We start from the raw sequence: 273,626 nt of genomic DNA, 5'->3' as shown, positions 1-273,626 counted from the left end.
AAGATTCAATGTTATATCCTAGTTAGTTGTTGCTTAGATTCGTTGAAAAGATCTTATGAGCTATTTTATATATTTTTGCAATTTAAAATACCGGTAGTCCTCACATTTTAATTGAAAGAGGAACTACCAAAATAAAATTCCTTGTCAACTCTTGAATTTTGCGGATCAGACTGAAGACCAGTTCAACATTTATATGCGACGTTTAATAATAAGTATAATTTATTGATAAAAATTATTTTTGATTAAATAAAATTTTAATCCAAAAATAGATTATCGAAAATCGACAAATCTCTCATATACCTGGAAGAAAAATGAGTACGAAGACAATATAACCTTTGTTGGCCTTTATACATCATCTAAGTACAATTTGTCTAATGACTAATCACGTCTCGCTTAATTTATTAAACCCTCCTTGTGGTTGCCGGCTTACAATGGACCAACACGTGTGCTGAAGCTGCTGAGTAAACAAAAGACTGTGGCAACAAACTCACTTTTGTTTACGAACAATAAAGAAGAACAGATGAGCCACAGAGCGAACTAATTTTTAAACCAATTTTGTGGTTGCTAGAAAAAAAAAAAATATATATATATATGAAATTAAAGACATTACAAAATTAAAAAAAATGTTAAAAATATTTGAAAAATAATTTGGAAAAATCCACTTTAAGTACTCTCAGCCTGCAATTGTTTGCGTAAGATTGTCTCATAATATGCACTAATTTACAGTAATTCAATTAAATAATCTGAAGTTTTTAGTGTTTTTGTTACAGTCTACTACAAACTTTTGTCCAACAAACTGCGCTGCATTGTCTTTTTGCTTTGGCAACAGCGCGCCCCGAGTGCAACACACACAAGTGTGTGGAATAAAATCGCAGCGCCAGTTTGTGGTCTAAAGTGTTTGAGCACAACAACAAAAAAATTAAAAACAAATTTAGCTTAAGACCATTGTAGCAGTATTGTGTTTATTTATTTTTAATGCAGACTTACAATTTAGGCGCATTTGAGCGAAAAAATGCTGGTAATTTAAGGCTTTAAGTTGCTTTGGCTATATGACGCCACATTATGGCATAGCAGTGAATACCAAAGCGATTTTGGGCTGGTGATGCGATGAGGCTCAAATTATTGGTGAACTAGTTGTTATGTTTATGATAGCTGCTGATTTTTTTGCTTTTCAAACTTTTGCTTTTTGATGCATCAGATATCAGCATACACATTTTCGGGTAAGTATGTGATATCTGTTGCAATAATGCATGTATGTGTTCGTAATTTGCTGCATCTTTGTAATATTTCATCGTTAAATGTGGGAGTGCTGTAGCTAATTGCTCACTTGAGAGATTGTCTTAATTAATTGCGGCTGTGAGTTAGTATGGTGATTGGTAATTGATAATTTAAGATTTTATTTATTTTCGAAGAACACCAAATTATTTTAGTGCTAATGTTTATTGCCTATCAGTATGGGAAATAAATGAGCAGCTATGAATTACTAGAACTAATTGGTTTTTTGAATAGAATTAGAAGATGTTTTTGAAGTTGAATTTGGTAGTAAAATTTAAAGTATGTGAATTGAAATTTAACTTCGAGGTCATACAATTCATGGATTTATATTTTTTGTTATTAGTTTCGCATTTACTATTTTGTGATTCACCCGAAAATGCTTTGGTCAAAGTTTTAAATATTCATTATCTCACTTTGAGATTAAGGCTCATTCTAATTGGTTTCACATCCAAGAACTAACTTGTAATATATCTAGATATATCTAATCAAATTTGACTCGTACTAGTCCATATCCCATAAACTGTGCGTGCAAACAGAATCGTTGAAAATCGAGACCTCTTCCTAAGTGCTTGTGAAATTTGCTCTCCATATGCCAATTAGTGTGTATTTGGTAACTGTTTGTTTATGACTATAAAAGTTTTTCTGGCGATTGCATTATAGTAGAAAAAATTTAACATAAGAACAAACAGAAACAGTGCTTACAAATGATTGTGTTGGCATCAGAGAGATAGCAGAGGTACTCAGCTTCTATAATGGATCGACTCAATATATTTTGGAAATGCTTAGGGTATGAAGCGTGTTAATGCTAGACCTGACACTTTTGCAAAAACGACGTCGAGCAGAGGTCGCAAAAGAGATGAGTGACAACGTGGCAGAGGACTTTACAAAAACAATTTAGCGAAGAGGACGTAACAGCCGAGGCTTAAAACAAGTGTATTGAAAAATCAATTAAGCATCTGCATGCTAGTCTTGGTTTGGGTGCTAACTTGAAGGCAATAATAAATATATGTAATAAAATATTTGAAAATGTAGTTTTCTTGTCAGTACGGCTCAAATTTGAACAGTTCTTAATATGTTCTGTTTTTGGTCCCAGTATTGTAATTAATATTAAGCCTTAAGTACTAACATAATGTTCAGAGTATTCGTTTCCCACTTTCCCCATTTTGACTTATTGTTTTGTAACCAAAATATAGGAAAATTAAAAAAAAAAACAATTTGAAATTCTAAAGTATATTAATTAACAAAGTCTTATTTGTAAAACGCTCTCATAATTAAAATTTAATTATAAAATCTGGCCTAGTCTGTCTCTGTAGTGTCTCAGCCATCACTGATAGTCCCTCAGTAAACAAATTGTCGACACTAGTACTTAATAACGAAAATTGCTAACTAACTCAATGAAGCGACTCTCTGAAATATACACATACAACAATTCCTCTCAAAATTAACCCAACTGCATTAAACCAACTATTGAAAAAAATATAATTTCTGGCAATCAAAGAATCACTCAATCAAAAGGTATTTACTACTTTTATTCATAATTGTTGTATTGAGGTTAATAAAGTACAGTTAATATAACCGCAGGCTTAAGCTGAGGCGGCACGCGCAACTGTCGCACTTTAATGAGCGTTGCAAATTGCTGCAGCGCGCCAACTGGCAGTGTGACAAAGAAAATCAATAATTTCCAAAACAATAAATACAAAGAATATCAAAAATAAAATGAATAAATATTACATAAATTGCAGCGAACAACAAATAATATTCACGGTAAATTATTGTTTATTAAATCAGAGCCAAATTCAAGCGTTTTCAAGGAAAATCTGCAAACCAAACAATTAAGGCTGACTGAAAATTGGCATTTATCGGCAACAAAGGCCGCGAAAAATAAATAAAAAAATGCAGGTATTTGAAGAATTTGAAGTAAAAATCCATTGTATGCTAAAAAAATTGGTATTGTTATCAGGTCATCGTGATTTTTAGTGTTTTTATGTCATAACTGCAAGCCTATATTTTTATGGCTCTACAAAAGTGCAGTTAAAATTCCAAAGTCTTTTTTAAAAATGTGTATTTTTATTTTAATGAGGAAAAAAAAAATTTATATGCTAGTTAAACAAAGTATTTGATTAAGTAAGAGGATTTTCATGGAAATTAACTTAATTAATTTAAATACTTGCTACAATTCTCAGTTCAGACAAGCGGCCTTGCTTTGCCATACACAGCCACATACACATAATATAATTTCAAAGCATAGTACCACTTAACATCTGCAGATTTAGAAAATTAATTACTTGTGCAGTTGGCCCCAAAACTTAAGCTTTTCACAGCTTACTTCCAGCGTGGTTTTATGTTGTGCCTGTGAATTGCATAATTTTCAAGAATTTTCGGCATTGTTTGTGGTGCTTTGTTATATATTATGTATGTAGCACATAGTGTAGGTATACTCTATACTCCTATTAAAGTTTTATGCTAGCTATTTGTATGCATGCGGAGGGCTTAACATAGTTTACTGCTTCATTTATAATACAGTTTATATTTCGGTTTGAAAATATTTAACTGAATTGCTAAGCTTGAAATTGCATAGTTAAATGGTCGAAAATTATTATGCAGTACTCATTGATACATAAAAATTGTTTCACTTCTAAGTTTCGAAAGGAATTCTAAATGGCTAAATAGCATTTAATATAGTTTGATTAGATAAATTGAAAATTTTTAAGAACTATATTGAAAAAGATATATATTAAAACCTAACTTAAAAAGGAAGTAACTGTCAATAAGAATAAGGACTAAAGAATTATACTTTAGCTAAAATTTGGTGGATTGAACACTAAATATCATTTTTGAGTTTTCGGTTACTTGACCCACTTATTGCCAAATAAATCGAACCCAAACTTATACAAATCAGTATTTTCAGTTAAAAAATCGTAAGGGAGTGTTAACAGTTGAAATTAATGGACGGTTTACTCTATACTAACTTTACCTAGTCTATGAGAAGATATATGCATACCATATTCGTATTGGGTCTGTAAATATATTAGCAATTTTTTTTTATGTTAACGTTTATTTAAGAAAAACATGCACATGTAGTATTATAAGTGGCAAATTCCGGCCGTTTTTCGGCAACAGTTCGTTTCAATTTGATAAGTTGTTGTGGATAGCGTTCAACATTAATGATTACACTTGATTTTAGAAGATTATAATACAGCACGCCATTCCGATCCCTCCGAATACAGTGTATTACCTTGGATCACGAATATTCGACTATGCCGTTTATTTGGCTGGTTGGCCAGGTTTCACATACGCATGTTCAGCATTAACTTTCAATATAATGTGATAACTGTTGGTTAAGATTTCTTCATTTTAAACTAATGTTCCCCCAAAAACACTGTTGCAGGCACTAAATTCGACACATTCTAGTAAAAAAAGTTATTGTGGTTTACGCCTCATATAAATGACATTTCCAACGTTTGTTTGAAATGCTGAAACATTGGAATAATAATCAAGTTACTATTTCGATTGTTTTCCCATTATTTCGATCATTTAGATATATATAATTTTAAATCTTCCTTTAATATTTATAGAATTACTAGGAACAGCCATAGGGTGTACAAAAATAATTTGCTCCGTGAAACAGGTTGTGAGAATATAGAAAGTAATAATATCAAATCAAAAAACAATTGTTTGTGCCAAAACTCTAGCATTTATAATAACATTTTTGCTTCTTTTCCTTCTTTGTTATTGTAAAATCGTAAAAACTCCATAAGCTAAAAGCTTTTTAGCAAAAACGTGCTATCCATTAACAATATCGCCTTTCTGACAAAGCCAAGCTGTTTATTATAAGCAGTGTTTTTTTTTCTACCAAAATAGTTTTAAATTTAAGAAATGTCAGCATGTATTTTCCAAAAAAAAAAAAAAAACAAAAATAAATAAAAAATAATTCAAAAAAAATATACCAGTTTCTGAAACAACTGATTGCTTAACAGTTTGTATAACAAGTGACGCACATGTCAACACTTGCAACCAGTATGAGATCGATATCTGTGGCATGTGCCGTCATAAACTAAACACTTGACAAATTAGGATTTCTCTTTAACCAGTTACCAAGTCGTAAAAAACTGTGTTAATAAACGAAGTGTGCGGAGAAGTTTAATGTAAGCAAATAAATTAAATATAGTAACAGTAAATTTTCATTAAAGAAATTTGCTAAGTAATAATTGAGAGCACACTGGCATCGAAGATCTATTTGACGTTATAATTTTTGAGGTCGGTATAGTCTTTAATGAATTATTTTATGACGCGAGCACTAAATATGAATTATGTAATTTTAGTTATGCTAGTTAATTTTTTTCATTATAGCTTACTCAGACTATTTATTTATGGCTTACTTTGATAAGTTCAGCTTTTTTTGTGACGTCATTTTAGCGTAATTTTAGTGTTTGCCACTCTCTTTGAAAATAACTGGAACTTTTCTTATTATACTGACAATGAAGTCTTATTTTTGTATTTATATCATACTATAAGCTGTCAATAAATATATCGAAAAACAATACTGACGTGTTTTGAAAATATTTTTCATATACAAAAGTAATTTTTGTGCTAAAATGGAATTTGCTCTAAATAGTACGTCAAAAACCTTGAAAAGGTGGATTATTGTTCAAATTCACCTACTATAAATAGTTTCTAATGCATTTAGACATTATTCAAGTCCATAAATGAAAACAAAAACCCGCCACTTCACACGCGTGCAAATAAATCTCAAAAAGCTCATTCATAAGTCGTTAAGTATTGTGGGAAATCAGCGCTTAAGTTTACAAAGCCATTCATGTCTTATTTTTAAAGCAGCTGCGATCAATTCTTTTCCTCGGCAATTGAATGAGCGGCGCAGATTCTTTCTCAAAGCAGCGTTTTGTTAATTAAATGTGAGAGATAACCGAAACATGCAGAGCAAAGTGTAATATTTTCCGCATTTGCCGCATAAACATTGTAAATGTATATTTTTAGATTTCAGATTTGAAAATTTTTCACTAAGCTGTCTTCAATTGGCACAGGCGTTGTGTGAAAATTGCGCGCATTGTGAGAAAATAGCAAAGTTCAAAAAACAACAGCTGCTGGCGGGTGGCATTATATTTATATATATATATATGTATGTATGTATGTATGAATGTGTGTTTGTAAGTGCATAAGTTTGTTGGTAAAGCAAGCGACGCTTGCACTGAAGGTCATTCATTCCAAAGCTGGAGCTTACAAGTCGTCGGCAACGCCACCTTTTAGCGCACTCGCTGCTTTTGTGTTGTTTTTGTTATTTTTTCTTCTCCCAATTATTGTTGCTTCAACGTAATTGCATTTGCTAGTAAATGCATATGAAGCATAAAACATTTGGGTTCATTGTTATCGATGCGAGAGCGTTGACTTAGTTTCAAAGTTGCCACAAAAATTAATCAAGCTCTAAGCGCGAAGTGCCTCAAACAGCGGAAAAAAGTCGGAGTTTTCTCTACACGCAAATAGTGCCATAATTTTATTAGCCACACTACACTTGTTAGCAGTTCGCGCTTTGCCATGCTATGCAGCTTTAGGTGGTGCTGTGCAACTGCAATGTCACTTCTGCACATTTCTTCCGCCGAAAAGCGTTTTTCTTCAGACAACCGCAACAAATCGATTTGCTTTCTTTACTTACAGCTTATTTGAGCTTTTGTGTTTATGACAGTTTTTCGCTTTGTTTTTGTTTTTATTTTTGTATTTGCATTTTTTTTTTATTTCTGCCTTTTAGAGTTTTTTCTTCATACCGTGTAACCTGTTACATTCTTTGAATACAATACACGTAATACGACATTCCGGTATTTACTTTCTACTCAACCCTGTTGCCTGCAGTGTGTAGGTGAAAGTGTATGTATGTAAGCGGGTTTGTGTGTAGGCATAAATATTTGCAGCTGGTTTCGGTTTTATTTAATTGCTTTTTTTTCTTTTTTCAACATTTTGTCTTACGCAATGTCTTATGAGCGCATGAAGTAATGAAGAAGCGTAACCAGAATGTCAAGATGAAAGGTGAAAACAGGTGTGTAAGTGAATGTTGGTGTAATTGGTTATTGGTCTTTTGTTTATTGATTTTTTTTTAATAATAACAAAAGGCTATACTTTTTTTGTGGGAGTTAATAGTATTCGATAATAGATCTCATAAATTGATAAAAAAAAATTATTATATAAATATATATTCATAAAAAATAAAAAATATTTGGTCATTCCATTAAACACTAAAAGTATGATTTTTGAACATTTTTGACTCCGGCATCATCTATGTACATAACAAATCATTACGAACACATTTTATGCATTTGAGATTAATCGGAACAATAATTTTCTACGATCTTTTATAAATATAATATATGATGTGTTGGATAAATGGAAATATTTTTTTAAATTAGTTATAGAATTTATTTGACTATAATTAAGCTTACATACACGGCGAGAATAAAAAGACCATTCCAAAGACCAAAAACTACTGAGGACTTACACTTCTGCTAGTGGACTGATATTTCGGGATATTCAATAGTTGCAGCTCTGAAGAAGAGAAAAAGTGGAAACCGGGTCTCGTTCAAGCGGTGATATAGGGGATATTACATAGTTCTTCATAATCCTCCACATAAAAGCTACAAAGTACGAAAAAAGTCGCTTGCTATCTACCGGATATTCCACACGAATAGCTTGCGGATGGATGTGTGTCTTATTATATTTTATATCAGTATGTGTCATATATTATTAATTTGAAGAAAATGCGAATCCGAGCCAGTTATATTTAAGGCTTTTTATATTTTATATTGGCGCGAGTTTTTAACTTCAGTCATTGTTCCGAGCCTTGCGTCTTTCCACTTTGATTTTCGGAAAACCCTACAAGAATAATTCAGAAAAAGTAAAATCTGGTGATCTGAGTGGTTAGTCGGTGTCATCTATTTTGAATCCCTATAAATGTTTATTGAAGAAAATAAATTGTTGAACTCTCACATATAATACATTGATTCGCCGTTTTTTTCGAAACCATCAACATAGAGCAAAAATCTATCGATGTTGTTGATTCTAAAAGTCCCAATTTCAAATGCCTGTTTCCACATAACAACAATAAAATTGTGTCATTTAAGTTCGGAGACGCAATATTCTTTTTATCTATAGCAAAGCTCAAGCTATCGTTAACTTGGTATAGGTAAATCATTGTCACTAGATTCTGTATATTGAAACGATACCCATATTTTAGTCGAAACGGTTACTGGATCATTTGAGGAGCCACCCTTACAGAATTTTGTATTTATTATTCCACACTTTCCCTAACGTAGACAGTTTGATGCTTCCAGTACAAAAACTAGGTAAGTTCTTCGTTGATCTCATTAAAATTATCAATCTTCTTGAAGAAAAAAATAATAATAATTTTGTGATGATTATCCAGTAAAATTACCACGATTACCTTACAAACTTGTACATATTAAACAACAGGAAAATCACCATAACATATGTACAATTCTACAAGTTAGCTGAAAATATATATTTAACCTGATCAAGAAGGCTAAAAAAAGCAATTCATTAACTTAATCCATGGGTAATGGGAATGTACCCGGATTTCTATCTGGTCAAGTGCAGTCAACTCAACAGTATTCATAAATTTGGGTAGTGGTATCTACCGCTACAACAATAACAGCATCAATATTTTGAGACCCACTACAGCTGAAAGCGTAGTATTTTTGGTGAAGTAAACTTCTATAATTGGAAGATGGTTTCCAAATGTGTTTATGGTAAAGTCAAGAAAATATCATCCAAGCGATTACTGATATTGCAGTTGAAGTGCCCTTCATTATTATCAATAGGTATTTTAAGCGTTTCTGATATTGTTCGACTACAAAGCGCTATCAATAATGGAGGCACTAATCTCCTCTTGCATACATGCATGTGAATACTTGTCGTATCATAAGTTTGCACTGTCAAAATACGCGTTCGTTTGATAAGCCGATTTCAGTTTGATTTGTAAATCACCCAAGCGAAGCACTCGATGCGTGAGATTTTCACGAAGTACATAAAAACATCCAACACATGAATAGATTAGTAAGCTTCGGCATGTTTACAAGTTAGATGGGCCTACGCATGCGCATGCGTACGTGTAATTATGGGAAATCGAAATCGAAAGTAAAATGAAACTCATTTAGTCGATTGTTAAGCTGCTTTTGTTTTCACAACCAGCTCGTTGGTTTAGGGCCACAGCAATTTCCATTTTCATACTTGTCCATGCAGTATTTTCAATTTTATCGAAACGTCTATTGTTAGCGGCTAAGTACGGCAGTTTGTTAGGTCTACTGCAAATGCGTGTAACTTATTAGCATGCACCGTGCAGCAAACGAACGCGCGTCTGCCGAACAGCGTGGCGTGAAGTACAACGCGCATGCGTAAAGTTCAATAGAAATCGTATAAATCAAAGTCGAAAAGAGTGGTTAGCAATTGATATATATGTGTATATATATATATGTTTGCTTATGTTGAGACAAATTAATGGAACGACCGCGTGCCAAAGTCTGTAGTGAAATTAATAAATTGAAAAATTAGTAAGAAACAACAACAACAATAACCAGAAATTGAAAGTAAAGAGGGAAAGCATTAGCTTTATGAACTCAGAAGCTCGCATATGGACAGAAATTACCTGTACAAGTGCCACTATGCAATATCCGGCATATATGTTTGAGAATAAGTCCGAGTTGTTGAGTTATGAAATACTTTTTTTATTAATGCAAAATGGAAATAATTTTATGCAATCGGCCATGTAAGAATTTCCTAAACTCATTTGTAAGCTTTCAATGCGTGACTTAGGTAATCGCATTTATTTCTTTGGATAAAATACTTAAGTATGACATCATTTCCTTCTTATAGGCATACGGCTTTCCCAAGCGTGTGACAGCTTAAAAGGTCTGCATATACTAAATATATATGTACACATGTATACAATTATGCCAGCGTCAGTTTGTTTGGCGTTTACTCTCGTGTGAGAATTTCTCATTTTTTTAAGCTTTTCGTTTTTGCTGCAACTAAAAACTTGACATCATAAAAACCGCATCTCGATTTGATCCACTTTTGAACAAGGAAGGAAGCCAGTAGTAGTGCTCTGTTATGAACGTGATTAGAAGAAACCTGTTGCAATTTTATTTGAAGTTGTTGTTATGCTATAAAATGCACTCTTTATTGCATTTGGGTATTTCTTGGGTTATTTGGTTGTGCGCAGAGTTGCATTTGTATGCATAAGTAAACAAAAACAAAAACGTTAAATTCGGCTGCACCGAAGCTATAACACTCTTCACAGCTGTATTTGTATAGCGTAAAAGGGTATAAAAACAATTTTATTATATTTGGATTTTCAATGGTCCGTTTGTATGACAGCTATATGCTACAGTGATCCGATCTGAACAATTTGTTAGAAGATTATGCCGTTGACTTGGAAAATAATCCATACTAAATTTCGTAAAGATATCTTCACAAATAAATAGGACTTCCATACAAGAACGTGATTTTAATCGATCAGCTTGTATGGCAGCTATATGCTATAATGATTCGATATCGGCGATTCCAACATGGGAACAGCTTCTTGAGAAGAAAAGAATGTGTGCAAGATTTCAAATTAATATTTCATAAACTGAGGTACTAATTCGCATGTACATATATAGACTTACAGATGAGCCATCTTAACACGCTGTATTTTAAAAACTTTGTAGGAAACTTGTTATATCTTGTACAGGTATAAAAAGCGTTGACATATATAAGAGACTGAAAAACTGATGTTTTGAATTTGGTATATTTTTATACTCAAAATGTTAACCTATTATATTACCAAATTTCACAGTGAACACTTCTTTGTAAACCGGCAACATTTTAAATATTTTATGGTCCTTGAATAGTATCTCACTTGCTATACTGTTAATGGTGGTCTCATAGGCTCTGAAGATATATCTATACAAAAGTTTCTTGTAATGACTTGCTCATCGCGAATGAAAAATATTGTTTTGTAATTCTATCAGGTTGACTAATTTAGGATGATTTTGGTTATTACTTAAACAAATATCTATATATGTATATTGTAAAATATCTAAACTCTCTGACTAACTCCACCGCTACTTGTTAGAATTTTCTTTGAACCGTCGAAAACCGAAAGTAAAATTTTTACCCAATATTTTTCTTCCGCTACTGGCATCCCTGCTGATCCTTATTTTCAAACACTTCATAAAGCGAGTTAAGCTTTCGTCTCACTTTTTTATATTTTCGGTTTTTATTTTATTTACTGCCACTTAGCCTGCCTAGCTGATCACCAGGAAGTGTTAAGTGCTGCTGGCCACACCGCTTTCCTGCTATGTCGATTCGTTACAAATTTAATTATGGGTACGTTGCATGGCTGCATTTAGCCGAGCGCCTAACTCCTCAATGCATGAAAGCATCTACATACATAGTTATATTAGTTTGTTTTAACTCCAGTTGATGTTTACTCATGAGCCTCTGGCTAAATGTTATATGCATTTCTATAAAGTCCCACAGCATGCACTCGCACAGTCTTATACGCGAGGTTTATTGTTCCATTAGTTGTTTGCGTGTACATATGTACTTCGTGCTCGTACTTATTTCGCAGGCAGCAGATACAAATTTAGCAGCTGTTTTTGGAGATTTCGCTACCAGTCGCATTGCGTTGACTAGTTACGCAATTTTATGCTTGGTCCAAATTGGTTTGACGTAAAAATATGGCCAGCTTATGTATGGCGTTACAACTTATACGCCAGTTCAAATGGTTTTATGGTGAGGATTAAGTACAAATAAATTTAATGTCTTCATTTTTGAAAATTTATTATGCAAACAATATTCTTTGACATTAACGACAAAGTAATTACAATTACATTTCTAAATTAGAGAAGAGCAAAGGAAGAATAAAATTTTATATTTAGTTGTAGCATTAAAAGTTTATGAAGTAAACGCGTTAAGTATAAAAATGGTTTGAAATAATCTTTAAAAATACAAGCAAAATAACTTAAAAACAAGAAATTAAGTTAACTTCTATTGCACTAAAGCTATGATACCCTTCAGAAATACAAAAGATTCCTTGCAAGAACTTTGATCGTTCAGTCTTTATTACAGCTACATATATGCTATAATGGTACGATTTAAATAATTTTTTCATGCCTTAAGTAATAACCAGTGCCAAATTTCTTGAAGATATGTCGTGAAATGAAAGATCTTTCCATACAAGCCGTTCCGACCAATGAGCAGCTTCTTGGTGAGAATGAGGTTCTAGTTTGCGTATATACAGATGGATATGGCTAAATCGACTCAGCCTTATACTGATCAATTATATTATTTACTTCATAGGGTCACCGACGTTTTCTTTTGGGTGTTACAAACATCGTGGTAAACTTAGTATACCCGGCTCATGGTATGAGAGATTAATGGAAAAAGTTAGTTTTTCGGGTCACATACAAATAAATGCCGTGTAATTTTACTAATAATTTAGAAATACCTATAGGCACTCATAAAATGATAACTCTAGAAGAGCCTTAACTAAACTATTATTTTATTCTTCCATGTGTTTGTATAAATTTAGCCAATTATTATTGGTTGCAATTTAATTTTTCTTTACTTCTAATTAAATATCAATACTAATATTGATTTAATCATAGGTTTAGTTCTTATTTGAGACTGCTCGACAATATTTTTATATACATATTTTAAAAATTTAATCGTATAAAAATTAGTCGGAACATATACTTAGTATCGCCAAAAATTCTGTTACAAAGGACAAATTCGCATATAAAAGTTCAAGTGAAATTTATGAGCTTTTCAATAAACTTCGCATTTCGAGAATATTATTATTTTGCAAAAATGTGCACTGTTGCAGAAATTTTTTAATAGGCAAAACATTAAGATCTACACAAAAACTTTCAGAGACGAAAAAATTGTTTTTCCGAGTGTTCAGCATTGTCTTTATCCAGCTGCTGAAGTTGTATGGTCTTCACTTCTGTGAAAAAGGAGTTAAAACTGGGCCAAAAGTGCATCAGAACGATATTTTAGAAGCCGTGGTAAAGTAGTTAAGCAGTACTCTCTTCGGTACAGAGCTAAACTTTATGCAAACACACAAGGCAAAACCACCCAGTAGTGGATTAAAAGCAATATTCCTGGTTTCATAGCTGCAGATGATTGACCTTCTGGAATTTTGGAGAAAGCGAAATATGGCAATTTCGAGCACAATTTTGTACATCGCTTATTTAATATATGCATTATTATAAAAAATTAAAAGATTGACTAATTCTTAAAGGAATATTTCTAGGAGTACTTCGGGAATGGTTGTAATTCTCCTTGAGTTTACACCATAGTAGACAATCACATTCTTTCCTTAGAAACATCGAGTAAATAAACTAAAACTGACCAATTTCACGTGGGTCTAAAACGTAACTAGTCTCTAACGCCAGGTTTCCGTGAAATGAAATGTACATGCATCACTTGCAAATGAAGATAAATAAGAAAGAAACCGGCTGCATTATAATATGTAGATGGCTTATGCTAAAGTGGTGTGTACTATTCGAGAAGCAAAAATAGGCTAATACTCATGTTTCGGTTGGGATATACATACATTATTTCTGAAAGAAAGGAACCCGGAGTGAGACACCCAGCAGTTGAAATCGCAAAATATTCAATATAGAACATCACTTGATTGCCACTCATATGTACTTCATGGAAAAAAATTTACGTGCGCAGTGTGAAAGTATTGTAAATGTAATGAAGAGATCCAAATACGATAACTTGAAATGCTGGATGAAGGAAGGAAGAACGGCTCGCAAGTTGGAGCAGAAAGTATGGCGACTCAGGAGCAAAACCTGATTTTGTAACTGACAAACAATGTATGTTTAATTTCAGTTCAAAAACTAAGAAAACCGCGTGAGTCTAACTGTGCCGGATTTTTGGCTAACGGTGAGTATTATGAAAGATATGGTTGTAACAGAATTGACGTCAGATACCGTTAAATGTATATAGGTATATAGATGGGAACCCACAATCAGTGCCCATTATAGTCAAATTGGTCTACTAACTGTCAAGTGGTCAGTTTAAACACAGAAAAAAAAATCATCAATTTGATATATCGCATTTTAAATTAATTTCACACAAATTATTTGCACATCATTTCACCGCCAAAATGAATGGAAAACGAATGTGTTTGCAAACTAACAAGGAAATGAAATTTGACACGCATGACAAGTGGAAATAAATGCAGTCGACGCAATGGCACACAAACACACAGACACACATTTTGCCTGCGACTTAAAGTGGATAACGGGCGACTGGTAAAAAAAGCTTTTGGTACAACAAAACTAAGCTATGACAAGCATATGAGTCAAGTGTGTGCGTAGAGTAAAAGAGATGGCGATAGAAAACGAAAGTACAAAAACTGGACTGGACTGGACTGGACTGCGTGCGGCTGTCGCAGAAATTGTTACGCAGAAATATGTAAGTCAAATTGGCCGATAGATTTGAAGACAAAACAAAAAAGGCAGATCGATTACATTCATTATAAAGTGTTAAATGGTGGCAACTAATGAGCAAACAAAATAACAGAAAGCGAATTTCGGCAATTCTCTATGTAAATTGGCGTGTTTATGCAAAGTTAACGTAGGTCAGAAACCTTTTTACTTCATATCATATATGTACAAATGTGTGATTGTGAGCTTTTAGTAATAAAAATGATAATAAGTAATGCAAAATATATATATATATATATAAATAGTATATATACATATATAAATATAGCTGCTGTGCATTTTAAATAGTTTACCTTTGTTTTTTTGTTGCTTTTGTGAAAGCAAGCGAAAATCCAATAGAAATCAATTGCACAGTGCGTGCTTAGTGCCTTTAAATTATCGACTTGCTTTTGTTGCTTCCCTAGTCTAGTGCGTGTTGTTGTTGTACTCCATATCGCTGATTAAATTTAGAGTGTTCATTTACATGCGGTTTAATTAGCAGTAAAATTAAAAGTGTTAAGAAGCGTTTCTCACATTGTGAAGTTCGCTGCTTAAGTCTTTTGTTTCACCGCTGCGGTTGCTTTGCATTGTCTGCTGCTGCTGACATTTGAATTAATGTGTGTGTGAAGAGTGTACTTCCGTCTACGCTTCACAAGTCATTGATTATTCGGCGTATATTCGTTTTACATTTCACCGAAAATTTATTGACAACTGCAACGCTTTGCCAACGATTGCTTGACAACATTAAAAACCCATTAACGCTTGATTTATGTGTGAAGTTTGAAGTCTGAGTCTGAGTCTCTCAGTTTGAGTATTGAAATCGTTTTGCATACAATTTTCTCAGCCCTGTCTTCGTTGATGGTTTTACTATAAAGGAATTTTAGTTTTTCTATTTATTAATCGCTCATCTTTTTTCCACTTCTCTTGAAAGTGATCGGCAATTTCTTTTCGCTGTCGATCATTTACTGCATGTGCTTCATGCTTGTATGCATTATTTGATAACTGTGTGTACTTTATGAGCCAGGGAGTGATTGATTAACTGAGTGTTGTGGGAAATTTCAAATTCTATTATTTACTGTCAAAGGAAATTATCGGTGCCTAATCTTACTTTGAATAAATGTTTGATTTCTTCTTTCAGATGAAGTGATTAACTGAAATTTCCTCAATAAGATAATAGTTAATGCTTCCTAACTATGGGTACATAACTATATTCGTGCGTTTTTTCTCATAATTTGAATGTTTATTTAAGAAAAACACGGACAATATTCAAATTATTGTTATATATTATACCATCCCCAAAAGTAGTGCAGCGACTTGGCAGTCAAGAATGAATCAAGTCAACATTTGATACTCTATTCTGATGTAAACCTTTTCCCATTTCACATGGGCTATAAGGCGGGTGAGAGAAGACTTCCCAGCCGGTGTTTTTTAAATATGTACTCGCCGACATCAATTCTTCAGTTCCTCATCTTTAATCTTTTTTAGTCACCAAGGATGTTCTTTGTCATCCAAGCCAAAATCACCAGTATTAAATTTTACCAACCACTTTTGGCACATTCGCTCAGCTAAACCACATGTTCACCATAAACTTCCACCAAATTACGATCACTTTTCTTCATATTAAAGTAATGAAGAAGAACTGCTCGCATACTTCGGAATATATAAACATTGAAATAATAATCAAGTTACACCGTTTCTTGGCATCACATATATAGTAATAGGCCCCACGTAGCTACCAGAAACTGAACCCCTTTTTCCAGTTTTAAAATATTCGCTCGCGATCTTGTAGAATCATTTTCTCTTCTCTCAAATAATTGATTTTGATTGCCAAGATTATTGAATAAGGTTTGTTTCGCATTACAAGTCTCAGCAGACAATTATATTGAAAATATTTTCGGTAGGGTGATTAGTTACCTTCATACGCATTGGAATATTTTATGAAATTCCATTGTAGTACCCAGATTCAAGAAAAATTTGAAAGAATGGATAGTTCCTCTTATCTTTCAGAAGTGATACTAATTTTTAATTAGATTTTCAAACTATGCTTTAACATATCTTCTCAGCTAAAATATTGCCCTCTGAAGCTGTAAGGAAAAAAGAGATATCCCTTAAATTACTTTCTCTGTTTTGGAATTCTTTTACAAAACAAATGCTTCCTAAATAGACTTCACTGTATGTTTATCGCTTTTTATACATAACATTTTTACATTTTTTTAAATTTATTTATTGTATATAATTAATATATTTATATATATTATATAACTATTATATTTCTTAACTAAAGATTATTTCGAAATTCTTACCTTTCAATGCTTTCTTATGTGACCTGACCATAATTTAACTTTCTTGATTTGTGCAAAGACATTTCATGCTCACCGAGTTCGCAACACGACTCATTGTTGCAATATTCAGTACAAATAAGTAAGTCGAAAATGTTGCATTATTATTTTTCCGTTATTATTATAATCCGTGTCTTCTCTGCTGTTGTTGCTTTTCGTGTCAAAAATATTGCGAATACTGCTCTGTGTGTCTCGTCAGCTGCTGACCGGTGTGTCAACATGTTGACTCCATTCGAAATATGCTCCACTTTAGTTGAGTGAATTGATTCCAAGTTTACTCTGTGTTTATAAATATATCTACTTACTCTTATTGTTTGCTATGTTTGGTAGTACGTAGGTATGTATGTTCATTTTGATTAGATACTTGCACTACTTATGTAAAGAGGATCGGTGAGAAAAGCTTGTAAATAAACATTGATTCGTTTCAGCTGTCGCTGCAAATTTTATTTGTAATAAGTGAAATAGGTTCAAGAAATTTGCTGAGCTAAAAATTATGCAAGTTTGTTAATTAAAACGAGTTATGCGTTACTTTTATTTACCAAAGTCAATTTGTATTAAAAAATTCAAAAGTGGGTCACCATCAGGGTGGAACAGTGAACTTGTGGTGCTGTTGAATAATCATTTTTTTAGTATATAAATGAAAAAAATAAAAAATAAAAATATCGTATTAAAGACAGTAGTATTTGTACTCTAGAGTGAACATGAAACTAGAAACTTTAATCCTAACCCTCCCATCACTTGTTTTAATTTTAGTAAGTAGTATCCAGCTGCTTTTACCAAAATTTGTTGTTGCCGCTTGCATACTCGTTTATTGTAATTAGTATATCAGTTAATTTTAGATCAAACATATGCATGCAGCACCATGAAACAGGTTTGCTTGTACATAGTAAGTTTTTTCAACTCCTCATAAACACTTCGGACCGCCTTGCTTCTTGTGTCTACTAATAAGAGCAGCATTCCGAGATTTTATCTTTATTTTTATACCATGAACAGCGTGTATTAAGTTTAACTACCACGAAGTTTGATTTAGCCAGGTCCGTCTGTATATACGCGCGCTAGTCCCTTAGTTTTTGCGATATCCATCTGAAATCGATTTTATCTTCAAGAAGCTGCTCGTTCGTGTGAACTGCCGATATTCGACCCTTTTGAGTTCGAATCACTATAGATTATAGCTGAGAAAGCCATTTATATCAAACAACTAAATATTTTTCGTTAAATGCAAACCACTGTTACGTTTTCAGATTTAGTTATGTATATACATTGTTTCTATAAGAAATGCACCTTTGAAGGGTATTATAGCTTTTGTGCAACCGATATGCATTTTTTTCTACTTTTGTATCTGTTAATTGACACTGGCTGATGTTAAAATTTTCTGGCATAAAAATTCAATAATAGTATATTTGTATTTGTTGTTTTACTAATTTTTACAAATTGTATTTTTTTAAACTCAATTTTTTCTGGTACACACATGACGAAGTCTCCGTTATGCAATGTTGAAATAATATTGCAGCATATGCAATTCCCACACTCTCACACATGCAGACACAGGCCGAAACATATCTGCAAGTGCGGTTCGTATCTACAAATAAAGCACGTCGTCGAGTGTCAAAGCCTTTTTTATATTATCTTGACGTTTTTATTTTACTTTTTTAATACAGTTACTTTATAATTTTGGTGCGTAAAAATTGCGTGCACCATAATTACTGTTCTGGTTTATGCCTTTGGCATTTCGTGTAATCAAAAAATAACTGACCGACTGACTTTAACGAGAAAAGAGCGGCGTGGTAGCGTAATTTCATTCACAAAATTGTGTTAAATAATTTGTGACTCATATTTTATATGTGATGGCCATACGTGAGTAAATAATATTGACTAGCTGCTTACTATGTCGCCTCGTCTATTGACTCAGTGCATTATTAGATTATATTAAAATAAACTGTTAGTTAGCTAAGTGGGACCATATGGTCTGTTTTCATTAAGTTGGTAGCATACAGGTCTAATTGTCGTGATGCTTTGGCTTGAGTGATTAACTGTAAATGTAGTAAATCCAACAGTTTCACTAGTTTGATGATTGGAGATACATTGTTTAATCACCTTTCAAATTCAGACCGATATACCTTTTACCTTTTGAAAGTCGGAAAATGTACCAATAACCATAATTTAAAGGTAAAGGTAAAGGTATTAATAATCTCATACATTTTACCCGGACTGATGAGTTACATTTTCACATATTATAATACAAATCATTATTATCGCCTTCAAAATAAGCTCCTTTTAAGCCAATGCAAGCAAACAGGTCAACGATTCATCAAATTTTTTATATACTTGTTATAAGTCTCGGTCGGTATTGCCTTCAGTGCCTTCAAAATGGCTTTATATGGCTTCAATGGACTCCTAGCGCGTTTACCGAAGCGGATTTTTCACTGTTGAAAATAGAAAAAAGTCAGAGTGAGCCAATCTGCTAAAAAAGGTAGCTGAGCGATGACTCTCGTTTTGTGTTGGGCCAAAAAGTCAGTCAACATCATGCTAGAATGTAAATAAGAAATCAGTTGCTTAATATATCATATTTGCGATTTTTTAAGTTGTGCTGCTTGTTTTGACTCGCTTAAGGTATATGGTATTGTAGAATTTATATGCCGTGCTTAGTCTTTAAATTCTCAATCTATTAAGTCTCGTTGCACAAATTGGCATTTTGACATAACATAGTGGAATATTAACAAATTTTCTACAAGTAGGGGTTTGAAGTCAATATATGCGTTTGTAATGCGCCTATATACAAGTGTAGCGGGAAAAAACTAACCTAAAATCAAAGAAATAGTACGTTAATCTATAATCTATAATCTACAGCATATGCTACAAAACTTTTCCTCTGTTGTGAGAGAACGATTAGCTGCCTGGTTTAGAGACAAAGTCAAGGACTATGAATATAATAAAATGAAATTACCAAATATTTTAAATCGAACTTTATTATATTTTTTTCGATCTTAATTAAAGTATGTATGTATAAAGAATTATATTGTGTTACAAATTCAATATTTCAATGGTTTACAAAAGTTAATGTTAATTTGTGTTTGTAAAAATGTCTTATGTTTACCAGAATTATGTAAATGTAAATAGTATGAATGTACATAAGTAGCCGTGCAATAATAAAATTTCGCGCATTGTGACTTTATAAATAAATATTTGAAGATTGTTGGCAAATGCTTATTAATTTGTTAAAGTATCTTTCGTTAATATATTGTTAGCACTTTATGGAAATAAAAATGTATTGAACTACAGATTTGTAGAAATTTCAGTAAATTTTACGTTATTATTAACAGTATTAACAGCAGCTTTACAGAGTATATACATACATGGAGTTACGTGCACACTGTTCTTTGGAACCCTTTGGTATAATCACAATTAGGTACTAAGTTCTTTGAGTTCAATGCATTTGCTTTTTATTTGGGCTAATGTGCATATTTTGACGGGGTTTTAACAATAGATTTTTATATATTAATAGCTAGAATTCGATTTGGAGTTACACTCAGCAAATAAAGATTGCCGCCTTACACTATTTTTTTTTTAAATATTATAATACAAATTTTAATATTCTTTAAGGAAGGAAGTTTGAAGGCAATACATTTTTGTGTTTTTATAGTACTATATTAATAGCATTTTAAGTTCTTTACGTTAACATGAGCGTAATAAATTTTTTTTTTTATCAAAAAATTATCGAATTATAAGAACTATGCAATAATTCAAAATATACTTAGCTTAAATATTAAATTATAATTATATACTTATGATATATCAAATGAGTTTCGGTCAGGATTGCGATTTTTTCAAGTAAAATTTTTGGATTAAAAATCAGATTTTAATTTTTTATTCCCGATGTTGGGATTAATTTCAATTTTTAAATCCTAGATGTTTGGAATAAAAAAATTAAAATATTATTTTTTGATTTGAATGAATGCGAAAAAATATTAATTTTAGAACAAATTCTTTGAGATTAAAATGTTTTTTGTTTTTTAATCTGAAGCGCGAGATTAAAATTTTGTGTTTTATTTTAATCCTGTATTTGGGATCACCAAATTAAAAAAAATTTTATTACAAATGGTAATTCAAATATTTTTTAATGCATTATTTGCAACCCTGGTTTCAGTTTACAATTTCCTAGTTGGGGTTTTAAGACGCAGTTGGTCGTAGGCCTAAAACACTAAATATATTTTACAATTGCGAACTAGCTAAGTGAAAATATTAGCCATTTATTTCATTTCGCTTTCAAAAGCGGAGACGAAAAAGTTTAGATACTAATTTGAAATATTTTGTGGGATAAAGGTATAGTTAGTAGCTGAGGTAAAAAATACTACAGACAAAAAATTAAAAACAATAGAAAAGTAAATTTATATATTTACTCACCTAACTACCTACACGCATATATATTGTTTTATTATAACGAGTTGATCTACTCTAGATAATAACAACCAAATCTGCACGCGCAATAATTCATAACAACAACATAAACAAATATTAAATATACAAAAATTAGTTTTTATATACATACATACAAACTACATAATTGTATTTTTGCTGCATATAACTATATAAATAAAGCGATAAAGGGTATCACAAACTTTGGCGAGCTTTTCAGTAAATAGCTATCTGCTTGTATATACACGAGTATAGAATCGATTACAATTTAATTAAATGAAATGCAACTAAATATGTTATATTTCATAAACAGCAAACTGATAACACATTGAAGAGCTAAAGCGCACGTTTTCTACATACATAGGTATGTACCTTTCTCTCAAAAAATATTTTACTGGTTGGCTATTTGAATATGTTATATATGTGGCGAGAAGAACACGGCGTAAATTTGAGAACAAGTTCGGCATAAAACTGTCAATGTCATGGACGCGATAACACGTTGCTCAACATATGTATATATGTATATGAATATATATATGTAGCAAAAAGAGAGTTTTATGCGCTAACTTTCTCTCTCTTCTAAATTTTTATTTTCTTTGGTAAGTACTACTTCCTTGTTTGTATTGCTATTCGAATAATTAAAAATTATTTTATCTGCGATCTATTTGTAGGAACTTGATTCTAATGGCATTAGTTTGAAAACCAGAAAAAATAAAACTTGGTTAGCTTCTACACTGCTCAAGCTTATCACAATAATTATAATGTAAATAATAGTGATGATATATATGTATTTTTATTATTATGGCTATTTACTATTAATTATAAAATTTTTGGATAATAACATTTTTAACAACTCTTCTGAGCACAATTTATGCGAAATTATTTTAATATTATGTTTATTTATTCCCTCCATACAAAGAAATAGTAAAAATACTACACTTTTTATATTTTTAACACCCAAACCCCACAAACATATCCCATTTCATATTATGTTGGCATTCCTATACATTAACATGTGTATGCTCACATAACACAATTGTCGCTCTTCTATTATTTTTGTTCTCAAGGTGAGAGTTGCCGGCATATAAAGTACATATATTTATATATACAAGTATATATATACACGATCAATTAGCAAATACATTTATATCGATATATACTAATATATATTAATATATACAAACTGTAAAAAGTATGTACATATTGACAGAGCTTGTCGCCAATCGTGCCTCCACACAATTGAGCATATACATATATGCAATAAATATTTAGTTTGTAGGAGATTTTGTGGAGAAGCGGTGAACTAGAGGTGTGCGTATTGGGTTTACTTAAACACGCGCTGGTGACTTTTTTCTTTATGTTTATTTATATGTATTCTGTACTCATGCTAGTATGCATGTTGGAAAAATTTCTGGTTTAGAGAGAAGTAGTTTACTGGGTAACGGAGGGGGTCTTGGACCACCTAATATCACTAAAAGTATTAACGACTTCATAGAGAAAGTTGCTAATCAACTAGTATTATAAAAAAAAAAACAATTAAATAAATTTCAATGAATGCCAGATATAACTATTTCTACTCTTCTAAATTTCAAAGTTGTGACCTTGACTAAATACTTCGGGGTTAATAGTTGGTATTTTTTTTATCAATTGAAGGAAAAACAGAGCAAAGAGCACTCACTGATATTTCACACAGAAACAGAAGTCAAGGAACTTAAACAACTAAAGTTCATTCGAAATATATTGATCAACCACGGATTCCCCCAACATTGCTGGAACTAAAGGTTGCACAAGCCGTAAAACAATTATTATAAGGCTATAAGTTTCGCATATACTCGTATACAGACGGACAGACAGGTGAACACAGCTAAATCGACACGCTGGTCATTTATATAAATACTTTATGAGGTTTTCTCGAACATTTTAATTTATTTACTATCGTGAAAGATCACAAGTAGTCCAGATGTCACCCCCATAAATAAAGTTTTTCGATGCACCAGCGCAAAACACGTATGCATATATTCTGCTTTAATTTTCCAAACAAATAAATACTTCTAGTATTCTAGGAGGCTAGGCAGCAATGCGAAAGCTGAAGATAGTTCAGTGTGCGACTGAGTGCTGAAGAGTGTGGATCGCTTTAGTGGAACTGGTATGTAGATATAACGAAAGCACAATACGCTATACATTTTTGTGTGTGTGTGTGCCAGTGGAGAACATTTTCTTGTTGGCGATACATATTTACATACTTACATGCATATCTTTTTATTTATCTGGCTGCGTGGAATATTTGAAGTTGTAATTGCGTAACACACAGTTGATCAATTGTTAATTCGCTTTCGTTTGTAGTTAATTAAAACGAACGGAAAATGGCGCTACGTATCGTCTTCACAATGCCAGTGACCAAGGCTATGAGCCAAACTTTGGTGCGTGCCATGTCATCACAGGCCGTTACCGCCAAGAATGTTGGCTTCATCGGACTCGGCAACATGGGCGGTCATATGGCCAGTAATCTAATTAAGCAGGGTCACAAATTGCATGTCTTTGATATCTCGAAGGAGGCTTGCGACAATTTGAAGGCCAAGGGCGCTACTGTCTATGATAAGACCACCGATTTGGCGAAGAACTCTGATTACGTTATCACAATGTTGCCCAATAATGATATCGTATGGAAGGCGTACAACGATATGACTGCCGATGGCGTCAACAAGAACACTGTTTTCATCGACTCATCCACCATTGATCCAAATGTGGTGAAACAGTTGCAGAAGTTCATTAGCGAAAAGGGTGCGCGCTTTATTGATGCACCCGTATCGGGTGGTGTACCCGGCGCTGAGCAGGCCACACTGACCTTCATGGTTGGTGGTACGCAAGATGAATATAATACTGTTAAGCCCATTCTGGAGGGTATGGGTAAACGTATCACATACTGTGGCAGCTATGGTATGGGTCAGGCGGCGAAATTGTGCAACAACATGATGTTGGCCATTTCCATGATTGGCACATCGGAGGCGATGAACTTGGCCATACGCCAAGGCTTGGACCCAAATGTATTTGCCGAAATCATTAACTCGTCCACCGGGCGCTGTTGGTCATCGGAATTGTACAATCCAGTGCCCGGCGTCACACCCACGGCACCCAGTAATAGAGACTATGCTGGTGGTTTCTCCACCGATTTGATTACTAAGGATTTGGGTTTGGCTGCCGGTGTGGCCACCGCGACCAACACACCCATTCCGTTGGGTGCTCTGTCACATCAGATATACCGTACACTGAAGGCACATGGCTTGGGCAACAAGGATTTTTCTGTTGTCTATGAATTCATGAAGAATGAGGCCAATAACTAAGTAGACTTTTAATGAGCGGTAGAGCAAAATTGCGTCACATATCCATGCGTACAGACATATGTATGTATATGCTCTAATATTTTTTAGCATTTTTCTAGGGCTTTAAACTACAAGTGTTGGTAACTGTATTTGTGACATTTAGAATTCTAACCAGAATTGCATTTATTGAAATATTTTAAATTCAATTTTATATACTTATACACCTAATTGTATATAAATTTAAGTGTTGAACTTTTTTTATTAAAAAATTATTGATTAATTAATAAATATATTTTTTTAATTCAAAATAACTCCATTGTGTTAAGGAAAATGTTATAAAACATAGATAAGCAAATAATAAAAAACTCTTAAGATGCGTGGTGTAGGTTGGCAACAAAATCATTTCAAAATGTTGGTGTTCTCAAAAACCTACACTATCAGTTAGATGGGTTGCAGATATAAAGGTGTTTAGATTGCTATATATTAACTACACATGTGTTCGCAGTTGTATATATATATAGGTATATATATATATATATATATATTATGTATATATTGTATATCTGCAGGCTTAAAAATAGGTGTTTTGGACTTTGATAAATGTTACTTAAAATACCCACAAGGAAATGTGGACACCAAGCAAGCTTTTCTCCATATTTCACACAGCAGAAATGTATGCTCATTACCTTATAAATTATATGTAAAGATTTGTCTTTAATATAATGCCAAACTTTTAATTCAAAAAATTCTTTCATATTGTTTTTTTTTTTTGTTTTTATTAAGTGAAAGGTGAAAATACCTTCGCATTATATCAATCTGTTGTCAGCTGAAAATACATAAGCTTTTTCACAACAGTAAGCTTTCCATAATTTCCTACAGTCAGTGCTGCGTAAAACAAAACTGATTTGATATGCGATCGCGCCATTAATGTGCGTATAATTTAATTTATGAGTGTGAAAAGCTTTTTTTTCGGTTCAACATTAGCAGCGGTCTTGCGTACGAACTCAATTGAATGAGCAGCATGTCGCTTCATGAGATAGTTGCTACAATATAAAAAATTACAAGTAGGGAAGAGCTAAGTTCATTTTGAAAAATTGTATAGCCGATATCCGGAGTACCCGGAGTTAAGGGTGTCGTGTGGTGAAGAAGATTTTTCTACTTAAAATTATCTCAAATCCAAAATTTACCTGACATATACATATGTATATCTGAGAAGGTCATGTGAAATTCTCAAGTCAACCGGTTTAGGCGTTTCGGAAACTCCGACTCTGTCAATAGCGTTTCGTGAAAAACACGTTTATAGTTTTGGGAGCCGATTATACCAAGTTAATTTGTACAAATGGGCTTACATCTCCCAAACTATTTGGAAGATCAACCTAAAATTTTCGAAGAATGTTCTGAAATAGATGTATGTATGTACATTTGTTATAATAAAAACAATTGATTGATTGTGAAATTAACAAGTGGTTATAACTCTTGAACAGAGTGCTTTGCTCTTTTAATGATTCTCGTCTGAGTATTCTTGCTAACCCATTACCGCGATCCGGGGAACGCATTTTGCGGAAATTCATGACTGTCATAAAATACGCAAGATTATTGGTATAACGCAAAAGCAAAAGAAACTGTTAATGTTCATTGTGCTCCGATGGAAATTAATAGAGAAATGTTCGAAAATAAATTTTGTATAAAAGTAAATAAGTTTAAAAGAAGCGTATGTTAGCTTTCACAAAAGCTTCTACTCTCTTTTATACGCTTTAAAGCTTATACCTATCTCTGGCTAGCACTAAAAGAAATGAAAACAAAAAAAAAGCAACAAAACTTTTCACAAATAAAGAAATATATACAAATGGATGGACATGGCTAAATTCACTTAGCTCGTAACGCTGATCATTGATGTTTGTATATTTTTATAGGGTCTCCGACGTTTTCTTCAGGATTTTAAAAACTTTTTGGCAAACTTAATATGTCCTTATCAGGGTACAATAATTTCGTTGAGTATATAAAAAATTATTAAAAGAATTCAAATATTTGGAATAACCGAAATGGATTATTTTAACAAAAGTTTAGTAAAATCAAATCTCAGGGTTCTAATCGCATATTCCATTAAAATAAAAAATATAAATACTACAAAGAGCTGTTTTTAATAGTTTAATGGTGCATACATTTTGTAAATAGTTAAAATAAATGTTTTCTTACACACTAAAAAAACAGCGTACTTGATAAGTTGAACAAAACCGTACATGGTTATGTAAATAATAGTTGTCTATACTGCCGGGACGATGAGCAGAAATACTGGCTTTAATTAAGCTTAATAAATTTGTTAACTAAATTCGTGTGCCTATTAAATATGAGTCTAATAAATATATATCTTAGAAAATATCACAAATCTTGTAACAAATCGCTTAAATAATATTTGAATATCTATGCTAAATATAAATTTGCATATATGTAAGTATGTGTTAGCATTTTTGTTTTGTTTTTGGTATTTGCTAATTAAATTTAAATTTGACAATTTGAATATTATGCTATATGTTATTAAAAATTTTTTTTTAAATATATTTTTTGAAAAATATTTAGGTATTTAGGTGGAATTAATAAATACTTAAGCAAATCTGTTTGTATTTATGTATTTACAATTATTCTAATTAAGTTTTCGAATGTAATAATTTTAGTAAAGTGCTAAGAATTGATTTTTTGTAAATAGTGTAGTTTGCTCTTTTCAATAAATACCGTAAATACTTATATGAATGATTGTATGAGTGTATATTTGTAAGTAAAAATATTAATTATCAGTTAATTTCATCAGTATTCAACAGTTAATTGCATAAGTTCGAATTTTATATACATATGTATGTATATTAATTGTGTGAGCTTTGGAACTTGGAAGTGCGTTGTTTGTATGTGTTTTCAATAAATTGTTTAAGTTTTCGAAAGTTCACATTTAAGTCAATCATTAAGTTTAGTTTAATAAAGTCATAAGTAGCTCTATTCTTTAGTTATTGTTTTTTTTTTTTTTTGTTGTTTTGAGATTATATGCTAACGTATGTATGAATGTTATTTACAAAATTTCCACTAATTCAATTTTTTTACACTTTTACCGTAAGCTTTATTCAGTTGCTGTTTCAAGTTGTCACGACTTGCTTTGAATATGTTGCGCACGGAGCGTGTTCTTGCGCTGCCAACATGTTGCGGCAACATGCAAGTGTCGGCGCCAGCATCACCGAAACTAATCTGTTGTGCCACTTTCGTGCTCTGAAATTGTTGCAGTGCGCCGGTGGCATCTAAATTGGCAATGGACTATGAAGCTTTGAATCTTTTCTTAGGATTATTGCGCGACTGATCGGTGGGCGCTGTGGGTGGCAGTTCACGGAATTGATTCTGAAAATCAATATAGTGTAAAGCAAAAGCAGAACATCAAAATAAAAACTCTATATGCAACTAAAGATAAGATACTCACGATTTGTTCATCGTCTGGCACACGTGATAGGAAGTCCAATAGCTCATTATTCGGTATTGTGTTCGGGCGTAGAATGCGTCGCGAAAACTTCATAATGCCCCAGAAGAGTAGCAGAAAGCGTATGGGTATAAAGTGCAAGACCACAATACCACCAACTAGCAGCGCCACTGCGAGCCACGTCAGTTCCGGGACGGAAAAATTGAAAGTACTAGATTACGTAGGAATGCAAATAAATTTTGAAAATTAGTTACAGTTAATACATTTTTTTAGTGTTGATATTGTCATGCCATTTACTACATAGAAACTAATATTTGTTTTAACCAAAATATTATAATATAAAGAGCTGCCATATGATTATAAATCTAATTATTAAAAAATATACATATATAATATGTGAAATTTTAATTGTTGATATTGACGAACAAATATTTTGGGTAATAATTATTTAGAGTTGCCACCTAATTTAATTTTAAAATTTTTGGAGAATATATAATGCGACAAAACATGACATGTTGATACTAGGTTGGTAAAAATATTTTGAAATTGCCATCTGCTTTAAAATTAAAATTGTTCAAGAATATAATATTGTAAAATATTGAAATTACAATATATTGGAAAAATTTTAAAAACTTTTTTAAATTATTTGAGTTAAGCTTTAAAGGTAGTTCTTTCCGTTTAATTATTCTTTATTTTATTCGTGCAATCAAAAGGTTTTTCAATTTTGCAAATATTGAGCTACTTTAGCATTAGAAAGCTTATCCAGTTACCTAACCTCTCTAACCTCCCCTCCCCCCACTCATAGCCATATACGTAATTCGCACTTACTTTTTAGTGCTTTCGGCGAGTGATGCCAGATAGCCAATGGTATTTTGCACCGTTTGCGAGACTTCCTGTATGGTTTGTAGACGCTCTTTAATCGATTTCTTCTCCTCCTTCTCCTTATCGTCATCGTCATCCTCATCGTAGTCGTAATCATAGTAGCCAGCGGCAGGATCATTACTCGTACCGGTAATCATGCGCACCAACCAGTTTCTGTAATAGCATAAATATTGAAATAAATATATACGTACACATAAAATATTGCAAGCATTGCCACGCACTTGATTATGATTAGCAGCAAGACTAATGGCACAGTCGCCAAATTGCCATAGACGCAGGCCAATATCCACAGAGCAAAAGCAATGGCTGAGCGCAACGGTGACTCCCATTCAAAGCAACTTCTGCGAATGCAAAGTGAAAGAAAATCACTCAATGAATTCGTAAAACACGTGATGTGCTTAACTTCTTAATTTTAGTTTATTACTTACTGCACGTAACGTGCTGCATCCAATATATACATAATTATTACTTTCAGTCTGTTGACGTTACGTAGAAAGAGTTGACGCTTGAATTTCGCTTCCTGTTGTATCAGTTTTTCCTCTTTCGGCTGCAATATGCGACAAATGGCGCGCACATCATTCCAAAGTACGATCATTTCAAGGCAGATCTGTGATTTATGAGATGAATAATAAAATATTAGTTAAGCCTTGCTTAAATCTATATTGTTGGTAATCGAAACTTACCTGCGGCGACAATCCTTTGGCACGCGTGCAAAGATTTTTATCTTTTAGCGTATACCAGCGCTTTACACCATTTTTAATCCGCAGCAGTGGAATTGCCAACTTCCCTAAAAATTCGACACGATGATCGCGATCCTCATCATATACTGTTATCTCGAGTACTTGTGTGACGTCCTTGACATTGCTGGAGACAATAAAGTAACAAAAATATTCTTAGAATCAAAAATTATGGATCTGAGCTTCTTTATTATAATAATACTATTCTTTACGGCACCATGAAAATAATCACAAAGTCCTAAAACAGATATCTAACCTTAAAAACCTATTTTAACTATTTCAGCTAAAATTAAAAATCATAACCTCTGGATTACACATATTTCTACTCACAAGGTAAAAATTTTATTCCACGTCGGCGTTAGCGTCTTATATTCGGTTTGTGTCTGCAGGCGCGCATTTCCCAGCTCGAGCACACAAAATGGATCGGACTTGCCGCCGATATCAGCTGCCGCCAAGCCGGTAGCGCCAAATACTTTCACCGTCAGATGGCCGACATCGCGTAAATTCTGAAAACAACGATGCCAACGATAACGATCGCGCATAATTTTCATCTCACGTGGATCTTCTTTGTACGCCTTGAGATCGGTAATGGTTTCTAGCGCAGTAGTGCCGCTTATAGTTAACATAAGAAACACCTCACCCGAACAGTCTTCAAAGGCACGCCAAATACCATGTGTGGTCTCACGTTGGAACACGCTCAAATCGATGTTGGCTTTGCCGAAGAGCGCATTGCGATTCCAGAGCGAGATTTCCAGATTTTGATCTTCATCGAAGAGATGCAAATCGAATTGCTCTAGCCAACGTTCAGTCCAGCAAGACTTACTTTTGTACTTCTCATTGCCGAGTCTGGCAAGTAAAGATACAAATTATTAAAATCGGTTTCGATTTTGCATTACTTCTATTTTTGTGCTCTTTATTGAACTCACCTGAATTTTATATGTATATCGGTTAGTTTGTTGCCATCGTCGGTCAATGGCAGATCTTTGGCTTTGACCAACAATATCGTGACGACCGAGCTCCAGATCTGTGATTTCAACCGCTTCGATGATTCAGCCAATTTAGTGTTACGTTGAAAGTGCTGCGAATAGAAAGAGAAATTGCAAAATTTAGTTAGATATCAAAAGTCAACTATGTTATGCAACCGAATTAAATGAATCCGTGCTATAACAAGGTCAGACGCGACAGGAAGAAAATAAAAAACGAATCAAATGAATCTGCCGTGTCCAATTTGACCAACTAACCCACTAAAAACCTAACTAGCCAGCTGTATCTCACTGCTTTGCGCTTCAACCCCTCTACAGCCGCTGTATTACCTCCATTAACTCACTGAACTCCATTTGCAGTCGTTGCCGCACTACCACACGTTTGCGTCGCAGCCGTTGCATCAACAATTCCGATGTGCATTTACCCAACGGCCGGCTGCTGCCAGCCACTTGAAGACTGTTGCTTCTTTTGGCTTTGTCCATTTGTCGATTTGAATTGTCTGCGCCGATTTTAATGCTATTTGAATTGGCGTAAAACACGACGCTATTGGCGTACGTCTTCTCACTGCTATTATCGCTGCTGCCTGTTACATAGCTCTCCATGGCGGAAACTTGAGGAGACAGCAAGTTGTATTCAAATCAAAAGAATAAAATAATATTTTTTTTTGCTTTTGCACTACAGTTTTAAACCGCTTCGACTGGAAACTGTTATAGAAAGAAATTTCGCTAATATTTCACTTCTTTAGTTTTTTGTTTTTAGGAATATACCCGCCACAAATTTATAACCGACACCGGAATCTTTTCGCGCAATACTAATTTCAAGTCGAACCCATATGCTTGCTTACTCATTTACTAAAGCGGTGTAGATAAAGCTTTGGCTTGCAACAGCGGCTAATTCACGCTCTGTCGATAATACAACTACTACATTATAAAATGTATGCATGCCCTGTTGGAAATGAAACTGCATTGCAATGTCACGCTAAATATTGTATATATATTATTCTAAAAATTTCTGAAATTATAATTTTTAGTTGGCTCATGCCTATTACAAATGATGGGCTGAATCCATTTAGCCATGTCTGTCTGTCCGTCTGTCTGTATATACGCGTACTAGCTCCTCATTTTGCAAGAAACTATTCAATTGTTGGCATTGCTAATATCAGACCACTATTTGATATACATACATATATAGCTGCCATACAAATGACCGATCCAAATCAAGTTATTGTATGGAAAACTTTTTTATTCAACTTGATGTCTTCACCAAATTCGGCATGCATTATTATCGGAAACAGCTCTACAAGCTCCGAATAGTTCAAATCCGATCACTGTAGCATAAAGCTGTCATAAACATGCCCCGATCAAAAGCAAGTACTTATATGAATTTTTTTTTTTATTTTTGAAGTTTTCTTCGCTTCTTGTGCTAATTAGATATAATAAATAAGTCACATATAAGCGTAAATAATATTTGATATATAAATCATTTCAAATATTTTATCTCTGCAGGGTGTTTACTAATATGAATATGTAAACGAGCATATATGTACATACTATATATGTGAGTAAACAAACGAAGAACAATGACTATAGGAGTCATTACGAGCCCATACAATGGAAGCGAGGAGTCATACTTGGGATTTTTCATAAATTACACACACAAACATGGTGCGTATAGTATAAAAAGTAAATATATATACAAAAGAGCAGAAAATTGCTTGAACTATAACTGAAGCCTCACCTTTATCCACTGTTTCAACAGCTCTTCAAAAAAAAAGATTTATCGGTGCGAGCATTTTTTCAACATAAGAATACGGGCGTATATAAAATGAAAGGTATGGTCGAGTTAGAAATAAATTTGAGGCGCTGACATTTCAGTGAATTTATAACAAAATATATATTGGAGAATGTGACAAGAGAACATACTCAACTCATACTCAAATTAAATTACTTGTAATTTCAAAATACGAGTCCAGTGGAACTGAACTATTCTGTGTGTCGTCTCATTCTTTTACGGCCACGTTAATGGTTTTGTTGAAAGCGCTCCTGTCTACATAATCGCTAAGAAACTATAAGTATATTTACTTGTACTTCAGCTGATATACGTTTATTTTCTCTTTTTCGAATTTTTATATGCTTAAATTCAACGTGAACCGATCGTAGCATAAAGACAATATTTGTAAGCGCTTTTAGTCTTAATTTTACAATCTTCGCTACAATGTTTGTCACTTCCAACTGCTTATTATATGTTCATGTTTGTATTGTATATATTTGTGCGCGTGGGTTGACCCTAAACTTTGAGTTTCACTTGTAAATATTTATGTTTATGGTTTGTTAATATTTATTCATGCGAATTGGCAGTTGTGGATTTGTTTGAACATTTAATTATATTATATATGCACGTACGCTGCCACAATATCATCGCTTTATCTGCATTGCCGTTATATATGAATGTGAGGAAGCATCACACCCGGTGTTTATGATTGTAAATCTTATCAGGACACTAAAATAGATTGCTGTATGGTATTGTGACAAATGTGACAAAAAAAACTTGGTTATTTGAATTTTTCACATACATTTTGAGGTTGCGAAAAAAAAATCTATATACAAAAGTTATAGATCTTTTCATTACCTACAATATTGCCCTAAAGCGTTTCTATAAGATTCGTAGTTTTGTCGGAAATCGAGATAAACCATTTTTAGCCGTTAAAAATTCAACCGCGCCCCCCTCCTTCCTATTCCCGACTACAGATCGCGCGTAAATTATTTTTCCTTTAATTTAATCTTTCGTTCCCGATGGGTTTCAACCTCCCATGATTTTTTTTATTTTTTTTATAATTTTCAAAGACCTCTGCACTAGTCTATAAGTGTTCCCACGTTGACACAGTAAACTATTCTCGAAAATCGTAATCTCTACACAACCCATGTTGATTCTAAGCGTGTTTCTCTCGAGTATCTGTCTTATTTATGGCATGTCAATAGCGGCACCTATAAAAGCTGGAATATATTTCCCTCCGTTATGAGCATACTATATGTGTGTCTGTATATAATATTATTGGTTGCGATATTTACTTTCGTTTTTTAGTACCCGCAGGTATTCATTACATTAGCGCTTTCAATTAGTGAGTAAAATGACAAAGGCATGAAATAAATTTGTAATTATTCACATGAATACCTGTAATTGCTATTATGGCGGTTGACACTCATATAAGATCGCATTACTGGTATAAATTTATTATGTAAAGCGCTTAATTAATATTCCTACGCAGAAGCTGCTCTTTGTGGGGGCGGTTATCCTGAATACACGCAATTATGAACTAAACCGCATGCACCATGAACCTCCTTACAGAGAAATGCTAAAAACGCGAAAAATTTAATGGATATACTACTAGAAAAAGAAAGTTATACTTAGGAGTTTCTTCGAGCGAAAAATAATAATATAAATACACCGAGTTCTGCACAGTTACTATAAAATATTCTGTTTTGCTATAATATGTTTGGGAATTAGTAAGATAAGCATCAACGAACTTTTCAATATTAACCATTTGGTAAAAAAGAAATGTCGTTTATGCCTATATTTTGAACTTTTCAAGAAGAGGTTTATCCAGAGGGTTATCCAGTTGAAGATCAATATTAGTTGGAGTATCTGACCTCACCATCGATGGCATCACGTTACTATATTGTCAGACTCGCCTGCCCGTCTGATCATAGCGGGATCGCTGGAAACTGCAAAGCCGCTGAGTTTGAAAGATAGGGCACCTGTATCTCAATTACATCGGATTGGGAACGAGTTGGGGTTCTGTTGTCCTCTTGCATTGCGTTGCAAGTTTAGCAGGCACTGATCAACAACTAGCTACTATACGACTATGAGATCCTACTCAGAACTGCTCGCTCTCAACAAGGATCATATTGTCGCAACGGTCTCTGCGCAATAGACGTGCACGGCAATGCTGAAAATTTTGTCGGACTCTAATTGTCAAAGTTGAATTGAGGAAGATGCGTTTGAAATATCTCGGTAATCATATCTTCAACGAACCTTTCGAAATAGGTAGGTGGAATTGATAACAGCCGCTTAAAAAAAATGTGACAAAGCACTTGTTGATCTTTGAGAGTCTTTTCGATGAATACCCAGGAGTATTTAGGTAGCACAATGGACCTGCGGTCTCAGCTGCACAAGAGGGATACATTTTTTGGATCGACCTTTTAACCAAACTAATTTGGCCGAAAAGAATTAGTTTAAGACCCGATATATGTTTTTCTGCTTAATATTGTTCGCCACATGGCAGCCAAACATTTGAAAAAATTAAAAGGAGATTTTCCACAGAATATAAAATATCAAGAAAAAATCTCGTGCAACCAATTTTCTGACGAGCTGTGTACACATTTGTAGCGCGAATATAGCACAAACAAGAATAGTGCATATGTTTGTGTGTATTTATCATTATTATTAAATTCAAAATAATACTTAGGCTTCTAGTATACAGTTTTATCAGGGTTCAGTTAGAGGCGTAAATGCATCTTACAGCGCATATAAAAATATGGGCCTGACTTTTAACGTTTAATGAGTGAATGAGTATATGGTAATACACATACAAAATGCAAAATGCAAAATGTAATCTTCGAAATCCAAATTCCGTCGAAAAAACAAATAAACAATCTTTGTATTAAAATAATTAAAACATACTTAATATCACTATTAAGTTTGAGATGCTAAAAGTCAGACGTAGAAACCGAACTGGCTACCTGCTCACTCACAAAAGCACACCTAGTTTATGTAAATAACAGCAGTATTTTATTAGCAAGATAAATACACTGTATAAATGTGCGTTAGATAGTGTTTATTGAAGAGCTTTTGATTGAAGCTTTTATACTAACACGGAAATTGGGTGCATTTATAAAACAGGGTGGAACAGTGAAGGCAATGAAAATATTAAAAGATTTTTTTAGCCAATTTAGTGGTGCTATCAATATTTTTAATACACAATTGGTTAGATTGAAGACAATTTTCCTAATATGACCACAAATAAAATGCAATGAATGGCTTTTGAACTACTTTTTGTTTAATAAATATATCATTTTATATAAAATCATTTAAAAGTTTTCACTAAAAAATTAAGTACAACTGTCTTTTCACACACTGTATTTGCTAGCGTGAAAGCTTCCAACTATTAATGGTTTTCTATTTGAATTTGCATTGCTAAAATTATATTTGCTGCTTAGTTCACATGTTCTCTTCGCTTAGGCGGTAGCAAAAACATTCGGTTAATGTAATACAAATACTTCTGCGCATAATTCTGTGATATAGAAAGTATTTTTAATTAGTTTGTTTGTGCCGAAATTTTTTAAAAGCTTTTTTTTGGATTTCCTACAAGTATTATTAAACTATTTAACAGTAATGATATCGAAGTTTACTCTTTTAACTGCCGGCAGTGGCCCGCAGGCAACAAAATGCGTAATGGATCAGCTGTTGGTGCGTCAGCTGTCAAATGGTTTGCCGCGCGCTCAGCATGTAAGTGATTATAATCATTCATGTTATTTATTTTTTGAAAAGTTCTCTTCGCTTCATTTTTCTATATCATCATATTTCAAATGATTAGAGTCAATTTAGTTTTAATTTACCAATTGCTATCACAACCCTACATATGTATGCACATATATACAATCCGCAGTTTCCTTATTCCTCTATTTGTAGAAAACATAGTCTCCCCTAATTGTCAGTTAAAATAGGTATAAAACAAGAAAAAGCATTAAGTTCAGTTGCACCGAAGATATAATACCCTTCACAAATAAAGAAGTTTCCATAAAAGACCTTGATTTTGATCGGTCAGTTGGTATAACAGCTATATGCTATAGTATTCCGACATCGGCGGTTCCTACAGATATGCAGTTTCTTGGTTTGTAAAATTTCAGATCGATATCTCAAGAACTGGGCAACTAATTGGCATATATACAGACAGACCGACTCAGCTCGTTATGCTGATCGATTATAGATATATTTTATAGCGTCTCCGACATGCAGATTTTATGACATTCATGTCATACTTAATGTACTCTGTTCAGGGTATAAAAATATATTTGGTCACATAATGATGACTTGCAAACAATTTAAGTTCATAAAAATATAGATCGAGTCTGATAATGCTTAAATGATAATAACTATTTTGCGGTCACAAAAGATAAAGAGTTTGCAACCACAAAAATTTAAAATATTTTCTTCAAAAAAGCTAAAATTATAGCAAAGTATTATTAATATATTTGTTTGCTTTGATTTTTGAATTTATTAATATTTTTCTAGTGAAGAAATGCTGCATGAGTATTTAGCTCTCATCTTCTCACCTCTCATTTTCTCTAACAAAAATTATTTTATATTGCGTGTACACAGCGTCATTTGTTTACAAACAACTTGAAACTTAAAGCTTGAATACCCTGTAAGAAAATTATATGTCTATATCTTTACTAATATTATAAAGAGGAAAGATTTGATTGGGAGGCTACAGTGTCTCCGGTAAACATAGGCTATATTATATTTTCAAAAAAGTAAGGGATCCTTCCTAAAATTTTAATAATATAACCCAAGGTAAAAATATTACCTAAAAAATTCCTTACATAGCGTGCGCTGTGAATACTATTGATTATAGAACAAACTATTGTACTATGACTTTGCAGAACATAGAATTATAAACACAAAATGTCGCTACAGCATATGCCAGTTATGTTACAGTTACAAGAAATAATAATAAAATGCCGTCTCTGTAAGAGTTCTTTATTTGTACCTTAGCAATAATCCTTATCAAAATTGATTACTTCAAATTCAAAACTGATTCTATACCTTTATAAAGCTTTTTGAATTATTCGAGTTGCACATTCCGTTCGAAAGATAATACGACTTTATAAATGTAAGGTTTTCACTATTCAATATCTGTTGTTATCATAGTCTAGAGAGGTTTTTACAAAAATCGTTAGATATACTTAAAGGGTATTTATTGCTGCCTGTTAACTATTGTACATATCTGTGCTTACTATTTAAGGTAATTCTTGAATACTTCGAAACAAAGGAGGCAACACGTGAGGACCCCGAATGGGTTAATGCGAAAGATTATAAACAGATTCCCTGCCCTAGTAGCTATCGCATGCTGAGAGATCAATTACCAGGAGGTAACAAATATGATTTATTACCGTCAATAAAATGCGTTAAAAATCTTTCTTGCACCTAGGGCCCCTACATAAAACTAACATGCACGTATTGGAAGGATTCTATCGTGAACGTTATGGCGATATATTCCGTCTAAATGGAATTTTGGGTAAACCCGACACTGTGTTCACCTTCAATCCAACAGATTTTGAAACAGTCTACCGCAATGAAACCATCTGGCCGGTAAGGATAGGTGTGGATAGCTTAGGACATTACCGGCTTAATAAACGACCAGATGTTTTTCAAGGCGTTGCTGGCTTAGTTACATCGTACGTTGGAGATGCAGCACTAAAAATGATATTTCGTGTATAAAAAATAATATTTATTTATTTATACTTTTTCCAGACAAGGTAGAGCTTGGGGCGAAATACGCAATAAAGTTAATCCCGTTATGATGAAGGTGCAGAATATCCGCCAGAACTTGCCAGCCGTTGATACTATTGCGCAAGAGTTTTTGGAAAGGTAAGTTGGAAAGTGCAGCTAAGGATTTTTAGTTTAGTTCTGTGGTTTTGGTTTATAAAGTAATCGAAAAAGACGAAAAGGAAAAACGCGTTCCCACGACAGTCGGGTCTACGTAACCGGAACGGGTCTGGACTTTTATCCAGCCATGAAATGTCAGGTCGTCAGCATTCTTACTTCTTACTTCAAGAATGTTATCTGCCGCTACAACAACAACAGAGGAAAAAGGCGTCTCGGATTTCTTTATGTACTTATTTGAATTCTTAGATGGCTTAACACCGTTATTGTTCGCACCTTAATAAACATATCTCACATGAAATGTTGATTGTGGAAGCAAATAGCTTTTGGAATAATCAGGTAGTTGTTTTTCTTACCCTCAGAAATTGTAGGAGTTCCTATTTAATCTAGATATAGTATATTTTGTCAAAATTATTTGAAAATCTTAATTTACTGTGAATATTTGTTTTAGAGTTCGTGCTAAAATAGCATACTTTTATGTCAAAACTTTTTATTTATTTACACTATTCCATAGATTAAGTTCAAAGTTGGATAACAACACCGGCAGATTGACCACCGATTTTACCGAAGAAATTAAAATGTGGTCTTTCGAATCTGTCGCAGTCGTAGCGCTCAACACACGCTTGGGTCTTTTGGCGCGCGACAAACCAGATTCTAACGTATTGAAAATTGTCGACGGTATGAATGTATTTTTCGATAAGGCGTATACATATGACGTGTCACCGTCATTTTGGAAGTATTTTGAAACAGCCGGCTTTAAAGAGCTTATGAAAGCTTATGATAATATCACTGATGCTACTACATTTTATATTGAAAAAGCGATGGAGAAGTTCAAAAACGAACAAAATGACGAGGCGCAAAGTGTGCTGGAAAAACTCTATCGCATAAATAAGAATGTGGCCGTAGTGATGGCTATCGACATGCTGATGGCTGGATTGGATACGGTATGTAGTAACAATATACGAAATAATTACAAAATTATTAAAAGTTTTTAATGCTACAACGCCTACATTTTACCTATAGACCTCCGCCACAGTTATTTCAATACTACACTTTCTTGGTCAAAACCCTGAAAAGCAGGAGGAACTGCGCAAAGAGCTGTTTGAGCTGCTGCCTGATCCAAAAATGCCATTAACTGATGAGAATACCAAAAATATGCCTTATTTGCGCGCTTGTATAAAAGAATCGCTACGTCTAAAGCCTATTGCCAATGGTAATTTCCGTCTTGCCGGTCGTGATATTGTGCTTTCCGGTTATAAGGTGCCTAAAGGTGTCGGTGTTTATATGGCTAATATGTCACTTTCCAATAGCGAAGAGTACTTCGAAAGAAGTGCAGAATTCTTGCCAGAACGTTGGATTAAGGCAACCAAAGCCACCTGCCCAGTCGCACAGAAACACAACCCGTTTGTTTATTTGCCATTTGGCTTCGGTCCACGCACATGCATTGGCAAGCGTCTTGCCGAGTTGGAGATGGAAACGCTTTTAGTGAGATTACTGCGAAACTATCGTGTGAGTTGGGTGGGTGAAAAGCCGTTAGAATATGTAAATGATTTGATTTTGCGTCCGACTGGTGAAATGAAGTTCAAGTTTGAAAAGTTGTAAGCATAGTTTTGGTGAGACTATGAAAATACGTATATGTGATATGCAAAATAATATTACGAAAGATTGATGTGTTAACTGTTTGTAAATATAAATACAATAATAAAATTGTAAATAATATTATAATAATATTTTCTAACAAATAGGCGAACTTAGTTACGTTTGAGTGCGTCCAAATAACAGACTTAAAATCCATTTTTCTGGGTATGAACCAGAACAGGGTATATTAAATTTGCCACGAAGTTTGTAACACCTCGCAGGTAACGACAGGCAACCTTTGCAATATACATATGTATGGTATATAGGTATAAATTATCAGCGTGACGACTTGAGTCGATTTAACCATGTCCATATGTCTGTCTGCATATAGTCGCTTAGTTTTTGAGATTGATTTAAATTTTCCACACGTCCTTTACTCACCAAGGCAGCTGTTCATTTGTTGGACCTGCTGATATCGGAGCTGATCGATCAAAATCGGTCCTTTTGGCAAGTTATGCTGAAGAAAATTGATATGGATTATTGTCCAAGGCAACGGTATAATCTCCGTAAAAATTGTTTAGCTCGGACTACTATAGTATATAGTTGCCATATAAAGTGACCGATCAAAATCAAGAATGTCCGAAGAAATCTTATTAAAGGTAAACATTTTAATAAGAAAATTTATTTTCCTAAATTTTCAGTTCGATTATATATTCGAGAGAAGGAACTGTTTTGGAAAGTTTTACTTTATTATCTCAACTCAAAACAGACACTGATTCAGAGACTGAAAGCTAGTATACGACTAAATAAAATGATTTTTCAGTATCAGTAGAGAGACCACAGACATAATTTCATAATACCAGCTCAGCAGAAATTCACTTCTAAAAAATTTTATGCTCTCTTTTTGGTTATAAAAATGAAAATAGGTTATTGGAAGTATGCAAACATACCTCAAAGAGTTATTAATGAGGGTCAGGTTTCACTTCCTGTTATAACTAACTAATTTTTTATAATATTTACTTGGCGAAGTAGAACATATTGCTATATACAACAAATCTCAAAAGGCCTATAAATTTTAATGCGGCGGAAATTTGGTGGCAACCATATTCTCAAAACAATTCACACACTTGCCGCAGCCATAATTCATTTCAGGGGAATTACAATAATAATGAATAAAAGTGTAGGTTGGCAAACCTGAAAATCCAAATATTCAGAGCTAAAGTTAATTTTGTACAAATAACAAAAAAGATGATGAATTAATTCCATATTCACGAAAATTTAAAAAAAAAAAATCACCCGCACAAACCAACAACAACTACGACTCACCAAGTCACTTCCGCAGCAAACATAATATTTTCTGATCTAACGGTTTATGTTTTCTGACAGCTCTGTTACTTCCTCATTCAATTTCCACGCACTTTTCACGCTACTCAACAAATTTTATTCGCACACATGCAGCACATAAAACAAAAAACGTCCAGAAGCAGTGCAAAAGTGATGAATGACTTGCAGAGGTGTCACTCACGTTGTTTGAACTCTGAACTACGCTAGCGTGTTGCAGCAATGAGTTTCCACAACACTGAATTCACTATTCGCCTGTTTTATTTTTTCTTTGTTTTTATTACGTCCTCGCTGCGTGCGCTTAAAGACAAATTAAATATGATTTTAATTGCTGTTAACTCACCATTTCCTTATCCTCTTGACTGCGCGGCCAAAGTGTTAGATTTACGAGTATTTCACCCATTTGACGCTCTGGATGATTTATATCATGCAATGGCAGGCAGAGATCCTCTGCTTTGCCCAATTCCAATGCCGTTAAATCGATTTGTGCGGAACCCATGAAATCATCTTGCAGTCCCCAGTCATAATCGAATACCTGTGAAAAATATGAATTGAGTAAGGTATGTAGATCGTTATGTATAATTTAAATTTTTAATCATATTGTTGGTTAATTGGCATAAATAAAGATAGCGAGCATGAGATATGTGCGGTTAAGATGACTTCTTTAATTAAAGTAATTAAATTAAAGACAAAATAGAAGTGAAAATATTTGTATTATTTAATTAAAACGAAGCTTTCCAAGTCATGAAAATTTCACACAACCAAAAAATGTAATATATTTTAGCACGGATTCCAAAAAAAATCTTAATAAAGCTGTTACCAAATACTGACAGAAATATGTGCCGAACATTTGTATTAAATTTTAGCTGAAGCATTAGCACCATGTCGGCACATCCGTTTCTAATTGTGTTTATCTCTTAATTTACATGAAAAAGCCTGTTTGGGCTATATACTTGTATTTACCAGCACTATATATATGTATGTATATATACACACACATACTTATATGTATGGGTATATGCATACTATTGGCACTCTTGTCTGTAAGCTTACTATACATAATATATATATGCAATATGCAACGGTTCTTTATGAGTAACTGGTATCATTTGGAGACGAAAAGTGTTTGCACAAGTAAAGTTTAAAATGCCTGCATCAATAAAATTTATACGAAATATCAAATACTGACACACAACGGTGGATATTAAGATGTTACCGTAGACGTTTAAATATTTAATTTAAGCAAATTTGGTATGTTCAAAAATGTTGTATGTACTTACTAAGTCCTGGCTGGTTTCGTCAGATGTATTTTTGATCTTAATTTAAGTATTACAAGTACCATACTGTCATTAATTACTGGTATTAAAAGTTGATAAACACTAATTGAGCAGTTTCACAGCTTCGCGGTTGAGAAGCGCAGAGGGACTATGCTGTTATCCCCAAATGATATAAATTAAGTAGTTTTTGCTTACATATTTTATAAATGGCAATAATATATTCTTTCTTCTATAAATATATATACAAAATATATATATGTATCAACATATACATATAAATATGTAAGAACGTGTATCGAAAGCGCGCAATTACATATACACAAACGATAAAGTCATGTGTGAACATGGCAGGCATGACTTTTAGTCACAAAGTTTTTCACATCAAAAATTTATTTATGTACTATATACTATGCATATACATATATATCCAAGTACATATGCGTTCGTGGCACGTCATTGAATAAACATAAAAAGTTCTTACCTGTGGCTTTTAGTTCGACGAAGTTATATGCATGGGAAATTTATAAAAAATAGAATATAGCCGCAGGTGAGGTTGAGCCCTTTTACAGTAACACTTACTCATGTAAGTTACATATGTATACATTTTTTACAGTTACATGCTATTTTTCATAGCTTTCGAAAGCATTTACATTAAATCCAATGAGAATTTATAAAGAGATTAATTATTTTGGCATAAAAAAACAATATTGCGTTCACTTTTGCTACCAAACTAACACGTGATCTGGGTAGCTTGTTTAAGCAATATATTAATCCCAAAAATTTACATTAAATTCAAGCAATTCATGGGCATCCATATTTGTTTTTGGGCATATTTTTATATGAGGCTAGCGGAAAGAGTTAACTACAATAGTTTACAAAGTTTTTGTCCCCACAGCAATATTACCGATGTGTATGCGCAAATATCAACACATTGTACACATACATATAAAGTGTATCGGAATAGATGTGGGTCGTTTTGCATCCATTTCGGTATATTGTGCAATATTCTCACCAGATTTATTAAAAGGTGTCAGAAATTAAGCAAAGAAATGATCAACGAAAATAAATGAATTAATAATATAAGCCAATATCACTAAAGAGAGTTGCCACATTTCATGGGTACTAAGCAAAGTTTTGATAACCTTATTCATGTTTGTGTTAACTATATTCAAGTTAAGGCAGCTTATGGGTTTTATAATTTTGGTAAGTCAGATGTAGACATATTTTAGGTCTATTTTTCTAGGCTTTTTTAGGGTTTGAAAATAAGTAAGTGTTTCAATTGTTTTAAAAATTCTAAGGTGTATTTATAAATATTTTAAAAATACAGAGATTTTGAAAAAAAAATTAATATTTTTCAAGTTACACGCGAACTTCGACAGCGCTAAAAACTAAAGTACGTCAACTGCTGCAGCAATTTTGGCCTTCATTGTGAATAAAAAAAAATTTCTACTGAAAAATTTTATCCGTACAATAACCTACTAGTGAAAAAATATAAAAATGGCGTCGTTTAAGAAAAATATTAATTTCAGCCAAACTTGAAATATTCATTCTAAATTTTAATATGTTATTTTTAAGAGTCCTTGCTATCGATATGAAAAAAAAATTTTTTGGAAATTTTTACATCAGGAGAATTACCCAAAAAGAAAGATAGAATACTTGTAGCTCGTTAGATTAATAATATCACCGCTTTATAGCCTTAGTCAAATTTCAAACTGCTTTGTATATGAAGACGCATATGACTTATAAAAGAAATGGTGAAATATTAAAAAAAAATATGTTTTTGAAGATTTTATTGTTTAATAAAAATATTTAATGATTTTGTTAGTTTTTTAATATTTATCAGCTTTCACGCAAAATAAAATATAAAAAAAAAATTAATAATATATTAAAAGGAGTATGACTTTTTATTTGCCAATTAAACATCCACTCAGGTAGCCCACAGAGGTAAAATATGACTTTACTCACCTTAACATTAATGGGCAGAAAGGGATCTTCGATGGGCACAATGAATACTTCATCCCACACTGGATTCAGGTCTCTATGAATTGTGCGTGATTTATGCAGCAGGCGACCGCCAACCTTAAACTTAACATAAGGATCACTTAGGCCTGCGTAAGTGCACAAACGATAAAGGTAAAAAGAAAGAAAGGAAGCATATAAATGAGTGAAATTAGATTTGGGTTGCAGCGCAGCGTTGAAATAAAGCGCTTACACAAGTAATTCTGTAAATAAATTGGATACTTTAAAAAATATTGTTGGCATCCCTTTAATGACACACAAGCCTACAAACAAACACACATATATATGTACATAAAGAGCGTGCTACTCACCGTTTTTATCCATGGCCATCAAATCGCTGCCGCTCTTCAGATGTACGCGCAGCTGAAAAAAGACGTACTGTCGTAAATGCGCTTCCTTTTTGCGGCGCAACTCTTCCGCCTGGCAAATAAGAACGTTAGTATTTTACATACGAAATTAGTAAGGAGGACACAATGGTGGCGAAAGTTACAAATTAAATTAGTTTAGCTAAAGTAGTGAAAATCAACAGTGAAGAAAGGATATAAAATTGCGAGTGTCGCATGAATGCAAAGCAGATTTAAACCTGAGTTAGTGCCAGCTGCATAGCAGTAAAATTGCTCTGAATGGAATGGACGAAAGTTGAAAGGAAATAGAAGGAGTAGATGCTAATGACTTAATTCGAGGAAAATAGTATGTTGATATAATGATGCTAATGATAATGAATGCGAAACGTAAAACTTATTAAGATCAATGCTGCATGAAAATGAAATTAAAGTTTTCGGGTTTTCGATAACTGCTTTGGTCATTAAAAACATAGACAGATTTTCCTTAGCGCTCGCTTAGGAGTTGGAGTGTTCTGTCGGGAGCTCTCTAACAACTCTAGCTTTGGGCTGCCGAACCACTGTAGCGTATTTCAAAGGGAGGTGGTTGCCATTTAGTTTGACAGTAGATGTATTGCTTCGAAGTGCAGCTTCTTTCAGAGTAGTGTGAATTCACTTTGAGCAGCTATAGTGTCTTTGAGCTCGCTGACTGTGCGTTCAAAACTAGTCAAGAAACGCATGACCTCATTAGCAATAGCATTCAACTTCTTTCGTATTAGACTTGTTTGGGTGCCTAGTCACAGCGAAACCGCCGGAAACTGCCAAGCCAATGAGCTTGTTAATGGGGCACCTTTACACTAATTTTATCCGTAGCGAGTCGGTACTCCATTGTTCTGTTGAACCGTAGGAAGTCCCCTGAACTACTTATTCTTACTAAAGTCAATCTCGCCGTAATTGTAGGGGTTCTAACTGGACACTGTCCAGAAGCTTTACACGTAGTGCGGCTAAACCTTTTGTAGGACACTCTCTGACAAAGCTGCTGTCACTTTATCCTCTATTGCCCGTCTTTTGCTAGACTGCGACTGAAATATATCGGTGGACACAGCTCTGGCGAACCTAGCGAAGTGGTTTATAATAACCACCTTAACAAACCGCGGTAATTTAATTTAGGAGTTACGTTCACAGCTGTCGAAGTGAGATCCATCGATTAGAATCAATTCTATAATTTAACATAAGATAACCTACCGCTCTCTCTAGGACAAACTTAAATTGACGGTTGAGCATTTTTAAAGGAAAATATTTTTAATTGGATTAAGAATTTTTTTAATCACAGAAGAGAGTATTAGTGGAGGGGTTCTTCATTGGTATTGGAATGTGAAGTCTTCTCTTGAGAGCGTCATGTAACACAGATACTGAGAAAAGTATGAATTTGTCTATCACGCCTTCTGAAAGGCGTATATTAGAAATTATTTCAAAAGTAGTAACAAAACCGTCAGGAGAGAATTTCGAATATTTTTTTTTTCAAACTATTAATTTAAATCAGATTCGGAAGAACTGAAAAGAAAAAAAATTCCGTGTAATCTGTGAACATATCTTCTCGTTCTGAAAATTATTTGTTCCGAAACTCGATATTTGAGAGAACTGAAATATTTTCAGTGCTGTTTTACTTTTCACTTAAGTTTTGTATTCTCCATTTTATATTTATATAAATCTTTCAATTGGAAATTGTGATTCCAATTTTAACTTTCTTCTCACCTGCAGCACTTCGATTTGCTTCGACGACACATAATCCTCCATCGTCGCGCCACTGCTGCCAACAGCACTACCATTACCGCTACCATTCTCTGGGTGCTCTTCGATGCGTCCCTCCATGGAGCCACCAAAACGATGTATCATTTGCGCCATTCTCGCGGAAGCGCTGAATTCCTTCACCAACGGTGAACCACCTATCGTTGTAGCACGGTGACGTGGACTTTGTGTAACCGAACTACTCTCGGAACTATAATCGGCAGCATAGTCGGTGCTCTCTTCGAGAAAATCACTTGGCGATTTGCGACCCGAACGATCCTTACTTTTCGCACGATTCCAACGATGCTTCAGCGTATTGAAGAAGCCATGCGTCTTTTGGAAGACACCACCGGTACTGCTGTGTCCCGAACCAGTGCCCCCACCACCACCACTATGCGCTGTAGCGGCACTTTTGGCACGTTTTGGCGATGTACGTGGCGAATCACGCTCACTATGGCAGTCGTGTCCGTTCAATTCCGATGCGGATTTACTCAGATGGCGGCCCAGTCGTTGCGTAAGCTGCGGTGAGCCATGCGGTGTAGCACCCTGTGATGCCTGACCTCCGTTATTACTGTAGTGTTGCGTATATTGGCCGCCTCCACTGACGCTCGGCAAATCTTCGCTGTAATGGATTCGCGCTGAAAGTACAAAAAAGAAGAAGATGTATTGTAGGTAGGTTATCGGTAAGTGTACAGAAACTGAAAGGATTTATTTTTGTTGCATGGAAAGTATCCTTCCGCGTTGCTGCTGCATGTATAACACGCGACTGTATTGACAGTAATAGTAATAAGTTTGTAAAGGATTTTGGGATATCCCCGCAATCAATGACAAACAAATCTCAGCAGAAGAAATGTAGCGCATAAAGAACGACAAGTAAGCTGATAAAGTGTTGATATATGTGGATTTGTATATCTTTTGCTCAATGTTTCAAGTTTTATTTAAAAAATAGATTATATGTTCAATTTTATGTTTAAAATATAGATTTTATGTTCAATATAACATGAAAATTTTAATATTTAATTTATTTCACTGAACCTGTTCAGTGCTCGTTCGTTTGCATGGTCTTCCTTTCGTTTTCCTACTCGTTGTTTTTCTTTGTTGCCACTCGTTGTTTTTTTACATTCAGTGTTGCATGTTCATGTAAGTACGTACGTCCACTTCTAGTACGTCTCTTGTCCGTTCCTACATATATGTTTCATTATAAATAAATCCCTTTACAGCTTTGACTGCGTTTTATCATGTAAGCTTAAAGAGATAATTAGGTAATTTTCAGCATCTTTTTTTTGATATGTTTGCGGTTAAAAGTTGCTATGGCATACCAAAGCAGTAATTTAAAAATTTGTATAGTCAAAGTTTGTAGTCAGAGACTTCTGATACAATTTTTGAAGAAATACTTTTCCAAAATATTATAAACCTCTGAACACCAGACTGGCCAAAACGATTCGAGAAATTAAAAGTGCTTTTGAGTGTATTATGCAAGGTCAAAACGTTAAAATATTCGTCGCGAATTTTTATGATTTCAGTCTCAATGATTCTTTCGTGCACGTTGATAAGTCATTAAAGCTTCTCAGTGAAGTGAATTTCAGATTTCAAAGGTATAGATAATATTTTTGTTAATATCTCACTGAGCATTATTTATCTTCTCACAACTTTTAAGAGACTTTCTATCGTTAAATTTCCGATCTCCGTTATCATGAAGTGTTGTGGATATGTTTCACCTCAATGTATGCCCTATTACTGGGCACGTCGATTCAGAACTTTGCATATAAAAGTTTTCGTGAAGTTTATAATACTCACGAAACGTAGGAGACCGAATGAAATTTATATATATAAATGATAAGCGTGACGAGTTGAGTCGACTTAGCCATGTCCGTCCGTTTTTTCATCCGTCCGCATATACGAAAACTAGCCCCTCAATTTTTGACATATCGACGTGAGATTTGGCACAAACTGCTAAGAGGCTGCTCATTTGTCGAAACCGCTGATATCGGACCAATATATCATATAGCTGCATACAAACTAATCGATCAAAGCCAAGCCTTTTTAGGAAAACATTTTTATCTGACAAGATATCTTCACAAAATTTATCATAAAATATTATGCAAAGCAACGCTACAACCTCCGGAAATATTATATCATATCGTATGTCTATTGCATATAGCTGTCATACAAATTGACCGAACAAAACCAAGATAAAGTTATTTTTAAGCCTTTTATTCTATAAGAAAGCCGCTTGTGAGTAGTATTATTATTTCTGTGCAACCGAAATTTACTTGTTTGTCTTTCGTTTTAAAATAAGTTAATTATAGTTATATACTTTAGACGAGTAGCTTAGCTTAAACGACTACTGCTGTTGTTGTGCCAAACTAAAACGCCATGGCTAACAATATTCCCTAAACACAAAGGTATCTTGCACTCTTGTTAAGTTTACGGCACCCCATCCCCTGTTATATAAGCTTATCGAACAAAGGCAAAGCAACAATCTTCCACTTGTGAATACTTTTATGCCTTTTCAATTGAGTGTTTTTGATGTTCGAGTGCACTTAGCCAGCTACGTGAATGTCTGCACTGGTGCTAAATTTTTATTATTGTCAAAATATCCTTTTACATACAATATATTGTATATATACATAATATATACCATTTGCTTATAAAAGTATACGTGTATATATGCAAATTTCATTCATTACGCATGAAAAGCGCAAAACAATCGCTGTTCAAACATTTCTTGGCTCCTTGATGTTTTTAGAAATGCATATGTAGGAATTTCATTCATTTTGCCTATGCCTCGCACTGGCTTTCTCGACAACTGAATAGCAAGATTGCAGATTAGCTTTGGGTGTGTAGGTGATTATTTTAAGAAAATACACCTGTGTACTCTTGAAGAAATAATGACGTGTTCTCAATGCCTTCGTGCTCTTTTATATATGTATACATATGTGTATGTAAAGGGATGCTTAAGATAGTGATGTAAGTTTAAGTAGTAACGTTCTATTATAACATAATATTTCTCATAAAACTTTAAAGAGAAATCTTTTAAATAAGTTTCCAAATTAATTTTCTTAATATATATTATGATAAATGTAGGTATTTTGTTTGTTAGCAAACTAGTTGAAAATCAATATGTAATATAGTTTCATAGTTAACCTTACTATACTTACAGACTGCACTGTTAGAATATCACAGCTTTAGTACTCATTCTTTATGTTGGCTTTGCGCCAAATTATATTTTCGTGACACTTCAGTACTTTTGCTTATTATAGCTTGGGCATAATGAACACAGCGTGCATTTTCAAGATTTATTATTTAAATTATTCATATCTATGTCTTTTGCACCTCTTTCCTACGATAAAATTTGAGAGACAAATGTCGAAAGCATATATATGTTATATCTCAAATTAACATGGTTTATGAGATTTTCCTTAATAATTTTTCAGTTTACAGTCTTTCTTACTAAAATCAGCAATAATCTACCATAATGGGACGATCCCATCAACCTTAAGACCTTTCGTTCATCACTTTCAGATCCCTATAGAACCGCCCTCTGTTTCTCACTATAATTTTCAAAATGATTAATAAATTTATATAAATGATTGCGGATATTAATGTTCCACAAATGTAAATAAAACAATATTCTGCCACATCCAACGTTTTGGCAAATGGCATTGTCTTGATAACTGAGTTCATTAAAAAAAAATTAATTTGGTTTGGATGTTTCACCCTACCTTTCACATGCATTGATTACTTGTACGAATTTCTGGAAATTTATCCACATCATTGCTTCTGAGCGTAAGCGAATTAATTTAGTAATGCATATGAAGATTTGCCTTGGGTAAAACTGAAAAACATCTAGTAGACTGTAGGTTTGGTTATCTGCAACTTTGATTTTTATTAAACCTTCAAACCTTCCGCATAATTTTTCGCATATTTTCGATATAGAGCCTGAGATTGGAAATCACTTATATGCGCAAAAAAGGCACGCGGAACCCTAATCACGACTGTTAAAATAATTTTAGTACTAGCAAGCCTATATTTGGTCAAAATAGAAGAAACGCAAATATCATAAAAACACGAGCACATTCAATGCTTTCGTGAATAAATTCGTAATCTGAGTAATTGAAACCATTGAAATTTCCTAAGATAATCAGGACAACAAACAATTTACTTTTTATTTGTTTAACTTGCTTAATTTTTTCAAATAGAATAAATAAATAGTAAAAAAGGTTTAGATTGGTATAAGCAAATAGAAGCATAAGAGCAAGCGGTTAGACCACTTTAACAAGCTATCACCATAATCACCTATCATACGAGCGTATTAGATTCAATAACATAACTCTTTGGATGTTTTCTCATTTAAGTATTTTTCCAAGAGAGTAAGTCTCAAACATAGCTATCTAAAGAGTGGTAAGTTCTGCTTTTAAATAATTTATACCTCACCGACAGTCTTGACAGCAATTTAGAACGATGGCAATACAAATACTATACTGATAAGGTATATAAAATTAGCCACAATCATGACTAGGTACGTCGTCATTAATATATATTTAATTTTAAGGGCTATTTTGTACACATGTTGAGTCTAACGTTATACCGTTATATTTAATAAAGTAACTTACTTGCCCCAAATCATTAAATTTAGTTATGCCATTAGTAAGCATATATGTATATAATAAGTCATACAAAAGTTATAAATTCGTCACATACTATCTACAGACATCCATAATATCTACTACAGTTATTGAAGCCTTAAAGTAGCTATCAACGGAATGAAAATAAACAAATACTATGACTTCAAATTACGCGAATAATAATGCAGACAAATTAAATTGACATATTTATTCGCCTGAGTAATGTCAAAAGAGCAATGCTGACAAGGGCGGGGAATAGAAATGAATGACACCAACAACATTAGTTTTTGATGTTTTCCAACCGTTCTCAATATTTTCAAGGTTGCCGAAGTGCAAGGGTCGGAGGCAGTTATGACATTTTCATTGAGCAAGCAGTTGGAAGTGACGCAAGAAATATGCTAACGGTTAAAAATATTTTTATATGACAAACAATGCTAATTTTGCTCGATGAGCATTACGCTCTTTAATTACCTGGATGAATTTTGTTTGGTCTGCAGCAAGCACAGAGCGCCGCTGGGCATTTGAAACTTTTCTTATAGTACTTTTTGCTTGAGACGCCGTCCGCCATAAAAATTATTACAGGATAATATTATATTTAATAGCTGAAACTTCTGTTGTTTATGTATATCGATAATTGTTCGGTGCCGTCGTTTTTTGCGCATTGATGTCGATAAAAGTTTCTGACTTTATTATTCTGCTACATTGTATCTCGATTTTGTTATTCAATTAACGGTACAGTTTATTTGTTCCATTGTGTTATGTTTGTAATGTCAAAGTTTGCCTATAAATTTTCAAATTCCATTTTATCCACAAGTATGCGTAGCGTCACGTGATATATGCATTTGTGTCTGTACATAAATAAGCTTGTGCATCGTTCCTTGCATAGCACACTTTATTATTTGTTTGTTTATGCGCTGGTAAATTGCACTTATCCGCATTATTTACAATCCCCGAAAATACTTGTATGTACATGTGCACTTTGCAGTTGCTTTTGTTGTTGTCTTATGAGGAGTCCCTTTGGAGTTATATTTTGCACTTCTGTGCATTTACCGCGCATATATATTTATATCTAGTTGCACTGTTCTGTTGGGTATATAAATTTAATTTAGAAAATTTTATTTCACTGCTCACTTGTTTTTATTGCAATGTACTTGCAGTCACTGAAGCACAGAAATTGTTACTTATACGCCATGGTGCCGCTGTAGGCTTGTAGCAAAAATTCCATAATATTTCAATTAAATAACTGTGCGACATTTGTTGAAAATAAATAAAAATTATCAATAACAATATCAATATCAAAATATGTGGGTGTATATCAAAAATGCAAGAAAATATGACTTTAACCTAATCAAAATAGTAACATCAAATTATTTATTACTTTTAGCTTGTATATTTATTTATTTATCTGCAAAAGAGGTACATTTCGAGCCAACACAAGCATGTCAACGCTTGATCCAATTTTGGGATAGCCTTCGGCGAACTCTGCTTTTTTCGGTTTCGGTTAATTTGCGCCCGCCTTTCGCTCGATTGTTGCACAGTTCCGAAGTCACATACATAACCCCATGTCTTATCACCAGTAACCATGTATCGAATGAATATATGGTAATTTGCCACGTTTTCTAGCATTTCTTGTGCGACCTCTACTCAACGTCGCTTTTGCAAAAGATTCAGGTTCATACCCAAAACATTAACCAAAATATTTCGAGTCGATCGATGATGAGATGTTGAGATCCTTGCTACCCCTCTTTATCGATGTTATCGTCATTAATAGAGTACGGTGGACAAGTCGTATGAGGCAAGTTTTCGATGACTTCACGCCCTTCGCTGAACGCTTTGTGCCACTTAAATACTAAAGTTCGTGTTAAAGTGATTCCCTAGTCGTGGTTCTATTCGAAACAAAAATTTTCAAGCAAACTCATGGTGCAATTTTTTTTCATAGTAAAAATCGCCAGACAAACTTTTCCCATCTTAACAGCTGTCAAACGCACACTAATTGACATATGGAGATAAAATTTCACGAACATAAAATAAATTGTTCCAATCTGGGAAAGAAATGCAAAGCAAGTTAAATCTATTTAGTTGAATAGACCAGTTACATTTGATCAGATTACTTTTGTACTAAGTCTAAGTTTGTATATCTCATTCTAAACTCTGACTTTATTCAAAAAGTTAAGAAAGCAAAATGAAGTAAGTAAGGGAGCGCCAAGTTCAGGTGCAACCAAACCATATATACTCTCGGAACTTGTAAGTTGTACTTTCCGGTGTTGCAAAACTTTATATTTAACTAGAGGAAGTAATGCCCTGATTTCATCAACTTTAGGCAAGAGCATACACTATAATTAAACGGGGCTAAAAGCTAACCGGATTTTATACACTTTTCGGGATTCCGGATTTTCCGGAGAACGTAAATTTGTGGAATAATCTTGGACAATCTCCAAGTGTTGTACCAAAATGAAACGTGTCATGATGAAATATCAAACCTTATCGAACATACTGACAAAATTTGACACAAATTCGTAAACAAAAATGGACGCCACTAGCTGTCAAAATCATGTCATCCCTATTGGTAAACGGTTTATGTATAACTCGATATCTCTCTCTTGATTAGTTTTAGTTGCTACAAACAAACGTTAGGTGAACAAACAACAAACTGCGTAGCAACATGTTGCAAGAGCATAAAAATGTATACAGAATATCATAAGTGAGACAAACTTTATGTCAACAATATTGTGTTGTTGTCATTCGTTATTCATAGCCAACGAATTTTTTCAGTGTACACAAATTTTGCATGTTTAGGTCGCAAATATTTGAATATTTGCGTGTCATAAATTTTATTATTTTCAACCAATAACGGACAAAAGCTTGCGCTATACTCGAGGTCCTCAAAATTTTTAATTTTTATCCGTTGTTATAACAGTAAAAGCACTTATTAGTAGGTGTGATAACAAATATATTGAAAAAACAGTATGAGCAGCTATTTTATTGTACCATATTAGGTTCCGCAAAGCTGACATTTTTCCTGAAATGTTCAAATAAAGAGTTTGATGTTATTATCGAAATATTTTGAAATATGTAATTGGTATGAAATATTTTTAGTCCGATAATGGGATAAGAAATTCTGATTAAAAAAAGCTCTCTGAATTGCAAAAATGGTTTGCAAATTACTTTAACTTCAATAAAAAACTATAAAAAATAAATATTTTCAACAATTAATTATTAATTTGACGCAATCTTCATATGATGGTTATGAAAGATTTTTAGTGGAAATTGTTAATTAACCATAAACTATGCAAGCTTGTTACTAGCAATTCTTAAAGCCATTGTTAAAGTTGTGGAACACGACCACACGACCACACAACAGATAACAAATATAATTATATTTTTCCAGTTTTTTTAAATAGTAATTTTAATTTTTTTGTAACTATTGAAGTTGATATATAATATATTAATTATAGTAAACTCTCACAGAATATTACTCATACGCACTGTAAAACAAAACACTACTCTAGAGTACATAAATAATACTATGTAGCACACAGTGACATAAAAAACACTTGCTAACAGTATAATATTTTAAATTTTAAATTTTCGCACGAACTTTGTCACCAAAATTATTCTAGAGAATAAAATCACAAATTGCCAAAGGTGAAACTCATTACAAGTTAATGTGTGCGCATTAGCGCGCTAAGTTTGGATATGTGCAACGCATTGCACGCACTGTTGAAAACTATTTTGAACCGGTTGTGGGCCGAGCACCTAAAAGACTGTCCACCGTGTGAACACACAAGTGACGTGATGAGACGACAGCTGCGATGACGACGATGACGCTTACGATGGCAACGACAACGACAACGGCCACGAGGAAAGTGACAGCGACAGCGATAGGGGGATGCGCATGCTGGAATCGGAATGTGACATTGGACACCCGCTGCGCTTCAAAGTAAACGCCTCGCCCGACTGTCTGACAGCGTGAATGTTAAATGTTATCTGCTGTGTAATATGATGCGCTGAACAGCACTCGCGTACCCACAATAATTTGTAAATATTTTTATTACAGATGTGCTCATGCATACGCACGGACAAACAAACATGTAGCATATCACCAGGCGCTGCATATATGCGAATATGTAGACACATATAGCTGTATGTGTGGGTAGTTTTTAGAACGTGGGTGTAGTGAAAATTGTTTCAAGTGCCACATACCACAAATACAAGTGCACACATACATGAGCGGCCACATACAAATATACACACATATATACTACAAGTTATACTTGCATATATAAAGTTATGTATGTAGTGGGTGTTTATACACCGCAGTCCTTAGCGCAAAGCAAGCTGCTGTTCATAAGGCTGTTCGCGTGTGCTGCAGCTGTTGTTTTTGGTGTTGTTGATGTATGTTACCGTGATTACATGTTGTGACTTGCTTTGTTATGCATGTATCTATGGTTTGGTGAGTGCATTCACCGTTGACTAGGTGAACCAATTTTGAAAAACTGTTTATGTTCTGCCAACTCACGTAGGTCTTGATATCTACATACACATATACATATATGCAGGTGCATGTGTGAACAAAAGTATGCTAAGTGCATAGAAATTGTGGCATGTACTTACAACCGCGTTTGCTTGAGTGCGAAATGGTACCGGATGTGCGAAATTTTTACGTCAATTTTGCTTTTTGGATTCTAAAGGCGCTGTTCTCTTGTAGGTGTGAGGAGACATAAACTCATATACATAGGTGTTGAACTATATATGAAATTAGGTGGTATCCCTGTACGAAAATGATTTATGAATAACAATATGTGCTTTTTATTTTATACTATATGATTAAATATGAAAAATAAAAAAATTAAACTACGAGTTTTCTCGAAATTTTGTGTTTCTAATAGAATCAAGACTAGGAATAGTTGTAAATCTTGCAGACGTGTTTTGGGGAGTCTTCTAAATAATGAGCACAAGTAGTTGATTGGCAGAAAGCAGTCAGTAAAGGTCGGAAAATCATCGATAACTTACCTCATGCGAGTAGTACATCCACCTCTGTTATTGACGATAACATCAAAAAAGTTAAAGAAACAGTGAAACAACAGAAAAATTATTGACAACCTAGCTGAGAATCCTACTTTCATCAAACGCAACATTACTGGTGACGAGACGTGGGTTCATGAATATGACGTTGAAACTGTCCAACAACCTAACGAATGGGGCTCCAGAAATGAGCCGACACCGAAAAAACCCAAATTCGCTGAAGGCACTGTAGGTCATCACTGCCGAGGCTTATACGAATTATATGGTAAATTGGAATAAAAATAGTTCCATATTGAAAAATTAAATTATTTGTTTATAAAAACGCACCTTTTGTTTATAAAAAAAACGTCAAAAAACGTATATCTCATGGGAAAGTTGAGAAAAAATCGCAAAAATAGGCCGGCTAGTAATTTTTATAATGAAATACTTTTTTCGATTTTGAAAATTCATAACGCTATAACTCAAAATTTTTCATATTGAGTCGAAATAAAAAAATAAGTGTCCAATATTTTGCCTCGAAGAACACAAAAAAAAAAAATGTTTTGTACGAAAAAAAATGTTTAATGTAAATTTTGGATGGAATGACCCATACATAATACTAATAGGTCAGAGCTTCTGCTATTTTATGTATTTTCTTCCAGAATTTGGTATGTAAGAAAAGTAGCTTCTTTTTATATTCAAGGGTAAAACTTTTACTTCCGTGATAAAATCAATAAATTTCATTTCCTTTTCATTATCAAAAAAAAAATATAATATCTAAATTAATTTGTATCTGTACATAAATATAGTTAGTGAAATGTTGCAGTGTGCCAACTACCGTACGTTTACTGAGATTTTCGTTCAACATTTGGAACACCACCAAGATTAATGTCACATATGACCGCAAGAGCTACCTAGATATATTACACAGTATTCCAGCTATGCTTTCAACTATGATTATGTAGATATTTAACATTTATATAAGTTTATATAAGCATTCCCTATATATACATATAGTATTTACATAAGTATGTAAATAGTTCTTGGCAAAATGGAAATGGGACAGTTTAAAATGTAGCAGGTGTTGTTTGTTTATTGTTTATTTTCACTCCGCCCAGAACTAAGGTGCCAGGCATCGTCTCACCACCCATTTAGTTAAGCAGTCTATATATATGAAATTCGAATACGTGAGCAAACTCGTAGTCATAGAGCGGCAAGTTTATTATCCAAAACATACATTTTTCACATCGGAGTGATTTTCTTTATACTATATACATGCTTATTTATATGTTTGTACATACATAAGTGAATATTTTAGTGTCTAAACATCACTGAAACACATTAATGAGACACCTGTTTTCACTTTTTCTGGGAAAAAATGTTCAATGCAAATATGTTTACAGTTGAAAAATAAATGCGTAAACGTTATACTTATACTTTAACCCAGTAGAAATAGTAGTGATGAATTTCTCTGATTTGATTTCTTTAAAATTGTGTTAAAAGAAATAAAATACATAGAAAATGCATACGTATTATTTTAAGTTGGACAGGGGATGTTAAATATTTTAAACTAATTTAGGGACTACCAATTAGCCTAATATTTTTTTGAGAATTCAAGACGATAAAATAATATATGATATTATATAATTAGAACAATGCCATATTTTGCCAATATAATAAATTCAGTATCCATAAACATTACAAATTACATTCATATTCTATACAAGGGGATGACCTTTAGCGCCTTCAGCAATTTTTTTTCCAGCATTTTTTGGAGCGCCATTCGTTAGATTTTTGGGCAATGTCAATATCATATTCATAAAACCGTAGGGTTCTCAACTTTATTGTCAAGCATTTTTTTTGCTACCTTCACTTTTTTCTTCAACTTTTTCGATATTATCGTCATCAACAGAAGTGGAGGGACGACACGCATGAGGGAAGTTTTCGATGGCTTCACGACTTTCACAGAATGCTTTGTGCCGTAGCCGTGCTTCCACTGAAACACACAAAACTAAAAGAATGCCAACTACTTTTTTATCGATTCGGTTTGAAAAGGCAGTTTAAATAGACAAATCTGGGTCAATTTTGATCATTTGGTATAGTCGAAATACTTAATGGTAAAAATTTTATTATTGTCATTTTTGCCAATTTATTCGTCATTGCGTTCGATATAGTGAAAAATCGTCATGAAACAAAATGGTCTAAATGAGCAGCAATCTGCTGTAGTGTTCATTTTTATACTCTTGCAACATGTTGCTACAGAGTATATGTTCCTTGGCAAAAAAGTAAGGACGAGTTCGTAGATGAGCGTAGTCGGACCACTGCCACGCCCACAAACCACCATAAATCGAAAACCTTTAAATGCATATAAGAACCCTTACTAACAGAGTGAAAATGGATGAAATCGGATTATAATTCCGCTCTCTCCCAAATAGCGGTTTTCCTAAGAACTACATACAGCGCGATAAATCAATAAACAAATGAGCGCGAGACATTAAATTTTACACCCATAAAATCATAGATCAAGATCATAAAAGATAGCTTTATGTCGGCCGAGGTTAAAATTGGTTGATGGGCGGGACACTGCCCTCATTCAGATGGAATCACATATGTCCGGACATACTTAACCATTTTCAGCAAAATTTGGTATATAACATAATCCTAACGACCCTATGTCACACTAAGAAAATAGGCGGAAACGGACTACAACCACGCCTACTTATCAAATAGCACCATTTTAAAATCCATATGATTTTTTTACTTTCCAGGACACAAATCAAGCACTAATGAATATAATCGGATAAAATTTTGCAAATAGCTCCTTTGAGGTATCCTTGCACGTTGTAAGAGTATAAAATGTTCGGTTACACCCGAACTTAGACCTTTCTTACTTGTTTACTTTCACTGTATGTACAAAATACATAAATACGAAAAGTATTCTTGCAATACACAAATAATCTCAACAAAGGACTGTTTTTGAAAAACGTTCTTTAATAGCGCTTTTTTTTGCATAACAAAAATCGACAGTGCACTTTAAATCTACATCTGAACTCCTGTAACAGTAAGTCAGCCAACACTTTCGGTGTAGTACATAGTTTCAGTGGTTCACTTGATTATCATAATAAAATATTTGATGCTTTTCATAATGTCATTTAGGCTTGGCTGTATGCCATAGACTGGCAATAACTGTCCGTCATTTGGAGTAATGAGGTAGTGGAATGTCAACCCGCCAAGTAAAACCATTCAATGTGCATGCATTTACGTACTACACACCAAATATAGTAATGACCTAGACAACACCTGAAAGAGGATACGAAAGCACTTTGCCAAATTAACTGTCACAAATTTTAATTAACTCTATAAGTACCGTTACATCACTTTTATAAGCGGCACAGCCAGCAATTTAACACTTGCCACTCGATTGCGTGAAAAGCATGTCGGTAAGAAACGAAAAAAATAAATGATATTTTTACTTGAGTAGGTCTCAACCCCAATTTCATTTTCGAGAAAGCTCTATAATTTCTTTTAGCAAAAGCGAAGCACAAGAAAACCCACAAAAAAATTAAATGAGGGTGAAGGATACACTAATAATTATACCCTGAACCGAACTTTGTAACAGCCAGAAGGAAATGTCGTAAGCCCGCGACAAGCTGAGTCGATTTAGTCATGTCCCTTTGTCCGTCCGTCTGTCCTCATATGCATGAACAAGTCCCTCAGTCCCCTCACTATAGCATATATCTGTCATACAAACTAATAGATCAAAATCAAGTCCTTGTGCAGAAAACTTTTTTATTTGCCGTTATATCTTCACGAAATTTGGCATTGATTATTGTCCAAACCAACGGTGCAATCTCTGAACAAATTTTGCAGATCGGACTACTATATAACATATTGCTGCCATACAAACTGACCTATTAAAACCGAGTTGTTTTATGACATTTTTTTTTGTGAAGGATATTCGGCTACACTGAAGAATAATGTTTTCTTGTTTTTGTTTTTGTTGTTATCTTCCATACAATTTATTTGCGTGAACTTGCGTACGCACGTAGGTACTAACGTACTTACGTCGATAGCATGCGATTACCCTACTGTTTCCGCTTTTCAATCCTGCGTTATCTTTCGGGAAAATTTCCGGCAATTCAGCTACTTCCACCCACACACACACACACGCAGCACAATTGGTTTGGTGAATGTGCACGCAGTCATTTGTATACTCAGCTGCTGCTTGACTTGTTATTTGTTATTCTACCAATGCATGTCAAAGGATAAACGAGAGCAGCTCGTTGTCGCTGATGTGCTTGTGCATTCATACCATATGTGGTATTACCATATATATTAGGGTGGAGCGAAAAAAAATTTTTTTTTTGCTTAGCCTGAGGGTAAATTTGTAGATTATAAAAAAAGAAAATTTTTTTAAATAAAAAAAAAATTTAACATCTTGGACAAAAAAAAGTTTTGTTGGTTTAAACTCTTCACTTTTATATAAAAATTATCGAATTTGACGGCTTTTGACTCAAAATTTATTTAAACGCTTAAGGAAAGCATGTTGTCGTTGAAGACTTTTTTTTAAAACTCCAATAATGTCCAAAAAAATTATTAAATTATCAAAAACTTTTTACGAAAAAAATTTTAACTCGAAATTTACTTTAAAAGTGAGTGCTCCTCTAGATGTTGAAATTTTTTTTTTGGTTCCACCGTGAGAGTAAAATTTGTAGATTATAAAAAAAGAAAATTTTTAGGAAAAAAAAATTTTAATGTATAGTATGTGCATATTTGAATGCTGGTAATTTAATATGTGCTTATGCATTTTTAGCGGCAACCAACTCCTTTGGGAGAAATTTGACACAAATTGTTATTTTCTGCGTTTTGTTATCCGTCTGTCGTACACATAACGGCTCGCCTGGTATGTGTTATGCATATACAAGTGTTTACAACAGAAAGTTGGAGGTATTTTTGCAGATAATAGTAGCCAATAAGACGTGCGTTGGTTCTGCTGCTTGCAACACTCTAAAGTGTGGCGGAAACGTTTAAAAATGTATATAACCTCGTTTTTGGCTGGTTCCTTATGAAGCTAATCTATGGTACGAGTATAAAATGAGCGTCGGTTCATAAAATTACAGTATTTCTGCCTATAGAATATTAGTACCGAGATGGCGTATGGCATCCAGCTAGCTTCTCTGCATTGAGCGAATACTAAGAATTTCAGTTTTGTAGTTTTATAGTAGACGTGTGCATATTTACTTCTTAACCCAAATAGTTGATATTCGCTTTTATATATAATATTTACATTTCAAACGCTAATTTTTTTTACAATGTTTAATAGTTCATTTCTGTCACTCGACAATAATTTTAGTTACCTTTATTAGGAGCGAGAAGTGGTTTTGTCGAAAGTCATATCGAATATAATAAAGCCTATCAAGAGTTCGCATTTTTTTCTTTTTCACTTAGAGTGCTTCTGCTGGCATGCAGCCCGAACTCCAAGAGTATACACAACTGAACGGCTTGCGACGATGTTCGCATATTGCAAAGTATGCATTTAGTACAGAGTCTTATGTATGATGTAAAAAATTTACAAAATCCACTCCGACAGATTTTCTTGAACATTTTCTGATATTGCGTGCTGGACAAACTCTGACTATGTGATATGGCAATGAAATCGGTGGTTCCCCGCAAACGTTTCAATGATGATGATTTGAGGGTTGCTTCAATTTTTTTAATCGACTGATAGATTTCCACGTCAGCTGAAATATTGACATTACCACAAATTAATAAAAAATATGATAGAAAAGTCGTGGACATGAAGTTAATAGCTATATAAAAAACTTGTAATCGGTTTTGTGAATAGTAAGGGACTACGTTGAAAAATACTGCCGTTCATACCATAAAACGAGAAACTACTCGCTATTTGCAGTCTGTTACCAAAAATGTGCAACGAAGATGAAAACAGAAAGTGGAAATTAACTTTTCGCACAAGGATCGTATGCATAACATTATAGGCTATCCAACATATTACCATATTGTTAGGAAGGGCTGATAGAAAATCTGAAAATCAAGAAGAAACGTTAACTTAGGCTGTACATGCATTTTTTATAGCATGATAGATCTTTATGTTGATTTTGATCGGTCAGTTGCATGGCAGCTATATGCCATAGTAGTCAGTTGTAAACAATTTGTTCGAAGATTGTATCGATGCCTTAAGCAACAATCTCTGCCAACTTGTTTAATAATAATTCGTCGTTGTGAATAAGTTTTCCATTCAAAACACTTGATTCTAATCAAAATAGCAGAGCAATGTCTCAAAAACTCAAAGACAAGTTCGCGCATATACAGAAATGACCAAATCGAATCAACTTGTCACGCATTTCATTAATAAATATAAACATAATTACCTGATGTTTTTTTGTGGATATTAAAAACTTCACGGCAAACTTAATATATACCCTTGAGGATATAGTACCCATTTTTGCGACTTTTTCCTGAGTAAAATTACGCTTCGAAACTCAGAATTAGTTTTCACTTCAATAATGGTACAGTATGTCTGCTACCTGTGTAACACAATAGCTCATAAGATAGAGATTAGTAATTGCGAAAATAGAAGTGTGGTCGTCATGGTAGCAGTAAACGATGATATTCCTCTACTAATCAAATAATATCGAAATATGCGCTTTAAGGTGAGAGGAGCCCGTGTGCATTAGTCATTTATTTTTCGTTAAACAAAATTTCTCTTACTGCAAAATCTCCTATTATTCAAAGAGTCCTTATAAAACTACCATAAAACAGCATTTAGTTTTTACCACCTGAACTTTCCAAGAGCAATGTACTCAGGTCTGGCAAAAAAAAGGCTAATACAAAAGAGATATCGCTGTGTCTCCATAAATACAAAATACTTGCATAACCTTTGTATACGTTTAGATTCAAAGTGAAATTGCGGCAAATTCCGCAGAATGCAGAAGCGGAAATGAAGTCAGCAACAAAGCGGAAGTTGACAGTTAATTCAAGACAAAAGGACACATATGTATGCAAAGAAGTGTAAAATGAAGTGACAGCCAATTTGGGTACATAAACTCACCTGTTGAGGAAGTCGGTGTTGCAAATTGCTCTGACGATGACATTTTGATGTTGGCGATAACGTCGCCCACACTTATTAGTTAGGAGGGTGTAAGTAAGCGCAAAAATGTGTTGACTGCCAACGGAGTTGTTGTTGTGGTTTTTTTTTTTTGTCTACTGCTTACCGCTATTTTAAATGCACTTTGCTAACGTTGATGTTTTGTTGTCTGACACTTATGACTTGTTGTTATTTCTCTTGCGGCCTCACGTTATGTTATCGTGTTAATGGTGATTAAACGCTATTTTAGTATTCGTCGTTATTTTTATGATACTCATTGATTTTTTATTGTTTTAATTCTGCAATTTGTATCTAACGAAGCTATTTTCTAGTAATATTGTGATGTTCTGATTTTTTTTTAGTAATTTTTTCTTAATTTTTTATCAATAACACTTTTTAACCGAAAATATTTGACACCAAATATTCTGTGAAAAATAGCTACAATTCAATAACCTATTATGTACTTAAACATAGTTTATTATTTATTAAATATGTTGCATGCCACTTTAGCTATAATGGCGGTTGCCACAGCACGTTGCTCGCTGCGTGCGTTCACCCATTCGTCACTTTTACTTCAGCCACACCTTTCGTGCAACCTCCTACTCACTGCCTCACTAACCAGCAGCAGCACTTTACTAGCATGTCTAACTATTATCACAATTTCGCTGTTGTTTTGATTTAGACTTTCGGTTTGATGTGTTGTCAGCACGCGATAATTACCACTCATAGCGCCATATACCTTTGTGTTGCAACAAAGCTTCTGCTTTTCTTTTGTAGATTTGCCACTTTTTATCATTTTTTATTGGCTTGCGTGTTCTTGCGTCCAACATTTTGAGCAAAGCCACCCTCGTCTGTGTAAATATTTGCCTCAGTTGCCTTTTAAGTATGCCAGTTTCGCCATTAACATTTTCACCTTTGACTCCGCATCGTTAAACTTTATTGTGACTGTGAATGCTTCCGCCCATGCTGCCCAGCCTGTCTTGGCTGCTTGGAAGGTTCTGTGTATTTGTTGTTCTTTCATTTGTCATTGGCGTCGTCAAAGAAATCGACAAGTAGTTCACTTTGCATGTTGCAATGTCCTCACTTAAGTTTAAGTATTTTTTAATAGGCTTCATATTGCCTTGATTTGCAAGTCATAGCTGCAAATAGATAAAAATGAAAAGAGTTGTTGTTGAGGAAAGCAAATGTTTACTTATACAATTATACAGTTTTTTATTGTTATTAAAATTGTTGCCAGATTTTAACAATGTTTATGATAACGAGCTTCACATAAATATTATTATATATATATTTATATATAAAGTATGTATATAAATTGTGTTGTATTCATAATTAAGCGTAATTGTATGGCAATTAGAACGATTAAATACAATTAATTCAATTAGCTTTTTCTCTGGGCTATGCCTTTTATTTGAGAGCAGCTTTGAGCGATTCAAACAAGTATTTATATGAAAATGGAATACCAATTTTAGTTAAATTATTGCCATATATCGTAGCAATTAGTGTGTAATTATTATATACATACATGCATATGTATAGTATGTATATTGCGTTTTACGGTAGTTTTGTGATTTTTACTATGAAAATGTGAAATTTATGTAAATTTTGTGTGTTTTGCGGGTTAATCATAGAATGTATGTCATGGAGTTCATTTTATCTAGAATATGCTATCTCTGTGACGTGAATATTATTCAAGTTGTGCTCAAAATCATGTTACTAACATCAGTGGGCTACTCGAGCTTCTAATAATGTGTTCTGCCTTTACTAGAGGTTACGAAAGAGAGTACTCGCGGAAATACATAATACATATTTCTTGTCTATGACTTTTTTCATTGAAGCCATAAATAAAATTATGTGAGTGAATATCAAATCATGGTCAATGTTTTTAATAAATTTAGGAGGAATTATATTAGATTTAATTTAAAAAATGCATTAAACTAAACTACGAGTATATGGAATTATTAATAAAAGAATGCTTGTCTCTTTTAGACTTCTCGCAACATTTCGAATAGGCGCTTTGTTTTTTTTAGTCATAAGAGTAAATCTATGTTCGATGTGTTCGTGATAAAGTGGACCCCCCAAAACACTATATACATTTTCAATAACAAAAAAAAAAAACTAAGCAAACTCATTAAATTTTTTTTATATGTTTTTTTCATGGTAAGAATTGCTAGACAAAGACACACTTATTGACATATAGAGATCAAGCTTGACACGACCATAAAAAATGTTGTACCAACCTGAAAAAAATAAATACTTACCAATTCGGTTTGTTTGGGTAAAATTATAAGATGTTACATTTTACACGGACCGGTATAAACTAAACAAAATGAAAAAATGTAACGATGGGAAAATTATATTCAACACAGAGGATACCATATGAGTTGTGTCTCATATCGTCCGTTAGATAGAAATAATTGTGAATCAAAAGAGTAGATAAAACTCGGTAAGAAATAATTAGAAAGACTATTATATTTCTGGAAGAGCCAAGCCAAATCTCGTAGGTACAAAATTACCCATATTTTATTGCGACTTTACACGAGTTTCGAGTTATTTATGAGAGTTAGAAAAATACGAAAAACCTGTGTTTATACATAAGTATGCATATGTATACACAGACAACAATATTCCTTAATTTCAATAATGAGTTTCTGTTTTAATCTGGGATCTCTGGTATGCTAATGTGTATATCAGGAAATATCACATTTTAATTATAATACAATTCTATCAAGTTATTAAAATTTAAAATAATTGCCATTTTCATATCACCTGAAACAGTTAAGAACAATCAGCAATAGAAATAAAGATACCATCTGTCATCAAATGAAAAGCTTTTAATTACTCATTTTATTTTCGCAATAAAATTCGCAATTTCTTCATTCCAGCTGCTTCTTTTCTTAATGAAACTCAGTTTGATTACTACTGCAGCAGATTTGTGACTCGGATGAATATTTTCATAATTATGATGATATGTATGTTAATAATAACTGATATGCTTAACATTTTCTTAAATAAAAAAAAAAACATATTTCAACAAACGTCTTTAATCCTTGCATAATTGCACGTTTCAAATTTTTTTCTAATTTCGCCACTATTTGCAAATATTAATTAACTTATTTAATAACAACCCACTACAGTTACCAATGATTTAATTAACACTTGTGTTAATAGCCATTGTCGGGTTAATTTACGCATGCCACTTGGGCTTAATTGTCCACACAAATAAAACTAAACCAGCAGCAGCAGCGAGTCTTAAACATACATACACATACTTATGCGCTATCTATTATTTAAGTGTTTGTAATTTATTAGAATAATCGCCGCTTGGCAAGCTAATTTACACTCGGCTTTGCACTTCGACGTTTATTATGTAATTTTCAGCTTTCTGCTGCAATTGCGGCCGGCCAGATAGCTGCAACCATTAACCGATGGGAACAATAGCCATCAACGGCCGTCAAGCTGCAGCCACATACATATATACAAATTGAAAATGCGAAGGAGAAATTCCCAATTAAATTTTAATGCCTAACAGCTTTCAAATGTGAGCACGCGCTCCAAGCAACTGTCACGAAGGCGGCGCTAAAAGAAGCTAGAAAGGCAAACGAAGAATGTGAGTGAGGTGGCTGTGAAGACAACGCTATTTTGCACCGAATTTGTATGTAACTTTGCGCTATTCATAGCGTTTACGTGTTGGAGACGTGTCGTCACTGCTGCGTCTTGGATTACTGCACACCGCGTCCTCCACGGCGTATGAGCTATGCTGCGCTGCGAGCGAACATAATAGCAAACAAACACAAAATAAACTTTAAATAATTGAATTTTAATGCATAGTGATGCTTACGAAAACTATTAAGGACATGTTGCTTATATAAAAATAGTAAAACGCTCCGCTGCCAACGCTCCGCTGAAAACGCTCAATGTGGCCTTTATGATCGCCAGCTAAAAGAATGTTGCGTGTTGCAGCCACTTTTGAACACGCTCCATATTTGATGTATGCCACAAATTCACTTCACAGAAAAGTATGAAATCATGTTAGTTCGAAGTGCATAAAAAATCGATAGCTTGCAACCAACCACACTTTCGTTTCGAGCGCGTTTACAACAAACACTTATAATTTGTTGTGCAATCTCTGCACTGGTTAATATTTTATGTGCCTGTTTCCCCCTAACATTTCGCACATAAGTGTACTGATTTTTTGCAGTCGTCTTTATTTATGCGAGTAAATGGCAGACGGAAATTTTTCAAATGCTTGATTATATTGAATTACTTCTGCCTCAACACTTTTGCTACAGGCTTTTTGCCAGAATAAATTTTCTAATATTTATTATAACGTCAGTTTCGCACAGTGCACAAGTGCGATATGGCAAAAGTTTAAAAAAATATGTAATTTACTACGAAGAAACTGGGATTTCTTGGCCGTGGCTGGCGGCTGATGGAGAGCTACTGAGTTAGAGTGCCCGCATTTGCATATTTTTTTTGTGCGGCGTAGTGTGAAGAAAGAGTATAAAATAAGGTTTGAGATTACATTTTACTGAGATTAATAATCGCAATACAAAAGTTGTATAAAGAGGGTACAAATTTGAAAAGTACAGTTAAATGGCAAAAAAAAAATTATTGCTTTGAGGAGTTTTTAATGCATTAATTAGCATGATTTCACATTTTGGCAAATTTTTATTAAACTAATTTGAAAATTTTCGTTCAATATTTTACTGAAAAATATTTGTAGAGAATTTACATAAATTTTAATTATTTAATCGCTATACATGAGACAGACTTACAAAAAAAAAAAACAGCTTTCCATATAGGCTCCTAGTACATTTCGTAAAACACTTCTGCAACATTAAAATTTCTAACAAGCTCATTATTAAATTTTGTCCATGGTAAAAATCATTATACACAGAGTGGAGATTAAACTTCACACGAAAATAAAAGAGATTCTACCAAAAATTAAAAACAAAAAAAATAAGAAAAAATGTCTTCGGTACTCTACAAAATATTCCTTACAACAACTTGATTTTGATTAGCCAGTTTGTATGACAGCTATATGCTATGGTGATCCTATCTGAACTATTTCTTCGATGAATGCGCCATTTCTTTAGACTATAATCCATGTCAATATTCTTAAAGATATTTAGTCAAATGAAAAAGTTTTCCATACGAGCACTTGATTCCGATCGTTCAAACAGACGAATCGACGGAGATTGTCATTCATTTAGATATATATTTTATAGCATATCCGACATTTCCCTCTGAGTATTACAAACATCGTGGCAAACTTAAAATACCCTGTTCAGGGTATAAAACTTGATGAACTTTGTCCGAATCAATTGTGAATCAATTGTGAGCATTAAGTCTTCTCTGATTGATCATTGATAAATTTCATCAATGCCAAAAGTTGTATATGTATGTATGTGCAACTTCCGAGACCAACAAGAAAATCACGACCGATACTTGCGATTCTTTTTCTATACAAAGCCTTGCAGTCGCATAGCAGATGGTCTCCTCTTCCTCTACCTCAGCCAATATTCTATTCATGCCACGTTTGCTTGCTTGTTGAGCAAGTCAGGCATTGTCTCCACCGAGTCTCAAGTATATCTGTAACATGTTTGCTAATTAAATATATATAAGTAGTCAGTAAATATATATAAGTAGTGGAATATGGAAATACCTATATTTACGTATACATACAAACAACACATAAGTTTACCGAAGTAACTCTTAAGGCGCTGACACCCTTGGCAAATTTTGCTAACTATTCAGTTAAAAGCTTAATTAGTTATTTCGAAAAAGAATGCTTCGTGGAATTATTTTTCGATGAACTTCATTGTGTAATACGAAAAATATTAAATGTTTTAAGGAGTTATATCCATTTGTGAATTTAAAAAGTCGATTTGTTGTTTTGCATATATATCGAATGTATATATATATTTGAGTATATTCGCTGAAAATTTTAAGTTGAGCAGGCAATAGCTTTAGAAATATGATCCTATTTGTAAGCATCTTTTAAATAAGGGTAATAGCACAAAAAATTTTAAACAGTTTACAGTGTCTGTCAGGAAAATTTCTCCAAATCAGTTGAACCGATCACCTTAAGTCTTTAAGAGACTCCAAAGTGCAATTTACAAAAAAAAAAATGTGGAAAACGGTTGGCCTCAAGGGCCATCCCTGCAACTTCCCTCTAATTTCATACGCTAACGTTCAAATTTCGCTTTTTTCACTGCTTTTGAGCTCTTCGAAATTTTTCGTTTTCGATATCTAGCAAGTAAATCAACCGATTTCGACCCGGTTTGTGGCAAACGATGTGTTTCTTCAAGGTTTAGAATTGATTAGTTTTTGGTGTCAATCGGTCAAGTCGTTTCAAAAAATTCGAAAAAAACGATTTTTCAAAATTTTTATTTTTGAGATTTCTCGAAATCTACTGGTCCGATTGGGTCCAAACTTACACGAAATTCAAGTGCAATGAAACCCTTTGGAATGCCGTTTAGTTTATTCAAATCGGTTTGAGCAGTTTAATAGTTATAAGAGGGTCACATACATCCACACACACACACATACATCCACACATAAATACAGATTTTTAGAAAATTTTCCATTTTCTTAGCGGGAAGTTAAAAATTTTTTTTTGAGAAACCGCCATTTCGGCATAAATCAAAATTTTGTATAGTCCTTCGATCATAACCACCACTCATCTATCAATATTAATTTTTCGGGGGTCTTCCTAGAGATCGGCTACGGGATCAAGGAAATCCAAAAATTTTCAAAATGAATCGTCGATTATTAAAATAATTTAAAATCTGAAAATTTACATTATTTTTAGTTTATATATAAAAGCGCAAATTACATAAAAATGGCTTTATCTGGATTTGCATACTACGAGCAACCACCCGCGCAGACGAACATACAAGAACTTGTAATTACTTCAGCAATATGTTGTTGCAGGTGTGGATATGAGCGGTGAAAACAACAAGTAACAATGAATTTACGTTGCTACAAAGTAAGTGTGAATGTGTGTGTGTGCAAACATTAATTTGCATGAAATTAAAAGGTTTTGTTGCCGCAGCTTAACGACGACATCGAGGTCGACCCTTTTTAACAAAAACAACAAGTTCAGCTGTTGGATGCCTTTGTAATGCCAAGTATTCATGTAGAATGCATATCCACTTACACATATACATACATATTTTTAATGTGATGTGTTGTCAAAGCAGGCGTACTTAGCATGACGTAAGGGTACTAATTTACATAAATTAATATTTTGTAAGGAGCGCTTTCTCTTTGAGTGAGTTGAGCGCATATTTTATCATATTTGGAAATATATTTCAATAATATAGCCATTAAGGTAAACTTACTGCGAAACCTCTTAAAAAAATAATTTTATACAAACAATTTTTTATATACAATACTTTCGAAAAGTTTTGCTTATTTACAAAAAATTTCATAAAGTTTTAATAATTTTTGTAATGAAACTTCAAACCTGTTACATTTACACCAAAATAGTGTGTTTTAAATATTAGAAAATCTGAATCCCAGCACTCTCTCACACATACAAAAAACAAGCTTCATCAAAACATTTCTTCAGATTGCCTGACATATAGAGTTCCACCGTTCCATACTACGAACACCAGCCTCTGAGTTCACTGTGTCCATATTTCCATATTTTAAATCTTTTCCCAAAGCAATCTAAGAGCATGAATACATTTGTGAGTCTTTAGCAAACACAAAGGATTTACTGTAATGAATAACATCAAAGCTTATGTCGAAGTGTCAAATTTTGACAAACTCAACTAACAGTGACATGTTATTGACTAATTGCTTCGTGTCAAAGTTACGAAGTTTATCATTGTTAAGCTTGTTTACATAAAAGGAGATTGCTAACCATGTTAAAAGTGTCCTGTGATGTTGAGTTTTATGTAAATGAAAATATATTGTTATCACAAAGTTAACTTATACATATGTATGAGTATCTCGCTTTGTAAGAATTTAAATATGCTTGTATTTGTGCTTAGTGTTCCTGACATGCAAATATCGCAGTATTGCTCCAAACAGCAGCAGATATAAGTAAGTATCAAAAGCACTCCAGTAAAGGTTTTGTGTGATTATGTGTCTTTATTTTGGCTAAAAGGGTAACTTTGCTTTGAAATTATTTATTTAATAAAAATATATTTATCTGGCTATGGCGAGAAAAGAGCAGGCACTCAATGCGAAATAAAATAATAAATTTACAGAATATTAATGAACAGTTATTGATCACTTAGACATAAATCTGCTTCTTTTCAGCAGTCTTAAATTATATTTTCAGACAAACAAATCCATTCAAGTTACTTGTAGATCCTGCATTAGTTTTTAGATACAATGGGCAACATAAAACAATAATTAAGAAGATTTTCTAGGAGAAAAATGCAAATACAATGGTATTAAATGGAATAATTTTTATATATTATTATCTTTTTTTCCTAATGTAAGAAGATGAGCAGCATTTTTCAGTGCAACATTTTTAAGCCATAAGTACATACTTTTTCATTCAAAATTAAAAAAGTGATAAATGGACAGTTTTATTCTTTTAAGAATCGTAACTCTATTTCAAAATATTTAATTTTATTAAATTTCTGTATTTTTTCTTTGCTTATTGGAAATGGATCCATACTCGTCAACGAACTATAATTTTAAAATTAAATTATTAATTATTATTTTTGAGTTATTATTATTATTCACCTTCAAAATGCTGCCTTGTCTTCCAATTAAACTATGTTTTAAAGGGTTAAGTGCACTTGTTAATTCCAAAAAAAGAAATTGTTTTTGCATATATACCGTATATACATATATATATGTAAGAATATTCTTCTCAAATTTGAGACTGATCTGGCAATTAGTTTAAGAGATATGAACGTATTTGTAAGAATTTTTTAATTAAGTCTAATCAGCTTCCAAAACTTTTAAAGCATTTTTCTCGAAACGTTGTTTTTAGAATGGGTGAAGAAAATTTCTCTCAAACAGTTAAACCGATCGATTTGAAATTTTACACAACTTTTTTAAGTATTTATATTTGTCAGGTAATGATGGAGTGAATAAAAATTTTGATAATAATTTCGTTTTTAAAGCACTCTGTCGCCGTCTGTATTCATATATAATATTAAAAAAAATTAGTTTTTGGTCTCCAATTATTAAAGTACATTATATTAAATAAAATAAATAAATCGTTTCTACTTAGCTGCAAATGGATATAGCCCCTTAATCTTACTAAAAATAACATCAAAGTATTAAATTAGGTATACAGTTGAAAAGTCAGAATATGTTGAGCCATAAACATTTTATCGACAATAAGTAATGCATATTAATATAAAATCTTTAATCTTTCTTCGGGTCAACTGTTCCACAACGCATTGACTAACTGCTGTTTTTGAATTATGGTCACATGACAACAAAGCAGCAAATACCCGTTTATCTAATATCTCAATTGCCATTATTATATGTATTTATGTATTTATGCATGTATGTATGCATGTAAAACATATGACATACTCAGAATAATAGCATTTTTATAGCTAAACACTTAACAAAGGTCAGTAAATTGCTGATTCATATCGAACGCTTGAGTGCAATAAAGTAATGCATGGAAATTTATTATGCGTGCAGAAAGTTTTTTTTTTGAGTAATATAATAGGATTATATGAAAATGCAGGCATACGTTTGTAGATGTCGACGTCAAATTCAATTATAATTGTATTATATATCAGAACTTAAAGATTTTCAATTAGCTACTTAATGTGCTGTGAAATAATAAATATGTGAAGAGAAGCTTTTATATGGGTTTTTTAATTTAATATGTCATTCCTAGTTAAAAAAAAAACCAATGGTTTCAGCTTCATAAGCACACCTCCTATAAATCTCCCGTGGAGTTACAAATAAAAATATGTAAATATAAAATATTTCGAGGTAAGGTGTCTTACTTGGATGAATGGATTGCTGAATATGACTGAGTATTCTCATAGGACTTACGATTACTTGAATTTTGATAAGGATCAATGCGATATTTTTATGCCAATCCACTTTCATTAACGTTTTTTATATTTTCAAATTTCCTTCAGTTAATATATGAACCCACAACCAGCCGAGTGGCATCATCTACTTAACATACACCATTTGACGACGTTCTTATCTTTATACCCTAAACAGGGTATATTAAGTTTGCAAAGAATTTGGTAGTACTCTGAAGGAAACGTCGGAGGCCAAAAGTTAACATTTTCTCTTGTTTCTTTACTTTTCCAAAAAAAAACATATCACTTACTACAATCATTTATCTTTATCGTCGAGAAATCAGGTTTGTTGCATTGTCAAAACATATGTATAAATACATTCTCATTATATATGCACACAAATGACCAAATCATTTATTTTATTCATGGCAACAACATTATTCTTTTATTGCCGTCTAAATGCATATGTACTTGTATGTATGTGTGCAGCTGATTTTATGCTGCTATCAACATATTTACCAATGCCTAAAACAAACAGGAGTAAGTCAAATCTTTTGCAAACATGTGCTGTAAATATATATACAACAATATGTTCACTCATACACAGACACATACCCACATCCGTTATTTGTTTTAATGGAAGCATGCGGGAAATTGTTTACACATTTTCTTGCACTTATATCTATATACTTTTATGTTACACATATGTATGTGTTGAGATGTACTACATCTTCTAATAAATATTACAAGGCTACAATAATTAGCTTGAACATTTGTATCAATAATGGCGCAACACAATCGATTTAATTTGGTGGACAAAGTGGTAATGAAATTATGTTTTATTGACTTTTGCACTTTTTTCTGTTAATACACATACATATTTATTTAAAATAGTTAGTTGAATGCGACAACTAAGTAATAAGCATTAAGAATGCGACTAAATTTACAGACAGCGCAGCTTACAAATTTATATCAATAGTTTATAATTACTATTCACATACATATATATAAGTGAGGCTTTCAATTAATAAAATAGACATAAAATAAGTTATTTCGAATGTTAGTTCCTTTAAAGGGGGTAATGAAAACAACCTCAACCTCCTGGAAGTATCTCCGACCAAAAAATATTCCAATGAAATATGAAGCAAGCCTCAAAGCTTTATGGACCCAGGCTCAATTCCAGTTGTAGTATCATCGCGGCTCTAGCTAAGAAACTGTGGTGCAATTTCTGAGCAGTTAAAACAATCTATTATTTCAACAGCAGAGAAGAAAGTATTTATATATAGTAGGGAGAATACAGTACATATATAGGCTATATATGTTAAACTGTGAAATAAGCACTGTTGCATCAAGTCTCTATTTAATGATAATATCAAACATTTAAGACAACAACCAAGTGAATATGTTTGCATATTTGAATTTTATCTAAATGAGGTCGCAAAAAAGACGCCTGGCATAATTACTGTGGACGAGTCGTGAAACAAATTTGGCCTTTTCTACCGAGGCTAGGGAAAATTTAATAAAACTTTGGCATGCTTGTATTGAAGGCGATACATGTTTGTAGTAAAAAGGTGAAAATGTTGTTTTCTTTCAGTCCGGGTCATTTTTGATCAGTGGGAAGTTATATAAATAAATTCCAAATAATGTAGTTCGAGCCGAAAAACTTCTCCTAAAATAAGTTACTAGTTGTAGGACCGACCCTCCAGGTATCAGTCAAAAATCTTCAAAACCGCAGTCACAGATAGCGGCTGTTTTGCAATAGTTTTCTAAAAAATATTCAATACATTAGAATGAATAATTTGCACAAAAGTGTTAATTATGAAAAAGAAAAATTTAACTAATACACAGGCATCGTTGAGCATTAACAAAAATAATTCATCTTTCAACAGCAGTTGTGATGAAAGTGTCTTTAAAATTAAAAGTAATCGCCCACTAACCAAAAGTTGAAGAAATTTTAGGTATGTCTTATTAGGTTAGTTTTGTCATCCTACGCAAATATTCAAATGTTAATTTTAAGGCTAATTTTTCTCTTTGAACTTGCTTGCTTTCATGGAACCTTTGTCTCTTAATTACTTTATTTCTTCGACGAAAATTCATAAAATCGTCAGTCATTAAATATTTTATGAAGCAAAATTCAGCAAGAAAGTCACAAGATATGATTATTACGTTTATATATAGCCTATTTATGTGTAAATAAATATGTAAGCACATGAGCACATAATTACAAATCTTTCGTATGAGTAAAACTTTGATGTGCTGTCGTTAAATACTCAGCATAAACAAAATTGATGGCGAATTTAATGAAATTAATAGAGCACATCCTTTGTGTAAAGACGACAAGATGACGTTGTTGTTGTTATTGTGGCTTCAAGCAGTCAGAAGATTGCGCAAAATTAAAGCGGAAGATATGTAAGTATATACAACATATATTTTATGCGCATTGAAGCCGAAGTCGCTCTCATAATGACCCCGGAAAAAAGACGTCAACTAAATGACAACCGCGAAAACAAAAATAAATACGAACACACACAAAGCCAGCGTTTAAATGGCAACAGCGCTCGTCGTACGATGGCCAAGGATACTACGAATGCCAAGTAGACATGCCTACAAATCCATAAAGCGCTCGAATAAGAAACGAAATATTTATTTATGCGCAACGATAATGCTTGAACCGGTTAAAGGCGTCAGGAGACGGCGACAACAAGGTTATTGGCTTTGATGGCGAGCCGGAGGAGTGTTTTACTGATTTTTCGCTCACTTGCATTTATGTGCAGACATTGAGGCATAATATTTATATACCACATGATTTGTACATACATATGTATTAGTTCTCTCGCAAAAAGCCAGCGTTTGCCGCACACACAATTAAATTATTACGTATGTGCAGACTTCGCTGTGTGTTTGTTTTCCTAGTGCTCATGCTCATCGATAGTTTCACTCGTTATAAGTTTTAAATGAACTAACGAACATATCTACATATAATATTATATTATATTTATGTGCGTATATATGTATAAAGTATATACATATGTCAAAGGCACGTTTAAGCACTTTTATTTGTTTTGTAAATTGTTGGAAGTACTTACGGATATCCAACGTAAGATGGACCTATTTGTTTTCTAAATGATGAAGCAGTCTTTCAATTAAATTTTGAAAAGCCATTAAATGAAATTAAATGTATTTGGTAATATGTAGTAGGATATATATATTTAGAAAATGTTTGCTAACATTTTTAAACGATTTATTTAGTAAAAAAATTTTCACAATTTCAAATTTATTTCAACATTTCTAGTGTATCAAAGATAAGGATCCATCACATTAATTATACAATTTAAATCTCCATGTGAAATGCTCTATTCAAATAGTAGTTTTAATACACTAATGGAGTCTAAGCGTATTTTAAAAAAAAAAAAGATAAGATCAAAATTAAACCACGTTGAAAGAGATAATATATAATTTTTGTATTAAACCGAAGGTTTTATTTAGCATAGTTAGAATGATCCAATTTAGGTCAAATATGTAGCGTTTTGCTCGATAACTTCAGACAATTTCGTAATGTCACTCTGATTTAAGATTTGGGGACTCCATTGGAAAAAAATAACAACAGTTTTTCGCAGCGGTCTTCTTTTTTTTACAATTGCGTTGACTTTTTATTGTGTTTTGAAACAAATAACCCTAAAATTGAGAATCCTTAAAGCTATGTTTGTTAATTCGCTGTTACACCACGAAGCTTTCTTGGGTAATTTATTTAAAGATTCAGGAAGTCAGAGAACGATTGAGGAGGACGTTTAGGATACCAGCTGCACAAAACCTTTAGTGAATTTTTGTCTTTATCAATATAAAAACCAAACCTTCGTCGATATAATCGATGAGTGCTTTCTAGTTCGCAGTAAATTTTAGCGCTGGTTATTACCACATACGGACACACATATCAAGCCAAGGTCACTAGCAATATCTATAATATTTGATGATATCTCAATAATAATTTTCGATTCTCAAACGTTTTAGTCAGTAGTTGACGTCAGAGACCCTAAAAAATATATATATAAATGATAAGCATGAGCTAGGTCGATCTAGTCATGTCGGTCTGCCTGTTCGTCTCTCCGTCTATCTGCATATATGCGAACTAGTCCTTGAGTTTTTGAGATATCAATCAGGAATTTTGCACACGTCTTGTTTTTCCAAGAAGCTGTTCATTTGTCAATACCATAATAGCTTATAGCTGCCATACAAACTGAACGCTTGGAATCAAGTGCTTGTATGGATAGCTTTTTCTTTTTAAATGATATTTTCAAGAAATTTGGTATGGATTACTTTCCAAGGCAATGATATTCGATGAAATTGTTCAGATCGATACATTATAGCTGCCATACAAACTGAACGGTCAAAATCAAGTTCTTTAAGGAATATTTTATATCTGTAAAGGGTATTTGGCGTCGGTACAACCGAAGTTAACGTATTTTATTGTTTATTCCAATACGTAAAGTAGACTCTTTGTACGTCACTCTCAATATTTTGAGAGTTTTGAAGCACTGGATTCGATATTAAACCGATATTTTGTGTGCAAGTGCAGATATTCAACACAAACAATAGGTATTTCTAATCTCTTTTATCTGCGAAACACGAAGAATGCTAAATAGTTAAATATATGATCGCACGGGATGAACCAATACAATAGAAGAATTATTTTAAAATCCTCATATACCAACATAACAGTTCGATCATTTCAAATGTCCTAAAAAAGATAACGTGGCAATTTAAATACATATATACATTTATACCAGAAAAGTACAACTCCATTAAACTAATTTTTATGTGTACAAAAATTTTGATATGAGTTTACAATATGCGGTCACTTCAAAAGTCAGTGCATATATACATGTAAAATATGTATGCTTGCTAAGAATACACATGTTTTCGTGACTATGAATTTGTTCTATGCCTGCATGTTATATACCATTTACATACGTACTTACATGCATACATACATATGTCAATGGCCAACATGCATGGTGTTAGCTACAGACACAACTTGGCTGGCGCTTGTAATTGCTAAAAGACATGCACAATTTCGTTACTTTGCATGTCTTCTTACATACTATAAAAATATACATAAGTACATATGTACATACTGTTGGACTAATATTTGCCATGCTATGTACACACATGACTAACCACATTCTATCAACTATGATGCCGTTAACTCTCATGCAATTGACTTTGAACTAACATGTTGGTAATGGGTAAATGGAATGCAACATGACTGACAGGATATTAATATTAAATATACACCCACGTAAGGATTTGCAGACGCCACACATATTGGATTTTCACACACACGTATAATGAATTTCATTGCTGCCAAGGGGTCATTGACTAGATAAAGTTAAAAGTGTATAGAAATAAAAAAAAAATTGCAAATAATATACACTTGTAAATCAACCAAATTAAATTGCTGTGTCTATTTCTGATAGTGTTAAAATTTATTTGAATAAACCGGAAAAACCAGATATGGCAAATTCAATAAAAGGGGCCCTTTAATTAGAATGGTATTGAAATTCAATAAATCGTATTTATTAATGCACGGAGAACAGATGTCATATGCGCGCCTGCTCGATGTGTGTTTAAATTTAATAGGCTTACGCTCAAACAGGTTGCGAAGCCTGACAAAAATTTATTTATAGTAAAGATTATATATTTTTGAAAAATATTTATATTTTTTTTGGACATTTATAACTTTTTATACATAACATTATACTATTTTTTTAACTTAATATCAATCAAGCAACCATCTTTACTAGCCGAAAATAAAATGAGCTCTTTTGGCTTTGTCTTTCATTATATATTCGGTCATCTTGTGCGGTAAAACGAGGATTTCAGCACGAATGTTTGCATTGAGGTCGTCAATGGTAATTGTCAAAATTGTGTTCAAAGATTATGAACCAATATCCGTAGAACTTATTTTCTATATATCATTTCTTTAAAAAATATGAACCATTGATGGATTTCGCGCAAACCATTGCCCAAACAGCCACTTTTAAATCATGTGGTGACCTTGAATTTGATGGATCTCGAATCGATTATCTCCCTCATAAGTTAACTTCTTTTCTAACATCACCAGACAGAATGAAAGAGTTTCAACTATATTTACCTGCGCTAACTCAATTAAACAACATTTTCAATGTAAAGCGGCGCTATGTTGGCACGTTGTTCAACTGTAAACCGATTCCAAGTTTAGAATTATAGTGAATTGAAGCAACCAACAAATTCTAGACAACTCAACCCTTATGTATTGCATATGTCAAAGCCATTAACTGTTTACATACGAATAGTCCTCGTATGAACGACATGTGCTTCCCGCAAAAAATTAAATTAAAAAGTTAGAGAAAAAATTGCAGCAATAAGCAAACAGAAATATCCTTGACATCAACAGAATTTAATTTGACATCGAAATGTTTTTATATTTGTACGTGGAAAGCCTTTGGCTAGACAGAGAGGTTGTGTCCTTGTCTAGAATTCTGTCGATGTTTCGTGACATTTCATCCAATATTTCCCAAGTTATTGTCTTCAAAGAACATTTGCTATTTCTGCTTAAAATGGAAAAAAGTGAAACTTACTTTGATAAAAAATAGTTTTATAATGCAAAAAATCATCGTTGTTTCGAATTAATGGCTTGTTTGAAGGCCTCAAAGCTTTACACCAATACCGGTATTAAAATGTAGGACCATTACAAAAAAGTTCACATTACACTATAGTGTATTCAATATTATACGTTTGTTTAATTTTACTAATATATCTTGCATTATGATCGAAATATATATACTATATAAGTCAACCGGATGTTTGAAAAACCTTATATTATATTATTGTAAGTATATGGGCGCTAGGGGAAGTATTGACCCGATTTTACCCATTTTTTACACAAATATACATTATTATAAGAAAAAGATTATTAAGTTAATTAATACTTTTACTCGGATTGACCAATATATTCGGTTAAAAGTCAGTTATAGGCACTGGTAATCAACCAGTTAAAGCCCAATTTTAAGAATTTTTAGACTTAAAATAACAAGTACTAGTTTTATCTCGATATATGCATAATGGTTTATTTATACAGTGCAACTGTAAAAATCAGATGAAATCAGATGGATTAAATTGAAAAAATCAGATGGATGGAATGGTCTTATGTGGGAAGTGGGACACCCGATCTCGCCCATTTTCACACCGTAATGTAGGAATATCTGAGTAATACTATGTACCTAATTTGATTTAAAGTTAAATTTTCCTTTAACAAGTAAGGATGTTCTAGTGTGTGTTCTTAGTGTGTAACCCAACATTTCATACTCTATACTCGTTCAACTTGCAAGGGAAATTACATCAGGTGTTGGTAAAATTGTTTATTAAAGGAAGTATTGATTCGATTCAACGCCTTTTTGACGCAAAAACATACTATTATCGAGAGTTTCATTTATTATTATATTGAAGGAATTTCAATTATATATCTTACACATTGACCGATATTTTCGGTAAAAAGTCAACTATAGGCACAAGGGTCATATTCAGTACCTAGGGGCTTGAACAGTTTTGATTCGATTTCGACAATTTTTGGTCACAAGGTGGCATACTTTAAACGCATTGTTCACGCAAAGTTTTACCCCGATACAGGTATTTTTGCTTGATTTGCAAAGTGTAAATTAAAAGAATCAGATGGAATTTGAAATAGTGTTATATGGGAAATAAGCGTGGTTGTAATCCGATTTCGCCCGTTTTCGCACTATAACATAGAAATATGAAAAGAATGTTATGTACCGAATTTGGTTATAATCGCAGATCCAAAGATACGGGTTTCCACGTAAATGTGGGCGGTTCCAAGCCCACTGTCTAATTTTGAAGTCGGTTCCTATAAAGTCACCTCATACTATCCCAGAGATGAAATTTAATGTCTCTAACGTGTTTTAAGTCTAAGTCACACAATTTCATTTCTTTGTTTGCCAAAATCAGCTGCCTATTGAAAAGCGGTACGCCAAAACAACAAAAACTTGACTTGAGCATAAATTCGATTTTCGCATCCAATTTTACTACACATTTTCACTTCCACTTGACTGCAATATATTTAGCGGGTATCCCTTCGAGTTGGTAGCGTATGAAGGTCAGCCAGAAAATCTGTGTAGAGTATGTGTAGATTTATGGAATGGGTTTTTGTGGCTTTATTCAAAATATAAAGCGCTTACTTGCTAAACAGAATGAAACAAAAACTTGAGCTTACGCACACAGGCGGAAAAGCGCTTAGTTCTATTTTTTATTCAAATAAACAACAACAAACATATATAAATATAAACGCTGACACTTACGCGCATGTTGGTATGTGTGTACGTTCAAAAGCGCTGGCGCCATTGCGCCCCCTTACGCTACTCGCTGCTATTTTTATTGCCTTTTAGGCTCGTGCTGCTTGACACTGATTTTATTTGGCTTTTTTGTTGTTGTTATTGTTGCTGCTGTTTAGGTGCGCTTCTGGTCTTGTCGATTTTGCAAACAAAATTATTAGAATGCCTTTACGCCACTTTATTACTCGACTGCCATACGCTAAGCCGCACTAAAATACACATATACACACATACATACACAAATATGGAAACTAAACATTAAAGGCTCGCATTCATAATCGCACTTCTCACATCCTTTTATTTTACTTGTTTACTTGCATTAGTGTGTGTGTAGTTGCTTTGTGTGGGCACTTTTGTACCACACTCGTGCACGTAATCCCGGCAATGAGGTAATTGGACCGAGAAGCAAATTTTTTTTTTTAATTTTTGCAACACTCTTCACGACAGCTTAACTATATAAATGACCACAAACTCACTTTTTTATCATTATCCAATATTTATAACTATTTTTAAATAATTTTTTATTATTTACAAGACTTCCACTATTATTTATTTATTTTAAAAACTTTTAATTATACTATGTTCTTTTTCTAAATTTTTCATATTTTCTCTGCTGTAACATCACACTCTGCGTCTTGCGCTTTATTTATGGGTCACACGCATCGCGTCCATCGAATTGGAGTGTTCCTACGCAACTGACAGCTCGTTTCGCCATTTGGCTGACTAGCTGATTTGGTGGCAACAATGTGCACGCGGTCAAAGCTTTCAACTTTGTTCGCATCGCTCCCATTATATAGCGCAAACAAACAACTCACTGCCCTGCTTTGCGCTCGACTCTGAATTTCTACTCAATTTAACTTTTTTTGTGCTTATACTTCAATTGTCAGCTGTGTTGGTTGGTATGTATCGCGCGCTGGAGGCTTGCTTGTGAGTAGTTGGAAAGGACACTTTTATGAATGACAACCATTGCCAGTGGGTACACTTTGGGGAAATTGAGAATAGTTCACACATATCGCGGAGCATGGTTGTTTATTTGAAAAGTGCTTATGTTGAAAATATAAGGTTTTGTTTTATACCGCATGAATCATTACTTACATTATGTGATATGCAAACTAAAAAATTGAAATAAAATTTTTGGCGCACCAAATCTTAAAAGTAAATTCTTTTATAATATAACAATTATTAGGAGGGAATTCGTTGGCATTTTTTTCCAATGAAAGAAAACAATAAAAAAATACAAAAACTTCGGCTGCATTAATACCCTTCTCAGAAAAAAAAATTCATTCATGAACTTGATTTTGATCAGAGTCAGTTGCTATAATGCTATAGTGAAACGATCTGAACAATTTCTTCGTAGATTGAACTAATGCCTTACATAATAATCCATGCCAAACTTTGTGAAGACATCTCATTAAATAAAAAAGTTTTCCATACAAGCAATTAATTTAGATCGTATGGCAGGTATATGCCATAATGTAATCTGATATCAGCGGTTTCGACAATCTAGCAGCGTTTTTAAAAGAAAAGGACATGTACCAAATTCCCGAAAGATATCTCAAGAACTGATATATTACTTCGCATATATATAGGTAATGGAAAAATCGACTCAGCTCATCGGTACTCCAACATTTCGTTTTGGGTGTTACAAACTTCGTGGCAAACTTAACTCTGATCAGGATATAAAAATATGAGCAAACATTTCATATAATATAACAGGAACAATAAAATATTAGAGATCCCAATTTTGATAGAGCAAGTAACAGTATCTAATTTTTGAGCATATTAAAAATTAAACTAGAATTAATACCATCAAGACTTTAAAAGAATTTAAATTGTGTTTCTCAGTTGGCAACCTCTCGAGCATAACTACATTTAAGTTTGTAATGAAAATATCCTTTGAAAGCTTTCTACTTGGAAAAAGTCATTCAAACATGTCTGTATATATGTACATATGTAAGTATAAGTATGTAAGTTTGCAGTAAAAAACAGCTGATTCGTAGAGCTTTCTGCTCAAACATTCCCGCTTAGGACATGCGCTTACTCACTTACACGTGCCTCCATAACTATTTGCTCTCTCTGTGTACCTACTTGCTCTCCCAACCAACTGCAATAGGAAAACATGTGATTTTGCAAATAAATTTAATGAAAAGTATTGACAGCTATTGCTTAGAAAGGAAAATAATTACAACACAAATTAATGGCTGAAAGCTCGCTACAATAGAAAAATCTCTCCTCATTCATATAATATGTATGTATGTATAATACATGTGCTTATAAGAATATATCGTTTATTTGTACTTATGTTTGGATTCAATTAGTCTTATTTTTTGTTTTTTTGCCGGTAAAAGCAATATTGTGTGGCGTTTTCGAATTTTCGTGCAATAATAAATCAGTGTATGTGTGTGTGTGCGGTATTTATGTGTTTGTCTGAGCATGAATCGTTTAGAGCGCTTGACTTGACAATGTAAACAAATATTTACACACAAGAGTAATAACTTTTACTTTTACAGCATATTTTGAGAAGAATAAATACACGAATAAATAACTATGTATAAACTCATTAACCTTCTAATGGATGCGCATGTTTATTGAATTTTAAAATAAAAATTTTAAATCAAATTTGACTGACAAAAACAAAATCTACATTTTCATGTATTGTAAACATATATTTATTATCGCCTTTAAAATAAGGTATTGAGTCAAAACAAGCTGGAATGGCCTTCAATGCCTTTAGCGAATTTTGTGTTTTTTTTTTTAATTTTTAGAGCGTTATACCATAGATCCTTGCAAAGTTTCAACGTATCCTTACCAGTTATGTTACGTTTGATGAATGTAGGGCCCTCAGCTCTTAATAATCTCTTTTGCGACCTCTACTCGGCATCGTTTTCAAAACATTATGGTGTTGAGTCGATCCATAAGGGAGGTTGAAGTCCTCTGTTAGCTCTCTGATGTCAATACGATGATTTTCAGGCACGGTGTCTGAAACTTTTACACATATCGTCATTAGCATATCCATCTACCTCTGGCTGCATGACTCGCATGAGGTAAGTTTTCGATAACTTCACATGCTTCATTGAATGCTTTGTACCCTTCAAATTTTTAATTTTGTGATAAAGTAGAATTCCCAATACAATGCAATATTTTTTTTTATTTTGGAAAACAAAAATTTACTTATTTTACATTGCAAAACATAAAAAAGAGTATATCAATCTACGAAAAATTTATCGAATTTGTTATTTTTTGAAAAATATTTGACTGAAATGAGTGTCAAGTTTTGACAGTTCGCTTCGTTTAAGAGGAAGTACTCTTCCCTCGCAACAACTTTGAAGTTGACAAATTGAACCACAACAAATTTTATTTATTTGCAATTTTACTTGGAGAACAAAACACAAACATATGTATGCATCTGCAGACCTTAAATTAATATGATGGAACTAATATACAATTCCAATGATGACATAAATTAATAAATTTAAACAGTGCCCAATAATACTAAATATACAGACACGCAACACAAACACCAACTAGGGTCGTGATTTGAATAACAGAAATCGCAGCTCTCAGCGCAGCTTGTCACAATGACAGTTACAGCAGCTGATAGCTGATATTGCATTGAAGAGAGTCGCCGACGATGGTCATATAGCCGATGATCGATTGCATTGCCGAAGCCGTATTGAATGCCGAACGCGCAAAAAGCGAATCGAAATCTACTTTCAAGCTGACCAACAGAATAACGAATAACTTGCGGTGTCCATCAGCAATCAGTTGGAAATTGTACGGATGCACAAGTTGCTGAAACGCGTTACCGTTCAGGTGTTGGAAGCAATGTACTAAAGTAGGACTTAATGTTAATTTATACATATTCAAAAATTAAACGCAAGTGATAAGCAAATATAGCGGCGATAATTTAAATTTTAAAATTAAAATATATAAAAACTTTTAAAACGTAAAAAAGTGCAGGCGCAACTGCCGCGCTTAAATATATTGTGTGTGTATTTGTGAGAAACGGAATTTAAGAAACTAAATTTTTTTTTGTAAAATATCACGTTTATAATTGGTAAGTTCAAACAATTTTATTAAAAATATATATATTTTATATAATTTATATACTAGCAACAACGAAAACTGCGAAACCCGGGTTATATACCCTTGTCTATGTATTCGAATTTTCGAAATTGTACTACAGTTATCGGTGTTATATAATTACTTGTACTTATGTATTTACTTACATTTACACCTCTCCGGTGTAGTCAAGCTGCTGTTGAGGCGATTGTCGAAATAATTTTCGCGGTCAGTTTGTATAATTGCTCTCCGCCTGCACGCGTTCACTATGTCCGTTCTTTATTCTGGCTTCACTTTGTACAACATAGCTTCCGCTGCTTGTCAGCTTGCATGTTTTTACTTTCCACATCAATTTTTTATCACTTACATGTCATTTATTTGTTTCTTCTTCTTCACATTTTAATATCACTTCTTCATCTCGCTCACTCGCCTCGTCCACTGTCCGCTACTTTATTGTGACAAAATCGACGAAACTGCAGCCGCTGTAGACTCCAACCCAGGCAGCGCATTTGAAGCTGGTGTTGGCTACTAAGAGACGCAAAGGGGCTTTCCAATGCTCTATTGACGTTCTAGTGCGTATTTTTGATTTCTGCATACAAATTAGTGCCGCTATGTATTTACATATGTATGTGCAATTGTGACTGCACAAATGAGCACTTTTTGTATTATTTCGGATTTTATTTTCTGAAATCGAATTGAATGAAATTTTTTTACGCTGCTTCGATACACTTTGATCTCTTCGCTGGTTGATAATTTTCAGTTTCATTTCATTTTCGTTTATTTTTCTTGTTGGCTATTGCCTGCAACCGCACTTCCTTTGCAATTTTTTCAAAACATCGCAATTTTTTGCGTATACCTCAATGTTATTCAAACGATGAAATAACCGCTAAATATATAATATTTTGAATTATTGCTTTTAGCAAATATTCGCGACATTTGATAAAAATCATTTACTTTTTTGTTCATTTATTTGTTGGAATGTGTACTTGTATGCTTTAGTTAAATGAAAAAAATAGTAAAAGCTGAAGATAAGTATACTAGAGACATTGAAATCGTTGATTCCATAGTTCGAAAAAAATTTGTTTCCAATTACTAAATAAAGAATTAAAGAATTTTATAGTGAGTAAGTAGTATAGCATTAGTAATTTGTATAATATTTTTCCTAAAACTGCTGTTTTTAAAAAGTCGAGAGTTTTTACACACAAAAAACGTTTTTTTCGTAAATATGCCTTCTTAGCAGTTTAACTCCTTTTATAAGCTTCTTGGCATAATTAAATCATTATTATAGACACGATTATTCATAACCACTGAAGTTTTTGTTAAGCTCGCCTTAGCCTTCATGACCACTCCACAATAGCTCGCTATTTTTAGCAACAAGATAAAGCAAAGCGAACTCCGACTGAGTTGTATATATGCCCTTGATGTACTGTCAAGCTGTATCGTAAATATGTTAAACACAGAATTTTAAGTCTTTGAACAAGAGCACCTTCTCCTCAACAGTCGCCTAATAATATATGCATACTATTTTGCATCATATAATATGCAAGCAAGATGAAAAACTTATTGAGAGACCCTAATTTCCCAATATACATTTATGGTAAATATTCAAGATTCGTGTCCACTACAAAGTAATGACTACCAAACCTGTAGAAAAGCCATGTAGAGGATGCACAGACAGTTTTTTCTTGTTCTCTAATAATTTTAAGAAAATGGAACTAACTTGTGGTGTATGGAATTTTATGTTTTTTATAAATTATGTAATGCTAGCCTTCTCAATTCTGCGGTTCTTCAGTTTATGCTATTTTTCCCGTTTAAAAATCAATTTTTACAAAGCTACTAGATTACATTACATGGTCCTATCTAAAATTGAATTTCCGAGCGATAGGTTCTCTTGAGAACCTGTCAATTTGAGCCATGTGTAAACCTATGTTTTTTTTTTTCCTTCTGAATGTAATTGTTTAAACTTTATGACTATAGATAATTCATCTTAGATTTCATAATAACATCTCCAAAATTATATAAAATTAATTTTATTTCAATTGAAAGTGACCTCGATATATTCATTGAACTATTTGCTCTTAACAAGGCTCATCTTGCCGCAATCGAAGATATTCTTACTGGAGTGGATAGCACCGCGCCACTTTCTTCTCCATTGTCCAGCTTTTGCAAGACTGTGGTCAAAACATGTCGACAGTCCTACTTTCGGTGCACCAGGTTAAATGGCCGAAATGGATATTAGCCGCTTTCTCAAATTGTTAACAAACTCAAAGCGCTTTGTCGTTTTATGAGGTCCTTTATGATCAACGAACCGGCTATCTAAGCATGTGAGATCCTTGTTGGTGTTTACAATAGCATAGAACTAACTGCGATACTTCATACCTAAGCGCGAAATAACTCCATTTACGAATAACTAGTTTTATAAGTAAACAATAAGTAAACAACAGCAGCAGCTCGATAAGTTAATAATTCTGACAATAACTTCGTTCTAAAATTATTAAAGGTGCACTGTATTTAATAATTAATAAATATATAGTTTATTTAGAAAGTGCATATTTATTATTTGAAGACGTGACAAGTACAGTTTCTGCAAGAATATAATGTTACAACATAAATCCATGTTTTGTAAAAATTTTCATAAGTGATCAGTAATCTTTGTAATTTATTATACTTCATATATGTTTTTTTATTTTACATAAAAAAATAATTTTTATTAAGAAAACTGGTTGTCGGCGAAAAACTATAATAGAGCTCTTATCGTTATTTTACATAAACCACTAACATATGGGAGTATAAATCAAACGCTTAGGTGGAAACTTGCTGCGCTATGTAAATATAATTATATATTTATACATATATATTCTCCCAGAGTTCAAAGGTGGAATATAGGGCCTCAATTATGCAAATAAATAACCAAAAATAAATATTAAAATTATTTTAAAAAATTACCGCTATGCTTGCAAAAACATTTAACTAACAAAAATAAGTGCATACATATGTAATTGATTACAAGAAACAAATTAAAATAAATAAATTGAATTAGCTTACACAATTAATAAATACATTTTATAAAACTTTAGCTTGAAATTTAAAATTGTTGAATACTATATTTAGAAAACTTTTGCGGCGTCATTTTTATTTGTAACGGGTGCTTGTTTTAGGTGCGTGGTTTTCAATGCGGAAATACTTTTTTCGGATTGATCATTTTGATTTGACATTTTATAATGAAAAGAAGAGTGCAAATTGTTTGCCAAATTAATGGTTCGGTTTGCGCGACGCATCGCGCGTTGCGTCCAACATTCAGTCAACATAATCGCTCAGCAGAGTCGATAATTCGAGCAACTACGGATCGGTTCGGCACCACGTTAATTCTAATGGTTAGTCCGCATCCTCAAAGATGCCGTACAGTGCGCACCGAAGACACTATTATTGCTGTGGAGCAGAGTATCGAAGAAGAACCGAATGAGTCCATCCGCCAATACGTACCACAATTAAAGCTATGTCCATCCACTGATATGGAAAATTTTGCGGAAGGATCTTGGTGAATGGGCCTAAAATGAAATGGCCACCGATCCCGATTTTCACAAGAAATTTTTTTTCAGAGATGAAGTTCACTTTTGCTTAAATATGTACATTGATAAACAAAATGTCGCACTTGGAGTGGTGATAATCCACAAACCATCGTTGAGACGCCGTTGTATTCTCGAAACGTCACTGTTTGGTGTGCTCTATGGACAGAGGGAATGACGGGTCCATATTTCTTTAAAAATTAAGCCAATCATAATGTTACAGTCAATGTGCAACGCTATAGCGCCATCATTAATGGCTTTTACGTGCCTGAATTGGATGATGTTTAAATGGACGACCTTTGGTTCCAACAAGACGGCGCTACATGCTATACAGCCAACCAACGAAACAATCAATTTATTGAGAGAAACTTTTTGTGAGCGCATTATCTCGCATCCTGGGCCTCTGGCGTGATCGTGCGATTTTACACCGCTGATATTTTTTTTTGTGGGGTTGTGGAAAGGCGCTTGTGTATGCAGAAAAGTCTGAAACAATTGGCCAATTGGTGCAAAAAGTGATCGAAAATTGGGCCTCTCGCAGCGCGGTGGTCATTTTCCCGAAATAATTTTTAACACATAATTAAGGACCTTTATTTTATAATAAAGCGAAATTCTTGAGCAGAACAATAAATTATATGCGTTTTGTTTCTTCATGAAAATCACTTGCCTAAAACAAACACCCTTTATTACTATTTGTTTTTATAGGTCTGGATGTGTACACAGTGAAGCTTAACGCCTACAATCCCTTAAAATATTCACAATATTTACATTTGTAGCGCCACTAGTGGGCTTAAAGCGCAAAAACGTTTTCGAACTTTTCTATCAATGACTCCAGTGAACCCGGCGTGTACTCTACATACACACACATACTCTCCGGCATGAAAGTTTGTCTGCCTTGATTACTAATGGCATATAATTGTACTCATATATAATTTTAAATATACATACATATGTATATATTTATTTACAATAATATGCATTAATATATAAACTTATCACGTGAACAAAAAAAAATTAATAACTAATAATACTTAATTTAAAATAGGCTAAATAAACACAATTTCATAAATTTAAAGCGCTCGTTGTATAAAGAAATTGCTGATAGTGACCTGCACCCACAAAAACAAAACTAAATCTAATTATAAAGTGTCGAATAGTTGCTGATAAGTCGCATAGTTGTAAAAAAAGCTACAACAAAAAATTAACAACAACAAACCCCTAAATAAACTATGTATTTAGAGTGTTCAAAAGTGTTCAAAGTGCGGCATGTTCCATATATTTCTATATACCTACCTATGTACAGGTTAGTTGAAAATATACTGTTTTTGCTACGAAATATATTTTTTATTCAATAAAAACTCCCTTAACTTCAATACACTTATTCCAATGATCCTCTAATAATTTTATGCCCTCCCTGTAATGACTTTCCGTAAGCTCTGCAAAATACCCGTCTATGGCTGTAATAGCTTCTTCATTCGACGAAAAACGCATTCCGCGACAGAATCGTTTCAGGGTTCTGAACAGCTAGTAGTCGCTGGCACTTGATGAAAAATGATTTTTTTGTGCTGCAAACCAGGTATTTTCTCACGTCTTTTTTCATTCAGCTGATCCAAAAGACTGCAATAATATTCAGAGTTGATAGTTTTAACTTTGTGCAGATAATCAATCAACAAAATTCCTTTTACATTCCAAAAAACTAATGTCATAACCTTCTTTGCTGATCGTCGTGACTTCACCTGCTTTAGAGCTGAACAAGCAGCTACAGTCCACTGTAAACGTTCTTTTTGCAATTTAGAATCATGGTGGTAGATCCAAGTCTCATCCATAATTATAAAGCGACGCAAGAAATCGGTTTTATTCTGCTTAAAACGCTCCAAATTATGCTGAGAAATTTGTGTTAAATCCAGTTTTTGTTTAATTGTTAACGTGTGCGGCACTAACTTTCCAAATAGCTTTTTCATATGTAATTCTCCAGGTAAAATATAAAGTACTCGTGCATCTAAGTTGCCTATGGCATTAGCAATATCACGCTTAGTCTACCTTGGATCTTCACTAACAATATTAGGAACTTGCTCAATGATTTCTGGTGTGGTTGCGGTTTTTGGTCGTCGTTCGCGCGAATCGTCTTTATGCTTAGTACGACCACGCTTAAATTCACCAGCCCAAAATTCAACGTTGCGTTTTGAAGATGAGGACTCCTTATACACCTCAAATAATTGTTCATAAATTTCCTTTGCTTTTAAACCTTTCAAAACAAAGAGTCTAATCGCTGCGCGATATTTTCTTCCATATTAAAAAAATACTCTGACACTTGTGAAAAAAAATTTGGAGCTAGTAGAGCTATTTCTTGGTGTGCAGTAATTACTTTTCAACCAACCTGTAAGTATATTAGCATAATGACTTGCACATAAATTTACATTCGGGTTTGCTGTTATGCTTTAATGCAAGCAACGATTACCTCATCTATTTTGTTAACAATCGAGGCTTTCCGTCTGAGCGCCATATACAATGAGTCAAGTTCAACATAAGTTTTGTCTCATGGCGCACAGATGTCAACACTATATGTTATACGCATATATACAACTTAAAACTTTGCATTGTTTTTGTAATCATTGTATTTGTTTATATGGCTAGCGGAATATACAGATATATGTAAATATAAAACAGAACTACTTGTAGCTTGAAACCAATGAAATGAAATTCGGTGATAAGCAAATAGAGCTGAGAATAATTATATAAATATATGTACATAAGTATATACGAGTATATATTGAATATATTCTTCGTTGATTTGGTTATTTTTGTTTTTGCAGTCTAAGTTTTCTACTTTAAAATGGTGCTAGAAGCCAGCGTCGATCCAAACCCCGAGCATCAGCAGCAGCAACAACGTCAAGCGAACGCTATGGAAGACGAACAGGAACCGCTAATGGAGGTGACGACCAGCGGCAACATAATCTTCGATAAAGCTTACCAAGTGATGGAGCGGTTCTCATCAATGCGCATCGGCCAATATGTGTTGGAGCGAGTTGATCGAGTGCTGCGCATCTTCGAGGATACCGCTAAATGGAGCCTTCCACAGGGTAAATAAAAATGATTGAAAAGTGCAAATTTCGGTTATATTTGTTTTTCAGCTTCTACTACTTCCTTTTACTATTATTTATATAATTTTTTTTAATATTATAATAATTGCCTCCTCAGATAAGGCAGATGAGACTCTGGTGCGTCCTTTGCCATGGCTACCATTCCTCGTTTTAATCATGCTCTTACGTCAAATACGCATTTGGCTATCGCTGGCAGCACTACTTATCGGTGATGGTCCGGTGACCGCCAATAGTCTCGTCTATTTCATACAGACTCGTCGTCGCAAATTGCGCTCCATACGCATGCACGGCTTGAAGGCCATGCAGCAGCGTGAGGAAGAGCGCAAAGCTTTACTTTGCGAGCATGATAACAGTTTAGTAATGAGATTGGGTAAATTACTCACCACGGCTATGTGCCGACCACGCATTCATTGTGAACCAGCGGGCGTGGTGTTTTCACCGCAAAACCCTGCTATGCGTGAATTGTTACGGGTGTGTATTATTACTTTGCTTTCATAAATCATAATATTTGTTGATTTTTTATTTACTATGTATATACCCTTAACTCCAATGTAGCCCATTGAACCACCGCGTTTCAGATATAAACGTCAGCGTGAGGATGACAGCCCCGAAGTGGAATTAAGTTGTTCACAGTTGCTTACGAAATATGCTAATGAGAACTCCGAAGATGACTCTGATTATGTACCAATTCAGGAAGAGGAAGATGACTCGACTATATCCGCGAATACCTCTAACGATACGCAAGGTGAATATAGCATGGTAAGTATGTTGAGATTATGAAACTTTATTTAGAAAAATTAGATTAGATTAGAAAAATTTTGCTATAATTCGGTAAACCCTTTTTCCGGATATATCAAAGCGTTTCCACTAAAGCTTATACAATTCCTTCTAAAATCTATAACCGTATCATAAAAAGTGCAATTATTCTAAAATATATACTATTTTAAGTTTTCTTAATGAAATTTTATTTTTCTCTCAATTAGGATACAAGCGATGAGAATGCCAAAGACATAAGCTTTTCCGAGAAAAAGCAAACGAAAGAAGAAAAGTCGCCAAAAGAACAGAAAGTACCAATAATAGAGATCAATGCCAAAGAAGCGGTAAATACTTCGACACCCAATAATGATAAGAAAGAGCAAACAGTTAAATCGGCGATTGATAAAACGATAATTAAGTCACCGCAAACACCACACACACCATTAGATAATGGACAAAGTAAAAGTGGCAAGAGCGGTGGGCTGGGAGAAGATGCGGTAGTCGGTAATGGATATTGAATAAACTACTAATGAGTTATGCTTTTACGCTTTTAATTATGTTATGATACTTTAGCATTAACTCTTTTTTTTAAAAAGCTACCTTTAAATATAAATACATACATACAAATGCCCAAATGATAGTTAGGAAATCAGAGAGATGTACTCCTACATTGGACACTTTTACAGAAATTGAATAAAAAAAATATTCACTGAATTAGTCGTAACGAATCAAAAATTAATTGAAAATTCAATATTTTATCAAAAAACTGTTTAACAAAAAAAATATTTATTGAAATTTTTTTATCGAATTTTTTTGATCAAAATATCGTTTTTTATAAAATTCTTTAATCAATACCTATACACATAAATATTTAATTAAGTTTCTTTTATAAATATATGCGAACAGATATCGAAATATATAAACATAAATACGAATTTAATTTCACTGAATTTATTTAATATCGTTGTCGTGCTTTCCTGGAATTCGGTTAGCTTAAATGGTGTATGTAGAAATTTTTTCCAATTTATCAAAAATTATAAATTATTTCCCATAATAAATGGCCTTATGTTTTTGGCCTAAAAAATCAGCATAATCCTCTCTTTTGTGCCCCTCTCCCACACAGTACAAACGCAGGCAACGCCTGAGGTCACAAAAGCTCAAAGTGAAAACTTTTTTAATCTTTCCAATGGTCACAACGATGAGCCAAAGAAAGCAACGCCTGGACATGAAAGCGCCGCCCACACCAAACCGCACATACCGCCGCCATTATTGAGCAACGTTTTTTCCAATGCAAGTAATTATCAATCGAATACCATTACTTTTTAAATAAACTTTTATAAATATTTATAAATATATATTTTAGCTGTATTTAATCGATAGTATTTTGCTTATGTTTTTGTTATTCCCTTTACATATTCAATCAAACCTGATTGCAAAGATCCCAGTGATGGAACGTTCATAGATGCTAATGATGCTTGTTCCGATAAACAAATTGAAATCCCAACCAATAATCCAGTACTACCTCAACCACCAACACCATCACAACAACCACTGTCATCTTCCTCAACACTTTCGTCTCCATCCTGCTCCACCACATCCTCCACCTCCTCGTTAGCATCGTTTACGGCAAGTGACGATTTTGTTGTAGACGACGATCGTAGTGATCCGCCGACTCCAACGCCTTCACTCTATACGGCATCGTCGACAGAGGACGTCTATCTGAGTCCGTTCGGTGTGTGTCGGTTTTTCTGTAACACTAAAATGCTTGTTTAAAATTGTGTTTGTAGGAAGAGCTGGGTTAAAATTTGAAATTAATGAATTATGAACTCCAAAAAAATAGTTCTTTATTTAAAAAAGTTACTGTCCGAATTTAGAATTGCTACACAGACTATTTTTACTTTGTGAGCTCTTTCTCCAAACCAATTGATTAAACAATTGTTTTCCGCTCCACATTTTTTCACTCATCCTTTAAATCACCCATCCTTTTTTCATGTGTAAACAGAGTTAATTGATCTGCAATAATCCTTCAATTGTGTTCAATTACAAATCAGTTACAATTCTTCTTCATATTTTGTGTCATATAATATATAATCATGCCTAATTTTTTCTTACTTTCTTTTTCAAGGCTCTCCCCCAAACTTCAACACATTTCACAAGCCATTATCCAGCCAACAGAATATGAGTTCAAAATTTGGTGATGTAGAAGGTAATTATTTATGCTGTAATGATTATATTTGAAATACAATACCATATAAGTATTTCTAATCAACAATATTTCTAGAATAGCATTAATATTTTGAATTTATAGCTTAAGTGCTCACAATTACGTATTACTATAATTGTAATGCTTAAAAAATTTGATATTATAATTTCCAAGTTATAAAAATTTTAACAAAATGTTCGTAATCATATATTTAATGATTACTGTTACAGTAATGGTAATGCTAAAAAATTTCGGAAAATTGCAATAAGCGCAATTCCATTGTTTGAAAACCATTAGGGAGTTGTCAATAATTTATTTATTTATTTGAATTACTATAATCAGAATGCTAAAAACTTCTAATTATGATTACAATAATCGTAATCCCACGCTAATAATAACAATTATATATAACACCGTATATTATTAAATAGTATGATTACGCTAATCATAATGCTGAAAATTTCCGACAATTGATCACAGTAATGGTAATGCCAACATTTTTCGGTATTACAATTACTGTTACAGTCTAATCGCTTGTTAAAAAATTGTAATTCAAGTGTAATGCTAGAAAAGTTTGGTACTACAATACGAGTAATCGCAATTCCAAATTATTGAAATTACTATTAAAGTGTTCAGAATCATTAAATATTCCGATTACAATAATCGTAATGGTAGAAAATTTTGGAATTACAAGTAGTCAAAAAAACAATATTTCATTTGTTGGCGGCGAATATCTATGCCGTTTTGCAAAAACTAACACAAATCAGATTTCTTTGTAAAATTCATTACTTTTGGTTTTTTAGAAGCAGATCCATCAGTTGAAGATGGTGATGAACATTCTCAGCATGCTAAGCAATTCAAATCTCAACCTGAGCATAAAGCACAACATCAACAGCAACAACATAAACAATCATACCGCTACCGTAGAAACCGACGTTGAAAATCCTATTATTTTATATACATATATACGCATTTATATAATACTTTTAACTTAGTTTAAAATATAGAAAGTCTTTGTAAGAAACACGATTTTAAATTTTCTGTTAAATAATATGGATTTCAATGTAATTTTTACTATTAAATGTTAAACAAATAAAATTTACGATAAATTCGAACTTTCCTTGAAAGCAATATAATAAATTTTTTTTAATGACAGGTTTTTAAATTTTTGTTTTTCATAAAAAAATTAATCTACTTAATGGTGTACCCGAAAATAAATCGAGCTTTATATTTAGGTAAATCATACAACAATAGCAGCGTTTTTTTTTGAAAATTGCAATAATAAAAACTATTTTTCAAACGCGCTAAGTTTATACATACATACGTTTAGAGATTTAACATTGCTTGTCGAGTGACATTCGAGATCGTACACTGTACCTAACTGTTGGTAGTGCACACCTTAACTGCCGCTACTAATACGATATAAGCTAACAGAATACTTATGTTTTCATTGGACCGGGATATCTACTATCTGATCAAATCGGCAAACCGAATCGATAAAAATTTGTTTCCTAGATTGGTACAGCCACGGCTACGGTATCATTAAACATGTTGCAGACTTGTTTTGGGAAGTCTACTTTATCACGAACATAAGTATTTGAGTGTCAAAAAGAATTCAGTGAAGGTCGTGTAGTCATCGAAAACTTACCTCATGCAAGTTGTTCATCCACCTCAGTTAATGAGGATAAAGATATTAAAGAAAGAGTGCTTGAAAACTGTCGCATTGACATCAGAGAGATAGCAGAGGATCTCAGCATCTCTTAAGGATCGACTCAACTCAATCTGTTTAATGTTTTGAGTCTAAAACGTGTCAGTGCTAGACTCATAGCAAAAGACCTGAATTGAAAATTCGACGTTGAGTCGAGGTCGTAAAAGATATGCTTTACAACGAAGGTGAGCACCCTACATTCATCAAACGCTTAATTACTGGTGTCGAGATCTGGGTTTATGAATATGACATCGAAACTGTCCAACAATCTTAAAGTTATTATATATAAGTTTTTTTATTATAATACATCAAAATATTGTTCTCATTTTTGTCACTTTGGGTCAGTTATCTGTTATGATCAGATTGATATACATAAAATGATTGGTTGTTAGTAGAGATCAATACCATTTTGTCAATTTATTTTGCAATTAACAATTTTGGAATAACGTTGTAAGCATGAAAAACCTGATAGGGCAAATATATATTATCTATATTGTAGTCTCGATGTATTTAAAATTGTTTACTTTTTTTCTCTATTTTTTTTTTGTAAGATTGTATGAATAACGCTGACAGAAAAGTAGTAAACTTATTTTGCTTGATGGTCTCCTTTGATAATATTGTACATAAAGTTAAAAACCATTCTCATGAGTTTTTATAATATTTTATTAAAAATCTACAACTCTACATGGATCCATGTATCAGCTTTAAAATACAACATTTCAGATCTCAATAATATCAACTACTCCACCTCCTCAAATTTGAATTTCATTTCACCGCAAGGCGTTAGAATTAAATTACTCTTATATTGCAAGTCATTTTGTTCATCGGTCCAATAGATTTTATATTTACGTAACAAGCGTGCCAACAACACTTCCATTTCCAAATCGGCTAAACGTTTACCAAGGCATGTGCGCGGTCCAAAACCAAAAGGCAAATAAACGAAGGGATTCTGCGATTTGACCTCTTCAACAGGGTTCGACACATTTTTGGGCGTTTTCAACCAACGCTCCGGTAAATATTCATTGCAGCGAGGAAAGAACATCTCCGAATTGCAAAGTTCCATATTTCTCATATGCACGGCGGTACCCTTGGGCACCTTATAGCCGGAGAGCACCAGATCGCGACCAGTTTGACGCATAGTACCCGAGACGATGGGCATTATGCGCATCGATTCTTTAATGCAGGCACGTAGATAGGGTAAATTGTTAAAATTTTGAGCATTTAGCGGAGACTTGTGTTCCGGAAGTAGTTTCCTGAGCTCCTGACGCAAAATGTCTTGTTTATTCTGATTTTTTGCCAGAAAATATAGCGCAGTTATCACAGTGGAGGAAGTCTAAAATGTATAAAAAAAATTAAATAAAAGTATTAAGAAATCGCAATAAGCGACAATTAATTTTACCGTGTCCAAGCCTCCAAACAGCATATCGATCGCCATGACCACCGCTATATTTCTATCGAGGCGTAAGAGTCTTTCGAACACAGATTTCCTCGCCTCTTTATTGCCCTCCGCTTCGATACGTTGCAGCGCTGTATCCACAAACTTCCTTGTAATCTCTGTGAGTTCATCGTGTAAGCGCATAAGACGCTTAAAACTGGGCGTATGATAGTAACGCCATATTGAAGGCGCTATATCGTGATCGTAAGTGTATTGCATAAACTCCGACATGGCGTCAGACATGCGCAATGCGTCCGCATCAGCCTTGCCGGTGATGAGATGTAGACGCGAGTTAAGCGCTACATAGCAGATGGACTCAAATGACCACATGCGCAGCTCCTTGAGAAAGTCTGTAGTGAGCTGACCGGTCTCAGTATCACGTATGTTGGCGATTCTATAGAAAGATATTTATGTAAAGTATTTTTTATGGTCCAGACAGTATAATAGCGGCAACTCACTTATCCACCAATTCCATTGAAATGATATCAATTTCCGGTAATACCTCACGCATGTTTTGAACTTTCATCATTATGGGATTAACCTTCTGACGTATATTGAACCAGCGCTCACCCTGCCTAGATTATATAATATATTGTTATTAGCAAGTATACATATATACGAATATTTTACATCCTTTATTGCTACTTACTCCCCCACTAAACCCCATACACCACCGTAAGCATCTGGATTTTGTACCTCTCTATAATATCTGATGCTCTCAATACCCTTGCGTATTGGCCAAACACCTTCCGTTCTAAACACTTTTTCAAAATCGATTGGGTTGTAAGTGCAAATCAGATCGGAACGTCCAAACGAACCGCTTATGACAAATATGTCACCATGACGTTCGCGTAGTGTGTTATACATCTTCAAAAAATTTGCACCATACAATTTACCTATAGAAAGAGTAATATAACTAATTTCATAAATTTATGAAGTTTTAATTAAATTTTACCGCCTGGCATGAAGTCCATCATTAGTCCAATACTAGACGGTCCAGGTATTTCTTTGTATTCCTTTGCATTCGCCCATTCTTCTTCAGCTGTTTTTTCTGTCAGTTGATGCTGCAATATTTTATGAAAGATCTCAAAGAAAGTTTTCAAAAGCAGGGATTAAAAAATAATTTTTAAAAATTTAGGTAGTTTTTTTTTATGAAACCAACAGAGAAAGAGGGAATTAAGCGGTAAGAGGGAACGAAATAAAATATAAACGAACACTTGGTTTTAGCGAGGTTATTTTAGGCCTTTGTTGACTGCCAAACAAGGGCTCTTGGCCTTCCTAAACATTTTCACATTTTTCGTTAGCTCAAAATATACTTGAGTAATATATATTGAACTACGAAATATTCAAGTTTTTTGTATATACATATATGCATATCAATTTGAACTTTGAGGAGTCTATTTTTCTTATGGATCGAGTCAACATACTCTGATTAATAATTTGAGTATGAAACGTCTCAATACTAGACTCGTAGCAAAAGACCTGAATTTTTTGCAAAAACGATGACGAGGCGAGGTCGCAAAAGAGATTATTATTGACAACGTATGCTCTCTACATACATCATGAATAATGGCATATTTCCAAATGAAACTGAGAAAATAAACATTCGCTAACGGCACTGAAGCCTGTTCAAGCCGAGATTTATAACAATTGTATGGAAAATTGGATTAAAAATTTTGACATGCTTGTACATATTGGCGCCTATTTTAAAGGCGAGAATTATTAATTTTTTTTTTTTGTAATCAAGAACCAAATTCGATCAGATGTACATATATACAATAATTTTAGTGCTTAGACTGTTCAGCTAACAGCTTACTTATCAGCTGGCTAGGAAACGAATAATCAAGAATACGAAGAGAGGCGGCTGCGTAAAAGTGAGAGAAAACAATAGATTGGTTCCAAGTAATTTTGCTTTGTAATGGATAGCTATAGATTTTCTCGCTCTCACAATACCAATTTGCAAATTAAAGTTTTTAAAGATGCTTTCAAATTCAATTAAAAATGTTTGTGAGTATTTGAAAATATTTACTAAACAATCTAAAACATTGAATTATCTTCCACCAAGCAATTCAATAAGGAATAAAATAAGAAATATGGAGAAAAACGAAGAAATTCAATATTAAACAAAAAAAAAAAATTATAATATATGGTAATATTTTATATTTTATTTGGGAATATGTTTTAAAAAACAGTAAACAAAGGCATGAACCGATTTTTAATTTCTTTAATTTATATGAAATAATAAGCAAGCCAAACCCGCCTAAGTACCTCAAAACACTAAAAAATATTCATAACACATTTAAGCGGGTTTTACTGTACGTATATTTGTCGAGATGCGATGTTTCTGTGATAAGTTGAGTAAGAACCATCAATTCTTATTTTAGACCTTGAAAATACATTAATTTGCATAAAAGATCGGCTAATTATATGGCCGAAAATATTTTTGGCAGAATATACAAATGAAAAGAAAGCTTTCTTTACTGAGCGACAAAATGAGCAAAAACAAGTTCAATGCTCCCGCTGCAATATTCGTACTCTGTAACGATGTGTGCAATATACTCAGTTACATACGCACAGACATTTAATTTGCGTTTCCATCAGCTGATAAGGCGCGTACGACAGCTTTTGCTCGTGCTCCACAAATTTCTACAAAATTATGAGTGTAGCTGCACCCAAATCACCACTTACCTGCTGCTCCAATGCTGCATTGCGTGTAGTCAATGGCCGCAAATACGTGACGGGCGCCAGACGCAGTTGTTGTATAGCGTTAAGCGGCTGTTGCATGTAGCGACAGAAGGGTTGAAATCGAACGCGAAACATTGTTTGAGCTTTTGGTTTTTATTTTGCTTTATCTTATATATTAATAGACGCGTATTTTTCTTTTTTACTTATTATTTATATTCTTCAGAACAGTAATTTTCAGAACACACACTTAAAAATTTTTTTTTGAACGACTCAGAATAAGTTTGAATGCAGCGAAGGCTCCACAGTATTCAATATGAACTCCTCGCTGGTTGCAGTGGCACTGAACTCTTCGGTTGCACTACATAAAGTTTAAGTAAAAGTATTGTGCTACTTAAATTCAAGGAGAAAGTAAAGAAATGTATAAAATTTGTGCAGTATAAAGTGAGAATGAAGCAGCATGTGAATCAGCATTGGAGAGAAGTGATCATTTGAAATGACAAAAATAAAAACGGCAATGAAATTCTGGATAGTAAGCGGTAACGATCTCAGCAAATTTCGAAGAATTGGGGATATATTGCGCAAGGGGTCAATTCTTAATATACACTTCTTCGTAAATTCGAAGAAGTATCTTGATGTCGATAAGGCTGAAGATCTTGTACTACGAACATTGTTAAAGTAGTTTGAAAGAAGGTGGAAACATCAAGGCATTTTGACAGGGAGGACATTAGTGCTTTGTCGATTTATGAGGGTCTTTATGATCAGTTTTAAAGTGTTTTAGGTACAACAACGGATCGGCGTTCTAAGCTGTTCAAGAGAGGTATCTACAATATATGTTACGATCGAACTTTAAGCCTAACCGAACCTAAACATCTTGAACATTATGTATCTCCTTGATTTACTCAAAGCACTTAAGCGCCTCCACGGCTTGAACTCGCATCACATCATTAAGGTTAGCGTGGTACAATGACGGTCGAAGGGCTACATAAAATTACCTGTTCGAATTTGGTTTTATAAGGTTCGTTACGATGCTTCCACACCCAATTAATGCAGACTTTCAAATTTATTCAATACATATTTTTATCTGATGAAATAGTAGTTTGAAACGTATATGAGACTATCAACACTGATGAGATTTAACAAAAATATTTGTCTACGTGACTAGACTCTCAATATTAGTAGTAAAATTAATATAATTTATTCAATAAAGAAAAAAGATTATTTTTAAAATTGGTTAGCTTTCTCCTGAGGTCATATTTCGGCTTTCGTGGATCGTTTGTGAACAAAACTTGAATTTTTAAGCATAAGCAGCGATACAAGGAAACGAAATGTCTTATTACGTCACTTTGTACGAGTACTCGTGTACTGCTTGGTGTGAGCTGCAGCAGAAAATGTGTCTAGTTGCCTTTCATTCGCCAAGCGTTACTCTCCAGCGATTGGATCAAACTATGCCAGATGCCCAAACAAACGGACAGAATTTATGATGCAACCCTGTGCTAACATATCTTATAACGCTTGCGCAATAGTATTATGATTCTTTCTTAATGAAGGTATTATTTTTTTCACGTTAAAAAACGTAGTTGTAACCTTTTATTTTTGTTTTCTATAAATTACTATAATTGATGTTAAGTCTTAATTCAAACAAAAAAAAAGCAAAAAAGAATTGGTGTTATCATTTGTCTTTGGAACCATTCAAAATAGTAAAACTGTTCTAAAATATGCAAAAACAAAACTTGGTAGCATTGAAGATAGCGGTTACTCGATAACTTTGTTGTTGCTTTTACATGTATTTGACGATTCTGATCTTGATTCAGCCTTATTTTTCCTCAAACACACCGAATTCGTTTCATGTTTAAGTGCTGTGATCGTTATTATTATAGGAATTATGGTGTTTGCTTAGCTCTCGATTGTTTTTTATTTTTTTTTTTTTTTTTTATAGTAGGGGGAAGCATCGAAAGCCGAAGTGCGGAACTTTAATCCGCTAAACCTAACCTACTCCCAACCCAAATCTCTCCCACGGAACCACTGGACAAAGTATTACTTCATGGGAGAGAAGAAGACATTTAAGTCTCCTCTACGGTACGGACTAACTGACTCCTAATCTGTTGTAAGTGTCTCAATCTTCTCATTATCAAAGCTGACTGCTTTCCATTTAATAGAGACTCACACATAACTGCTGCCAAATTTTCCACCGAGAAACTACCGCCAAGTGTGGTTTTCAGATTTTCTCTTATACTTGAGAACCGAGGGCAATGGTAAAAAACATGTTCAGAGTCTTCAGAGTGTATCTGTACACGTCGGACAGTACGGACTGTAGTCATGACGAAATTTGTAAAGGTAGCTTCTAAATTAAAAAGATTTCATTTGGTGTATAGTGGTATTCATCTTAAATTGCCGATTAATTTAGTACCAACTGAAATATTTTTATATATAAGTTATTGGTAGTAAGACCCCAGAAAATTGCAATATATATAAATTAAGTATTGTTTTGATACTTTTTTATTCCAACATTTAAGGACAATATCACGAGCTACAAAAATGGATGTCAGTTTATCAAAACTAAAATACCTACATACATACTAAATTTCACATAAAAAAGTTCAGTTACAAAATTATTTTTAAAATTTCTAAAATAATTGTTATATTAGAGGTATATATTTAATTTTTATTTTACTAATAATTTTAATTATCCAAATGCTCTTAACAGCGAAAACTCTTTGAAATGTAATAAATTTCGAAAATGTGTCAGAATATATTTATATAATTTAAAAATAATTTTTTTTAGTTGTCTATTATAAAATATTAAAGAGTCAAGTTTATTAGAGAATAGAATATTTATATTTTTAGAAACTTCAGAGATTTCTTGTTCAAGGTGATGAGGCAATACTTATTTCTGATCGAGTACTGTAGTAACCCATGTTTTTGAGCTTATGAAGGTACACGTACATGTATTTGTATATCCTTATATACATATATCTACTTCTTAATAGATTTCGTCGAAGATTAAAAATGGAATATGCATCGTACTCATAAAATTGAACTTTAAATTTCCGATACGCTATAGACAAACCTGAATGTATTGAGCCGAACAGTAAACCTGAGTAAGGTTAATTTAAACAAAGGCGTGGTTATTTCAAAATATAATCGAAAATAATGGCGTCGACAATTATAAAATAATTTGGAAAGTACAAATATTCTACATTTCAATCAAATATTTCTGATCATTTTGTTAAAAATGTGATTTAACGAAAATAAAACTTTCTTTTTTCGAAATGGACTTAGTGAGTTCTTCTTATCAACATAAACTTTTACCATCAAATTCTTTTCATATACCTCCAATATAACAGTACATCAATTAAACATTCTTAAAATGAATATGGTATTACTAGAAAAGAAAATCATTTATACAGAGAAACTGCCAATAGCACAGTCCTCCTCTTCGAGCGGCATAAATCTGAATTTCACCGGCGCCTTTGGTGCCAAAATGAGATTGCTTATATACTCCATTTCCTCCGGTGAGGCCCAGCTAATCTTATACAAGCGCACAAGACGCGCCAACAGGGTTTCCATCTCCATTTCGGCTATACGTTTGCCTACACAAGTGCGTGGACCGAATCCGAAGGGCGCATAAATGAATGGATTACTGCTGCGCAATTCCGGACAAGCACTTTGCCCCGATTTTAGCCAACGTTCCGGTATAAATTCCTTATAACGCGGATAATATTGCTCACTATTGCAGAGAGCCATATTGCCCAAGTGCACCGCGGTGCCGCGCGGTATACGATAACCGGAGAGCACAACATCTTTCGGCAGCGTGCGCAGATTACCCGGCGCTATGGGTGTTATGCGCTGCGCTTCTTTGATGCAGGCACGTAAATATGGCATGCGTTTGGTGTTCTCAACGGTCAAGGGTGTATATGGATCAGGCATAATTTGCATTAACTCACGACGTAAGGCACGCTGCTTCTCCGGATTTCGCGCAATGTGATACAACGTTGTAATAAAGGTGGAGGCGGTCTGCAAATAAATGTGTTATTATTATGGATAAATAATTATGCTACTTGATCGAACCGTGTCCATGCCAGAGGTCAACGAATCGATGCTCATCAACATTGCATAATGTGTATCGATAAGCAAGAGTTTCTCCAGCACGCTCTTTGCTTCAGTTTTGCCTTCACTTTCAAAGCGGTGCATTGCTTCGAGCACATACTTATAAGTGATTTCCGTGATGCTATTGTAGGAGCGCATTAATTTCTTGAAACCCGGTGTTTCGAAGTACTTCCACACGGAGGGTCTCATATCGTAGAGAAAACTGAGATTAAAACAATCAGCTAAATTTTGCGCCAACATCGCTGCTTCTTTATTAGCATTTTCACTGGACATATTTAGGCGTTTGTTCAGCGCAATATAAGTGACCGACTCGAACGCCCATTTCTTAAGCTCAATATGAAAATCGTTTTTTAAGAGACCTGTGATTGGATCGCGCAGCATTTCAAGCCTAAAGTTGACAATATAAAAAACATGTTTATGTTGAAAATAATTATAAGTTCATAAAGCTCACCTTTCTACAAATCTCAAGGTTATTTTATCTATTTCCGGCAGATCCTCGCGTATACTGGCCGATTTCATCATAACTGGGTTCACTTTATTACGCATGTCACCCCAACTGCGTCCATGTCTAGAGGATATGTGAATATGTTTTCATAAGAATCAGAAATACCTAAAAATATGTTTTTACTCAGTCACAAGTCCACTGTGGCCCTTAAAGAAGTCAACACGTTTTACTTTTCGATAATAATCGAAACTCATTAAAGACACACGTATTGGCCAGATACCCTCATTGCGATAAACCACTTCAAAATCATCCGCATTATATGTGAATAACGTATCGGGACGATTAAACATACCCTTCAATAGAAATATGTCACCATAACGTTTATGCAGCATTTTATGCATATCGATATAGTTCACATTATGGAATTCACCTTAAAATGGAAATACAATTTTTTTTTTATACTTCATTCGTGGAGTATTACTTGAGTTCTATGAAGATACTTACCACCAGGCAGAAAATCGAGGACAACCCCGTACTTAGAAGGGCCGGGAATCATGCTATACTCTTTGGCATTTAACCACTCGGGATCCGTGCGTTCGGGTACATTTTCATCGATGAGTTCTTTAAGTTGCTGTTCGGTCTAAAATTATATTTGGTTTTAATAAATAAAGATAGTATTATATTTAAACGTTTGGAAACCCGTTAATGTACATTTTTTATATCTGGAGAGCTTACAGTATATTAGAAGAGTGTTGTAATTTGCAAGTTTGAAGATAAAGTTTGCGATACATAAATGTATTTTAAACCCTGAAGGATTAAATAAATAGTTATGTTCAGAAGACAGTAAATACAACGGGTAAATATATATATCGACCCTCGAAGTATAAAACTATTTACTTACCGACCTATGAGAAAACTTCTAGTTAATAAAAGCGTATCATTTTTGGGCTTTAACATTATTTAGATATCCAGACACCAGTTAACATCTAAATAACGATAATACTTATTCGTTAAGCTACATGAAAAATTTTAATATATACAAGATTATTATTATTGTATAAGATAGTTTCATGATTTTTACTATGTCTTCCATTTGGAATAACAATCCATACTCCGCTAGCTGTAAACTTCAAACCTAAGTTTAATAAGAGCTTAGTTTTTTGGATATATATCGATATGTTCGTAGATACATACATTATTCTCCGAAAATTGAAGTTGATCTGGCAAATAGTTTCGGAGATATGAGCGTTTGTGTAAGGACTTTTTAATATACCTAGTGTAATCGGCTCTCACTATTTTAAAAGCGTTTTTCTCGAAACTCTTTTTCAGCGTCGGTGATGCGATTTCTCCGTTGCGTTTAAACCGATCGATCAGAAATTTTCACACGACCTTCCTAGATAATTCGCCAGCTAATAAACGAATTAATATAGTTAATTTTTTTAAATATTTTCGATTTTTAGGCCATTGTGAGGATTACAATTTTTCACAGAAAAATTACTTTTTTCTTGGGATGTCGCCATTTTATCAAAAACTAAAATTTTTAGTAGTCGTTCGATCATTATCTTATTCATTTATGGTTTTTGGATTTGAGATCATTTAAAGCTGAAAAATCTTTTTCACCGCCGGGCATCTTTTTTCAGAGGTCCTTCTGGAGGTCGACTATGAGATCAAGGGAATTAAAAATTATTCAAAATGAATCGTAGATTATTAAATTACAATACATAAAATTTTGCGAATGCAACTTTTTTTATTTATTGATTAAATAAAGTGCCTTTTCAGAAAAAAAATCACAAAAGAATGCATTGTTCTGACTTGCAAATAGATATAAGCTCCTAATACTATCGAAAGGTCAACCATATAATGTATTTAATAATATGCAGTTTACAATTTGTGCGAAAAGATATAGATTGATTTCGCCTACTTCCATATCTATATATGTATGTATTGGCCAACTCTTCATATCGAACATATCGAACTTAACATATTTCCTAACAGAAACTTAAATGTACCTTTGAAGTTCCTCACACTTATCCATAGCTCCTTCCAAACTATTATTTACTTTTCTAATATGATTCTTTCGGTACTGATTGCATTTACCGAAATATATAAATAACGTTATAAGATTGGTCATCTTTTTTTATTACCCTTTTTTTTACTGTGGGTTAAGATGCTGAAATTTTTGACAATTTTAAAGATAAAGGCAGAGATAACAATTGCCAGTTCTCATGGAGATTTCTAAATATTTACTGAAGTTATCTCTTGTACAAACAGATAGATATCGCGAAATCCATTCTCCTTATCATTTTAACCATTATGAGAACTTAATTATTTTTAAAAGGATTATATGTACTGAAATGGGAAAAGAAAAATGTTCTGCTCTCAGGATATTATCATCTAACTAAGCTAATCTAAGCTCCTTTAGTTCGCGATGTTTATTAATAAGCTTCTGACTAATTAGATATTAGTATTAAAATGTATTATACGATAATTTCGTCATAAATTATATAAGTGTACCAATATGGTACTTATATATTATTTACATTTAATATATGCGTTGTTCTTATAATTGGAAAAGTAATACAGCTGAGCATCAACAATAAACTCATTCAGCTCTCTCCGAAATTTTACCTAAAAAAGCATATTCTTTATAATTTTATCTGCCACGATTACATACATATTCTCTTACATACGTATTACAGTTGAATTTTATTTCTTTTTTAATAATTTCGTAATATTGAAGCACGCGTGATATTTTTTATGGACGAAATAAAATATACAAAGAAGTATGTAATACAGAGATAAACAAAAACAACAATTTCGTCACTTTAGTTCACTGCACTCAGAATATTTATTAAGTTATATATTTACTTATAATCACACAAGTGTACTTAAATATGTGCAGACATGCAGCTATATGTGTTTTTACAATATGGATTTTATGAATTTTTTTACAATTTGTTTCATGAAATCCATGTTTTTGAATTTTTTTTATGCAAGCAACGATGGTATCGAGAATATATTCAAATGTTGCTGATGAAAAAAGAAGATGGGATTGAACTATGGTATGTCTTTCTTCTGTTTACAGGTATTTACAAACTGTCGAAAATATACTTGATTATGGTACTTAAGTTATTCCAAATTTTTTGTAATTTTTTTATAAAATTAGCGTTTTACAATATTTAAAATTTCAAAGCCACTTCGCTGTTTTGTAAACACTCTACTTGTATGGTTTGTATATATTAGATTATAGTAACACTCACCGCACTCGAATAGCCGGTACGCCGCTGGTGTGCTTTATGTGCGGCACAGCTCAGCTGTGGAAGTCGAGCGAGCCCAGGACCGGTTTTTTTAACTGCATATAGCATCTTCCACATTTTGTTTTGATACTTACTTTTATTGACGCTTTTTTATTTACTTATTGCTTTTATTTATTTCTTTTTTCGTGCCGGTGAATATGGAATTGCCGAAAATTCAAGTGAACAATTAATGCAAGGCCGGTGGAGCACTGAAGTCGCCGAAACCCGCAGCGTTACTGAATATTCAAGCTGGTGTAATGCCGGTATTTAATTGATATCATGATTAAAATTTTAAGGCAAACACAAAGAATGTAATCGAAAATTTTGCCAAAACGCATTTGGGGACAGATAAGTAATAAGTAAATGCACAAGGAAGTTACACTCAAAGAAATTATATAAAGTAATCAAATGCAAAAAAAAATATAATGAAAATATATACATATGTACATACGTAGTATACTTAAAACACTTACGCTCTTACGCTTTTTGAGTCGGCTAATTCCAAATGTATGCGAATGGCGTTCCCCTGCTTTGTTTGGGCTATTTTGTATTTCTAATGAGAGAGTAGAAAGTTTTTGAATAAAACAAATAAAATCTTACAAAAAAACACACCAAAATAATATTATAAAATAATAATAAAATAAATTCAAAAGTAAGACATTTGATTAATTTGTTTCTTATGCTGGTATTTTACGGCTATAAAGCAATAATTACGGCCTAATTGTCTTCGGGATGTTGTTTTTGCTGATTTCATTATACTAATAAAAAAAAAAAATATCTGCAATTATTTTGACATAATTATACTTTACAAAATTCGGGATCCCGGTTGTAAATCCCGAAAAATCGGTATTCATATATTATACTCGTTTTCTCAGCAGATTAAGCTTTTTGCGTATTTTGTCATAAAAAATTTTGTTTTTTCACTATTGTTAGAGGTATAACCTGTAAGAATTACGGGCTTAATGTCTTCTAGATGTTGTTGTTGTTGCTTTTGATTTATTAAAAACAAAAATATGATATACTCATTAATTAATAGACTCATTAAATTACAAAGCCAAAAAATTTCGGGATCCCGAATTTCAATGCCGAAAATTCGGGATTAAATTATTATACTCGTTTACATAGCAGATTATGCTTTTTGTGTATTTTATTTTCAAAAATTGTGTTTTTCAACTATTGTTAGTCGTACAGACTTTAATGATTTATGTACATAAAGGTATTTAAAATTTCACAGTATAAAATTTGTGTCAGTCAAGACTCTTGAGGCAGACACTAGTGAAACAGTATGCGCATTCTCTAAACTCTGTACAAATTTTCGCAAAATGAAAAATGTATGTATATATTTATTTAGATTTAAAAAATTCTGCCAACTTCTTAAATTAACGTTAATTTTACGAACCGCTGTCTACAAATTAACTCTTAGTACAGTAGGAAGAGAAATTCTCACACCAAATCGTACAGTATATGGGCTTTCAAAGGGAGCTTTCAATATATACAGCAAAGAATATTACTAAATTCTGGAAGCTTCGAGCACAGTTTCCTACCCTACTCTCAACACAGCGTGCCTCAAATTCTCTAAAAAGCTTTCAGTACAGTACGCAAAAGATTTAACACAGGGAAAATATTAAATCTGGTACGAAGTGTATTTTGAAAGCTTTTTACTGCGAATTGTAGAAGAGTAATTTTTTTTTAATAGTATGATATTTGTACTGCAATGAACAGGGTATATTACGTCGCTTTGCCACGATGTTTGTAAAGCCCAAAAGGGATGATATATATAAATGACCAGCGGGACGAGCTGAGTCAATTGAGCTATGTCCGTTTGCCCTTCTGTATACTAACTACGCTAACTAGTCCCTCAGTTTTCAGCTATCGATCTGGACACGTCCCTTTCTCCCCAAAAATACTTCTCTTATGTTGAAACAGCCAATATCAAACTACCATACCATGTAGCTGACGTATAAACTGACTGACAAACTATACCTGTAAAGGGTATTAAAGCTTCGATACAACCGAAGGTTTTTCGGTGTTTTTTTTTATTATTACTGGTAACTTTTTTTTGCTCCAGTCTTATGGTTCTAAATACCTACTTTCATCTCCTTTAAAAATATTTTAAAACTTTTCGAACTTTATATAATAAAAAAATGTTATTATGATATAAGTTCCAAACTTAAAAAAAAAGTCTAAATAAAAATAAACAAATTTATCAAAACTCATTCATATATTTTCAATGGGAAGAGCAGTTACCAACCTTACCTGTAGGAAATTTTTACCTCAGCGAAATAAATTAAAACTAAATTTTCATACAATTTAAATTACATTTATTCGCCATTCGTAATTACTTTCTTAGAGTTTTATATATGTATATATAAGTAGGTTTTATTGTTTATTATTATTATTATTTTTTTTTTTAGGTTTTCATTTTTATAGTTCTCTGATATGCGCTAAACTAACGTTAGACGTTGAAATTGTTTGTTAAAGTTAAGAGAATCAATGCAAGGAATTTTTAATAGTATATATATATGTATATATGTTTTTTACATATTTCTTGTTTAACTTATTTTTTTTTATATTATTATTTTTTTGGTTTTGTAGTGTTTTTTGTGTATCTTAGGTACATAACAGTTTAGATTTTACGCATGCTTTATAATGTTTTGCTTGAATATGAAAAAATGTTACTCGAAGAAACGTTCAGCTTTATACGATTATATGAGAAAAACACACATACCGCCATATTTTGTCTAGATTTATGGTATAAGATTTCTTAGATTCGCTTTAAAGTTTTCGGTTAAGTATATGTGTGGTTCTATATACATATGTGAGTATGTATTTATGATTATGATTTGTTAGGAAAGAAAAAGTATTTAAGTATATAATTTTATGTAAGTTAGTTTTAGTTACCAGTTTTTAGCGGATTTATTATTAAAGTGAAGTTCAATTTAAGTACATTTAAAGATTTTGAGTTGTATTTAATACTTAAAAAACGTTGAAGATTTTGCACATCAATTTTTTTTTTATATATATATATATATATTTTTTTTTTTTTGGAGAATGCTCATAAATATTACTTAGTTTCGAACGGACATATATATTGTTTTGCTTTTACAGTTATTTTATATGTTTTTTCATTCTTTAGAAAAGAAAGATTCAGTTACAAGCAATCAGTTTTAATCAGGAGCACAAATTTAAAGAAAATTTATATTTGTAACAGTTTTTTTTTATTTATTACAATTTTTTTGTTTGTAAAATAATTAATAGTAGGCATGCCCTTATGATAGCTACTCATTTTTCTTATATATACACGTTTGAATTAAATTAATTTTTTTATTTTTTTCCACTATAAAATATGTTTTATTATCTAATATTAATATTTATGTATAAAAATTATAAAAAATTAAATTTCGTTGTTTCTATATATTGTGTATCTATATAATTAGTTGGGTTATTTTGTATTGCCTACAAAAGTATTTTATATAATATATATATATTATATATTAATAAATATAAGTACGTAAAATTTATTGCAGGCTTATTTGGAGCGTTTCTATACAGTGTATGTATAAGTAAGTACATATATTTTATAAAATAATATATATAACCGAGTATGTTTTATATCTACTAACATAAATCTGTAAGAGAAAATAACAAAAAAGTCAAATTTTTTAAGTAAATTAAATTAAAATTAAGATTAAAATTAAAATTAAAAGAAAAATTAAAGTTAAAATAAAATTTATAATTAAAATTAAAATTAGAATTGAAATTAAAACTAAAATTTAAATTAAAATTTAAATTTAAATTAAAATTAGAATTCAAATTTAAATTTAAATTTAAATTAAAATAAAAACTGAATTAATATAAATAAAAATTATAATTAATATTGAAGCTGAAACTAAAATTAAAATTTAAAATAAATTAAAATTAAAGTTAAAATAAATTATAATTAAAATTAAAGTTTATAATAAAATTAAATTTAGAATTACATGGAAAATTAAAAAAATAACATTATACAAAATACATAAAAATTTAAATAAAAAATTTAATAACATTTAGCATTAAAATAAAAGTTATTAAAATTAAAACTAAAATAAAAATTTATATTAAAAATAAAAATATCATTTAAATTCAAAATTAAAGTTTTAATTAAAAATAAAATTAAAATTGAAATTAAAATTTGAAAAAAAATTAAAATTAGAATTGAATGGAAAATTAAAAAAATAACCATGTACAAAAAAATAATAAATAAATTAAATTAAGTTTAGAAATAAATGAAAATTAAAATTGAAATAATAAATAAAAATAACACTTAAAATCAAAATTAATGTTGTAACTAAAAATAAAACTTAAATTAAAATTAAAATTAAAATCGAAATTATAATTATAGCTAATATTAAATTTAAAACTATTATATATATTATATAACAGAAATTTTATTCAGCTCTAAAACCATCGTTAATATATAAAAAATTAAATTCTGAAAAATCACTGTGATACAAATAAAAACAAAACATAAAATATTTATTTTTTAATATATATATTTTGTTATGCAAGCTTGGGATATTGCACCACACGATCGACCAAAAAAAGAAAAAAAAATCGTTTTGCACGTTTTTAATTTCGTTTTAAAATTTAGAAGACAATTTAGAATGTAAATATATAATTTGAAATAAGAATAAATATAACTTTGCTTAGTTTAATAACAGTTTAAAATTTGTCATTTTTAAATATTTTTTTTACTTTTAAAAACAACTAAAAATATTACTATCTTTTTAATATACATATATAAATAAAAAATTTTATAACAATCAGATTGGACTAGACATTTGAAATAGTTTTATTTATTTTTATTTGTTTAGTACTTAAAAGTAGTGACATGCTACATTTTAAAGTAGTTTTATGTCAAAAATTATGCTAAGCCATTTACTTAATTACAGCTAGAGTTATATATACATACATAACATAGGTATATTGTTAATAATTTAGTACTTATTTGAATAGTTTGGTATTCACTGCCATTGGCAATTGATATGTATCGATTTCATGGTTGATATGTTTCGCTTGTCACAAATTGTACACACTCAAAAAAAGCTGAGTATAATTTCTGCTTTAAGCTAAATTGCTCTAAATTGTATTTGTAGATATGTATCAGAATGCATGCAGTGACAGGAAATAAAAAAACTAATATGAAACAATTATTTTTTTTTTTTTAATTTTGCTACATTACATAACACCAATTAGTTGTCCAATTGATCAATTATGTATTTTGATATCTCATTTCGCTTTTTGTTATCACATGTTTGAAATAATTGGATAATAGAGTATTTAATTTTACTTTTTAATAAAAAAAGTAGTTGGCTATATTCACCACCTCTCCTCTGTCACCGCATGCACTAACATTAGTTACTTTAGCTCTTATATATGCACCTAAAATTACGCCTAACTTTGGATAATTCTAAAATATTTTTATCTAAGTAAATATTTCCTAAAAAGTATGTCAAACTTAAACTTAACTAGATATGTATTGCGCTACGCTAAGCTTGAACATTACCTTTAAATAGTTACACATATTTCCGCTACGAATTTCGTTTAGATTCTGTGTTTAATCCTAAATGTATGCACACCTTTTATTCAGCCTAAATTTTGATATGTTTTTGTTTGGTTCACTTGAAAGCGGAATTAACTGCAGTTTTTTTCTTAGCAAATACTTCGAAGTGTTTGCAGATTCAACTGCAATGCTTTTTATTAAGCTGTGCTTGAAAATATTTTGCAGCCATTTCAATATTTTCGTAATACTCTTCTCGGCACAGTATATTTCTAGGCGACACGCACTCAAGTACTGCTTATCTTTAATTTAATTGTAAATTTCTTAATTAAGTTGCTGTTTATTAAACTATTTTTGTAATTTTTAATACAAATTATATTTCATATTGTTCCACACAATTATTTTTTTATTTCTTTCAATACTTCATACATTTTCTATATGGTTTTATGAACTGTTCTCACCTTATCTTATATTTGTATTTTACACCTTTCATTTGTTTAAAATATGCACACTATATATACATATACTTGTACATATACCTAGTTATTTGTTTAATTTTAATTTAAACTTACTCACTTACTTTCTAGAAAATCACATTTAGTTGCTTAAAAAGTTCTTCACTCCTTATAATATCTGTTTATGTATGTATTTTTGCGTTTTTGACAATTTTTTCTATTAAAAATAATATCGAAAAAGCAAAAAGGATATACATATTATATTGGAAAACAAATCTTAAATATTAACTTATGACTTTCGCTATATTCTTATATTTTAATTAATATTCTACTTGTATATTTAAAAAATTATAAAAAGTTCTTGGGATTTATTTAAAAAATAACCTATATATTTTCTTTCCTAAATAAATACGCTTTATTTTGGAGTTTTCGGTTTATCTAAAAAATTACATAATTCATATTGCTTTTCAAAGGTTTTTATTATAAACTTTTACACATGCATTATTTTAGCACAAATTGTTAGAAATCAATATATTCGGGCAAATAAAAAATATATAAAATATTTTGGGTTAAATTTGGTGTTTTTAACTTGGTTATGAATATTTGTATGTTTATTTACTTAAATATTTAATTGTAATAAGAATGTATAGATGAAATCATTATATGCCTTCAGCACCGTAAAACTGGAATAATGTTTCCTTAACAAATTCAATTCGCAAAAATCATTTTTTTTTTTTATCGGAATATAGGCATAAAATGCACAGATTGTGCAAAAGGGGTATAAAAGGCTATATAACTTTAATACATATACAAAGAGATAATATTGGGCACTAATTTGAAGAAGACGAGCTAACGTTGGTGCCCGAACAATTCGAAGGAAGTCGTCGCCTGTAAAGAAACAGCGTTTTTCGAAACAACGCTAATTCTCACACATCGACATTGAGAAACAGAGTTTTGAGCCTGAAAGTCATTGGGTTCAAGTACCGGCCGAAGTATAACACTGTTTTTTATAAATGCAATTTAACTTCCAAGAATGGTAGGCGTGGCTCCGCTTTCTAATACGTTTAATTTACGTATCTCACAAGCCAATAAAGCAATAACAACCAGGACAATTTTTTTCGGCATCTTCTCTGTCAGTGTGAAAATGGGTGAAATCGAATGATAATTCCGCTCACCTACCATTTCGGTTGTGTTGAAAACTACTACATGTACGATAACCCACTAAATAAATATATCAGAAGCATTAATTTTCACATGCTACATGACACAAAAGGGCCGCATAGGAACTGATGTCAAAGTGAGCGTCATACCACCCGCCTATAGCCGAGTCATTTTCGATTTTCCCGTAATATAACTATAAGGGATTATATAGTTATATGACCTAAAGTTTAGGTTAGATACCAAATCCGATAGTATTAATTGTAATCCATTGACGGCTTCGTCAAATAACGTATGAAAATTGAATTCTTATGCAACGTTTTTGAATACAAAGATTTGCCAAAGCCTAAAAATATGCTCCCCGACTTTGTTCTTTGCAAATTGCGAAAATATAAAATATTCGATGACATCCGAACTTAGCTCTTCCATACTTTATTGAATTATTTTACTATGCTGATGATGCTCTAATTAACACATGTGTGATTGCCATTCTATTGTACATTTGATGCCAATAATAATATTTAATTAACCAAAATGTGGCCACAAACTTCAAACAAACATTTCAATATGTCCTTTCGTCAATTATTCATTGTTTTGCATGACAAATTATCAAATATATGTCGTTATAATGGTTAGGTTGGTTATTGATTATTTTAGACCAATAATTTCCTTTCAAAGACAACAATTATCTTAATGAAAAAATGTACAAAATGGCTTTGCGTATATAAATAAAGTACATAGACGTTTTACACAACACAATAAAAGCATGGGTGGGCATTACGTAATCGAAATTATACACTAAAATTTTCTGATAATTGCAGTAAAAATTATCACTTTTCTTCCATTTTTCTATAACTATTTTAGTTTGTTTTGTTTGAATAATATTTGCGAAATTTTTGTTGAATATTTTTGGTACATTGAAATATTTCGTTTATAAATTTAGTCATTAAATTTGTATGCCTACTGTCGCTTTGTGGTTTTCTTATGCTTAAAGTTTTGCTGACACACATATGTTATATATATATGTACGTATGTATGTAACATGATATGTATGGCATTTTCATATAAATTTTCATATTTCTTTATACTTTTGAATTTGATATGTTTGCTTTTGCGATGAAGTCTCAAAGGAGTATAAGTATTTTGTCGATATGTTTTTGGTAGATAACATAAGTAGATGTAACGATTTTGATATATCTGGTTACATAAATTATCTTCATGCACGCTTTCTCACCCCAGACACGATAGTTTGACACAGAGTGTAACGCTTTTAAAGTTTATGGTAAATATGTGTGTATGTATGTTTGTAAATATGCATGAGAAGTGTGAGGCGTGCAAATAAATTATATTTTGCAACATTTTTACCATATATGCTTTGGGTTTCATACTTTTTGCTACGTCTGTCTGTTGCATTTATGCGATTTCGTTTTGACGTGTAAAAATCAGTTTTGCGCAACACAAAATGTAAATAACGGTCTCTTATTACATTCGCAACATACATGTACATACTTACATATATTATTATGCATATTCATTCATACTCTTCTCGCATTCTCACTCGTTGCTGATACACTTAAATATCTACTATATCCTTTTGCAGACATCAATCCTTCGAAAATGTTGACGACACCTTTGATGTGTTGCAGAAACTTGCTTTTTTATCGGGATTATGTGCGTTTATCTTTGCATATATATTTGTGTATGCATATATGTTTGTATATAAATATTCATCATTTGTGCTTATTAAGAGACATGTTCAAACTTGAATGAGAATTGGATTTTAAATTGTGACTGCTCAGCTCTATAGAAGACATTTTTGGTTAGTATTTTTAGTTTCTGCTTCAATTTTATAATTTTCATAAGGTTACATTATTACTTTTACTTAAAGGTGCGCTTAATCACGCAATCTCTGGAACTAAATACTGTCGGGTATTTTCTTGCGTTTTTTCTTCTTTTTTTTAGCGCCACAAACGAAAATAGAAAATATAAAATTTGTGAAATTAAATTGAATAAATCTGGCGACTCCAGCTATCGCTATTCGTCTTTTTATGACTGTCTGACTGTCCGTTCGTCCGTTTGTATATATACGAACTAGTCCCTCAGTTTTTGTTTTCGATCTGAAATTGTGCACCCATCCTTTTCGCACCAAGAAGTTGCTCATTTGTCAGAACGGCCGATATCTGTCTACTATAGCATATAGGTGTCATACAAACTGAACGATCGGAATCAAGTGCTTGTATAGAAAACTTTTTCATTTGAAAGGTTATTTTCACGAAACTTGCCGCGGTTTATTGCCTATGGCAAAAAGTGCAATATTCAAAGAATTTTTTCGATCCGACAACTATAACTGTCTAAAATAGCTGTCATACGTACTGAAAGAGCGCAATCAAGTCCTTGTATAAAATACTTTTTTATTTGAAAAGTTATCTTCACGAAATTTAGCATAGATAATTATCCGATGCATCGCTACAATATCCCAAGGAATAGTTCAGATCAGACTGCTATAGCATAAAGCTCCCATATAAACTGACCGATCAAAATCAAGGTAAAGATTTTTTCTACCCTTTTTTGCTGTAAAATGCACCTGTGAATGGTATATAATAGTAGCTTCTGGTTTTAAAACTTTTTTATGATTTTAACTGTTGTCAATAGAATTTTAGGTATATCCGATGTGACTGTGTCTTATGAAGAGCATTTTACCGATTAAAATGTTTCTCACTTTTTATATCAATATCTAATCATAGTTTCTTGGATTAGTTTAGACTCAGATGTTGCTAGTTTATCAGCATATTATTTTGACATATTCCTATGAAATGTGGTCTGATAGGTCTATTTCTGGATATGATCTGGTCGACAAAATTTTATGCCACTATCATGATTCCGACGCTCTATGATACTAAGGAGAGAGATTTTTATGTGGGAAACCAAAACGTCGCGAATAATTAAAGGTAGCTTCAGAACAGAACAGGTATGTAAGAGAGCCCGAAGTACGCATTCCGGGCCCATGCTCATAACTTTCGAAAATATACGGAACATCAAGGTCAAATATATGCATAAGATTTGACAGCTTTAGAAAAATATATTCCTTTAAAAAGAATATAAGGGCTTCAAAGAAAAAAGACATGAGTTTAATTAAACGAAAAGCGATATGTGAAAACTACAATACAATGCAAAATTTTGTATTAACAAAGAAATATTGCTATAAAAGCTTAAACTTGAAAGTCTCTGTGATCGGAATTTTGTACTTTTCTCGGCAAACTAGTATTAACATGTCATGAAAAATATCAGAAGCAAAATTTAAACCAAAAATATCCATCTAAAAAAATTACCCAAAAAACTATCTTCTCAATGCAGTAAACATATTGCTAAAATGCTGCGTATTTTTATAAATATGAGGTTTTTTTTTTTTTAATTTTAAAATAAAGTTTTAACAATTTGTTCGGAATTAAATTTTTATATTGCAAATATCCTGCTTACTTTCTGCATGACTGCTAAATTCATTTATATGCCCATTTACTTGGAAATTTTTATACAAATATACACATATACATATATGCTTACTATATATATTTTTTTTAATAAATATATATATGCACTTTTTATTACCGCGCAAAAGTTCATTGCACAGAATTCGTAGGCTCGCCGACAGGATATCGTTAACACACGTACACGCATTCACACACTGACACTTGCGTCAGTCGTTACAAGAACAGCAACAACCTAAATTTATGCTACATATACTCGTAGATATAGTTCTGTATACAACCACATGCAGACTTTCGCTTTAAAGAAATACTTAAATTTTAAACTTAATGCTGCAACTAGGTGTTTGTGTGTAGATCGCTTTGTAGAATTACTATAACTCGACTTAAGCTTAGCATTATTTATCGTAAATAAGTAAATAGTAAGTAATTTTTGCTTATGAATGTATAGGTATATCTATGTCATTTACATACCGGCAATGAATTGAAAAATATGTATGTATGCGTATTAAAATTAATTATTCAACTGAAATTTGTTTTCCCATCAGTCCTTAATTCTCAATTACAGCTACTGTTGGTCGCCAATTGTCTCACTTTGTGGTCGCTTTCAGGTGGCGCTCCTTGTTTTCACACACCACACAATCGTAGCAGCGTAAATGTGTATGTGTGTGGGCCGGCATGGGCTAACCGTTAAGCGTTTGTCCTGCAATTACTCTAGTCACACATGCACGCACACACATACAGTTACACTGTGTCCTTTTTAGTGGTTGTTATATTGTGTGTGTGCAGCCTACTCTTCCGGCCAGCCAAGATCCTCACCAACCAATTCATAGAATCGTTGATTATGCTCGGCAAAGAATTTTCGCAATTTGGACACGACCACAGGATCAACATGTGGATGCTTGCGTCCTTTCGTTTCGCGTAAGCATCGGTCACCGCTGTCGTAACGCAAACAGTAGAAGCCTTTTGTCTCGTTGAAGTAAAAATGACTGTTAGTCACACGATGCTCGATGCCTTTATGCGGCATTCAACGTGGTGTCAGTGTTGTTGGTGATGTTGTTATTGTTGGTTGACGATGCGCAGGTTGATGTTGCAAGCGGTATGTTGCAGTTGTCCAGTCGAAGTAAGTAATTGCAGAGGCCGCAATATGAAAATTTAATGCGTTGCAGTTGGCAGCAGCAGGTAACGGTGCAAGCCGAAGTTGAATATAAAATGTCAGCATTGCAGTAGTCCGTAATAATTGTATGCAAGGAAGAGACAATGCATGAAGTTAGTTTGAGTTTTTTTGTTTTACAATGTCAGAGTGGCAAAGTTAATTGCGAGTTTTGTGTGGTATTTGAGGCAAAAAAATATGAGCATTCATGCTGCCAGTATGAGAAACACACATACATAGGTAAAGGTGAAAAAAGCTAGGATTCGGGTAGTGTACATTGATATTTTTTCTGCTTCGCATATTCTATGAATAGAATTATATAGTGTATACATAACTACATATATATGTATGTATGTATGCTTAGTGATGTATGTATTTATAATTTGACAGAAATTGCAAAGTGTCCAAGCATACACACAACTGGTTTAAATAAAATAGATTTGTATAATGAAATAGAGAGAGAGAGAGAGCGAGAGAGAGAGAAGGATATGTGGTTACTCTCTTGTACTAGATTCAATCGCATACCTCTGTTATTGCTCTCTCCTATAAACTTTTTAACAAGAACGCAATACTCCAAAATAGCAAGCAGGGAAATAGCGAATCAAAGACGACCATACTTTACCTAAAACACCCTGTCGAATTTTAAGAAGCTTTTGCTTTAAATATAAAACACACTTTCTAAGCTTTCTGTCATTAGTTTTGTCTTTTGCAAGTACCTTAAAGTCGTATATTCACTTGCAAGTCAGAAAAAAACAAGTTTTTTATAATTTTTTTTTTTGAAACAGACATTTTATTAGATACAAAAAAAAAATTAACACCTACGGAATTTAATGTGCTTTATTAATTCGCGATTTATTTTGAAAAAATTTGGATTTCCATGAACCCGTAGCCGATTTCCAGGAGAATCTCGGAAAAAAGGTGTCTGGCTTCTTGAGGCAGATTTTATACTCTTGCAACATGTTGCTACAGAGTATAATAGTTTTGTTCATATAACGGTTATGTGTATCACCTAAAAGTAATCGAGTTGGATATAGGGTTATATTTAGGTGACTATATTCGTCCCGGCAAAATCCGGGATATTGCTTTTTAGTCATCGATTTTTTTCCGTATTACAATTCACTAAAAATCGCGACATATAATAGGTGAGAGAGCAACACAATTTTATTCAGTTCATTCTTAACGCGGAATTCGGACTGTCCCAACCAAATGAATGACGAATGGTCAACTAAGGTTATATATGTATATACAATATAAACGATTAAGATTACGAAACGAGTTGAATTCCGAGTGACTGTCTGTCTGTCCGTCCGTCCGTCCCTGCAAGCGATAACTTGTGTTAAAATTGTGATATATTGATGAAACTAACACACGTTCCTTTGCATGAACGGGTATTGCCACTTCCACAACCCTCCATTGTGGGACTGCCCCGAGTAGGTTTAATGTCTATATCTTCCAAATCATTCAGGCTATGTCATCCAAATTTGAAACCCCTTTGACACTTCTTACGACAGTGAGAAAATATGTGAAATCGGTTGATCACTCCGCTCACTCCCCATGTAACGGTTTTGTTAAAGAATACTAAAAATACGATTATTCAATAAAACATTTGTCGGGGATAAACCTTGGCGCAAATAGTGCCATCTGAAGTGTAGAAATTATCAAAATCGGACCATAACTGTTCCAGCCTCCAGTTACTGGAACTGTGTCACCCAGTGTCTACAGCTGACTTTTTACCGAGAATATTAATCAACTTGTAAGAGAGAAATTCTTATTCATTCCGAATCATTTCCTGATAATAGTTAGTTTGTGTGCCAAAAATTGTTTGACTCGTGTCAATACTTCCCTTAGCCCCCAGATACCTAATAGAAAGACTTTCGAGCTTCCGGCTGACTTTATATAATATATATTTTATTTAAATTGAGTGAGCGTGTTTGTCTCCTAACCGTGGATCTATTTGCCCCAAATCAGTGCCTAATAATAGTGCACTTTGCGCCTGAAATGGATAAAATCGGGCGAAAACTTGCCCCAGCCCTTATATAACTAATATCAGGACTTTCAAACCAGCGGTTGACTTTATTCCTTATATAATAGTGAAGATAACTCAGATAGCATCTTTTTCTGTGAATAAATCATAATATGTTAATATCAAAAAGATAAAATCGAGTCTATACTACACCTACTTCTATCCCATAGGTTAACGCAACAAGCTCAGATCTCTCTCTGCCCCCAATATACCTTGTGTAGTGATTTCTGACTTTTCAGCTGACTTTAAACCCTTTAGGTTGGTCAAACTGTGTGATATTTGAATGAAACTAAGTAGACAAGTTGGTGTGGACCTTAGTGTAAATCTCATATACCTAATATAATGAATTCCAATGGTCCGCTGGTTGACGTTTTCCACATCAATTCAATAAATAAAATTTAGCCTCTTCGGTTGAGATTATGTCACATATGTCCTATTTGAAGATGATTTTAATACAATTTTAGCTGACGCGAAGTTAAATACCGCAATAAAACTAGGTGTGCCTGACTCATAATGTAATAAAAAATTATAAATTAATAAAAAACCAAATTTGATTTTTATCCTTTCAAATAATTATTAAAACTTTTTATAAGAAGGTCGCGTAAAAATTTCAAGTTTATTGTCCCAGCCGCGAAAATTTCCTCTGTCGGCGTAGTAGTGACACTATGCACATATATTTATATTATATAATATATTTTTTATATTTAAAAATCCAATTCTCATTACATACAATTAACTCTGCTTATATTTCCTAGTTACCATATACTACAGTAAATAACTCTTCGTATGCGAAGTTCATATTTCAAGAGCAAAATTATGCAAAATATATTAGCAATCTTGAAATAGATTAGCACTACATATGCACTGTTTTAGTTACAAAGGCATAATCAAAAATTATATTAAGACTTCTCAAACAACTACAATAAATTGAATGTAATATTAATGCTTATTTCAGCAAGTGCATATTATGCAACTACACAAATTTATAATTGTCCATATATAGAGTCAAAATTTACTACTAAAATATGCGTATTAGATATATCTTTGTAACGTTGAGAGTTAATTTGAGTAGCAATACATATGTACACATGCATTTGACTGATTGATTGTTACGCGCTGCTTAAATGTACTAATCTGTGTTAGCTTTTGTATGCAAATGTGTATGTAGCTAGTACTTGTACATACACATATATGTATATGATTTGTGTATAAGAGATATAGGCTTTAATAATGATTGTGGTATTCTACGTCTAAGAGTAAGTTTTATATAAAAGTGAATTGAGCCTTTTGAAATATGTAAGGTAGCTTCACAAATTCTAGAATTCTATTCGCTTTAAAGTACAAAATTTGTAAAAAAAAAGTAGATTTATTTTTACAAGACCTCATACCTATGTGATAATTCCTGTTACGAGTATATGATAACCCTCTCACAAAATTAGTAAACATTTTACTATACCATTCGCATTTTTAGGTATGGCTAAAAAATTATTTCCGTGACATTTTCGATCATTGATTTTTGCAAACTAGGCCCATCTTACGACAAAAAATTCAAATCTTGTGATATGTATGTAATGTAAATTTAATGACCTTGAAAGTCAATCGAAATTTGCTTTAGTTTTTCATCAGTGAGATATTCGTAAAGTACCTATATTTCATTGCTATTCTAACAATTTACTTTGGAAATTTATATAAAGTATGTGTATGTATGTGTGGAGACGAAAATAAATCCATTTGAAAATATATCCATGTGACATTCCAAATCATTGAATCGTATTAGCCAAGTAAATTGGGATGAGGTGCAACTCATCCTGCATCGCCTATTATTTACTATTGCCATTGGGCAGTAATCACGTGTTGTCACCCATACGGGCGCGTAGAACGCGCAACATAGCAGCGTGCTATACCTACTTACTTTACAAGTATTTAATGAAAACACGTACACACTCATACCTGTATGTGTGTGTGTGTGTATAAGTTTGCACATGCTTTCATTACACTTTAATCAAATTAGGGCAACACAATTAGCAAAATGTAGCAGCAGACATTCACGCACACACCCACATGCACACGTAGCGGCAGACAGGAAGTAATTATGTAGGCAGGGAGTAAATGAATATATGTATATGTAGATAAATCTGTAGTGGGGGTGGGGTCGCTTCCGCTTTGCCGCCGCTAACTAACGACTTACCTAAGAACGTTTCGATGCGCTTCAATTGCGAAACGGGGTCCTCAATTAATCGATCACCATTGACAACGAGTAATTGCTCGCGCGGGAAGACTTCCAGCCAACGATGCAAATGCAAATGATATAGAGATATGGTTAGCGGACGATAGGACTCATTAACCGTGCCATTGGGGAATATGGCCAGCTCCTCGAATGATCTACGAATACCAAAATACAAAAAGAATGTATGAGACAACGAGAAAATAGAAGAAAGCGGGGTTATAAGTATATAATTAAGTATTTATATAATTAAGTTTTGTATATATACAAACGTAAGCATATATATCTATTTATACACTTATACTTGTATAGTACAGTGCGGGTTTAAATGTTACGTATACGCCATGTCGCCACTGCTGTATGCCTGCCTATGGTACATACATATACATACACCCATTTACTGATGCACACAAATGCTATAAGCGTTAAGCAAAACATTTTTGTTTTCGCTCAATTTAAATTGAACGGCAACACGCGCTTATTTTATTGAATTAACAAATTAAAATGAATGTCGCGTCTGCTCCATTCATTTAGTAGGATGGCACAAACGTAAGTAACTTGTTACGGCGCATACAAACTCAGCTAACCAATGATTGCCGTGTTGAATTTTTACAATTTTCTAACATTTTACATTTCATTTGTATGCAAAATAGACAGTATGAGCACACTTCCTTTCTTTTCAGCGTTTTATTACTGTATTTTCATAGCATACACTTTAGCGCTGCAGCAGCATGCTAACACATACACATATATATCCATATACAATTTTACACTTAGTTGCTGGCACTTACTTGCTTGCAATTTGAGCTGCTGCTGCTGCGGCTGCCGAGCCAGGCGTTGGCGCTGTTGTGTGCGTTGATTCACCAATACGATTCCGTACCGCGCCACCACCTTCATCACCCACAACGCCGCCATCACCGCCACCACCACCGATGGCATTATCATACACTTGTGCTGCTGCATAATACTTGCTCGTTTTGCCATAGAGCGCCATATGCTGGGACGCGCGCAGCTGCTGGTTCGTATAGCCGGTACCGGGTCCATAGCCAGAGCCGGCTGCATCGATAGCGCGGCCGCGTCGCCTCTGATAGCTGTTGGCGTTGTATTTAGCGGGTGCTGGTGACGGTGGTGCTGCTGCGGGTCCATCGGCTAGCGGCAGCGTAGCCGTGGCCGCGTGACTTCGTAATTGTGTGTAATCAGAAATGGCCCTTGTCACCGGTTCACGTACAATGAGCAAAAGTTTTATGCTGGCATTCATGGCGCGCACACGTTCCGGCACCTAAAAGACGAAAGCGAGAGAACGGCGTGAGTAAAAAGTATAAATTAGAATTGCAAAGCATTTAAAATATGTAGTGAAAGCGTGAATGCAGTTGCCTATGTATGTATGTATGTGTGCAGATCACTGTTTGTAATGAGAGCAGAATTGAATTTGTCTTCGTTGGAGTTTCATTTTATTGGCTTTTCTCGATTTTCACATTGATACTTTCCACTTTGCTGCACATGTTTTTGCTTGCCGACAACTGCTGCCAAATTAATTTACAGTTTCGAGTTTCGCCGTCGCATATACTATACTTTCTATGCTTTCCAGTGAAGGATGTTTAGTTGTTTCAGTATGTTGCATACAAACATAGTGTATAAGAACTTTTGTACATATGTAGATATGTATATAAATGGCAGTATGCTCTGCTAATTAACTTAATAAGTTTAATGCAGGCGCAAGTTCTGTTTCACAACAAAAACAACTACAGCGGGGAAAAAAATTAGCGCTGTGAGTAATTTAAGTGCCGCAGGTTGCTTCAGCCTGGAGCAGTAGCTCAAAACAAAAAGCTGCTAATTGTAACAGTAAACTTACTTAGTTTATAAAAAACAAAAAGTAAATAAATTCATGCAATGTAGATCTAAATTTTTAATATGATTCATTAGCAGACTTGGGCAAATAAAGTAGAGCAAAGTTTAATCTAACATGAAACCAAGTGTCGAAGATGAATCTAAAGATCCGATCTTCAAACGACAAATCTATAAAATCAAAGTTGGTATTGCTCAGTTCGAGATAAATGCTTTTAAGATATATCAAGGAAACATATTGGATTCATAGTAAATGAATGTTTGAGTCTGTGATACCTCCAGGCGCAGACCGCGCGCACCATTAACCAAAAAAAAACACCTAATTAATAATTTTAGGCAATGGTTAAAGCGCAGAAGTCTGAAACAAACGGTATTCACGGTGAAATATCTGCCACTGTTTTTCAAATAGTTTTTAACCGCTCTTGCAAAATAAGGGCAAGCGTTGTCAAGATCGAAAATTATTGTATTGTGTCTAGTCGCAAATGCCAGTCGTTTTCCGGAAATCACTTTGATACATTTGCAGAGCGTCCTGTTAATGGTTTCACTCACCAAAAACAGAGCATTACGTTGGCGTCATTAATATTCGGCTTTGCCGTTAATTTGGGCGGTTGGTCAGATTTAACATATGATCACTAGAGTTTAGGGTTATCGTAGTGGTTAAATTTTTTAACAAAAGTCACAAGCCGATGCAAAAACGACCTTCTTTTGTGGCGTTTTAGCAGCATTTTAGACATGTAAAATCTTTCTGCAATATCTCTTGGCTTGAACTCATATGGAACCCAATTTCCTCACTTTTTGAATGTATCTGTCTTCTATGAAACGTTCTGAAATGGCTGCTTGAGTGACTTCAAAAGATTCTGCAAACTGTTATTGTATTGGACAACAGTCTTTATCGGGTTTTGCTTCCTGTTCCTTGTCCTCCGTCTTTCGAAGCCAAACTCACCACCTTTAAATCGTGCAAACCACTTATGGCTCATTTTCTCAGCGAGAGTATATTCACCAGAAATTTCCACCAAAATATAATCATTTTCAATTTTATAATGAGTAATTATGAATCTTGCTTCGAATATTTCTGAATGGAAAAGAAATACACCAAAAACTACTTGTTACTTAACAAAAATAAAATATTATGCCATCACCTATCATTTCACTCTACCCTAATCAATCAGCAAAGCACTCAGCTTGAATGCTTGCAATTAATTTTTTAATAACATTATTTCCACCGTCAAAACGCGATATACGCTAACTATACCTTCTGACCACTCTAACAACGCCCAGATTCATGCATGACTTGTCAACTAATTCTAATTAAAAACACTTAAAGGGCGCCATGAATTCAATTTTTAAATACCAATCCTTTGCAAAACGGCATGCAAAGAGTGCACATATAACAACAACACCGATAAAATTGAAACAAATATATATCTATATATAATTTTTTTTTTAATTGCCGTCGCCCACGCTAGCACAACAGCGAGCAGATGGATATTGAATCGCCGTTTATGCAATAATGTTTCAAGGACAAACGCTCATTATACAATTACAAGCGGCTGCTAATTACTGACCCAAATATCCGTTGAATAGTCGCGATCGCGTTGCGATGTCATAAACGTTACGTTGAATGCATAAAATTGGCTTTCGAGCGCACCCCCGTTTAATTGCTTTGTGGTGCATGAACTGGATCAGCATGAAAACGGCGCTTTGCCTAGCATATAATTAGGCGCTGACAACTCGTTTTACTCTTTAACTGGCTGGCCAATGCACTGGCTGCCTGTGGCTGCGACTGACGAGCACAATAACGATAAACAATTATAAAACCAAGCGGAAAAAAGCATAGTAAAAGAGCAAGCAAAGCAAGGGTGGCAAGGAATGCATGTAATCGGGTCAATCCAACGCAGACAAAAGGATTATGCCGCTAACTTAATGAAATAAAATATTTAATAAGAGCGCACAGACAGCTGACAGCTACCAGACTAATGAATATCAAAGTAAATAAAAGTACGGTTGAGTTAATACAGCAAAAAAATCTGCCAAGCGTACAAAATCTTTAAAGCCAAACTACTACAACTACAACTAACATACAATATATTTCTTCCTTACTTATTATTCAACCCTAAAATATATGCAACAAACGCCTCATTTGTGCTGTGTGCTGAAAAGTTACAAATTTAGCGTCTGGCAACAAGTGAGCCATTTAATCCATTCAATGGCCGCAACCAGCCAAGCAGTCAGACAGTCAGTCATTTTGGCCATTGAGTTCGCTTATGCAGACACAAGCGGCTGTTTGTGCAGTCATAAAAAGCAAATATATTGCTCGACAAATTGAACCCAATTGAACTCGGTAGACATGTAAATTAATTGACAGCTAACGGTGTTGCCAAAAAGCATACAACGCTGGGTGAGCATTTTGAGAAGCTCCGTTTGTGACAGCCGACCTTTTGGCAGACTAAAGCACAAGAAAGCAGCGTTGAAAGTTTGCCAGAATTTGGTGAAATGATTTTTAGTTGTCTTTGTGTTTTTCAATTGGTGCCCACTTACAATAATATACGGTATATAAATAATTATGCATTTACCATAAGAGATTACAACTAGCAATGGCAATTTTTTTAGCAAGCCTACGACAGTTCAAAGGGTATAAGTAAGTGTTCCACAGCTAAATATCTTATATATAGACTATACAGGGTTGTTTAATGAAAGAACTGTATAAATAATTTTGTACTAAAATATATAAAACCCTGCAAATATAAAATATAGAGGTTATATTTTATTTTTATAATCATGGAACTAACAGTTGTTACCCGACTATTGTGGAATCCGTCGAACGGTCGTAGCTACAAAATTTACTTCTTTCGTAGTTTAGTTGTTAAAGAAGTTGGAGGACATAGTTCCGTTATTTCATATTGTTTAGTGAGTACATATTGAATTTAAGGTTATCGCTCATTGCTCACCAACTGTCAGTACTATTCTAGTATGATAGAGATAGCATACATTGAACTTCAAATAAAATTTCATTTTTATTCATCGAACTAGCGAAGTATAAAAAAAGACGATATACTTGTATATGGCAGATACTTTTTTTTTTAAATATTTTGTTTAAAAAAGTTTCGTGAATTCGGAATTGGTGTAGAAAGTTTCAAAATTCTTCAACTAAGCAGTTAAATTTGCTTTAGAAATTTCTCTTATATATATCAATTATAAAAAATGATTTTTCCAAGATTAATGCAATATTTGTTAAACGGGTATTACCGTCTTTAGCTTGTATAATTTATTACAGTATTAAAAAGTATTATTTCTAAAAATTATTAATACAATTAAGAGCTCCACAATTTTCGCAAAAAGAGCGGCATGAGGATTAAATAGAACGTTATAACAAGCTAACTAGCATTATTTCCTTACTTTATGAGTATCTTTTAATATATAATATAATAAATATGTACAAGGTGTATTCATTTGTATATATATGTGCATATGACCCGACGAATATACATTTGTGTACTTAGGTATGACAACTTCCTTGTTAAATAACTGTTTGTTGCAGTATGGCATGTGTCGGAAATATCTCGTCTTGTTCGTTCATATTTTATTTATTCAATTTGTAAAATGCTATTGTTTTTCAATTTCTATTTATAGTCATATTTCAACATATTTTCATTTATTTTAAATATTTTCATATTTGGCAAAAACAACTACTTTTTTGTATTTTGTGCACGCAACCGTAAAAATAGTAAGAAATGGTGAAGTTTCTTGGATATTTGCCAACTTTCAATTGTTCTTTTCTCTTAATTGGAATTTTGAAATTGAATTAAATTTTAGCACTTCTATTGCGATGTTTTTATTTAGTTTTATTTGGAAATGAAATGCTTTAAAGAGCAATGCATGCAATTGAAAATTACAAAATTAAGTTTTGAAGCTTATCTTTTAATAGTATTAAAAAAGAGAGTATCAAACATTTTGATGGCAATTTTTTTTTTTTTTGGCTTTTCCATCAATTTTGAATTTTGTATTTAATATTTTTTATTATATAACAATGGACATTTTGAAAAATAATTAAAGTTATAACAAATTTGCAAAGCTGAAAGAAATGCTTTTATTAAATATTTAAATAACTACTCACAAAATAAAATTTTTGGTGTAGCGGCTCTTCACAACGACAGAAAATGAAAAATATGCAGAGACCCAAAAAATGAAAGATGGTGATTTCGGCAATTTTTGGCCAATAGGACACCACATTCCTTAAACGCGCTATTTGTGCAAAGTTTTATTCCGATATAAATATAAAAATATATCCAAAATTGATTTTATATGAAAGGCAACAAAACCACTTCTGAGCTTCTAAATATAGAAGTTAGATTTAAAACATTAGAATGATTTAAATTTTTTAGGAGTCAGAGGTACTTAGATGATACACCTTTCTGGTCATGATTTCCTAAACAAAATTACCTAAGTTACAAAGTCACTAACTAGCATTAATGAAGAATTTAGCATTTAACATAAAATCCTTTAAGGGGGTAATCTAGTGTAGAATTTCAAACTTTTTTTTATATTTTCAAAGTCTAACTATTTAGGAATATGTCTATGAGAGGATTTTCGAAAATTTAAATTATTTTCGGAGATATAGACATTTTACTGATGGGCCTCTAAGCTGGTTCGGCTGGGTCTAATCGAACAAAAGACTTTATGCGAAACTTAAATGCGTTTTCTCAGACCAGAATTTTTCAATAAGATACCCACGATTTCTCGAGTTCTACTATACCGATTTATTTGAAATTTTCAGAATATCTTCTTTATAGATCTCTCTCGGGTATGAACTAGACGCATCCCAAAATTTCAGTTTTTACTATTTTAAAAAAATACGAAAGTATAAAAACAAATTGTAAAAAAAATCGTTTTTTTCAAATATTCGCCATTTGGTCAAAATTGTTTTTTTTTACTCATCACACTTCATACAATTGCAACATCATTGCAAATTGATAATCTTTGTTTTCATTTCAGATGACTAGGAGGGTTGACATCATGGCTATGCTCATGTGCCAATTTTTTGGGTCTCAAGCCCACTTCATCAGCTGCCAGTTTTTTATATTTTTTTCTGTAACATTTATTAATAACTGATTAATAAATCTATCGTAAAAATATTGATTGCTTTTTTTTTACGACACTTTAAAAATTATCTAAAAAATTTAAAAAAAATAAAATTAAATAAAAATAAGGCCAGGATACCCCCTTAAATAATCAATTAATTTCGCATATAAATTTAAAATTAAAAAAAAAAAAACGCTGCAATAACAAAATGTCCTCTTGTTATAATTTCTCATGGAAAATTATTGCAAACTACAAGTGTGGCAATTGGGATAATTTATGAATTTACAGCGGAAAATTTCACTGATTCCAATGCATTGTGGCAACCAATAAAAAGTACAGATTGGTGCATGTGAACATTTTCATTTTCAGCTTAATTAAACCAACGCGGATTGGCAGCAATTACAACGCTTTCACATTTACCAATCAATAAGTTTGTGTTGATTACAATAACTGCACACACAAACTTACTCACATATATATACAATTTGAGAGATAAATTTATATCAACATCAATGTAAATATGTTTAACTGTATATGTGCGTGTAAAAATGATGCGATATACATCGTTGCACTAAATAACGGAGTTGATTATGCTGCAATGTATGACAAATAAATCAAGAATATGTCACGCTTGGGATTCGGCATTAATTTGAAGCACTCACGCGTGAGAATTCATATTTGCACAATAATACCTCATTCTTTATAAATTTAATGTTCGAATATAGCATATGTGCGTTTGTGTATAAAAATTTATAAGTACCCTCACTTAGCTTAAACGAAAATTTAAAAAAAAATTGTGGTTTTTCAACCAAAAATTATTTCATGTAAAATAAACCAATTTAATTTTTACAGTTATAAATGGTAATCCGAGATTTTGTAATGAAGCTGACTTTTTATTTAGAAAAAACCTATAAATCAAATTGATATATCGGAAATGAAAGAAGTTTTATTTTACAAGTTTGATTTACAGAGCTTCATCAATACTAAAACAGATCAGAAAATAAAAAAAAAATTATATGTGTTTTTTATTATAACTTTTTCATAAATAAGTTGGCACAAAAAGGGATGCAACTGAAGATACATCAATTTCTCAAACGTACATCAATTACAATGTTTGAAAATTAATGGAAGTAAAGAGCTTTTTAAATGGCCTTTTTGTTTACTGAACTTCCACTATCCAACAAATCGATTCTAAAATTTCGAATAATAAACAAATTATATAATGTTTGCTTTAACCTTCAAACCAATATACTCCTGTTATTACAATTTTAAATGGTTTGGCTAAACGATTATATGTTTAAACATACTTCCGATGACATGTATTAAAGATTATGTACATTCACAAATTTAAAACACATGTCCAAGTAGAATGCAGCCTGTTGTGTTGGATGTAATCAACGGCCTAAATTTTTTACCCAATAATTTTCCTTTAGTAGCATTCCTTTTATTAATATGTATACGAGTATAACTAAAGTCTAAATGATGCGATAAGTCCATTATTTTTGCATTTAAGGGAAGTTTTTTTTTACCAAAGTCAGAATGATCCAAATTTGGGTCAAATATACACCGTTCGGTTCGATAACTTGTTGCCATTTGAACGGTAATTTATTACTGTCACTCTCATAGAAACTTGCGTCCCTATTGGAAAAAAATGGGACAGCAATTCTTGAGGCGAATTTTTCACCAGCAAAATTGTTCGCCACAGGCCAGAACAGGTAGTAGACACTTGTTACCATTTCCAGATTATATCATGGATGCATAAGAGCCACCTAAGCAAGCTTCTGGAACTTCTAGCAGGCCTTTAGAAATGAGTGAGGCACCATAGTGTTAGTCGCTTTTGGGCGTTGGCTTTCCTCAGACGGTCCAATTGCTCACAGTACTGGTCCGAAGTAAGAGCTTGATTGTAGGTTAGCAGCTATATATGATTCCCTGCCAATTTCATCAAAACCACAGCAAAACCTTCTAAATGACAATGCTAGTTTGGCCACCATTTACGCCGGCTCATCGCGGTTTAAAAGTGGTTTTCGGCTGTCGTTGTTGTAAGTGGCCCAGTTTTTTAAATGTCTCTCCCTGTGAATGTACACCTACATATTGCTTTCACAAAATGAGTTTATAAGAATGCCTTTCAGTGCAGAAAATAACTCGTTGGTTTAGATTCCTATGAAATGGCAAAAACTAAACTCTACTTATAGCAGACTTAAGTACTTAATTAAAACACAATGCTAATTGTTTAAATTAAGTTCACTTCTTCTCACTTATAAAATTTACTATAAAACCAAAGGAGCAATAACTACTTTGCTTCAACATCAATAATATTGAACAAGTACCAAGTTCATCAATCACGCGATGAAAACAGACATGCGCGACTGAAATGCATAAATTCAAAGTTTTCTACGACGAAAACTAAAAACTTTAAAGGATCACAATCAACGGGTGTTCAGTTGCATTATTTTTGGCACTCAAGCAGCCAAGCAACAGCTTCGACAATAAATATTAATAATCGCATTAATGAAGATTTATGACATTTGCAAAACTAAGGCAAGCCACTACCTAGAGAACAGCGCCATGGCAGAATGCAACAGCTTTGGGGTTGCCACACGGCGCTCGACCGTGCCCCCATCCACCCAACAAAGTTTTAGAATATACTAAATTTTTTATACTTCAGAGCTTTGCAATTTCATGGCTGTCACGGCATGTTAGTTGTGTTGTATAAATGCACCGCTAGTGGGCGGAATATATACCAGTTGGTTTGAGCGATGGCAGCGTGCAACAAAGTTTAGCCTCTCACTAAGCAAGCTGCGTTAAGCAAGTCAACGCTTGCGAAAGGCTCAACCACCAACGAATGCACTAAATTGACAAGTGAGTAACCGCTGGCAGCGAGCTAAGGTAGAGAGTGCGCAGCTTTCGCGACTAATGAACGCTTCAACCAGTAGCTGCTGCTTTCCGTAATAGATGTGTGACCGACTTGTGTTCCTGCACAACTTTATGCCATTGCTCCGACTCCGAATTTTGCCGACAACGTTTTCCACTTTCCGTTGTGAGTAGTTCATTAAACTGACATTCAACATATATTTGCTTCCAGATATCAACTGACACTGAGTGACTATTAGGTTAGCTAAGCACTGTCTGACGCACGTAGCAACAACTTTCTAGCTGTCGTTGCTTTTGGGTGTATTGCTTTAAGCTTATGCTGCAAACATACAGGGTGCTTAGAGTGAACTCTTTTTGTATTGGAATTTTATTAAATTCATTATATTTTTAACAGCGTATATTAAGTTTGCCACGAAGTTTTAAAACACCTAGCAGGAAACGTCGGAGACCTTGTAAAATACACAAGTATATAAATTATTAGCAGGACGAGCTGAGTCGATTTAGTCATGTCCGCCTGTCTGTCCGTCTGTATATATGCGAACTAGTCCCTTAGTTTTTGAGATATCAATCTGAAACGTTGATCAATTTTCTGCAAAAAGCTGCTCATTTGTCGGAATCGCGAATTTCGGACCATGCTATAGGGTGAGCTGTCATACTTGTATGTACAAATTGAACGATCGGAATCAAGTGCTTGTATGGATAGCTTTTTCACTTGACGAGATATCTTCAAGAAATTCGGCATGGATTATTATCTAAGGCAATGCTGTAATTTTCGAAGCAATTATTTCGATTGGACCAATATAGCATATACCATAGTTGCTATATGAACTGACCGATCAAAATCATCTTGTCGTAAGAAATATTTTGTATTTGTGAAGGGTCTTATAGTATAATATATACAAGTATATATATATATCTTTGTAAAACTTAAAATATTTTTTATGTTTTTTAAAAATTTTTATGACAAAAAATGTGAGTTTTCCAGTATTACAATATTTCATATCCTCCGAAATTTGCCCCTCAACTCGCTTATCCAAAATAATAACCAAACTTTAGTACAATGTGCCAAATCAGCTTCAATCGCCCTGTATACCATATATGCTTCTGCACTAACATGTGAGTTCCTAGATTATGGATGAAGCTCTTAGTAGTTTCTTTTGTAATATTTTCAATCACTTTCATGACTTCATTTGATATGAAATTTATCTGCATCACTTTCAATTTACCAGTTCGAGAAGCGAGCGTTTTACATGCTACCAGATTGTAAAGAAATTGATATGCATTAACATTCAGCAAACACGCGGCATCACCTAAAAGTGTTTGCTTTTAGTGTTAGATGCATGAAGTGTGCGAAGTCGCGTCTTCTATGTGAAGTGTGTGAAATTTATATAAAATCGACGTAATAAAGCTAAGCTTATATTAGAGCGCTGTGGGAGGAGGACAAACTGTTTTTACCAAGCATGTAAGCAGTAAGTGAATGGAGTATGATAAGACAACTGTGTTCCCTTTTTGTTTTTGCTACTCTACTAAGTATCAGAAGTTAGAAGTGCTCCCTTCAACAGCACAGAGCCTTCGTTTAAACTCTAGAAGTTTTAAGACGTTACCATCCATTTTACGGATAATATCAAAGGTTTTTAACACAAATATCTCGGCGATAGAGTAATTGGGGCAATATTTAACAAAGGTTGAGGCGATTATTATGTATAGGAATATATAGATATATATATAGTTTTTTTTTCTTTTAAGAGTTCGCCATACATTCTTTATATTCAGATCCTAATGTATCATATATTACAATTTTTTATGAAGGAACTTAATTTTACCCCAGAATTTCGTAAATATAGTAAAAATGACGTTTTATAGATCTTATATCAAGATGTAATTTTATTTACCCATAACACTACGACTCATTTAGATTCAGACCATCAACATAGGACTATCTCCTTACCTATCGATATAATTAAAATTATCATTTACAGTGAATCTAGCCTTCAAAAGCTGGAGAGCAGAATGATGTGCTCAGTTCTCAACTGACTAAAGTGAAGTCTCTATCACAATGGTCGATTTTTCAAAAGTGGCCTACTGTTTAAGAGGGGAAGTACCCGTAGAGATAGAAAAATTACTTTTCGTGATTTATTTTTGGGAAAATGAAAACCCAGCACATAAAATTTGTAATTATACCGTACATATTTTGGAAGATGATTTAAAACTTTTTTTTTTTTTGTTTTTACCTAAAGGAACTTTGACTTTGTATCCAAATGAAGGTTTATGTTGTTAAACAAATCTTTGGAAAATGTGTGAACCCAACTATAATCGTTGACCAATATTTTATGAAACTATGAATAATCCATGCCGAAGTTTTTGAAGATATCTCGTCAAATGAAAATGCTTTCCATACAAGCACTTGTTTACGATCGCTCAGTTTGTATGGCAGCTATATGCTGTAGTGATCCGATATCGGCTGTTTCGACTAACATGTAGCTTAGCTAGAAGAAAAGGGAGTGTGCAAAATTTTAGATCGAGATCTCAAAATATGAGGGAGTAGTTGCCGTACATACAGACAGAACGGACAGACAGATGGGCATGGTTAAATCGATTAGGCTCGTCATGCTGATCATTTATGTATATATTTTTTCGGGTATTCGACGGTACCTTTAGGGTATTACAAACAGCGTGGCAAACTATATATAACTGGTATAAAAAAATAATATTACTTTTTTTTAGTGGAAGACAAATTGAGCTCTCGAGGAACTCGTACAACATCTCAGATAAAAATTAAATTATAATTGTCAAACTAAGAAAAGATTTTCTAAATAGCGAGTATACCTTGGTAGCTAATATTAATCAACGCGAATATATGTAAAAGAGAAGACCAATCTTCTTTATATACCTTATATATGATATTTTCCATCAATAGTTATTGCAGACAAAAGATAATATTTGCTAAAGAACTCAGTCCACACTTGAGACCAATTACTAACGATTACGCTATTAAGAAGCTTATAAACCGTTAAGCTGCACTTTTAAGTGTGAGAGCTTTTACACACTTCTTAAATTTTAAGCGCATTCACTTCTGAATAATATTCGTATGAGCATGTGTATATGAATGTGTTTGCATGTGATAAAGTAATTTCGTATATGTACATTTAAAATTTTTAGAGTAATATGCTACATGAAATTATATATGTATGTCTGTGTTTTTGACGAAAAGTGCGCAATGCACTCAGCCATTTCGCCCGTAGTGAATAAGTGCTTTATTTGTGTTAATTCAATTTTTGCGCCGCAAATGGACAGCGGCGGCAAAAAACTTTGAAGCTCCTATTGCTAACAGATGCAATTTTTTATGAGCCCATGTAAAAATACACATATAAATGTATACATATTTATATATGTACACATAAGTAGAATTTATGCACGCTTTTGCTATGCCACTCAGCGCGGCAATTTCATTTTCTTTTTTCTTGTTTTTCGTTTATTTTTCCTTATTGTCTCGATGCTGTGTCTGCCACTTTTCATAGAGCTGCCTTGCTGTTGCATTTCAGCAGAGTTAATATTTATAGAAATGTGCGTTTGTATGTGGTTGTGTCTGTGTGTGGGTGTGTGCACATTTGAAATTCTCTTTAACTGAATTTTTGTGTTCTGTGTAATTTTCTGTAAACGCCCATGCCAACCAGTTGTCGGGTATCTTCTTGCGCTCACTAACTCACAGTCAGTGGGCTGCACTTTTTAGCGTACACACATACCGTATACATATGTATGCGGTCACAGTTATGTACTCTCATATGTCTGTATAAGTAATATGTACTTTTTTTCCATCTCTCCCATATTGCGCTGTTGTCCAGTTGATGCATGCAACAGACACTTTGAGCATACATCGGCGCACACACACAAACATATTAATTCACATACACTACACATATGCAGCTCTTTCGCAAAGTGCAATTTATAGCATACAATCCGGCGCCAATGTGTGTTGCACTCTTCTCACCCTTCCACTCATACTCTACCTTCATACTCGCCTTTCCCTTTGCGCCAATCATTGTGGCCGCTTTAAATGCTGTTGGTCAGTGAATTTCAAACGTGTTGCTCACTCGGTTCTCCTCCTCTCCCCCCGCAGCTTGGCGTTTCAATTTGTATTTGTGTTTACGCTTGTATATTCATTTAAGCTCTTAGCTTGACTTGCAGCAGCTTTTACAATCAAGTTGGCAGAAAATATTTTTAATTATAAACTGAAATATTAAAGCGTGAAATTTCGACAGCGCAGATTGTGAATGAATCGCCAGTTGTTGCTCGAAAATAATTACGGTGGATTGAACAGTGCAGACAAGGCACAAGTAAAGTGGGATTGGGCGTTATCTGCGCTAAAGTGGTGGTGAAACTTAAATTATACACAGAATACTAATGTACATGAGCTGGTGTGTTTCTTCTTATTTCATGTCGCTGGATATGTGGCGTTATGATAACAAATATATGAATAAGTTAGTGAAGATTTTAAGTTGTTAAGTAGTTGAAAGGAAGTAACTTTAACATATTTTAGATGAAAATTTGCTCCTTATTAAATCTAAGTATAACGGGTTCTAAACAAATGGGGTTTTGTTTCGCTACTGTTCAATGCATGGAGGATTCTAAGTAGCCCTCCAAAATTTCTTCAAGTTTAGTCGTATAGTATATTAATAGTGTAACCCCCCACCACAGAGAGAGAGAGGCTGAGTTGATTTCTATAATATTTAAAATTATACTACCAAACTCGAGAATCTTGAGAATGCTTACAACTGATAATGTGTTTGAAAAAGGGCTGCCACCTGTTTAAAATTTTTAAAATATACTTCATTTGAGAAACGATTACAATAGTAATATCAAACTCTAATAATTCAATTTTTTACAGCTGATAACATTTGCAGAGAGTTGCCACTTGTTTAAATTTTAAAAATATATAATTCGTAGGAAAATCGTAACCACAATATTAGTATCAAACTAAATTAATCAATAAAGTTTCTAATATTTTCGGAAGAAGGTTGCCATTTGTTTAAAAATTTAAATTCAATAAAATTAATAAAGAAACTGATTATTGCAATATGAGCATAAAACGTTGAAACAATATGTAATTTTACAATTTACAATACTTTTTTAAAGAGTTGCCACCTGTTAAACTTGAATATTTAGTGAAACTTTTATATAAAATAATCTTGTCAATAGCTGTTACTTGATTTATACTCAGTTTGGTTTGCCATTTCATAGCACTGCGGAACAACATTTGCAACTCGTACAAAACAATGGACATCTACTCCGATTTACACAAGAAAATTTTGATTAGCGATTAAGCTCACTTTTGGTTGATGGGTTCATTACATGCTATTGTTGAGACGCCGTTACATCCTCAAAAAGTCAATATTTGGTGTGCTCTATGGGCAGAAGGAGTCCTTGGTCCATATTTCTTCCCTAATTTTAAAGTCAACGTGGTAAGCTATAGAGCCAAGATTAATGACTTTTTCGTGCCTGGTTCCAACAAAGCGGCGCTAAATGTCACACAACCAATGAAACAATAAATTTATTAAAAGCAACTGTTGCTGAGAGCATTATCTCGCGTCTTGGGACTGTGTAGTGGCCTACCATATCGTGCGATTCAACAGTTTTAAAACTCTTTTTTTTAAGGTTATGTGATGTCGCTTGTCTATGCAGATGCCCGAGACGATTGACGTTTTGGAACAAAATAGTCGGCGCGCTATTGTTGGCATATAGCTCCAATTGCTACAAAAAGTGAACGAAAGTTGGGCCTCTCGGTTGGAATTTAAATGTGCCAGCTGAAGCGGCCTCTACACTCATGGTCATAACACTAAACTATATGCGTTATATATCTTCTTGAAAACCACATGCTTGAAAAAAACCTATGGACCACGGTTCGTACAATCAAAGAGTAAACAAATTTTTACTCACAGTTTTTCAATTACCTTCCCTTCATGTATTCGTTTTACTAAAACTCGTAGACTAATTCAGGAAGATTTCAAAGACTTTGCAGTCTTTATTAAGAGTGTGCTATAATTTCCGTTTGTACATAAAATCCAAAAATAGAAATGAGAAATTAAAGTTCACATTTTCAGAATTTCTTTAACAAATATAATGGTGTTACAATTTTGAAAGATTCTCTTCTCACACTATAATTTCGACCGCATCCACCTATAAATTGTTCTGTTTTAACCTAGTTCTTCCCTATATATATATTAATTTTTATTTAATTCGTTTATTACGTTTATGCTGCCTGACCTACAAGTATTTCTATCCCAATTAAGAATATTATGAACTTACTTAATATTTTTTCTTTTCATAAACTTCAACCTCATTTAGCCAAAAGGTAACTAAAATGACAAAGGCCAGTTGCTATTTACACCAAATCAAAACTTCTCTATATAAATACTTTTCAACATAACTAGTTAAAAACTAAGAAAAACTTATTGCACAATTTTCCGCAGAGCGACTCAATCTATAAATGACACAGAAGTCATAAACAATTAGGAAGTTATTTCTCAATTAACAGAAACTTTTTTAGCAGCTCGAAATACCCAACAGAAATCAATAAGCGAGAAAAAGTATAGTTTTAATCTCCAAATATCAAAAGTTTAGTGAGAAATAACGAACTGCGCAAATAAACTCAGCGAGGGAAGAGTAGCAAAGATGAAGCAGGGCGTAGTATAAATCTGGCAACATACTTGTAGGTAAGAAGGTGGTTATAATTGACTCTGGCATATGAGGTTCAGAGTTGACAATAATAAAATTTCAAACCATTAATCGGCAGTTCAGTTAAGAGCTTAAATTTGGAAAAACCACATAAAATTTGATTTGATTAATAAAAGATAAAAACATTTTTTTTTAAATTCCCTTATAATTCCTCCTTTGGGAACTGGATATCTGCACACAATTTACTTTGCTGCCAATAAAGCCTTCTTGCCTACTTCTTAATATAAATATTCTTACCTCTGGGGACACAAAGTAACTGGGACTCTTTTCGATCGTAATTTGTCCACGAAACGAGTGTGGCATTTTCTTGCGATACCACTCCAATCCTTTCATGTAGTTTTCATCACGATCGAAGAAATGAACTTCGCCACCGGCTTTTTGTATGCGAGGATGAAGATACAGCATTTCTAGGAGAGCGCGTGTGCCACACTTTCGAACGCCGATTATAAGAGCCTGAAAGAGAGTTAATTGAAAAATTAAAACAAAAAATTTAATTTAAAAAAGTGAAAAGTATTGCCAAAATCAGAATTTGAAACAAAAAATGTTTAATAACTAAAATTGCAGTTTATTAACATATGTTACCTGCGGCAATCGTCGGCTCGTTTTCGGAAAGTGCACACGATTCGAAGGAAACACCATTGGATGATTAATCTGATTCGAGGAGGGTACAGCGGCCAATGCTGCTGCCGCAGCCACAGCAGCTGCGGCGGGTTTGATGAATTCTGGTAAATGATTATTGTTGATGTTATTAGCGCCAGCACTACCACTACCACCCGCGCTGCTCAACAAACGCAGCCGATGACGTTCGGTGAGGACTTGTGCTGCTTGTATATTATATACAGCGCTATCGTACAGTACATGGAAGGTGAGGAATAGTGATATTAACATAACTGTTAGAAAGACTACAGCTAATTTCGGACGGGAGACACCAACAACCAGTATGCAGTCGGTGTGCGAGGCGTCAGGCCCCACTGGCCGCATTGCAGATTTTGGTAACCATCTGGAAGAAGCAAAAATGAGTGTGTAAATTAGTTGAGTTGGAATTTAAAATCTATTTTGGAATTTAAGTAGTTAATTATTATAAACTTAAATTGTTTTTTGTCGTACCAAAGCATTCAATATGTAAGAGGCAGTGGTTGTAAAGCTCTTGATATTGTATAAGTAAAGTTATATCTATAACACTATAATGAAGTGGCATAAATTGAATAAACTTAAAGGTGCTAATTTGAAAACAATAACTTAGGTTTTATCTATATCTTAAACAAGAGCATCAATCTCACAGCTTTTAATCTTTTAAGCTACTTTAGTCTACCGCCATATTATATCATATTCCTCTATTCTACTGTATTCTTATTCTAGTTATAAATATGTTAATTAATAAATTGAAATCCGCATGTGTTTATAAGTATATAGATTACGTATCAATCGATACGCTACCATTATATTAATGACTTATTAATATATGCTCTTCAATGCTATCCAGCTGTCATTAATTCTATTAAGAACCAAAAGTCACTATTATCATTCTAAATGACAGCAGGTGAAGTAGTTTGGTGTACCCTCATTTGAATACATGCTTTTGTAAGAATTAGAGCAGTTGTAATGTACATTAGGGTAGCTAATTTAATTTTTGTTATAAAAGCTTTGATTGAACATTTAAAAAGAGTAATTTTGAAACAAATTTTGCTATCTCCTCCAAATCTGCAGTGATTTCAGTCTTCACTGTGGATGAAATCGAAAAGGAAATTCTCGTTAAACTAGAAGATATTATCAGTACAGTGATCTACGGTCAAAATCACAAATAGACAAAATCGCGGCGTTTCTTTAAAAAATGGAATTTTACCTTAAATTTTACTCGTTTTCAACCTGTCAAAATTCGATTTTTGCTTAAATCAAAAAAACTCGAAATAAGTTAAACTAAGCGATATACTTTTCAATAGCAGAAATCATGGTAATTTTTTTAAACTCCGAATTTATTATTTGAATTTTTTTTACTTAAATTTAATTTAATATATTTTTCTTTGTGCCATTCGGCTCACCTTAATAATTGTTAGGTATAAATATTCGTTTATATATGTACAATAGCTATGCGTGTGTATGCATTTCTCCGTATTGACTTTCAAACAGCAAAAAGTTTCGCTGATAAACTCACATCCATTTGGTTAATTAATTGGCTTTATATGTAGGCATGTTGATTGACATAATTGAAGACATTCGGAATTTAAATGAAATATGCGATTTGAAAGCGAACTTACAGGTGAACGCATATACCATACGTACCTATATAATAACGACACTGCCGCAAGATATAAACATTTCGGATTGAAACTGATTTGTCATATTAATGTCAAGGTGATACAAGATCGATGAAAGAAAGTCAAAATATAAATAAAACAAAGCGGTAATTTACCTTAACTACTAGTATTAATCACGCATTTCATTTATTACTACTTCAATTCTTTAATATTTGACTCTAAGAGATTTATAAATTATGACTTGCTTTAAAAGCACTTAATGATAGCATCTACAATTCAATAACTTCTAACTTACTCTTGGTATATCATTATTACGAAAATAAATATTTCATTTGATTGCGTTAGGTTAGACGAATCTGATAGGCTAATAAGCCTTGGTCCTTAACCAGTGTGGAGCAGTCATCATTAAGATCGAGAACGTCATATAAACAATGCGTGAATTTAGCAATGTCGGTCATATTTTTGATTGATAGCCGAAAACTACTCTTGCCAGTCGCGTCCAATATATCGTCGCCCTCGATGACTTAGCACCCACTAGAATTGAATTTGCTTGTCCTTGGCGAGACTCTATTCTAATGCTACTGCCCTTTCGCTGATATCTAAAACGAGGTTATTGCCTTGATTGCTGCTTGACAGTCCACGTAGATATTACATATGGAGTTGCCTAATAATAGCAAAAACCTCTGCTTCAAATATACTGCAGGGGTCAAATATACTAAAGCCACTTTTCCTCGAAAGCCACCATATTAAAGCCAAATAACGGCATGCTTTCATTTTTACAACTAATTTGGAATTAAGAGTATAATAATATATTTGTCTCGGTTTAAATAAAGACAAACTTTTTTTTTCAAATTTTTATACCATTTTTGTGTTTTTTTTTTGTTTTTCCCTGAAATATACTTCAGTATCGTCGCTCACTCTTCTTTTCCCTGACAGCAAGCATTTTTTTAAAGCCTGAGAAAGGTGAGGTGTATGGAATGGTAGAAAAAGTCAGTCATATGCTATTTTGCCATAGTTTTTATTGAGTTTTAACACTGTGAATCTGTCGATAGTGATCTCGAGCGGCACCTACTTTGCACGGAGCTTTTACTAAACCGAAAATATAATAAATGTCCGACACATTCTTTTATTATCTATGTGTTCTCAACTTTATCGTGCAACTTAATTTTACCAAAAACACTTTGTGTATTTTTTGTTGTTGTCACCCGAAATAGTCTCTTTTCAACGCACATTGGGTTCACCGTCGTCGATTTCTTACGTATGTAGAGAATTTAATAGAGTATTGCCGGATAAATGTTTATCCCTTCGTCTGACGCGCAGCTCAGAAATCCCTCTTTAATTACTTTATAGTATCAGCAACATGTTGTTTCCAAAACTTGCAGTTTTTGTAACAAACAAAATTTTTTTTTGTCGCTTTTATGTTTTTACTTAAAATACAATATGTAACTAACCAATTGTTCAAAAGTTTTGAAATTTTTACACATACCAATTAGATTAGATTCGACTATAAAATATCGAAGTTCCATTTTAATGGCTAGTATCATAGCTTCGGTGCAACCAAAGTTAACATTTTTTTGCTTTCTTCTTTTCTAAAATTAGCCCTATAGTTCTCATTCGCGTCTAATATTTCTTGACTATCACATTTATGGAATTTGACCACTTAGGTCACATATTTTCTGTTTTGAGTAAAATCTAGCATACCTTTCTGCTATGTTATTTAGTACAACTCTAGTTTATACTCTGTATTTTTAGAAAACGTTTATGAGAAAATTTTATGGACACCAAATTATATGTTTGAAAATAAAATCTAAATTTTTCCTCAACATATTGCAAATAAATAATATTTATACAAAAAAAAAAAAAAAAAAAAAAAACTAAGTATATGAACTAAATTTTTTAAGTAATTTGTTTTTTGTTATATAATAATAATTTAGAATATTTTTAAATTTAAAGTTAACACATTAACAACATTATATACATATATACAACCGCTTGCCCGTCCATTCACTTTCTAATCGTTTTAAATTACTCTATAAAGAAATGCTTCTGCCCAAGTTGGAGAATCCACTTAAACACACATGTAAAATGTGCCTTAATCATAATTACGTAATTCTCGAGGCGAACACTTTGCACACATACACACACCCAGCCAGTTGCAAGCTGTAATTATGTTTGTGTGTATTGCATACGTGTGGCAACGTTAATGACTAAAATGTGTTTAATGTCTAGCATGTATGTAAGCAGATGTGCGTATTCTATAAAGAAGTGCACGCTGTGATGTAACTATCAAACATACAAATACACACACACACACAAATTTGTCTAACGTCAAAGAGTAAAAGTCACTTACAACGACACGGCAACTAGCAATTAGACAAGCGGCGCGTAGTTAAGGCTTTCAACAAACAACTTCAAAATATTTACTACAAAGGTGGCAAGGAGTGTGTAGCAACTCTTTAAGTGTGTGGGTGGCTTAGTATGTGTGATTGTGGCGGTATAGTGCAAGGGCTAGAAGAACTACTTGAGGGCGACATAAAATTACAATGAATGCACATACATACATACTTCTTCGTTATATGAGTATATATATGTATGTATGTGTATATGTATGTATATATGTGTATATGTATGTATATATAGGAATGCGTAGAAAAATTGCCGGTTAGCGAACGCCAAGGCAATGCAGAAGCAGCAAGTAAGTTATACAACTGAAGTGTATATGTGTGTGTATGTTGCTGGAAATAAAGTTGTTCGCGCCTGTAGAACCTGGCCAAGTATCCAACAATATGTGTCGGCACAGACACATGTGCCACATACTTATATAACACTTATGCAATGCTGGCACCGAGTACTTACCCACACATAAGCGCAGTTGTAAGCATATACTCAGCATTCCTGCATTACAATTTCGGCTTTTTTTCTTTTTCCCCCATTTTGTGGTCACAAGGAGTTTAAAGGAGCGCACAGCCACAATAACAGCAAATAGAATGCAAGACTGAGACGGTATGAAAATGAGAATGAAAATGGCAATAACAACAACAAATACGCTAAAAGCTAGCAAATTTATTGTTGTTTTTATTAGGGCAAACTCGGGACTTGCAAGGAACTGTTTGTAGTAAAAAAAAAAATTAGGATAGTAAAAGAAGGTAGAAAATAAGGGAACCATAGAAAATAAAAGCGTAAAAGCATAAAAGAAAGTGCTGGTGCCATTATTCGCTAGCACGTGCTTATGTGAGTGTGTGTATGCACGGCTATGTGTCTTTAGCATAATTATGCATGTGTGTGTGTATGTATGTGTAAATGAGTGCACCTACGTGTCGGCTATGTAAAGGGGTTAATATACAGTTTGCCTTGCAGCGATAGCAATAACAATGCGCTAGCACTTAGCAAGCAGCAGAGCAGCAATGGGAAAATTGCCGCTGGCGAATCTCGACGACACGTTAGTCAGAGTCATCAGAAGCTGCTCGATATGCGACAACAACAATTCGCAAGTGACAGCCGGCGACGTCATTGCACTGTAATGGAGTCACCCAATTTACTTGAGTTGAGCTACACACACAACTAACAATGTATCTACCTGGATAAAGGTATATGTGTGTATATATGCTGGCATAAATAAGTTAGTAGATAAATGCGCTTACACTTATATAATATAAGTATATATTAGGTTGGGTAAAAAAACGATTTTTTTTCGTTTTTACTCTGAAAAATAGGTTCATAGACACCACTAAGCAAATTTCTTCAAGTATGAGCTCTACACCGTAAATCTCCTACAAAACTAAGAGTTTGCTTTATGATTTTTTTCATTGAGTTAAAAAATTCATTAGAAAAAAAAAAACAATTTTCCTCAAAATAATCAAACGGCAAACAAAATCTGAGAAACGAGGTATTTTTTCAAGTTATAGGAATTTTGAATTTTTCTATCTGATAGTAAGAAAAAATAGAAAACTGTAGTGTAGAGGGTCTTTCCGTTACAATTAAGAGCTTATAGCGGTGTCTAAGAATCTATTTTTCAGAGTACCAAGCGAATAAAATATTCGTTTTTATACCCACCCTAATATATACATACATATATTGTTTTATATATATATCTAAAAATTTCGCACCTGCTGACATAGAGAAATTGTGTCTGCTTAACACCAACGAATCGTCGACCAAGCGCCGATGACGCAACCACCAGCACCGAGCGTGTAAATTTTCTGGTGTTAATGGCTTTACTTTGAGCGCGCTTAGCTCCCTATTGAGGCTAAGGATGCAACATTTATTATGGAATTAATTAAACATTTAAAGCATGTTGCAGGAAGCCGCTGGTTGCTGCTACCGAGAAGAGGTGCGTCTTGGTTGCAAGTGCCGCTGCTAATGGCATACAACGTATGTGGCAAGTGGTTGTGCCACACGTGGTCAACTTAAATTCTTAAGTAAAAACAATAACAACAACAAGTGAGTATGCCAATCACTTTCACTTGCATTATTGCCAGCAATTTCGTTTATTCCCTTTTTTTTATCATTATTCACTTTCCACCTTTTAATTTCACCGTTCTCGTGTCCCACCCTTTTATTGTCGTTTTCTCACTTACGTGTGCAAGAATGTGCGTTGCATGTCAGCTGTGACACATTGACCCACAAAATACTCTGTGTGGCAGTTTAATATTGAGAGTGTGCGTGATCTTAAAGAGAAAACAGCTAATTTTTTCTTTTCAATGCTTTTAATGATTCTTTTATTATTTAAGAAAGTATACTTTTAAATTATTATATAGTAAAATAAAGAATTTAACTGTTAAAGAGTTCATTCTTAAATGCAAAGTATTATTTTGTTCCTCATATTGCAACATTTTTCGAGGTTAGGTTCTTTGTAGGTCCTAAAAGCTAACTTGGATGGTCACCAAGCTTCGGGCTGAAAGATTTAAAGAAATTTGTTAACTATTTAACAGTATGTATGCTTTGTGTTAAAAAAAATAGTTGAATTTTAACCAAAATTTTGGTGATTTTTGATCTTGTAGAACCTTATATAGAGAGTACACAGAAAAATTATTCATTTGTATCCGGGTAATTACTCAAGCAAATTACAGAAATAAAGTTTTGATAAAACCCCCTGTATAAATATAATATACCGAACGAACTGATTGAACTAAACGGCTACAATTTAGAAGTCTGTAACTCAAAAACTATTTGAAATATCGATTTAAGCTTTTAGTACATTATTTTTAAAGGAACAACTTATCGAAATTTGAAAAAAAATCGCTTATTTTTTTAATTTCACACTACATGTTTCCCTTAATATTATTATTAAGATCTATCTACAAAATGACAATTCTAGTGTAGCTCTTTCCTTTACGAAATTTTCAGTAAGACATAATAATTTGCCATGGATGATAATAAAATATTTACTAATGCTTTTCCTTATTAAGTTTTGTGACATTGGCTTACCAAAAACTGATATTACAACTCCATACTACTACTACAACATAATGTATAAACCTTAATCTTCCGAAAAACATTTAATATTACGTGATTTGTATATATTAATAAGCGCGTTTTTGCTACTGTGTCAAAATATTTTGTAGCTATGTGCTCCGATTAGCTAAGAAACTTCCTACATGCACTAAACTGGAACTGTTGGAGAAACGTGACCGCCAATACATTGACATACGCACATACATACGTAAGTACGTGCATGCAAATATCCGCTTATAGTTTACGTGTTCGGTGTAAAAACTTAAAGATGTTGTGAGCCAATGTTTTCTCTATGCCAAAAGCCATTTCGTTAAGGTACGCAAAACGCTAATCCAAATTAAGTATATGCAGAGCTTAATGTATAGTGCCAAGAGGAAGCCAAGCGACGACTATGCAAAGCAGGCAATAAATAGGGATTTTAACTGCTATTGTGAGTCAACTAATGTATATATAAGTATATAGGATGTAAAAAGGGATAACTGTATTATATAATAGTGTATAAAATATACATATTGAATAAAATAAAGGGGGTATTAGTGCATACTATATGGTAGAAAAATCTATACGCTACCAAAAAGAAAAAAAACGGGGTTTGCTTTGTTAGCTGCAGAAGTAGTTTTAAGCAGAAGATTTAAGTATTATAAATTATATTAAATATGAATATAAACAAATTAAATTGTTTTAAATATTTTTATTAAAAAATCTAAGTCAATCACCTATTCAAAAGATGGAGCACAAAATAGTATATGTGAATTTCAATATATATGTATAACGAATTCTCCATTTATTTGTAGTTGATCCGGCATATAGAAGCGGATATATTTGGAAGAATTTTCAACCTAGTGTATTCGGATCCCAAAAATTTTCACGAAAGACTATTTTGAGAGTCGAAGTCTTCGAAACGGCTGAACTTGTCGACTTGAAATTTTCACATGACCTTCTCAGATATATTTGTCAGGTAATGATCCAAAAAAAAATGTTTGATAATAATTTTAATTTTTTGAAGCGTAAATTTTTTTCAGAAAAAAACCAATTGTTTTTTTGGAAAATTAAAATTTTGACTAGTCCTTCGACCACTATCTATATTTACCAATTAAATTAAAAAATTTTTTTCATTTTTGAATTTGAGATATTTTTAACAGAAAAATCTTTCTCATCACCTGACACAAATATTTTTTTATCAATTTTTCAGTGATCAGCTACGGCTTTAAGAGAATTCAAAATTGTTCAAAATGAATCGCCGCTTCGTAAAGTACAGTAACTTTTGTAAATGTACACTATTTTTATTTAATTAATTATTAAAGCGTTCTTAAAAAAAATGCATGAAAAAACTAATTTTTTTTGACTTGCAAGTGGATATAACCCTTAAGTTCCAAATGCAACAGCTGCAGCGCTAAACTCTCCCACAGTTCGATTAGCTGTAGGGTTTACGTTATTAAAATATAAAAGCTCATATTATTTTCTAGAAATAATCCCACATTTATGTTTTCGTATATTGCGCGTTATATAAATAAATATGAGTTAAAGGTGTGAAAAGCTAGCAAAAACTTCAGCACTCTCCGTTTACGACTTTACACTCAGTCTCTTTATTTTATTAGCTTACGACTACTGTTCTCTTGTTGCCTTATACTCAATGCCACTTGTAGTTGCATGGCGTTAAGCATACGATTGCGTAATGATGTGTTACGGTGCTTAATTATAAATAATTTGCCATATGCTCTCGGACGAAGCGCTGGCAATTATTACTCCACTGCAATGTTTTATATGAGTTACACGCCAATTGAAGCGACCAGAGTTTAGGGAGAGTAATAGCATATTTATAGATGGTAGGCTAACTTTTTAACAGCTAGTTTTAGCAACTGCAGTTCTTTCTTTTATTTATTTATACAATAGAGTATATCATTGGCTATTAATAATAATTAATATTGGATTCAGATAAGTGTTTTCGGAACTAAGATAGAGTATGAAAGAAACGAATTATTAGTGAAAGTGAGAAAATTTGGAGCAACTCAAATTCGCTTATATCTATAGAGGGTATTTAGAGTTATAAGGAAATCATACTAACACTCAATCGCCCGAACACTCAATACGAACAGCGACACTAACAGGCATCAGAAAATACCATCTGCCATGCAGGCTTGATGCCTAAATATTCCGCAAATGCTTTCTGGGGTAAGGAGAAGAAGGCTATTATGTATGTACCTAAAGCAATATGAACAACGATTGTAACATCATTCTTACTTAAAAGTCTGCTGGTACTTCCTTTAAGCAGCAAGCATATCATATCAAAGTTGAAAGAATTGATATCGACCTAAATGCAGTCGCCGAATTAATATATAAGTCATTTCACCATCAACAATGCCTTAGGGAGCCTTCACGAAAGTTAGAAAACATTTAGAAAATGTCATGCTAAAAATAACTGATTGATTTTGTTGCCTAGCAAGTTATGCTAGTGTATTTTGGAAGTTTTGGAAGTAAAAATTGTATCTTTGGCAGACGTTTAAAAAATTTCTCGACTTTTTTTTTATTGTAATTGAAAGAAGATAATTGTAATTGAATGTAAGACCTTGTGAAGGATATCTTGAAGACTTGTGTAAAATTTCGTTAAGATCGGTTGAGTAGTTCGCGAGAAATCTTACCAACCGAACTCGGAAACACAGTTTCGAAAAAAACGCGTTTAAAGTTTTAAGTGACTATATACCTGACCTCGAGCGAGCAAATTTTCGCAGCTGTAACTCCAAAACAATTACTAAGATCAACTAGAGAATTTAGGATAATATTATAAAGATGCTATACACAAGGCACACAAGTACATTTGATAATATTATTCAACCCATAGAGAAATGTGGCGCTTATATAATATTAAGAAATCTTCAAAAAATCAAAAAAAGTAAATTGATGGAATTATAATACAATAAATATGATGTAAGCAACATTTGATCAGAATGTAAGAATAGCCGACTCCACCTAATGGTTTTTGTAACGCAAAACTAATCAAGCCTCATATCGAGTGTGGTCTGATAGGTACCTACGAGTTGTGTTCAGAAAATAACGGGAATTACAAGTATAAAATTAAAATTTAGCAGATTTGAAAAGTCCAATTGTCAAAAATTTATTTTTATTGTGTTGATAAACAAGCCCCTGAAGTACAATACAGTTTTCAGCTATGCATTCATTGTTTAATTTTTCTGTAGCAGCCGCTAAGGTTAGATGTGTTTTTATGAGCTTGATAATTTTTTTTTTTTTAAAAACTCATACTTCGTTGCTTGTTCGTCAATTCCTGGCCAAAAACAATACTGTAACGATGCTCCAACTTTAAAGAGCCATTGTTTTACAAGCATAGATGTCATTAAAAGCACATCGCTGAAAGAGCTAAAGGGTATGCCAAAAATCGACAATTGGAAGAAGCGCTGTCATAAGTGCATAATATCGAATAGGGTCTCTTTTAGAGGCGTTAACATTAATGTAGACAAAAGAATAAATAGTTCTTTCGAAAATTTCCGTTATAAAAATTTTTATCCTGATTTTTATCGGTGGGTTTGTATGACAGCTACACGTATATGATATATTGGTATCAAATCGACACTTCCAACAAATGAACAGCTGCTTCCATTGGAGTGTTACAAACTTCGGGGCAAATTTAATGTACTCTTAGGTGCGTCGTCTGACAGCCACTCTACCTAATGTACTCTTTACTTTAGGAATAAGAAATTGTTATACAAGTTGTATAACTGCTACTTAAGGCAGACTCTCTAAATTCCCCTCCATAATAGTATAAATCGAGATGTTGTTTCACATGTGAAAATTTATATTCGTAGATTTTAGTTTTTGAAAATTATTGCCGCAATTTGCTACAGCACATTTACTTTATTATTACCTACCTACAATAGAGCAGTTTTAGATTATGCTTTTATTTTCGCTGGTGCTTCTCGCAGGCAATATTCGCGTGCGTTATTTTTCTAAAATGCAAAAAATGCTGAATGCTAATTTTTCTTTTTTCGCAGCCACTTCTTATATTTATTATTATTTTGTTTTATTCAACTTTTGCTCCACTTAACTGGCGTCTGGCATGAAAAATGCACATGAATCGTGCATTTAAAAGAGATGTTAATAACACAGGCGAACACATAAGAGCAAATACATTAAGAGGCACACATACTCGTACGTGTGTATGGGTGAGTAAATCCCATTTTAAATGTGTCTAAATGGCGGGTTCCCTCGTTATGCCATCAAATGGAAATAACTTCATTTGCAATTGAGGTCTTTTTCAACAACTCAGACGGCGGCAACGACAAATCCCATTAAATAGCAGCAAAAAATTTCTTTTTCTTATGAATTACATATAAATATCGTTTTTATTTTGCGCTTTTTTCGCGCAAATAAAGTTGCGAGTGTGTGTTTGATGTTTGGCGGTGTTCGTGTGGTTGAATACTTATTTAAGTAAAAAACAAAAATACATATACAAACTCTCACACATATACCATACAAGCACGCACACTTACACAGCGCCGTTAAAGACAGATGCGAGCAATCAATGGGTTGGCTGTTAGACGGGCAGACAGGCGGCGCATCTTATCAGCGTATCAAAGCGCGTAAATTGCATAATTCATTGCGTATAATGCATGCTTCATGAGGCTTTGTTGCGCGTCGACATCTCATTTTGTTGATAATGAACACAACGCCCGAGTCTACGTTGCGTATAGGTAACATTTTAGAAATTAATGTTACACCAAGGCGTATGAGTGTTCTAATATTGCCGGCGGATTTTGTTGCTGTTGTCATTTACACAATATTTCGCGTATTCACGTATTTATTAACGTCGCTGTCGTTTAACCATTTCGCTGTGACGCCTTTAATGGCGTTGTTATTATTATTGGCATGTTTCTATATACAAGCATGTTTTAGAGCGTGTGCCTACGGTTGCCGTCGTTGCTTGTATTTGTGTATATTTGCACTTAGCATGTGTGAACATTTTGTTTATGCAATAAACAGTAACGATTTATTCGACAGCTAAACGCATATCATCTGCTTCAAACAACACGCCGTTAACACGATTTTATGGTAATATGTGTTTGTATCGCATTCTTTCGATGAGCAGTGTCTGCCAAGCCATTATAGCGCTTTTATAGATTTAACGACTAACTTGTTGTTATGCTAAAATCAATACGAACGAAATTGCGGGCTCTTTGTGATATTTTTTCATTTAAAAATATACTTTCTCAGAAATTTTTAAAATAAAATATCAATTTTAGAAAAGCTCACCGAAGAAGAGGTTTATATATGTATAAGAGGATGTCCATTATTTCCCAAGTTCCTTTCATATTTTGATAATTTAAGCTAAAATTTCACATAGCTTTCTTTATATTTTCGCCTACTATTTTTACCTATTTCTGCCTATTAATTAACAAGCAAGGCAACCCTTCGGGACTCTCTTGAATTTTCATACAGTGTGAACAGTTTAACCTTCAAAGACTGTTTGAAGCGGTGACTTTTGACTTAAAATTTATTTTAATGCTTAAACAAAGCATGCGACAGCTTAAGACTTTTTTTTTAAAACTCCAATAATGACCACACAAATTTTTTTTAAGTTGATAACTTTTAATTGGTCAGAAAGAGGATTCTCCACTGAAAAAATTTTTTATTTCGCTCCACCCTAGTATGTATTGATAAACATGTTAATGGTATTGCTAAACAAAAGCTGAAATGAGTTATAGCGCATTTGATTTGTATCAACTTTTAATTATACCAATTATAGTGCTAACACGATACACATAACCGCAAACAAAACCATAAAAGCATAAATTAAGCTTTAATTTATGATAACGCATAGGTATAGGCTTTCGATGTATTTAGGTAAGTACATATGCATATGACCAGTTTTATATCGCGCAGCTGTGAGTATATGCGTTTATTTACTTTCATTAGTCTATCTATCTATCTTATTTCTGTATATTTATATGGCCTTTCCATACGTCTACTCACCAAAATTGTCGCGAGCGCCTTTTTTGCCCGTAAGTGACATTATCGAAATGATATTAGCATGTCTATGGTGTTAGACTCTTGTGATATATTTTCTTTTAATATATTCAAGCGTTATTTAAGTACGCTTTCGCTTGGGAATATCGTATGTGCGCATTTAATTTATATAATGCACTGACGAGCCGCTATATATTATATATGCCACATTAAGTGCAACTTATTACCATATCCTAAAGGTCTCATTTAAAGTAGCTAAGTAATATGTAGATTACACTCCCAAGCTTGAAATAAAATGCTATAAATTCACAACAAATGACAGCTGACGCGGAAATAAAATTAGCTCTGTGTCATGCTTAAGATAAGAATATACGTATATATGCACCTATATGCGATGGGTTACCATTATTTACTTCATATAAGATAACGACATTATTTGAGAAAAGATTATGGAGCTAAATGTAGTGAGGAGAATGAAATAAATATTTTCTTAATATAATCAGCGCATATCACATCAAAAATTAAAATTATAGAATAATCTCTAGAGCTTTTTTTCGAGGCGGATGCAGTTTGGTGTAAAAGTATGGCTACTTATGGTTTAAAAACGCTCGACCTTCAGCAGCCAACACCAATTCTTCAATTAAATGCTTTTCTTATATAAAAATACTACCTTACAGCGTGAACGCCAATAGGCCACTGATCTGTTAGAACCCCTGTGAGAGGCTAGCTGTACTGAGAGCTACATAAGTGCTCAATAGATTCCTTGCGATCGATCTTGGTCCAAACGGATTTTGCGACAGCGCAAGAACTAATGGTAGCCCATCGCTGGCCAACCTCCCGCGAAGCCTAACTATCCAGTGGAGCACCGACTCATTTCCATTCTACTGATTGCGGGGGTAGGACGCTTTTTCTAGCCAGCTCGTCAGCTGAAGCCAAAACTAACATTACATATTATGTAGAATATCATAGAGCGCATCAAACATCACTTCCTTGAGGCAAACTTATTCTTAATCGTATATCATGAAATGGACCACCTAGGCCATGTAATTTGAATCCTTTGGATTTCATTCTGCTGAATTACTTTTTATGGAGTAGCTACATTCCTGAATAAATTTGTTTCATCCAAATTTAGTTTCATGTCTAGAGTGATCATTTGAGTTTCGGAACAGATTAAACAAAAGCATAGAGTGTTAGTCATTAAGGTTGTGGATACGTCGTTCATAAAACTAAGAATTTGACCATAATTGTCTCCACGAACACCAGTATTCTACTGTAACTTGACCTTCACTGAATTATCTATACCAGCAAGTAAGTACTGCAAGTGCAGTCTGCAAAGTCGACTCTCATAGATGCATTTTCAACATTTTTAATTACTTCAGAGCATCTATAGCTCTGAGAATACAAAATTGCCTGCTAAAATTGCAATAAATCTATTTATAATATGTATTATATACTCACAGAATATCCAGAGGCAATTTCACCGAACAATCACGCAGCAGTGATGAGTGTTGCCGCTGTTGCTGTTGATTCTGTTGTTGTTCTTGTTGATTTGACTGGTGATTTTCTGGATGATATGCTGAATGCGATGCGGAGTGGTGAGAATACTGTTGTTGGTACTGATAATGTTGTTGCTGTTGTTGTTGTTGTTGGTGTTGTTGTTGATGTTGCTGTTGCTGCTCTTGCTGATATTGGAAATGGTAACGTTGTTGTGTACTATGATATTGTTGTTGTGGATGTTGTAACAGATGTTGTTGCTGTTCGCGATATTCATCCGTATCATTATTGTTATTGTTGTTATTTGTCGCGCCACTGCTTGCGCGTCGTTTAGCGGCGGTCATCAGTGGGAGAGAGAGCGGAGCTGAACTTTTGTTAGGGGAGGGAGGCTGTAAATTAACTGTATGAGATTAAGGTAAGCAGCTGTGCTTCTGGTCGATATTAAGAGTAAACGGAGTTGCAGCAAATCAGCCGTGACAGGTGAGAAAGTTTTCGTCGCAAATTGAATTTACTATATAAAGTGGTGGAAGGTGAGGGCTGAAGAAGCAAATAAAATATTTAATTAACTGCACGTGTAATAGCCGTATGGGTGTGGCTCAATTAAAAGTTGTTAAGCTGGAATTTTTTTTTCTTTTTTGAGTACGTGTGTAATTAATAATTAATTTTTGGTTCTTTGCTTGGTAGGCGTGATTTTCACGAATTGAATTTAATATAAATTTGATATTTGTTTGTTGTAGCATAAAGCTTTTAGTTTTTATGTTAGTATTGTAATTATCTCACAATTAGTTTAGCTATCTTTTTTGTAGCTTTGGAGTTTTTTTCTTTCATAAACTGTTTTACCACAGATAAGTTCGGAGTGTTGAAAAAACGCTCTAAATTTTGCGTTTCTTTTTCATGCAATGTTATTTTGCACATTATAATGAAGCTTAGTTCTTAGCAGCCGATATCCTCTTGAGTTTTGCTTCTTTCTTAAAAAGTGTTTTGCTCCCTTTACTTAAAGTTTTTGCTTAAGGAATGCTTAGCGGTCTTTAATTTCAAGTCATATAAGTCGGTTTTTGTTCAGCGTTCGCTTACAAAATTCTCTAAAGTGCTTTCAGCAATTTTAGAGCTTTTATTTGTATGCTTATGAAGCTTTCACAATTTTTACAACTTATAGTTTCTTAAACACTTTGTACCAGAAGTAATTGCATTTTAAGTGTGGACTATATACAGAAAGCTTTTGATACAGTTTCTAAAACAATTTAAGCTTTTAATCAAGTTCTTTTAAACTTTCATGGACTCTTGAACTGCAGTAATTTTGGCTTAAAGATTTTAGCTCCGTTTGACTTCAATTTCATTAATTCTTAAATTCAATAAATATTTTCAAACACATTTTGGCAGCTATTTAGCAGCAATTCGAATACTGTCACTCAATTGATTTCTTTTCTAGATGAAACTTGTAGACTGCCAAGATTTTTCAGCAAAAAGTTCACTGAGCTTTCAATTGCATCAAAGCTGCCAATTATTACATTTTTGTTGCTATATTATGACAGCCAACTACTTGTTTTTATAGAATATAATATTGTAAGCATTCAAACAATTATTAATACCGCTAACAGTTTCTAGTTGCGGTTGCTGTTATCGTTGTTGCGGTTATTGTTGCTGCGCGCTTCAGCAATTGAATGGCATCACTTTACACCGGAACTTAAGTGGCCGTTTAATTTCCGTCAACTATTTCCGCTTTGCAGCAAATTGCATTAATGACAGCACATTTCAGCCGCATGCAGACAACAATAGACGATCGCTGAATAGAACAGACACCCACACGCGCCGGCTATCAATGCCAGCAAGAGCTCAACAACACACACACATGCAACACTGTAAACTCACTGACTGACTTCGCTTGTCTAATGAACGGCTAAATAGACACATATGTGTTGTAAGCATGTGTGTGTGTAAGTATATGTGTGCGTTGTGCGCTGAATGCGCTGAGCGCAATGAAGCACAAGATTTTTGCGCTTTGTCTTTGGCAAAATGTTGTTGTTTGGTTGTTGTGCAGCTTGCAGTAGTTACAATTATTGCTGTTGTTGTTTTATACGCTATTCAAACGACTATTTAGTTGCTGCGCCACTTGACGGCAATCGGGTGAGCAATTTTGCTTAGTTCTGCCTTAGCTGTTGTGCCTTAGCGTTTGCTTGCCATGTTAAGTCATGGTACCGGATAATTAGATTTAGCGCGCTTCGCTGTTATTCCTTCAATGCGCCGACATCACTCTATAGACACTGCGGGCTTGTATGAAGTTGCTGTATAAAGCATACCTACACATACATCACTAACACACCAAAGTAGCGGTGGTTGAGGCGCCGTCAAAGCGTCTGTGTGGAAAATCAACGTAGATTGTTTTATCGCTCGTCTAAAGCATCGATGTAATTGTATGTGGCGTCATTGTATAGACATATAACGATTGTTTCCTTATACTGTTGTTTCCTTGCGCCTATTGTTGTTGTAATCCTATTGTTTAAGCGTACATGAGATCCAATAGTTGTTGCGATACACTAACGCTACTTTGTGCTTTGCTGTCGTGCCGCTTACATTAGCTTCAACTGGCTGCCGTTGCCACTCTGCTGTTTTGTTGCTATGAAATTCGCTGCTCTGGCGCTTCTGTGGTCTTTATATCTCCTCTTTGTTGCCGCCTTTGTTAATTATGATACAGTTTGACGCTTTATTTGCTATATTTCTTAGTCGATTGTGGCTGCCACGGCTGTTGCTGCTGCGCCTCAAATGCGCTTGGCGACAACACTTGTTGTCACTTCGTTGTTTTTATTGCTGCCGTCGAAGTTTTTGTTGTGCTTTGCTTCTTTTTCATTATTACTCATTTTATTATTATTGCAACATTTCCGTTGTCGCGCTCAACATTTACTATATTGCAATTGTGTTACATGCAGTCGCTTCTTACAGCTCCTGCTATTCGTATTAATTTCCTGCACGCCCGCTCTTACCCCTTGCGTCGCTAGTTGTTCGTTTCATTTGCATTTAATTAGAATTCTGTTACTTTTTTTGTCTGGCATTCATCAAGTGCCTTTGTTGGCTGTGTTATCGTTGTAATAGTTGTTGTTGTTGCTATTACTTTATTGCTGTTGTTGCGCATTATTATGCGCTGCAGCAAAGGCATAACTTTTTATTCGCTCGCTTAAACAAACGAATATGCATTTGCCGTTATATTTTCTATGTGGTTGTTTGCTTGTGTGTGTGTATTTGCCTTAACATAAATAGTTGCTGTCGTTGTTGTTGCCTCTGCAATTGTTTGCAATTATTGGTGTTGTTTTTTGTACTTTGTCGAGCAGTAAAAAAAAAAAAGCAATAATATTTTCAGTTGAAGTTCCTCATCAAAGTGATGAGAGCATTTAATTTATTTATTCCCTTTTTCACTTTTAAATTTTTTTTGCTGATATGTATGCTGGTTTCCTTTGAAGTGAAATGTTTTTGATTGTAAAAATTATATTATTTTTGTTTTTTTCTTTTCGCTTTTTTATGCTTTTTTTTTAGTATTTTAATTCGATTCTATTAACCTATTTTCCGCTTATTGTGGCACTGTTGATATGTTTGGTTGAATTTGTTTGGTTTTTTTTTTTGTTCTACTACATTACTTTACTTTGTATTGTTTTTTTATCAATCAATCTCGTTTGTGTTGAAGTTGATGTCGTTAGCGTTGAATTTAACTGCAATTAAGAAGAATTAAAAATTGCTTTACAAAACATTAATTTTGTTAAAATTTTACTAATACATCAGTGAGCGTCTTTGTAAAAACTGACACAGGAGAGGGCAAAATAGTATAACATAAATATGTCTACATTTTTTTTAATGGAATAATAACAATAACAGCTCACTATAAATTCTCAGCTATTAAGAAAGATCTTCTCAGGAGCACCCTTAGTGTGAAGCGAAGGCGAATTTGGCAATTACAGAAGAAAATAAAAAAACGCTATCAAAATTTATACAATATATTTATACATATCTTTAGAATACACGGTAATATTTTAGAGATTTTTTTTATTTATTTTCAAGAAAAAAATTAAATAATTTTCAAGTTACACGCGATTAGCGCAGTGAGAGCTAAAGAAAAAAAAATCATCGACTGCTGCAGTGATTCTGGTCTTACCCGTAGTTTTAAAATAATTCTCTAAAAGACAAAAAACTTCAAAAATTTACAGACTGGCAATGTTTTCAAAAGAAATTGAATTTTACCCTATAAATTTGTTGTTTTTGGTCTGCCAAAGCTCGATTATTTGAGATGTTATCTTTATAGGTATAACCAATAAATATGGGAAACAATTTTTTTTCTTTTTGTAATAAATGTGATACAAAAACCGGCACCCTGTAGAAAAGCCTTATACATTTTTTTTGCGAAACTCGTGTTCTGTGCAACAAACTGAAATTTATATATTTACAGTTAGCTCAGCTTCAGTGATGAGGCACATTTTTTCTCCAAACGAGTACGTAAAAATGCAAAATTTCTGTATTTGAAGTGAGACAAATTATGAAGTGACTATTCAGCGTTTGCTGCATTCAGAAAAGCGAATTGTCTTCTATGACTGTTTCATATAAAGCAGATTACATTTATGAGTTCAACTCAATATATATACTTCCAAGAAGCGAAGTTTTGAAACCGTACAAAACAAACAAACTTATAGTTTCAGAGTTTTATTGGGATTTCTCTCCTTACTTAGCAAAACCACATTCTGACACAAAATATCGACTCTAATAAATTTTCCACAGCCAAAAATTAAATTGATGCACCATTTGCTAGATTCTTGCTTCGATGTACAAGATGAATATTTTCCATAACAATAAAACTAATCTTAAACATTAACCTTCATTTTAATTGCAAGTGAAATATGAATTATACAAAATAAAAATTTTAAAAAAAATTCTTTATTTTTGCATTAAATTTAAGTCGGCGTTTTCTTCAATAAAGTCGATTTTCATAAGCTTCTCTTGAGGCGACCTTTCACCAGCAAAATTATTCGCCATAGACACGAATCACGTAATCACTTGTTGTAAGTTCCAAACTATAGGTGGATCCATAAGAAGCTCGCCGGCCGCTTCTGGGCGTTTGCTTCCCATTGTTGAGAGTGTAGAATCCAAATAAGAGTTTGACCGTAGGAAATGATGATGATTCCCTGCCAATCTCACCAAACTATTAGCAAAATCTGAGTATAAATACTGTCTTAGTCACCGCCAGCTAACCACCATTTGAACACAATCATTTTTGCTTCACGTTGTCATAAGTGACCCACTATCTTCCCCAGTAACCACCTGCATCTGAATTCCCAAAAATTGAGGGAAAGTTTTTGCCTTATAAAAAAATACTAGTACTACCCAGTCGTAATGACAATTGTAGCAATAAGGGTTCGAGCTACTCCATTCGCCTGCTGAGATTCCTTCGTGGTTCTGTGGAGAATATTTAAAAGATCATGAATTTCTTATTAGCTGGCTTATTAGCCAATAATATAAAATGTTTTGAAATAAAAAGGCTTTCTAATAACCAAAATATTGTGATAAGAAAATTATTGATATGTCATATGTCATGGATGGACAATCTTCGATTCTACGTATGCCAAGAGCCAATTTACACATTCGCAATCATTATAACCGCACTTTACTGATCCCAAAATTTAAACCTTAACCCGAAAAATATTTTACACGGGATTTATTATTTGATTAAAAGCATTTCTCTAATCGCAAAACTTGAGTGTGCTTTTGTCAAAAGCATACAGTTACAAATAAATGTTTACGAAATCTTTAAAACTTTGACTTTAATGGACATTAAATTCTGCCCTACATACTATGCCTTCTATTAGGTAGAGCATGCCAGTTTTAGGGAAGAAGATAGGAGAGGTAAATAAAATGGAGCGTTGCAGGTAATTTCATAACGAAACGTGCAAAAATATCGAATAAACTTCTTACTACTAATGCCATTTGAACCGGTAATGCCCACAATCACAAATACTATTACAAATACAAATACAACTACAGTCACAAGTACGGCTGCAACTGCAACTGCAAATTTCCTGCAATGCAACATATTGACTGAGTCCAAATTGCATTTACACCAAGCTGGCATTGCAGCTTGTTTGTCTCACTTTCCTTATTGCTTGTTTCGCAATAATATCTTCCCTTCGCCTTTAACCCATTCGCACAAATAGCCACACAACTGCAACACTCATCGTGTGCTGAATTCAATCTCGTTGCCGCAACGGGCCAAGAGGAAGGTGAAAGGACAACCAAAACCAAAAGTTAGAAAAAAACTAGCAAAAAGTGAAGCGTAGGCGTCGCAGACAATGCATTTCCGGCATACATGTGGCATAGCTGTTGGCAAAAGTGGCAGCAGGCACACACTTGCAACACATTCATCTGTGTAAGTGTGCGCTGTGTGTGTGGGTGATACAAAACTTTATGTAACGGCATTTTTGAGCTCAATAAGGATGTCTTTTTGTGTGGGTGTCGCTGCAGCAGGCAATGTACTCACAATGCGACATGACCACTTGTGGCATCCATTCATTGGCTGTTGCCATCTTTTTCAATTCGCTTGCTGATTGTAGTAGCTTTGTATCACATTGAAAATTTATTTTCGATCTTTACCGTACATGTTATCTTTTGTTATTCTTACAGACATAACGCTTTGTAGGCATATCAATTGGAATGTTGATAGACTCTTCAAAGAATTGCTATTGCTACGCGTTTGTGTCGGTTTTTATGAGTGCTGTAATTCTGAAAAACCAATAGCGAATTGTATTTGAAAGTGATTTTATGTCACTTTGATATATGTGTGTGCATTTCTTACAATCTAACATATGAATACTTCTATTGTACTGTAATAGACCTTGTAAATAAAATTGAAGGTTGAATTTAGCTTATCTTTATAAATTAAGAAGGCTAATATAATCTTGTTTAAGCTAAGTTAACGCATATATTAGCAGTTTTTTATGGTATCTTGCGAATGTATGTCGTATGTAAATCTTCTAAATTCCTCTCATTTCCATAAAACTGGAATAAATTGAGAAGGAACACAAATTTGCTTTGCGCTAGCTATTAAAGGTAAAACTTATTGGCAAGACTAAGAATCCTCTGTGCAGGCCTAAAAGCAATATCAGATTACTTCATCTCATAGAAATAGATAGGTTAGGCATTCATTTATATTACTGACTGCTTTGAATATGTGGATCTTAGTGCCTATGACTGACCTTTTACCAAAAATAACGGTCAATGTATAAGATATATTATAAGAATTTTCATATACCTAATATAATACGACAGTATAACGTTTTCAGTTACACCCTAACTTAGCTCTTCCTTTCTTTTTTTTTTTTAATTTCAAGAGATCTGCCCTACCGAGGGTGCTTCTTCAACTTTCGTTTGGGTGGATGTGTGCAACAGTATTAAATTATGTAACATAAAATTTAAGACTGAAATGATGAGTCTCAGTCTGCTTTGCTGGAACATTTCAACTCTAAGTACTACCCCGGTGTATACCATAGCGGCCACCGGCCGGTATGATAGAATATTTATTTTTTTTCTTATTACGTCCGCTATATTATTATATAGATGTCTCTTTTTTTGATTACCCTAACCCCTACTAAGGGCAATATCGACAAACTTTTTTATCTTGTCGGCCATTTTAATTTTTTTTTTTAATGATGCAAGATTTATAAACTGACCATTTTTTTAACCAATTTGTTTTTGTTCTCGGATTTCGAGGTACCGAAGCTAGTTAAAGTGCAATCTTCGATTTTTACAGTTTGTTCAAGCATAAAAATGTTTAAGGGGAGCGCTTAGTTTCGCTCTCAAAGTCTAAAATATTATAAATTAGAAGGCTCGCCCATATATTGTTTTATTTGCTACCTTATATCTAACCGGTGATTCCAATATAATTTAGCATTTTCTTTTTATCATTCTACTCTTTATAATATGTTTCCATTTCAATTTCGAAATCAATTCGATTTAGTGGCATGCTTATAAATAATAAAAAAACTGAAACTTTCGGATCGGATGTTTCACTGAGAAACAAATTGTAATGATCTGTCCATATTCATAATATTTTCTAATTGTTGTAAAAACAGTTAAACAATAACTCAATAATTTTCTAACAAGCTTTTCCGCATCAATATTTTATGAACATATGCTTATGTTTACATATATTTAACATAAAAATCACTTAGTTTCCATTCACAAAGTTCAAAAGCAAAAATAACATGCTTTAGACATAAAATTTGCTTGTCAAACGCGACGAAAACCGTCAGCAAAGTTACATCCTTAAAAAGAAACCGAAAGGTAACTATTAAGTCGCCACCAGCACAGACAAAATACGAAACTTTTCTCGTTAATATGTGCACACACACTTACATACACAACGAAACGAATATACCTAAATAATTTACATTACTTATGTTCACTCCAACGTTTTTACTCCCCGAACAGAGTATAACAATCAATAGGAAACGTCAGAGATCCTATAAAATATATACATAAATAATTAGCATGATGAACTGAGTTAATTTAGCCATGTCCGTCTGTCTGTCTAATAAAAACTAGTCCCTCAGTCTTTAAGCTATCGATCTGAAATTTTGCACCAGTCCTTTTCTCACTAAGAAGCTGCTCATTTGTCGGGACGGCCGATATCGAACCACTATAGCATATAGCTGCCACACAAACTGAACAATCAGTATCAAGTGCTTGTATGAGAAATTTTTTCATTTGACGAGGTATCTTCACAAAATTAGGCTTGAATTCTTATCTAGGGCAACAATGTAATCCCCAAAGAAAATGTTCAGATCACATCATTATATCATATAGCTGCCATACAAATTGGCCTAGAAAAATCGGAATCAAGTTCTTGTAAAAAACATTTATATTTGTGTAGGGCGAAGCTATAATATTCGGTGCAACCGAAATTAACGTTTTTTCTTGTTATTAGCAAAGTTTTCAAATCAAAAACGAAACGCATACACGTCGAGTGAAGGTTAAGAAAGATCATAGTTTACCGTTACACGTCTACCTTGTTGTGGGTGTACACTGTTAACGGTACCTTAAACAAAAGTAGTTACCAAGCAGATAGCGGTACAGACAATGTATGATAGCATGACACTTAACGTAATCACTTAAGTGCACGCAACTACGTTAACAACAGCACACTATATGACCTCCGCGTACACACAAGCGCTTAACCGCGCTATCACGGCAACCACTTCACTCATACTTTCATGTGGTTAGGCTTCATGCAGCTTGAGTTGGATATGATGATGACGATGAGCACAAGCACATTGAAGCGTTGCGTATACGCCGCGTACGACCTTCAGGGAGACGCGACACAACAATGACACATATATATACAGTTAGTTTGGCAAATAAATCGTCACTATAGACACAAACCATGTTTACCACGCACACACACTTCAACAAGCACTCACTATAAACACATGTGAGCGTGCGCATGTTTCGAACTCATCAATAACAACTCAACTAGAAACTCAGCGTTGCTCGTTGTTTGTCATGCTTTGAGGCACAACACCCATTTATCTGTCTCGCTGCCTTTTGCTGTCTACCGATCTGTGCGCTTATGTGTGTGTGTATTCTTAATTATTTACTTCTGTTCTGTGCTTTTCGTTGCCGTCCAATATTATTAATGTTCAGTGCGCCTAATTGTATGCTGCTACTTTTTGTAAACAATGCCTGCGTTTGTCAATTAACAAAAGCGCCGTTATCTAAATGAAGGGAAAGAGATTCAGGGCTTTGTTTGAAACATTCATTCTAGGCATTCTAGAAACAATACGGTCCCAAAAGTAAAGATAAATAAATAAAGTGCCTACAAAGGTTTATATAAGGGCAGCTAATGCGACCGAGAGTCCTTGAATTCCAATAAATGCAAACAATAAGCTGTATGCATATGCATATTCACAGATACATATGTACGTTTGTTAATAAAATTTTATAGCATATTTATGACTACACGTCTGCGTAATTATTAACAGCTTACCATAAATTATACGTTCTTTAATAATTTTATTGGCCTAAAAACAATGTGAAATCATAAAACTATGTGCATTGCAGGCGCATTATAAAACCCTCAGGCAAACTGGGTTGCCAGTCAACATCTAGTGGTGCAATAAATTTTAAAATTATTTTGTATACTATTTAGTATTATTTAAATACTAATTTATTTTCCTTAGCTTGCAAATGCACAGTGACCATGAATATAGCGAACAAAAACAAATACCAAATCAATGATTTTAAACCCTGAATAGGGTGTATTAAATTTGCCACGAAGTTTGTAACAGAGGAACGTCGGAGACTCTATAAAGTATGTAAATTTAGTCCTGTCATAAGAGCTGTTACAAGTTCAGGCTGTTATAAGAATATAATTAAATTATACTTTTTAATAAATTTAATTTTATTTGATAACGCACTCATAAATGCACAAAATTTTTATCGAAATGGTCACCTTTGCTTTGTCATAAGCACTCAAACGATCGCTGATATTAGAACAATTTAAATATAACTGTCATATGAATAAAAAAATCAAGTCTTAGTATGAAAAGAGTTTTTATTTGAAAAATTATCTTGACAAAATTTGTTATACTTTATTTTCAAAAGCAACGCTACAATATCCGAACAAATTGTTCAGATCGGACCACATATAGCTTCCATTCAAAAAGAATGATAAAATAACATCAATAATCTAATTGTCAATGTATTGAATTTTAGATTCATCCTAAATTGTTTTTGGCACCACAAAGACCTTATCAGTTACCTTAAAATCACATTAAGGTTAGCTTCCCTCAATAATGTAATCTAAACTCCAATACATCGATATTGCGCATCATGTCCATCATAAATAAGCTTAGATGTTTGATTTCGACTACAACTAGTTAATATGAAAATACCAAGCAGAAGGTGTCGAGTTAAATCTACCCTAACTACTTTCAAACTACTTCGACAATTGACATGCTGTAAAAGTTTTAGCCTCACAGTTGGATAGGAACATAGACATTATGAGTTTATTAGTTTAACGCTCTGCGCCACGCAATATATAGGAGGTGACATGAATATCGTGAATAAAAACGCCTACGAATGGCTTTCTCTTGATAGAAATGCGCTTGTAGTTTAGTTACTGTCTGATGAGAGTCGAAGTTTATTGAAAAATGTCTATAGATTTATATGAATTGAAGTTGGGACAATAATAGATGCTGCAAAAAAGTTAAGACATTCTCTAACTGTCCCCATGGTAGCCTGCATGATATTATAACTTCCAAAGCCTACACTGTTTTTATGTTGTTTTAATAACTGAACAAACATTATTGACCATTAATTTAAATTGCAAAACATAATATAATAAAAAATAACAATTGAATATATTTTTAAGCGCTTTTACCATAAATGTAATTAAAAATAATGGAAAAAGTTTTTATAAAAGTTTTGTGTTTATGTGCGCGTTCACTCGTTTGTTTTACGTTGTTTCCATATCATATCAATAAAAATGGAAAATCAACAATTTTAACAATCAATCAACAGCTTTTTTTTAATGGAAATTGATTATGTCTACTATAATAATAATAAAGAGCAAAAAATATACATAAGTATTATAATTAAATATAGGAGCACGTGCTCATGTTTTCAAGCGCACCATTAAAGGCGTTACCACAACAAAATTATATTTACACACCACACCCACACATATGTATGAGCAGCACAAGCAATGCTGTTTTTAGAAATAAATATTATTTTGCATTATTTCCGATAATATGTTTTTAATTGAAATTTCGAATGAAACATGAATTCTGCAAATTTATAATGAGAAAAAAAAATAATTCAAACGTAATTATGCATCAAATATTTGATATAACAAAAAGATGAAATTCTAGAAATATTTAATGACTTTGGCACAAAGAGGAGTCGAGTTAGTACACGAATGCATATGTTTACACAACAATGTATACGTGTATATATTTATATATATATAAATCAACAATTTTAACAATCAATCAACAGAAATTTTTTAATGAAAATATATATATTATATAATATATATATGTATATAGAACATATACGAGTATGTGCATTTATATATATATTATATACCTTGTGATTGCATCAACCGCCATCTTACCACTTTGAGATCGATGATGTAAACTAAAGTGAGCAAATTGAAATTAAGCTCAAGCAGAAACCACAAGCAGCCCGAGCAGCATCATAAAGTAACATATATATACATATACGAACGTCCAACAACAGTCTCGACAAAATAAACTTTTCGCGAACATCATGTCAAGAAAGTGTGTAGCCAAGTGTGGTTGGCTGCAAGTTATTGTGGTAGAAGCCACATACGCATGCATGGTGGCACTTCAAATAACTAACGTTGCTGTTGTTGTTGTTGCTGGCAAACTTAAATGCATAAACACATGTATGTACTCTTACGCATAACACTGCTTTACAAACATTGCATAAACTAATAGTTGGCAATTCCCAGTGTTTTTGCATCCATTATATGTAAGTATGTGTGCAGAAGCCTGCGTTAAAGCAACTATCAAAGATGCCTTCCAGTTTGCCAACAATTTCGATGATTTCTTAATTGAATTATCAAGTTTCTAATTTGCTGCAATGCCACTGCTGTATTGGTGCCGCAAGTTTAAGTATGTGTGTGTGTGTTAAAAATCTTTTATTTAACAAAATTTACTTGAAGATAAGAAAAAGATTTGATTTATCAACAACATATTATAATGGAAGAAAAAATTTAACTAAAATATTTTCGGTGAAAAATATTTTCTCAGAAAGTTCCATGAAATATGGATTCCAGTTTTAATTATGATTATACTTAACACAAACTTAATAATGCGGAGCAAGTTGACCTTTGACTTGGAAATTGATCTTGAAAAATATTACCATAAATTACTACAGCCAGTTAATAGCAATTTTTCTTGGTCCTTAAATTTTCCATAGTGAAAAAATACATTAGAAACCAAGACTCAAGCACTGAAAAAGTCTTAGAAACCCTGATCTAGAACATACTAGATTAAATTAAAAAATCTTTACCCTTCAAAAATAAAAAAAAAATTTCATATAGAAAACTAATTTTGAACGGTCAGTGTGTTTGCAGCTTGGCAGTTAATTGCTATAGTGATCCGATCTGGCAAATAAAAAAGTTTTCTATACCAAAATTTGATATTGATATGTCAGCTTATATGAAAGCTATATTCTATAGTGATCCGATATTGACGCTTATGACAAATGAGCAGCTTCTTGTGATGAGAAGGACGTGTTCGAAATTTCAGATCGATATCTCAAAAATTGAGAGACTGGTTCATGAATAGATTATTATTACTTATCTAGAAAAGCAATCTTGGACGCGGTGTTAAAGTCTTACTTTAACCCGAAATTTTCATTCTTATACAATATGGTTTATTGGTGTAAATTTCGTTTTTGCTAAGGATTAAGCTGCTCACTCTTAACTTTATTCCAAAAAGTTTAGAAAGCGGCACTATACCTCAGCGACTAGCTAAAACTTAGACAAAACTTCCAATTTATATAATAAATACATATGTATAATATTATATATATATACAAATGTACATATACACGTGAGTTTATTCCTCTAAAATATTATCAAAGAACATATTTTTCTCACCTTTGCACTATAGACTGCCACAAAGTTTTCTAATTAAGTTTGGTTGCATTTTTAACTCAGTGAAAAATGCGATGAAAAGTTTTGTAGTTGCTGAACTTTAGATTTTTACTACAAAGCCGCACATACATATATCTGTAACGTAAACATATAGTTGCTTTGAAGTAATAAAATTCACATGTGAACGAACTAATTAATTAATACAAAGTAAGCGAAAGATTTAATTAAATAAAATTATGGACTAAAACTAATTTCTAACGCTCTGTTGGTGGTTCATAAGTGATATACAGTGATACCAGTTTTGCTATTGTGAATGGCTCAAGTGACAAATGAATATACAAATTTCTTTCTTATTTTTATTTTTTTAACTTAAAACATAAAATCAATTACAATCATTTATAGAAAACTTAAACAAGAGATTACCAAAATATTTTTTGGAGCGAAAAAAAAATGTCTCCACCAAAAAAGAATCGTATGGCGTTCAAGTATGGTGAGTTCAAATTTGTTGAATTACCCTGTTTTAAGAGGGAGTAAATTTATAGTATGTGTTGTGGGTTAACTTTTTTTCGTTGTGAATTATTGGCTGAATCTCAAATTGAAATATAAATTAGATAAATTATTTATTGTACATAGTACAACATGTTGGTGAGACAGAAGGCTTATTTACAAATTAACCTGCAAAACCAAAATCGTTAAATCATAGCTACTATTTACTGGTGTATATAAGCATATATAAATAACTTTAACATGCGCTTAAGTTTATTGATGGTCCCATGCTCCTTGCAGGAGTAACAGGTATGTATATATATTAATATATATTTAAGCTTAATAATATAGATGCATTGCTGTATCAGGGGTCGCGCAAACATTTTTTGAAGACTTCTTGTCAAAAATTCACATAGAATTTCTACACCGAAATTATTTGTAATGTTTTTATTTTGAATATTAGTTAAGAATTCCTAATAAGATATAGAATCATTTTTCTATATATCTGTCTAGATATACTGATTGTTTCTCTTTCGATAAAAATTTTAGTTAGATTGATTTTTGGAAGCTATATATTTTTAGTATAGAGGCTATGCACTTTGCAGTCAAATTTTTTTTATTTTGAACTCAATTTTATTTGGAAAATTCTCAACGAAAATAGCAGCAATAAACAAAATGGCACGAAATTTCTTTCGAACCTTTACTAACAAAAGCAGCGCAACTATGTAATGCACAATTTGTAAGCTTCGAATGGCAGTAACAGTTTGTTCATATTATCGTTGCTATTTGTCGGTTTTATCAGCTGCCACAGGAGACGCAAAGCTGGCGAGCCGCATAAATGGGTTTATGCAGCTTATGCTCAGTTATACATATAAGTATATAGGAGGATAAGTATGTATATATACCGGTGTAGTTTAAAATTGTAACTATTTGAAAAATTAAAAAAAAAAACTTATTTCTGGTAAAAAATATAATAAAAATATTTTATAAAAAACATTAAATAAAAAAAAATTTACATATTCTTTAATTTCATATAAATTTGAAGTATGAAATAAGTGTTTTAAATGCAATATCTTCAAATGAAAAACTCAACTTTAAATACTCTAATGATCACAACCCTAATTTCTGTTGTAGAACGAACCATCGAATCGTGCACCCTTTTCAGCGAACCATCACTGCATTGTTAACAGCCGTGACATTGCCGCTGCAATCGCATTTTCCAATTGCATTGCCTTGCTTTGCCTCGCTTTTGTGTATGCGTGTGTGTGTGTGAGTTTGGCAGAGCGCAAAGTTGTTGGCGTCGCTTATCAGAATTCAACAGCTCAACTGGGAAATTATATTTTTCAATTTGTCTATTGTAAAAGAAATGTAAATGAAAAAGAAATAACAAGAAAGCTCACGAATGGGTTTGTAAGTTGCAATTGTAATTGTTGTTGGTGTTGCAAAGACAAGCGTTTATTTTTTGTAGGCAAACAAGAATTGTCTGCGTGTATGTTGTAAGTAGTTCTTGTTGTTTTTCAACGTTTTTATTTTTGAATTCTACTACACTCTCTTTCTTCACTTGCTTTCCACTCGCTTTGTTGCTGTAATTCATTGCTGTCAGTTTGCAAGTTGCATGTTCAAAAGTAATTTGTAGTCACAGACTACTACACTCTCTTCGGTGTGTCTGCGTTGTTGGTCTTTTACCATTTAATAACTCTTTCGACGGCATTTCTTGCTACGAATATTATTTCCTTGCATTTTTTCAACACCTTTCTGCTGGTAGTTGCCTAATGGCGTCTGCCTCCTTTACTTCACTTTCGTGTGGACTCGTTGTACATGCCATAAGTTTATTCTAATTCAAAAGCGCACAGCTGACTCATCAATATTCGTGGAGTGTGCATTAAAATGTATTTTGCAGGTACTTAGTAAAGGCTAACCCTTACGTCACGCTTGCACCGGTACCAACACAGGGCTATGGTAGGAATATTGTTCGAATCAAACCTGATGGATTGTGTAATTACTGATCAGAGAGGCTCAGTGAAAACTGTATTAACTATAATAAGTCATTCCTCGGCATTTCGCGTCTATCCTTTGATTCTGAAAGTGTATCATGAAAGTCATTCGGATGCCAAAAGCTCGTCGAACCTTCTTCTTCTATCGAAATAACTCAAATCTAACACAGATGCAGGTTTCAAGTATCAAGTATCATCACTGATATCGAAGAATTTCAAATACCTAACCGAATTTGTGCCCATAGAACATTAATTTTGTTCTTGAGAGACCTTTAACTAAATTTGTATTTATGTCATAGAACCCCCATTTCATATCTTTGTTAAATTATTGTATAAACAGTATATAGATGAAGATAGAAATAGCCAGAAATCTGAACTGTCTCATATTGGGTTCCGATGTGTTACCTAAGAGTTCTTCATAGGATGGATCTTCCTTCTTCATGGAAGCTTCAAATCATGTATGGTAATCAGCGATTCGCAGTGACTACCTGTAAATGTAGTTTCTGTAGGTCACAGTAATCAGCCATCACCTATATAGGTATGTACATATATTCCATAAAATACCATTGAAGACCTTGAACCCCTCAAATAAACAAATAGAATCAAATTTCTTCCTAGCGAGTTCAACGCCAGTTTTAATAAACTCAAATATTCTGCACCCAAAACAACTGTAAATCGGTAAACTCACAACAGTAGCAGCCAAGTATCAGCTGAATCAAACTAAAAACTCAGCACATCCGCTAAGCCGGCAGTTCAGCTGAAAAATGTATATAAATCGCCGGTTTCCATTGTTCCATACCCAAGCACATACATACATACACATATTAAAGCATTTTTATTTCAGGGCGCAGTTGTTGTTACTGCCTACCCAGTTAATAGAACACGTTCACGTCTGCGGTTTAATCGGCGCCAAATATAACTACTGAAAACGGCATTTTTACCATATTTTTGCAAAGTTGCGTTGGTTTGTTTCTTTTTATTCCGAAAATATTTGTGGATTTTTTTTTCCAGGAAACCGCAGTCATTCAAAGTTCACGGTATCACGTGATGTGCCCGGTGCAGAATTTGTAATATTTTTTCAATTTTTTTACGCTTTTACACTGCCGCCCCTCTCCCAATCACGGTTACTCACTCCGGCGCGATCATTTGTTGCGTGACTAACGGTTCATGCAAATAAAAATCATTTAAAAGGCATAAATAAACGAAGGAATAACAACAAACACCAACGGATAAAAGTCACGGAACTTTCACCACGGTCGCTCCCTTTAGTTGACTTAATGCCGTTTTTTGCTGCCGCCAAGGTGCAAATGACCGCCAAATGTTGAGGGAAGTGAAAATTAAATATTTTATTCAGCAAAAAATTTTCATGTTGGTAATTACTATAAAATTGTTTAATTTATTTTAATTATTAAAAGTTTCGCAAAATACAAGGGAATATTTATAGTTATATTATTGGAGTATTTATTCATAAGTAGCGATGGGTTGAGTTGATTTATCCATGTCCGTCTGTTTGCTCATCCGTCTAACGCTATTATAGCGAAGTTTTTTTGTTTTGATTTCGACTTAGATTGTACTAATCTAAGAACTCCTAAAAAAATTGCATGAAATATTAAATTTTTTTTTTTTAGGTAAAACATAAGATTCTAACACCCTGTGTCAATCCAAATATCGCAAGACACTTTTATCTTTGCAAAATTCTTTTCTCCGAATTTAATGTGGACTGTGGCGATTGTAAATTGTAAAATATCAGTAGAGATTACGCCAATAAGAGAAGATCTATAGTTTTTCACTCCCATTTAAAAAAATGGTCGATCTTCTATTGAACATACAATAAATATACTTGTAATGATCACAATATATATAATATATTTAGACACCTTCAGTTTGGTTGAATGCAGCTCGAGTTACTATCCACTCCGATTGTTTTCATAGTCTCAGGAGTACAAATGATACTATAGTTTAGAGCCCAAAACCACATATAGAAAGCAAAAACATAAGCAAAGACGAACTACGATGAGAAAGCTCTTAGCGTATTCTAGCAAATTACTCTCCGCAAGGTCTTTGGAGCCGTCCATGTGAGCGATTAGTACCGAAGACGATGAAACCACGAACTGTATGAACTCTACGGTCACTTGGATATGACTATAGTTAAACACATAAAAATCCAACGAATGCATATATTAATATGCGTGGAATACGATGCTGGGTGGACAGGGGAAGCAAAGGCGCCCACGCATCCAATGGAAGGATATAGTGTAGTGTATAGGGACCTGCCTACGCTTGGCATGTACAACTGGCGTGACCACGCAAGGAATAGAGGCAACTGGCGAAATTTTGTGTTCTCAGGCCAGACCAACCCAAGGAAGAAGAAGAAGTTTACACACCAAATTATACGAATTTTTGAATTATATAATCGAAGGCATTCTTTAAATATTATATAATTCGTTGAAAGAGGGAACTCAATATATTAGTTATGATAAACAGCATTTACTCCTAACATCACACCTTAAGAAACGAGCGAAATGTGGGGCATAGACTGAGGATGAGGAAACTGGAAAAGTATATTAAGTAAACCAAATTGCTGATTGATGAGCAACTTGATCACATAAGGAGATTAAGGATTATTGAGAGCAGACATGGTTTTTGTCGATTGGTCTATAATAATATATATTTATATTATGGTATATAATTCGTGCAGTTCCAATTAGCCAACTTTTAACACAAAATTTGTTTAACATACATTTTTAGATAATTTTGGTGTAGAATTATGAACTTTCTACGCGAACAGCTTATAATTGATCAAAATGGCAATATCCAAAAGTAAGTAGTTTCTGGAAGCAACGTGGCTTTTAATAAAGACTTGACAGTAATAATGACCTATCTAGAGTGAGCATAACCTGCTTTAACACATTCGCTGCCAAGCCTAAATTATATGAAGTCATTCCCATTGCCATTGATATTTTGAGTTGAGTTCATTATCTTGATGCTGTTCCTGCCACACAACACAAGAAAAACCCAACCCGCAAATGTGGAGTTTGTGCAACGAAAAGCATTCGAAAGGGGACTCGGTATTACTGTCCAAGCTGTCCTGATAAACCTCCACTATGCATTGGACTTTGTTATAAATCCTATCATGAAGATAAGGTATCATAAGTGATTAAGTTGCTATAAGATTTTGTAATAAATACACGATGAAGTTTATTTTTGTAGTAAATGATTTTGTAATAAATACACGATGAAGTTGCTTTTTGCGTGAAAGATCTTTCTCTATAAGAAATAATGTATTATTTTTTTAAAAAAATGTTGTTGTATTTTTCAAGTTTTTTACATATTTATATTATGTTTGTGGCAAAAAAAAATTTTGCTAATTCAAAAGCCTGCATGTTATAATATACATATCTAAAGTGGGACGAGTATACTCGTCCTTGGCAGCGAATGGGTTAACATATATATGCATACTTTTATATTTCTCTCATTAGAAGACCATAGCCTAATACATACTTCTCACACATAGCTAGATCAAGTATTGTATTTGTATAAGTTAATATTGATTTACTTAAATTTTATCTTGAATATATCTTAGAAGATTTAGTCGGTATATTAGTACCTTATTGCCACAATATTAAGGCAAAACCAAACGCCCATTTGTAGCCCTTATATTATGTAAATTCAGTAATTTGCAAATATATAAAATGTGTTACCATTTTGGTAGTCGATTAATAAGGCAGTTACATAAGTTCGAAATTTGTAGAATGCTCTGAGCCTGCAAATTAGCTGGGATTTGCTAAATACTCTACATAATGAAATGCAAATTAAATGCACACGACAAAAGATGCAATTAGCTTAATTTCAACAAGTTCAGCCTGAAATTACAGCAAACATATTAGAGAATGTAAGGTTGTTTGTTGCTAAGAAAACACACACTCACACATTTATTTATACACGCATATGAGTATTATGCATACAAGCATATACTTATAAGATAATTGTTCTTTGAAATTCAAACTATGAATATGGAATATTGGTCACCTTTAGTTGTATGTGTGCACACACAATATTTGATAATTGTCATTAATAAATGAATGATTTCTTAGTAGGAAACGGACAGTTCGACTTGGAATTGCATATATCGCGTACAAGCACAAGTAGATGTTGACAAATAAAAGCTGTTAATCTAGCTGTGATCTTTCACATGATCTTTCATTCTGTTATATTTTCGCTTAAGCTTCTTTTGAGATCCTCTCAGAGATTGAATTGATCCCCAAAAACATTTAAAAAATTGTTTTACACATTTAACATGGCCTATTAAACTTGCCACGTTATTTGCAACACCCAAAAGGAAACGTCGGATATACTATCTGTGCAATATAGAGATACCGATCTGAAATTTTTCTTTCTCCCCGAGAAGCTGCTCATTTGCCGGAGCCTTTGATAACGCATCACTATAACATATAGCTGTCATATAAACTGATGATCAAAATTCAGTCCTTGCATGGAAAACTTTTTTATTTTACCAGATATCTTCACGAAATTCAACAGGGATTGCTACCCAAGGCAACGTAACAATTTCTGAAGAAATTGTTACGCTATATTGCACTACTATAGCTTGCTATACAAACTAACCAATCAGAACCAATAAAAAGATGTTTTATACCCTTTTATGCTACATGAAATGCAGCTGTGAAAGGTATTCGTTTGTTTCTTCTTTTTAATTAAGAATAGCTAAAACAACAAATGTCATAATGTGATACACACAGATTGAGAACCCTAGTAACCACAGGTGAAACCCAAAAAATTATTAATTGGACGAAGGCTCAAATGCCTATTACATAACCAATTGTACATAATTTAACTATTTCAAAAAAAAGAAAAAAACGTTTCGTTCATTTAATAACATATTTTTTTGAACGTTTATAAATAAATATTTAACTTACATTATTAAGCTCCTTTGAGTTTGTAATGAAGTAAAGGCAGCAAGCATAACTAATTAAGTATTTTGTGGTTTATTTGTAATGAAAAATAGTTTAAATTTTATGCGAGAGAATTTATTGAAATTATAATGGAAAAACCACTTAATTTAATGTGCTATTAAAGCCACGACAAAGGAACGCATGCATGCGAAATACAAAAAAAAATTGAATAATAATTGTGTGGTAAAGTTTTTATTTTATTAAATTCTTTGCAGTTAACCAGACCTCAAATAAATCCCTGTTCAGATCGGATCACTATAGTATATAGCTGCCATACAAACTGACCGAGTTGTTGTAAGAAATTTTTTGTATTTGTGAAGAGAATTATAGCTTTGGAGCTACTGAAGAGCATAAAAAGTTTCGGAGGCAAGTATTAGAATTCTTAACTTAGAGTAATCGGCACCCAAATACTTAAACGCGTTTTTCTCGAAACACTGTCTTCAGAGTAAATGAGGAAAGTTGCTGCGAATCGATCAGCTTGAAACTTCACACGACTTTGTTAGATATATTTGTCAGCTAAATATCGCGTGAAAAAGATATTAGACAATCATTTATTTTTTTAAGCCAATCTGAAGTGTTAATTTTGTCAGAAAAACGATCTTTTTTTTGGTCAAAAATCCAAATTTACCATAGCCTATATTCATCTATAATAATAATTATAATAAGAATTTTTTTTTGAGTTTTGGATTGTCAACAGTTTTAAGCAGAAAAATCTTACACATTTTTTCGGTAATACTCCTCGAGATTGGCTACGGAAGCAAGGCAATCCAAAACATTTCAAAATTAATCGGCGATTCAGATTATTAAGATACGTAAAATTCTGTAAATGTACGTTTCTTTTTAATTGTTTACACCATAAAATTGTTCTGAATTTTTTTCGAAATGGATATAACTTTCATCGATTTTACACTCTTTTGTTGCTTAAAATAAAAATTATTATTAAAAGAAATTGCACATTACTATTAACATTGCTAAGTATAATTACCCAACTTACATAATTTTCACCAATTTATTTTAAGAACAATTTTTATTTCTTCCTTATTCTTTAATCTTCATCTACGGTCAATTTTCCCGCTTTTTATTTAAACGCCTAAAATCCAATTTCAAGTGAAACCTCTCGCATAACAACACTAAATCCTTAAGATAAGATTTAACTTATATTGTGAGTACACGCTTGAGCTACCAAAACTACCACACCACGCCAGCTAACATGTTGCTAAGAAAATCTGAAATCCACAAATACATTCAAACAAATTTATGAGCGTATAAATAAAGCGCTTAGAGCCAAAGTGTTAGGGCATAACGTTAAAGTTTGGCGCGATAGAATTCAACAATGTTGCAAATGCTGCTAGTATGATTTGTTATAGCGACACCACACTAATGCAAGTATATATATCATGATATACTTGTGGCAGCAAACACCCAGCGACCTCTTTAACCATTCAACGGGCCAACTCAACCTCTCGAAAAGGTATTTATGCACAAATGCCGCCGGCGCTATCGATAAGCGATAATGTAGCCGCCGGCGTGGAAATGGCTAACTGGGCGGATTTGGCCGAAAGTGCACAGAATGGGCGGCATATACTTCCTATAAAATCATATAAATATTAAAGCAACTAAAAGTATACGTATGTTTATGTGAGTGTGTGTGTATGTGTGGACCCATTTTATACAACACTACTGCTGGCCAAAAGCATGCCGGTCAATGCCGAACAGAATACAATGTAGCGGTTGTATTGATTGGTGTGAATGCTGAAGTTATCTGCAAACTGAATCCGTGCGCTTTTGTGGCAGAAGAGCAGCGGGGGCAAGGCATGTGTATGCCACAATTGTAGCATAAAAGTAAGTGCGTCGCTTGATTGCCAACTCAAGTGGGTCGAAGTAAATGCTGGAGCGTACGACGTGGTAGGAGAAAGGGTTGATTTTAGTGATTGGTTGATTAAGTAACGGTGTGTGTGTGTAAGTCTGTCCGCAGGGAATCGCTTTATGTTTGCATGTGCTTATGTGTGTGAGTGTGTGTGTGCTTGTATATACATTTAAAGTTTACAGCAACAGCAAATTTTGCGGTTAAATTGAGTGCAGAATATGCTTGATTTTATTTATATATATGTGTGTGTGTGCTTTTTATTTGTTTTCACTGTAGTCGAGTGTTTTTTGGATTTCTTTGTGTTGCAAAGTAAATTATTTGTGTAAGCTCTTAAAAAATTTGCTTTTTTAGGGTTCCGAATTTATGATGTGATTTAATAGTGTTTACGCTGCAAAAACAGCGTTGCCACCAAATGCGTTTTCACCATGTGCGCGCCGGTTGGGGGCGTTTGAGCGGCGAGTTCAAAGATGAAAACAATTTAAATTGATCGATTGAATTACTCGCGGCGCTGCCACTATATAATAAATGTAAATATTACAGCGAATTGTTTTTTTATTTAGCATTTGCTGCGCACAAAGATGAAAGTTTCGATGCGGAAAGTGGTTTAAAATTTTAAAAAAATTGTTTTGTTTGACATTCTTGTTTACAAATAATTAAATCTCATTTGATATGTATGTTGAAAGTTCCAAAAAATGCTCAAAAATATATTTTGCGAAGCTTCTACGCTTATGCGGCAGATAAATTTTTAAACTTAATGGAAAATAATTGTATATCAGAAAACGGCAACGTACACACTATAATGCTGAGTCACATATATCCTTTTTTTCGTATGATGAAAAAATTAGTAAACGAACAATTGGATATCCGCAATTTAATGTTGGTCTCTGAATATTTTTTTTTTATTCTAGTACTTTTCAGAATTTTATATCTTAGTTAAATCGGCGACCAAAATTTTAAAGACGTTTTTTCCGAAACGTTGTTTTCAGGGTCCATGTAAAAAGTGTTTCCGAAACATCTGGACTGATCGGCTTGAACTTTTCACATGACCTTCTTCGATATAAGTGTAAGGTAATGATAAGATTAATAATTAAATAATAAAATTTTTGACGATAACATCGATTTTTACGGCCAATCTGAAGTGAAAAATTGTTTTTACAAAAAACGACTATTGTCAAATCAAAATTTTGAACAGTCTTCCTATCACTACCTGAGTTCGTTATATTAATACTTTATATATTTTATTTTTTTTTAGTTTTTATATTATGGACAATTTGGAGCAGACAAACTTACTCAACGCCAGATACGTTTTTTCGGGGGCCCTTCTGGAGATTGGCTACGGGATCAAGTGAATCCAAAATTTTTAATAATGAATCATGAAATTCCGCACTCTCACATTTTTTCTTTCTTATTAAAAATAAAAACACTGTTAAATCAAAATTTAAGTTTATGATGATTTAGACAACATTCATAGCTTTTTTTTTTAAGTAATAGAGTTTTAGTGAGCTTTTTTGAGCTTTTCTGCGGAGTTTTCACTGCTTTTGTCATCACACCCAAATATGCTTTAAATAACATGATTATTACATTTAACTGTAGTATTTCTCAATTTGATCGAAATATTCGGTATGAAATCGAGTATATGAGTAAAGATTCTTATATTTGGTATATAAAAACCGATTCAACAGACTATTCTAATTCGATATTGAGTACCAAATTTTGATCAAATATCTTGATAGAGGTCAATACAAGTTCAATTTTGATGGTTATGTCTATTCTCCATCTATTGTGACCTCTTTTCTTCAGAAATGAAACCTTCAAAATAAATTTTTATTAGCTTTACATTAATACGAAACGTATTAAAAGGCACCAAACTACATAAAAAAGTTGAAACATGAAGCGTTTTAAAGTTTGTCGATTTCGAAAATTAATATAATATCTAATCACTAACAAACTTTAGCTCGACCGACATTGTTGACAGTATTATCTTCTTATAATGAACAAGAATATTAAAATAAAATGTTTGTGCCATTTGTTCTTATATTACAAAAAAATAATATATATATTAGGACTCGAATGTTGATATGAAAGTTTTTGGAAATTGAAACTCATTTTACTACACACACACAGATTAAAAATATCGCAAGATACTCTTTGACTTAAAATTGTTAGAAATGATTGTAACATTGTGTGGCATTTTGTACTAAGCCAGGTAGGTAACACAATGGGCAAGTATAAAACTATTCAGCTGGAAATTAACTGTAATCAAGTACCATGTCAACTATGTTTTAGCTCTTGACATACAATGACCACACACAGCATTTAAACTTTCACCCACACGAAGCCAACTGCTTATATTTGTCAAATTCCAATTGGCAGGGCAAAAAAATTATTTAACGAATGCGAATGTAACAAAGTTATGCATTGTAATATTAATTCATACACAGTAGAACATAATATACTATATATGTACATCTCCATATTATCATGTATGTGTGAACGCCCAATATTAAGCTGTGAGTGTGTAATTCATACATGCGTGTGTGTGTGCTTGTGTATACATGTTATGAACATATAGGAGAGCGTGTCACGTCACTTTGCCAAAATATTTGTTTAGGTTAATTTCAGGCAAATTCCAGTCAAATACCAAATGTCACTCATAACACATGGCGCACCCGAATACTTTATATGGGTATGTGTATAGCACAAAATATTCAAATACTCCATACATAATAATACCGAATTCCATACACATTTTTCGTGCCTGCATATTATTCTTCGTGCAAGAACAACAAACAGCAGATAAATATATGGGGCACAAATGCCACTGTGTGGGCCTGTGGTATCCGCATATTTGTGTGTAATAGCAGCAATATGTATGTTTGTATGTACGTTAAGTATACGTATTTGTCAGCCTGTAGGCATTTTTGATATTTGTATTTAATTTTTGATTACTCAAATACTTGTTAATATACGAAAGACACGTTTCTATTGTAAATTAAATTTGCCGCTGGTGTATTGATATTTACTGAAATGATTTATTTTGGTTTTATGTTGATTTTTGGGCATACAAACGCATATACATATGTGTTTAAGGAAATGGTAGTATATTCAAATGTGCTGCCAGAAATATTTTTTGAAGAACTTCAAGTAAGTAAATATGCAAGTTATGAAGGAAGCTCCAATTAATCAAGTGAATATCGTTATGGTACAAGCTGCAATGATGTATAAAATTCAAACGAAAATAATATTAAATAATTGTTTACAAATTTCAATAATGCTAACTTAACGTTAGTAATCTTCAACATATGATAAATTTGTGGTAAATTGAAGTTCTTTCAGGAAAAATTAATCAAATAAATTTATACCGTCTTATCAAACTTGACGCGGACTGCTCTGTATGAACCAGAAGTTAGTCTGGCGATTTTTATCATGAAAAAAATGGAACAAAGAGTTTGCTTGAAATTTTCAAATGGAATTCCAGCTATGGGATAGTTGGAAATCTTACAGAAGTGTTTTGAGATGTCTACTTTATCACGAATACAGTGGGGTTATGAATTTGATGTCAAAACTCTCCAACAATTTAGTGAATGACGCTTTAAGAATTAGCCCAAACTGAAAAACCAAAATTCACTAAAGGAACTGAAGGAGACCCGAGCCTTATAACATAATATATGTAAAGTGGGATTAAGCGTAGGTTCAGTTTATTGTATGGGCTCAGGAGCCTATTTTTAGGCAGATAATAAATATCTGTGTTTTTTTTCATTGGTCAGTCAACATTGTATGTACTCCCAATATCAATAGAAGTTGTCTAAAGCATTCAAGAAAAGGCGAAATACCGCTAATAGCAGAAATTAAGATATTTTATTATTTTAGGTCAAGTAAAAAGTTCGTTCGGTTTTTATCTAAGAGATGGCGTTATTGTCCATAATACTAGTGTTACGTGTCGCATCATGTCTATACGGCGCTGAAAACGTCTTTATTCGCGCTTAAGTTTGTCTTTGACAGTTTTTCGATTGATTTACTCAGTTCGTTGTGAGCGCTCGTCAAAGATGGACACCAGCAAAGAGAAACTTCGCTGTATTTTACAATTTTTCTTCGATAAGGCAAAAAAGCAGCCAAAGCGGCTGAAAACATTAATTTAGTTTATGGGCCCGATATTGTAAACGAACGTGTAGCACAAAAGTGATTTGCTAGGTTCCGTTCCGGTAATTTCGATGTCAAAGATGCACCACGCGTCGGGAGGCCTGTCGTCGAAAATTGCAATAAAATCATGGAAATAGAGGAAACAGACCGTCACGTGAGCACTTATTTAATTGCTGAGGAACTAAAGATAAGCCAGAAACCATTTGCATAACCTTGGATTCAAAAAGGAGCTCGATGTTTGGGTGTCACACGAACTAACGCAAAAAACATGATGGTGGTCAAAGCTCGGCGAAGCGGCTCAGATGGTGGCCAAGACCTGATTGACGGCCAGGAAGGTTTTGCTATGAGTTTGGTGGGATGGGCAAGGAATCATCTACTGCGAGCTGCTCCCCTATGGCCAAACGCTCAATTCGGCCCTCTACTGCCAACAACTGGACCGCTTGAAGGCAGCACTCATCCAGAAGAGGTCATCTTTGATCAACAGAGGCCGAATTGTGTTCCATCAGGACAACGCCAGGCCACACAAGTCTTTGGTGATGCGCCAAAAGCTCCGGGAGCTCGGTTGGGAGTTCCTAATGCACCCACCTTATAGTCCGGACCTGGCACCAAGTGATTAGCATCTTTTCCTGTCCATGGCGAACGCGCTTAGTGGTGAAAAGTTGGCCTCAAGAGAGGCCTGTGAAAATTGGTTCTCCGAGTTTTTTGCCAATAGGGATGCAGTCCTCTACGAGAGGGGTATAATGAATGGCATCTCGTTGGTAACAAGTTTATGAACAAAACGGCGCATATTTGACTTAAATCGGACAAATGTACACAAAGTTATCATCTTTTGAAAAATCAATAAAAAACCGAACGAACTTTTTACTTTACCTAATATTATGTTCCTGCTTTGCATTTACGTACAATCACTGAAAACTCACTCAGCTATTCTTTCTATAAACTTGTCCGACCAAAACCTTTATCTTTGTGTAGCTATAGTGGACTTAATTTGGAAGGCTTTGTTGTTTATATATTTTATTTTGTTAAACACTCCAAGATTTAGAAGTTTGCTCAGTCAGCTAGCTTTAAGTAATGTCTTATCATCTGTCCAGTACGAAATTTAAAGCATGGATCGAGGCTACTGAATTATATACATAAATTGATTTGGTAACTGATCGAGATTGAGAAAAATTTTGTCAGATTAACAGCTCGTTTACTGATATGAAATTGTCCTACGAAGAAATATAAAACGTGGACTTTTTGCAGCAAAGCACACTCTCGTTCCCATTGTTGGCATATTATAACGTAAGTTCTCTTTCCCTACCCAAAATGCGCCTGATATTTGCCAAAATTTACTATAAATACGGTTTCCAGTTATAATTTAACTGTAATGGCAATTATGGTTGCATCATATAGAACCAAGAAGATAAAATAATTTACTTCTATATATAAGTTTCAAAACAATTTTAATTTTCAATGCGATTTTTCTGTATTCCTGTCTCCCTGAAACTAACACTAAATGAAGCAGGCAACTTAGAATTCACCTCAAGCATCTTAAATAAATTATTTAATTCCGATATCCTTGCAATCTTCGACCACCGCAGGCAAACTGTGCAAAAGAAAATTAACAAAGAAAGCTAATATCAAATCCGCCAATGTCTCTTTAATATAAAGTTATTTACTTAACAAGCGCCGTTAGTTGAACCCCAACACAAACTGCAGTCGCGGCACGCTCGTGTGTCAGCATTGCTGTCACTTTTTACGACAACTGCAGGGTTGCTTCATTTTTATTATATTTCACTTTCGCCGCTACACCGCTCCCCCCACAAACACATATATATACACATACATTATGTATTTATATTATTTTATTGGCGAAATGCAGTAAATTCCATGCTTAATGCAGAATGCCACAGCAGGAATTCCAGTAACTGAAACAAGCTGCCGATGCTGCCATTCGCCACTCAACACTCGCTGCTACTTGTAGCATTATGCACGCCTGCCACACGTTGTCCACTGCAGCGCTGATGCTCTGACTGTCCCAAGTATATTGCATATACATTTATTTATTATAAAAGAAGTATGTGTGTGTGCCGTTCGTGTATCAAAATGTGAGTGGCGATCAGCGAGTGGATAGCGGCCGCGCTTTACGGCATCCCTGCTGCGGAGTGAACTTTGTAAACTTTTGACCTCAAAATCCGGTCACACGTTTCAACTAAATAATGCACTCACACATGCGCTTACCTTGCTATGCGTTTGGCTGTGTGTCTGTAGGTATGACAGCAGTTGATTTAGATGTTTTCACATGTGCGATTATGCATGTGTGTTTGGCTCAATGAACATAGCTTTTAGATAGGGAAGCCAGCACTTTGGTAGTAACTTTAATGAAACTAGGTCTTTGTTAACGGTAAATAACTTGCAGGCTTTCACGGTCTTTCAATTTTTAAACATATAGTAGGTCGTATGGAAAAAGGAAAACACCACTTTTAGAGATCAGAGTTAAGTAATACATATTATCTTATGCAGAGTTACATGCTTTCAGCTCTTATGTAGATCAACTGACGTTACGTTAACGACCGAAGTTATGCTTTTCACAATCGGCAGTGAAATTTCAAACTAATCGTATGTACTTAAAATAGCTCTGCATTGCTTGCTTATTTTAATCGGTAGCCCTTGAAATATATGAAATAAGAATTCAAAACCAATATAATAATCATTACAAAGCGAATAAACTCTAAGGTAAAATACTTAGTATCAAGTGTGGATGTCCAAATTTCTTTCGGCATTATTAGACATTCTTGAATAGTAATAGTGATGATTATTTCGTCCCTTTTGGATAATTTTTGGTTCGACTCGGAATTCGGAAAGCGCGTAGTCCTTACTGCGAGTAAAACTATAGAGAAGCTATGGTCAATTGAAAAAGGAAGCAATAAATTGATTTTAGATACCGTTAGCAATCATAACAACAGTTCGAAAACTTTTAGCAATGAAAACTGTTTAGACTAACCAAAATATACTTTTTAATGTTAGTATGAGTTCCTTGGGCATAATTCTCTCCAACACTTGTCTTTCTTCAACGTGCTTAGCACTTAACTTTCCTTTGAAAGTTGAAAAAATTTAGTTAAACCCGGCATTACTGTTATCTTTACTTAACAAACTTAGTAGGGTCCTCTTCTTATATGTCCTTCGCGATAGTGCTGCTTCTTATCCAGCGTTTACAAATTGAGTGTTTTAGCTGGGGAAATTCATGCTCCCGAACATCAACTCATTAAAGAAAATTTTTCTGATTTTTTTAAAAATCCAGGGTTTTTATCCTACTAAAAGCTCAGGATATTAGTGAGGGATGATTCTATAATTTATATGAAAACAACAAAGGTATATTTTGCGAGCTCTTAAAAACTTCTCTGATGCTACTAAATTTTTACTGGGCTATGTCGATGTTGCTTACTACAAATCTACAGCTACCTTCTTTTAATACTTGTATGTTAACATAATTTTCCACAAAACATATTTACAAGTAGATATACATACAGTATGTACTATTATACATATAGTAGTTGACACATGCAAGATGCGCTTGCAATTTAGGGCAGATCTGCGGTTTATAAATATACAAACATACATAAAGATGAAAAGTAAAAACATATTCACGTATATTTGGCAAGCATATGACATTGTAGCGTGTCATGTGAAACGTTTTGACGTAGCCACATGGTCGGAGAACTTTGTGTGTAGGTATGTGTATAGGCATGGATGTGTTTGAGTGTCTGAATGTGCTTGTCTGCGGCATACAGCTAAATTATTTATTTATACTTTTATAGCTATGCGTTGCTTATCGAATACCCACTGGTTGCCACGCTGCACTTTACTACGAGTTTATAAACATGTAAAGGGTGTGTTGATAGGAGTAGCAACTATTTTAAATGTAATATAAGAAGAAATGCCTCGATTTATTCTCATTTTTATATTAGGCTATTGGAATTTAAGTTGGTTAAATTAGAACAAGGTTTTGTAGTATTCTAGGTTAGGTTAACAGTTTCAGGTTTTTTTGTGGTTAATTTAAAAAAGCAGCACCCTGTGGATGTAAATATAAGCACGAAATTTTAGCCAGTTAAAGCTTAAACGTTAGTTGCTTACTGCCATTTTTATTAGCATATTGATATACTTGTATACCCTGAACAGGGTATATTAAGTTTGCAACAAAGTTTGTAACAGCCGAAGGAAAATGTCATACCATAAAATACCTATGTATTTAAATGATTTAAATGTTGATTTAACTTTGTCCGTCTATCTGTCAGCCCTCAGTTTTTGAGACAACAATTTTATATCAATATCAATCAATTTTGCGCACGTCCTTTTCTCTCCAAGAAACTGCTAGTTTGGAAGTACCGTCGATATCGGACCACTTTGGCATATAGCTGCCCTACAAACTGAACGATTGAAATCAAGTGCTTGTATGGAAAACTTTGACGAGTTATCTTTACGAAACTTGTCATGGGTTATTGTCCAAAGTAATGGTGGAATCTTCGAAAAAATTATTCAGATCGGATGACTATAGCATATAACTGCTATATAAACTAATCGATCAAAATCAAGTTCTAGTAAGGCATTTTTTGTGAAGGGTATTATAGCTTCATTGCAACCAAAGTTAACGAACGTTTTTACTTGCGTGAATTTTTTTCGCTCTGTTAGCTAAAAATTTTATTTTAATTTTAAAATTTATTCACAACATTGTTATTTATTGATTCGCACTTCCTATATAAAACATATGTATTATACGTTTATATATTTATGCATGTAGTTATATTTACATCTATATACATTTATACATATACAGTTAGCCACACTAAAGTACCGGAATTTTCACTAACCACATCCATAGGGATATGTAATCAATAACGGTAAAATGGCGCCGTTCGAGTTAACGGTTGTGCATTTGCTGTGCGATTCGGTTCGAATAAGCATGCATACAAAATGAGCATTAGATTCTCTCTTTCAGCAATTTGCACACCAACTCGCCTCTTCAGTGTGGCATGTGGCACAGAGCTATCGCCAAACGCGTTGCAGCGCTTCAATCGCTTTTTCGTTATTTATGTATATATTTTTTAAAATTACCCGAAAATCAAATCAATATTTCGGCTGTGTGCTATTAGCGCTCCATTCTCAATGGTGCAACATAATCATTTAAGCTTATGTTGCTCATAAATTTTTATTGACTCTCGGGTATTTGTTGCATTTGTAGCCACGTATAGCCTGTAAGTATGTATTTAAGTATAATCGGTATACACGAACAATTGATTTATTAATCTATTCAACTGAATAAAATCCTTCATAGCCGCAAATATTAGTTATCCATATATGTACAAATGTATATAAATATATCGATTATGCTGTCATATATCGTTAGTTAGTAAAATTACACCACATTGGCAGGACTTTGCTAAAAGCCAATATTCGGTGGTGGCAACTTGCTGTCAATTATGATTTTGTGTTTACAGGTATTTGTAATGAAAACACGCATGTTTAGATACGTAGAAAACACGTCTCTACAGTAAAATATGTTGACGTTAAAGTTGTTTACTAAAAAACTATGTGGGAAAACTTTAGTTAGGGGGGCAGTTAGAATAAGTATGGTGTGAGTACGTTGGAATGCATACTTTCTACTTAATTTTTAATTCTCTACTTAAATGTTTATTGTGAGAGAGAGAGAGAAAGCAAAGGCCATGGCTTGGTTCTACATGGAACAAATTTGATCTAGCTTGGGCATCGAACCACATAAGGCGAAGTATGGCAGTCGCATCCAATATTATTAAGATATCATTCTTATCAACCGACGTGAATAGTAAAAGGTGAAATGGAAGGACGAAAATTTGGCATGGAGTATATTAGAATTAAAGAAAACTGCCAACCCATTGCATTCATTTTTGGAACCGAATTTATATAAAATTGACGTAAATATGGCATCTTATTTTCAGTTAGCCGTGACATATGTACAAGGAACCGTCATCCGACATCCATACTGTCTCATATTAGGTATATCATGATATGAAGAACAATAGAAAAATTTCGTATACCTTCGAATCAACGTTTCCTTCTAATATGAACGCTGTTTGTAATTAGTTTATTCTCGCTATTTGTTAATGCCTGTCCTCTTCATTGCAAATGAAAGTAAATAGATGACATTAAAAGAGGCATTAACATATGATCAAATTTGACCCGGACTGACGAAAAACCTAAATTTTCACGTTCTTTAATGTAAATCTTTATAATCACTTTCAAAACAAAATATAAGCATCCCTAAGCTTGTTATAAGCCTCGGCTGAGATGGACCTCAGTGACTCGCTAGATTATCAATCATATTCTGCGTCTCCTACGCGACGACGTCGTTTTTGCAAAATATTCTGGTCTTTTGATACGAGTTTAGCATTGACACGCTACATATCCAAAACATTAACAAAAATTTGTTGTGTCGATCCATAAGTGTTGAGATCTTCTACTATCTCTCTAATGGCAAAGCGATGATTTTCAAGCACTGTTTCTTTAACTTTCTCGATGTTATCGTCATTCACAGACGTGGATGGGCGAGTCGCATTAGTCAAGTTTTCGATTACTTCATGACCTTCACTGAAAGCTTTGTGCCGCTCAAGTGCTTGAGTTCGTTACAAAGTAGACTCCTCAAAGCACATCTGCAATATTTTCAATTACTCCTTAGCCCTGATTCCATTTTAAACATAAAATTTCAATATCCAATATTTTTTTCTATGTTAACAATCGTCAGGCAAGAATTTCGCTTCCTAAACAATAAGAAAAATTACCAGAAAAACATATGAACAACTTGATTATTCTCTAAACTGTTTTTTTTTTTTTTTTTTTGTGAAGAATTATTATTGTTATTATAATCATTATCCAAAGGCCAAAATATGCTCTTCCAAGCTCAAGAAATATTTCCCTCGAATATCTATCGCTTGCGGCAGTGACTTTAAAGTAACGCAACTTCCTGGCATCGCAGCTCATGCGTCCTCAGAGTAACCACATTATGTTGTTATTTATTGCATCAATCACAACAACGTGAAACTGACAGGTGTGTGAATTAAAAAAACACCTTTGCGTCGCGGTTGCAACGCCATAATTACTTTGCTTTAAATAAATTTTTTACTTTATTTTTACTTTAATTATTGCAATGAAATTAAAAGCATAAAGCGGAAACGAAAAATAAAACAATAAAAGTACTAATAATGAGTTCACTGCAGTGCAGTCAGCCGCAAGCCCTTTACTACGTTGTAGTGTGGTTCAATGACCCACAGGCCCAGCCAAAGCGGTCTACAGCCACAAAATTTGTTTAATATATGCCGTTATGACTATAACTGTATATGCAAACATTTGTGTTATCACATGTCTAAGCACATATTTACAAAATGCTCGCGCTGCTGCAAATGCAACGGAACGAACAAAAAATTCGAATGAGCAAGATGCTCACAAAGAAATTATATATGGCTTCGTTTTATATTTTTATTGCCGAAAGCTTTTACTTGCGCCGCCTTGCCTATACAAATCCCATTTACTCAAATGGAAGTTGTAAATTTCTATGAGTGTATCTGGGTCCTTCCCCACCTAAACAATTGATTTAAGGGACACAACTAATGTGGAATTATAAAGAAATCGATTTTTGAAATGAATTTGCTTTTTTTCATATTACGATAGGTTATACCATTAGAAATAACATACTAAAATTTAAAATCGGTATTTCAAAAACTTTTTATGTTACATCCTTTTAAAGTGTAGCCGCGCAGCGTTTTTCTCAAAATTACATTTTTCAAATTTGCTGAAGTGATTACTGATTCTGCATATTCTGTATATAATTCCATTTACAATGATCTACCAGCTTTTTGATCTATTCTAAAATCGAATTGAGCCGGTCAAAAACAACTAAAATTTTGGGCAAAATTAAACCAAAATTTTTAAAACGTCACCATTTTATCAATGTTAGTTTTTTTGGAACGTTGGTCATTTATGGACAATTTCTTTTAGTAGAGGTGTTTTTTACGTACGAAGAAGGCCGAAGTCACGCAACAGTGGAGGATATTTTTTTAGTGCCATCGAAGATCGCGTGTAACTCCAAAAATATTTCCATTTTTTCAAAAATTTTCTATGTATTCTTAAATATCTGTGTAAATATATCTTTATAATTTTAAAACAATTGATAAGATACAGTAGTTGTTTTTTATTTCAAAAAAACTTTTTCGTTATTTTAGGCTGTCACACTAGGTGAGCCCCTTATTGTAACATAGTGATACATCTATTTTCCAGGTAATTATCATTGTTTGTTAAATTTCATAAGTTAAGCTTAAGATCTTAAAAATGTTCATATATATTTATTGCACTACAAACTAAAGTTTTGAACTCCATACCAATATCAACACATTGGGAACTAGTTGTGGATCAATTTAAGTGTCCTCAAATTGGACATATGGTATTCTGTACAAATTTCGTTTAACGGCCAAAAGTTGAAAGAGTTAAAATTACAAATAAAAGCTTGCAAGCTAAACATTGCAAAGAATGAATCACACTGAAAACATAAGGCGAGCCGACGAAGCAGATGCCGCTCAGTTTGAGCGCGAATTTTTTACTACTCTTTTTCAAGCTGAAAATTATAATTTGTAGAACGTAATACCTCAAAATTTACTGAGCAATATTTGTACCTTTCAGCTGCTCTATATATTGTTTGTTAGTTCTCAATTGAATTACAGTGTAATGCAAGCTGTATATAAATTAAAACTTATTCAAAATTTGTTTATAGTTTGCACGTCAGACCCAGATTCAGTTTGTGGTTCAATATCAACACATCCTTCGGTTGTTATTTGTATTGGGAATAATTGGAAATCCTTACAAAACATGGAACTACAGAGTGTTTTTCTGTCTCTATATACATGTAAATGAAATCATTACTGGAGCCATTGTTTATTACTACTTGCTTCAAAGTATTTTTTTTAATACTGTTCTATTACTGCAGAAAATACTCCTCAAATAATTTCGAGGAATGCTGCCGAATTGACACTACTTGATTCCATAAAATTCTAGGTCCGCTCCGGTTACGTAGATTCAACTGTCGAAGGAGCTGTAGTACATTTTATTTACTGTTCCACAGGAATCACTTCGAAACCCCTACCTCTTTAATGGGGATATTTCCAAAACTAGAGGCATTCTAAAGCTTTTATTACTACATTTCCGTCCTATGGGGTTACGAGATTAGAGATGAGAATTCTGATACTGTAACAGACAATCGTCCGCAATTTCGGTTTCATAGATTCCGTTTTTGTAGAACCGCCAATTAACAAAAATATGGATAAAATATTGGAAATCGAAGAATCCGACTGTCATGTTAGCACTATTTCGATTGCCCAGCATTTACGCATTGCACAAAAAAACGTTTGGAATCATATAAATAAGGAAAGAAACAGATATTCTGCGAATCGCTGCTGAATCACAATAAAAATCGATACATTTTTGAAATGGATGTATTAAATGCACCCACCTTTCATTTCCAGTAACCATTCCTATGACAAATCGAATTGCGGTGAAACGACGCAAACGATGGCCGATCCAGAATTAACAGGTAGGAAGAATTTGCTAAGTGTTCGGTGGAATTTGTAACGAACAATCTATAGTGAGCACCTTCCCTACGATAAAACTCTAAATTCGGACCTGTACTGTCAACAATTGGACCGCAAGAAGGTAGAAATCACCCAGAAGTGGTCAGCCTTTTAAAATGGGTGTGGAAGTGTTTTCCATTTTTTTTAATATGCCTAATATTTCAAGAACTGTAGATGCTTTTTCACATAATTTTTCGAACTATTTTAAATTCGTTGAAAAAGTTATTTTAAAAAACTTAAGTATGAATTATTATTTAAAGCAATATTGCAATCTCCGAAGAAATTATATAGATTGGATGACTATAGCATATAGCTGTCATATTAACTGAACGATCGGAATCAAGTGCTTGTAAGGAAAACTTTTTATATAACGAGGTATCTACACGAAATTAGGCACGAGTTATTGTTGAAGACGCCAATGTATTCTCCGAAGAAATTGTTCAGAACAGATCACTATATTATATAGCTGCCATACAAATTGAACAATCGGAATCAAATTCTTTTAAATAGCCTTTGTATTTGTGAATAGTATTTCAGATGCGGTGCAACCGAAGTTAATGTTTTTTCTTGTTTTTTATTCTCTTTGTGTACTAAAAGTAATGCCATCCTTATAATTTTATTTCGTATTTAATATTAATTCAACAATGGTATTTCTACAACCGCATCATCTAAACGTATATTAATATATTCATGCAACGTCCGTGACCAAACCCATCATTATGATAAAAATGGCATTCATAGATCTACCCATAATGTGCTTAGAAACAAACAACCACATACAATAACACGCTACTGTGAGTACTTCTCGTTTCACCTTTAATTATGTATTCTCAACATGTATATATCTATATATATACAAATAATGATATCTGCCGTTTGATGTTTACAAACAAATTCATATTAACGATTCCACATTCATGTCCTTTGATTGCTTCCTGTCTACCTTCGGCTAGGTGTGTTTCATGTGAAGCGAACATTAGAAATCAGTTTAACCTTCGCAACTGATCTGATAAGAAACATATGTATGTTTGCTTCGCGCCATTTATTTGTATACACAGCTTTTTATTTCAAATTTATAATAAGTTTTAATTTTTGTTTATTTACATTATTGTCAGCTCTCTTGTACGCACGTGTGTATGTGTGATTTCCCATTAAATATGGTAATTTGTGTCATTCGTCTGGTGTCCTTGATTTTGATGTCATATTTCAAAATGAATGCCTGCATATCTATTGTTATTATGAAGGCGTATACGAACTATGGTGCTGACAGGAAAAAAGGAATATATTTGGAATAAATTTTTAATGAATACCCGTGTACTTGATGGCTCCGACAAAAACGAATATTGCTAGGTATCCAAAGGGTTCAAAAAGGTTGCAATTATTTCGGTTTCTCTACAGTAGCGTCGCAGAGCGACATGACTGTTTTTAGCCTGATAGCTTGAGTGCTATTAGTGCTGACAAAGTTGCCCTCGGATTCGCTTAATAATAGACTCCTGCCGTGTAACCTTAGTACTCAGTCATGTCATCATATCCTTTGAGAATTGTTAAATTTATTTAATAAATTTATTTTTCATATGAATTTTTTATACTATAAGCATTTTAGACTCGGTATCTAAAGATCTTCGAGAGTAACACGTCACATATCTCAAAGAGCAGAAGTGTCGCCGTGAAAGTGGAAAAGAGGGAGACAAACAGAAAAATGTACAAATGGCCAAATTGCAAGTACAGTTCGCTTAACACGCTTGCTAACAAATACTGACCACTTATAGCTTCAGATCTTTAAAACATGAGCTGGTCCGAATCAATCCTGACATAACCATGAAAAATTATATTATCAGGAATCCAGATAGAGCATATTTTTGGTTAGAAAGCATAACATTGTTTTGAACTTAGGACGCCAGAATTTAAATAGCTTTACTGAAAATGAGAACATTTTTCACATCCGAACAAATAAAACGTTGATTTTGAAATTGATTATAAATTGGTATTAAAATTGTGTAAAATTATTGCAGAATCCAAGCAGCAATATAATGGTATTTTTTAACGCGATTGAATATCATTAAGGAGACTGTCCCCACAACATTCGGGTATACGTAACCGGAACTGAACTGGAATCTGCCGAAGGAATTTAGTATTATTTCTAATCCGACAGAGAAAATACAATTTTAAAACTTTTTCGCACTCAATAAAAAACATTGTAAAAATTTAAAAAAAAAAACCAAAAATATTGAACAAAAGAATAACATAAACATTACCAACCGGAACAACAAGAGCTTCTAGGTCATTTCAAAACCAATCGAATACACCAGGAATTTGTAAAGCTTCAAATTATTAGCCAAAACTCTCGAGGCAGTATGCGCCTTCAAATATATATATTTTTGGTATGAAAAGAACTAAATATACAGAAAAGACAACAATAATACAATCATAAAGTTGGCAGTTGTTTAGATTATAGCCAGAAGGCTACGAGAATTTCCTAAACTGTTGTTAAGTTAGCGAGCGCAAGCTGGCTGCCTAACTGTACCAGCAAATAAAAATTTCAGAGGGCACAATCGCCGCTATTTGGTCTGGCACCGAATTACTGGTTGCCGATGGCTGGAAGCTATATGGCGGCATTGGCGCACCAACTTGTCCGGCATGCCATAATCTACGGCAACAAGCAGGAACCCCCGCCCCATTCAGGAACACCAAATGACTCCCCTGATAATTTGCATTGGACACGCAGATATTAATTTCGCCTTTGCCCCTAACATAGGCATTTGCTTTTATTTATATTTACTGTTATTTCGCCGATGTTTGTTGGTTTGTGTGTGTGCGTGTGCTTAAGCGAGTTAATGCAGTTTCATTTACGGTTCTGACTTTGGTTTCGGTTCTATTTTGGTTTTAAATTATATTCTCCTGCTGGCAAAGTTATGCAAAAGCCTTGTTTACATAATATTTATATAAATACTCGTAGATATATTTGTAACTATGTAAACTTTTAAGCGTTATATTAAATAAATAATTATGTATGTATTATACTATTTTGATGCGGGCACTGATCTCCGTTGGAGCACCTTTTTTGGTAAACAAATTAATCTGTTTGCTTAACTCAAGTGTTTATATGGATATGATAAGGTGTTTGTATGTAAATCTGTATGTGTTTTTATTTTGTGTGCATTCTGCATTGTAATTTAATTCATATATCCGGCATTGCACAGCGGTCATTGAAATATTTTTATAACAACTTAGGTAGCATTACCCTCCATCAATAACCATATTCTGCCAAACATAGCTCAGATATTATTTCCGGGAATAATTTAGTAAATATTGACAGTGGAGGACAGAAAAAGAAACAACTTTAGAAGTAAATTTTTTAGACTTTAGTTTTGTTATTTTTTTCGGAGGTGATTTTTTGCCTAATCTGGATACGGTTCACCCGAGGTCACTGTCCGCCATATGGTATAATAGCTTTAGAGTTTGATATGTCTCTGACTAATAACTGATTTTCAAGTTTTTGATTCTTAAAATATGATATTTGTCTCCGACCATCGACATTTAGGCCATCAACACCAATTACTCATCTTCGAAAACTGACTTCATGACTTAAACTGAGGTTTTAATACTAAAATTTATTGAGCAATGGGGTCTGGTATCACTCTTTGATTCGAATTTCACCAGCTTTATATTTATAAGACAAAAGTAGAAAAAAAACTTCGTGAAAAAAAGTTAAACGAGTAAAGATATGATCATATCAGCAGCGGATCCAGGACTTCGGAAAGACGTGTAGTTTTAAAAAATGTTAATGAAAATAGTGACTAATATTATTATCTTATTATAAAAAAAAAGGGAAATTACAAATTTTTCAGATGATGCTCTGAATGAATTTAAAGTAATGCGGGAGGTTGCAGAATTAAACTTTCGCATAATTTATGAAAAAATCATTACTATATATCCAGATGCAAACTCAAGACATTCAAACCACCCAAATCACTGATTCATACAGCGTATAAATAACTAAAGTCAATTCCAAAATATCGATACTTTTAGCAAAAATCCACTTTCTTTAATGACATATTTGCGAATTATTCAAATCCAGTGATGTACGGTATATTTCAGCTATTCATTAATTAATTCTTAAGAGAAAAATATATACATCGGAAAATTTATTTAAAATTATCGTCTAACTTTTCTCGATAAAAAATTGTATGAACTAAATAAAGCGAAATAATACAAGTATTCTATCGATTTGCTTTGGGGCTCTTAATATTTATTTTGCTCACCATTTCCTATATTCGGTGAAACAATATTATTATGAAAGCTTTCTTTTTTTTGACAGCTTTTCTCTAATTTACTTCATGCTGTTTATTGAGCTTTCACCTGAGCAAGCTTTACGGAAAGCTTTTCACGATAAACGGTATGTTTGCTTGTTTTTAAACAAAACTAAACTAGTTTTAGGAGTTATGAATTTAAAAAAAAGTCGCAGCAACCCTCTTTTAAAGCTAAGTAGAGATCATATTATTTATCAGACACATTGTGATCTCTACAACTACTTAAAACGCACATTTTTATAAAATTTTCTAGTAAAATCACGCTTTATTGCACGAGTTCGATTTAAGAAGATCACAAATATTTATATTGCACAGTTTTAACCAATAAAGAGTTACTGCTAATTAACAGTTACTTTCCATAAATATCAATGACGAAATTATAGCCACGCCACCATTGACTAGTAAAATGTAATTTCACGAAATTGAAGCCTGGACCACCGCTCGTAAGCGTTGCAAAGCCACCATTGCCATTTATATACTGATCCTTCACTTCGATGCTTGTAATAATCGCTGGATAGGGTACATTCTAAAGCCGAAAGAAGTAAAATATTAATATTCATTACACAATGTTTACTTTTTCTCGTATTTCTAGCACAACACGCACCCGCTGATCGAACATATAGTCACCGGACTTCTTGCGCATAAATCCAGATTTAGAGAAGACTACTTCGCGAACCAAATGACGATCGCCTGGCAGTCGTGTGCCCAGGATAAGATTGTGACTCGCCGTTTGATTGGCTGCTACCACAAGTGCAAATAGTGCGATGAACACGAAGGTGAATGCAAATTTCATTTTGTTAGTTAGTTACTAGCGCTTAAGATTAAGATGTAAGAAATACTGCTCTCGAAACAATTTAAGCTAATGCTACGGTATTTAATTTCAAACTGATCGCAAAAGTTTAAATTCGCTTAACTTCACTAGCATTGAACCAAATACAAACAAGCAAACATACAGACTTGCGTACGATCTTATGTTTATCGAGATAAGCTACTTCAACTTCCAGATAGTTCTTATCTTGTATGCAAAGCACTTGTTTAAATAAATGTCATACATGAATGTAGTTAAGCATATGACATGTATACTTCAGTATATATTTTTATTTATGAGCAACGGAGGCATTTTGTGCATTAACTACTTAATTTTGCTCACTTATTTTCATATGATAACTGTTGTGGCTCAACCGCAAATAGTCATACCGCTGCTGTTTAAATACTTTTGTTTTATAACAGGAAGTGCATTTGCGCAAATACACACAATTATTCTTTATTACCGAAAGTGACTCATTTTATTTGGGTTATATTTCGCAATGATATCACTCTTATATGCAGAAATTTCTAAAAAAGTATAAAGAATTCTAATTGCTTATGTCTATCAAATAGATAGCTGGTTGTATGTTACTTTTTTAACAAAAACCAATGGTTTCGTAAGAACAGTTGGAAAAAAAGGCATACAAATTATTTTATTTATTTTATTAAAGCATATGCCGGAAGTTCCAAAAAATATGAGCAAGATCTTGCTTGCTTAGAAAAGACAGCATTATTAATTAGGCTATCGAAACCTTGGTTAATGCTACATCAGGTCAGGAGACTGCTATAGTGTTCCGATCTGAGCAATTTCTTCGGAGATTACACTATTGCCTTAGGTAATAACTCATGCCAAATTTCGTGAAGATATCTCGCCAATGAAGCTGTCCATATAATCCCTGTATTCCGATCGTTCCGTTTTTATGGCAGCTATATGCTATTGTGGTCTGATATCGGCGGTTCCGATAAGATGAATACCTTCTTCTGGAGAAAGAGCATATGAAAGAATTCTGTTCGATATCTCAAAAACGGAGGGAGCAGTTCGCATATATAGAGACAGACAGGCGGATAGACAAACGGACGTGGCTAAATCAACTTAGCTCGTCATATACATATGTATATACTTCATATGGTCACCGGCGTATCCTTCTGCTTCTTACAAACTGCGGAGCAAACCCTGTTCAGGGTATTAAAAAATGTATAATAATGTGAAGAGCCGAGCTCATTTAGGCCAAAATTAAATTTTCCAAGACTGTTTTACATTTATAATTTGAACTAAATTTGTTCTGTGGTCACGCAATTTGCGGTAGAATAAAATTTTTATAGCACTCTATTCTAAGCTATGAGAAAACCAATTCAATATAGGCTGTAATCTGTCCTAACAGATCGCAAAAAAATATGGTTTTTAGTCTCGCAAGAAATGTAAAATTTTGAGAACTGGTAACTCTGTGACAGCACTCTCATTATGCAAGAAAGAGATTTAATTTTTGCTGGGACTAAGAATATTCTCAGGATGTGTTGAGAAATGAACTTACCTACTGAGCGTGTAAATCTACAAAACATTTAATTTTTATTTATTATATACTGCTAAGGACAGAATGGAAGCTTGTATTTTTGTCAGAAGTTTTAAGAAGACGATGAGCTTCCACTATAAGAAACTTTGAGAAAAACCTTTGTTGAAAACAAGCTTTTGTTACATATTATATAATATAAAAATCACTGAATGGGCTAGCTATGCAGTGAAAGCTTTGTAGTCGAAAGGTCAATTTTTAATCACAGCTTCCCAGAATCATTCAAAAATATTAGTTCAGTTATGAATGAGTAATAATACAACCCTAACCTTGCGCCTCCGCTATCAATTGGAAGACAATACTGTGCCTTAATGTTATGGATTGTTGTGTCGCAGATTTCAGGTGAATTAGTTTGGGGATAAATCCATTATTTTTAATATTCAGTAGTTTTTAACTAAAAAAAACTTATTTAATTTCAATTAATGTATAGATATTAATTAATGCACATTTAATACAGCCATAAGCACAGAAAATCTCTAAATATATTAAAAACTACTTACCACATTTTTTATGGACACATATCTGAAAAATAAAAGCAAGCACAATTAGAATTGCAAAAATATTTTAAAGCTTTTCAAAACTTCAATTTTATGCCAATCGAATAAGAAAATATAATATTTTAGAAACGAATGCTGTTATTTTTATATTTTAATTTCGTATGTGGCCATACCATAAAAGAAATAAAAGGAAATTCATAAGCAATAAACATAAAATACTGAGCAATACATCCCTGCAAGCGCTATTTTCTAATATACCAAACATAAAACTTTAAACGAAGTTTACTTTCCCAATACCGACAATATTTCAAATTACCAAAAAAAATTGTATTTTCATTGTGGCATGTAGCATAAACAAAATCATGAGAAAATATGAAGCTTATATGCCTTTCCGACAAACATACAAACAATTTTAAGAGCACAAGTGTGTGTTAACGGTACTTGTGTCGCCCGCACAACTTTTTTAAAACATCGAACGAAGTTTGGGGAACAAGCATTCAATATTAGAAGTAAGAAAAAACAGCATAGCCGCAGGATAATACATATGCTTTACACAACGCTCAAGCACACATACACACATGCATAGATTTACACGCAAAAGCCTTGTAAAATGCGATTTTTGTACAAGCTGGCGCACTTTGCTTTGCATATTTATACGCAATGTGTTCAATATGTTACTGTTAAGTAAATATTACTTGCGAAGATAAAAATATGAAACATGCTCATATACACACGCATACAAATATATTAATACACAGGCATTCGTCTTTATGCGCCACGTCCACTCGAATGTGTAACCAATTGTGCATATCCTGGAGCACTTCCTGTTAGTTGTTTGTGTGTATGTATATATGTACATGTGTAGCGCTTATTGTTACGCCGTTTATTACAAGAATACTTTTTCTTCACACATTTTTTGCTTGCTCTAATATTGCTTTTGTATTTGTGTTGGTGACGTGCACTTATTTCCAATAGCACTTCTATGACTTGAATGAAAAAGCCGCTGGGTAAATAGTCTTTCCATATTTATGTGTATATGTCTTATGTTCATATATTAAGCATTAGATTTTTGGAATTTAGGTTGGGGGCTAATCCGTTTGGCTTTAGAAGCGGTAAATTTCGCATTTCAACTGCGTTAAAGCTCGATTTTGCCATGTCCGTCTGTTGACTCAGCTCTTGAGATATCGATATGAAATTTTGTATACGTCGCTTAATTCTCCAAAATCTGCTCATTTGTCGGAACCGCCGATATCGGACCACCAGGGCACCAAGTTCTTAAATAAAAAACTTTTATATGACAAAATATCTCCACGAAATTCGGCACGGATTCTTGCCAAAAAAACGCAATAAACCCAGAAAAAATTGTTCTGATCGGATTGCTATACCATATAGCTGTCATACAAACTGACCGATCAAAGTCAAGTTTCTGTATGGAACAATTTTTTATTTGAAAAATTATCTTTTTTCGAAATTTGGCATAGATTATTGTCCAAGGCATTGTTACAATCTCCGAACTTATTAATCAGATCGAACCACTATGGCATATAGCGGCGATTCTGACTAACTGATCGATCAATAGTAGGATCAATTACTTTTTATAATCTATAATAATATAAGAAATGCACCTGTGAGGGGTATGATAGATTCGGTGCAGTCAAAGCCATTTTTTATTGTAAACTATCTTTTCATTCAAATAAATAGATATGTTTAATAAAAAACATGATATTAGCTCAAGCTGTTGAAGATTTTTCATTATATATAATATACTTTGGTATTTTTAACTTAAAAGCACACGGCTTATTTTTAAGACTACAGTTTTTTATTATGCAAATACCAAATAAAACAACTGAAACCATTTCCTTCTCAGTTATATTTACTCAATCTGCTTGTGCTGCTATTTTGAAAGCATCAACTATATCGCTGCTGGCTTGTTTATTTATTTTGCAGCCGCATGTGCCGCAGCAGTTGCCTTAAGCCGTAATTGTTTGCTCTAAATGCCTTTCAAACAGCTCTTAATCCACTTAGACACACCTCTGCGCTGGACTGCTGCCATGGCTTGTGCAAGAAGAAATTAACGGGCAAATTCACTGTCAGTGCCAAGAGCGAACGAGTTGTGGGGTAAGTGAGTTTGAAAGTGCTGTTGGGCAGATATCCAAGGAAAGTGTTGTGTTGTGTGAGGAATAATTTTGCGCAAAGAATTGTTAAAATATTTAGAAGCTATACATTGTAAATCTTTTTTACACTTTAAGAGGATTAACTCTTTAGGAGCTCGTTTGTTCTTGCAGAAATTAGAAAGCGGCGAGTCAAATTATTTCTTCAATAAATAAGGAGAATCTAAATTTTTGGAAAAAACGTCACCTGAGAGTCCGGTGTGATGTAATTTTCAAAAGAATCACTGGTAGATAATTTTTAAAAATTCGATATGAAGCAAGTTTTACTGTCACGATTTACGTATTTATAGTTCCTCGCGTAACTTTCTATCGTCCTGGTACCAAATAGTTGAGTCGTCGCTGCAACAAACCATATAGCGCGTGAAACGTTATCAGTCTAAGTCATGTGATTCAACTTCGTAACACAACTGTAATGTTGATTTACGCGTACTGGTGCCTCAGTTTTTGAGATATTGATCTGAAAATTTTCACAAGATTCTTTTTCTTCAAGACGCGGCTTATTTGTCAAAATCACTGGCACTCGTATAGCTGCCCGGAAAACTTTTTATTTGACAAGATATCTTCACGAAAATTAGGATAAATTACTTTCCAAAGCAGCGCTACAATCTCCGAATATTGTGTTCAGATCGAACTAATGTGGCATATATCTGTCATATAAACTATTTGGTTAAAATCAAGCTTTTGTATGCAAATTTTTTTATTTGTGAACCGTATGCATTTCCACAAACTCGCTTATGAAAAAAAACTCAGATCTCCAAAATTTTATATTCGACTCGAGCGTAAAAAAGCACTTAAAAAACATGCAACATTAAATATTTTCAGGGCACTGTTTGAGCACAGTTTTATTCTGATAATTTGATTTGATATGTAAAGTAATAGAATGAGACAGAATTTAAAAGTTTGTTATATGGGAAGCAGGCGTGGTTATTATCCGATTTTACTCATTTTCACAGAATTTGAAAAGGGGATAAAGTGAATTATTTTCAACAAGCTTGGTTGAAATATCTTAAGCAGTTTAAGAGATATGTACATTCAACTATTTAGAGGGTGGAGCTATGCCCACTTTTAAATTACAAGTGTTCCTGGCTATTACGATCTCTCGTACTTTAAAAGTTTTCGTTTAATGGCGTTTTGTGCGCTTGGCAATAGACCGATTCCGCCCAACTGTAACCAACTTCCGTTGTGTGCCAAAGAATATGTGTTTCAAGGCTTATCAAAATATCTAAATTTTTACTCAAGTTTCCGCTAGCACGGACAGACGGACAGACAGATAGTCACCTGGAATTCAACTCGTCTCGTCATTCTGAACATTTATATATATATAACTCGATCTATCTTGATTAGTTTTCGTTGATAAAAACAACCGTGAGTTGAACAAGACTATTATGCTCTGTAGCAGCATGTTACAAGAGTTTAACAATAATTTCAGCGTTCTATACACCCCTTCTTCATACAATCAACCCATACTCTTTCGCCATTGTCATTGACATTGTGTCGTAACTGACGTTGCTTTTTGTTGTTTTTTTTTGTTTGCTTATTTCGTGTTATTTTTTTTTTTTTTGATCATCTGCCAGCATTATGTCACTTTTATTTACGTAGCTAAAATCCTCACACGCCCCCACGAGACTCAGTTCTATGCCTTTCACTCAACATTTGTCATTCAATAGGTTTTTTAGTATTCTGTTTTTAGTTTTTCTCCGACATCAGCACTTACAAGCGACAAGCGCTTGCGATTTTAGTTAATTCATTTTTTATTCTCCTTTCCCACTCACCTCATTACCATTGTTGCTTTGTGCTGTAGCGGCTGTTTCTCGCCTATATGTTGCTTTCCTGTTTGTTTTTATACTCTCGCAACATGTTGCTACAGAGTATAAATGTTTTGTTCACCTAACTGTTGTTTGTATCACCTAAAACTAATCGAGTTAAATATAGGGTTATATATATAAATGATCAGGATGAAGAGACGAGTTGAAATTTGTGACTGTCTGGCCGTCTGTCCGTCCGTCCGTCCGTCTGTGCAATCTGTAACTTGAGTAAAAATTGAGATATCCTTATCAAACTTGGTACAGATATTTTTTAGTAACGTAAAACGGTTGGTTATGCATTTGTAATCGGTCCGCTGCCACGCCCACAAAACGCCATTAATCAAAAACAAAAAAATTGCCCTGAGTAAACTCCACAATAAGATACAAAACTGTTATTTGGTATACAAGATCACATTAGAGAAGGGCATCTGCAGTTTTAAAAAAGGTTTAAAATGGGCGCCCCCTTATAGGTTTAATGTGCATATCTCCTAAGCCGCTAAAGCTATAATAACAAATTCACTGAGAACAAATGTTTTTGGTACCTCTATAAAAACTGGCTGAAATCGGGTGACAACCCCGCCCACTTCCCGTATAACGGTACTGTTAAAAACTACTAAAAGCGCGATAAAGCAAGCACGAAATATGCCAGAGACATTAAATTTTATCTCTGGGATAGTAGGAGATGATTTTATAGGGAACGCGTTCAAAATTAGGCAGTGGGTGTGGCATCGCCCACTTTTAGGTGAAAACCCATATCTTGGGATCTGCTTAACCGATTTCAATCATATTCGGTACATAACCTCATTCTCATATTTCTTGGTAATAGTGCAAAAATCTCAAACGAGTATACCATTTGACTTTGCGAGAGTATAAAATGTTCTGTTACATCCGAACTTAGCCCTTCCTTACTTGTTTATTATCTTATTATTATTTTTTGTATTTTGTTTTTGTTGTTTGTTTATATTTGCTACTTGATCGACTGCTTATTTTTAGCGCGCGTCATGCTGATTATGCAGGAACACGCTTCGTTTCCTTTTAATATTGCCAATTACATCAGATTCCTTTTCGCACTCGTTCTACTTTCCGCCCCCACCTACCGCTTTCATCAGAACAACAAAAATAATGCATTATATTCGCGCTCATTGCTCTTTCTTATTAAACCGCACTACTTACCCTCCCCGTCCTATCACTTTTCACTCAGACACATTCATTGTGTCATCAGCTGCGCCATTCGTTCCATTTTCTTTTCAACTAATTCAAAATTCACGTTTCTCTTTCTGCGAGTATGAGCAGAATACTATTGGTTTTGTTGTTATTGCTTTTATGCTTTGGTTGTTGACAATTTCGCCTACATAATGTCTATACATACGAGTATGTATGTTTGTATGTTGGTAACGCATCTATGGTGCGTAACGGTACGTGAAGGGCAACAGCTGCGCTCGCTTTACATCCCCGAGCACATTTTGCTTGTACATTTGCACGCAGCTGTGTTTTCGTGTACGTGTTGTTGCCGCCAACAAAGCGAAGTGGTGCGTCAATGGTCCTTGACTCAACTCAACTCGACCACTTCACTTTCACTTCTTGCGCTTTACATTTGCTCACTTCACGTTCAGTCCTTGGTGGCCCCAATTCGCCCGTGGCGTCGACAGCTTCGCATCGTTTCGCTTGCATTTATAACGTGTACTAAGGCGACGGCTGAGTGTCGGTGCGTGCGGTGCTCTCTAACGGTGTTGCTTTTATTAGGTCACACAAGGTCAGCTTAACTGGTGCATAGTCACTTCTAATTCCAGCTCTTTTTTAAATTACTCGTAATTGACGTTTTATAGTTAGCAGCTTTCCGCAAAATTTCTATTAAAGTATTAAGCGAGCACAACGCGATGAGCGAGAGAGTGAGTAAGAGAAAGGGTGTGCTTTAGAGCGTGCATGTGTTGCAGTGAAATTTCTAACTGTAACATGTATTTTAATAACTTAAAGTAGTAAAATTTTTATCGCTGTGAAAACATTATAGCGTTATGGAGGACTCCGACTAAACGAAATTATATAAAAAAATATGTTAAGCTAATTGATTTTATGCAAAGAAGAACCGAAGAGCGGTTTATGGTTGGATATTGGGTACCACTTTGGAGACCCTGCTACCAAAGACACTTTTGGCCGATATACGAAACGAGGTTATTGACTTTGTTGCTGCTTGGCTGTGCACGTAGATGCTAACTCTACCAGCTGACGCATTAGAGGCTAACTACGCGGCTTTCCCGATAGCAAAAACCTTGAAGCTTGAAATATACTACAGTGGTCCAGCAGTTTAAATGGCTGTCTTATTCCTAACTCCGAACAGTACAGCTAAGAGAAAAATCCATATTTTAAGCACATTCAGTGGTGGAACCTTTGCCCTTGGGAGAGGAGTTCGTGTCGAAGACTCACGGAACAGTAGGCACATACTGCATTCGTTGATAATGCCACTATTTGGGAGCATATTGTTCTGCCAACCAAGGAATAAGAAGAATTGTAACCTACCCTTTATCAAACATGAGACTCCCGAACAAATGATATCTGCTTTTGATCTACTTGTATGTCGAAGTGCCGTGCTTATTTCGAACTATACCTTCAGGTAGGAAGCTTCTTAGACTAAGAAATGTACAAGTATATCAACCATTGAAGTTATACTTATCGAACCATTAAACTTCACTTAGACTCTTTGAAAAAAATTACATATTTTTACCTCAGTCCGTTACAAAGGCTTATCCAGCTTATAACTTTTTAAGGGCTTAATTACCTAATGGTGTGTTGCTTTTGGCGATTTGTTGAATTTGGGAAGCATACGAAGATTGATTTTAAAGGTTTCGTTTGCTTGCAGCCAACTCTCTTAAGATCTTTATTCGACGGTATTTTTGCAAAAATTTAATGAACAAATTCAAAAGTGAGTACGAAGCAACCCTAATGTCAATCAAAATCTATTATGTGTATTGAAAGGAAATGTTAGGTGTCTCCACTCTCTCTCTCCTTCCCTAAATTAATCTGATTTTAATTGTATGTAGTCTCCTTCCTTCTGCGCTTTTACTGTAATGGAGAGAACTTGGTGTACGACTTTTCATAGTTAAGTTTGCTTGTTTGCTTATGATTTAGCCGGACTAAATTTTACTTGCCTAACATAATTTAACTCACTCACATTCTAAATAATTTAGAAGCTTTTAAACTGTTATTAAACAAATATCTCATATAATTTTAATAGAACTTAAATAACTGAGCTTTCATGACCAGCTTTATACTTAACTTTCATTCATTGCAACGAGACATGAAAATATCTTAATAGGTTGCCAGCTAGCAGAAATGTATCTATCATACCCGGTTAAGTTTTCATTATTGACTTTTTTCAAACCAACACGGTTGTTGACACCAGACACTCATTGAATCCAAAGTCAATGGAACTACTTGAACTTTCATGTTGGGCGGCAAGCCAAGAAGACTCAATGTGACACAAAACACGCGAATTCAATTTGAGCAATATAAATATACTTTAACATAGATAATACATACTATGTATACGAACGAGTGTGGTTTAGCTTATGTTAAGCAATGACATTAACTGAGTGACTACAAAAAATGTTTGAATTGGGAATTTAGAAGAATTTATAATGGAAAATAAATGGGAACTGCAAACAATTTCCATAACTGGAGCTTTTCAAGGATTTTCCTATTGATTTTGTTGAAAATTTTCAACTATTTCCGCAGTTACTTTACAACACCCAATCAATTCAAAACCTCAAAATCGTAAGACGACCTCACTTTTACTTAACCTTGATAGGATATCAAAGCGCACACATTTGATTTAACTCCTTTCGAATCCGAATAATTCAGCCGAAGTGTTTGGAGTCTTCGAAAAAATACTGTTACTCGACCTGGGCTCGAGTGATGATTTTCACTGTTACGAAGATTGCCGGCATATGCTTTACAAAGAACCCCACAAGACAAAGACAACATCTCTACTTATTCAGTTAATAATTTATTAATTTATTAAGAATGGAAGGTACCCTGTAAGAAAAAAAAACAACACAGGGAGCCAAATCTGGCGAATACAATGGCTGAGGAATGACTCTCATTTCGTGTTTAGCCACAAAGTCAATTACAACAATGCCAGAATGTGACGGCGCAATATCGTGGTGAAAAAGCTATGTATTCGCTGCCATATTCATAAACCCACTTCTCGTCACCAAAAATGATGCGTTTGATGAATTCAGGGTTCTCGGCTACATTGTCAAGCATACCTTTTGAAACCTCTATTCAACTATTTTGCATTAGATTCAGGAATTGACACGCTTCATACCCAAAACTTTAACCAAAATGTGTTGAGTCGAACCATAAAAAATTTAAATTTATTTGCTAAATTCACGAATGAATCAAAAGTAGAATATTTTAACAAAATTTTGTTTTACAAATATATATATATCCGTTTATGAATCGTTTCATATACATTATTCAGTAAATTATGTAACATTTTTTTATATTTTGTAACATTCTCTTTACACAGCTTTTTATAGTAGTATACATGTAGTAAAACGAATGTAAAAAGCATTATTCATGCGCAACACCTTCATATTTCATCTTTAATTATCTTTGATCGACTCGCAAATGATTGCATGAACTTTATCACTTCCCACTTGCCTACGAAATCTTTGTTTATATTTGCTGCCTTCGACTTGACACTTTGACGTCATCTTAACGCCACTTTCCGTCACATTTCTGCCACGCAGCTGTCATTTTTTTTTTTTATATTTATGTAACGGCAGTTGGCGTGTGCAAATGCTTAACTGCTTTTTCCGGTGTGGCTGAGCAAATTTGTCTATAAGTGAGAGACAACGGCACACGCCTTAGTATGTTTGTGAATGAATTTGTGTAAATTTATATTTTTTTCTTAGTAAGTATTTAAGTAATATGCGAAGTTCATCGACTTTTGTCCAAAGCAAGGAGGTAGTCATATAAGCGTGTGCCAACTGACGTCAAAACAAAAATAACTTTATTTCCTGAGTGATTACTCTTGGTTTATTTGACCAAAATGATTTTGCTCAAAGCCGAAAAAATAGCATGCAAGCAAGTTAATGTGTTTGTAGAATTAAAGTAATCGATCAACTCGAACACTTTGAGGTATGTGAATGTAAAGGTAATTACTGTTATTACTGTTAAAATATACATCGCTTCAAAAATACTATCCCAGCGACTTTCACAGCTTTTGATACCTACGTGTAGCTTAATTCCTACTAAGTGGTTTGTTTTATACAATATACTTTGTAGTATGGCCGAAAACTAACCTTGGTCTGTGATTCCAAAATCCAACATCTGAACTACTGACATCCCAAATACTGTCGGGCAGACTACAAATTACTTTGACATCAACTCAAACATTATGAAGAATAACTCCCTTCAAACATTTCTACAGATAATTATTCACACAACAGACCTCTGGAAGTACACATCTCCTTTCCAGGGGTTCCGAACTATTACGAGCCTTAAAGCCGAGCGCTAGTTGCGAATCTATTGGATTTTGATTTGTTTTCTCTGCTCTGAGTGTAATGAAGCTTACATTCACAGTTGTTAGCGCTCCCTTTACTACCTTGCGGAACATAAAATTCCAGTAAAATCGCTTTTAAGTACTGCTCTTTGTTTGAACAGGGACTTTATAGCCGCGTTCTCTTATTCAAATTAGCTGTTCAGAGGAGCTGATAGTTATATATTTCCTCCTTAAATAGCTATTCAGAGGAGCTGATAGTTATATATTTTCTCCTTAAATGCGTACATATTTTATAAAGCCATAAATACTATCAGTATAATAATTTCCCATTACTACTGCGCTCATAAATATAAAAACTTCCCCGCGCGCGCTTAAATCTTACAATAAAGGCATACATATGTACGTCTTTATATTTATGTGTATGTCTTTATTTGGGTTAAGTACAAATAAAACCAAAATTGAAATCCTTTTGCATTTATGTATGCATTTCAAGCATGTCGAAAATCAGATTCGTCTATCAACAGAAACTCAAAATGACATTAAGTGGTTGTTGTTCGCGCCGCCAAGGCTCAATGCTTATATACTCAAACCGCAAGCAACAAGCGGCTAGAATGTATGGTGGCACTTCAAAACATATCACATATATCATATTTGTAAGTATCTATACGTATGTACATATGTATATAGGCGGATATGCTTTTGTAGTTCTACATCCAAAAATACTGGTCTATGTATGCTGAATTATATTATGCTAGGATATACTATGTAAGTATATGCTGCTCAGGCTGAGCGTTTTACAACAACTAAAGCAAAAATAACAAAGTCAAATAATAAACAATAATAAAAGCGGGAAATAAAAGACGGGAAGACCCACATAGTAAAAGCTATTTAAGATGCCTGAATATTTACAGTGGTATTACATAAGTTCTGATATGGAGGAGGAGATTAAGTTGAAAAGATTTAAAATAATACATTACGACATCCGGGTATATGTGGTTCCAAAGATTATGGAGTCATCTATACTGTACATGTGTGCTAACTTTTTTGGAAGAGTGGTAAATTTACAGCTGGTTATAGCAAAGTTCATATATTGTTGGGAACTCTCCACTTATATTATCAGCAATCAACAAGAAAGGTCTTAAGTATGGTACATACTTATGCCAAGCCAAGTCAAGCCAATGTTCCTCAAAAATGTTACAACACAGCACCTTAACTTCGGCTGTAATATGACGAAATGGCATAAAAAGTCTTTACCTAGATGTAGAGCGGTCAGTTTGTGTGATATATACATGATATAGTTGTCCGAACTAAGCAATCTGTTTAGAGATTAAACCTACCTACCTATAATAATAAACTATGGCGGGTTCCGATAAGTTATCCTGACAAATAAACAGTTTCCCCTACAAGAATTTGTTTTTGATCAGTCAGTTTGTATGGCAGCTATACGCTTTATCGGTCCAATCTAAGCAATATGTTCGAAGAATGTAGAATTATATTGGATAATAGCTCATGAAAAATATTATGAAGATTAATTTTCAAATAAAAAAGTTTTTGTATCGCAACTATATCCGACAAATAAACAGTTTCTCGGGGAGAAAAGGACGTGTGCGAAATTTCAGATCGATACCTTAAAAACTTTACATATACAGACAGACAGATATGGCTAAATCCATTCAACTCGTCAGGCTGATGATTTAACTATAAATAAAATTCATGGAGTCTCCGGAATTTCCTTCTAATGTTACAAACTTCGTAATAACTTATTATACCCTGTTCAGGGTATAAACAGTTGGAAAAGGTTAAGTATTTAAGAGCTTTACCAGAGAACTGAGCTCGTTCATTAAAACACGAAATAACAATAGAGTGGTGAAGAGTAGCATCCGAAGACGTAAAGAAAAATCTTTAAGGGACATTTTTAATCCAAGTACTGAAAACAGTTCTATGGCCGAGTAAAGATTTTATCAGAATCTTAACGTCTTCACCTACTACATTTTCTTAACACAACACCCATGACTGCGTATTTGTATTATGCACAGAACACGTGCGGCAATTCAAAAGCATCTCCTAAAGAGAATGCGTTTGATCTCACCCAAATGAACGTCTTTACCGCTACACTTAAGTTGTTGGTAATTTTACATTGCTGGTGCGGTAGTAGTGGAATGAGCACTAATAACTGCAAACCATGAAGTAGTAATGGCATTAAATTTCATGCCTATTACAGGATTTCACTATGACGAAGAGTGATATAAGTGCGCTAGTGCACACGCACATACACTAACACTTATAATGGAGACACTGTAAAGGGGAAAAGACGTACTAAAACTTCAATTACAAGCATAAGCAAAGCGAGTGCCTGCATACATAGAAATGAAAGTGAGTAACACAGTTTCACGCCACACACTTAAGCAGGCGCATGGTGGCGTACAGGTACTTAAACAACCACAAGTAGCCGTGTAAGCTTAACGAGGAGCAGAGAGCACACCTGCACAACCACTTTACTTATACTCTCCACATTTATTTTGATCATTATACATATGTACACTTATATACACATTTACTTGTTGGCCACAGCTGGCGAAGAAAATTTGAGTGTTCTCGCTTTATAGAATGCTCACATCTGCATGCGACAATGCCCATTTACACATTGTCGTCATAGTGAACATTTTACTACCACGCTTTGTATTTATATATATTCAATTTTTTTTTTTTTACACTTCCATTTCCGCAACACTCATATGTATGGTATATCCTTTGCGGAAATATGAGCTTTATGTAACACACACATACACTCACTCTCTCGCAACTGCGTTAAAGAAATGGGAGCCGCAAAGAATGTCAACGATTTTTGATAAACACCACAACAAACGTTTCCCGAACTTTACACCAATTCAACCGATTTATTCACACACCACTTCGCTTTACAAATAAGCTTCAGCTCCGCTGGTTAAAGCTGGCGTATATAGCTATATGTGTATCCCTAAGTAATGTCAGAAAGCTGTCAACTCCATTTAGATTGCATATTTATGTGGCTGCGTGGGGTGAGATTGCTTACGCGCCTATATTTAGGCAGCATAACTTTGAAGTATAAATAAACGCATACTCGTTTAATAAAAATGGCTTATGTTGAGTATCAAAACTTTTCGTTTGATGGTAATAACTTCTAACAACTTTAATTTAATGTCATACTATTGAGCTTATAACTATATTCATGCGGTCGGAAAAGAGATGGCGTAACTTGATTAGTATTCCTCTGTTCTAATATTATCAATATACTTTGGAGAGCTGCTGTACTACTGCATAAAAAAGGGTTTTGCGGGCAGTTCTTCTTCATTACTTTAATATAAAGAAAACCCCAGATGAAAGTCATCAAATTTTTGTGAAAGTTTATGGTGAACATGCTATAGCTGAGCGAATGTGCCAAAAGTAGCTTGCACGATTTAAAAGGCGTGATTTTAGCTTGAAAGACGAAGAACGTCCTGGACGGCCAAACAAGTTTAAAGATGAGTATGGGGGCACAAAAAGAGCTCGCAGAAGTCTTGGGAGTCACTTAAGTCCATTTCAAAATGATTAAAAGCAGCCGAATATATTCAAAACAAAAAAAATTAGGTGCCATATGAGTTGAAGCCACGGGAAGTTCAAAGACGATTACAAAAGAAAGTTGTATTGGATTGTGACTTTAAATGAAAAAATCCAACCACCGAAATCAATGGCTTAGCCAAATATTCATGACGCTAAATAGTAATGCTCGATTAAAAACCATTTGGAAAACATTGGCTGAGAAGTTTCTCCTCTCCCACTTTATAACCCATGTCTTAGATAGAATAGAGGTCTTACCAGGTCGTACTCATAATGACAACCATTTGTTCCGATCGATGCAGAACGCCCTCAATGGATTACGAGTACAGGGTATCAAAAATTAGCGTGGAATTTTAGATGGGTTATGCTTTGAATAATACTAATACATCTATTTTTCATAAATAAACGTTCAAATACTGAAATTAATTCGGACGAATGTATGTAGTTATAGACCCAATAATATAATAGATGTTAACAGAAATAAAGTATAATAAAAGTGATATTTGATGAATAACTTTGAAGCTAGCATCTGTAGACCCTAACTCTGGAGCTATTCAAAATCATTAGCCAAATCTGTATTCGTATTAACCAAAATACATAAGTCATTAGTTTAAATTATGTTTCAAAAATGAGCGATAGGTATTCTCCACAGAATATCATGAATCATTGTTATCTAGATTAGATTCTCCTCAGCGACACATAAGGCTCAAAAAAATCAGATAATATATTATAAACAAATTACAATTATTTTGTTTTTCACAAATACTTTTATCTCTCTTTCTCTGTTTTAGTATTTGTCACCCCGGTGTGTTAACCATTTCCCACTGACGTTTACAACTTTAACGCGTGGTATAATGAGATTTAATATGTTCTTGTTGAACAACTTTTGATATACATACATAATCAGTTCCTCTTCCAGTCTCACTTTCACTAATTCTCATGCCACGCTATTCGTTAGTATTACCTTTCCAAAACATTTCAACTACTGCTACCTGCAGTCTAATATTTAAATTAATTTAGTATTCTAAGAAAAAAATATAAACCCATCACTTAAATCACTCAATCGCTAATCATTTGAAGTTTCGATCTGGAAAGGTATTAAAAATACATGATCAGCCATTTCACTGAATTATAGTTCTATTTATAAGTCTATTACTTACATACATATATAGCTAAAGACGAGTATAGGCACTCTATGCATTTAATGAAATTTAATATTTCATATTCAATTTGCTTGCTGACCTTGACATTAACGTCAATAATAATACCACGAAGTCATATTTACAAGCCTCAACTAAGCAACTCATGCATATACACATGCATACACACGCCTATACGAGTATGTGCTAAATGCAAACTAAATAATACTCATACGCCTGGGTGTACAATGCGAACAAAGCGAATGGGTAGTGTGCAGGCTAAGGTACAAACAAATGTAATTTATGTGCAGCAAGGTGAACACAAGCGAGTATATGTATATACACGAGCTTAAGGCTACATATGTATACAAGTTACGTATAGTATGAAGGCGTATATAAATTCTACTTGCAGCTTGTTTTTAATATTTTCTTCAAGTTTAGCTACCGCAACGGCAACGCTGCTAGTGACACTGCACCAATACACAAATTAATTATTTACATTGTACGAAGGAGCAATGCGGAAATTTGAGAGAAAACTAGCTGTTGCTATGAAAACTTTATGTAATAAAAAGTTCAAGTTCAAAGTTATTTAACTTATTTCCTAAAGAAATATGAAGTTAGGTGTTCCGTGGCGTTGTTAGCTACCAGCCACTATTCGAGGCGATACCAGTTCGGTGTCAGGTAGCGACAGCGGTAGCTTGAAAATAATTAATAGAGTACAGGTAATGGAAAATAAATGCTTATGAAGTGGTTTACCTGCGAAATTACGCGGCTGTAGTAAAAAAGTGTTTAATGTAATGATGTGTCGTTTTCGATAAAGTTTTATTATAAAACATTTCTTTTTGTTGTAAAATTATTATTTTCATTATAAAAGAAAAACACAGTACAATGAAGAATTATTAAGCAGCAGTCTAAAAATATCTGAGATTTATGTGTAATAAGCTGAGAACGTGCTATTGGCTAATCTTTGTTGCGAACAATAAATGATTTAGCCCACTTCCGTCGGTACTTAAGTCGATTAGGTATATAAAGTTTGAACCGGGTATATTAAATTTACCATGAAGCTTTAAAAATTCAGCATGTAACGTTGGCGACCCTGTAAAGTATACATTCGTGAGATATCGATATGAAATTTTGCAATTTTGATTGAATCTTATAGCATATAGGTGTCATTCAAATTGATCGATCAAAATCGAGAGAAAAAAATCATTCATAGATTAGGTACACGTACTTCTAATTCATATAACGAAACACGCCCGCTGACATTACATTGTCAAAAACGAGAGAATAATTTATTTTCACTTATAACTTCAACTTAAGAAAGCATTCATACACATGCGCAACCATTTTGCAAGCAAATAGGTAAAGGTAGAAGAAGCGCACTAATTAATTAAATTGATATTGTGGTTTTGCGATGTTTGACATACAAACATACATATGTAGCGCATGCAGAAACGTGGCATATAAAATTAAAACGAAAATCATAAAATATTTTTTAACAAAAGCTGAGTGTGGCAAGTGTAGCATATTGGAAATACAATTGGACATGTGGCATTTTGCCGGCAACTGACAGTTATAAAATAATAATTGCAGTTATTTATATTAAATATATACATATGTATATTAAATGACACAATTACTTAGCGCTTCTTGGCATATTGCAAAATGACACATTTCATAGAAGGAAAAAAATTAAAAGATTAAAATTCCAAGAGGAGTGAAATGGCCACAGTTATTACCTTTCTCACAGTTTTCGCATTTCTTTTTCGCATACAATCAAATGTATTGCAGCGCACGAGGACTAACGGAACATTTGAAATTTACGTCAACATCAGTGGCAGCCATCAGTCGCTAGCGTCAGCTTCAAGAGCAGCAGCGGGAGAAAAAACAGAGGCACGAACAAGAAATACTAGATTTACTACACACAATCTTGGCGAGCAGCTAGAACTACTACATACACACATATTTGTGTATATGTATGTATGCGTGCAACACCGTTGCTCGCTTAGATAAGGCCTTCACTTACTTGGCAGATGGCAGCCGGCAGCTGCGTTGTAGCAAAGTGGTCATAAAACTCTGACGCAAGTCATAAAAAACTTTATGAATTTTGCAAATTATATTGCTAAAGTTGTACTCTATTTCATACAAAACAAAAAAGAGTGAAAATTCGTAACACGTTTAAGACTTGCTACTGCTGCAGTTCTCCACGACTTACATGCATTCATTACAGAAATTATGATTATTTGTCTTAACAGCAGTTTATTGCAGATTTTTGTTTAGCTTTTGCAATGACTTTGATTAATTTGCAGTAAAAATCTATTTTCCTCCTTCGTGGTGTGGCAATTCTACATATATTTGCGAACACTTTTTAGTGGCACTTAAGTAGCTTTTATTAGAATGGAATGAAATTTCTTGTAACTAAATTTTTTTAAATTAAATTTCTTGAGCTATGATATTACAAGTATTTAATTAAGTCAATTCTTTTTGCGAATGATTTATCTGAAATATATATATAAACGCTATGAATTCTCAAATTACAGAAATATGATCGACAATGGAGAAATATTCAAATTCCAAACTATTACTAACATTTTTAAAAATTTAAACAAGTATTTAAGAGAATTGAATCGCTCTTAATTTCGATGGAAACATTATTTCCAGCACTCAAAAGTTTTTTTTAAAACATATCGAAAGCCAAGTTTTAATTGCAAAATTTTTAATATAATCTACGAATTTTCTATGGGAAATTGAAAGCAAATTATAAATATTTAATTTAGCACGTAAGTACGTATTTAATTTTCAAAGAGCAAAGTCAGGCGCAAATTAACAGGAGTTGGCAAAACTTTGTATTAAAGAATGTTGCAAAGGAATTTAAAATTCATTATTCGACAAAATTTTGAGTGCAATTTTTGGTAATAGACTCTTTAGTTTCAATACTAATTGCTTAATGTCCAAGATATTTGTATTGAAATCAACCATTTAAGCTCTAATATTTTATGCATTTTGGACAACGCCGCACAATAATACTAAGAAAAGTTTGCTCTGAATTTCAGACTTTAATTCCTCAAATATTCTCCGATTTATGTATGGTATATGACAGAAGATTATTATCAAGATATATGCGGCTTGAGTAGGAGTATTGCTCGATAGTATACTATTGAAAATATATTTTCAAATAAGCCACAAGTTTCAAAATTTTATCTCAAGAATTGGCTGCCAATTTGCTTTATCCACACTTTTGAGAACAGCTTTTATCACTCTTCCTGAGCTAGTAAATTCATACGATCGACCATAAGATCGGCAATCATATTAGGTCAATAAAGATTTGCTTTCATTGATTTTCAGCGCGACATTATGTTCAGGAAAACACGTCCACCTAATCTCATTAAAATATCACACGTTTTTATTGAAATAAGTATTCGGTATATACAGGGGTGATGAAAAGGTCTGCCAATCTAACGAAGATAACTCATAAGCTAATCATAATTAGTCAAGTAAAGGTACATTTTCCAATAAATTTTAAATTTTCCTTCAGCTTTTGCCATCTTACTTTATGAGCTGTGCATATGTATTGTACATATATACATATGATAGGTGAGTGCATATGTAGAGGTATACATATGTTAAGTATCGCTTGCAATTTGTTTTTATTTAATTAGCAATAATCCGGTAAATTTAACCAGCTTGTTTCGAGGCATACTCAAGATTTACAAATTTTTATGTACTACATATAGTATATACATACCTATATTTGCATGCCAGTCGTAGAATTTAAGTATTTCGAAAATATTTGTCAGCACTTCAAACCAGCTAAGAACCAACGCGGTCATTTGCAAGTGACAACACTAGAGTGCGAAACTATAATAGCTTTGATGTAACGACTCCAAGTGCCGAGGAGGAGTTTCTTCCAACAACAACAACAACAACAATGAGCTGCGAAGTTATATGTCACCACTCATGTGTTGGTGTATTGCAGCAGCTGCCCTAGTAAAAATGTCCTTAAGCACGTAGCAAAACAAAGCCTAACATAACGGTAAAACAATCAGCAAACTAGCAGCCAAACCAACTAACTATTCAAGTCAACGGTTGACTGGTTGACTGACTTGTCACAGACACTACTCCAATTTAGTTTTGTCACAGGCACACACAAGTGCACATATATTTATATGTGTATATATTCTGCAAAGCAAATATATATCATTGCATATGTATATATGTATGTTGGATCGTAAGTCTACAGACATATTTATGCAAGTGTATTGTACATTGTAGTGTCAAGCTGTGATTTGTTAGTGGAGCTTAGTTTGGACTGCCGCATGGATATATGTGTGTGTGTTGTGTCGACGGCATTCGCACATATGCACATACATTTGTTTTGAGTTCCGTTAAGCATACAGAAAGTTCATTCACTCAGCACTGCGAGCATTTATTCGCTATTTTTAAACAAATCTATGTGCACAAATACTTTTACATGCCTATATACATATGTATGAGTGTATGTATGTTTATTTATTTAAACAACAATGTGATGTGCTCGTAAATACCCATATGCAAGCTTAGCCAGTCACATGTGCGCTCTAAATATATAAAACTGAGGTGTGCTCGCCTAATTTTCAAGAGCTTTTGTGATAGTGTTTTCTCGCTTGTATGTGAGCTTGACATGCGACAACTTTATCACTTTTTTTAAAGAAATTTTGATTTAACTTCGTTGGAAGTTTCCGGTAGCTACACTTACGAATTTCTTAGGAAATAACGGTAAATAACGTAATGAGTTCTTTCCTGTAGTCAATAGTCAAAAAAATTACTTAAATGAGATATTGAATGTTAGTTTTGATTTTTTTTTGTTTGTTAGTGTATAATCATCAAAACCGACAAGCTTTTGTAAAAGCTCATCTACAACTTTCTTTTGTGAAAGCTCATATAAAGCTTTCACGATTTAAACGTATGACAGTATACTACGGTTGAAATACGAAACTATTGATACCATGGTAAAGCTTTTAAGCTATTGCGATTCTTAATTGTCCTTTAATTTTTCCTTTTCCAAGATAAAATGAAAAAACTTTGATGAAAGCTCATCTAAAGTAAAATAAAAATAAGCTTTTAAGCTTTTTCGTAGCTTTTCGTAGGTAAAATTTTAGAAAACTCACAACTTTGCTCAAAATTGGATGCTGGAAATGATTTATTTATTATATTGCCTGTCTGATTTAAATAACTTGAAATCTAAATATAGTATAGAGGCCAGAGTGTGTGTCATAATTCTACAATTAAATTTTTATCAGTAAATGCCGCTAAGTAGATTAATTAAAAATATGAAAATTTCCGCGTGAGTTTTTTAAAAATATTGGCATATGATACATTTACTGATTTATATCAAATAATTAAGGACAGACTGAGCTTAGCGTAGCACTAAATACCAAGCCATTTTATGCTTTAAAAGACATAACTTACAATATTTTCCCTCCCCCCACGCAAGATATATTTACTAAAATTACAATTCTTACAACATCCAAGCATTTATGAAAGCTTTTATTTCCTCTTGGTTTGCTTGATATATATATTCGATAGACGGCGCGCTATTTCTTTAAACGAACAGTAAAGCAATGGAAACTTTCTGTTGTTGTTAAATCAGATTTGTATTGAGTAATTTATGATTTCGGCCACTATTTCAATACTATCTGCCAAACGGAAAAGCTTTTATAGGTTTCTCAATATATACATTATAATTATAAACTTTGGAAAGGTCACAAGTTTTACTACAAATTAATGTCTTCTTTAAACATAAACCATGATAACTATTACCGAAGGTCATAGCTAGTGTTATTAGGTATAACTAGTACTTGCATTGATTTAATTTTTCGCCATTAGCGTTTTCTTGCTTCGTTCTTATTTTGCACAGCCATTAAATATCCAATTTTAATTAGCGCTTACTCGCATTGCCTTCCGTTTGCGTCAGTGCCGCCAACGTGCGACGTAACTAACACAATACTGCTGCAGGTAGAGTAAACAATTAGCGCATTTAAAAAGGGCGCAGCGATTTTACTGCATTTTTGTATAAAGCATTCCGGTGCATAAAGTGGCAAAAAGTGTTCAATTAAAAGTGATTTTCCACGAATCTGCAACTCAACCCACAAATGTTGCTCATACGTCATGTTGAGCCAGAATGCAGGCAATAAACTTGCAATTGTTGTTGGCTTCGACAGTGAATTTCACTGGAAGAAAATTTAAAAAAAAAAAATAGCATGCGAAATGTCAAGGCGAGTAGCAGAAGAATTCCAACAGCGAGCTGCGACAATTGAGCTGACGTTGAATCGCGTACCCGAGAACAGCTGCTGCTTAACCTATTTTCGTCACAACACAGCATTGCTGCTGTGTAATATTTTCACTTCGCTGGAAATTTTTTGTGACACCTTTTACGCTTGCTCACCACTTTTCGTGAGTTTTTTCCTTTTCTTTTGTGTTTTCAATTTCGACACGCTTGACATTTGCAGCGCTTAAACTATTCTTATGAAATTCTGCAAATGTTGTTGTTGCAACAAATTGTTTTTGTTATTGTTACAAGCAGCAACTAAGGTGGTGGTGATGATGAAGGCCAAGTATATCGTTTTCGTGTTCGAAAACCATTCGCTTAAAGCGAAGGAGCTACAAAACGAAAACAAAGTGCAAAATGAGCATGGCCAACGAAAAAAGGCAAGCTTTCGGGTGAGGCAAAACATTGGAAGGGGCAAGTTGTGTGTAAAGTAAAATTATACTAACGTTCATTGAGCATTCCAGCAGCGAAATATTTTTTACAGTGCGCGTAATACAGCAGACAGTTCTATCAGTTAGGGAGTTGTGGCGCTGCCGGGTGCTGCTCTCTTGAGACGCCATGGTGTGCTAAATGAAGATAGCCGTGGTAGTGGCAGCAGACTAAACTTTCAATGACACTTTCACCCAGCAACCTTTAACACAGCGGGTGGTTTTTTTTTAATATTATAGCAAGGTTAACAATGTACTAATGGTGGTTATGTTAGCTTATGTAAAAATCCCAAAACGAATTTGAATATTTGAGAAATAATTAGTTTTTAATATTAGAAAAACTGTATGAAAAGGTTTCAACTTTCGGATTTTTCAAAAGCATACCCCAAGACCAGACCAACAAAAATAAAGAAATGAGTATGCTAAATTTCATATTTGGTTATTCTATACCAATGATACCTAAATCCTATGCTCATCCAGCCAATAGGTGGCGCTGTGGGCAAAAATTTTCAAACCCCGAACCGCTTTTGTACATAACGGGATCATAAAAATGGTACGGAAATCGAGAGATTTAACAAATCTTATTACATCTTTTACAAACTAACGAGGGGTTTGCAATATCTCAAATTTAGATAAATAATTGAAGGGCAATAAGTTCAATTAAAATAAAACACCAATCCGCACTCTCCGAAAGTGTCCAAAAAGTATTAAAAACTAAGCAGAGGTACACGCTTTGCCATTTGCATGTCATAATGATGGAAATATGACAAAACTGTGAGAAATAATAAGGATAATAGTCAAAGAATTATTTAAACTAAATCCAGTCCTTTTCTGCTTTTGTGCAACTTCTGCAGTTAACAAATAACTAAAGTTAGAAATAAATTTTAAACAAAAATGCAATAGAAAGAACTTCTTGCTTTTGCATTTCTCAACAAATTCGCATTTCGTTTGCCTGCCGCGTTTTATATTGGTCTAAGTTTTACTGCTATTTTAGACAATTCCGAAAATTGGTTTTCGTTTATATTCCGCGCTCAGATTCACTTAAATTGGCAAATGCTCTCAAAGTCCATTTTTCGTATTGTCAAAATGGCTAAGCGTTTGAGAATGCCGCAAGAGCTGAAACTTTTTGTCAGCTGAACACCAAAAAAAAAAAGCTAAATAGCGTCAAATATTCACGCAAAACTTTACGGAATTCAGTTTGTTATACGAGAAAATGGCGTTGGGTGCGTGTAACTGTTGGGAATACAATGGCACATTTTGTTGTAGATTTTTCAAAGTTTTTTTGTTGCTGGTTTATTCTTATCCAATCTCTTCGTTCTACTCCATACTCGTTTGCATGAAATTTTTGTGCGGTTTTACTAAATATTCGTACCATCAAAAAAAAAAAAATTTAACTATAACAGTATTGGTCATATTGTACCAAGAATTGTTATATATTTGATAAATATAAATACCAATAAGCACTTAATAAATAAATACCTATAATGTGCTGGTTTCGATGGTCCCCTTAATGCTTCGTATAAGTTTTTACATTTTTTTACTAAAATCTAAGTTCCAAAATTTTCGAAAACTAACATGCAACGGAATCTTTCTACTTGGAAAAACTACTAAGTAATACTACGGATCAACGCTATCTAACTCAGTCAGTTGAGAAGTTATCTTAGAAGCAACAGTGAGAAATTATAAAAATTATACCTGAACTCTTATGAGAGAACCTGGGAAAATATTGGGAAGCACAACTATATTTGTTGATTGGTCATCAGGACAAAAAAAGCACATTTAAAAGAAGCTTGAAATAATTTTTACTTATGTTCAATTATTTTTGCTCTCTCGTCTGTTAGTCTTCGGAAATGGCATTAGTTGTTCATGAGCAATGATGATAAGTGTAAAAACTAATATATTCCTTATTTAATAATGCTGTTATTTATGATTTTACAAAATTATTAGTAATATTACGAAATAACCCCATGTTTCACTAGAGAACTTGTTCGGCCAATTAGTTTGCTCTCAGCTCTCTTCTTGTTTGGTTTGACAATTATAAAGAGATTAATCAAAACCAAGAAAAAGTGTTAACTTAAAGTGTTAAGCCATAATACCATAATTCACAAGTGCATTTTTTGTACCATAAAAGGGTATAATATGTCCTTATCGTAATTCTGATCGGTAATTTTATATGCCAACTATATACTATAGTGATCTGATCTAAACAATTTATTCGGAGACTATAGCGCTGCCTTAAAGTATAATATAATGTATGAGTGAGTATTGAGTGAAGATAAACTGTCAAATAAAAAAGTTTCCCATACAAGTACCTGAATTGTTCAGTTTGTATGGCAGCTATATGCTATGATTGTCCGATATCAGCGGTTCTTACAAATGAACATTTTCATGGGGAAAAAAGGTCGTGTGTGTGCAAATCGATTAGGCTCGTTCCTTCTGGGTGTTACAAACTTCGTAGCAAGCTTAATATACCCTGTTCAGTGTATAAGGCTAATGTTTTAAGCTAGTTGTAGCGTGTTTTTTTTTTGTAATTGTAGCGTTCTTTGGCAAGTGGAATACAAAGTAATAGGGTTATATTAATCAGAAAATCAAGAGTGAGCTTCTGTTAACAAGAAAATTAAGGGCTCATGATCGCTGATTTAGTTGCGTTAAACTGTTACACAAGCAGTATACCATAAGTTCCAAATTGAAACATCCTTTACTTAGATACATGTACAGATATCAAATAGTATAAATTACATCGAACTGATTTAGAAATTCCAACAAAGTTAGACATTTTGTAGTAATACAAACAATGCAGAAGCTTAACTAAGTGGTCAACATGACAGCTACGCAACGAGGGTTGAACTGTCAATCCGAAAACTCCAATTAGGTGCTCAATTTTCATAAGCTCCTTCAAAGTTCTATGATAAGTTTTTCTAAGGCAAATATATGCATGCATGCATACATATATATATGTTTGTGGATAAGTTTGTATGAGTATGTAAATATTGGTTTAAAAACTTTTAATTCTTTGTATTATGCGCACTTATATGGATGTGTAAGTGTGTATGAGTATGTGAAGAACTGTATTGTACGAGTAATAAATATCCAAATGCGAATATCGGGCAAAATGTTGATAAAACTTTTCGTTTTCAGCTTAAATATAATGATAGTTTTGTAGTTCTCATGCTACTGTTTTAAATTTTTTTTTTTGGGGTACGAAAATTCATGGAACTGCATATTTATTGGCAGATTATGTACATACATATTTTGTTTAACATTCCACGTTTCGGTGGCCTTTACAAGATATCGCATTTACAAAATATCACTTATATACTTCCCTAATCCAAAGAGTACCAACTAGTACCAACCAGGATATATATAACTTCTTAGTATTAAGGTATTTGTTTTATAAAAAAGAGAGGATTTTGTTATTTTTTGCAAGTGTGTTTTTTTTTGCTTAGCCTGAGAGTCAAATTTGTAGATTATAAAAAAAAAAAAATTTTTGAAAAAAAAATTTTTGAAATTTTTGAAAAAAAAAAATTTTTTTTAACATCTAGTAAAGTTTCGAGTTAAAATTTTTATTTCGAAAAAAAATTTTGATAAGTGCTCTAGAAGCTGTGGAGAGTCCCCTTTCTGGCCAATTAAAAGTTATCAACTTAAAAAAAATGTTTGTGGTCATTATTGGAGTTTTGAAAAGAAGTCTTGAACGGCAACATGCTTTCCTTAAGCGTTAAATGAATGTTGAGTCAAAAACCGTCAAATTCAGTCATTTGTATATAAATGTGAAGAGTTTAAGCCAAAAAAAAACTTTTTTGTCCAAAAAAATTTTAACTCGAAATTTATTTTAAAAGTGAGTGGGCCTCTAGATGTTAATAATTTTTTTTATTTTTTCCAAAAATTTTCTTTATATATAATCTACAAATTTTATCCTCAGGCTAAGCAAAAAAAAAATTAGCTTAGAAAAGGACGTGACAGACAGACATGACCAAATCGACTCAGCTCGTCACCCTAATCATTTATACTCGTATATGTTGTATATTTTATAGGGTATGTTTCCTTCTACTTTAGCACCTAATTGACAATTTAGTGGAAAAAGTTAAATTTGCGCATGTCAATCAATATGATATTAGGTGTCACCACAATTGAGAATGACAATAGACTTGTCATTTTAAATTCTCTAAATTTGGCATGAGGTAAAATAAAATTAATTCCAGTGTTTATTCTGACTTTTTCTTGAGCTGACTTTGCCCTTCTCTTATCTCGCAAATAAAATAGTTAAATTTACTTTTAAATTTGAAATATAAATAATAAGTTTTCCATTAGTACATATGACGACATGATAGACTAAAAGCTCGATTCGTTGATCGCTAGAAGGAATAAAATTGCAGTATCTTTTGATTTTTTTACTTCTCTTTTTAGTTAGTATTTATATTCATATTCTATTCTCATCAGTTTCAGTTGAGCTGGACTAGCTTTTATCATTAATACAAATTAATTAACTTTACTAGCTTTCTGGTTTTAGACTCTTTGTATAAGCCATAGTCCCAATCGATTTATAGTGCATTCAGCTTGCATCTTTCAATTCTCTTGTTTGTTTTCGCAAAATTTCCCACTTCAATATTAATTTTGATGAGGAGAAACAAAAGTGTTTCACTCGGAAAATTCTTGTCATGTTTGTTTATAAGAAATTTTCGATTACCCCAACTACAAGCAACAGCGCTGGAAAACTCATGTACGTTCGTGCCGCACAAACCGGAAAAATCAACAGCTTGTACAGACAAGAATTCTATGTGTGCGTAGTGCGCCATATCCTGGTTTTCCTATTTTTAATTTTTTCCACTTGTTAACTTTTTTCCACCATATTTCAACACGTCCAAGCTTGGCTAGCATATAAGAGCATTTCAACTTGTTCGCCAACAAAGGAAAAAAATCAATATATGTTATAGAGCCCGTCGTATTGGCATGATTAGACTCGTGGCTACACACCTGACAAAAAAGTCTTCAGACAAGCGAATAAGTTTCTAACAAGTTTTATAACAATTTCCGGTACAGAACTAAACTATATATATATGTGTGTGTGTGTTGCAAGTGCCCAAAAGATATGCCCTACGCTCTTATAATGGTTGTTTGCTTTTGAGGTGCTTTTGAGCTGGATTGTTTTTGGTGGAGTGGAAAATAAATAGGCGTTTAGCTGTTCACAACTGCAGGCGACAATGAGCTGACAACACTTTTAACTCCACTACAGTGCCTGCCCAACTATTTATGGTTGCCACCTGTTCTTGTCGCATTCTCTTTTACTAGCATAACTTCCTTTATGTGTTTATGCTTAAATGCCTTGCGTTTGAGTCGCTTATTTACATTTCTGCAATTTTCTATTTTCTATTTTAAAAAGGTCTTGTGGCGTTTTGAAGTGAAAATTAAAAACCACACAATTTTACTGGCCTTTCTCTTCAGTTGCAATTACAACACATTCCCCTTCAAATAATTTACTGGCACTCGCATGCAGGAGCCTTGCGTACTGCGAGCACTACAATGCATCTGAAAATGTTGCGCTAGGAATTCAGTCCCGAAATGGCCAGCGGCGATGCAAATTTGCAGAGAACACCAAAGATTAAAAAAAAAAGTTTAGAATGCACTAAGTTATACAAAGCAACAGCAAGGCTACGAAGCAGAAATGCTTAATGAAAGGCTGCCAAACGGCTCACAACAATTGCCCAGCAAGATGATTCGACTATACTCAACGGCAGCCTGCCGTCACTCACAACCAAACTAAATAGTCGGTGAATGCCACCAGCCGGGCATAACTTATTTGCCACCACAACATTGTCAGTTGTGAAGTCCATGTTGGTAACCTACCAAATTACTCCATATTAAATACTACTAATTCTCCACTGTGAGAGGGAAGAAGCATCGTTGCCGCAAGCTTCACACTCTGCCTTAACGTTGTGCTCAAATAACAGCTTAGCAACCAGAAATGTCTATGATTTTGCAGAAAATTACTCAAAGGCGTTTGTAAATTTTTCCTTTTCTATCACAATGCCCTCTAGCCCCTACACCAACACATACATGCACGCTGCTGCACCTTCCCTTCTCTCACACTTTTGCTCTCCCTTTACAACTGCCTGTTAGTGTACAACTAATGAGGTCCTGTGTGTAATGGACGTAAGCGCCTAACAATAAATTGCTTGCAATTGGAGCATAGTTAATTATATTAAATTTATTTTAAGCGGAATTCACACTCGTCTTGTTATGGTTGGAGCTTGTTATTCGGCTTTGCATGTGCATAGTTGTGTTCGCTTTGATTGCTGTTCGTTGATTGTTGCTCATTGTGGCGCTATATGTGTATGTAGGTAGTGTGTGTGTGTGTATTTGAAATAGTAATTATACTGCTATTTTGTTGATTACTAAGTATGTCCGTGCTCTGTGGCGCATCAGGCTCGAGTTAATCCAAAATTAAAAGCTTTATGTGTGCTATATATTGTAGAATGGGTTAGGAGGAATTCTAATTATAAAGATTAGAAGTACAGCTGTGTTAATAAACATAATTTGTGATTCCAAAGCAATCAGGATGTTCTTTTTATTTCAGAATTAACTTATTTTCTTTTTTTCTTTTTTTATTAATTTTATATTTATATGGTACATGGATTCTTTTTAAGATAAAGACAGATACAGGGTGACAAAAATACGCCATAAGGATGTTTGAAAAATGAATATCTTAACAACTTTTAATACCCGATTCAGTCAAATACTAACCACGAATCGCTTCACACAGAAACAATGCATGAAACCCTTGATGCAGGGAATAAACTTGTCATAGAATTTGACAATAATCAATTATTTCAGTTTCATTAAATATGGCAACATATTTTTCATATTTTATAAGAATGTAAATGTTGACCTACCAACAGCGAATTCATTTAGAAATTTTTTCAGATTTTGTACGAAATTTCCTTCGACGTTTGATGTCAAAACAATATGCTATTTACCGTTAACTATTTTTTGTGATTATATGAGAGACAAAGTAAATGATAGCAGTAGGCGAAACATTGACAAGGTCAAGATGAACGTTGGTATCAAAAAAATCACTATACCAACCCGAAAAAATACTGAAAAACACAATATTTGTTTTGAAACAAAATTTTTTTTACAACCTACACCAATAAAAAGTTTTCATACAAGAACGTAATTTTGATCGGTTAATTTGTATGGCAGCTATATGCCATAGTGTTTCGATCTGAACAATTTTTTTAGAGATTGCCTTCGATAATAATCCATATCAAGTTTCGTGAAGATATCTTGTCAAATAAATAAGTGCTTCACACAAAAATCTGATTTGGATCGATAGGTATGTATCACAACTATATGCTCTAGTGGTCCGAAATCGTGTGCAAAGTTTCAGATCGATACCTTAAAAATTTAGAATTTATCCTTACCTTTAAGGAAAGTATCTAAATAAAAACGGTATAATTTAAATAATTCAGTTATTCGAATATGAATAATTATGGTTCCATTAACCTCAAGGTGAATGACCGCAACTACTTTTCATGGATAAATAATAATAACCAAACACAACAACTAACAATATTTCAAATGCTCGACCTAGCCCTTAATAATTCATCTTAACGGCAAAAATTGTGTCTTTAGACACACGTGCACACCTCCTTCCGACATCATCTCAACTATGTGGCTAATCAACTAAATTGTGCCTAAATAATTTACAATTTTATTGTGCACTTCTTTTAATTTGAACGAGCATACTGTCATCCAATTACATAACACAATTACAGCAAAGTAGTCACAGACACACTAGCTGACGAGAGCAATTACTCACTCGCACACCTACACCCACTCTTGCGCGCTCCATCATTTTCTTTACTGCCGCATGGTAGCTAGCCTTTAGCCAGTAGTCATCAAACAAAACAGCTGATGTACACAGCGTATACTTGACTTTTAATTACCCCAAAGCAATGCGCAACTAACGGAAATACGCTACAACACATGCCAGTCAACTTTGATGACAGTCGTCGTGAACGAAGTCATTGACATAGTCTGCGCTAATGTTTGTTCAGCAGCACAGTATGTAAGTGGATGCAGAGGCAAAGTGATGGGACTGTTGTTGTAGTCGGGTATGATCTAATATGGTCGAGGCGGAAGCAGTATTCGGCTCGCTAAGTGGCACCACCTCCAGCTCTTTGTTTAGGTATATGTAAATAGTTGAATTTGTGTAGACCCAAAATGACAAATAGACGAGCTAAATGAGAAAACAAAGTTGACTAGCAATAAAACAAATAAACAAAAAGATATGAAATGTAAATATAAAAACTTCGTTAACGAGCAAATATGTTTTTGGTGGTGTATAATATTAGTTTATGAGAATGAGAGTGCGATTGAGAAGACATCCGGTTTAGATTTGTATTTGGAAAAAATTCCAAGTCCGGAAGGAGCTTCTCTCGAGTATTTTTTATTACATTGCAAAAATGGGCGAAATCGGATAATAACCACGCTCACTCTTCTACAAAGGTTTTTCCGATAAGTACTTCTAGTTGTACGATTACTTTCGATAAAAAAAAGCTAGAAATACTAAATTTTACCATTAAGATAATACAGTAAGATTATATTATATATTAAAATAAAATAATGGGAGTGGCCGACCCCTTTTAAGTGAAATTTGATATCAGCAACTACTCGACCGATTTGAACCAAACGCGTGCAACTTTCATATTGCCATCTTTAGGTCATAGTTTCCAAATGAAAATAGATGCTCAAAACCGGAAAATAACCACACCCACTTTTCATATCACAGCATTTCAAACAATGAAAGATTATTTCGCTTTACAATAGATAAATCAAAATTCAATGAAGATATCACACTTAGTACAAAGAGTGTCTCTAAAAGGTGTCAACACACATCTCAAAAAAAGTCTGAATTAGACTACAACTTTTCAAGGACCCAGGCGTCGAATATAAAGACTTTAGGACCAATGGCTGATTTTATACAGACACTGTTGTTCAAAAGGTGATATATATTTATTAAAGTAAGCGGAAATATATCCTGATAATAATGAGTCAAGATATTGTTACATGATACATAAATATAAATGATACATTATAGAACGGCTTTACCTGTATTGAAAATATGCCGAGATTGTGCCGAAAAATCTTCAGCTTGCTCAGGAATACTGCTGGGTATGAATTCTTCTACTAAAGTGGTTAGAAACACGCTAATATTTCTGGTTTTTTAATTAACCTAATAATGATATAAAGGTATGTAGTATAAATGACACTTTATAAAGTGCTGTCACATGGCTGTTCTCACATCTTTAATGTTTGACATATTTCAACGCTTTTAACTCCTGAACTTAATCATTGTCTCTTACTCAACTACACACTTAACAAAAAATGCTCAACACATGTATATGAATAATTGTGCAATTACGCAAGTTATTGTTACATTTTTACAAGAATACGCACTTAAACCACTAAATCCTGTTATATAATGACTGTGTGTAGTAATATAGCTTGTTTCAACAAAGGAAGCATAATTTCAGGTGTTAAAGTACGATGAAGTGAGGAGTGCGGTACACCCAAAAAAAAATTGTCCTACAAAACACTAGATACTACACATAAACACACACATATCAAAGCGTATAAATATTGGTGTGTAATAAATGCGTGTGCGCCTAAAATGCGGCATAATGGAATTATTATTAGCTTGTTTGTATGCCAAAGTAGATAGAGCGAGCACAAAGCAAAGCGCAAAATGTACGCAAGCAGCAATTTTGCTAACTCAGCGCATAAGGGTGTGTTTACAAAGCAAATTATACAAGGGCGAATGCCGACATGAAGGCAAATCTCTTCTCTAACTCTTACATGGAAACAATGAGTGCTGCAGTTTTGAGTCTTTTAATATAGCCATATCTTCTAAACAGCAATGAAGAGTAGAAAAAATTATAAGCAGGTGATTTGATATCAAGAATATATCATCGAACGCAGCGTAGGCATGTCCTTAAAGAGAACGCATACAGCTGGTTAAAAAAATGCGGTAGCAGCTGAGCATAAACGTGAGCAAAGTGTAGAAATTAATTTCGTAGCGCTTATTATTACTAAGACTATGTTTATATAAATATATTTGCTTTTATATATATTTTTACTATACAAGTATGTAGTTATTTCTAAGGAAAATACAAAATATCTTAAATTGTATAAATTTTGAACGCTGTTTTACTACTTAAGAATTGTTTAGAAAAGATCAATGGGATTTTACATTATTTTATAAGCTTTTTTCTAAAACTATTTTCAAATACTCACCAAATTTATTTAGTTGATTTCTGAAAAAAATTTAAAAAAAATATTATATATAAAAATAGTTATTAATAATTTTTCAAAATTTTACAAGTCAGCTAATATATATAACAAGCGAAAATATCTATTAAATACACAAAATCGATGAAAGGATACCCAAGCAAATTCTCTAACAAAAATATTAATATATACAGTTGCCACCTAATTTAAATCATGCTCATTTCTCGTTTACTTGCAAACTAGGGTTGCCAACTTTTTAATTTAAAATTTATACATATATATTATTTTGAAAATAAATATATGTATAAATAAATATATGTATATTCAAAAAATATTCACAAATTAAAAAAAAATAAAACAAATTCGATTAAAAAAAAATTTCCCAGGATTGGTAGTACCTTTTTTATATTCGTATGATCTCCATACAAAAAATTTGTCTGGCGATTTTTAAAACGGAAAAAAATTAAAGAAAGAGGAAAAAATTAAAGAAATTGTGTGTTTCTAATGGAATTACAGCTACAGAATCGTTGAAATTGTTGCAGACGTTTTTTGGAGAGTTCATTTTATCACGAACACTAATATTTGAGTGGGTCAAAGTATTCAGTCAAGGTCGTGAAGCCATCGAAAACTTTCCTTATGCAAATCATCCATTCACCTCCGTTAAAGAAACAGTGCCTAAAAGTTGTCTTATTTGCATCAAAGATAACGCAGAGAATTTCAATAACTTTTAGACTAAACACATTTTGGTTAATGTTTTGGGTGTGAGGCGTGCCAAGGCTAGGTTCGTATCAAAAGACCTGAATATTTTGCAAAAAACGAGTGCAGGTCGTAAAAGAGATGCTTGACAACGTAACTGAAGACAGACATCAAACGCGTCATTGCTGGTGAGGGGGCGTAGGTTTATGAATAATAACTATTCAACAATCTAGCAAAAAGCGCTCCAAAAATTTGCCAAAACCGAAAAACTAAAATTCGTTGATGGCACGCAAGCATCCCATTTCCATCAAGTGTGTGAAAAATTGGACTAAACGTTGGAATGCTTGTATTGGCTTGGGAAATTTGTATTGAAATACGTGAAGTATTTAACTTATCATTCCGGGACAATATTGATCAGATGGTACGAGTATAGTTAAAGTATATTAACAAATTTTTTAATATATTTCTGTGAGATCAAAACTAACCAAATAATCATGTATCGGTTTTGAATTTTAGCCAACTTTAAAAAAGTAAGAAACATGTCCCTACTTCTTTTTAAGTATAAAAATTAAGCTTCATTTTTTTATTTGATAATAAATTATGCTTTTTATAGAGGCATTGACCTACCACGGCCGACATATATAGCAAAAATATAAATTCATAGTACAACACCACATTCCGGTTATTTTCTTTTATTTTCTTGTTATCACAAATAACACTTGTGTTCAGATATGTTGTATATATGAACTACCAAATTGCAACTCTGAATACTTAGTACTAGTATATTACTCCGCCTCTCATTACAACTGTTTTCAAAAAAATATTTCAATGCACCAATAAAAAATCTGTTCAAATTTTTTTTTCACAAAATTTTTCTTCATTTGTGGACACAATAATTATTGTACGTGCAAACTACAATGCAATGTGCTGAATCGAGCATGGAATTGAGAAAAAGCAATCCGCCCAATTGACGGGTCGATTTATCAAGAAAAAGTCAGAAGTGCAATTATTGCAGATAAGCCACCGCAACGACTGCTGGATAAAACCAACACGAAAATAGATGAAACAAAAGCTTAATAATAGCGCTAAGTACAAGTAAAACATGAGTGGAATGTTGAAATTAATTTCTATAAGCAACAAACATTGGAGCTGCAACATTTGCTGTGCAGCATACAGAGTAGCTGCAACCAGCAGTTATGTGTTGTTGTTGTTATTGCTGCTACAACTATTACTCCACTTCATGCTTCACGGTGCAGCACTAATTCGACGCGACGCCCAAGCAACAAAAACGAGCACAAGCATACAAATTTCTGCAATATATATATATATATATATATCTATGTATGTATTTGTGTGTGTGTATGTATGTATAAAGGAGCTGAATACATGATTAATATATTAAATATATTGTATAGACTAATATGCTCTTTTATATATATAATATTTACTGTGTATACATAAGCTTATGTTAGTGGTTACGCATGCGGTGTGCCAACTCACTGCATAACTATGTATACCATATATATGAGTGTGTGTGTGTGTGTTGTGCACTGTAGTGTGTTCTGCTCAGGCAGCGTGTGCGTTCACTTGATGTGGCAGCTGCCGAAGTTGCCAACTTTTCCAGGCATGCAACCGCAAGTACTCCAGTATCGAAATGCTTGCCTGCAACCGCGTGAACTCTCCGCACATGTGCAGTTGTTTTCGTTACCATAATTGTTGTTCTTGTTGTTGTTGTTGTTGGCATCAGTGCTTTAGAGATTAGCATTCATACATGTAGTTAGCTGCATATATACTTTGCCTGGTTTACAACTCCAGCTATTTCTGCTACATCAAACTCAAATGGGCGGAAGTGAGTGTTGCACAGCAGTCAAGCAACTTTTGATTGACTCGAAGGGGTGCGGTAGGCGGCTGAGTGCTATTCTGCTTTTGTTGGCGCAGCCACTTTGCCAACTCGACTCTATTGCTATTACTAACCACATGTTTACATAAATATATGCGCATAGTTAAGGTGCACACACATGTAAGCTTATAGCATACACACACGCACACTTGCTCATTACCTCATTTAGTGTTTTCCTTTTACTTTGTTTTTGTAATTATTTAATTTTAAGCACTTCAATACATGTGCAACAGCAAAGCTCTCAGCGCTCACATATGAATTTTGGTATTTAATATGCGAGCGTGTGTGTGCGAGCATGCCTGTGTGTGATCTTGCGGTTTTGCTGATTATGGAAATTGTTTCATGTTTCCTTTTTTATTATACCCTGTTCAGGGTATTTTAAGTTTGCCACGTAGTTTGTAGCACCCAAATATATTTATATAAATGATCAACGTGTCGAGCTGAATCGATTTAGCCATGTCCGTCCGTTTGTCCATCTATAAGTACGCAAACTAATCCCTTCGGTTTTGAGATATCAACCTGAAATTTTGACTCCGTTGCTTTCTCTCCAAGAAGCTGCTCATTTGTCGAAACCGCCGATATCGGACCGCTATAGTTTTAACTGCCATACTAACTGAACGATCAAAATCATGTCATTGTATGGAAACCATTTTATTTGACGAGATATCTTTGCGAAATTTAAATCGATTTTTTGTTGAAGAAAACAATACAATATCTGAAGAAATTTTTCAGATCGAATACTATAGCATATATGTATGTAGCTACTCTAAAAACTGATCGATAAAAAAAAAAGGTACTTGTATGTAAATTTTTTTATTCATGTAGGGTATTATAGCATTGGTGCAACCGCAGCTCACTATTTCTCTTGTTTTTTTTTTATATATATAAACGTATTTCTCTTTAGTTGATTGTTTTTCGTTTATTTTTGGCCTGTTGCTTTCTTTTCAAATTGACACAGCTTTGTAAAACTTTTAAGTGGATTTTGTGATTTATGTATTTCAAGGGTTTTATACAAACTGAAATAAATAAAGAAATGTTTTAACTATACACACAAGCATTTAAGCGGATTATTTTTGATAAAATACATGACGGAAGCTTGAGCAACGAAACTGCAACTTGCTGGTAGATAACAATATAGGTATAACGGAATGCGTGCATATATACTGCCTTAAATACACACTGAGTGGTTAAAAGGAAAAAAATAAACAATTACATCGGATTGTCGTTCAAATAGTCAAAATTTGCCTTTTATATATTTTTCAGAAAAGAAAATAAAATTTTAAGTCAAGAAACGTCTCCATCATTGGATTCAGAGTAATAAAAAAATATAAAATCAAGCTCTAACTTATCTATAAAACATAGTAACCCAAAATATTTTGGATCACGCTCAGCATAGAATTAAATAATATTTGTATTTTTATGGTTTAACCTAAATCGTTTGGTATCTGAATAGATTGAAATAATACGTGTTCCACAAAAGAATCAGCAATACACAATGCTATTATGCAATGGCACGAACGCTACTAATACTCTTCGGCGTATTGTCGATTTTATGGAACAATGGTTTTAAGCTCCGCAAACCTACAAAGGACTCAAAATATAAGATATAGAGATAAGTTCAGAACTGGGGCAAGTTTCAACAGAACTAAGTTAAAATAGTTAGTTGGCTGACAATAAGCTTTTGAAAAAACATAACAGTGCATGAAAATCCATAAAAAAATAACCACCGTAGAACTAAGTAAGAAATATTAGAGAAATTATAAGGTAAGATTAATTCGTTATTGGTAACAAGATTTCCTAAAATAAGTTCAGTTTTCTCAGGTCATATAAAATTTTACTAACAATCGCACAGAGCATGCTGTTTTACCAAACAAAATCATATTCATACCTTAATACGCCCTCCAAAATTTCTTACCTTATTTATAGAGTTAAAGATAAGTTAAAGATCTCTTGAGCCTTTACTTGCGCAAACTTTCAAAATAAAATAACAACACAACTAATATAGCACACAAAAAATATTTGCAAACAATTGCTAGATTAAAATTACCGCAACGCATATAGGTATTTTTCGTACATTTCCTTTTCTTTCTGCTTTATCCTTCCACCATCGCATCATACACTCACTCATATGTACAGGCATGTCTAATTTATAGCCAATCCCATAATTTGTTGATGTCATGCCAGCAATAATCGCTAGGCTAAAACAAAAGTCATGCTGTCATGCCACGCAGAGGTTATTCCTATTCCGTTTGTCAGCAACCTTAGTTTGCACTCTCTTATCTTAACTAAATTGTTGGCTAATAATAAGTAAGCTGCTCTGGCATTGCTATAACGAAATGACTTCTATACCCGACATGGCAAGCGTGTTGTACTCCTAACACAGTATTTTTGTTTTTTATGCTTTTTTCGATACGAACCTTTTGTTGTGGCTGGTTCACTATCCAATTCTTTCTTTATTTTTGGAAATATTTTGACATTTCTGTTTCGCAATATTTTCTCGCACACGCTTGCCCTAACAACTCTTATTTGCAATTTTAGCTTTCGTTTATCTTAATAGAAATCTTAGGTTTTCTTCTGCCCCAAAAATATTTAGACCACTTAACAAACTTAGAGGAAAAGAGAAATATTTGAGTGAGTGGATAGAGTGAGAATGTAAAAGTTAGAGAGGGGTGAGAAAAAGATGATAAGACTTAAATTTATTTTTAAAAAATATACACATTTAATGCAATTTAAACCAAAAAATCATTTGCTACAAGCCGCCTTAAATTTTAAACTTCCAAATAAACAAGTAATCACAAAGAGAACTTGCACTTGCATGCACCAAGTTCGGGAAGCAAAACTAATTTGTGAACTGCAAGCGACAGCATGATAAATTGAACGTCAAAGGTGAGCGACATGCAAAACAAATGTGGAGGAAAGAATTAAAATACAACTCAAGCAACGAAACAAAGAGTCAGACAGACACTTTGAAAGGTGAGTCAAATCAGACGCAATCAGCATTAAATGTCGCACCATGCGACAGCAGCTGACAGCAGCAGAAAACTGCATGTAGGTAAACAGTATATATAGATATGTATTTGCACATAAATATAGTGAGATAATTTAAAAGTCAACTGTAACAGTCACACAATACACAATAGGCAAATATTTGCTTATTGAAAGCTATAGGTGTGCGCCTCACTATCAAATCAGCGGCTGATGTGAACGCAAGCATAAAATCCATTAAATGCTTAAGTTGTGGCTTTAAAATGCCTTAAACTTTTAATGCATGCTCTAATTAAATCTATTACTAATAAAAGAATCGATTTATTTTCCACGTAATGCTACGCAAAAGCTATCAATGATTGTCACGGCGTATACGTAATGTTTTTTTTTATTTTTTTATGAATCAGTAAGAACTATGTGAATTTTAAGATTTTCTAATAAGTTTCAAGCAGTATTTCTTTTGCCTTTAACTTTTTTACATCATAATTGAAAGGAAATGCAAATGGAAATTATTAAAAAATTGCTTTTGGAAAGGAAAATGTTTGCTTATAAAAGACAGTTTTTGAAACTTTCAAACGGAATGATATCAAACTGCAAAAATTGCTCGGTGAAAGCTGAAAAGAGGGGAAGGCACGAAAAACTTCCTATGAGCAGCATGAGCTCATCCCAAAAAGCGTTAAAATGCGCCCGTTTATAACTCTCAGCGGGCAAAAAATTAACCAAAATTGCCAATACCAACTTTATTCATAAGAAAAAGGTTGACTTCTGCCAACCTAAAAGCACGAAGAGCAAGAAAATTACTAAAAGTACTGAAAAAGAGCACATAAAATGGTGACTTGAATTTGCTAGAAAGTTGATAAACGGACCTGTGTCAGATTGGCCTAACATTCTATGAACCGATGAGACACAGATTGTTCAATTTGACTCCAGTAAGGAAAAACAATGCGTTAGGCGAGCTTATAATCATGAATTTATTCCAAAATGTACAAGGAACACTATAAAGTATGGGGGTTTTAAGTTTGTTGTTAAAAGAGTAGTGTTCAAGCTTTAGTAAGGATCACCGGGATTACGGATGACAACATTCTGAGAGACATAACAACAATGACATATTGTTGTGTCTACCAACAAGATAATGCCCGAAAGTAAGCCTTGAAAAGAGCTAAGGAGTGGAATATTATTATAGTGGATTGAAATGTGGGTAAATGTGAATAGACAGCAAACCTAAAAAATGCTTGGCAAAATATACCCAAAACTCCCGAAATAATTAAAAATCATATAGCAGCAACTTCATACTTTATGTAAAGGTAATCGATCACATTTCACCTCAATAAATATATCTTCTTATAAGCTCTTACTAAATCTCTAAAAATGTAAAAATGCTTGACGAAAATAAGTTTAAATGAAAGTCTTTTGCGAAAATTTTATTCACGGATTTCATGCTCACTTTGGTTGTTCTTTTTATTTCGAACACGTCTGTACATATGTATGTATGATATAACACTTGTATGATAAGAGCAATAAAAGTTTATTTTAAGAAATGAATTGTTTCAAATTAATATAAATTTTCTTTAAACAGCGCACTTAATGGTACCCACGACGTATACGTAACATTTTTATTTTATTTTTCGTTTTTTACTCTTCGTTTAGCATTTAATGAAATTAGTACTAACCTACAATATTGTTTTCTATAATGATTTGTTACATTTATTTATTTGTTTCTATGGCTTAGCGCAGTGTGGTATTCTGCTTTGAAAATCAGACAATTGCAAAACCACAATATGTTGTATTCTCAATAAGTTTTTTTGGTTTTATTTTCGATTTCATCTTTTATTTAATTGTTGGTTACTATCTAGCCCTGTCTACACGCAATTCAAATTGCCTTTTTGCCGTTAAGTACATCCTTTCACATATAAAGATGCTTGACTTTCGAACAACCCTACGGTAACCCCGTCAAACAATTTAGCTGACATGCGTCCTACCCCTAAATGTTAGCAAATCATTACGGACAATGCGAAACGGCGAACAGCTTTGACAGTTAGCTAAGTGATTCGTCTTATTTTAGTTTTGTTTTGTGATTTACCTTTATATTTTTCTCTTTTCCTTTGTTGGGAATTGATATTGTTATACCAAATAGATATGTATGCATCCTTTGATAGCAAAGAAAAGGTTAATGCTTTCGGCTAAAACGTGTATCTAAACAAACGTTGACCTTTTTCGTATTTGCCTACCAATGCTTTGTTGACTTATAATTTGGGCGCTATTCGTGGTCTAAGCAGTATATAGAAATAGAACATTTGACTCTAAGCCATGTTTCTCATTTAAGTGATATCCAACAATCAACTTAATTTAAATTTATACACGTGTGCAGTTTATATCAATGCCGACTCTGAACAGGATATATATTAAGTTTGCAACGAATTTGGTAACACCCAGAAGGTAACGTCAGAGATCCTATAAAATATATACATAAATGGTCAGCATGATGAGCTAAGTTTATTTAGACATGTCCGTCTGTCTGTATATATATAAACTAGTCCCTCTAAGAAGCTGTTCCTTTGTCGGAACGGCCAATATCGGACCACTATAGCATATAGCTGCCATAAAAACTGAACACTCGGAATTAAGTACTTGCATGGGAAACTTTTTTATTTGACGAAGTATCTTCACGAAATTTGGCTTGCGTCATTTCCTAAGGCGACAATGTAATCTCCTCAGAAATTGTTCTGATCAGACCTCTAAATCATATAGATGCCATACAAATTGAACAATCGGAATCAAGTTCTTGTAAGGAGCCTTTGTATTTGTGAAGGGCATTACAGTGCGAATATCCACATTCCATAGTGCGAATATCCTAATGAAAGCGTTCTCTTTGTTCTTCACTTAAGTAGCATAAATTTTCTCGGAAGCGGTCTAAGTGACTGAGAAGGAGGTGCATCTTGATGCCCATGTTACGTCCAAGTCTCTCTATGCAACATGAGCTGCTCAATATGTTGAATGTAGTCTGAAGACTTTTTATTTCCTAAGAAATTTTTCACAACCCAAATAAATTCAATCCTTGCAGATTTCTCCTTATCTGTCATACAATCAGTAAAATCTTGGTACGTTATTAGTTTACTGATTTGAGGATCGTCAAAAATACCATCATTAATTTTTTCTGTGCTCAATTTCGGAAAATTTTACTGATATATTTAAAATCTTTCCCCATCCTTGTTTAGAGCTTTAATAAACTGTTTTATCAGATCTTCCTTTGATGAGGAATAATATAATCACCGCAAACAGCACAAAAATATACTGATTATTTAAACAAGTTCTTTTTAATGTAGACAAAGCGGTTTATTTACGAAATTTAATAATATTTTGCCGCAAACAGCACAAAAATATACTGATTATTTAAACAAGTTCTTTTTAATGTAGACAAAGCGGTTTATTTACGAAATTTAATAATATTTTGCCCTAAACATTTTTTTAAGTAAGCCAAGTAACGATATTTATTCAAGAAGTACCTGTAATACTAACTAAAGCTGCTAGAAAGAGGTAGATTTGAAATCAACGACGTCAAATTAATAAGGAATAATTTTCATAAAACAAAAGAAAAAATAATAATTTTTTATTAATTCTGTTTACCAGTGTAATTGATATAGAGTCGAGCCCATTATAAGTAAGAAAATGTTCCAAGGACGACATCTGTTGTCCCATACCACTACAGAGTTTCACTGAACGTGCCGAGAACTACGTTGTATAACTACGACGTTCAATTTTGTCTTAACTGTAGATTGTCAAACACGGTTAATAAACTTTAAACTGAGTGTACTCGTAAATCTAGTTCACTTGTCTGAACTACACATTTATACTGAAAGTCAGGCAATTGAGAACTAACGCTTCGATAACCTATACATTTTTAATATTCTCTCATAAATCAGTTGGCAGCTCTATAAAACAATTTTGTACCAAAGCTTATTCAAATAGCTCTCATGTAATGACCCTTTTATTAAGTGACATGCTATTTAAAATTCATTCAATTAAAGCTTCACCAAAATCCTTTGTAAAGTTCTCTATATGTAATAGTTTTACATAAAGCCACAAATGTAAAAATCACCTGTAGTTTATGCATAATGCGAGCCAAATATATGTAGTATGATCCCAACCATCGCTATCAACAGCTGATTGCCAAAACTTATAGGCAACCTTTTTTTTCTTTATGTAGAACAAAATCCTTACTGATGCCACTCAGCTTTTCACAAATTACCCCACTGCGTATACGCAACAATTTAACTAAACTTTATTTTTACTCGTCGCAACGCTCGAACGCCCAACGCCCAAATGTGCGCAGCAAATTGCATTGCCATTTCATAATAAAAAATGCAACTCAATTCCGTTTGCCACATGTGAAATGGAAAATTTGCTGCCAATTCGATGCAACAACAACAAAAAGAGCAGCCGAAGCAACAACTTAAAATACAAATGACTGAAGTAAGCTGTGCAAATCGCATTCAAACAAATTTGCGAAATCATATGAATGAAGTTGTGCTGAAAATATGAAAATGTGTGACGCACAAACAGCAATGAAGTGCAACGGCAAAAAGAGAATGCTAAGCTACAAAATGAAATATATGTAAAATTTTTGCAAAAAAGTTCAATTTCTTTTAATAAAAAAATATTACATAAAAGGTGTGAAAATTGGCAAAGTGCATGCAAAAACGATGAGAGATATTTACGAAACGTGTAATAATGATAAAGAAAAGCAAAAAAATTGAATAACAACAAAAACACATCTGTAGATAGAAACGCGCATAGCAGAATGGCGAACAGAAATTGCATTGTCACTGCCAGCACAAATCTAGTGTTTGATTTATGTGCTCTCGATGTGACAGCATAATAAAGTGAAATAGCGAATATGCAACAACAATAAAAACGGCGAGTTTAAAAAAAAGTTAAGCAGAATCTACCAGCACGACTATCTATCCAAATGCCATATTCCTTAGCGAATGCTCTCGTAAATGCGTTGCACTTGCTGTCGAGCATAACACAAACGCGTACATACATAGATATATACACGCATAGGTATATACATGCAAACGTATTTGCATGCATTTAGTATCTAACAGCAATCTGCATGGAACACAATCCTGCAGCGAATCATTGCGAGTATGTTTTGCTTTGTTCGCGTATCTGCGCACGAATATCGCTAACGGTTTATTTGCAACAAGCTACACAAGCATTCGTATATATAGACATATTTACATACACGCATGCGGCATATAAGAAAATAGATAGCTGTATGCAACTAGGCATAAACCATAATAAATGCATAGTTTCCTATATATATAAATTTTACGCCGTCAGCTAGGATATGGTTGAGTTTGTTTGAGTTTTTGTGGCTGTCAATGTTTTTGTTTTTGTTTTTCGAACTAATCCAATTTTTCTAGTTTCGCAATAAAAAAATAAAAGTAAAATAATATATGTACAATATTTTGTTTGACAAATAGTCAAATCAATCATAGGTATTAAATAAATGTCTTCACTAAAACTCTGTTATCCTTGTTTTTCAAATTTAGATTGCTTGAAGCAATATGTAAATGCATGTGTATAAAAAATATACGTAAAGTTATGATATTTTCAAATTTATCCAAAATATATAGACTTTTCATTGTATGCTAGCTGAACTCATATAAAATAAAAGTGAAAAGAACAGTTTATATTGGCAACTATATGCTGTAGTGGTCCGATCTGAATACAAGGACTTGATTTCGATCGGTCAGTTTGTACGTCAGCTATATACTATGGTGTTCCAATATCTTAGTGAGAAAAGGACAGGTTTCCGACGTTTCCTTCTGGGTATTACAAACTTCGTGACAAGCTCAATATATACTGTTCAGGGTATAAAAATGTGTATTGCGTGTAATAAGGTTGTCAATTATTACTAATTTATAATAAAATAATGAATAATTTCTTAATTTTTAGTTGAAAACCGATATCGTCGACCAATAAGATGTACTTGTACCCATAAAATAAAAAAAATTTTAAATGGAGTTAGCATCTTATTCTCAAATCATTAATACTTTTTTCTAAATTAGTGAAAAGTTTTATGATATTATACATAAATCAACAGCCAGCAATATTTTTAATGAAAACTGTAAACATTTTTTAATTTGTAAGATTGCTACCTTTTTGAAATTGTAGAAACAATAAGTTATCGATTCCATGTAACGCGAAAAATGTTTTTCATCTTTTAAGCAATATAGTAATCATTTCATTTTTATATTGTAGTGTTGCCACCTGTCTAAAATTTTGGAAAAAAATTAAAACTTTCGAAAAAATATATTTCGGAAAAAGCAATATTTCTAATACAACTACAGGCACAGTAAACTGTTAATACTTGCTTGGCTTTTTCGATCGTCAGATACAACATACATATATACTTTTAGCACAGGGGACCATGTTCAGTTAAATATTATATCTGATATTACTATTTAGTTACGAGTAACCTAATAAAAGCCTTTAATAGAATAATTTAAAATTGACTTTGAATATGGTTTAGAAGTATAGAAAAAAAATTGGTTTTAAAAAAAAAATTTGAAAAATACCAAAATTTTGAATTTTTTAAAGTCGTAAAAAGTAACCATCGCGGGAAAATCTTGGCCTCAAAATTTTTTATATTATAAAGATATGAATTTTTGGATTTTGGCAAAATAGTATTTTTTTTATTTTTTCAACTTTTTTTTGAAAAGAAACACCGCACTGAAAATTAGACAGTTATGAATAGTAAGAACAAGTAGACTTAAGTGTTAGAAGTGGTCAATTCATCAAAAATTTAATAGAATTCTTGTATGGAAAAGGGCAAATTGAAAAAAGTTTTGAATCATAGTAACTATATATTGAAGCAGTTTATAACTAGTTTATTTCATTACTGGGTACCCATATGAACCCGTATGTATGTACATTACGTTATATGAATACGTAAACAACGAATTCAAGCGAGCTTTCACCGACGACGGCTATACTCAAAAGATACCAAATGCAGCGCAGCAAAGCAGAGGTCCAATTTATGCAGTAAAAAGCTGCAATCACGCAAAATCTGCAGCGCCAAGCCTCGAGTGATGTTGCTACACTTTTTGTTTTCACAGCGTTTGTTATTATTTTCACAGTAGTAACTGTACCCCTTCCATATAGTTGCGCATCGCTGCAATTTCACTGCTCGCCAGCAGAAAGCCAGAGCTTGCAGTTGCAGGCTACGACGACTGGTCAATTGTGGGAGTTGTTTATTTTCTTTGAGCTTGCAACATGCAACGCGATTGGGTGCATTGCCACTCACAGCGTTCACACAAAAGTTCATTTAATTGAACGCAAAACAAATGTCGATGCAGCAAAAGCAACAACAACCACAGCAATGAAGAAGGGATTCGAGTGTTCTTTTGGTTATTTCGCTCTGAGTCCAGCAATCTTTGTCGGCGCTAGGAGGCAGGGCAACGCCAGATGGACATAGTACGTTATTTTTTTGTTTCCGGCATCCTCTCTCAACCGTGACCCTCCGCAGTATTTTCGCATTGACACAACAGTGCAACACAGCGCTTGCAACAATAACAATAACCAGTATACTTGTAGCATTGCCATCATTTGCAATGCAATATTTTGCAACAAAGCCGAAGCGACAACAGTAATAACAACACGCACAGCACACAACGCAACTGCAGCTGTGCCGTGACGAAAGCAAGCACAACAATTGCCCAGCGCTGCGTCCACTGGATAAACGTAGTAAATTGCTGTATCTTTTCATCGTCATCAACATCAACTTGCGACCAACAGCCAACAGATACTCCGCCAGCTACACAACCATGCGGCAATTCCACCGACAGGACACACTCCTCACAAATTGTAGCAAAATATTTGCAATGTATTGTCATGTTGCAATGTTGCAGTGTGGCAATGTGACAATGTTGCAAAAAGCAACAAATAATAGCTTGTGGAGTCAGTAAAGTGTGACGAGTACAAAACTCTGCGTTCTCGTTGCAACCCTGGGATTAGCTGACGTTTGCTTTTCGCCTTGTTCCACCTCGCCTCGCCTTGCCACAACTCGTTATGCCAATCGCAGCGCTGAGTCAGCAAATTCCATTTAGACTTCGTACCCGCCGCGCTGTGTGAAAATTTGCATTACGCCTGCAAAGGAATGAGGAATTACATTTGACATAGAGTCTTTGGGTCTTGCCTCGACAAGCTGGAGCCCTCCATGTACGTGTTGGTGCTGTGCTAAGTAGTGCTGGGAATGCAATTTTTTGCGCGTTGACTGGTTTAACGTATTTATTCGTTGCCAGCAAAGTCAGTGATCTTTCAAATATGCATTTTCTTGCATTCTTAACACAATTTTTTTGAGTTTCGTTAAGCGTTGGGGTGAAATGTTACAACTTTGCTAATAATCCACTTATCATGTTACTATGGCATGTATTGAGTTCTTCATGATTTGAAATTTTGTTAAAATGTAGTTTGTATGGGGGTTATTGCAAGCACAGTGGTATTTGTGGAAGACTAAGTGTGGTTGCATTTTACATATCATGTTTGAGCAAAAAAATTAAGGATATGAAAGCATTTTTGCAGAAAGTTTATTTAAATTAATCGTAATTGCAGGTCAATAGAATTTAAAAGGCTGCAAAAAGAGAAGATTATTATTATATGATCGCATACTTCTTGGCAATAACATGCTTATGGAATTTTTTTACTCATTGTGGGAATTTGGCAACTCTTTTTGCGATGTTGAATTTTTTGTTCTGTTCACTTCTTGAAATGAATCAGATAACGCCTAACACACTCTACTCTAGCCACCTCCTTCAGGTGGTCCAATTTTTGACAGTACAGAATAAGGAGTTTGTGCGTAGAAGAGCAGTTGTGAGCAGTATGTGATTCCCCACCAATCTCACCAAACACAAAATATTCCCACTCTAAAAGACAATGGCTTGGTTACCGCTTGCGGCCACGATCCTTTTTTCTTGACGTTTTCATAAATGACGTTGAAGAATTCTGTTCGTCAGTTTTTTGGAGTTAACTGTTGTGGCATCCATACATCGAGCTTCCTTTTTTATATTCAAAACCCAACTTTTTTTTTTATACAACGCTTAACTTTTAGGCAATTGTAAGAGTGTTTACATAATAGTCGAACTCGACATTTTCCATTACTTTTTAGATATTTTCAACAATTGATCTTCCAGAGCGTGTTGCAGAGTTTGCCATCAATATTACCGGAACGAAATTGACGAAACTGAATAAATTGCGCTTGATTGACTCTAACAGTATTAGGATTATAAATAGCTTGCGTTTTCGCCTTTATCAAAAACACTTTAAGATATGGCGTATTTTCTCTTTACTAGTATTAATGTATAGTGCGTGTTCACACAACACTGAGTCAAGCAATCACAACGCTATCTAAATAATTACTTAGCACAATATCGTATCTTTCTAAAGCTATATAGCGCAACCCAAACGCCCTAATACAACACGAGATACAGTTAGCTAAAGTCACCTATGGGGAAAATAGCGGTTTTTTTTACTATATTTCTATTATTCTAAGATCATGAGCATCAAAAAATTTGTGCAATGATCTGAATTATGAAATGAATATTTCATAATAACAGTACACTCAATATTAATAACCTGCAAAGAATGCTTCCAGAAATCAAAACTTCAAAAAACTTTGGAATTTTCTGCGCTTGTGAATTCCTGTTGCCGATCGTGTTATACATTTCATTACAAATTAACCTTACTTTTCTTAATTTAGACCAGAAATGCTCGTAGAGGCTCAGACATGTGTCAAGAGATATTTTTTTTGTAATTTTTCCTTCTTTTAAAAAAGAGGGAGTGAGAAGTTATTATGATTGGAACTGATATAAAGTAAAGGGGTTCTTGCGAGGTACATACTTGCTCGCTCAAACTCTGTTTGAAATGGGAGATTTTTTATCATTAACTCAAGAATTGTGAACAACCTTCGGCTATAGTTACTTGTTCTCATGCTCTACATGTTTCCATTATTAAAAGGGACCTCAAGACTATTGATCTGCTTGGTTTTTGTCAGAATGAAGGAAGTTCGCACAAGTGTCATTTGTAAAATTATGCGAAGTAGATACACATGAACTATTTTCCATTTCCCATATATTTAGATTACATTCGTATTCGAAAATGTATTTATTTGGAATATTTTCAGTCATAGCATTGATTTAGAATTTCATTTCATATTACCTCCGAATAACTCTCTTCGATTATTCATTTCGATTTTCAATAGTCTCAAAAAAGGATACCAACGGACCACAATTAAATATTCATTTGCCGAAAGCTTTCAATATTGTCATGCAGTAAATTAATGAAATATAGTTTCGGAGCCTCACCCTCCAAAAAAATAATGCTTTCAGCTCCTTATACAGAGCCTATTAAAAAATCAAATTTGAATTTATTTAATTTGTAATCAAATTTACATACAAGTTTTATTCATCAAAATTCAATAAAGTTTATTTTTAATTACAAATATATCTCTTTCGCTCTCTAGGAAAAACGTTAAAAAAATCGCAAAACAATAAACGCTCGCAAATAGATACGAAAACGCACTTTTGTCAGAGTAAGTGAAATTTTTTTCAACAATAATTGAGAGCATGATATATATACACATACGTTTGTAGATATATGAAAAGCCATTTCAGTGCTCTTATACATTTACATGCGTATTTCAATTTTGCTTCATAAAAATAATAGAATATGACCAAAAATATATTTTTTGCCCCCCTCTATAAAATGAAAACTTATTCAAGCATATTTTTTCGCATCCTGCACTCTCGTACCCATTCACATGAGCAATATGTAATTTTACAAAGAAGTGTATGCAAGCACACAGAACCGCACAGAAATATTAAACAATGAATGAAATATTAAATGCATTCACAATTGTATATATATATGTGTGTGTGAAATAGTGTACCGCAACTAAAAAAACAAATGAAATTAAAAGTCAAAAGAACAATACAAGAATAAGTAAACAAAGCAAAGCAAGCACGTCAAATAAAAGCAAATATGAAAGAATAAACGAAATACAAAGATTTGGGTTAATAATTGAAGTTGAGTATACGTTTGAAAATTTTCTAAATGTTATTTAAACGGTATAAAGAATATTAAACTGTCACAAATAACTGCTATAGATTTGATAAATTAACACAAATTAACAAATTCATTCCACTCAATTGAACTGATGAATTATCCAAAGAACCCAGTTAGTTTTCATTTATTTTTCTGAAAAATTAAGTGAAATCTTTCAACAAATAAAAATCGTATATTCACGCCTTAGATATTGGAATCTGCAGCCCATTTGCCTAAACGCAAGTAAGTTGTCATCAAACGACTGTGAACCAGAATCAAATAATTTTTCGCCAGTCAGTCTCTCTTTGCGAAAGGAGCTGGATCTCCGACATTTTCTAACTTTCAAGATTTTTTTATTTAAAGTTTTTCTATTGAATAGTGGAGGTAAAGAGGCCTAAGTTATATTTCTCAAAAATCTGTTCTATAGATTTGATGCTATATTACTAGCCCCCAGTCAAAATATGGTAAAGATTGTGTTTCCAAACTTCCAATAGACCGAGATTTCATTGCGTAGCTTCATTAATAATTCAAAAATAGTTTTAGAAGGCAAAATGGCTAAAGAAGAGAAAATAAATCTATAAGCCTTACCGGAACACAGTTACGAATCTCGCGTGAAAATACAAAAGATCGTTAATGTTATACATAAAATTGCCATTCTTAAATTTATAATTAAGTTGTGCTTTTAATCCTGTACTGCATTCACAGGCGTCACTTTTTCCGATTCCGCTCCAAAAAATAGGGAACTAAAAATCTTTAAACAAAACTTCTGTAGGCTACAGTATATTCACAAAACTTTAAGTATGAGCACACTGCACTATTTCGATTACGACTGCTTTGAGTTACCATTATTAAAGGCGTTTAAAATACCTCCCAAACAGCAGTGAATAAACCATTAATAAAGCCGAAACCTATAGATGATTATAACCCAGAAACCAATTAGTAAAAATCCATACTCCTATTACATTATTGCTAACGAAAGCCTTTCACAGAAAATATAAGCAGTAAGAGAGAAAAATAACAGGAAATTAAAAACTTAGCAATCCCACAAACCCACCTTAAGCCTATTAAGAAGAAAGTCAAACCAACCTCTCATTACTTCAATTCAACTGACATTGACATGCGAATAGCATTCAATATAGCCTTACAATTATTTGCCTTAAGTAAGCAAGCACTAAATATATGTTTTTCTCAACCAGACATCAATAAAACTCACTCAACGTTGGCCAACATGCCAATATATTGGTCACAGCTCTACTGCTAGCCTTTGCGATTGCCACAAGAGCGTGTGAAACATGCCATAATACTCACATTGATGTGTAAACGGATTTACAACGAGTTCACAGCAAGCTGCCAATAAACTACGCACGCCCCTTCCGCCCTCCACTCGTCGAACTTAAGTATTTGCGCACTAGTCGCTTATAATTACCTTTTATACATGCACTTCAGCATAACCACACACACACACACCACTACACACACTCTGCCTACATATTTCACGAGTATTTATACACTTTTATGTTTTGTTCACCTTTTTGCTGTTGTTGTGGTTGGCCAAATTGGGGTAAGTATTAATAAAGAAATATTCTATACCCACATACATTTGGCTTTGTAATCGGCACATGTGGGCCGTTCTTTTTTTTATTATGATTTGTTTTTGTTGAATGCTCATAAGTTTTATTTTATGACTTCAAGCCTTTCGTGTATTATTAAGTTTAATTGTTTTAAAAGCATTTAGTGATTTTATTTTGTTTTCATTCTCTCACTATTTAGTTAAAATAAACTCGTTTTTGAAATTGAATACCAAACGTGTGTACTTGTAATATTAGTTTCGGCATTCTGCAGTTGTAGTGGTTATTCCTGGAAAAACAGACAGTTTTCTCTCATTTATTGTGTATTATTTCATATGGATGCAGTCAAGTTTAACTTATAACTATATGGTACCGGGCAAAACGAAATTATTGTTTTTATGTAAACAACAAAAAACGAAAACAATTTTTACTTTCACCTCCACTTGCATCCATTAGATTTCATTTTATACCATCTGTAGTTGAAATGTTGACCATTCAATACTATCATGATTGAAAATAACTTTATCTGCGGTTATTATTGAAAGATTCTTGGAGAGAGAAATTAAATAAAGCTTAATAAATATTCAATATTTTTACTCATCTGCAAATCTAAATGAAATATTTAGTGTTAGATGTATGGAATTAAAGCCAGACCAGTCACATGCACGACTTTGCCCACTTATTCAGAAACTTCAATTTATACAAAAAATGATTCAAAACAAGAAAAAACGTTAACTTCGGTTGCACCGAAGCTATAATACCCTTCACAGATACAAAGGACTGACTGGATTCAGATCTAATTTAATGAATCGGCAATAAAAAAATAAAAAATTTTTCCATGCAGGCACTTTACTCTGATCGTTCAGTTTATATGATAGCTCGGACATGGCTAAATCAACTCAGCTCATCATGCTGATCATTTATATATATATTTTATAGGGTCTCCGACGTTTCCTTCTGGGTGTTAGAAACTTCATGGCAAACTTAATATACCCTGTTCAGGGTATAATTATAATACCAATACTTTTAGTTCTCTTTTTCATTTGTTTAGCAGGAAAAGAAAACCTCTTCTTCTAAGTCTTTCAGAACTATAAGCAACAACAAACTTAACTAAGTTTAGAGTTACATCTTTCGAAATCCTCAAAATTTTCAGGTTTTCGAGATGTATATGTTCGTCTGTCTGTTTGTCTAAATGTATTTACGCAAACTAGTCCCCCAGGTTTTGAGATATCGAACTGAAATTTTGTACACGTGCTTTTCTCCTCAAGAAGTTTGAACGGCCGATATCGGATCATTATAGCTTATAGCCACAAAACAAACGATCGGTCAAAATCAAGTCCATGTATGAAAAAATTTTATATTTGACGAGATATCTTGACGAAATTTGGCTGGGATTATTGTTTCTGCAATTAATTTAGATCACCTTTGTCCCACTTAAGATATGTTTAGCACTTTTTCGAGATATCCTTGCCTTTCATCTTCTTATCCACTCATATTTTCGTATTTACTTTTCACGTTGCTTTTTACAGGTACTTGTCTTCTATTGTGAGAATATAACATATTTCTCAGAATTAATCTTGCAAAAGTGGAAATGGTCTTAGATTTTTACATCTGAAGGATATGTTGGAGAAAGCTGCTTAAACCGTTTCTTACAATTTCACTATTGTACCTCCATAATAAACGGAACTAAGATCTTTATACAAATCGATCAATCAATGCCAGAAATGGGGTTTTATCTTTTAGCTTTTGAAGTAATTGCTCCCTCGACTTGATTTTAGATATTAAGAGAAAATATACATAAGTCTCAAAAGATCTGGGGCGAAGCATATAATCGGCCAAAGTAGCTATACAGCACTTTTCAAACACCGGTATTTTTCCTACGAGTAAGCAAATCGCAAAAATTATAGCAAAAGCATTTGATTCAAACTTTATTTAGTAGCAAGAAATGACATTTCTTTAAAGACTAAATTATTTCATATATTTTCCACTGTTATGGCCAGCATTTCATAGAAATCAACATTACCCCGAGGACTAATACAGAAGCTAAAAGTATAAACCACTTGTTTGCTTTGCAAAGGTGTTGGCGAAAGCAAGGAAAATGTCAGTCGCACATCAGCAACAGCAACATCGCATTGGTGCTAAGATGAGGAAACAACAACAACAACAATTTGGCAACACACATATTCGCAGATCGAATTCAAATTGTGTGAAAAAATGTCCACAGCATACTTAGCTTTGAGACAAATTAATGAAATGGAATAACTGTGAAGCGCCCACGTGCGACAAGAAATTTTATGTGTGGGTGTGTGTGTGTGTATGCGCGCATAGCTGTGTAGGTGCAAAGTACCCACTTGGACGGAAGTTCTATTAATTTCACGCTATCTCTGCTGCGGGACACCTAATTTTTCCTTAATCTTTCGAAAGAATTGCGGCAGAGGTAAATATATGTATATATATATATGTATACACACAGATAAATTTGTGATAAATGTGTGCTTAAATAAAAAAAAATTGGAATTGGTAATCAAGTAAAAGTTTGCTACACAAAAGAAAGACACAAAGCCAAGCATTTAGGAGTATGAATACATGTTTGGGTGTATAACTGTGCTACCTGCAAAAGTAAATTTGTGAGAACACGAGCGTTGACACGCACGCACGTACTCATATATATATACTCATATATATATATATATATATATATATATATATATATATATATGTACAAGTATATATTGCTCTACAGTGTCATACGCCTGCGGAGACCAGCCAGCCGGCCAATAGCCGGTCATGAGAATGTGTTACAAAAATAAGAAAAACAACAAACAAACGTAGACACGAACAACTGCTGGTTCTTGTAATAAGAAACTCAAAATTACAAGGATAAACTTTGCTTTTGCCTTCGCCTTTGCTATTACTACTTTACCATTACTGAACTTGCGCTAGCAGCCTTGGCAAGGCAACGCTGAAGACCCACATACACACATAAACATTCATATCTACAAGAACAAATACAAGAAACGCAACTCAATTGCGGCTTATTTGCTTTCGAGCTCTTCTCTGCTAACTAAGCAATGAAAGTGAGAGATGAGTCAAGTGTGGGAGCAATAACAAAAACAACAAGTAAGGAAGGGCTACGTTCGGATGTAACCGAACATTTTATACTCTCGCAAAGTCAAATGGTATACTCGTTTGAGATTTCTTTGTGGATTGACTGATATTTACGGTAAAAAGTCAACTATAGGTACTGGGGTCCACATATTTAGTACTTAGGGGCTTGAACAGTTTTGGTTCGATTTAGAAAATTTTTGGTCACAAGGTGGCATACTTTAAACGTATTATTCACGCAAAGTTTTACGCCGATATAATCATTGTTGCTTGATATGCATAGTGAAAAGTGAAGGAATCAGATGGAATTGAAAATGGTGTTATATGGGAAATAGGCGTGGTTGTAATCCGATTTCGCCCATTTTCGCACTATGACATAGAAACATGAAAAGAACGTTACGCACCGAATTTGGTTGAAATCGGTTAAGCAGATCTCAAGATATGGGTTTTCACCTAAAAGTGGGCTGTGCCACGCCCACTGTCTAATTTTGAACGCGGTTCCTATAAAGTCATCTTATACCATCTCAGAGATAAAATTTAATGTCTCTGGCGTGTTTAGTGCTTGATTTATCGTGCTTTTAGTAGTTTTTAACAGTACCGTTATATGGGGAGTGGGCGGAGTTGCCACCCGATTTCAACTATTTTCACATCGTCAATAGAAATGCTAAAAACATTTGCTTCCAGTGAATTTTGTTATTATAGCATTAGCGGTTTAGGAGATATGCACATTAAACCTATTAGAGGCGGGACCACTCCCACTTTTAAAAAAAAAATTTTAACTGCAGATACCCCTCCCTAATGTGATCCTGTGTACCAAATAACAGTCTTGTATCTTATTGCGGAGCTTAGTTATGGCAAGTTATTTGTTTTTGATTAATGGCGTTTTGTGGGCGTGACAGTGGTCCGATTACGCCCATCTGCAATACCAACCGTCTCACGGTACCATGAAACATGTCTACCAAGTTTCATAAAGATATCTCAATTTTTACTCAAGTTAGAGCTTGCACGGACGGACGGACAGACGGACGGACGGACAGACGGACGGACGGACAGACAGTCACCCGGATTTCAACTCGTCTCTTCATCCTGATCATTTATATATATATAACCCTATATCTAACTCGATTAATTTTAGGTGATACAAACAACCGTTAGGTGAACAAAACTATTACACTCTGTAGCAACAGGTTGCGAGAGTATAAAAACAGGCGCTTGCAACAAAATTTACTCTGCTTGCGAAAGACCAAAAAACAAAAAAATCCAAAAAAAATTGCAAAATATATAGCAAACTATGTGTATGTGGCAACTTCGAAAGGCGGCAAGAGAAATAATAGCAAAATTGTGTGAAAACTTAAACGAAAAAATTACTAGAAAATTGAGAAGAAAATTACAAATCTGCCAATATTACAGTCATAAGGAAAAAAGACAAAGGCAAACAAACATTAATTTACAACAGCTGCTCTCCAGAATATATGTGTAAGTATTAAAATAATATATGGTAAAACTAAAGGGCAACGCAGTGCCTGTTTTAGCATCGAAAAGGTCAAAGGGCAAGTCATTGATGGGCACATTTTAGTTTATCTTGAATTCGATATGCCAAAAGTTGCAGCAGCATGGGCACTGGTGTCACTTTTGAACGCTGGGCAGGGGTAAGGTATATATGTAGGTAGTATGTGGAACAAGTGACAAGTTGCCTAGAGTTTTTCCAGAAGACGGCGTCTAAGTTTAATACGTAATTTTTTAAAATCTTTGAATAAAATAGTCCATCTTTAATACAGGGTACACTATGTGAATATAAGTTTACTTATGAAAACCTTAGTTCTATGTTTAAAGTATTTCCATTTTTCAGAAAAATTTCGAATATTGTCAAGAAGCCTTTGTTCTAGTGACGAAGAAACTTTGCTTGTTAATAATACCACAAAATGTTGAATAAGGCTAGTTTCGAACTCACGTTCCTAATAAAATCAGCTAAAGTTTGATTTAACCCTTTTACTTCCGTTCTAGTATAAGCAATGGGTTTAGAAAATATGTTTGAGATATGCATATATAATATCCAGTAAAACTATAAACTACAAAAACGTTAACTTTGATCGGGCCGAAACTATAATAACCGTCACAAATATACATGTTTCCATACTAGACTTGATTTTGATCAGTCAGCTTGTACGGCAGCTATATGTTATAGTGCTCCGATCGGGGCAATTTGTTCAGAGATTGTACCGTTGTCTTGAACAATAATCTATGCTAAATTTTGTGAAAATATCTTGCCAAATAAAAAGGTTTTCGCTATAAGAATTTGATTCTCATCGTTCGTTATATATAATTACCCGATCTAGACATAATACGTTGTTCGGAGATTGCAATGTTGGCTTGGACAATAATACTCGCTGAATTTCGTGAAAACATATTGGCAAATAAAAAAGTTTTCCATACAAAGAACTGATTTTGTGCAATCAATTTTTATGGCAGCTATATGCTATGTATAGTGGTCCGTTACTGACAGTTCTGACAAATAAATAGTTTCTTGGGGGAGAAAATTAGGTGTGTTCAAAACTTCAGATCGAAACCTCAAAAACTAAGGGACTAGACTCAGCTCTTCACACTGATCATTTATATATACGAGACAACTTTATATGGTTTTCGATGCTTCCTGCTAGGCATTACAAACTCCGTGGCAAACCTAAAATGCGCTGTTCGGGGTATAAAAATTTAGTTACCCTCAAAACGAAAATATGTCCTGGGATAACATGTCGCGATGGGTTACTTACACCGTAACCAGGATTTTTAGTCCCAAGCGAAAGTATTTATTAGAATTTATAATGATTTGTTAGCGATAAACCTGGAAGTAATTGCAATCCATTTAACTTAGTACTTGACTCTACATTTTTCCCAAAATCTTTCTTAGAGGTTCAAGGTTATCATAGAAAAAACGTATATTATATAAAGTGAGCATTACCTAATCTACCGCACTTTATGGTTTTAGAAACTTTATTGAAATAATAAACGCGCACTAATAAATATAATTATGAATATCAAGAACTATAACAAATTTATAAACAACTGGTTCAAAGAATCTCCAGCTCTTAGGCATTTAATCAACGTGCTTTATGTAGCACAGTCAATATTTTACTTTAGTTTTTGTACCAAAAAAAACTGAATAGCATATAGAAAGGAACCGTACGACAATCAAGATTAAAGTAAACTTTAAATGCCGTAAAAGCAAACTTTAAGGCGCACCATCATCCACCACTTCTCCAGTAAGGCGTCCTAAATAGTTAGCTGCGCTAAAAATGCGCCAAATTGCAAAGCAGCAAATTAGAGTAGAAAAGCCTATACAAAGCTGCACCGAGCTTACCTTGGCTTCGTTGTCTTTGCTGGCTCCCAACCCGGCTCTTGACATAATTTGCTAACCAACTTCAGGCTGGCGCTGTTCCTTTACAACACTCCAATCTTCTTTCTTTATAGCTATCTTCCTTCCTTCCAGTGCGCACTACGTGGTCGGGTAAAAATAAATATTATCGTAAATTTAAATCAGTTAAGCATAATGAGAGCCACCATTTATTATATGCACACACAGTTGCAAGTTGCAAAGAAGAGCAGCTGTGCTGGGCTGCCATGCAGTTATCTATATGTGTGCGAGTGTATGTGCGGATGTATAGACCAAGAAAAAGAAACCGGTCAACCGCGCACAAACATGGGGCAAACACTGATTAAAAAAATGCCAGTGCAATGCTCGGTTAACCAGACAAAAAGGAGGTAAGACTAAAGAATACTGATAGTAGAAGAAAACTGGAAAAATTAATGCAGAAACGTGCCACTATTTACATAGAAACTATTAAATTTAATTTTTAAATATGAGCTGTATGCAGAACATGTAAAAAAAATAATAAAAGAAGCTTGATAGACCAAAGACCAAAGAGCAACCGAGCAGCAAAGATAAAAATGACTTGGAGAAGAGACATGAAAATGTGGGCATTGGAAAAAGCAAAGAAAGCGCTTGTATTTTGCTTGACCAAATGCCACATTCCTAGTCTACAGTTTGGGTGGTTGAAAATATTGGTTTTCTTTACAGTGGTAGCAGACAGAATAGAGACAGTTTCTCTAAAAATTATAATCATTAGGAGAAAAACTTCGTATAAGCAAAGAAAGTAAATATCATAAAAAATGTATTATCGAAGATCAAATAGAGGCTAAGCTTACCCAATAGCTATCTCCAAAAACCGATTGAATGAAAAGGTACCACATAGCAGTTGATTTCAACATAGCTCATGCGAGTCGTCCATCTATCGCGCTTAATGACCACAATATCGAAGTAGTTAAGGAAACCATCTTTGAAAATCGTCGCATTGGCAACAGAGAGACACCAGAGGATCTCAGCAACACTTAACACATTTCGTTTAAGGTTTTGGCCATGAAGCATGTGAATGCTATGCTCGTATCAAAAGACCTGAATTTCTTGCAAACAACGTCGAGTAGTGGTCGTAAAAGAGATGTAGCTGAGGAACCTACCGGAACCTGATGATGAGACATGAGCTTATGAATATAACGTCGAGTCTGTGTAACAATCTAGCTAAAGACGTTTCAAAACTGAGTTGAAACCGAAAAAGACCAAAACTCACTGAAGGCACTTAAGGTCATTCGAGCCGAGGCGTATGGATCATGTAATCAAAATTCGCTGAAGACACTCCATAACAAGAGTGTAAAAAATTGGATTAAGCGTTGGTATGTTTATATGGAGCATAATTTGAGAGCGATAATAATGATTTGTATTAGCATACCGGATAACTAATTTTTTGTATATATTGGTAGACACATTTATTAAACTTTTCAGGGGCTAGAGTACCCCTAATTTTTAAAAATTTTATTGCAGTGACTGCAGTAACTGTTTTTTTTACAGAAATCTCTTTATCACATAGCACTTCATTATGAAATCTATATTAGATAATCAGTCTGTTCGTGAAAATTTGTAAAAATACGACCCAGTATTGAAGTTGGTTCTAATTTCATGCACCCAACTGTATATCCCTACACTTTGAAGAATTTTCCACATTTTTTGTTATTTTTGTAATTCCTGCGGCAATTGAAAGGTTTCACGTTTTTGCCATTGACAAGAGCAATTTGATAAGAATGTAGACAATTTGTTGGAAATTACTAGAAAAGCAATATAGACAGTTTTTCCTTTCGCTAATGACCCAAAAGTATGCAAGCAAATTTATATATGTCTGCAGATCAAATGACAGGCTATACATTACAAAATTGTGATAAAAATATAAAGAAACAGACGACATAAAACAAAAATAAAAGTAACTCAACGAAATTAAAAAGTCTAAAACTCTTCTGCATGCAAATTGACAGGCAAGATAACAATTTGGAGAAATGTCAATAAAAGTGAATTTGAGGTTATGTTCATTTGTATGGTTGAATGCGGCGAAGAGTGAATGAAAATTGTAAAAGCAAAAATGTATGTTTTCAAAGATTGTCATAATTATGTTGATAGAAGTGAAGACACCCTGTCACTTGGATAGATAAAATGAAGAAGAGTTGAATACAAAATGGCATGTATGAAAGAGTAACGAAAAGCGAGAAAGAGCAAGTAATGTCGGAATCAAATAAGCACAAAAATTACCTAAAACTAAAGCATTGAGTAGGTATAAAGATATATAATAATAATTTCGTGAATAAGTTTCATACTCTTCACAGGAACAATTCTTAAAGTAACTATATGTATAACTAAATCTGTAAGCCCAACTGGCCAACGATATGTAATCAAAGGAAAACATTTTGGTAGTTCGTCTTAGCATCGTTGTTTGAAATAGAAAACCTTCAAGTAGAACTAATCATGATTTTGTTCGGTCTGTTTGGCAGCTATAGGCAATCAGAATTCGATCTGAACAATTTTTGTGCAGATTATAGCGTTGCCTTGGACAATAATCCATACCAAATCTCGCGCAGATATTATCTCAAATAAAAAAGTTTCCCATACAAGTACTTGATTTCGATTGTCAGCAGCTTCTTAAATCTTCTTAAAGAAAAAAGGATAGGTGCCAAATTTCAGATCCATAGCTTAAAAACTGTGGGACTAGTTTGTATATATACAGACAGACGGACATGGCAAAATCAACTCAGCTCATCATGCTGATCATTTATGTTTATATTTTATAGGGTCTCTGACGATTACTTCTGGGTTCAAGGTATAAAAAAATTGTTTACATACATTCAACAAAAGACTAACAGAATCTCAAAATGCATCTATATGTTAAATTTCATGCGGATATTTCAAAAACTGACCAAGAATTTTTTATAATCCCGAAAAAAAATTCACTTAAAATATCGCTGCCTCGAAACCGGTTTTAGACTCATATTCTCTTAGGTAAATAAGTTCAGAATGATCTGTAGAACATTTCCCGCATACGCAATTTTTGCGTTTTTGGAGTACCTGTAAAACAACCCGCTCTAATGTATATGCTTTGTAGGGTCTCCGAGCTTTCCTTATGAGTGTTACAAAATTGTTACAAAAAACTAGTATATTTTGTTGAGGGTATAAAAGGGATTTATAATGAAATCGTTTTCCAAATATACCGGTTTATCTTCCAACAAGTTACTTATATTGTAGTACAATTGAATGAATGCAAAAAATTTTAATAATGTATATATATAAATAAATAAATATAAGCACAATGCCTTAACATTGAAAAACCAACACAATAAATTTCCAAATAATTTAAAAGAATGCACGTAAATTTATGAGTACTTCTTTAACCTTTTGTCCGCACCACAACAACAACAATCGCTCCCATTCACACACAACAGCATTCGATTATTTTCAAATCCTACACTCCATTCTACGAAGCAGTGCATTTATTTTTCACGCTTCGTGCATTTGGTATTTTTAATGGTGCACTTAGTCTCCATTCTCTACAAGTGCACACTTGCACTTGCCCTTTATGAGCCATTGTATTTGCATGCACTGTACTCTATACGCCTTCTCTACTTCTTCGCTTCAGTTTTGTTCGCTTTTCTGTATGCTACAATTGCAGTATAATAACGGATTGCCACATAAATCAAAAACAAAGTTGACTCGCGCACAAAAGCACAAGCAGTAAAAAATTGTGGGTATGACAGTAGTGGTAGAAGTAAGGAGAGAAGTAAAAATTTAGATATATAATTGGTAATGCATATTATTTTTGTAGGTATATTAATCAATGCAAATAATTGGACACATTTGTATCGCTCTCAAAGATTTTTGAATATTTAAAAATTTTAATATATAATATTCAAGCTCTGTGCTCCAGTACTAATCTATACTCGTGTATACAAATCTGTCTTTCTCTTGCCATATTTTAGTCGATAATCTGCTTAGCATTTAACAGATATTTTGAACAATAAACATTCAAGTAACACCGCAATAAAAAACGTATGTATACGCATACGGATATAGGTCTCTTACACAATTTTTTTTTCTCTTATGTTCTCGAAATAAATTCTTACGTATTTACATACATAACTCCTGCATGAGTGATTGCTAGTCAAAAACTTTTGGGACACAGCTTATGTATATACACAAATACATTTGAAACCAACACATGCAAAATTCAGTGGCACGTGTATGCACTTTGGCAGATTATGCTGAATGTCAAACATACATCGAGGAGAGATTTAAATGTTGCTCTTGCACTAATACACACATAGCGCTGTGGGTAAAATATGCATGTGTGATGTATATGCATGTGTGTATGTGTGTAAATAAATTTTTAAAATACCCAAGAGATTCTTAATAAGTAGGCTTATGATTTTGTAAAACAAGTTTACCGTTATATTTATATACTTTTTGATACCAATTTGTACAAATTGTACGGTGACCTCGCTCACAATTATATCAGAGCATTCTTCGAAATCGGGCACTAACTACGTCAAGATTTCCCAACTTTCAGTTCTAATATTTTATTTAATATGAAATGACTAAAACAACTATAAGAGAGCTGTTGTTAGAAAACTTAATGCGGGGTGATTCGCCAAGCAAAGGAAAAATATATTTATTAAATTTTTTTCAAAAATTATTAGAAATGTTCCATTAGCTGCCTAACAAAATTCTGAAAACCCCATAAGATATCCCGTGCATTCTCTCGCTCTCTCAACAATTGCTCTTACTTGAGAGTGGCTACCAAAAGTGTATACAACAATAAGTTGCATATCCCAATAAAGCTTGAAAATTCAATTAGTTATCACTTGAACAGGGCTTTCCGAAGAAGTAACATCCAGAAGGAAACAATAGAAACTCCTTAAAGTAGATATATAAATGTCTGTCGTCTGTCTGTCTATTTCTATATACGCGAACTATTTCCTCTGTTTAATCGAGATATCGATCTGAAATTTTGACACATAGTTTTCGGATCAAGTAGCTACTCATTTGTCGAAATTTTACAAGATACTCTCGAGAAATTTGGTACAGATTATCCTTCAAAGCAATACAACTATCTCCGAATATATTTTTTAAATTGGATCATTACAGCCATACAAACTGACCGATTCAAACTAAGCTCTCTTATGGAAAATTTTTTTATTTGGGCAGATATCTTCACGAAATTTAACACAAATCCTAGGCAACCACACACTCTTGAAAACAAATAGCTGCCGTACAAATTAACCGATCAAAATCAAGGTAAAGATCTTTTTATAGCCTTTAAAAGATTTTTCTTGTTTTTACTTAAAACATAACATAGTAAAAGCTTGAACTTATGTTTCCATAACATATCTTACTTTCTCATAAACTATTTCTAAGTGAAAATGTCTAGTCAATTCACGCCTTTTTGTAGCAGTAATTGTACATAATAATGTTAGCTTGATTTACCTTGACCTAATTCTTTCTTAATGTTTTTTCAATAAATATGAGATTTAGAACACACAGTTATATTAAATTCATTTGTTTTGCTCATTAACACTGAATCTATATTCCCTACAGGCCATATACTAATTTGAAAAACAACACAAAGCCTGTATTTACCAACAAATATACTTACAATGTTATTTTACATATTTACATACGCCATAACTGTACCATATGTAAACCTCATCCGCTAAATACTAACTAGAGTTTAACTAACCGAAACAATTTGTGGTTACCAGCTACCAGACAACTACAAAATACTAAACTTACTAAATAAAAAAATACAAAAAGCATGTTAACAGCGTAAACAGCAGCACAAAAGCACAAAAAGTAGAAAGGAATTCAATGACGGCCCTCCTGGAAGCAATTTGCTTTGTTTGTTATGCTGCCGTCATTATCAAAACAAGAAAAAAAATTGAGGTGGCGGTGTGAGCAAACACCTTTGAATAGCTAACATAAGGCCTATTTATATTAAACATACATACATACATGCCAGTGAAATTGCCAATATACGGCTAAATCAACAAGCAGTGCTGTTTGCTGTTGTCCAGCGTTAAATAAACTGAGATAGGAAAAGTTTTGAAAGGCTGCAAAGGCTGATTGATCACACTACCAAAGAAACGAGGAATAAGATAAAAGCTTTGCAATATTTGCGCACGTGTTGAATCCCTTGACTTAATACGTACAAAAGAATTATCAAAATGTGCATAGATATATGTGTGTATATTGAACCGCTTATGTATGGTATGTCCTTAGGTTATTCCAGCTTAGCAGTATTTGCTTATTCCTATGCAAATGTTGCTTTTGTAGCATATCTATACATAAGGGCATTGTGTGCGTCTGGGTTGGTTGGGTGATGTTTCAAATTCATTCGGCATTTTGTTTATGTGTTTGTTGGATTTTATAACCTTGAAAACAATTCTCTTATTGGGACTTATGCGAATTTTAAACCTATACAATTTCAATTCGTGGATACTGGTTTCGTATTGAAATTCTTTTCTTCAGTAAAAAATTACTTAATCAAAAGTGCCGAAGTTATTTATTTCCAGAAAATATAAAATTTGTGATAAATTTTAATTTTGATAAATTTAAATTATAAATTAAATATTTATAGGATTATAATTTTTCTAATTATCACGAAGTCTTTGTTAAATAACTCTCCAATCGAAAATTTTCATAAAAACTGCTCTTTATTAATAATTATATTCAGAATCTCAAAAAGCCTTTTCTTTGTCTTACTTCAACAAATATGCCGATAGATATAAAAATTATATATAATCATAGTAAATGAAAGGTGTTTTTAAAGTTATAGCACTTTTATTTCACATAAAGCATAAAAAATTAATGAAATTCTTTAACTTTATGAAATTTAGTTGTTAGTTTACTTTTGTGCCAAGCATCTCATATGGCCAATCTCAAATCGTCAATAAAGCATCGAATATTGACTGTCAACTGGCGCTAATCATTCTGGTTTATTTACATAGACTATTAATTAGACATAATCCCACAAAAAGTAGACGAATGAAAACTTCAATAAGGTCAAACCTCATCATCTAGGTGGCAAATTTGCAGACTCTCATTTTTTGTAGGGATTCTTTCGCCTCAACTTCAACACAATAAAGAGATGTTTCACATGTTCAACAGCTTGCTGCGCCACCTGCTGGAATAATTTAGCACCTAGCTTCTGATATGGGAGGCAAAAAGTCATGGATAATTTATATTGGGCTCAATATTAAATATATATCAATATTATATATATATTTATTTATATTGGGCTTAATATTGATAATAGCGTTGGCAAAATTACTATAGTTTTATGAAAGTATGGTCCAAAAATACCTACAGGCAGTAAAATTTTGAAGCCTACATCTGTATCTCTAGAATTGTTAATATTCCAAAAGGAAAAATATCCATTATTCATATACCAGTTAAGCCTCTCCGCTTATGTATGTGTGCGAAGTCTTAGAAAACTTACTGAATGTGGTTGTTTTAAGTGGTATATCTACTTGTAAGTCAGAAAAAAATGAATTTTTTGTGATTTTTTTAATGGGCATTATACTTAAAGAAAGTCATAGAGATACCGTAGCCGATCTCTATAAGGACCTCCGTAGAAGATGTCTGGTCCTGAGGAAGTTTTTTCTGAATGATTGAAATTTTTTTCAAAAATCTTGTTGCTTCGATCAATAAAATTCATAAAAACATAATCTACAATTTAATTATACAAATATTATATATCTAAATGTATTTATTTATATACTACCATCAATAAAAGAACAGCTTTTTGATTCTAAAAATAATCGGTTAACAAAAATATTTGTCTTAATAACATTGTTTTAATTTTTAAGCATATCTTACTATCTCTTTCAATACTTTTCTTACATAATTCATTCAATTATTTTTGCGATTAAAGAAGAAGGAAAGCAATTTTTTATTACACGATGAAAGCCAACGCGTAAAATCACTGTGTATTCCACTCTCCCTCAACCGATTACATAGACAAAAATCAAAAAGGAAAAAATATATATAATTTTCTTCATACACACACATACTCATATGCAAATTTACGAGTATTACACAAGCGAGACAATTGCGTAACACTTGTATGCTTAAGCTCGGCTGTGTGTCCTCCATGGCGTATACGCAATCAACAGCTACGCCGTTCTGCTTTTGTGTTACTACGCGCTTGTCAGCAATAACAGCCAGCGCCATGTAGTCATTGTCGTCGTTAACATCGTCATCATCTCAACGCTGTCGTGCTCGACGTCGTCATCGCCGTCGCCGCTACCGCTCTGTTGGTAGTATTCGTAAAGACTAATAAGAGCGGTGGCATTTGCCGCGTAAAATCAATACTTTTGTCTCTGCAGCCAACGCAAATGCACACCAGCTCGACTGCCATTGTACGTACGTGTGGATGTGTGTGTGAGTATAAATACCTTTTGCCAACTCAAGGGCACTTAGTCACTGTCCTTATGCCTGCATACACGTGCACATACTCAAGCACCAACACTCAAATGCACACATGTGACTGTTTTTCGGCTGAGCATTATACAAAAACAAGAAACTCGCTGCATTGAAAGGATGAAACCTCGCAAATATTATTGTTACTCAATCTCTGTGTTTTATTTTTGTTGCTATTGTTTTTGCTGTAATGCATGCAATGTTGCTCTGCTCACTTATTGCCACTTTCGCTGCGGTGTATGCGTGTCTACTATTGCTATATTGTATTTTGTGTGTGGGTATACCATATATGTGTGTGTGTGTGCGTGGTAAATCTATGTATTGCCTGATATTTGCGTAACGTAAAAATATCCTTGAACTGTGCATTACGCTTTCAATGCTATCCGCATAAATAATGCATATTTCATTTAGTGTAGGAGAATACTCACATATACACACACGTTTACACACTCCCACAATCACGCAGAGCCACGCTTACATATATTGCAAGATTTTATTCACTCCTCCCATGTAACTCATCCAATGGTTGCTTTAAATCTGTTATTTTTAGTCGTGCTTAAAAGTGAGTACTTAATCCAACGGTTTCGCCTAAGTTTAGTACTTTGTACAAGAAAATAAAATATATTTATTTTTTATTTCAGATCATAATATTTGATGTTAAAATGGAGTAAAAAATAAATACACAACTCAAGATTAATAATAATATTATCTCAAACCTTAAATTTTTGCTCCCGCAGCTCTGTTTTAAGCTTCTCCTTCGAGCTTGAAAAATAATATAAATAAAATTATTCCCATGGAAATAAATACCTTTTAACTCAATTGACTTGTTTTAAGAAATAAGTATACTAAAATTTTTTTTATGTAAAAAAATTTGATTTTACTATTAGATCCCCCTAAGAAAAATTATATTTTTATATAGGGTTCACTACTATCCTTAGACTCAGGCCAAATACATACATAACAAATATTGTTATTGAATGAAAAACTAGTATTTCAGATAATATTCGACAAACCTAAAATATACTACATTGTTATTAGAAATGAAATAATATCAAAATTTTGTTAAAAGCTCTTTAATCCTTATACTTTATACCATTTGTTTACGACACGAAATGTATGTCTGGCGATTTTTATCATGAAAAAAGGAAATTGAACAAGGAGTTTGCTTAAAATTTTGTGTATCCGATCAAATCACGGAATCGTTGAAAATGCTGCAGAAGTGTTTTGGGGAGTCTGCGTGATCACGAACACTAGTATGGCACAAACTAATCATTAATAGTGGTGAAGTGATCGAAAGCGTGTCTAATGCGAGTCATACATCCACCTCTGTTTATGATTATAACATCGAAAAAGTAAAAAAAAAACAAAAACAGTCTTGAAAATCGTCGTGTTGGCAACTGAGTAATGACAAAGGATCTCAGCATCTGTTATTGATTGATTGACTTAACAGGTGAATGCTAAACTCGTATCAAAAGACCTGAATTTCTTGCAAAGAACGTCGAGTAGAGGTCCCAAAAGAAATCTTAATGACTAGACCTGGGTTTATGCATGCCACAACTTACCGAAAGGGCGCTCTGAACATGAGCCGGGACCGGAAAAATCAAAATTCACTGAAGACACTAAAGACTATTCCAGTCAATGCTAGAATTGCTAATGAACCTATTTCGATGGCGACGATAAAGGTTTGTATTAAAAAAATTATATTTTTTGTTGTCAGTCCGAGTCAAATTTGATCAGCTGGTATTAATGCTAATATAGTAGTATAGTATATGCTAGATATATTTCTGAAACTCCCCATGTAATATTGGTGTTCATTTTGATATTATTCAAAGCTGCTAAAGCGCCTTCGAACGGCTAAAATCTTCTATAGAAAGATTTTTAAGGTCGAATATAGCAGTCGACTTTTTGCAATATTTGTCGAAGTGTAATAGTTATTAGGACATTTTATATTTACATGTAACATATTTCAAATTGCATCCAAATAAACATTGATTTGTAATCTTTATTTAAATACTTGAAGTTTTATACATCTTCCCATTGGTAGGTTAATTAAATAATACTACAAATCAAAGGCTATTTCCCTAATATTACTCTCTTTTCTCAAGCTAATACATAATGCAAATATTTAAAAATTCCAACATGTCTAAAAACCAATATAACATCGCATGGATTAAAATAGTTAGTTTTTCTAGATATCATAGATGAGGATATAATATACACGAATGCGAAAACATATAAAAAGCATTTCCTGCAGAATAAAGAGTAAACAAAATAACAAAACAATCGACAAAATAACCAACAAAACAGTGTAAATATAAACAACAGCTATAACCATAGAATCTACGGCAAAAAAAAAGAAAACTACAGAAAACGTTTAGTTTTTCCATCGCTTTCTATACAATCACATTTGATTTTATGGCAGAGTCAATACACTTATAACAATATAATAACAATTTAAAACCAACTGCAACAACCGCACATTTTAACAACTTAAAACGCATGTGGTCCTTACAGTAAATTCACCGTTTTACACATTTTACACATTTTACACATTTCTTTTCTCAAATATTTTCGCAAATTCTTCTTACACGCCAATTCAATAGTTCTTATTTCCTTTTACACCTAAATTCTACTACTTTGTATAAACATTTGCCTACTTCCTTTACTACTACGCCACATTGCTACCTCCTTATCCTGCACAACAATTACACACACTCATACACACCGACACAAACCAACACTTAGTAGCCCAAATCCTTATAGCTTACAATTTCAAGGCTAAAAGTGCGTACCTTATTTTGAATTTCGCTTGCACTACACTCTCACTGGCTTTCTCAGCGTGTGCATGTGTGTGTGTATGGAATCATATATAAACATAATAGCTCGCTCACTAACTCATTGACTCACTCACTCGCTCACCCACTCAGCAGCTCAAGCAGGCGAAGGCAAACAAACATATATATATAAATAAATATATGCGCTACGGTTTAAGGTTTTACGCTCTCGATTTGCTGCTTATGTGTGTATTTGTGCAGATCCGGTTGTGTAGTCTCGACCGAATTTCGCTGATGTCAAATATTTTGCAATTTTTAGCTTTTGGTAAGTGTTGACATAGTTTTGAATGACTTTGGTGGTTTTGGATTTCAGGAAATTTTCTAGTAGTAGCTTTAAGCTTTTTCTGTGCAAACTAGTTTCTACTTGTATGTCTAAGAGAGATTTTGAATATTTTTGTTTTAATTGATGAATGTAACACTGGCCAACAAACCGACTTGAAATTTTTGTGGTTGAGATATCTTAGAATTTATACTTTAAGTTATTATTTAGATAAATTTTTTTTTTATTTACTCAAAACATCTAAATTTCAATTATTTATGATATTTTACAATAGCTGCAAATAGCGGAATCAAAAAAATCGGATGACAACCACGCCTAATTTCTATATAAAAAACTTTTAAAGTCCATCTGATTCTTTTACTTTACAGTATACAAATCAAACATCAATAAAGTTATCAGAAAAAAACTTTGCACAAATAGTGTTCGCAAGGTAGTCCATCTTACGTCCCAAAATTGGTGAAATCGCACTATAACTATTGCCAAAAATTCGTGAAAGCAGGTCAACACTTCCCTTAGCCCCTATATACCTAAAATAAATATTTTTGAATTTTCGGTTAATAACAATCAATATGTAAGAAATCTTAATAAAATTCAGAAATAATCTTTTTCTTATAACAGTGTGTCCTCTTTCCTTAAATGAATGATATCAGGGCGATACTTTCCTTAGTTGGATATAAAGTCTTGCCAAAACCTGAAGGTATTTCTCGGTCTTTGTTCCTTGCAAGTTGCAAGAATATGTAACGTTTGGTTACACCTAAGCTTAGCTCTTCCTTACTTAATTTTTTTTTATTAAAACACAACAGTTTTAATGCACTTGATTTAAAAATTAAAACTATTTTCGAGAGGAAAATATTATACAAAATTTACGTCAAGATCTTTGCTCGATACTTGGCGCCGTTTCTATTTTCATTTGAGGAGCACACCTTGATATTAAAAAAAAAAATTGAGAAAAAATCCCAGAGTGTTGCCTCTGCTTGTCTGCTTTTAGTTGAAGGAGGGATCAAACTAGACCCTGACAAAGTGTGAAGTATTGGACCCTTATAAATCATGCATATCTATAATTTTTCTCTAATTTTTTCTTTGACTTTTTGAAAAAAAATAAATTTACTATTAATAAAATAATTGATATACATATTTGCTTGGGAAGAGAAAATCGAACCAAGGACAATTTTATGCATAACATTTTTCTGTAAAACTAGACTCAGTATTATAATATAATATTATAAAAGATCGGCAGAGATATGGGGAGCTAGTAAGATTAATATAAAAGTGAAAAGTTTCTTTACATAGTTTTTGGAATTGCCTGCACCAGGTATGAAATCTTACCATTCATAATTCTCTTCAACCTAGAGATTTTTCGAATAGCTATAGACTATACACAAAATAAGAGATTCAGCCTACAGCTATAGCAGAACGAGAATTTCTCTAAAGAAAAATTTGTCATACACGTCTCAGAATCCCGCGCCTTTTTAATGCAGATATTCGCATACTTTCACAAAGGCAAATATCAAATTACCATACAAAATCAACGCTCAAACGCATAGCACCTAAAACTATGCAACATAAATGCAAAATTGTGTTAACTCAAAGCAGTCAAACTTTTCACAAAAAAAACAAAAATAATAACAAACAAGGAAATTTACATTTGCAACACACAAGTGCAAATAACTTGAGGCAAAGAGAAAGCCGCAATGTAGCCGCCTAAACCACACGCCTACGCCGTTGCAACGCAAGCGTGTCCCTTTGCTGTTAACAAGTGTGACATCAAATATGCAACACAAAGTGCTGCGGGGTTCGCACTGGTGTCAGCTGTCAACTTGGCTGTGTGTAAAGCGCCTGCACACAAAAAATACAATGACACGCTCTTTTCTTACAGAAAACAAGGCTCACGAAAAAATAGTTTAAGTCAAATTTTTCGGCGCCCACAGATTGTTTTTGTTTTTGATTTTCTTGTTTACTTCCAATTTTCGTTTATTTTTTAGTTTTTTGTATTCGCTTTGTTACTCACCTTTGTCGGGACATAGACGCTGAGGCTCTTTGGTTCACTCAAGCTCACGCGCGCACACCCACACACACACATACACTCATGCATATACGAAGAGCACGCTCTTTTTGCTCTGCTTGGAAAACTTGTTTCACTTTTCGTTTTAGTTTCCTTTTGCCTAGCCTTTTATTTAATGCTTTTACCTTGCTTCTTTGCGCTTTTGTTATTATTTAGTTCGCTTTTGAATGTAAACTTCATTTGTTTGTATACTTTTGTTTTTGTGCGCCTTTTTTTTTTGTGTTCACTAGTTGGCGTCGCGCGTCCGCGTTCACACGCAAACTGACCTAGTTTGGCTTTTATTTTCGTGCAGCTTTTTAAAAATTCATCTCAATAAACGCGTTGCATACTTTTGTGCGCAACCAATGAAATTTTGTAGCGCATGCTAAGGACATATGAAGGCTGCCCGTTTATTGTTGCATTAACCACGTCTCGATTTTAAGCGAATTTCGTGGTCCAGTTTATATCAGTTTTCGAATGTTTTTTTACTGCTAGCGCCTAATGATATACTATGGTTGCACACTTTTATGGAGATTTCTGTAGTTTTCGCGAGTTTTGTTGAATTTATGTAACATATAATGCCAATATTTCACAAATATATTTACTCTGCTTGGACATTGTTTCTGTATATTTGTTTTCGTTCGAGTTTCACTAAAAGCAGCAACTTATTGCTAACTTCGTTTTTATTTCGTTTCTATTTAACAGCTTTCGCTTTCACTTTCATTCACCACTGCTACGCGTAATGTGGGCGTATATACATATACAATTGTGTTGGTCTACGTGAGAGTGTATCCGGCGGGCGCGCTTTTTCTTTAACTTGATATTTTTTCGAACTACGCTTTGGCTTCACTTACTCACTTGCGTTTCCCCTTAATTTACACGCGCGTTTGTAACGTTTTTTAACTCCTCTTTATCCTTTAGCCTAATTGATTTAATGATTTCTGCTCGTCCTTTAGAATATACTTACGAAAAAAACAAGAAAAAACAAGTACCCGAAAAGGCGAAGCTAGAGAAATTTTCGTAAGTTCCGTTCGATTGCGCGCTCACTTTTTTAACAGATTACCACAAAATACATTACATACTTTTAGGCGTTTAATCGCATCTATTTCTTAAATCGCTTATTTTGGTTTTATTTTTCATTTGAATTTCAGCGCTACAAAAGGTTTAAAAAAAATTAACATTTCAACTATTTTGTCCACGCACGAAACGAGTTTGAACCGCCACCGACCGTACGCTTCGGATATTCACACATTTCTGAACAAGGCGCCACACGGACGAGAGCGCAACAGCAGGCATTTTTCTTGCTGAGCAACAGCACTCATTTTGAGTAGAAAACAAATGCGTTGAGTGCACAACATAGCGATGAGTGTAAATGAAAATATCGTTAAGCCGGCAGCAGAGCGCATTGCTATCACTCGCAATGCTTAAGCTCAATGTGAGCGCAATTTTAGCAAGAAAAAACATTGTGAACATAGCCACAGGCGTCTTAACGTCTATGCTGGTCAAGTAGAAAGAAAAGCTAAATTAGAAAAACTGAAATATTTTCATTGAGCACTCAGCTAACTGCGTTAACTAAAGCGCCTGTGGCTCACTTCAAACCACATATCTATATATATAAATTTATAAGCATATTAATATTGTTATTGTCTTCAAAATCTGCTTGGCTTTGCCTTTGCTTTATGCGCTGCCCCGTCTGGGAATACTTTGACATTGCGCTGATATTTTTGTCAACACCTGCACACTGAGAATAACGTCCAAGTAGGCCTTTGTTGGTGCTGCAGCCGCTTGAATGAAATTGACAGTACTTGAAACTGTTATTTGATATTTAAATGAGTGTGCTTTGTTTGCCGAAAAATAATTACAACAGCAGTGCGTTATGTAGGTATGTATGTGTTAAAAAATATTAACAAACATGTTTAAGTTTTGGAAAGTTATGCTTTCTATTTGCAAGATTAACTGTGCAGGGATCCAAACATATATTTCTCCGTTATCTATAGACTAGCATATATCTGAACATTTCCTGCGCCCCAAAATAATATATACGTTACGTACACGAAAAACTAAAGAAGCGACACAACGGATGTCGGAAATTGTGAAAAATAAATAAGAAATTTACAAAGCACTGTATTCGTTTGGGGTTACCAAAATTCTTAAATAGACTCCGCCGTGTTACTTAATACCAACACTTTTATAATAGAAAAAATTATAATCTGTGATGTCAAAAATTACGCAGACCACGTATGGTCGCCTGGATGTAGCAGCAGGCGGCTGGAAAAGATACAGACATGCAGGAGGCTACATTCTGTACTATCATAGGCTATCTCTTGACGTTCACCATCGAACACCTATATAGTGAGGCTTTTTCACACTTTTATTGGACTAGAAGCACCACTCATCACAGACCGTGAGGTCGAGTTGCATAATATCCTCGCCCAACAACGTTCTTGATACTATAGCAGGTTACACTACTACTTATCCAGAATAGATCCTGACGTACCAAGCGTATGTTTTACATACAAAGAGCCCCCGCATGGCACTAACCAACTCTTACAATGCCCGCCAAACCCACTTACTTAACACCGCTTTTCCTATCGACCGCTAAGTGTTTGTGATAACAGTTGATTTTGCATTTTCCCCCAAACATAGTTTAGGTAATCGTTGTTTATTCATATCATAATGCTAAGCATTCCAAATAGGCATCATTGAACAAACAATTCTGCACTTGTGAAAGCCTCGCGGCGGCGACAGTGAATCATCTTATTCTTGAATGCCAGCAATTCCAGGAAGTACGAACACAGGATTCCCGATGCCTTCACTAAGGGAACACTCTTTACCCAATCGGGTTGTTAGGCCTCATTAACGCGTGCGAGTTGGATAAGATGATGTGAGTAAAGGGACAATTGAACAAAAAGCTCAGAATAAGTTTCCCATATGACAGTAAAAATGCCTGTTAAAATACGAAATTGTTCGGTACATGACAGTAATGGTTTATCTTAGCTCATCTTTTTATCACATACCCTATACTTAGCAGTTAACCC

At 33.5% G+C, this 273,626-nt stretch overlaps 7 protein-coding genes across 10 annotated transcripts; 3 read left to right on the top strand and 4 right to left on the bottom strand.

Annotated features, from left to right (window-relative positions):
- Positions 1-23,571: 23,571 nt before the first annotated feature.
- LOC106627239 (probable 3-hydroxyisobutyrate dehydrogenase, mitochondrial) lies at positions 23,572-25,163 on the top strand. Of its 2 annotated transcripts, none has more exons than XM_014247299.3 (2): positions 23,572-23,678; positions 23,876-25,163. In XM_014247299.3, exon 2 carries the CDS (start codon positions 23,896-23,898, stop codon positions 24,871-24,873), a length of 978 nt encoding a protein of 325 aa, XP_014102774.2. In that variant the 5' UTR covers positions 23,572-23,678; positions 23,876-23,895; the 3' UTR covers positions 24,874-25,163. The 2 variants fall into 2 exon arrangements, with proteins under 2 accessions (XP_014102774.2, XP_036225893.2); XM_036370000.2 differs by lacking the exon at positions 23,572-23,678 and adding an exon at positions 23,685-23,821.
- Positions 25,164-26,974: 1,811 nt separating this feature from the next.
- Mctp (multiple C2 domain and transmembrane region protein) lies at positions 26,975-52,122 on the bottom strand. The gene is made up of 13 exons (XM_014247417.3): positions 51,997-52,122; positions 46,865-47,535; positions 45,101-45,209; positions 44,736-44,878; positions 41,837-42,028; positions 30,852-31,003; positions 30,256-30,771; positions 29,872-30,052; positions 29,617-29,795; positions 29,410-29,529; positions 29,135-29,341; positions 28,310-28,517; positions 26,975-28,230 (listed from the first exon to the last, which is right to left on the bottom strand). Exons 1-13 carry the CDS (start codon positions 52,091-52,093, stop codon positions 28,150-28,152), a joined length of 2,856 nt encoding a protein of 951 aa, XP_014102892.3. The 5' UTR covers positions 52,094-52,122; the 3' UTR covers positions 26,975-28,149.
- Positions 36,120-40,302, top strand: LOC106627332 (probable cytochrome P450 12b2, mitochondrial). 2 transcript variants are annotated; one of them, XM_014247419.3, is made up of 7 exons: positions 36,120-36,213; positions 36,266-36,414; positions 37,934-38,060; positions 38,120-38,366; positions 38,443-38,559; positions 39,089-39,518; positions 39,598-40,302. In XM_014247419.3, the coding sequence occupies exons 2-7, from the start codon at positions 36,301-36,303 to the stop codon at positions 40,174-40,176; spliced, it is 1,614 nt and encodes a 537-aa protein (XP_014102894.2). In that variant the 5' UTR covers positions 36,120-36,213; positions 36,266-36,300; the 3' UTR covers positions 40,177-40,302. The 2 variants fall into 2 exon arrangements, with proteins under 2 accessions (XP_014102894.2, XP_036225891.2); XM_036369998.2 differs by having other exon boundaries at positions 36,130-36,209.
- Positions 52,123-85,640: 33,518 nt separating the features above from the next.
- Positions 85,641-96,817, top strand: Jabba (jabba). Of its 2 annotated transcripts, XM_014247422.3 has the most exons (9): positions 85,641-86,049; positions 92,431-92,697; positions 92,816-93,189; positions 93,274-93,477; positions 93,702-93,978; positions 94,598-94,768; positions 94,913-95,206; positions 95,600-95,680; positions 96,481-96,817. In XM_014247422.3, exons 2-9 carry the CDS (start codon positions 92,451-92,453, stop codon positions 96,615-96,617), a joined length of 1,785 nt encoding a protein of 594 aa, XP_014102897.2. In that variant the 5' UTR covers positions 85,641-86,049; positions 92,431-92,450; the 3' UTR covers positions 96,618-96,817. The 2 variants fall into 2 exon arrangements, with proteins under 2 accessions (XP_014102897.2, XP_014102899.2); XM_014247424.3 differs by lacking the exon at positions 94,913-95,206 and having other exon boundaries at positions 85,651-86,049.
- Positions 96,818-98,030: 1,213 nt separating this feature from the next.
- On the bottom strand, positions 98,031-109,619 carry LOC106627255 (uncharacterized). The gene is made up of 13 exons (XM_070108494.1): positions 109,318-109,619; positions 106,562-106,697; positions 106,241-106,487; positions 106,064-106,180; positions 105,574-106,000; positions 104,911-105,519; positions 103,670-103,790; positions 101,509-101,648; positions 99,776-99,884; positions 99,470-99,716; positions 99,279-99,395; positions 98,785-99,214; positions 98,031-98,718 (listed from the first exon to the last, which is right to left on the bottom strand). Exons 1-13 carry the CDS (start codon positions 109,429-109,431, stop codon positions 98,125-98,127), a joined length of 3,408 nt encoding a protein of 1,135 aa, XP_069964595.1. The 5' UTR covers positions 109,432-109,619; the 3' UTR covers positions 98,031-98,124.
- Positions 109,620-116,848: 7,229 nt separating this feature from the next.
- Hs3st-A (Heparan sulfate 3-O sulfotransferase-A) lies at positions 116,849-271,968 on the bottom strand. The gene is made up of 9 exons (XM_014247350.3): positions 270,556-271,968; positions 232,238-232,257; positions 201,019-201,040; positions 157,058-160,791; positions 142,497-142,914; positions 142,152-142,367; positions 126,179-126,666; positions 125,352-125,545; positions 116,849-121,001 (listed from the first exon to the last, which is right to left on the bottom strand). Exons 4-9 carry the CDS (start codon positions 157,435-157,437, stop codon positions 120,778-120,780), a joined length of 1,920 nt encoding a protein of 639 aa, XP_014102825.3. The 5' UTR covers positions 157,438-160,791; positions 201,019-201,040; positions 232,238-232,257; positions 270,556-271,968; the 3' UTR covers positions 116,849-120,777.
- LOC106627275 (probable salivary secreted peptide) lies at positions 198,378-199,036 on the bottom strand. Its single transcript, XM_014247340.3, has 2 exons — positions 198,748-199,036; positions 198,378-198,669 (listed from the first exon to the last, which is right to left on the bottom strand). The coding sequence occupies exons 1-2, from the start codon at positions 198,934-198,936 to the stop codon at positions 198,493-198,495; spliced, it is 366 nt and encodes a 121-aa protein (XP_014102815.2). The 5' UTR covers positions 198,937-199,036; the 3' UTR covers positions 198,378-198,492.
- Positions 271,969-273,626: the final 1,658 nt, after the last annotated feature.

This window comes from Bactrocera oleae, chromosome 4 (assembly GCF_042242935.1).
Source record: "Bactrocera oleae isolate idBacOlea1 chromosome 4, idBacOlea1, whole genome shotgun sequence".
Taxonomy (NCBI): domain Eukaryota; kingdom Metazoa; phylum Arthropoda; class Insecta; order Diptera; family Tephritidae; genus Bactrocera; species Bactrocera oleae.
The sequence above is the reverse complement of the archived record's forward strand: the minus strand, read 5'-3'. Positions and strand labels throughout refer to the sequence as shown.

Bases quoted from the DNA above. Each gene is read 5' to 3' on its own strand.
- LOC106627255 (XM_070108494.1), bottom strand. From the start codon at position 109,431: ATGTGGAAGATGCTATATGCAGTTAAAAAAACCGGTCCTGGGCTCGCT. The intron at 106,698-109,317 runs GTGAGTGTTACT...ATATAATTTTAG, and splicing joins GTACCGGCTATTCGAGTGCG to ACCGAACAGCAACTTAAAGA. The intron at 101,649-103,669 runs GTGAGTCTCTAT...AAAAACCAAAAG, and splicing joins AAATTTGGCAGCAGTTATGT to CTCAAACAATGTTTCGCGTT.
- Hs3st-A (XM_014247350.3), bottom strand. From the start codon at position 157,437: ATGACCGCCGCTAAACGACGCGCAAGCAGTGGCGCGACAAATAACAAC. The intron at 126,667-142,151 runs GTAAGAATATTT...TTCGTCTTTTAG, and splicing joins GTTACTTTGTGTCCCCAGAG to GTGCCGGAACGTGTGCGCGC. The intron at 121,002-125,351 runs GTAAGTCGTTAG...TGCCGCATAAAG, and splicing joins GCGCATCGAAACGTTCTTAG to GCATCGAGCATCGTGTGACT.
- LOC106627275 (XM_014247340.3), bottom strand. From the start codon at position 198,936: ATGAAATTTGCATTCACCTTCGTGTTCATCGCACTATTTGCACTTGTG. The intron at 198,670-198,747 runs GTGCGTGTTGTG...TTTCGGCTTTAG, and splicing joins ACTATATGTTCGATCAGCGG to AATGTACCCTATCCAGCGAT.
- Mctp (XM_014247417.3), bottom strand. From the start codon at position 52,093: ATGGCGGACGGCGTCTCAAGCAAAAAGTACTATAAGAAAAGTTTCAAA. The intron at 47,536-51,996 runs GTAATTAAAGAG...TTGTACTTTCAG, and splicing joins ACCAAACAAAATTCATCCAG to CGCGAATCCATTACAGCGAA. The intron at 28,231-28,309 runs GTGAGTATCTTA...ATTGATTTTCAG, and splicing joins TGCCAGACGATGAACAAATC to AATCAATTCCGTGAACTGCC.
- LOC106627332 (XM_014247419.3), top strand. From the start codon at position 36,301: ATGATATCGAAGTTTACTCTTTTAACTGCCGGCAGTGGCCCGCAGGCA. The intron at 38,367-38,442 runs GTACGTTGGAGA...TACTTTTTCCAG, and splicing joins GTTGCTGGCTTAGTTACATC to ACAAGGTAGAGCTTGGGGCG. The intron at 39,519-39,597 runs GTATGTAGTAAC...TTTTACCTATAG, and splicing joins TGATGGCTGGATTGGATACG to ACCTCCGCCACAGTTATTTC.
- LOC106627239 (XM_014247299.3), top strand. From the start codon at position 23,896: ATGGCGCTACGTATCGTCTTCACAATGCCAGTGACCAAGGCTATGAGC.
- Jabba (XM_014247422.3), top strand. From the start codon at position 92,451: ATGGTGCTAGAAGCCAGCGTCGATCCAAACCCCGAGCATCAGCAGCAG. The intron at 92,698-92,815 runs GTAAATAAAAAT...TTGCCTCCTCAG, and splicing joins TAAATGGAGCCTTCCACAGG to ATAAGGCAGATGAGACTCTG. The intron at 95,681-96,480 runs GTAATTATTTAT...TTGGTTTTTTAG, and splicing joins AAAATTTGGTGATGTAGAAG to AAGCAGATCCATCAGTTGAA.